We start from the raw sequence: 288,358 nt of genomic DNA, 5'->3' as shown, positions 1-288,358 counted from the left end.
AATCTACTTGATGCAAGTGTGCAGAAAAATTCCTACATTTTTCTGTATCCAAAGGTTTTCTTTACAGATGATTGTAAATAAATTAATTGACTAGTGAAGAGATTTAAGAAACCAAAGGGTAATTATAATCTATTAAGGACAATGCATTTTCATACCTTGCCTCATAAAAAAATATGTGAATTCTAGCTGTACAGAAAGAATAACAACTTACTTCATCTTCTGTATATTCCAATTCTGATTCACAGCTTTCTTCATCTTCACTTTCTGGTAGCATCTGCAAATCCAGTGTAGTAAATTGTCTCAACTGTTCCTGTATGAAGGAGTTATTTCTTCCCCATGTGAGCTGGTAGGGAGAATAGCCCTGGTAGGTTACTTTGTTCACATCCGCTCCGTGCTTCAGCAAAAGGGAGACCAGCCCTTCGTTCTGCAAATCTACAGCCAAATGCAAGGCAGTTCTACCGTTGCATGGCTCCTGTTTAGTAAAAAACAAAATGCAACATTTAGTTACCAATGGAAAAAGTATCAGAATTACTTTCAAAATAATGAGATGGCCTGCTTATTTTACCCCAGACAGAAGCCTACCTGAGCATTGACATCTGCTCCCAAGGACAGAAGACGTTCTACAATGGCCAGGTATCCTTGAATAGAAGCCAGATGGAGACACGTGTGACCTGTTAAATAAGCAGAGGTGAGAGAAAACCATTATTTCCTGTGATAAATAATTGCTCCAAGGTATTGGCTGTAATTTTTTTAATCATACATATTATAATCTATTCTAGCATAGAATCTATTCTAGCATAATTCTAGCGTAGAATTGACTAAATGAAGTAGTTCGATGGGTTGGGCTTAATTGTCATTTATTCTTTGAATATTATTATTCCAAAAAAGAAAACTTCCATTTGTGCATCTAATGCTTTTACATAAACCTATCCCAAAGGGGAATTCTCAGAATTTTCAACTAGCACAGACTGGTGATTTCAACAATTAAGGGGAATTCATTTTGGGGGATGCTACTGTAGAGAGGCAAGGGAAATGATGCATTTCTTATTTTATAGACACTTGTTATACAATAACTTTCAAAGAGAATGCAAGCCAACACTGAATCAAAGGCAACAGTACAATGCCAATGTCAGCAATGAGCCATCCAGCCAGTGTTTGCACTTACCGCTGTAGTTTACTGCCTGGAGGAGAGAATGGAGCTGGGGCTTCTGGCAATACTGTATAAGAACATTAACTCCTCTGAGGGACCCTTGTTCACAAGCAATGTGCAGCGGTGTATTTCCTCGGAAATCTCTGATTTCTGCATCACAGCCTGCTTTCAGAAGAGACTCTGCGATTTGAGGCTGATCTGTGATTGCCGCCAAATGAAGTGGAGTCTACAAAAAGATGAGTGACAAAATAAGGCAACCTGCTACAAAAACCGACACAATCTCTTTGCTAAATACATATTGCCATACAATCCTTCATTTATTTCAGTTAGTGAACCCTACTTTGGATCTCTTTCTGTATAATATGTATGTACATATGCATTTTCAGGATCAGCAGTTTTAAAGAAGACTTGAAAAAACATTGCAACTTTATTTTATTTACAGGCTGCTTTTTCTCCAGGAAGTGAAGACAGTGTTGCACTTTTTGTCAGAAAATTTTGTAAAATAGGTTAAGTTGGGAAACAGAGATTGACTAAAGTCTTCCAGTGAGCTTGCATGGTTGAGAAAAGGAACCTAAAATATGGTGGTTGTTGTTTTTTGGTCATGGAATGCATTTTTCAGTGTTTTGAGAGTTAGCTGGGATCACTCAACATGCTAAGCCACGTCAGATGTATGAGCCTCACTGGTGTCCCACTTCCTTGCTTTTGAAAGCCTTTCTTTCAAAATGTTTGTGGAAATATGACACTAGTGTGGAGGCCTCAGGTCAATAACCATTTCTGCCACCAACCATGGAAAGCCACTTCTGAAGGAGAAGGAGGAAGTAGAAAAGAAGGAGGGAAGGGAAAGAGAGGGGGGTAGCAAGGGGGAGAGAAGGAATAAGAAGCTAAGGAGAGAGGAAGGAGATAGAGAGGACTGTGGAGAAAAGAAAGAAACAGACTGATCAATAACAGCAAGACTAGGTGGTAAAATAGGCTGTTGAATTTTGATTGATTAGAAAATGTGTGTACTATTGACATAGTCATAAGGTATATTGATGTATATATGGAAATTGTGGAGAAAAAATATTTTTTAATTAAAAAAAGGAAAGCCACTTTAAAGTCAGGCTAGGGAAATCTAAGGATCCTTAAATATTCTTAACAAATTTTTGTCCGCAATGGGCAGACATGTTTAAGAAAATATATTTGCTCTTTGACACTCAATAAGCTATTTTGTATTTATAATGTTTTGCCATTTTTCTTTTATTGTGCCTTTCTTTCAACTATTTTTCTAAAAGCTTTATTTGTAATTGTCCCTGTGTTGCTTATAGCAGGGGGTCTCCAACTTTGTCCCAACTCCCAGAGATCAAGTCCACAAGTCTTAAGCCAGAGCTTTGCTGGCTGAGGAACTCTGCAACTTGAAGCCCACAAGTTGACAAGGTTTGTTTATTTGTTTTGTCATGTAGATATTGGTGATATACAAAGATATAATATTTATATACATGATGCTAATAAAAGAGAAACATTAGGACAGGGGACGGAAGGTGCACTTATGCATGCCCCCTACTGACCTCTTAGGAATTGGAAGAGGTTAACAGTGGACAATCTAAGGATAAAGTTTGGGTGTGTGTGTAAGGTGTCTCCAGAGTCTGGTAGTGAGTTCCATGCATCAACTACTCGGTTACTAAAGTCGTATTTCCTGCTGGGCTCTATAGCACCACGTGTGACCCTTTGCAGGTCAAGCGAAAATGAAAACCCCAACGAAGCAGGTACCTGGTTGAGATGGTTCTGGAAATTCAAGAACCCCGCATCCCGTCCCGCGTGGTGAACGATTTCCAAACTGAGGGATTTTTCTTCGTGAATAATCGCCAGGTGGAGAAATCTGCAATAGGAAAACAGTGGGGAAAACCCGATGATGAGCCAAAAAATAAAAGAAAAATTCCAGGATAAGTTCGTTCTCTTCATCACGTGGGCAACGTGCCCGCTACAGTCACAGGGGGAAAGGAGGCGATTTCGAAAGCCCGGGGTTTTCAGGGCCGCGCATTGCTGCAGCCTGGTATTTTCCGCGGAGAAGCTGAGTGTTCCGGGCAAAGCGCCAGGGACTTTCCAGCGCACTTCAACCCAGCACCCCGCCCGGCGCCTGGCGAAGGCTCCTCCCTTCTCCCCACTAGTACACCAAGTTCCACAACCCCGGGCCGCCGGCCAAGTACATGCAGGCGACGTGGGAGGGGAAAACCCAGTTTTGCACAAAAAAAGAAGAAGGGGGAAAAAAAACACGGAATTTTTTTTTAGGTAACAAAAAAAAAAAAAGGAAGGCGCATCAAAGGAATCGCTCTTCCCGACGCCCCTGCTCCCCGCCCCCTTCGGTTTCCAGGGATCAACGCGGAAATTCCAAACGCCAATCCCGATGCAACGACGGGAAACCCCAAAAGGTGATTCAAGACTAACACGGCTCGGGTGTCAATCAAGGTTTGAAATGCTTTTTTTTTTTTAAATTAAAGGCGCCGCCGCTCAAAAATACTCCGAGGCCCGTCTTCCGAAACCCCCAGACCTAAGTTCTGAACCGAACCACGACCCCGACGACATCCGTTTTTTTCTCTCACTGACGGTGGGTTCTACATTATCCTCAAACAGATCCGAGCGCTTAAGAAGCCCATTTCGTTTACGATTGGCCGGTTGACAAATCTCACTCGATCTCCTGGCCTTTTCCTTAGTAATTCCCCCCCCCCCCCACGGGCTAATATTTCTAAAATAGATTTTGAATTCTGAAGTGGGGGGGATCGGAGGTAAGAAAGATCAACGAAATATGGAAAGGCAACGTGGAACCGCTTTAATTTGCGGCAGAATCTCATCCATGGCCACTCAGGACAGGAATCCCTTTCTTTCTTCTTTTTCTTTTTTTCATTCCTTCCTCCCCTCTCTCTTCCTTCTCTTTCTTTTTTCCTTCCTTCCTTCTCTTTCTTTTTTCCTTCCTTCTTTTTTCCCTCTCTCCCCTTCTCTTTTCTTTTCCTTCCTTCCTTCTCTCTTTTTTCCTTCCTTCCTTTTCTTTCTTTTTCCCTCCCTCCCTTCTTTCTTCCTTTCTTGCCTTCTTTCTCTCTCTCTCTCTCTTCCTTCTTTCCTCAAACCTGATACTGTACAAGATAATAAGTATGGCATAAACATAAACCAAAGTAGGTCTAAGTAAATTTGGGCAGTAGGGCAGGGACGGATGGTGCGCTTACGCACGTCCCTTGCAGACCTCTTAGGAATGGGGGTGACATTGACTGTAGATAGTCTAAGGTTAAAGTCGTCCCCCCCCCCCTTCACGCCGTTTTCCACTCCATTTTCTCCCCTCAACCCCCCTCCCCAGCCAGGTTTAGGTTTACGAACGACAAGCGCGACAATCCGCGGGTTGCGCTTTTTTTTTTTTTGCAACATGCGCGGAATCCAAACCGCGCGACCCCCTCCGAAGACTTACGTGTCTCCGTCTTCCGTCACTTGCTGCATCCAAGCCTGAGTCGAATTCCCCGGCTCGGCTTCGGCAGTCTTGATTCGGATGTCTTCCAATTCCCGGACGAGACTTGCGTACTCCTCGTCTTTCATGGAACCCAAGCCGCTGTCCTGCCGGTCGTCCTGGATCAGGCTGAGTTGCCTGTCCTTCTTCAGGGCTTCCCGCGGGTGTCCAGCGTCCATGGTAAAATCCATCGGGTAATCCAAAACGCTGGGACTCAGCATGACCTCGGCGGGAGCGCGCGCCCAAAACAAAAGCCCGAAGCCCAACGCTCGCGCCTCTCCCGCTTCGAACTAAAGTCGAACCAAACTTCTCTCAGGAGATTCTGGCGGGCGGAGGCAGCGCTCGCCTATAGAGCTTCGGCCGAGGGGATTTTTTGTGCTGGGCGGAGCCTGAGCGGCTGGGAAATTCCCAGCCAAGGTGGAAGGCGAGGCTTCAAAAACTAGTCTGGGCCTGCTTGAAAAAAAATTTTTTTTTAAAGGCTGCTGTGGAGGAGCAAAAGGCTGCCCTGGCTGAGGAATTCCCTCCTTTCAGTCACTCTGGAATTTTCCCTCCTTTTTTCCCCACCCCCCACAGAAGGGAAAGTTCTTTTTGACTGTACAAGTCGACGGGATTAAGGCCTCCGGGAGTTGGGCGGCCTACGAAGTTAATTAATAAATAATAATAATAAATAAATAAGGCTCCTCGGCGCCTTTTGCGCTTCTTGCCTTTGATTCCTTGTGGGTTTTACACGGGGGGCGGGGTGGGGTGGGGGTAAGCAAAAGCTCGCAATTCCTCAAAAAGCCACCCCCCCCCATTGGGAATCCCCTCATTCGGTTGTAAATTTCTTTTCGGTTTGGAAAAGGTGCTGGGTGTCTCGCCAGCCAGAGCGGAGAGGGGGGAAATTCCTTGTTGCGTTACAAAGCTGTTCTTGAAGGGGAATCTTAAAGCTGTGAATTTTTGGGGCAGCACCTCAACTTTTCCTCGGTCACGCAAGTCACTCTTCTCTTTGCACGACCCGAAGTTTTCATTGCACGTAGCCGTTTTTTTGCTCGCGTTGGAAAGTTGCCCTTCGTCTTTTTGAACAGCAGTTGTGAGTCTGGCAGAAATGCATTTTTTTTAGTGGAGGGCTAATTTCCTGCAATTGTTTCCAGAGCTTTGCCCCAGACTTCGTATTATTTTGTCTTATAAAAAGCAACAAGAAGAACGTGGGTTGTTTGGGGGAAAAAAACCCAATCACCACCATGGGTGTGTGGGGGAAAAATTGACATACATTTGGGAACGCAAAGCATCGTCCTTTAACTACACCGCCACCCTAAAAGGTTAGAAGTGCATTTGGAGGGAGAGGGAGGCTGGGCCATCAGGTACTGACTTGCCTTTTGAGATCTTAGCACTGTGAAATGCCCAGTTTCAATGTAATTACTTGGGTGATTTTTAAAAGAAGGCCCCCCTCTTTTTCTGTCTTCATTGAAGACAGCTGGTCTCAATTTAAAATGTCTGCAGTGCCACCTGGTGGAGTTGAGTAAAACTGCTCCTCAAGCTTAAGATGTGTGGAGTTCAACGCCCAGGGAAAGCCCCCAAAGCTTGTTTTCCTAAGTTCTTTCCTGTTTACTGGCAGGAGCTAAAGGAAACATCAGAATTTTCTTCTCTGGTTAAGGAAGAAATGGGTGTGCATGCGAGTTTTCTGCTTCCCTCTTGGGTTCCACCTAATGTGTGCTTGTGTTGTGTACATTGAAAGGAACAAACCAAGCTGCACAAGGTGTGCCCTGGGTCAAAGCAGGTAACTGGTCTTAAAATGAAGCAACCAGCAGTGTTGCAGCCCTTGCCCACAGGGATGGAGGGAATTTTTTTGGGGGGAAGGGAATGTTTTTCTACCAATCCTTTTTTTCTGCAGGTGTTTACAATCTAGGGTGGTGCAGCTACTGGGCTTTCCATTCTCCTTTAACTACAGGTACGTCTAATGACAACAAGGATTTAACTTTGAACATTCTTAATTTAAAGTAGAAATTAGGATTTGTGCTTGAGGCCAGAACAACAACAAAAATAAACTGCTATATCTGTCCCTAAAAAAATAACAAACCTCATCTTATAATATGGTCAATCCGGAGAAAGCCTATCTCTGTATTGACTCAGACTACTTAATTGCAGCTGAAAGAATTTCAAAGCAGTCTGGATCCTGGAACATCGAAAAGAGGCTGCATAGGAAGATGAAATGTTCTCCTGCCACTTGTACGAACAAAAGAATTAGAGGGAAATTTCTTGATTTTCCACTCTTAACAGAAAGAGCTACCCAAGAGTGATAAGAGCTTCCTTCTTTACATAATTTCTTTCCAATATTCTGTTGGACTGGGAAGAATCAAGACAAAAAAAAATCTTCAATGCAGAACTTTTCAACACACTCTAGATCAGGAGTGTCAAACTCAAATTCTTAGGGCTGTAAAGCACTATATAAATTTAAAATGGTATTGCTGTGCAGCTGTGCAACTAATTGACTGATCCCAACTGAGCTACACTGTCAGGTCAACATTTTAACCTGTGGTTTCATCTTTGCCAGAGGCTTCTTTTATTGCATTCTCTATTTGATAGGTAATATACCCCTGAATAACTTCCAAGCCTTAAAGGAAACCAAGAATTTTGGCTGGAAATAAAGTAGAAAGAATGCTGCTGAGAGGCAAAGTGTCATGCTTGATGAGACTTAACATGCTTGATACATGAGAGCTGTGCCTGAAAATATAAAAATCTGGACTATATCATTCAGAAATATGAAGATAGGGGCTTTATATAACAGTTGTGTGTTGTTGATTAACACTAAATGTGATAATTTTGAAAGGAAAACAATTACTGCGATGGATATTTTCCAGCCTGTATTTTCATTGTGCACATTTAAAAATAATAATTTATAATTTATTAGATTTGTATGCCACCCCTCAGATGAAACACTAAAACTGTCTCCTTCAGCTTGAAGTCAACTCATAGGGGCCTCATGGACACGTTTTGCTGATAATATTACTTGATTTGCTCCTTCCTTAAACTGCCCCTTAACTGAACATGATTTTTCACTAGAAAGGAGTCTTATTGACCAGTGAAGATAGGGAAAGTGTACTTCAGGTACAATGGATCTGCAGAGTCCAGCATGTTCATTCATTCATTCATTCATTCATTCATTCATTCATTCATTCATTCATTCATTCATTCATTCATTTATTGTTATAGTTGAAAGGGACCATGAAGGCCATCAAGTTCAACCCCCTGCCCAAGCAGGAACCCTATAGCACACCAGTCAAGTGGCAGTTCAATCTTCTCTTAAAAATGTCCAGAGTGTTGGAGTTTACAACATCCGCTGGTAGGTTGTTCCATTGGTTGATCGCTCTGACCGTCAGGAAGTTCCTCCTTATCTCCATGTTGAATCTCTCCTTGGTCAGCTTCTAGACGTTGTTCCTCGTCCAGCCCTCCGGCGCCTTGGAGAATAAAGTGATCCCCTCCTCTCTGTGGCAACCCCTCGTATACCTGTAGAATGCTATCATGTCCGCTCTGGCCCTCCTTTTCTCTAGGCTCTCCATGCCCAGTTCCCGCAGTCTGTCTTCGTAAGTCTTGGTTTCTAGACCCCTGATCATTTTGGTTGCTCTTTTCTGCACCTTCTCCAGAGTTTCATTGTCTCTTTTGAAGTGTGGTGACCAGAACTGAACACGGTACTCCAGGTGTGGTCTGACCAGGGCGTAGTAGAGTGGTATTAAGACTTCCCTGGTCATGATGACCTGGTCTCTTTTAGAAAGATTGGGTGGGGATAAGAAAAAACCTTTAGGTGTATGGATGATTCTATGCATTTTCTTGAAAGATCTATTGAAAAAATAAATGTGTATTTAGTTCAAGATAGTTCTGGTTGTACCACAAGGCTAGCTGTTCAACCTCCCAATGAATCTGCTTACAGATAGGAGGTTAAAAAACTAGCTTTGTGGTGCAACCAGAACAATCTTGAACTAAATACACTCAAAACCATAGAAATTGTGGTAGACTTTAAGAGAAACCCTGCCATTCTACCACTAGACAAAACAGTATCAACAGTAGAGTCCTTCAAGGTTCCATCTGATTTCTAGGTTCCATCTGATAGAATATATCATATATCAAGATTTAAAATGGACACCTAACATCAAAAACCTCATCAAAAAAGCACAACAAAGTGTTCTTTTGGCACTAACTCAGAAAGCTCAAAGTGCCCAAAGAACTGCTGTGTCAGGTTCCATAGTATTTGGGAAAGGAAAACTCAGCATGCAAAATCAGTAACCAAGTTTGTTTATCCCAACATTGGTACTAACTGACCACTTTAAAGTTTTACAGAAAGGAATAATTGTTGGACTATTGCTCAGTGCTCCCCATCCACTTTTAAGTAGTTTACAGCTCCACCTCAATGCAATTACCCAATTATCCTGTGGCCTCCCTCTCCCTTGCAAGCCATTCATTGCAAGCCATTCCAGATGATTTTTGGCTGTTACCTGCTGCTCAGCTGTGTCCTGTGGTGGCTGGTGAGAAAACAGCTGCAGACATAATGCAACTGATTGGGAACGAAATGGAGATACACAAATGGCAGCCCGCCCCCGGGTACTTTGAGAGCTGGAGCTGACACACTGATTCAGTTCTACAGAGAAATCGAGTCTGTCATCTGCACCTCCATAACTGTCTGGTTTGGCTCCGCAACCAAACAAGACACACAGATTTCAGAGGATAATTAGAACTGCAGAAAAAACAATTGCTACCAACTTGCCTTCCATTGAGGACCTGCATACTTCATGAGTAGAAAAAGAGGGCTACAGCCCCCTCACATCCTGGACACAGACGGTTTCAACTCCTACCTTCAAAATGACACTATAGAGCACTGAACACCAGAATAACTAGACACAAGGACAGTTTTCCCCTGAACGCCATCACTTTGCTAAACAAATAATTCCCACAACATTGTCAAATAATTTACTGACTGTATTACTATTAACTTTTTCTTACTTACTAGTATTTATCTTTTCCCACTTATTATTATAACCATGTTGCTTGTATCTTTCAATTTATATTGTTTTTATTTGTTTCCTAGTAGGATTTAATAGCTTATTAGTAACTTTGACTATCACTAAATGTTGTATCTTTTTATTCTTGATGAATTCATTTTATTCTCCTTATGTACACTGAGAGCATATATACCAAAGGCAAATTCCTTGTGTGTCCAATCACACTTGGCCAATAAAGAATTCTATCTAGTGAGGTGAGCAAGGTGGAAGCTGAGGTTTTCCCTGTAATGTAAGTCTGCCACCTGCAGGCTAGATCCAAATCCTGCATTGCCAGGCAGCAGAGTTTGTGCATCTGGTTTTAGGAGTTAATTAATGTTAACGTTAGTTTGGCAGAGGTGGTGTGGTTCCATTTCTGAAAGAGACAATGGTACGCCCCCATTCTGAAGAAATCACCTCTTGATTTGACTATTCAAATTTTTTTCCTGGTCTATAATCTTTTCATTCTTGAAAATTAGATGGAGGTGAGCTACAGATGAACCTAGGGGAAATGGATTATCTACAACAGTCTTTCTCAAACTTTGCAACTTGAATACGTGGAATTAAATTCCCAGAATTTCTCAATCATCTGGAAATAATAATAAATTAAAAATTCCTGGAAATCCGGATCAAGAGGCAAAGTTCTAAAGATTAAAATTTGGTTATGTTCAAGTGATTTTTATTCATTTACTTTTGGCTCTTAGTCTCTCACACAAGCCCTTCAGGTTCTCCTGGTGCTTTTGGGTTCTGTAGAATAGAGTTTATCAGCAGTTCCAATCAGTTCTGCCATCTTATCTATACAGCATTTATTTAAATGACTGCAGATTTTGTATCAACCAACTTCCCTTTCCATTCCCAAATCCTTTTCTCTTCAAGGTTCTAGCTATGAGACACTCTTCTTCACGCTCTCTACAGTACTCTCTCCTAATCGGGTATAGTCTTATTTCAATCCATTTTTCCTCTGCTAAGAGAAGTTTCTCTCTCATGACCTCAGCATAATTTGTACAACAGTAATGTTAATAATCTCCCATCTCTTCTCTGTTCTGTTTCGGGCCTAATAGGATCGGAACAAAGGAGCACCTATTCGCATAAAATTCAAAACAAACACATTTATATTTAAAAATGATTTGTACAAAACAAGGTTAGGCTTTTAATCCATGTTGGTGGACTGCATGTCTAATTTAGACATTCCTCAGTGTTCTAATGTACTTCAAACACACACACACACATTCACGAATCTTCAGGTTTTCCTCAGACAGCTTCATCTGCATGATGAACTTAAAGAAATAATAGCAGTTTGCCAGCAAAGCATTTCTGGAACCCTGAATCTAGGACCTCCACCATTACAAACGTTGAAACTCCACACCTCATTACCCATAAATCCTCACTTATATACTGCCTGGGTGTGGTCAACTTTTTTCTAGAGATATTCACTGTCTAGACTTACTTTCATAGAAATATCACCTTCTAGAACTTTTTGTATAAATATATTTCTGTCTGCTGCGTGATCTTTTGATCCTGGCATCTAATAGGGGCTCCTGATCCCCAATGTCTCCCTTCTCCTCTGAATCAAACATTACCATCATTGGGGTTTCTGCAGTCTCTGGTGGTTCCCCAGATTTCGCAGGTTCCAATTCTCCCTCCCTCACTCTCTGACTCAGTTGTCAAGAACACTGGCCTAAGGTACCAAGACGGACCTGGTTCATACGTAAACTACTTAAGACCCATCTATACCGCCAGGCATGGGGGATTTGAGACACCTTCCCCCCAGGCTTATTATAATTTATGTTTGGTATGTATGTGCTGTTTGGTTTTTAATTATGATAGGGTTTTTAGTTTTTTTTAAATATTAGATTTGTGCCAGCATAATATTGTTTTTATCGTTGTTGTGAGCCGCCCCGAGTCTTCGGAGAGGGGCGGCATACAAATCTAATAAATTATTATTATTATTATACTCCTCAGAATCTATGACTAACTGAGCTGTTCGGGGACCACTCACAACATTCTCTAACTTCAAGTAGGATTGTAACTTGGCAAAACTATTGTATTGTTGCTTTATTTGTGTGCAAATGCATGTGGAAATTTTAAAAGGGTTATCGCATTTGGGCTGCAAAAATTATTTTGCAAAAATTATTTTGATCACATGCATGGCAGGTAGATTTTGAGTGTTTCTTTATTTCTTGCTGCCATGTAGTGAAGGCTCAGATTTTTGCAACAGAGAGATTGTACTCTTAATCTTATAAAGGCAATAAAGAAGAAATGAAAAAATAAATAAAATAGAAGTCAATGAAAGATATTTCATATCTAATAAAACCACAAGGCATTGATACAAATACACTGCTCAAAAAATAAAGGGAACATTTAAATAACACAATATAAGTCCAATTAAATCAAACTTCTGTGAAATAAAATTGTCCACTTAGGAAGCAACACTGATTGACAATCAACTTCACATGCTGTTGTGCACATTCAACTTTGTACAGAACAAAGTATTCAATGAGAATATTTCATTCATTCAGATCTAGGATGTCTTATTTGAGTATTCCCTTTATTTTTTTGAGCAGTATATATATTGCTCTATTCTAAACCAGAATGTGGTTTGTTTTCTTATATTATACAAACTTCATGATTTTAAACCCTTGACTTATTGCTTAGTCATTATGCTAACTCAGCCACTTGCAGCTTCAGTAAAACTACTAATAATTTATCATGTTATTTTTTTCCTGCAGGCGTTTACAATCTAGGGTGATGCAGCCACTGGGCTTTCCGTTCTCCTTTAACTACAGATACATCTAATGACAACAAGGATTTCACTTAGAACATTCATAATTTAAAGTTGAAATTAGGATTTGTGCTTGAGACCATAGCTTCAGAACAAGAACAAAAATCAAATAAACTGCTATATCTGTCCCTAAAAAAACCAAAAACCAACCCTCAGCTTTTAATATACTCGATCCAGACAAAGCCTATCTCTGTATTGACTCAGACTACCTAATTGCAGCTGAAAGAGAATTTAAAAGCAGTCTGGATCCTGGAACACTGAAAAGAGGCTGCATGGGAAGATGAAATGTTCTCGTGCCACTTCTACGAACAAAAGAATTAGAGGGCAAATTTCTTGATTTTCCACTCTTAACAGAAGGAGCTACCCAAGAGTGATAAGAGCTTCCTTCTAATTTACCTCAGCTGTTCCTGCCGGAGATTCACCTAATTGTCCCTATGGAGGTCTGTTAACTCTGTCCTTCCCTTTAATCTTCAGGGCTGAGCAGGTCACAAAAGACAGGAAAAGGAAGGAGCAGCTTTACCAGCCTTTTTTCATGTCCTCATAATATATTATGGGGTGGCAGAGGGCAAAACAATACAGCTATAGACAGACAGACAGACAGACAGACACAGAGTAGGCCAATCTTTCTAGGTCCATTGGACTCTTAACTTCCACCGCTGCCTTAGCTAACATCCCAAGGGATGATGATGGAACGGAGGGATGATGAAGGACACCAGGTTGAGGAAATCTTGGTGCAATAATTTAAAATTTCATCTCACAAAGCAGGGGTGTCCGACTGGCAGGAGGTGTGGGCTGGAGGCGTCATGTTCAGGCCATGTCCAACCCTGACTCTGCGAAGGGAAAAACACGTGTGCACACCAATGCAAGATTTGACTTCTGCACATGCTCAGGAAGTATAATCTCATGCGAGGAGGCTCATATGCATGAGATTTTGCCAAATTTCAGTGATTTCTTTGCTTCTGTGCATGTGCGGAAGCAAAAAAAGCCAAAATCTGTGAAATCTCACATGTTTTTAGATGTCTTAAGTACTGAATTTGTTACATTGTTTATCACTGTTGTGAGCCACTCTGAGTCTCCGGAGAGGGGCAGCATACAAATCTAATAAATTATTATTAATTTTTATTATTATTATTATTATTATTATTATTATTATTATTATTATTATTATTATGTGCGAGCATCCTCGTGAGATTTCTCTTCCTGCGCATGCGCAGAAGCTGAATCTTATGTGGATGCGGGCGTGCACAGGTCGGGAATGCAGAAAAGTGTGTGCATCTCCATTTTTCCAACTGGGACTGTGCACCAGACTGTCCATGCGGCAGCCCACTACTACTGTAGATAGACTTCCATGAACAACTGCCCTGTTTAGTGATTGTTCAAAATTACAACAGTGCCTAAAAAGTGCCTGTACGACCTGTCCTTGCACTTAATGGAAGAGGCAGGGTCCCTGTGGTCACATAATGGAAATCTAGGTGCTTTGCAACTGGTGCATATTTATGATTGTTGCAGCATTCACATATTATCCAATGTGGTGGACATGGCAAACATACAAAGAATTTTTTCTTTAATTTAGCATGTATGCTGGAGGACTGCCAGAATGGTTATACTGTGTTTGATCAGAGGTACAGTGGTACCTCTACCTAAGAACGCCTCTACTTATGAGCTTTTCTAGATAAGAACCGGGTGTTCAAATTTTTTTTGCTTCTTTTCAAGAACCATTTTCCATTTACAAACCCAAGCCTCCAAAACTGTAACCGGAAAAGGCAGGGAGAAGGCTCCATGGGGCCTTTCTAGGAATCTCCCGGGAGGAAGCAGGGCCAGAAAAGGTGGGGAGAAGCCTCTGTGGGGACTCCTGTTTCCTGGGAGGAAACAGGGCCTCCACCCTCCCTGTGGCTTCCCCAATTGCACGCATTATTTCCTTTTGCATTGATTCCTATGGGAAAAATTGCTTCTTCTTACAAACTTTTCTACTTAAGAATCTGGTCACGGAACGAATTAAGTTCATAAGTAGTGGTACCACTGTATACATAAATAACACATAGCAACTGGCTTGTATTTATAATGGTCACGTAGTGCGATCTCCCTTTTGCGACCATGTCACAAGCAAAATCACTGAGGGAGCCAGCTTTATTTATTTTATTTATTAGATTTGTATGCCGCCCCTCTCCGTAGACTTGGGGCAGCTCACAACAGCAATAGAACAATTCATAACAAATCTAATAATTTAAAAACATTTTAAAAACCCCATTATTAATCAGACATATATACAAACATACCATACATAAATTGTATAGGCGTGGGGGAGATATCTCAATTCCCCCATGCCTGGCAGCAAAGGTGGGTTTTAAGGAGTTTACGGAAGGCAAGGAGGGTGGGGGCAGTTCTAACCTCCGAGGGGAGCTGGTTCCAGAGAGTCAGGGCCGCCACAGAGAAGGCTCTTCCCCTGGGACCCACCAAATGTCATTGTTTAGTTGACGGGACCCGGAGAAGGCCAACTCTGTGGGACCTAATCGGTCGCTGGGATTCGTGCGGCAGAAGGCGGTCCTGGAAATATTCTGGTCCGATGCCATTAAGGGCTTTATAGGTCATAACCAACCAGCTTTGCTTGTTGAGGTCCTTTAGGTCACCCACTCTTTAGTAAATAAAAGTTTGAAGTTCTCACCATGTGAGAACATCCATTTTTTATATTATTTTTTTACTCTTAAATCATGCTCCTAAGTTCACTTCATGGAATACTGTACATAATGATTTTGTAAGAAACAAAAAAATATATATGTAGATTTACCAATGCTTGGTATTTTGTTGCATGCAATCTCTTAATTTTTTTTTAAAAAACTGGGTGACATGGGTGGGATTCCAAAATTAAATACTAGTTTCCAGACAACTACCATCTTGAAACATGCCAAGAGCATCAGTAGATGTTTTCATAAAATGAAAACAAAAGCCACCTTTAGGAGCACGGATCAAGATCTGATCAGGTCAAAATAAATTTTTGAATCACCGATTTCCCAAACTTACATTGTTATGCTCCTTTCAACATTCTGGTCATTGTCTCAATCCTTTTTATGGATGCGAGCAAGGCCAATTACAGTGATCCCTTGAGTATCGCGAGGGTTACGTTCCAAGACCCCTCGCGATACTCGATTTTTCGCAATATAGTGGTGCGGAAGTAAAAACACCATCTGCACATGCGCGCCCTTTTTTTCCATGGTCGCGCATGTGCAGATGGTGTTTTTACTTCTGCACCTGGCCCAGGGAAGGTTCCTTCCGCCGCCCAGCAGCTGATCTGCTCGGCAGCGCCGCAAAGGGGAAACCCCGATCTTCGGCTCCTCGCTGCTGCCGCGCCCGCCGCTTGTCCGCCGGCCGCTTGTCCGCCGGCCGCTTGTCCGCCCGCCGAACTTCCGCGTTTGGCTTCAGGACTCAGCTGGGAAGCGGCGCGGCTGTTTTAAAAGGTCACAGCCGGCCTGGGGGGCTTCCCAGCACCCCCCGAACCCGGTTTGGGGGTTCGGGGGTGTGCTGGGAAGCCCCCCAGGCCGGCTGCGACCTTTTAAAACAGCCGCGCCTCTTCCCAGCTGACTCCCGAAGCCAAACCCGGAAGTGGTTTTTAAAAAAATTACCGTAATATTTTTTTAAAAATCGCGATATAGCGTTTCGCGAAGATCAAGATCGCGAAACTCGAGGGATCACTGTATATCTAAAGCTGCCAGGATCAGAGTGATATGGTTAGCAAGTGATTCTTTTCTCATTCTGCAAATTACTCCCTTAGATAGGAATTGATAAGCAAGGGCTATCATTAGATAACTATCATCGTTCAAATTTTCATTAAATGCTTTGCATTGCTACTTACACATTAGCAATATGCATAGTAATTAGACCATCATAATCATCCTATAAAAAGCAGTGTCTCACATTGAATAAATACTGGCTGCATAATAATGTAAAAAGGGGACATCACAGAATCATAGAATTGGAACGAGTCACTTACCCTGCTGAGTCTCATCCCCTGCCCAGTGAAAGACTTCAGATCAAAACATCTGAATCATATAGCTGTCTAGGCTCTATGTGAACTCATATTAACCTATTTAATTAATTGATTCCATTGGGAAACTGCTCTTACTGCAATATTGAGGTTTTTTTCTTCTATATATCTCATTGTAACTACTGTATCTAATGATTGTAACAACAACAACAACAGAGCTGGAAGGGTCTTTGGAGGTCTTCTAGTCTAACCCACAGCATAGGCAGGAAACTCTACACTACTTCAGACAAATAGTTATACAATATCTTCTTAAAAACTTCCAGTCTTGGAGCATTCACAACTTTTGGAGGTAAGCCGTTCACATTTGTCCACATTTTTTTCAGCCCATATCTAGTTGCCCTGTTTAGTTCAGATCCATATTCAGTATCCTGTGCTCTAGAATGAGGAAAAAACAAATCTTCTACATCTTCTGTGCGGTATACTTTCAAGTTTTGAAGATTACTATCTCTCTGCTGTTTTTGTCAACATTAAATATATGGAGCTACTTTGATCTTTCTTCCTAAGGCTCAGTTTATAGTCCTATGAATGTGCAGCTAAAAAAACATTATATATATATAATTTTACGAAAACAAATACACACACACACACACACACACACACACACACACAGTATATATATATATACACAGAGAGAGAGAGAGAGAGATAAGGAGAGAATATATATGATATATGATATAAGGAAAGGCAATTGGACAGGGGACGATAGGCACATCAGTGCACTTATATACGCCCCTGTCCAGTCTACTAAAATTTTTTGCTGATCTCCATTGCTATTAAATTATTTAATGCAGAATGTGGGGCCCAACTATTATATGGGCCTCAACACAGACCTGACTCCAGTCTAAAGCAGTGGGGGGTTGCTGCTACTTTGGACCAGTTCTTTAGAACTGGTAGCAGCAATTTTACCACTGTTCACTGAATGTGCAGCGATAACTGGCAGTCCATGATCCCAAACTGGTCCCCTGGTCTCTGTGGCTTGGAAAAAGAAAACCTCTGTGCATGCACAAAAGGCTTCTGCCCATGCACAGAGGGTCATATTCAGGGCTTTTACACAATGTGACGGGGGCACATGTGTGAGTAAAACTAGCAGGCATGCACAAAACACACATTTCCATCGTGATCAGAATTGGTAGAGAAGGTAAGTTGAACCCGCCCTTGGTCCATAGCCTATGGAAAAGTACCATCTGAGATTTAGAGCTCTTTGCTTATGACCCTCAGATGTGCACCCAATCAAGTATGCTTATGACCCTCAGATGTGCACCAAATCAAGTATGCTTATGACCCTCAGATGTGCACCCAATCAAGTATGCAATTGAAGGCTGGACTCCCTAGGATGGAGGTCAGGATCTTGCAATCAATTTTATTTGCATGGCTAAATCTATAATTATAAATCTATACATCTATAATTAGCTATAAAGACAATGATAAACAATCTATAATTATACATGATAAGTTTAGATGTTGAAGCCTCAAATAATGCTTTGAAGATGATGAAAGTGATACTGATAGTAATAATAATATAGAACAGCATGTTCAAACTTTGCTAGTTGTGGAATTGAAATCCACACATCTTAAAGACGCCAAGTCTGAAAAACACAGACATAGGGCATTTTAGAGTCTAAATTCTAAAGACCAGTTCTAATAGTCACTGACTTACCATTTGTATTATAATTATTTTATGGGTCATAATTTTGCAGGCTTCTGAGTTGCTTGCCCGTTGAATATATGACATTTATATGTGGAAAAAAAAAATCCAGTGACAAATGTTATTGTTGTAATTCTCTCATAACACAGCAGATGTCACCAATACATATGCTCAACCTGAAACATCACTGGATTTAGCCAGAAATGCCTCTTGCCGTTTAAATAGTTCTATTTTTCCAGGTGTCACAATTAATTTTCCCTCTGATCAAAATCTTTTCCCCCCCAAAAAAATTAAAATTAAAATAAAATAAATGTAAGCTGTTTTCTACAATCTAATTATGACCCAGTCGAATTCTCTTACCTAATCAAATGAAACTACATGTTATTCGCTAGATTGCAATTAGCATTCACCAACAAATTTAATTGTGGAGATTTATCCCCACACTTGGATAATGGGAAAGCATTTAGATAATTACAAGTGTCTAGTGCCCTTCCACTGCTAATTGCTTTTACTGAATGATTCATTTCAAGGACTGCAAGTGAAATTTTTTATTAAGGATGTGATGGTCTTGTGGTGAACACTTGAAAGATGTGCATTTATTTCCTAGCCTCTCTAATGCTCAGCTTATCTCAGAGTCTTTCGCCTACAGAGGGACTCCTTACAAATACATACTTGACATCCAGAGTGGGTGCCATATGCATTCCATGAGATCCTATCTCATCTACTGAGCTTTTCTCCATTGCTGAGTTATGACTATCTTCCCAACCTTAAGTTGGCAGAAAAATTAAACTACCATGAAATCATTTTCACTCATTGGCAGTCTTCATCCTGCCTCTCCTGTGTCTGTCTTGAGTTCTTGCCAAGTGTTGTTATTGTAATTATTTATGTAAATCAACAGTCTTCCTGTTTTGCTGCCCTCTGCCTTCACCGTTGCCAGTCTGCAAGACAAACAATCCACCAATGTGGATATATAGCAGCAGGAAAGGACAGACTCCTGACGGGAGTGGTTTTTTTTTTCAAATTTGGCAAGTTTTAATATAACTATTTCAATGGCAAGAGGTATTTCTGGCTGATGTGAAAAAGAGATATTTTGAGAATAGTTGCTGAAATGACCGGAAGATATAAAATCAGAAACGAGACCATAAGACAAAAATTGGCATAGGACCAATCCTAAGCAATACACAGTAACAACAAATAAAATGGTTTGCTCACCTGGAGAAGCTGTCTTGGGATTCCATACAAGGCATATACAAAAAGAGGAGAAGATCATAGTATATGAGGCAGACTCGGAATAAGATGGAGAGACAACATCAAAGATACACTATGGCAACACCAATTAACAATGGTTGAGGCCACCAGAAGAGCAAGTACAAGAACTTTGTAACTCCCTCCACGCCCAAAGCACAGGGGTGGGTTATAATTTTTATAACTTTTATTATTATTTATTAGATTTGTATGCCGCCCTTCTCCAAAAACTTGGGGCGGCTGGTTACTGGTTCTGCGGGCGTGGCTTATTTTTGTGGGTGTAGTTTCATGTCATGTGACAGTAATCATGGCTTCATAGTCATGAGATGGGGTGGGTGTGGCTAGGTGGCCATGTGACTGGGTGGCCATGGCCAATTTAGCAGTCCATTTTGCCAATTTAGCAGTCCATTAAACAATACACACAAATTAAACTTTAATTTGTTTGCCTTTTTCTCTCTCACGTTTTCTTCCCCTTTGTGTTTGCCGAGAAGAATGACTCTAGCTTACAGATTGGGGGAGGCAGTTTTACTTCTAGGGAGGCCCAGCATTGTTGAGGGCGCATGCACAGTGTCAAAAATTCATTAATTTTTTTAAAAAGGTCCAAAAGCAAGGCGGTAGTGCATGTGCAGTGTTGTGCACTTGGCTTCTGTGCATGCGCAGAAAAAAATCAACAAAAATTCCCCCAAAAAATTCCCTTAAAAAAATGGATGGATTGGCACCGGTTCTGTGATGTCATCGTGATACCACTAGCAACAGTTTTACTTGTAGGAAGTGTGGATTTCAACTCCTAGAATTCTGCAGACCATCTCGTCTTTGAAGATGCTAGCCACAATTCTGGCGAAACATCAGAAAAACTCTTGCCTTCGGAACCGTCTTCTGCTGCACGAATCCCAGCGACCGATAAGTTCCTATAGAGTTGGCCTTCTCCAGGTCCTGTCGACTAAACAATGTTGTCTGGCGGGCCCCATGGGAAGAGCCTTCTCTGTGGTGGCCCGAGCCCTCTGGAATTAACTCCCCCCCGAGATCAGAACTACTCCCACCCTCCTTGCCTTTCGTTAGCTATTGAAGACCCACCTATGTCGTCAGGCTTGGGGAAATTAAAATACCCCTGGGCTTATATTGTTTATGTATGGTATGATTGTGTTGCATGGTTTTGATAATGGGTTTTTAGATGTCTTTTAATATATTGGATTTGTCACATTGTTGTTTTTGTTGTGAGCTGCTCTGGGTCTCCAGAGAGGGGTGGCATACAAATCTAATAAATAATAATAACAATAATAATAATAATAATAATGGTCAGTGTTCCCTCTAATTTTTTTGGGGGGTGGGCGGAAAACTATAGTGTCTGAGCGGCAGTCCCTTTGGGACTGGGCGGCACAGAAATAATAAACAAACAAACAAATAAACAAATAAACAAACAAACAAACAAACAAATAAAAAACCCACCCTGTTTTGCCTCAGAGAATTTCAAAATAAAATACTGTATTGTGTGTCTATAACAGTGAGCTCATAATAGGGCAACTCCATCAATATCAAAATGCCACTTAAATAGTTGAGCTAGCTTCAAACTAGATTTTGATTTTCTTTCTCTCTTCCTTACTCCCATTCTTTTTCTTTCTCTTTTTCTTCCTCTCTTTTTTCTATCTGTTTCTCTCTCTTCCTCTCTTCCTCTCTCTCTCCTTCCCTCTCACTCTTTCCCTCTCGGCTTCTGGGCAGGTTTGGAAAACTCTGAGTTGATGATGATTTTTAAGTGAGCGATTGCTCACTGCTCAGCTTAGAGGGAACTATGATCATGGTCACTAAACTTTGAAGTCCACACTACCTAATCCATAGAATTCTTTACCCCACATGAAATTAGAGGGACAGCTTGTTACTGTACTGTTGACGTCTTTATCGAAGTGAAGGTCTTCCTCATGTTAGTGGTAATTGGGACTGTCACCAAGCAATGTGATGGCTAACATTCTGTAAGATAGACTCAGGATTCAGAAGGATCTTGACAGACTTGAGCACTGTGCCTTATTCAAGAAGATGCAGTTCAGTGGTGAGAAGAGTAAGGTCCTACACTTAGACAGGGAAAAAAAATGCATAGATAGAAGACAGGCAGTACTTTGCTCAACAATAGTGCCTGGGAGAAGGATCAAGGCGTTTTGGTAGACCACCACTTAAACATGGGTCAGTAGTGATCTGCAGCTGCCAAAAAAAGCTAATGCAGTTCTATGTGGCATCAACAGAGGGATAGTATCAAGATCATGGGAAGTGATAGCACTGCTCTATACTGAACTAGTGAGCCCACATTTGGAATACTGTGTGCAGTTCTGATTACCATGATACAAAAAAAGATGCTGAGTCCCTAGAAAGAATGCAAAAAAGAGCAAGAAAGATGATAGGGACTCCAGAGGCTAAATTGTGGGATGCATGGCTAAGGGAACGAGGCATGTTGGGTTAGTGGAAAGAAAACGTAGGGGTGACATGATAACAATCTTCCAATATTCCAAAAAGTAAGGTTCTATATTTAGGCAAGAAAAACAAAATGCCCAGGTACATTGCTCAACAGTAATAACTGCGAGAGGGATCTTGGAGTCCTAGTGGACAACCACTTAAATATGAGCCGGTAGTGTGCAGCAGCTGCCAAAAAACCCAACACAGTTCTAGGCTGCATCAACAGAGGGATATAATCAAGATCACATGAAGTGTTAATACCACTTTATAATGCCTTGGTAAGGCCACACTTGGAATACTGCATTTAGTTTTGGTTGCCACAATACCAAAAGGATGTTGAGACTCTAGAAAGAGTGCAGTGAAGACCAACAAAGATGATAGGGGGCTGGAGGTTAAAACTTATGAAGAACGGTTGCAGGAACTGGGCAAGGCTAGTTTAATGAAAAGAAGGATCAGGGGAGACATGATAGCAGTGTTCCAATATCTCAGGGGTTGCCACAAAGAAGAAAGAGTCAACCTATTCTCCAAAGCACCTGAGGGTAGAACAAGAAGCAAAGGAGAGAAGTAACTTAGAACTAGGAAGAAATTTCCTGACAGTCGGAACGGTTGATCAGTGGAACAGCTTGCCTCCAGAAGTTGTGAATGCTCCAACACTGGAAGTTTTTAAGCAGGTGTTGGATAACCATCTGTATGAAATAGTGTAGGGTTTCCTGCCTAAGCAGGGGGTTGTACTAGAAGACCTCCAAGGTCCCTTCATATTCTGTTATTATTATTATTTAATATTTGAAAAGCTCTCAAAGGGAGGAAAGTGTCAATTTCTCCCATATAGCAGCCGAGAACAAGACAAGAAGTAATGGCTGGAAGCTCATCAGAGGAGGCATCCAATATGGAAATAAGGAGAAATTTCCTGATGAGATGAGATGGTGCTCCATTGCTAGAGGTTTTTTTAAAAACTGGGCAATTGTTTGTTCCGGGTGGTATGAGGGTTCCTGCCTTGGACATAGGGTTGGATTAGAACAGAGTTCCCCAACCTATTTTGGCTTTGTGGATGATCCGGGGGGGGGGGAGCAGGAGAGCAGTAGCGGGTTGCTACCAATAGGGTAAAGGATGACCAGTAGCGATCGCTGCACTGTGCACGCAGCTTCAGTTTTCAGTTGCCTTGTCTGTGCATACACAGGAAGCAAAATCTTGTGAAGGGATGGGCACGTATGTGACAATTTAGTGCTTGCACAGAAGCAAAAATATCACAAAAATCTCGCACGTGTGTCCCCTTGCATGTGCAGATGAAAAAACACACTGGGGCACCCTCACACACACGCATGACAACTGAAGCTGTGCACGCAGCAGGAATAGGAATCCACCCCTGCAAGAGTGGGGATGGTTCTGAATGTGTGGCAGGCAAGTGCGTGCGCAGCTCAATTTGTGTGGGCGGTGGGCACATGCGCCAGCCATTTGCGCAAATGGAGAATGTATGCCCATTGCTCACACGAGTTGCGATGTCCGCGGGCCACCTTTTCTGCAGTCAGTTTCGAAAGGCTCAACTCCAGTAGTGGGCTGCGGGTCAGGGTTTGGGGAACCGAGAACTAGAATACCTCCAAGGTCCCTTCCTCTCTATGATTCTACTATTCTAATTTGGGGAGCTACGTAAGAGAGAACAGGGAGAGCACAATCAGGCCATCTCAATAAAAGTAGTCTTTAGTCTTCTGGGGAGTTTATTTTAAAATAAAGCTGACACTTAGTACACCAAACCCAAAACAAATCCTATACAACAGTGATGGCGAACCTCTTTCCCCCTCAGGTGCCGAAAAAGTGTATGTGCATTATTGCGCATGCGTGAGTGCCCATACGCATAATTCAATGCCTGGGGAGGACAAAAACAGCTCTCCCAACTTCTGGTGGACCCAGTAGGCTCGTGTTTAGCCCTCCCCAGGCTCCAAGGGCTTCCCTGGAGCCGAGGGAGGGTAAAAACACCCTCCCCCATCCCCCGGAGGCTCTCTGGAAGCCAAAATCGCCCTCTCAGAGCCTCTGTGCAAGCAAAAAATCAGCTGGCCTGCACACAAATATATGTTGGAACTGAGCTATGGCAACAGCTCGCGTGCCAGCAGATATGGCTCCGCGTGCCACCTGTGGCACCCATGCCATAGGTTCACCATCACTGCTATACAATGACTTTAATATGGAATGTGAAAAAGAAAAATAGTTTGGGGATGATATTTCATTGTAATCTCCATGTTCCCACACAGTGAGTCTTCAAAGAACCAAAGCCTGATGCCTGTACAGACTCTTTGGCTGATCAGTGTCAGAAGCAAGAACGTCGCTTCCACAGGGTGTCGTCTGCTCCAGCAGTGTGCTTCTGGTGTGCTTGTGGTGACTGGGACATGCCTTGCAGACAGAATGTCCTATTTTCAATACTGGTGCCCTTCGTTCATTTCCCTAATTATCTTTTCCCGTGCAAATTGCTCTCTCAGTATTATATGGCAAAAGCTTCAGTTAATGTATTCTGTATTTTATGAAATATTTCCTTTTGTTTTTCCTCTGTCATCTGCTAATTAGTTTTCTTGTTATTGTAGTGGAGTGTGTATTCTTGTATGCATGCGGGCCCACTCTAAGATTTTATCTAGCCTTCCTTTTTTGCAGCTACAAAGCTCTTAAAAATCCTCCCTAAGGTGCTACTTTGACAAAAGCAATGAGTACGACTGTTACGGTCAATGGATACATCCTTATATTGTGTTAGATCATGGTCTTGTTTTTCCATCTTCATCTAGAGATGGCAGGGGTTAAATCTGAAATTTTCTAAATACAGGAAAAACACTTGGCACCAACAATCTTTTGACTTTCAACTAGAAATATAGGAGACTCCATCAGGAATGCCGGCCTCTGTGCTTTGCTCCCCTTCAACCTTTCAATGGGAGGGGATTTTTGGTAGGTATTCAGATTGAACTGGAATATTTCATGTGTGGTATGTCTGTATGTATGTTTGGTTTTTTATATTAATGGGTTTTTTAATCATTTTTAGTATTTATTGGATTATTATTGTACATTGTTTCATTACTGTTGTTAGCGGCCCCGAGTCTTCGGAGAAGGGCGGCATACAAATCCAATAAACAAATAAATAAATAAATAAAATAAATAAATATCTGGAATACATAATCTCATATGTTGTCCAGGCACTTGTCTGGAAGATTGACAGCTCTAGTTCTGCCATAAGCTTGAAGCCAACTTGATGGCCTTAAAGCAGGAGTGTCAAGCTCAAGGCCTGGGGGCCTGATCTGGCCCGCAGGGTACTTAGATCTGGCCCGTGGCCCTCCTGAGTTCCATTTTCACTGGCAGAGGGTTGCAGGAGATCGTGGCAGCTGAAAACGGAGCTTGGGAGCCTGTTTTCGGTGGCAGAGCACTCAGGCCGCCACAGACATCTCTGACAGGAGTAATGTCGAGCTGACCACGCCCACCCTGGCCACACCCACCCTGCCCTCTCAAGGTCAGGCACAACCCTGATGCGGCCCTCAATGAAATCAAGTTTGGCACCCTAGCCTTAGAGCAGGGGTGGGCAATTAATTTTGCCACGAGGCCGCATGAGAAATTGGGATGGTTTTAGAGGGCCTGACTAATATACAGTGTTCCCTCGATTTTCGCGGGTTCGAACTTCGCGAAAAGTCTATACCACAGTTTTTCAAAAATATTAATTAAAAAATACTTTGCGGTTTCCCCCCCTATACCACGGTTTTTCCCGCCCAATGATGTCATATGTCATCGCCAAACATTCGTCCACCTTTAATAAATATTTTTGTAATAAACTTTAATAAATAAACATGGTGAGTAATAATCTAAATGGTTGCTAAGGGAATGGGAAATCGCAATTTAGGGGTTTAAAGTGTTAAGGGAAGGCTTATGATACTGTCCATAGCCAAAAATAGTGTATTTACTTCCGCATCTCTACTTCGCGGAAATTTGACTTTTGCTGGCAGTCTCGGAACGCAACCCCCGCGAAAAGTGAGGGAACACTGTAATTAACTCAGTTCTACCCAATTCTGTATAGATCTGGCCTGAGCTAAACACCCAGACTCACTCTACAAACCCCTAATTGTTTGCTTTACGGCAACACGGTACACCACAGTCACTGTGCTGGAGTGTTTGCATGGTTTCTGTGCTCGTCCACTCTCGGTAGGAGGTCGGGGTCCGCTCTAGTGCGAGGATGAAAGAGCTCACTGTGTCTGCCGGGACTCCTCCAGTTCCTGCTTTCCTCATGATTCATCAGAAAAGCAGGAACTGGAGGAGTCCCGGCAGAGGCGGTGAGCTTTTTGATCTTTGCACTGGAACGGACCCCGACTTCCGTGGACCAGTCACAGGTAGTGGGTGTTAAATCACCACTCGGAGTCAGGTTGAACCAATTCTTCATTTATTGAAGTGCTGAGACAGAGTAACGCTCGCTCACGAAGTATCTATTCGAACTGCTACGTTGCCCTATTTATACTGTTACAAAACTGCGGGCTTTTGCTAACTGTCAATATTTAACTTTCGCGGCTATTTTCCTATAGCCGCGTTTTAACCAATCATGAATTTCTTACATTAATTTAAACAAACACAACAGTGGGTGGGCCGGATGCGGCCCATGCGCCACCCCTTGCCCAGATCTGCCTTAGAGAGTCCAGACACTCTCAGTCTTAGGAAACAATGACAAACCATTTTAGAAACTGTAAATGTCTCTTGTTTGTCAGCAACACCCATTCTTTTATCCAGACCAAACAACAAGCAGTAAAATATAATTTCAAATCCAGTAAATTGGGTCCTCCTCTTTTCTTCACACCTTGTAACACTTTGTATATAACTCATGGGTGGGGTTTTTTTTGTCTTGCCACATAAATTTAGATACATCTTTTTGCTATTGTTTAAATAGCAAATCGTGATTGTCAAATTAGGTATTGTCTGAAATAAAAACATTATTGTTGGTGGAATACTCATTTTTATCATCGAAATTCTCCTCAACAGTGAGAATGAGAATTTTAATTTCTTCCTAACATGTCTTTCTTAATCTCAGTCCATGCATTAACACGATTATTTTGAAGTAACATACAATTCATATTTATTGTAGAAATACTCAAATATTTATATGTTTTTTCTCAATTGTAAATCCAATTTTCTCCATCAATCTTCTTATTTATAGTTTTTTTTATTTTCTTATTATTAATCTTGAGACCTGTTAATACAGTATAGCAATTTATTATACCAATTTAATTTTCCCATTAATGTTTCTATTCCCTCCAATGGATCTTCCTACAAATGACCTTAACTTACATGTTTCTTTTTTTAATTCTAAACCCCCATAATTTTCTGATCTTTTCCTATATCTCTATTCAATACTTCAAGAACAGTGAGGCAATGGGCATTCTTGTGTAGTTAGTCCCTTTTTAATCCAAGAAGATTTTGTTAGTTCTCTCCATTAATGATTTGTGTTTTCTCAGAGTTATAAATAGACCTTTACCCATTTAATAAAATGATTCTAACACAGACAAACAAATCTAATTTAAAGGGTCAAATGGCCGTGACTCTACTTTCTCCATTCCCATTCCTGTTTTGGACTCCAATTTCTCTTATCAGACAGACCCTATCAAAGTCAGGGTGTTACCTTGTCTTCAAGTGACATATCATGACTTTCCCCTCCTTTGTTAAACTGGGTGTAGATGTGGCCTGTGTGTGATGCATCCTGCCCATGGACCACAAGTTTGACACCTCTGACCTAGATGGTGACTCTTCCTCCTAACGTTCACGGTCACTATATTCTCATGGCCCATTGCAATTTTTCTCCTTTCCTGACATTTTTTTCTATTCCTTTCTCACCTGAGCATAGCTCTTGAGAGATGTTCCTCTCTAGCAGATCTTAGAAGGCAACACCTGTAAATTCACTTATCAATGGATTTAGCATCAGCTGCTCCCAAGGCAACAACTTTTGACTTGCCAAATTTTCCAGGTTGCTGCAGGAACTTCTGCCACCACCCCTGATCAGGGAGTCCCTTCCTTCTTACTATCCATACAGACTTCGTACAAGTTGTTAGATTAGCATGGGAATCAGAGTCAAGACGTAGAACAGTTCAGCACCTTTATTTAAGCAAGCAGTCTCAGCTACACAGGACTGATGGTGAGTGGCAGGGAAGCTGCTTTTAAGGGTTTCCCTGCATCTCAGCCGATCAGTGACAGGCGTTCAAGGGTTTCCCTGCATCTCAGCCGATCAGTGACAGGTGTATCTCAGCCAATCAGCAGCGGCTATGCAAATTTACTACGTACAGCAGCACGTAACACAAGTGTTGGATTTTTCTTCTACACAGCACTGACTTTGCATAGTCATTATTATGTGAGGATATCTTTTGATGTTTTCCAGCAATTAAACTTCTGATCAGTAATTGAGTCAGCTTCTGGGCAATTTTAGTTCAAAGGTGCAAATGTGTGATTCTCATCTTAAGCACACTTACTTGGAAATCTGCTTCGCTGAAATCACTGAGACTTATTTCCAAGCAAAGAGTGGAAGGAGGGGATGGATGGGGGAAATTAAGTAGTGAAATCATGTGGCATTAGGCTATGATGTCACTAGCTCTGTCTTCTTGCTGTGGCTGCACCATATATGCTCTTCAGAAGAATGAATTCCTCTTAACCTCTGCCATTCATCACAGAGAGCACTTTCTATTCTTGGAAGTCTTACGATGCATGCCATTAATATAATCAGTAAAAATGCATCCCAGTTAGCTCTGAATCTATAACTTCTTCATGGGCTTCCCTAGATGTGCCCATGTTACACCAACACTCCGCAGTCTGCATTGGTTGCCGATCGGTTTCCGGTCACAATTCAAAGTGTTGGTTATGACCTATAAAGCCCTTCATGGCATCGGACCAGAATATCTCCGGGACCGCCTTCTGCTGAGTGTGTTGTTCTAAAGGGCTGTCCTCTCCCCACTACTATTTAATATCTACACGAAACCGCTGGGTGAGATCATCCAAGGGCATGGGGTGAGGTATCATCAATATGCAGATGATACCCAGCTTTACATCTCCACCCCTTGTCCAGTCAGTGAAGCAGTGGAAGTGATGTGCTGGTGCCTGGAGGCTGTTTGGGTCTGGATGAGTGTCAACAGACTCAAACTCAACCCTGATAAGACAGAGTGGCTGTGGGTTTTGCCTCCCAAGGACAATTCCATCTGTCCATCCATTACCCTAGGGAGGGAATTACTAACCCCCTCAGAGAGGGTCCGCAACTTGGGCGTCCTCCTTGATCCACAGCTCACATTAGAGAAACATCTTTCAGCTGTGGCGAGGGGGGCACTTGCACAGGTTCGCCTGGTGCACCAATTGCGGCCCTATCTGGATCGGGAGTCACTGCTCACAGTCACTCATGCCCTCATCACCTTGAGGCTCGACTACTGTAATGCTCTCTACATGGGGCTACCTTTGAAAAGTGTTCATAAACTTCAGATCGTGCAGAATGCAGCTGCGAGAGCAATCATGGGCTTCCCTAAATATGTCCATGTCACACCAACACTCCACAGTCTGGATTGGTTGCTGATCAGTTTCCGGTCACAATTCAAAGTGTTGGTTATGACCTATAAAGCCCTTCATGGAATCGGACCAGAATATCTCCGGGACCGCCTTCTGCTGCACGAAACCCAGCGACCGGTTAGGTCCCACAGAGTTGGTCTTCTTTTTTAAATTTTATTTATTTATTAGATTTGTATGCCTCCCCTCTCCGTAGACTCGAAACAATGTCATCTGGCGGGACCCAGGGGAAGAGCTTTCTCTGTGGTGGCCCCGACCCTCTGGAATCAACTCCCCCCAGAGATTAGGACTCCCCCCACACTCCTTGCCTTTCACAAACTTCTCAAAACTCATCTTTGTTGTCTGGCATGGGGTAATTGATTCCCCTGGGCTGCTTCCGCCTTACGCATGGTCTGTATGAAATGTATGATTGTTTTTATATTAAGGGTTTTAAATTGTTTTAGTATTGGATTTATATTGTTTTTGTTGTGAGCCGCTCCGAGTCCTCAGAGAGGGGGGGCATACAAATCTAATTAATAAATAATAATAATAATAATAATAATAATAAACTTGCTGCTTATCTTTGGCTTCGTTTACTACTCTTTCCCTTTCATCAAATCATTTCCATATTAGTTCATAGGATTTTCACAAACCTGGTTTTTCATAGAATGAAAAGGCTGCAAACCTCAGGATTTCTAGTGAGTAAGACATGTTGGGAAATATGAAATTCATATACTTTCCTTTTAATATAATGTTGCATGCCAGAGATGGCGGAACCAATATTCATTTAGCGAAAGTGCCAAGTGTTACATATAGCAATAGTATTTAGACTTATATACTGCTTCACAGTGCTTTACAGCCTTCTCTAAGCGTTTTACAGAAAGTAAGCCAGTGGCGGGTAGCTACCGATATGGGCCACCATAGCTCTGGTAGCAAAAATGGAGTTCCGTGCGCAGCTCTTGGTGACCAACATATTGTAATCATAGGTTCTTAGGCACTGAACATTGGGATAGACTATTGCTGAAGGGTGATGTTTTAGCCTAATGGGTGCTGTATAAACCTTATTCTTCCTCTACGGAAAGGCAGCAAAGTCCAGGCTGAGTAAGCAAGCTGCAGAATCCATGACCACGTGGAAAATAATTAACTTGATATACAGCATGAAGATAACGTATAGCTAACTTCCATATAAGGAAATATATGCCTTACTCTCATTCCTTTGCTAATCACCAGTAAACACACAATCCAGGAAAAGGCAATGAATGAAGCTTCCATTAATTATCTATAGGAAAGTCACGAGGAGGTTGCCTTATACAGTGCATGACTGAATAGTAGTTGGGGGATGGCTTAATGTATGTGGCGTTCGCGAATTGGTTATTCTGTACCACATGTCAGGAAAAGTGAAATACAATAAAAGGAGCGATCTTGATTCAATCGAGGCCGTCTCACAGAGAAAACTTTCTCCGTTGCTTCATTTTGATGTGGCAATTATGGCATCCTGTGCTTCCCTAGAGGTCGGCCCACTGGGGAAGGGTTGTTTCCCTTCAACAGCAGGTGCACACGTGTGTCCGAGTAAAATTTTGATTCTGCACATGTGGAGGAAACAAAATCTCATGAGGGGATCTGTGCGTGAGAGAGATTTCAGCGCCAAAATCTTGCAGTGTGTCCCCTCACAATATTTTGCTTTCTGTGCATGTGCAGAAGCAAAATCTCACTCAGACGCACATGCACGTACCCACCAGTCACACACAGAGTACACCGATAGCAGCGGTAAGTAGGAATCCCTGCCTGGAGTAAGCACATTGCCCCCAACAATCAGGGTCCTCATTTTACCGACCTTGGAAGGATGTTAGGCTTAGTCAACCTTGAGCTTCCTGAGATTCGATCTGCCAAACTGCTGGCACCCGGTGATCAGCAGAAGCAGCTTGCAGTACTGCACTCTAAACACTGTGCCACCGAGACAGTTCAATAGTGAACAAGAAAAGTCCTCAATGATTCATCTTCTGGATTATGACAATCGATCTTCCTGGGTTTAGTTCCTCTAATTTGGTGCCCAACAGATATTCATTTCTCATAATTCTGAACCAGTGGTGGAATTAAAATAATTTAACAACCAATTCACCTGGGGTCAGGCTGGCTGTCATGGGAGATGTGGCCCATCTCCATCCTCCAGCTCTACCACACATGTGTGAGAAGCGTCTTGTGACAGCCAACCCGATCCTGGGCAAACTGGTAGTTAAATTCACCACCACCACTATCAAACTGGATTCTGGGCGCTGTGCTGCAGTGGAGAAATGGGCAATGGAACGGCCAGAACGAAGGAAGGAGGAGGAGTAAGGAGAAGAAAGAGGTAGAGCGACTTTCTCCTTCTCTCGCACTCGCTGCTTCATTGTTGTTTCTCCGTTGCAGCGCAGTGCAGCACCCAGGATTTGATAGCTGGTGGGTGGGTAATTTAACAACTGGTTTGCCTGAACCAGTGTGAACCTGCTTAATCCCACCACTATTCTGAACCCTTATAGCTAAAGACTGTGTAGGCCCATCATTACTGGAATAAAAATCCTGGGCATTTGGAGACCACTGGGCTAAGAATAGCTATTTTCTCTATTTTACTAAGCCTACTGAATTCCATGTGTGCTAGATTATATGGGCTAGAGATGATTGACATTGTAATTCCAGAAATCTGGAAGGTGTGGTATTAGGAGGTTGGCAACACTGGCAATAATAGAAGGACCCAAAAACATTCCTTAGTGAGACAAGATACAATCCTCAGCATGTGTAGAATTGATTCTTCAACAACAAAGATCTCATTGCATATTTGCCCTGTAAGATTATTTTTTAAAATGTATTCTATATGCGATGATATTTTTCCTGTTCAGTTGTATTCTTTAGCCTAATTACAAAATGATAGCCCTAGCGTTTGAAGTATTTTCTTGCAATATTGCACTTCAATCAAATACTTTTATGTCTTTAATTTAAACAATTAAATTCAATACATTAAATGAAATTACAATATTGATGAAGTGTTGGCATAGATTCAAACTTAAGGAAAACAAATGAGGCCAGGACGTAGCTGACACATATTTCTTTAAAATCTTTCCATATTCTGAAGTATACCTCCCAAAAGAACAAAAAGCCCACCCCAAACAACTCCACTAGCCCATCTGCTCTGGGGAGACTGTATTTATCGGATAGCCAGCTGGTTTTCTTTGACTGCATAATCAAGCTACAAAATTGTAACCCTACAATCTTCCTTTGTACCTTGAAATTTCTTTGTAATTGCTCAACAGGAAAAACATCACTGCATATGTTTAGAGAGCATTTTTCCCAAAGAAAAATCTTACAGGGCAAATATGCAACAAGACCTTTGGTTTTTTTAAAGAATCAATCACCTCTTGATACAAAAGAGAACTTCCTTACTGTGACACAATTCTTTTTTTTTAATTAGGTATTATGATAAGAACATCAATTTAATAGTTTGTTACTAATCATGTCATGTCCTGTTGAGGGGGGTCAATTATTATTTTTCAGACTTTTCTCTCCAATGTGTTTTAAAGGAATGATAAAAGGATCAAGGATAAAAGGAACAAAACTCATCAATAGATATATTGATTAAAAAGATAACTATATTTGTATTTTTTTTACATGTAATTAGCTACCGTAAATTATTTGCTTGATGATTTATTATTCATTAAAGGCTTGTTTTGATGCTACCAACTGAAAGAAGATTTTCTGGAGAGCAGTATTTACAGGAGAATTGGGCAAAAAAAAGTCAGGATGGCAGGCACAAACACTTTTTAATATCTGTTTTGTCCGCAATAAACTTCTGGTAAGACCTTCTATCGGGCTTCAAATCTACAAGAAACAACAATCTAGCAAACCTATGCCTAATGCAAACCTGTGGAAGAAGCAAACTGAAAATTTCTCAGCAGACCAATGGAATTGCACTGCTGCTAGGGTTAGTTGCAGAACAGGCTTGGCTGAAAAGAATTACATTTGTGGAGTTTTATGTCTGGTCCACTTTGTGAATAATAATGTGCAAATCCAGACCACAAATAATACTGTGGTTAGGGAGGACTGCCTTAACTGCCATTTGATATCGTGGATTGTGGTAGATAAATTTTATTTTATTCACAGCCCAGGGTTGGAAAGAGATTTAATGCCAATTTATAATTAGGCAAGCATTAGTCCCCTTGGAAAACCGCATAATCACAAGGCTCAAGAGTTCCTATAAAGGCGAACTGCTTCTGCCACTTCTTTTTTATCCTTCACTCCCAAATATTTGTATGGGGCTAAACAACTGCACCATTCTTTGAACATTTCTGGAGTTTTGGGTGGGTAGGAAAGGCTTGCAGGTTCTTCAGGCATCCATTTCACCTCTTAAAAACACTTGAAGTTTCTTGCAAATATAATTCATAGCTCAGCTCACTTTTCAAATGTAGCCCTTGACATAGAGACAAAAGGTTCTGACACACAAATACAGTAGTTGAAAGTTATGCAGTCTGAGTTTAGTGTACTGTGACAATTTGCAGTTTTAGCTTATGGCTAATCGTAAATGAACCAAATGCGTACATCTTTTCCAGTTGTTGCTTTATCATCACCAGGACATCACTTTCTGATTGTTCTTGCTCTAAGGTTCAATTATATAACTTCCAAAGAGCTATTGGCAACTAGAACAAAAAGGTTCCGACTTATTTACTCAGCTTCCCCAATAAAAACTCAATCAGCAAGCAATTAGCTTTCTGTAACTTTGGCAAACAGATTGGAGTTAAGCAATTTTGGCTTGGATAGACAATTAATATGACTTCCCTACTTTTATTTTTATTGTCTGAAAAATATATGAGACAAATAAATAATAACAATAATTTATTAAATTTGTATGTCACCCAACTCCCAACAACTCTGAATGGCTCATAACAATCAAAATAAAGAAGTTATTGTAAAACAAATAAAAGGATAAAAGACACCGACAACAGACCAAGTTGAATGAAGTGAAGGGTCTTACCCTTCCCTCCTGCATCATCATACATCTTGTAACCAACAGCAGAATCCATCCAGATCCCTCCATTCAACTCTTCCACTTCAAACACCAATGTAATTTCTTTAAAAAAATGTTACATATTGCACATTTTGACGTTAATTACAGTTAAAATATGGTGGAAGGCCATTTGAAAAAGACATTTTACACACTGTTTTCTGTTGTCAAGCTTTATCCTCAAAACTGATGTGTGAGAAATAACTTGCTACCTTTCCCTACACCAAAAAAATTAGATGAAACAGTTGCTGACACGTTACCATCAAATTTAAAAGGTTAGCGAAAGGGGGAAATGCTACAGTTAACAGGTGTGAATTAGCATACATTGATCTTGCTTGAAGTTGGGGAAGGTGATAAAAGTAAGACATGTTGGAAATACATGTCAAAAGAATTGCACGGTGACCATAAGGGATGGCTGGTGGATAGCTACTATTGATTCCAGCTATTTAATTTGATTTGGTGGATTTTACTGTAATTAACTGGGAGATTTGTAACAGCGTGGCTTTTAACATTAACTAGGAAACAAATTATGAAATTAAATTGACATTTCAAATGTAATTTAAAAGTTGTAAATGTTTTCAATTGTTAAACAGATTTTGTTCATATTCTCAGTGCTGTGGGTACTTGCTTTCTATCTCCTCCTGTTTCTACTCAAGTGGATTTTTTTTTCTTTCTGCACAAAGACAGAGACTTTTGGGTGGATATTGTTTTATGTCTTATCTGTGAAAAAAATAAATGGGAAAAACCCTGGGAAATTAATATTAATGTAACGAATGTTATAATCTGTCTGGCAGCCAGACCACAAATGCTAACAGGAAAAAAAAGTATGGTATCTAATCACTGCATTGAAAATGTTGCCATTTTTAAACTTTCACCTAGTGCACAGTTTTAGTTGCTTGTTCTTAATCCAAATCCCTACCTAATCCCACTCTAGCAATTGTTTTTACGACACACGCATTATAAACTAACTACGTTTTAACCTAGCTTCTTGTGCAAAACAACATACAATGCAATCTATGGATACGCTTATGACATAAACCAAGAAACTGTGGGTTAACCTGGGGAACTACATTTTGTGAAACCAGACTGAGTGTGTTGTTCTAAAGGGTTGTGATCCTATATAGAAACAAAGCAAAGTCAAATTGAGAAAGTATCGCTGAATAATAAATAGGTGTGGGAATCATATTTATTTATGTCTTATCTTTTCTATCTCTACTTTATACTTATATCATGTTAAACACACTACAATACAATACTATATTTGTATGACAAATTAAATAAACAAACAAACATATAAATAAATAAATAAACAATGTCGACTAAACAATGTCGTCTGGCGGGCCCCAGGGGAAGAGCCTTCTCTGTGGCAGCACCGGCCCTCTGGAATCAACTCCCCCCGGAGATTAGAACTGCTCCCACCCTCCTTGTCTTCCGTAAACTACTTAAGACCCACCTATACCGCCAGGCATTGGAGATTTGAGACACCTTTCCCCCAGGCTTATTATAATTTATGTTTAGTATGTATGTCCTGTTTGGTTTTTAATTATGATAGGGTTTTTAGGTTTTTTTAAAAATATTAGATTTGTGCCAGTATAATATTGTTTTTATCGTTGTTGTGAGCCGCCCCGAGTCTTCAGAAAGGGGAGGCATACAAATCTAATAAATTATTATTATTATTATTATTAAATATAAAAATAAATAAATAAATAAAATATTATTAATTGGATTTCCATGCCACCCCTCTCCGAGGACTCGGGGCAACTCACAACATATGATAAACAATAAACAATATCTTAGATCCAATTAATTAATTAAAAATCTAAAACCCCAAAAAACCATTAAAAAACAATCATTCCATTCACTCAACATTCGCTCAACACATTCATTGGCCAGGGGGCAGGAATCTAATGGCTCCAAGCCTAGCAGCATAAATGAGCCTTAAGACTCTTACAGAAGGTGAGGAGGGTGGGGGCATTGCGAATCTCTGGGGGGAGCTGATTCCAGAGGGTTGGGCCCCCCACAGAGAAGGCTCTCCTCCTAGGTCCCACCAAGCGACATTGTCTAGTTGACGGAACCTGGAGAAGGCCGACCCTGTGGGACCTAACCAGTTGCTGGGATTGATGGGGAAGAAGGCGATCCCGCAGGTATTCTGGTCCCATGCCATGAAATATGCACATTTGCCTGAGTTCCATAATCAAGGAGAGATTGGGACAAATGGATAAAAGTGATAATTTGGAAGGAATGGGACTGTACATGGTGTTGTGGTTAGCTCTGGCCCAGCTCCTGCCCCAAGGACTGTGGATGTGGGGGAAACATCCACATGCCACAGGCCTGTTTTGCCTCTGGTGGAATCGGCTGATGAAGGCTCCTCTGACCAAGAAGACATGAGTGACAGGGAGGAGGAGAGTTGGCAGACAGCTCAAAAGGAGATCAATTATCTAGCTCCTCCTTGGATTCAGAACAAGAGTTAATGATACAGCCACGCATGCGGAGAGCGATGCATAGGCAACAACAACTGAGAGATTATTATCAGAGAAAATGAGGCCACCTGTGGTTGGGTGGGGCTGTGGTAATTAGTGAGGCTGCTATAAATAGCAGCCTGTGGGTTTGACCATTGTGGAGGATTATCTGATCGTTGTGTTTTGTGCCTGCTTTGCTGCGTTTGACCTTTTGTGTGCTGATTTTTCCCCGCTTTGAAACTAAACCAGAGCAAAGTGTGTTTCACTTTGTGAAAGAAGAAGGACTGTGAATTGCCTCACAGCTGCAAGCTAAGTATCACAGAACTGATAAGGGACTTGTACCAATTACCAGTTTGTTTGGAGACGAGTGCTTTTTGCTATACCAAAAGAGGGCTTAGTTTAAGTGAATTTTCATTATAAAGAACATTGTTTTGAAGTTTCAAACGTGTGTGTGTCTGAAATTTGTACCTGTGAATTTTCGGGAGGAGTCTACCAGAGAGCCCGACAGAACAACATGGAAAACGTTTGTCTTAGCATGTTATGTGTGACCAGTCTCTGTGTACATGTATGCATCTGTGTACCCAATTCATTTATCTATCCTTAAGTGAAATGTAAAAGGGGACAGGGATATGAGATACTGCATGTGAAGTGTGTATGCCTATTGCCAGGCACTTGTCAGGTTCTGGTGATGTTGCTGAAAGAATTGCCAGAAATAATGGCAAGAGGTCTGTGGCAACAAGCATTGCTGCTCCAAATAAATGGTAGGAGCGAATAAACAGTGTGTGGTAGAGGGCTGGATCCCTTTGTGCAACCTGTCTTTTCTCTAGCATATGAACTATCTATAGCTCATTAGTACAGTGCACGCTTTGCATAATGCCGAAAGCTCTACTTTTAGATACTTCTCAACCAAAAGCCATTGTCCTATATGTAGTTAGGAGATCCCTTGGGTGGCTGAGTATAATTAACCTCTAATTTAGTGATATATGTACTGGAGCTGTTTAATTCATTTGGCTATGATTCTTGAAACATCCCAAAGCCTGACCGCCCCCCCCCCTCTTGTGAATCTCTCATTGAGAAACTAATTAACGGAATCTTTTTTTTTTAACCAAAAAAGAAAAAAAAAAGAAAAAGGGACAGGAACCACTCTTGCTTTTCTCCATTAGGATGTTAAAAAAGCAGAGTACTTCTAATTAGCAATAATTAAAAATTAATTAAGAAGCTTTTTGCAATCTCTTTTCCCCATCCTCTCCTTGGCTGAGCTGGATTGCGGGAGCTGTTCCGATCCATGTGGTGCTGAATCATGGCTTCATCACAAATTTAGATTACGGCTAATCTTGGAAGCTAGCCTTATGTGCACTAATCACAATAGCTCTCCAACAGTGACAAACATCTATTCTGGCCATTAGGAAGCCAGGCTATTTTAAAGCACATAAAACGTATAGATAGCTGTTGGCTGACTACAGAGGTAATTGCTTTATTGTTTATTTTAACAAGAGTGCATTGGGAGATCCCCCGCCCTCGAAAACCCCCTTAATTACTTCAATTCAAAATTTTAATTTCACGTATTAAAGGCAAAGAAATGCATTAGGGTCACTTTGCACATTTGTTTTACATTTTCCCTCCAGCCCCATTTCTAGAAAAATGTGTATTTTTGTTCAGAACACGATTTTTTTAAAAAGGAGGAGTGAAATAATGTCTGAGCTATGCAGTGATAATATTTAAAATGAGTATAGGCAGAAAGAAATAATTTAATTGGTAACCAGTATTTAATTTAATTGGTAACTAGTATTATGAATAAATGTATGATAACCAATGACAAATGTGAAAAGTAGAAATGTGATCACTAATAGACAAATATTATTTCTTAGAATCACTATATTATATGCATCAGAAATAACAAAAAATATTCCCTAGTATATACCAAAATTATCAAGTTCCATGGGGATGGAAAACATTCTCATTTTTTAAATTAAGGCTTACAATTCATCATAATTTTATGAATCTGAATCAAAACTTCCAAAATGTCCTGCTCATTCTTATATCAATTTCTCCAAGTTGCAGTAACACTGACCCTTATTTATAATAATGATAATTGTCACATTTCGAGGTCTTTTTTTTCCTGTGCAAAATAATAAGTACAATTCTCATATTAAATTCACTAATAATTAATTATGGAAAAAGACTTAACAGTCCAAGAAATATTAATTTCCCTGAAGAGAGATTATTGTTAAAGGGAGGTTCCCATTATCTTAATTATGTTTCTGGAGCAAACATTATTCCAGGATGATAAAAGATGACATGACATTAAAGGTAAAGCTAGAGCAGATGTTACATGAGTATGTGCCCACACTCTGGTAATTTTTCCCCTAGTAGACATGTTCTCATTAATCTCTGATTAATAGAATTTGAGTATAGTAAATGATGATCATCTATTGTCTGTCTTTGTGTAACGCCATGGAGAGAGCAATTTGTCAGCTCGGCTTTTGTGTGACTATTTAATGGAAAAGGCGGCGGGGGGAGGAAAAAGACGTTAATCTTCTAATTGGCATCTATAGAGAAAGGTCCAAGAACATTTTCTGCCTGGAAATAGCTTGTGTGTAATTCCTATGCCTCTGTGACTGGGCAGACGTACAATACACAACATCAGTGCATCTTTTCCATAATCATTATTTAAGGAAAAGGCATCAGGACAGAAATGAAGAAAATAAGTTTCAGGAGAAAACATGGCTTTTCACACATAAATGAACCAAAATGCAGAACAGAGTCTTTCACAGAGCAAGGAGAAAGAAAAAGAGGCAACTCTTACAAACATGTCTATATACAGTCTCTGCACTGGAAAAAATAAGAGCTTAGGAAGTGACTTTTGCTTCACTTTTCATGTAACCACAATTATTCAGACGTGAAGTGCAGAAAACAAGCCAAAATAGGGATTTTAAATCCCATTGACTTAACTAACTCTGTGTAGCGCAGATATACTTAGAGGTTTGCTTAACGATGTTCGATTAGGACTTACTTCCAGATATGTGCATATAAAACAGCATGTAAAATGCTTAAGCGTTTACTTAGTACTTTCATTGAAACCAGTGGGACTTAAAGGGGATTAATGTTCAATCATGGTCTAAACACGGCATTTCTAACTCTAAGGTAATATATTGCCCACAATGAACATTATTTTGGTATGTTTTGCTACTGTGAAGCCCGCTCTAGAGAGCACTCAACATTTCTTCACCATGGGGGCTGTCTAGAAATAAACCTCTCATATAATCAAGCAATTTTCAGCTGTGGTGGTGGTGGTGGTGTGTGTGTGTGTGTGTGTGCAGGGAAGATTCTTGGGTTCTTTTTTTTTCTCCCTTAAAAAGTCTCCATAAGAAAAAAAATGTCTCACATCATGACTTAAAAAGCTGGATTGTTTTATGCTGCTCAGAGAGGATCTGGTGAATACTCCATATTAGATTTGCTATATTGATTTGAGAAAAGCAATACTATGGACAAACAGATTAAACACACCATGGGGCCTAGTGTAAAACTAGAGTAGAAAAAGGGTGAGCGATCGAATATGCAGTAAATCCAAATGTGTGGCAAATCAACAGTGTGAAGCTACAATTTAATCCTCTCAGTTGATGTGATGTTCAAAATACACTTGACCAAAATAAACATGCATTTTAAGGGGGAAAAGTAGCATAGGTATATAGCACTTTAAGTATAAAAATGGATCTTTAAAAATCATTTTCATTAATGTGGGAATGTTTTACATAAATAATGTCATGCTTGTTAATGCTGTATATCTGTATAAATCCATACATAAACTTTCTAAAAACTACACAGTGTTCCCTCGACTTTCGCGGGGGATGCGTTCCAAGACCGCCCGTGAAAGTCGGATTTCCGCGAAGTAGAGATGCGGAAGTAAATACACTATTTGTGGTTATGGACAGTATCACAAGCCTTCCCTTAACACTTTAAACCCCTAAATTACAATTTCCCATTCCCTTAGCAACCATTTAGATTATTACTCACCATGTTTATTTATTAAAGTTTATTAAAATTATTTATTAAAGGCGGACGGAAGTTTGGCAATGACATATGACATCATCGGGCGGGAAAAACCATGGAAAAACCATGGAAGTTTGGCAATGACATATGACATCATCGGGCGGGAAAAACCATGGAAAAATCAGCAAAGTATTTTTTTAATTAATATTTTTGAAAAACCATGGTATAGACTTTCCACGAAGTTTGAACCCGCGAAAATTGAGGGAACACTGTATTGAAATTTAATCTTTTGTTATGAGTAAATGAGACTTGGATGGAGCTCTAATAAAATATGGCAACGTGGAAAATGTTCTGTGTTACAAACAAAGCAATACAGCGATCCCTCGATTTTCGCGATCTCGATCTTCGCGAAACGCTATATCGCGATTTTTCAAAAAATATTAATTAAAAATATTTTCCCACCCGATGACGTCACTCTCTTCCTTTCTCATCTTTCTTTCTCTCTCTCTTTCTCTATCTTGCTTCTTCCTCTCTCACACTCTCTTCCTCCCTCTCTCATCTCTTTCTTTCCTTCTCTCTCTTTCTCTATCTCTCCCCCTCTTGCTCTCGAGTGGCGCGTGGGCGGCAGGGAAGACCCAGGGAAGGTTCCTTCGGCCGCCCAGCAGCTGATCTTCTCGGCAGCGCCGCAGCAGCGAGGAGCCGAAGATCCGGGTTTCCCCTTTGCGTGGGTGGCGGGGAAACCCGGATCTTCGGCTCCTCGCTGCTGCGGCGCTGCCGAGCAGATCAGCTGCTGGGCGGCCGAAGGAACCTTCCCTGGGTCTTCCCCGCCGCCCACGCAAAGGGGAAACCCCGATCTTCGGCTCCTCGCTGCTGCGGCGCTGCCGAGCAGATCAGCTGCTGGGTGGCGGAAGGAACCTTCTCTGGGTCTTCCCAGGTGCGGAAGTAAAAACACCATCTGCGCATGCGCGGCCATGGAAAAAAAGGGTGCGCATGCGCAGATGGTGTTTTTACTTCCGCACCACTATATCGCGAAAAATCGATTATCGCGAGGGGTCTTGGAACGGAACCCTCACGATAATCGAGGGATCACTGTATTCACTTCGTACAAAATAATAAATACATAGAGAAGGGCCATCCCTAATATGATCCATCTTCTAATTTAGCATTAGAGATTTATAATAATGTTATTTTCTGCAACCCTCCAATAATAAAACAAATAAACCCTTTTCTAGGTATCACACAATGAACAAAACAATGTGAGGAAAATGGTCTGATATGGTTAATTTGATATGTATTTATAAGAAAATTGTTGACTTTAGAAATCTGAGTTCAAATTTCTGCTCATCAGTAAACTATCACTTATTATGAACCAATCATTCTTGTGGATGCAGCATTTTTAGATACAGCTGAAACAGTAATGATCTGGTTTTTGGTGGTTTTTTTTTTACTGACATATAGAATTGTATGTGACTTCAACAGAGACATTACTTCTCGCCAGAAATAATTCTGAAACTACTGGTATATTTATGGCATTTGATAGAGAAAACTCTGTTTGTGGAATGCAATTTTTTAAAAAAAGTGTGTAATTAGTTATGTGAATGAAAAACAATGTCTTCCATAGGGGATAATTGTCGCAGAAGGCACCCAACACTGGGATTTTTCCCATTGGACATCCTGCTTGGTGAGCTTTGGCCATCTGGATTGTGAGAATAGCAATAGCATAGCAATAGCATTTAGACTTATATACCGCTTCACAGTGCTTTACAGTCCTCTCTGTAAGTAGAGGTAAAGAGAATCTGGGTAAAGTACTGTAGTCTCTTTGAGACATTTTCTTTTCTTTTCTTTTACTTTACTTTACTTTACATTTTATTTTATTATTATTTTATTTTATTTTATTTTATTTTATTTTATTTTAATACATAATGTAGGTTTAAGAGGATATAATCATGGTAAAATACATCAGTAGAAGAATAGAAGGAAAGACATTAGGAATAATATAGAAGAAATAATCATTGGGAATAAAAAGTTCATATACATGGAACAAGTAGAAATATAAGAGAGACATTAGAACGGGATGGAAGGCACGCTGGTTCACTTACGCACGCTCCTTACTGACCTCTTTGGAATCTGGAGAGGTCAACCGTGGATAGTCTAAAGGTAAAATTTTGGGGGTTAGAGGATGACACTACAGAGTCTGGTAAAGAGTTCGATGCTTCGACAACTCGATTACTAAAGTCGTATTTTTTGCAGTCAAGTTTGGAGCAGTTAATATTAAGTTTGAATCTGTTGTGTGCTTGTGTGTTGTTATGGTTGAAGCTGAAGTAGTCGTTGACAGCGGGGACATTGTAGCAAATGATCTTGTGGGCCATGCTTAGATCGTGTTTTAGGCGTCGTAGTTCTACGGTTTCTAGATCCAGGATTGTTAGTCTATTTTCGTAGGGTATTCTGCTTCGAGTGGAGGAGTGAAGAGCTCTTCTGGTGAAGTATCTTTGGACATGGATATGGGCCATTGCATTCTAGACTAGTTGAATTTTCAGCAGGTTTTCAAGGACTCCCTGTTTTAGAGACCACTCAGATCATAGCTAAAAACTTAAGTTCCATTCACATTCTTAATTTTGGTTTAACCCTGTAAAGAATTTGTAAGCAAACTAAAGATACATATGTTTCAGTGACATTAGAAACATACTAACCACAGACCCCTTCGTATTGTTGCTGTTTTTTTAAAAAAAAATTTTTTATTGATTTAAAAAAATATATGAAACAAGACAAGACAAACAACATTTAACATGTAGAGGAGCTACCATTGCTCCGCTAAGCATAGAAGTCATACTAATACAGAAAAAAATAGCTTGTTATAATATAGATCCGTACAGAAAAGTAAAAATTGTTAATAACTATTTCTTAACATATTACTATAATATAAAATCTGTATATTTCATCATTTTTGTTATAGGATTGTAATTAAAATAATTAAAATCAGTTAATAAAGCTAAATCTTATCCATTAAATTACCGTATACAATTTATTCAGTTTGGTACATTTAAATTTTCTATAATTTGTTTTTGTATCATTGATAATCTTTTTTTATATTTAACCAATCATATACTTTCTCCCAAGTTTTGTAAAACTCTGTTCCCATTTGGTTGTTTAACCGTCTCGTCATCATATCTAATTCTGCACATTCCATAATTTTCTTAAAGACGTCTTCTGCACACCCCTTTGTATTGTTGCTTTTTTGATTCTTTTATGATGACTCCTCCAATAGTTAAGATGTAATTCAAAGCAGTATTATTATTAGTCTCTGGAGAGGGGCGGCATACAAATCTAATAAATAATAATAATAATAATAATAATAATAATAATAATAATAATCAGCTTTTAGCAGAACGTTTAAATGAAACGTAAGCTGTATGGTTGTAAATGGATTAAAACAAAATTCATCCACAGAATAATACAGTCTCCGGAGAGGGGTGGCATACAAATCTAATAAATAATAATAATAATAATAATAATAATAATAATAATAATAATATTCAGCTTTTAGCAGAACATTTAAATGAAACGTAAGCTGTATGGTTGTAAATGGATTAAAACAAAATTCATCCAGAGAATAATACATAGCATTCCCACAGGCTAGGATGGGAATTGGCAGATGGCATCCATGATGGGAATCTGTTTCTAAAGCTTCCTTTTGTGGGCTGGAATTCAGTGAGCAGCTCTCCTGGGCCTCCACACTTCAATGCAAGTGCATCTGGCCCTCACTGATGTTAAGTTATCACATCTTTTCCAGTTGACTTCTTTTCACTGAGAACATGGTCCTAGCTGGTGTTGCCTGTTGCTTTGCTCCTGTTCTCACCATATTTTAAAAGCAATCCATTCTCATGTGATTTTTCCCTCCCATCCCCACCCCACTCCTCTTGATAATTGTCAGGGATCAGATAATTCGAATTGACCTATTCTGCTACCAAGTCAATAAGCATTTAAAAAAAAATTTGTTCAGAGTTGTAGTTTAGTTTGTTCAGAAATAAACTGAAGGTGTAGTTATTTTTTCAGAATCTTTGGCGTGGTTTGGAACTGGAAATGAGCAGATTTATTTATAGCAGTATTTCCCAACCTTGGCAACTTGAAGAGATCTGGACTTCAACTCCCAGAATTAATAATAATAATAATAATAATAATAATAATAATAATAATAATAATTTATTAGATTTGTATGCCGCCCATCTCCGAAGACTCGGGGAGGCTCACAACAATGATAAAAAACAATATTATAGTGAACAAATCTAATATTAAAAAGAAGAATATAAAACCCTATCATGTTTAAAACCAAGCAACACATACATACCAAACATAAAATATAAAGAGCCTGGGGGAAAGGTGTCTCAACTCCCCCATGCCTGGTGGTATAGGTGGGTCTTGAGCAATTTATGAAAGACATGGAAGGTGGGGGCAGTTCTAACCTCCGGGGGGAGTTGATTCCAGAGGGCCGGGGCTGCCACAGAGAAAGCTCTTCCCCAGGGGCCCGCCAGACGACATTGTTTAGTCAACGGGACCCGGAGAAGGCCAAATCTTTGGGACCTTATCGGTCACTGGGATTCATGCGGTAGCAGGCAGTTCCGGAGGTACTCTGGTCCAATGCCATGTAGGGCTTTAACGGTCATAACCAACACTTTGAATTGTGACCGGAAACTGATCGGCAGCCAATGCAGGCCACGGAGTGTTACAGAAACGTGGGTGAATCTGGGAAGCCCCACGATGGCTCTCGCAGCCGCGTTCTGCACGATCTGAAGTTTCCGAACACTTTTCAAAGATAGCCTCATGTAGAGAGCGTTTCAGTAATCGAACCTCGAGGTGATGAGGGCATGAGCGACTGTGAGCAATGACTCTCTGTTCAAATAGGGCCGCAACTGGTGCACCAGGCGAACCTGGTAAACGCCTGCCTCGCCACAGCCGAAAGATGATATTCCAATGTCAGCTGTGGATCTAGGAGGACGCCCAAGTTGTGTACCCTCTCTGAGGGGGTCAGTAGTTCTCCCCCCCAGGGTGATAGACAGACAGATGGAATTGTCATCTATCTATCTATCTATCTATCTATCTATCTATCTTCTATCTATCTATCTATCTATCTATCTATCTATCTATCTAATCTATCTATTTATTGTTAGAGTTGAAAGGGACCATGAAGGCCATCAAGTTCAACCCCCTGCCCAAGCAGGAACCCTATAGCACACCAGTCAAGTGGCAGTTCAATCTTCTCTTAAAAATGTCTAGAGTGTTGGAGTTCACAACGTCCGCTGGTAGGTTGTTCCATTGGTTGATCGCTCTGACCATCAGGAAGTTCCTCCTTATCTCCATGTTAAATCTCTCCTTGGTAAGCTTCCAGCCATTGTTCCTCGTCCGGCCCTCTGGTGTCCTGGAGAATAAAGTGATCCCCACTTCTCTGTGACATCCCCTCGAATTCTTTGAGTTGAAGTCCAGATGTCTTCAAGTTGTCAAGGTTGGGAAGCACTGATTTAGAGATGCCAAAAGTGCTCACTCAAAATCCAATTACTGATAACTTCAGGGTCAAAAAATGAAAATTTAGAATGGCAGCTTATCTTCTTTAAATAACTAGATCTACCTTCATTAACAGACTCTATCTAAAGTTGTTACTTACAAAGATAGGCAATAGCATGCCATCAGATTAAATCAAACGGAACATCATTGGTCATAACTGAAAGAAAAATCAATGCTATAAAAGGGTTAAATATAACCTTTAGCTCTACATCTAAAGAGCTATTTAAAAAAAATATGTTTTACTCTGCTTTATTTTAGTTGTGAGAGGGTATTATACACTACATCTCTAAAAAAAAAAAACCAGTACAAAATTTAGAGCAAAAATAAAATTCATACTGAAACCCAGAAGAATCTAAACTTCAAAACCTTTCATGATATTCCTCTGAAATTAGAGCACAACATTCTGGTAGTTCTATCAAAGGTAAATGGAGAAGCAATTGCTAAGTGTTGATAAGCAGCAGTTAAGAGAGGTAATCTACTGGGAGAGTTTTTGATCCAAAATGGAACAGCTTTCGATTCCTGTTAGTCAGGCAGAAATATAATTACTGTCTTCTGATCTACCCAGGAGAGTAAAACCAAAGAGATGAGGATACAGACAGTTTCATTGATTTTTATGTCACAAATCAACAGGTGCAGGATTTACACTTTGCACATACAGTTCTTGTTTAACTGCTGTCAGGAATCAAAGAGTTCGAATTGACCTATCCTGCTACCAAATCAATAAGCATTTTTGTTTATTTTGTTCAGAGTCGTTGTAGTTATTCTTGCAAAATCTTGTTTGGTTTGGATCTGGAGATGAGCAGTTTTTCTGTATTCTAGATTTATTCAGGTGTGCCGAAAATGATCACTCAAAATTCCATGCCTACTTTGAGTAGTCACGTTTAGGGAATTCTTACTCATTGATAGTAACAATTTCCCATTTAAATCAAACACAACATCTTTTTTCTTCTGGGTCCTCTTAATGCTATTTTCTTGAATGGGACAGCCTTAAGTATTATTTAAAGCCAATGTTAGTGTTCCCACACCCCCATAAGATGATAGCCTCATGATGGCGAACTTATAGTATAGGTGCCACTGGTGGCACCTTGAGCCATATTTGAAGGTACTCGAGGCTTTATCCTATGTCAGCTCCAGTGTACATATTCATTCATTCATTCATTCATTCATTCATTCATTCATTCATTCATTCATTCATTCATTCATTCATTCATTTATTGGATTTGTATGCCACCCTAACAGCATATGTGCACTGGCTAGCTGATTTTTGGCTTTCTGGAGAGGTGGAGGCCATTTTCGCCCTCTTAGGCTTTAGGAAAGCGTCCAAAACCTGTGGATTTTGAAAATTGGCTCAACAGGCCAACAGGAAGTTTGCTTCCAAACTTCTGGTTGGCCTGTTGGGCTGTTTTTCACCATGCACAGGTTCAAGAGGCTTTCTTGAAGCCTGGGGAGGGTGACAAATGGCCCAATGAAAAGTCTGGAGGCTTCAGTGAAACCTGTGCATATGTGCAGGGGGGCACCACGAAGGGGGTTGTGTGTGCATGTGTGTGTTGTATGGCATTGCAGTATGGATGTCCGCACACATGTGCATGCTAACATGCATGTGCACACCCTTTGGGCACCTGAGCAAAAAAAAGGTTTGCCATCACCTTGATAGCCCATAACAGCATGTGAAAGATAAGTAAAACCTGTTAAGTTTTGCCTCCTGTTATGTTATAGAGGTTAAGTCACCTATCCAAAAGAAAGTGGAATTGGAGTGGCATTTATGGCCTATTTCAGGTATTTTTTCCCTCTCCACTCCTCAGCCAGTTGTGTCTGCTCTGTTCTCCTGCTGTGTCTACAAAACACAATCAGACAATCATTGCTGCATTGGTGGTCTATCAGAACTGTTGTTAGAGTTCAACGTCTCTGCTGGGAGTACTGTAGATGCTTTAATTCTGTGCTCCTTTTGCTATCAAGAACCACTGAGGTGATGGACCATTTTCTCCTCAAAAAAGCACAGAGGAATTTGGAAGTGAGCATTTCTTTCCTGTATGAAGGAAACGGAGGAGGGAGGAAGAAATGTTCAGATTTTCTTGTAACTCGGCTGTCTTTGTGACTCCAGTCTCATTTTTTGAAGAAAATAAAAAACCTTTATTCAGTTTATAACAGAATGGAATACAGGCAAAGGGCCACAGGAAAGAGGCCATGTGCCATTGGCGATATAGAGAAAAGGCAGGAGAGTAATGCAGCAAATGGCTGAAAAAGTCAACCAGTCCTATAGTGTAGTGTTTCCCAACCTTGGCCACTTGAAGGTATCTAGACTTCAACTCCCAGAATTCCCCACCCAGCGAATGCTGGCTGGGGAATTCTGGGAGTTGAAGTCCAGATATCTTCAAGTGGCCAAGGTTGGGAAACACTGCTATAGTGCACCCGAGACAGCACCTTTCAGTGGTGGATCGGAACAAACAATAGAAATAGCAAGGGAATAGGAAAAGTCAAGCTTGCACGTTTCTTATTGCTGACACCAGGGTAGACAAAGCGTGTATAACCTGCAGTGGGGAAAGAACTTACAAAGAGTCAAGATTCAATTGTATAACCTGGTTAATTAATGAACCACACACGCACACTATGTAACTTGAAAAAGCTTTCTGAATGTTTCAACTGTCCTGTATTCAATGATGCTAAATAGAGGAGCAGGATGTAATTTTACTATCTCATCTATTGTTTGTGTGAATTAAAATCTATGGGTAGCAAATCTTTACTGCAACAAAGACTTTGCCCTGAGAAACATCGTATTATCATAGTCACATGTTGGTTTAGGGCAGCAGTGAATAACTCTCTTTCTGCCAAAGAAGATACTTATCTGTTTCAGGCTACAGGGCAAGCAGGGCTTAAGCAAACAGACCCTTTCTTCCACTGATATTCTTCCCTTTTGATATTTGGTGATCTCACGCCAAGACCCAGACACTCTCTCAGATGCTAATTCTCATGTGAGATTATTAAAGGATTGCATTATCTCACACAGGACTCCAAATGGCATTGATCTTGCAAGACATCGAAGACATTTCACAAACCTAAATCCATCGATAAATCTTTAGGAATAAGTAGTATGCAAACCAAGATAACAATATTTCTCATCATAGTACAGATATACAGGGAACGTTCCAAAAGTAATGCAATTATTTAAAAGTAATTTATTGAACAGATTTGCACAAACACTTAAAATTCTTCAAAGTAGTGTCCTTGGGCCTCTACACATTTTTTCCAGTGACTCTGCCATGACCGGTATGCATACTGGAAGGCATCTTCGGGGACCTCTCGCAAGGTCTGATTGGATCTCTTCTATGGATGAAAAACGTGCCTGGCCACAACGCGTTATGAGTCCATGAGTTCCTGGCCAAACACCAGGTGCCAACCCTGCCCCACCCCCTCCATAGTCGTAACGTTGCCCCAGCAGACCTCTTTTTGTTCCCAGCCCTGAAAGGAACCCATTTTTGTGTTGAGGCTCAAGGACAAAACTTTTGGAATGCACCCTGTATTTTGAATATAACTTTTAAAAGCAGCTTTGTGGTTCCAGAACCATCTGGGCAGGCTTTCCTTTTTATTTTTAAACAAAATTCATCTGTATATGCCTTAAAACAGAAGATCTAGAGCCACTGATGCGGAAAGAAAATCTAAAATGAATCATTGCATCCCCCCTCCCTTTAGTATGTGCAGATTTGCTCTCGTTGGACTGAAATGTCAAGCTATTATTGGATGTTTTATTTCCTTGTAGCTGTTGTTTAAAATAAATTCCTATTTGCCAATGATGAATAATGCATAGGACACAACAAGGTACCAAGCCCTGTAAGTTGTTTGTCTATGATTCCCACCCAATAAAAGGCCCGGTGGGTCATATCTCTTGCTCAGATGCCAGGCCTGCAGATGGAGACATGGGAACTAAAACAAGCACACCCTGGAGATTATCTTCTTTCTTGCGTCCTGGGAGATAAGGCTGTTTCTCCCACACCACCGTTGCCCCTCCCGCCCCCTGTGTGACTGACAGCCTCTTCAGAACAGATCAGTCCCTTCGGGTGCCCTTTCAGTCACTTGCAGGTTATCAACTAAAACTGCGCTCAGCATTCAGGCACGGCTTCCCCTGCGGCAGTAACTCCTGTTAACACAATTAACCTTCTGATGGGATTGGGAACATAAAATGAATCTGGCCAGGTGGGAAGTGAAGAGAAAGCAGCAAGAAGCTGAACTGCATTCCCGCGTTATGCGTCAAAAGGACCATTTCCAGGGTTTGTGGCTTTTATTTCTCAGCCTTTTCATCTTGAGCTGCCAAGAGACACATTTAACAGGATGCTGGTGACTCACTGAATTCTTAAAATAATAGAAATGCCCTGAGCCTTCATTACAATGCCATTTGCTCCCCAAACAATGGGATTTGACTATGGCAGTGATGGAGAATCTTTTTTTTTTGCTCTGGTGACAAAAGGGTGTGCACCTGCACGATAGCATGCATACATGTGCTCGCACCCATAATCCAATGCCCTCACACACACACATGATTTTTCTTTTATGTACGTTGAGAGTATATGCACCAAGACAAATTCCTTGTGTGTCCAATCACACTTGGCCAATAAAAATTCTATTCTATTCTATTCTATTCTATTCTATGCACGCATAACCCCCGCACATGCTTGCAGGCCTCACTGAAGCTTCTAGACTTCCCGATGGGCTGTTTGTCACCCTCCCCAGACTTCAGGAAAGCCTCCAGAACTTTTGCATGGTGAAAAATGGGCCAAAGTTCAGAAACAAACTTCTGGTTAGCCCGTTGGGCCGTTTTTTCAGCATCCATAGGCACCGGAAGTTTTCCTAAAGCCTGGGAAGGATGAAAACAGCCTTCCCCACCCTCCAGAAGGCCAAACATCAGCTGGCCAGCACACATATACATACTGGAGCTGACAGGACAAAGCCTCGAGTGTCCACAAATAGAATAGAATAGAATTTCTTATTGGCCAAGTGTGATTGGACACACAAGGAATTTGTCTTAGTGCATATGCTCTCAGTGTTCATAAAAGAAAAAGATAAATTTGTCAAGAATCATGTGGTACAACACTTAATGATTGTCATAGGGGTCAAATAAGCAATGAAGGAACAATCAATATTAATAAACATCTTAGGATACAAGCAACAAGTTACAGTCATACAATCCTAAGTGGGAGGAAAAGGGTGATAGGAATGATGAGGAAAAAACTAGTAGAAATAGAAGTGCAGACTTAGTAAAAAGTTTGACAGAGTTGAGGGAATTATTTGTTTAGTAGAGTGATGGCGTTCGGGGAAAAAACTGTTCTTGTGTCTAGTTGTCTTGATGTGCAATGCTCTGTAGCAACGTTTTGAGGGTAGGTGTTGAAACAATTGTGTCCAGGATCTGAAGGGTCAGTAAATATTTTCACTGCCCTCTTTTTGACTCGTGCAGTATATGGCTCCATGTGCCACTTGTGGCACCCATGCCATAGGTTCACCATCATGGGACTATGATTTAGAATTCTGTTGATTTGCAGAATATTTTCCAAAGCTACCATTGAGCAGCAAGATCCCAAATGTGTCTATTTTTGAATAGACACAAATGCGTCTATGAGATGGTTGAAGGGTGAAAGTAAGGGTTGCACTTTGCTTAGATATAATTGCATACAAAATATAAAATCCTCACGGCATTCAACTGGATTTCCAAATTAATGGCCATTAGACCAAAGCTATGCAGATCAATCTTTTCTGATTTCAACTGTTCATAAGAGTGAGCTATTAATGGGATATCAAAAAGAATGCTTAACAAGTACCAATTATATAACCATTTCAAACTATGAATAGGGATGAGTGATTACTGTTATATGACTAATGACATTCTGACATAGAAGCTACATCAATTGAAAAAATGCATAGCTTATAGCTGCTAGATCAGATTTTAGTCTTGCGAAGACCCAGGCAACTAATAGCATTTAGCATTAGCATAACAATAGCATTTGGGCTTATATATTACTTCATAGTGCTTTATAGCACTCTCTGAGCAATTTACAAAGCATTGTTTGCATATTGGCCCAAACAATCTAGCTCCTCATTTTACCAACCTTGAAAGGATGGAAGGTGGAGTCAACCTTGACCTCCATCAGGATTGAACATCAGACTGTGGACAGAATTAGACTGCAATACTGCATTTTAACCACTGTGCCATCATGGCTCATTAGAGGGCAATAAAATATTTTATATTTAATAGTTTTTTTAAACAAAAATATTTTATCTTTATTTTATTATTTATCTTTTCTTTTATGTACACTAAGAGCATATGCCCCAAGACAAATTCCTAGTGTGTCCAATCACATTTGGCCAATAAAATTCTATTCTAATCTATTCAAAAAGGGGCAGCAAAGTTTTAGCATGTTCTGCACATTCTGCTACCATCTAGGGCAGTGTTTCCCAACCTTGGCCACTTGAAGATATTTGGACTTCAACTCCCAGAATTCCCCAGCCAGTGAATGCTGGCTGGGGAATTCTGGGAGTTGAAGTCCAAATATCTTCAAGTGGCCAAGGTTGGGAAACACTGATCTAGGGGACCTACTGAGTTTAACAACCCAGATCTTTGATATTCATAACTTGTGAAAATGTATGGAACGTTCCAGCTTGAGAGTAGGTTTGTAGGACTTTCTTTCCCAATGGGATGTAAGAACTTCTGATGGCCATGGGGAATACTTTTTTTTTTAAACTCAATTCCTGCTTCTCATTTCTGTACTGCTCTAATGGACAGGTATATATTGCAAAATAACTGGGACTCCTTTGAAAACTAATGAGCAGTAAATGATCCGACTTTCAGAGACATCCTTGTTTTATTTTTATTTTTAATGGTGAACTCATGTAAACTTTAATAAATAATTCTGAATAACAGATGATACAATTTTATATTACGTGGAAAGATCCATCAATTGTATCTGGAGTGGGATTAACAGGAATGCTGGGTCTTCTATGGGTAATTTTCTATAATTTGCTGGTTTTCTGCTGCCTGTTTGGTTCCTGGAAACTATGAGTGGCATAGAGCCAAAAATCCATAGGTGCTCACCTTTACAATTTTTCAAAGCTATTTACTTTTGTACAGCTGTTCATTACTTCCGGTGGAATAATACCATGATGACCACATTATGTAAAATGTTAACTTTGAAAACTGCTGCTTTATTAGCAGCTGCAGGAGCACCTTGCCAATCCTGGCTGATTTTGGAGAATCACTGTTGCATTGGATCCGGTTATTACTTAAGACGGGAAACCAGTCAGAAGTGACAGGACTAGGAAACAAACAACAACAACAAAAAATACTAAAAGAATGCAGTGAGATGATTCCCTACTTCTGGCCAAGAAAACTAAGAGTCAACTTCATTCAAGGGAGTTTTTCCTTTTGTTTTGTCTCCCCACATTAGGTGGGCCAAGAATGCATTGCTGGACCTTTCATTCTGAACAACCATTGGTCAGTTTGCAATCTTCTCTTTTGGGGGGAGGCTATAGAAAATGTGGTTGGACACCCATTGCAGAAAATGGATTATCTAGACTTATTTCTGTTGGGTTTCAATATGGAGAAATTGCTGGTTGTGCTTAGCACTGACCTCCGAGGGAGCAAGGATGGAGATGGTGCATACATCCTTGTGCTTCTTAATTTCTCAGTGGCTTTCAATACCAATGACCACAGTTGACTCTGGGGCTTCAGAGTGGGAGGTACCAATAGTGGATCACTTCCTTTCTCAAACATTGGTCTCAGTCAGGGGCAGATTCCTCTTACCTGCTGCTACCGGTGTGCTGCACATGAGTTCCCAGTGTGATTTTTGCTTCTGCGCATGCACCGCAAGCTAAAATATGATGAGGGGATGCGTGCATGTATGAGATTTCATCAATTTTTTTGTTTCTGCGCACGTGTGGAAACAAATAATCGATTGAAAACTTGTGTGCGCGAGTGTCCCCTTGTGAGATTTTGCCTCTGCTCATGCGCAGGAAGCAAAAAGGAAAGGAAAAGGATGGCGGCACCCAAAGTACTGGCATCTGAGCGGTTGCGCGCAAATTGCAGAATCTGGCAGCCGCTACTGGTGGGAGAGAAAAGATTACAGCAATCCTCACTTGTGGGTTATCTCAGGGTGTGATGTTTCCCCCCTCCTGTTTAATATCTATATGAGGCAGCTGAGTCAAATAATTGATCTTTAGGATTTCACTACACTAATAATACTGAGCTTTACCAATATTTTTTTCCATGTAGAAAATTGATATTAGCATTATAATCTCAGTCAAAATATAATCAACATCATGGCGATATTGTAATGTGATGTGCTATATTACACGACTGTGCAGGCAACAGGGTTATCTGCAAAATATGATGAAGTTAAGATGACACCTGTTATGTATTGAATATATATACTTGTGTTAAGCCCTACTAAAGTGAAACTAACCTTTACATGACCCTAACTGTTAACGCCAACTGTTTTGGAGGGAAACGTAGAACATTCATATTTGGGCAGGCTTTTTCAAGTATTATGATTGATTAAGGCCCTGTGGGCCCAGGGTGTAAATTACAGGGATTTGCCTGCAGTTCCTCAGTTCTAGTTTTCAGTCAATAAATGTTGTTGTATCTATATCAGCGATGGCGAACTTATGGCACGGGTGCCACAGGTGGTACGCGGAGCCATATCTGCTGGCACGTGAGCCATTGCCCTAGCTCTGTTTTTGGCTTCCAGAGAGCCTCCAGGGGGGTGGGAGAGGGTGTTTTTTCCCTCCCCTGGCTCCAGGGAAGCCTTTGGAGCCTGGGGAGGGTGAAACACGAGCCTACTGGGCCCACCAAAAGTTTGGAAACAGGCTGGTGGGGTGGGGAGCTGTTTTTGCCCTCCCCAGGCATTGAATTATGGGTGTGGGCACTCATGCATGTGTGAAAGCTTATGCGCACGATCTTTCGGCACCTGAGGCCAAAAAGGTTCACCATTGCTGATCTATATGATCTGTTTCTTGCCTGCTGAAGCCCACTACACAACAACATCCATATTGGTGCAATTGAAACTACAGCCATTTTTTAATGTGCATCACACACACGACCATGGAATCTTTTAAAAAAAATATATACTTTATTTATAAATATAAAGAAAAAGAAAAAGGGAAGTAGGGGGGATAGGGAAGGATGAACAGAAGAGAAGGAAAAAAAGGGGAAGATGGGAAAAGGGGATACACAATCGAGAAGTTTGGGTAATTAATAACATTGTACATTGTACATTATAAATCATAGCGTATATATTTCTTAATATTGTTATTGTATTTCTTAAGCAATGTAAGTAAACAATATCCTTAGTATTATCAACTATATCTTAAGTTATAATAATGAATCTTACATCTCGTTATCAATTTCTATTTTTTGTATGTATCTATATATGTCAAGTGATAGTAAATAAATGAAAATATCTTATAAATATGAGAGGTAAAGACAAAAAGGTACAAGATTAGTAAGAAGGGGGATTGGTAAAAAAAAAGGGGGGGCAAAGTAAAAGTATGAGAAAGAAAAAATAAATTAAAAAAATTTTAAAAAGGGGGGGAAGAAAATGTGGAAAGAAAAAATCTGCATATAGCGCAGACGTTTTTAGGTGTTACGACATTGTATAAAAAGATAGTAGGAGGTGTATATGTATAATGTAGTAAGTATATTTTTGTATATAGAGAAAGAAAGTGTAATAGTTGAGATAATTATTAGTTTTGATATAATGTATGGTGTAAGTTCTATTAGGTTAAAGACAAATAAAAAGAGATATGATATAGAAGTTTTTTCAAACTTGCAATTTAGTTGGGTTTTGGAATTAACTTTTAAAGTTGATTTACATTTGGGTTGAACGTTCAGAAGTAGGGTAAGGTTAGTAATTTCATAATATAAAAGTTTGATTTTTTTTGCTGAAACCCATTTGTACCAATTTTCCCATGTTTTATAGTATTCTGAGTCTTTTTTGTTTTGTGTTTCCATTGTTATTCTTGACATTTCCGCACATTCTATAACTTTCATGATGTCTACCAGTAGTGGCGGTGTTTGATCCCGTTTCCAAAAAAGGGCAAATGAAATCCTTGCTGCTGTCAAAATTTGCAAGATGAGGTATTTTTGTGGTTTCGTAAGATTTTGCCTAAATATACCAAGGAGATATAGTTCGGGTTTGAATGGTAAGTTGATTGACATGACTTGGTCTATTAAATCTTTAATCATTATCCAATATTTTTTCGCGTGTGTGCAGGTCCACCATGTATGGTAGTATGTTACAGGTTTTGTTTTGCATTTCCAGCAATTGGGTGGAAAATTAGGAAACATTTTGGATAGTCTTGCTCGGGGCAAATGCCATCGGTAGAACATTTTTATTTGGTTTTCTTTGTAAGACATTGCCGTGGTCATCTTATAATTTATTGTCCAAATTTTCTCCCATTTGATTAAATTAATCGTGTAACCAAAATTTTGAGCCCAGGCTATCATGGAATCTTTATATGGACCCTGTAATGATTTTTAATGGTGAACCTCCTATAATAATGAATCTGCAAACCTCAGTAACTTCTGCACAGTTCAGGGGTGTCAGACTTGATTTCATTGAGGGCTGCATTAGGGTTATGTTTGACCTCGAGGGGCAGAGGGAGCATGGCTATGGTGGGCATGACCTGCTTGATGACACTCATCAAGTCTCTGTAGCTGTGATGGCCTCCAGCCCTCTGCTGGCAAAAATGGAACGCGAGGAGCTGAATGCAGCCTACCTTGGCTCTATATTTGTTGGCAGAGGGCTGCAGGAGGCCATTGCAGCTGAAAACAGAGCCCAGATAGGCCATGCATGGCCCTCCTAAGCTTCATTTTCACTGGCAGAGGCACTGTGAGCCAGTCCTTTGTTGCTTCCAGGGCAGACCTGTGGGCCAGATAGAAACATAGAAACATAGAAGTCTGACGGCAGAAAAAGACCTCATGGTCCATCTAGTCTGCCCTTATACTATTTTCTGTATTTTATCTTAGGATGGATATATGTTTATCCCAGGCATATTTAAATTCAGTTACTGTGGATTTATCTACCACGTCTGCTGGAAGTTTGTTCCAAGGATCTACTACTCTTTCAGTAAAATAATATTTTCTCATGTTGCTTTTGATCTTTCCCCCAACTATCTAGGCATCTAGATCTAGGTATCCTGTGGGCTGGATCCACTCTCCCCCAGCATTGAATTTGATACTTCCAGATATAGATCATGTAGAAAAAAATGATTTTGTGCGTTTCTATATTGGCTGGCATCAAGAATAAAAACTCCAGAAACAATGAACTGATGCCTGCTCTGGTTGTTGACTAGTAAGAAGAAAAATGCAACTGCTGAAAATCAAAACATACTTTTCAGCTCTACTGGCTCAGTTAAGATGGCTCAGAAATCTGATAAAATGAGATGATGCATTGAATGTAGAGATGATTCTGAATATTCATTTCTCCATCTTGGAAGCTGATAGTTCCCTGCTCACCATGGCTGGGAATCCAGGACTTGTATTAGCAACATGTCAGCCAGAGTTGGTTGGGAAAACGTACTCTAAATAGGACAACTGCAGCATACATCACACAGAATCCTACAAGATTGCAGTATCTAATACAGACCTGGGCAAGAGGCGGCCCAAGGGCTGCATCCAGCCCGCCTGCTGTCTGTGACCAGCCCACAGAGGTTGGGGTCTGCTCCAGGTCGGGGTCTGGTCTTTTTTTCCATCGGAACAGCCGGCTGCCCTCCTGCCCCCGGAGCACCACTCTCTCTACAAATCTTGCGTTGCCTCCCCAGGCTCCTCAACCTCAAGCAGCCACAGCAGCAGCAGCAGCAGCAGCCGACATCTCTCCAAGAAGAAGGCCAAGTGGCACTACCTCTTCTCCCTCTCGTCGCCCAGCGGTGCCGTCCCGGCCAGCCCGACCCTCAGCACTTCCACAGAAGTGGAAGGGCTGGGTACAACAAGAAGTCTGCTGGGGTAATGTCAGGAGTATAGGGGTGGGGCAGCGTTGGCACCTGGTGCTTGGCCAGGATCTCGCGGATTTGTAGCACGTTGTGGCAAGGCGCCTATTTCGTCCATAGAAGAGATCCAATCAGCCGTGACGAAGACCTTGCGAGAGGTCCTTGAAGACGCCTTTCAGGGTGCATACTGGTCATGGCAGAATTGCTGGAAAGAATGTGTAGAGGCCCAAGGACAGCACTTTGAAGAATTTTAAGTGTTTGTGCAAATCTGTTCATTACTTTAAAAAAAATTGCATTATTTTTGGAACACCCCCTGTATTTTATATTTCTGAAAACATTTGTAGTGATGGATAGAATGTATGTCTTTAAGGAAAAAAACTGCTTTCTTCAATGCAAAATCGAAATCCTTGCAAATTATGAATTGGATGCAAGTGCGTCTTGCTGTGCCTAAAACCACTCACATCAAATTTTGACATAAATCCTTGGAGAACAAAATTCTCAGCTCATCCCATTGTTGAAAGATTACTTTCTGAAAGCTCTGGGCATTGAGGGATTATGGATCAGCAACCAGAAGGACAGGCACCCTGATGTGATTTATGGTGTTTAAGGTCTTTATGCCAGATAATAGTGCAATTCATACAGCACTTAGAGCTAGTAAGACTTCCTATACATAGATAATGTATGAGTCTTTAACTCTTTGGTTTAAAGGTGGAAGTACATTTTTGCTCTCCTTCTGGAGATTAGATACCGTATTTGAAGAAATATAAGAGCTCCATGTAAGGTCACTCAGGATGCTAAAGTTCTATCCATTTAAAGGGGTCACCAGCCTTTGTGGACTGCAAATCTGAGAAGGTCCAGAACTTGTTTATCAGAACCTGATAAATTTATCAAAAGCTAAAATTAAGAAAGCAAACTTTTCTGTGCACAATAAATGTTGGTGAACCTGATACACTCTTTTTGCCCCATAGATGTATACAGTTAGACAAGGTGACTAGTCGATTTGATATTCATTTGTGAAAGTGTATGGATCTAGGTCAGTGTTTCCCAACCTTGGCAACTTGAAGATATTCTGGATTTCAAATCCCATTTGCTGGCTGGGGAATTCTGGGAGTTGAAGTCCAAATATCTTCAAGTTGCCAAGTTGGGAAACACTGATCTAGGTACAAACAGCATGTAAACCATAGACACAGTGACTGATCTGGAGCAAGTTATCATATTCTTCCTTAGACTTTCACTCATAACCAGAGGTGGGCTGCTAAGGTGGAATGGTGACGTGTGCTTGCCCCCGTGATTCTGAGTGCTAGCGGAGTCTGGCACAATTCTGCTACTGCACCTGGGCAGGTAGCAAAAACATGCGCGGACACGCAGGTGCACCCTTGGCAGATTCATTTCACAACCAGGTTACTAATTTATCAACTGAAGTGATTCACTTAATAACTGTGGCAACAAAGGCTGTAAAATTGAGCAAAATTCAATAAATATTTGACTTAATAACAAACATGTTGAGTTCAATTCTGGTTGTAAGTCGAGGACTACAACTTTTTTGTATCCTTAAAAATTTAACAGTAAAGTAATGAAAAAAAACATAAAAATGGGATTGTGCCAGGAACGTATTATAAAATGTTTCAATATACTACTTTGTTCATATTTTAATATAAAGGCAAATGACTTGACTAATATCTCTGAAGATCTTGGTGTTATTTCCTTTATTATAGATTTGGCAATTTCTGACTAGAGAAAGACTGTGCTTGAAAAAACCCAACCTTTTGAGTGTGTGGTTATAATAAATTTAAATAATAGTAATATCTTACATGTTTTTTCTTTCTTTCTTTCATCTCTGCAATTTAGAATATATATATTTTAAATGAAATACATAATGTACAAAGCCATGATTTGTGTAATCAGAGAATAATTAAAAAACCAAAAGTTTATGTAAACCCCGGTTTGTATAAGCCAATCTTATTTTAAAAAGCTATTAATTTACAATAATGTCAACCAGTCTTTCTGAGTGAACAATTGGAGTCTCAAATTACCTATTGATCGGTATATATCTAATACTTGAATATGCAACCTCAGAGTAAAATTTGTTAAAAGTAAAAAGATCACTCTGCCTTTTATAGATTTCATATTCCCTGAGATTAGCATAATAAAAAATGTATGATAAACACCATAGTATTTGAGCCAGAATCTTTCCATTGCTGTCAATGCTATATATGCTATTATCTGAGCTATATATATTGAGGCTAAAGATTCCAGTTCAAAAGTTTTTCCTATATTGCAAATGAGATTGAAGTTATGGCTTAAAAAAAATAAAATTAAAACAACCCCAACACTAATGTGAATTCCATATAAAATTGCAATGAATAGATTTGTAACTAGGAGAAATTGGCATAATTGTCTTGGAATTGCTATGTAAGAAGAAATTTGAGGCCCAGAACATCTCACATTTTGCTTCCGGCCTGGTTCTTTGAGAAACAGTGGAAAGGGATAATAAACCACATTTTCAAAAGTCACATTTCAATGCTTACAGGACAATGTGCTTTTAATCATATTCTTTGACTAAATAAAATATATCACACTAGCCCAGTACATTTAGAAACATCCCAATAGTTAGGATGTCAACTAAGAATATTTTACTAAAATGTCTACTCCAGATTTTTTTTAAAAAAACAATTGTTATTATTATAATCTTTAGCTTTTCTATTTGCTTTACTGTCATCCTTCATTTCAATTTGCTATTGTACAGTCTTTTATTCCTTTTAACAATGGTAAAAAGCACTCACGTTTCTCCTTTCTTAAGTGCTTTACTATCTTTGAATCATCAATTATAGCTGTCTTTCAACCTGTTTTTAGAATACTGCCATCTCCTGATTGAAACACCTTTCCATTTTGCTATCCTACTCTGAAAGATACTGTACTCCACAAATGTCTATGGAGATTCTCAATCATCCAGGTCATAGTTGTCCCAAAGGTGCTTTTCAAGAGGCAATTGGACTTTCTGGTTTTTCTTTGAAGACGTTTCACTTCTCACCCAAGAAACTTTGTCGGCTCTGACTGGATGGTGGGGAATGGAAGGATGTACTGTACTCCACAAACCTTTGCCCCTTCTTTGGTTACAGACTTGTCCCTTACTGAAAACAATAACCCTTCTAAGAAAACTTTGGTGTGATGCACATAGATTCTCTTAATTTATTTATTAATATGTAATGTGTGTAAAATGTAATATGTAATATAGTAGATAGTAGATAGTAGATAATAGTTGTGGTTGCATTGCAGCCAGTTCTTTGATAAAAGACATTGAGCCAGATGAACCCGGTCTGTCTGGGCATGGTCAGCCTGTGTGGCTGTCGAAGGAGTCGGACAGTGAGGAGGAGGGAGAGATAGAGTGTGAGCGTCCCGCAGAGACTACAGAACCCCCAACTGGGGCTTTGCCTGGGTCTGATGAGGAAGAGGAGGTGAGGGACCCTATCCTGGACACATGAGTGAGAAGGATTATTATTATTATTATTATTATTATTATTATTATTATTATTATTATTATTACTATTACTATTACTATTATTATTAATTAGATTTGTATGCCGCCCCTCTCCGCAGACTTGGGGCGGCTCACAACAGTGATAAAAACAATACATAATGACAAATTTAATAATTAGAATCTAAGATAACAATTATACATATAAAAATATAAAAGAGAAACCCCAGTATATAAAAGCATACATACAGTCATATTATGCACAGAAACTACATAGGCAAGTGGAAAGTGTCTCAGTTCCCCCAAGCTTGAAGACAGAGATGGGTTTTAAGGAGTTTACGAAAGGCAAGGAGGGTGGGAGCAATCCTAATCTCTGGGGGGAGCTGATTCCAGAGGGTCGGAGCTGCCACAGAGAAGGCTCTTCCCCTGGGTCCCGCCAGACAGCATTGTTTAGTCGACGGGACCCAGAGAAGACCAACTCTGTGGGACCTAACCGGTCACTGGGATTCGTGCGGCAGAAGGCGGTCTCGCAGATAACCTGGTCTGGTGGGGGTCAATAATTTCCCCCCCAGGATGATGGACAGACAGATGGAATTGTCCTTGGGAGGCAAAACCCACAGCCACTGCAGGGAAGGCAAGAACAGTTACAGAAACTCAGAAGGAGGACTTGAGTACAGCTTTGTGCAGTCTATAATCCCAGGGTGTATAAAAGGGGAGGCGGCTGGGAGGTTCCCTTCGCAGAAAATCAATGTTTGACCCTTCGAAGGAAAAAAAGCACGTTAAGAGTTTTTGCCTTTTGCAAAAAACATATCTTTTTGCAGTTCTGAACAATATAGTGTTAAGAGGTCTGTGAGTAATTTTGCTTTGGAAACTTTGTTTTGAATTGTTGCTTATCAGTTGTGCCACTCGCTTTGAATTTTAGCAGCCGAAGGACATTCCTTTGTTCTAATTTGTGTTTTTAAATAAACCTTATAGTACAATAGACTATTTAATTTCAAAACCCTGTGTCTGAGCCTTAATTGGAAGTTAATTGCTGCTCATTTTCCGTGTTAGAACAATAGAAAATAGATAACAGATAATATTCTATATTCTATGTTCTGTGTTCTATATTTTATATTCTATATTAAATGATCATTGCAACCTTTACCATGTTGAGGTACATTGTAGTACAATCCAAAAGAAATTCTCATTTATTGCAATTATCTCTTTTTTTGCTCTGGAGGGGTTCCATCTTAGTTCCATTGGAGATATGTTTCCTGGCCTAGTGTTCATAAAAGGAGCTTGCACGGAAGGGAGAGTTACTCCTTGTCCCTCTGTGAAACTAATCTTTGTGCTGCTTTGTTTTGACTTTTGGGGAGTAGGAGAAAGCTTCCTGCTTCTATCAACAGAGAATTTCTTAAAAGCCCAATTTGTGGGGAAAGGAAAGGAAACAACCTTGCTCAGAGAGGCCTCACTCTATATATTTTGCTTGCAATTTGCTGATCTTGCTGCTACGACCCCTGTACAATGAGATTTTCCCACATATGAAAAGGGACAAGCTCTCAAATTGTATAATTCAATTATTAGTCAAAAGTAATTATGTTATTAAGTGCATTACTTATTTGATGTCTAACATTATCAATTAAGATATGATTACATAGGACAATCAAGGCTCTCAAAACATCTGAAGACAAGCTGTTCCAGTGACAACAATCAACCAATGGAACAGCTTGCCTTCAGAAGTTGTGAGAACTTCATCACTGGAAGTTTTCAAGAAGAGACTGGACTGCCATCTGTCAAAAATGGTCTAGGGTCTCCTGCTTGAGCAGAGAGTTGAACTAGATGACATACTTCCAAATCTGTTATTCTGTCTGTTACAAGGCCTTTTTTTAATAGGCATCATCTTCATCTATTTATTACCGTACCTAACACACTAGTCTTATTATTAGGAGGCATTATCCAAGATCTGTAAAAAAGATTCATCAAAGTTGTTTTGAAATCTCTTTTGGACACATTGTAAAACCTTTATGTATGCCCTGGTTAAGAATCATGAAAAGAACTGAGAGTTTATTACTGTACTGCATACTGCATTTTTCACAAGCCCTTACAGTAGTATTTTGCAAAGTTGGCAACTGTAAGATGCAGTGTTCCCTCTAATTTTTTTGGGGGGTGGGCGGAAAAGTATAGTGTTTGAGCGGCAGTCCCTTCGGGACTGGGCGGCACAGAAATAATAAATAAACAAATAAACAAACAAACAAACAAACAAATAAAAAACCCACCCTGTTTTGCCTCAGAGAATTTCAAAATAAAATACTGTATTGTGTGTCTATAACAGTGAGCTCATAATAGGGCAATTCTATCAATATCAAAATGCCACTTAAATAGTTGAGCTAGTTTCAAACTAGATTTTGATTTTATTTCTCTCTTCCTTACTCCCATTCTTTTTCTTTCTCTTTTCCTTCCTCTCTTTTTTCTATCTGCTTCTCTCTCTTCCTCTCTTCCTCTCTCTCTCCTTCCCTCTCACTCTTTCCCTCTCGGCTTCTGGGCAGGTTTGGAAAACTCTGAGTTGAGGATGATTTTTAAGTGAGCGATTGCTCACTGCTCAGCTTAGAGGGAACTATGCCCACGGCTACTACCGCTGCTGAGAGAAAGAGAGAAAGGGGGGAGAGAGAGATAGCAAGAGAAAGAAGAGAAAGAAAGCAATAGAGAGAGAGAAAGAAAACAAGAGAGAAAGAGAGAGAGAAATGAAAGGGTGGGAGAGATAGCAAGAGAGAGAAGAGAAAGAAAGAAAGAGAGATAGAAAGAAAGAGTGAGAGAGAGAGAAAGAAAGCAATAGAGAGAGAGAAAGAGAGAGAGAGAGAGAGAGAGAGAGAGAGAGAGCAAGAGGGGGAGAGAGAAAGGACTCTTGATTTAAAGCATATTGTAAAAAGCACCCAAATAATAACAGAGAAAAAAAAACCCAGCCGTTTGTGTGTGTGTGTGTGTGTGTGTGTGTGTGAACTCTTGAACCATTTCCAATAGCTCACCTCTAATTGGAAATGGTTCAAGAGTTCACACACACACACACACAAGGGGGAGGAGACAGGGATGGAAAAAGAGAAGATAATAATAGTAATAGATTTTGGTTTTGTTTTATTATTAATTTCTTTTAATAAAAAAGAAGGGAATTTTTTTCTCATTTATTTATTTTTCTATGCCACCCAGTCCCAAAGGGACTGTCACTCAGACACTATACCTTTCCGCCCACACCGAAAAAAAATTAGAGGGAACATTGGCCGTGGGGTGGCGGCAGGGTGATCAACTGTGAGGCGGAGCTCTGAAACGGAGGCACCGACGGCGAGGGGGCTGTGAGAGCGCTTTCTCCGAGCGCTTCCGGAACGCCTGCCCTGCCTCTACTGCAGCCCCCTTGCTGGAAGTCTGGGACAAAAGTGCTCCCAGCGAAGGGACTGCGAGAGGCGCGGGGCGGGCATTTCCGAAGCCCGCGGAGAAAGCCCTCTCGCGCAGCCCCCTGGCTGGCTGGCAGCACTTTCATCCCGCAGCCACCACCGCCGCGGCAGAAGTCGCGCCCCAAGGCAGGAGGCGGCGGAGGAGGAGAGGGGGCAGATCGGGCGGGCGAGGGGCAGGGCCGAGAAGCCAGGGGCACGTTTGGCAGGAGGCACCGTGGGGAGGCAGGGGCGGCCACGGCTCCCTTTCCTCCTACTGCCGTACCTCCCCACCCTCGCCTCCCCCCGCAGGCTGGCAGGGGGATGGGGAGCGTGCGCCCATGGAAAAGGGCGCACGGGGGGATATTTTGGGACATGTGTGCATGCACGCGCGCAGCTTATGGGGAGCAGTGGGTCCCACTCGTCATCTTTGGGCTGGTGTTTCTGTCCTTGTTCTAGGGCGAACACAGCGAGACCTGAGCTGCCTTCCTTCTATAAATACTGGTGGCTGGGTGTGGTTTGATGGCTCAGCAATTGCCTGCTGTGTAGAAACTTCCTGGTGAGTCATTGGGGGTAACACCTGGGGTCATTGATGTGACTGAGGTATGCTGATTAGTTAATGGTTGTGGATTAAGCATGATATCCTGAGTAGTTGTAGCTTGCAGACTACTTGATTGTTTTGAAATGTGTGTTCTGAGTCTGGTTTCAGTTTCTATGGCTGGATGATTTCAGACCGCCCAGCCACTAAAAATGGAAGTCAGGTGCCATGCTTGTCCGGCCCCGACGCAAATGTCAGCTCGGCACTAAGAGTGCCTGGCCTCTCAATTCTGTTGGTGATACTGCTTCTACATAAAATATTTTTTCTCCAGCCCCAGCATAGACTCTAGACTAAAGTTCAAGAAACAAAGGGCTATTCTACTTGCTCAGTGGACAAGTAGAAACTATGCTCAGAGTTCATTTTGCCTTATTTTGATGGATGTCACTGTTGTAGCCCTAATCGGAAACAGAATGGCCTTACAGTGATAATCAATACCTTATCACAATATGCTGGATTGCTTCAATGCACTTTACATTGGCCATTTGGAAACAGCAGTTGGTGCAGAATACGTAGGTTCATTTATGGGCAGATATGAGCCACAATGGCAACTATTACGTGTTCTTTATTGACCATCAAAGGATTTGTGGCTGCAATTCAAAATGTTACAACCTATAATCTATATAGTCCTAATTAGGATTGTTACCTATTATCTTCAAGAACCACGTTTTCCTACTGAAATCAGCCTGCCTGATAGATAATTTCAGGAAGAAATTGTATGGTTGCCTGCTTTTGAGGAATGAAGTGGTTTGAAGTCGGGGAACTTTTTTTTTTGCTGTTGTTGGTGATGAAGAATCCAGTTTTGTGCAACAATTTTCTTCTAGAAGTGAGATTAATCTCTTCTATTTAGCTTTGTAGAAATCATCAAAACAGCTGTTTTGAAGAGTGTTGGGGGAATAATTTACGATACAGTAGAACCTCGACATACGAGCTGCTCTATATACGAGCATTTCGAGATGCGAGCTAGGAGGGGAGAGATATTTTTGTTCTACTTACGAGCCCAAATTCGGGATACGAGCGCTCACCGCCTGTCCCTGTCAGCGGCCCAGCCACCTTCACCCGCCCGGACAACCGCCAGAGGGGCTCCTCCGGAGGGGCGCACGGGGAAGGGCTTGAGCCGCAGCCTTCTCCTTTCCCCGTGGGAGCGCCGCACCTCTTGTCTGCCCGGCCTGAGAGGCACGAAACCGGTGCTCATGCCGGGCGGCCCGCCTGGAACGCCAGCCGGGCCGATTGCCGAGCGGGGGCGGGGCGCGGAAGGAGGCGAAGGCGAGGAGAGCGCTGCTAACTGCAAGAATCTTGTAGAAGTTTGCCCGGGGACGCCCCATCAGGCCGCTCCGTCCGGGATGGGGGCCAGTGAGGCGGCGCCTTCGCCTCCTTCCGCGCCCCGCCCCCGCTCGGCAATCGGCCCGGCAAGACCTGCCTCTGACTCATCCTTCTTCCTGAGAGTTCCCTCGCGTACGGTTTGGGATGCCGGCTTTGGCGGTGTTTTCAGGACTTTTCGCCCCACTTTTTCCCTACGCCTCTTCCCTTCTGAGATGTGGGCAGCGCCCCCGGGCAAACTTCTACAAGATTCTTGCAGTTAGCAGCGCTCTCCTCGCCTTTGCCTCCTTCCGCGCCCCGCCCCCGCTCGGCAATCGGCCCAGCAAGACCTGCCTCTGACTCATCCTTCTTCCTGAGAGTTCCCTCGCGTATGGTTTGGGATGCCGGCTTTGGCAGTGTTTTCAGGACTTTTCGCCCCACTTTTTCCCTATGCCTCTTCCCTTCTGAAATGTGGGCAGCGCCCCCGGGCAAACTTCTACAAGATTCTTGCAGTTAGCAGCGCTCTCCTCGCCTTCGCCTCCTTCTGCGCCCCGCCCCTGCTTGGCAATCGGCCCGGCGGCATTGCTGGCGTTCCAGGCGGGCCGCCCGGCATGAGCACCGGTTTCGTGCCTCTCAGGCTGGGCAGACAAGAGGTGCGGCGCTCCCACGGGGAAAGGAGAAGGCGGCGGCTCAAGCCCTTTGCTGTGCGCCCCTCCGGAGGAGCCTCTCTGGCGGTTGTCCGGGCGGGTGAAGGTGGCTGGGCCGCTGACAGGGACAGGCGGTGAGCGCTCAGAGGGGGCACAGCCCGGAGTGAGACTTGGCCCCCGCTGCGGCTGCTGCCCGTCTGCTTCTCTCTCCCTCCTTCCCTCTCTCTCCTGACATGCATGGCAAAGGTGCGGGGAGGATCGGGAGGCTCAAGCCTCCTTCGGTGGTGGCGGCCGGTTTCTTATTTTTAGGCTTGCACGCATTAATCGCTTTTCCATTGATTCCTATGGGAAACAATGTTTCATCATACGAGCTTTTCGACTTACGAGCCTCCTTCCCGCACCAATTAAATTCGTAAGTCGAGGTTCTACTGTATACTGAATTTTGCTCCTGCATTTATTGTTATACTTAAAATATGATTTGATTGTGAATGTTTCAATTATTGTTTTAATTTATTTGGATAGCTTAATTTTTTTTGTTTACTACCAGGAGCCCTGCTGAGTTAAAATGGGTCTACAAAAATTAATAAATAATAAGTAAACGCTATCCTTGCCCAAGCTTTCCATGTATTGCCCAGGATATTAAGAAAAGAAATATGTTCACTTAACTCTGCACTCCTGTGATAGCTCATATGACCTGAGCAAGAGAAGATAATTAGTCCAACCAGAGAATGGGCTGCTTTAGCATAGATTGGTGAAGGAATCTTTCCTTTCTGTCAGTTTTCTAAACAACAGAAGTAAGAAGGCTGAAGTTGCTTAAAATTTAAAGAAATCGTGGCATAGCCCTTACTGGAATTAATTTATATACTTTGTGGCAACCCCACCCACATTACTATTCTATATGAAAAACAATCATTGCTGAGGTTTACAGACCTAAAATCATCATCTAGCAAAGGTTGTTTAGAGGACAAATAGTGACCATTATAATGAAAGAAAGTGTTGGATATGAATCTGTTAAAGGAATTAATGGCTCAAATGATTCATCACACAATTCTTTTTATTTCTCAGGGACATATGAAAGGCAAGGATTTCAAAACATTTGTGCTAGAAAAAACATCAATAACAATGCCTGCTGATTTAATTTTTCAGTACCTCGGGCTTCAAAAGAAGTTGTGATTTATGTACCTATGCTTTCAGTGAAACAGAAAATTCTTATAAATTACAAATTACCAATAGCTTACCTTGCCTGGTTTGACTTATTTTTAGAAATTCATTGTGGGCATTTTTAAAAAAAACAAAACAAAGAATTCTAAAATAATAATTTTTATTTAAGTGAATACAATGGCTATTGATAGTTTGATACAGTATACAATACTATATTATATATTTTTGATTTACTATTTCTTTTCATGTAGAAATACATTTTCAGTACCAACACCTGTGTTTCAAAACATGTTATAGAAGCTTACTATTTTAAAAGCTGAATGTAGTCACTGAAATACATAATTTCAAATGAAATGGTATTTTAGGATAAGTGTGTTACTTTTTTCAATTAATATTTGCTTCCTTGTTCATAGTTTTTTTTTCAATTTTTAAAGAAAGATGTTTATATTTCAATGGAAATAAAATTAAACTTTGCTAATCAGCATGTCTCAAATTATTGGAATATTATGGTAATGACCAGTGTGAATAGAACAAAAATATGAATTAAAAAAGCAAAGAGAAATTAGATAGCTTAACTTCACAGTCAGTATAGAATACAACGTATTCAACAAGGTAAGAGAAAAATTATAGAGATTCCCATGGATGGAAATTGTGATGGGAAAAATGTTCAGGAAGCATAGCAAATTCTGAAAAGTGAGATAAAAAGAAAGGGTCATGCCTGATGTAGTTGCATAAACCCTCTCTGATAAACTAAGAAACAAAAAAGGATAAGTTTAACAAAAGAAGAACATCAGAAAAATAGCCTCAATATGAAAAGAGGGATTTGAAAAGGCCAAGTTTCAGCATGAGATAAGCTTGCTATACAGTATTTGCCAAGAATAATAATAAAATTTGAATAGTCCAGAAGAAGAGGTAAGACAAGGAAACAGTTGATCCATTACTTGGAGAGGATAAAAAGATGGTGACAGGCAACAATGTCAAGGCTTTATTACTTAATTCCTATATTATATCTCTCCATTTCAGAAAAGGAATAGCAATATGCCTTATCAGAAGCAGCATGTGGAGGAGCAAAAGTGAACTACAGTGATAACTTGTCGTATGAAATTTTTGAGATACAAACCTGGTGTTTAAGATTTTTTTGCCTCTTCTTCCAAACTATTTTCACTTTACAAACCCAAGCCACCCCCGCTGGGATGCCCCACCTCCGGACTTCCGTTGCCAGCCGAAGGTTACTCTCACTGGGAAACTCCACCTCCAGACTTCCGTTGCCAGTGAAGTGTGCGTTTTTGTTATGCTGCGATTTCACTGAGACCCCCCTCGCTGGGATTCCCTTCATTTTTGCTGGTGCTGTTTTGAATCCCAGCGAGGGGAGCCCCAGCGAAATCACAGCATTGCAAAAACACGGAAGTCTGGAGGTGGGGTTTCCCAGAGAGGGGAGCCTCAGTTGAATCCTAGCAGCGCAAAAACGGGCACTCCGGCTGGCAACAGAAGTCCGGAGGTGGGAATTCCCAGCGGCGTAAGGCAAAAGGGATGAGTTTTGGGTTTGCACGCATTATTTGCTTTTCCATTGATTCCTATGGGAAACATTGTTTCATCTTATGAACTTTTCACCTTACGAACCTCGTCCCGGAACCAATTAAGTTTGTAAGACAAGGTATCTCTATATAGATAAAAATAGATAAAGAATAAGATAAACACTTATTTGCTCCTGATGAATTCAAGTGTACTGTACCAGAAGGATAACATTCCAGGAATTAAAACAGTGGTTCTCAACCTGGGGGTTGGGACCCCTTTGGAGGGTCGAATGACCATTTCACAGAGGTTGCCTAAGACCAGAGGAAAAGCAAATTTCCCATAGTGTTAGGAACTAAAGCTTCTATTCTAGCACCTTGGAACATATTTTTACAATCCGACCAATCAGGTGTTTACAGTGGGGGTGTCCCACTGACCTTCCTGCCAATCAGCTTAAAGCTGTGTTGGGAGAATTGGTGCTAGTCTTATGGTTGGGGGTCACCACAACATGAGGAAATGTATTAAGGGGTTGTGGCATTAGAAAGGTTGAGAACCACTGAATTAAAGGAACTGGTGGATGCCATTTCAAACCACTGACTGAAGTTTTAGAGAAACTATGAAGCATAGGAGAAGTGCCCAGAAGACTGCAGAAAAACCAAGATTGATCCAATATTTGAAAGTGAGAGTGGGAATGGGGAGACCAAGGAAGATCCAGGAGATAATCAATGTGACATTAAAACTTCAGAAGGTCCTGGAAAAGGGAATTAAGCAGTGGGTTTTCAAACATTTAGAAATGAACAGGATGAAGTACAAAAGCCAACATGGATTCCTTAAAAAGGTATCACCCTAGATCAGTGATGGTGAACCTTTTTTTCTTCAGATACTGAAAGTGCATGTGTGTGTGCTTTCCCACACACGTGAGTGACCACACCCAATGTTCCCTCTAATTTTTTTTCAGGTGTGGGCGGAAAAGTATAGTGTCTGAGCGGCTGGGCGGCATAGAAGTATAAACAAACAAACAAACAAATAAACAAGCAAACAAAAAACAAGGAAAAAAATCCCCTTCTTTTTTATTAAAAGAAATTAATAATAAAACAAAATCAAAATCTATTACTATTATTACTATCTTTTATATTATTACTCCTTGCACAGCTGGAGCTTACAGGGAACAGTGACCACACCTGTAATTCAATGTCTGGGGGGCTGAGCGAAAACGGAGGCTAGGAAAGGCCTATTTGCTGGCTTCTGGTGGGCCCAGTATGCCCGTTTTTCACCTTCCCCAGGCTCCTCCATAGCATGGGAAGAGTGAAAATGCCTTCCCCAGCCCTTCTGGAGGCCCTTTGGAAGCCAAAAATGCCCTCCCAGAGCCTCCACGTGAGCCAAAAATAAGCTGGCCAGGGTGCACATGTGCGCTGGAGCTAAGCTACGGCAATGGCTTGCATACCGGTGGATATGCTCCGCATGCCACCTATGGCGCACATGCCATAGGTTCACCATCACTGCTCTAGACAAATCCTATTGCTGTCTGTAACAATATGACTAAATTGATGGACTGTAAGAATAATATAGAGGTACTGAACCAGGGGTGAAATCTAGTAGGTTCTGACGGGTTCTGGTGAACTGGTAGTGGAAATTGTGAGTAGTTTGGATATTATTATTATTATTATTATTATTATTATTATTATTATTATTAATTGGATTTGTATGCCGCCCCTCTCCGTAGACTCGGGGCGGCTAACAACAGTGATAAAAAACAGCATGTAACAATCCAATATGAAAACAACTAAAAAAAAACCTTATTATAAAACCAAACATACATACAAACATACCATGCATAAATTGTAAAGGCCTAGGGGGAAAGAGTATCTCAGTTCCCCCATGCCTGACGGCAAATGTGGGTTTTAAGAAGCTTACGAAAGGCGAGGAGGGTGGGGGCAATTCTAATCTCTGGGGGGAGTTGGTTCCAGAGGGCCGGGGCCACCACAGAGAAGGCTCTTCCTCTGGGTCCCACCAAATGACATTTTTTAGTTGATGGGACCCGGAGAAGGCCCACTCTGTGGGACCTAACTGGTCACTGGGATTCGTGCAGCAAAAGGCGGTCCCGGAGATAATCTGGTCCAGTGCCATGACGGGCTTTATACGTCATAACCAAATAAAGCCCATGAAGGGCTTTATAGGATAACCGGTAGCAGAAATTTTGAGTAGTTCAGAAAGCCAGCAAATACCATCTCTGGCTGGCCCCAGAGTGAGGTGGGAATGGAGATTTTGTAATATCCTTTCCCCAGGTCTGGGGAGGGAATGGGAATTTTGCAGTATCCTTCTCCTATCATGCCCACAGAACTGCTGGTAAAAAAAATTGGATTTCACCACTGTACTGAACTTAGACTTCAGCAAATCCTTTGATAAAGCGGCCTGTAACCTTCTTCTTGGAAGGTTTTTTGGACAGTGTGAGGTGGATGATTCCACTATCATATGGATTTATTTATTTATTTATTTAATGTATTGATTGATTTTGTCCAATACACAATGAGGGTTTTAGTGGGTATACACATAGTAAAATACATGATGAAGGTTATAGAGGAGATACTCATAGTAAAATATATCTAAGAAAGAATAAAAGTTATAGGAACAGAACATATCAATGAAAGAATAGAAGAAGTGATATAGGAATAGAAGAAAGGTATAGGCACCGGAACAGGGTATCTACGAGACCGCCTTGTGCCGCACGAATCCCAGCAACCGGTTTGGCGGGACCCAGGGAAGAGCCTTTTCTGTGGCAGTCCCGGCCCTCTGGAACCAACTCCCCCCGGAGATTAGAATTGCCCCCACCCTCCTCGCCTTTCGTAAGCTCCTTAAAACCCACCTCTGCCATCAGGCATGGGGGAACTGAGATATTCTTCCCCCTAGGCCTTTACAATATATGTATGGGATGTTTGTTTGTATGTATGTTTGGTTTTACAATAAGGGTTTTTTAGCTGTTTAATATTGGATTTACATGCTGTTTTTTTATTACTGTTGTTAGCCGCCCCGAGTCTAAGGAGAGGGGCAGCATATAAATCCAATAAATAATAATAATAATAATAATAATAATAATAATAATAATAATAATAATATAGGAGAGCAATAGGACAGGGGACGGAAGGTACTCTAGTGCACTTGTACTCGCCCCTTACTGTGGATAATCCAAGGGTAAAAATTCACAGCTGGCAAACACTTGTAGCAAAAGTATAGTCCTTAATTGATCTATATCCACATGAAAGAAAGAATGCTGTTGGATATTTCAGTATTTTAATAAAAAATGAATATGATGTTATCATATCTAGGAAATGTTTGCTCTTTACTATGGAGAGGGGCGGCATACAAATCCAATAAATTATTATGATTACATTTGCACTGTCTTGCCTTGTTCGTAGATAATGCTAAATTGGAACTTGTTTTGCCTAATTGTAATTCAGTTTAATGTTTGGCTGTATTTCAGGAACCAAATCATGATAATTTTTTTGATTAAAACTATGTTATGAAACCCCAGCTCAGAACTGACTTTAAAATTCTGCTTGGTTTAAACAACATGTTATCTTTATTGGTTGGCATGTTGGCTTATTCCTAATGTCACCCCAAACTTCTTGCCAGCCCACAGAAGAAGGTGAGGGTTGCTGAAAAAGGCTCCTTCTTCAAGCGCTCCTCATTCTTTAATCACCATGGTAACGCTCTTCTGTTCACATCTAAACCCTCCCTGGACATAAAAAAGCGATAGGGATCTGACCTCTAAATGCCAAATCACAGGTTTGTTTCCAGAAAAACACAACCAATTCCCCATTTCACAAAAGGCAAAATAGTTTAGCTCAGGAAAGGCTTGCATTCCCTTCAGAAAACCCATAGAACTCTCCAAACAAACCCTCCCATAAACCCACATGTGTGTGTGTTTGTGTGTGTGTGTGTGTGTGTGTGTGAACTTTCCTCCCACAGGAGAAATGCCGTACAACTGTCTCCCACAAATAGAGGCAAAATACAGACATCAAAAGCCATTAAAAAAGGATAACACAAGCACAGTCACAAATGCCCACAGTCAAGCAAATAAACAAAACCAAACAGATTCGCTCCACAAGCCCTCTCTTTCTCTCACTTATACAGAGAATGCCCCCATTATACCATAAACTCCTAGAAATACAGTACTGTATATATGAGCAGAAATGTCCTATCAGCAGTGAAGGGCTACCAAAATTTTTACTACCACACTGTGGATGTGGCTTATGCAGGATGGCCTGCATTTTCTTTCAGCATCTTTCAGTGCAAATATATTAATTTATTAATTTATTGATTTATTGATTTGATTTGATTTGATTTGTATGCCGCCCCTCTCCATAGACTCGGGGCGGCTAACAACAGTAAAAGGACAATATAAACAAATCTAATATTAAAAGTAATTTAAAAAACCCCAATTTAAGGAACCAATCATACATACAGACATACCATGCATAAATTTTATCAGCCTGGGGGGGAAGGGAATATCTCAATTCCCCCATGCCTGATGACAGAGGTGGGTTTTAAGAAGCTTACGAAAGGCAAGGAGGGTGTGGGCAACTCTGATATCTGGGGGGAGTTAGTTCCAGAGGGTTGGGGCCGCCACAGAGAAGGCTCTTCCCCTGGGTCCCGCCAAATGACATTGTTTAGTCGACGGGACCCGGAGAAGGCCAACTCTGTGGGACCTAACTGGTCGCTGGGATTCGTGCAGCAGAAGACGGTCCTGGAGATATTCTGGTCTGATGCCATGAAGGGCTCTGGGGTGGAGCTCTATTTTTGCTACCCCACTGTGTGCCCCCCCGGTCCAGGCAGTAGCCCACCCCTGCCTAATTGGTATTATGTTTCCCATTCTATTTATCTTATTTGTTCATTTACAAATAAGACTATTTTTAATTAGACCAGATTGGTCAAATTGACCAGATTATTCACGGGACCGTCTTTTGCCTCAAACATGCGCAAAGGGTTAAAAAAAAATGGTGACATCCAGGTGGGTGGGAGGAGCTTCTCACTGCTGCTGCTACCAGTTTTTCAAATCACCAGCAGTCACCACTATTGGTACCGAACCAGGCCAAATCAGTAGCGTTTCACCCCTGGTTTCAAGACTCACTATTGTCAGTTTCTGAAAAAATATACCATAATATTCATTCTAGTTAATTTCTAAAGCAACTGAAGGTTACACTAAGAAGCCTTGAATACAAATCTGGAACAAAAACAACATGCCGTTATCTCCACATGATATGTTCTTAATGGGAACTGACAAAAATATTTTAAAAATGTTTTGCACAGTATCATTCTAGGCCATATGGTGTATTGGAGATACAGTAGCTGCTTAAACAATAAATATTGATTAATCATAGGAATCAATAGGGATTTTTAGAAGTACTACTACATTGAAGCAGTTCAACATTAAGTAGGGTAATTTTTTTCTCGTGTGAAGTAATTTGCATCTTTACTGGCACTTGGGGGCAATTTTTTGAACACCAGGAGACTCAAAAGTTACATTAATGGTTGCCTCTTAATACTAAAATATCCATTTAGGATAATGTCAATGAGACCACACTTAGCAAAACCTTAAAGTACAGGTCAAGAGCATAAATGGTTTGGCATCTGTGGTTAAAAAAAAAGGCATGTCAGATATTTTTAGCTTATCTCTCATGTACTGTAGCTGATTAGCAAAACTCTTTCTCAGTAGAAGGTATTTTTCTAGAACAGTGTTTCCTCAATTTTCTTTCTCTCAGTATCCCTTCCCACGTTTTAAAAATCATGGAGGACTCCAAAAGTTCATGTTTGTGTGGGTAATATTTATACTTATTTACTGGATTAAAACATGAACATTTTTCATTATGAGCAAAAATATGTTACATATATATCTGGGGGGGGGGGGAGAATGAGAGATAGATAGATAGATAGATAGATAGATAGATAGATAGATAATAGAAAGCTAGTTAGTTAGTTAGACAGACAGACAGACAGACAGATACATGATATAGATTTAAATGTAGATGTAGATAGATATAGGTCTATGTCTATGTCTATGTCTAGATCTAGATTTAGATCTAGATCTAGGTGTAGATCTAGATCTAGATGATATAGATATAAGATAGATAGATAGATAGATAGATAGATAAGATAGATAGATAAGTAAATAAACATAGATAAGTATATAAATATAGATCTAGATCTAAAAATAAACATAGACATAGACATAGACGTAAAATTCAAAATTTTTCCCTACCAGTTCTGTGGGCATGGCTTGGTGGCAGGGGAAGGATATTTAAAAATCTCCATTCCTACCCCACTCTGGGTCCAGCCAAAGGTGTTTTTTTCTGGTTCTTGAACTACTCAATATTTCCACTACTGGTTCTCCAGAACCTGTCAGAAACTGCTATTTCACCCTAGATATAGATATAGACATGGATGTAGACATAAACATAGACAAAGATACCATCAACGTGTAAGAATAGGGTCTACTGTCTCTTTACCACAAATAAGGAGGCAAGAATATATCAGAGCAAAGATCAAGCAAGGCATATTCTTTGTTCCTGTGACCAAACTCTTAACTGATCCAAAAATGATGCTTTATTATACGGATTTAAGAACATAACAACAGTCCTGCTGGGCCAGGCTCAAGGCTGATCTAATCTAGCTTCCTGTTTCACCCAACAGCCCTCAATAGGCTTTTGTGAAAAGCCCACAAATGAAGCAGATGGCCTTTCTTGCATATCCAGACTCAAACTCCCATCTCATAACCCCATCCAGACTCAGAGCTATGATTGACCATGAATCCAAAGCTGATGACCATCACCACACCTACTCTAGGTCTGAAGTCTCTTCTTGTATTCTTCCTAAGAACCTTGGTAATAATCCAGAGCTGTTTATTATTCTTCAGATGTTTTAATCACAAAATTCCACTGGCCCTACATTTCTTAAAGCCTTCATTTGCAAATTAGAAAGTCTATTTGCAGCAGCAGCAGCAGTGGTTCCTACTCTGATGTTTATTTTCTTACCCAAATTTGTTCGTTTCCTGCAACCAAACAGCTACCTTTTGACCTCGTCAAATAATTTAAATTATTAACTAAAGGATTCTGGGCCTTGATGTTCTCAAGTCAATAGACCCAGAAAGATGTACTACTCTCTGACTTTCATGTCTGAAGTGCCATAGTCAAGAAAAATTATGGAAAATCAGGACTAAAACCTGCAGTTCTATCCTTTCCAAAGCTTCTCTTTCCTGCTGTTTTTTGCAAATAAATAATTGCAAAACTGCTATATGGCCCAAATACTAGGAAACAATTGAAGTGGCAAAATCTCTTTAATTCTAGAATGGCTGTGTGAGCTTTAATGAAACTTATTTCTTTTCTAAAAAAGCTAAAATTACAGAATGGAATTAGCTAAAGGTAAACGTTGACAAAAACATCTGAAAAGTAATTAGTTAAACGGTGTGTCTACCTGATAACTCATGTAGCTATGGGAACATGATTCCTCTTGATGTCTGCAAGAGAAAAACAGTTCTGTGGCGTTTCAATTGAACTATACTGAGGCACTTTCTTGTTTGAGAAGTTAAAAAAAGACCCCATTTAAGAGAGCACAACCAATGATGAGAAATAAGACCTAAATGTTTTTTTTCTTAGAGATAATTGAAACCAATATTATTGTTAAATGTTGGGGCTCATTAAACTATGGGGCCTAGGCAATTACACACACACACACACAAACACACAACAGGTTTGGGGACCCCTGACAGCAGAAAGCCTGCATGATTGTTGCACCACATATGATATCTTAATTAATCCTCTTGCAATCTTGCTTTTTACTCATGTTAATTATTTAATTGTTTGAACTGGTTTTTATATTCTGTTTTAGTAGTTGGTTTTATTGTACACTTCCCAGAGTCAACTTATGTGAGATGGAAAACCATATAAATTTGGTAAATAAGTGTGTTTGTGTATGTGTATGAAAAATCCAATATAATTATATGAAATGCCACTTTCTAAAGGTTCCATTGCAATCTCCCTAGTTCTTGTTGATGGATGGAAAGGCTGAGAATTGCCTACTTAAAGTTCAAATAGAAAGATGAGTGATGGATGCCTCAGCAATAGGAGAGACATATTTAAGCCATATTAGCCTTGTGAAAATATTTTTCCTGAAAGTATTCTTATGTACAAACACATCTATTTACCCTGGTTTTAAATGTTTTTTGGTCAGTGTGCTATGTTGCAAAGCTACTGGGTTCCTGTTTAACAAATCAATTATGGTCATCCTAAGAAGCATACACATAAAATAAATGAATCTTGATGCATAACTGTGCAGGAGTACAGATGTTTTATTAATGAAAATGAATCCAGCTTTTTGTAAGTCATGACAGTAATATAAGCTATGATTGTTTAGTTCTTTGCTAGACAGTCCCCGCTGTTTTCACATAGAAATTCCTGTAATACTTAATGGACATCTGGAAGAATTCAGCCAATTAATCGAATTCACACAGGAGCTAAGCTAATGGCTGGCTGAAAGGCAGTTTACATTAAATCAAACTTGCAATATGAATGAAAGTACTTAATCATACATGCAACATTCATTAGATGCAGCACAGCAAGTGTTTTGATTACTTTAATGAAAGATCAGGTAAAGTGCATCAACTGAACAGATTGAAGAGACAGTCTGCTTACAAATGTTTGATTATGAAGACTATCAACAGAAACAGTGCCAGTAATTTACAGCAAAATATAATTTGCAAGGCCAGAAAAGTTTGCTGCAACAAGTGAAAATTGGGGTTTGTTTCCAAACACATTAATAGACAGACATAACATAAAATGGCTTCAATGTTGCACCTACGTTTAAGCCAACTTAAAGATATTTGTGCAGGAGTTCAAATAATGTCTTAGAAATCATAGAATTGATTGGTTAGTATGTTATTAAGGTATTAATGTCTAAAATTCAATTCATATGTTGTCTGTCTTTAACTCTTTATACCCATATGTTATCATCTTGTTCTTCTACTCCATAAAGCATGAATGAATAGATGGAGATTGTTGTGATTCAGTCTGAGGCTCCTCAGGGAACGGCTGGAAATCTGCCGGCTCCATGCTCAGAGGGGGAGGACGAGGAACAGGAGGAGGAGGAGGACCAGGCAGATGGGGAAGAGGAATGCCAGGACGAAGAGGAGGGAGAGCAGCCTGAGACCCCCCGGGGGGGGAGAGCTCTCCCCAGCGAGTAGCCTGGAATCCTTAGATGAGAACGCACAAGCCATCATCGATATGAGGCAGAGAAGGGCCTCCCAACAAAGGGGACAATTAGCCAGGTATTTCCATCCCTAATAGGCAACAGCTGGGTTTGGGTGTGGTTCTCCTCAGAAAGGTTGAAAAGGCAGGCCCGCCCTTCCTGTATTGTGGAGAGTTATCTTTTGGGAGTTCTGTGACCTTGCTTCGATCCTTGGCGTCTCTGATTCTGGTTTGTGGCCTCGAAGGCTGAAAACTTGGGGGAGGCGTGGGTTTTATTATCTACAGTGGTGTGTGTGCCAGCAAGAAGCCTGTTGTATTGTCTGGCCACCGTGACTCTTCTGTGAAGCCTCATAGCATTCCAGTTTGTAAGAACAGTTTTTGTTCTCTGTGTTTGTTTTCAAAGATATAAAGTGACTTTGCTTTTTACCAGCGTGTCTGGCTGCTTTTTTCAGTTGGTGTTGAAGTCTAGGGGCACCCAGACAGAACAGAGATATATCTTCCTCCTTTCTTGTCTTGAAGGGATTCATTTGAAAGCTGATCATCCAAAAATCTCTTGTTTCAGCTTTTTGAGCTAAAGCTGTTTCTGGCTAACTATTGCTATCAGATGCTGAATTCTAGCAGTCTGCTTTTTCAAGGAATGGTAGCAACTTTTATACTTTTCCTTGAGATGAAGACCCTTGTAGTAAGCTTGTGACTAGTAGCTGATTTCTAGTTTGAAGATGCTGAATCCTCAGTCAGTAATTATTTTAGGGGTAACTAGTCACAAAATAGTCATCCCGGCTACTTAAGTGTTCTCAAAATATTTTTGGAGGCAGCTAAAATTTTCTGCGAAGAAAACCTGCTCTATCAAAGGTACACGGTAATTATTTGGTATTATTTGGTACATGGTAATAATGGCCATCCCATTAGGAGCACCAGAGTAAGCTAGTCTTCTTCCATTAGCCATATAACTTCTCCAGTCTTGTGGACCTAGAGAATTTATGTCAAACAATGGCTTATTACACATTCAAAACTTCAGTTAGGGCAACCCACTTACCAATTCTGGAGCACATGAATATGTAACATCATTCCCAATCTGTCCTTAGATAATTGTAAAGGCAACCTTTTCCTGCCTTTCCTTGCTTCACAACAAAAGTACTATTATCCAACCTCTAATGGCACAAATAACACTTGGAAGGTCTGTCTCATTCAATTCATTGTAGGTGGTAACTATTACCATTGCTCATTTGTGTTGCAGTTCCATGTTTAAATCCTCCACAATCATTGTATCCTAGGCTAATGGAACTAGTGAAACAGTGAAGCTTTTCCTTGGGTAGCTAAAAGGTTAATTTGTTGTTTTCTTAAACTAGTGCTATAGAAATGGCTTAAAAGCAGTGAAATGGAGGGTGGACAGAAGATCGCAGAATTACTATTTGGGGGTAATGGTGAAAAGACTGCAAGAAAGAGAGTAGATGGAAGGGAATTGTGTATTAGGATGTATGTATATCTTGTATATGTATGTATATCTTTTTCTTTTATGTACACTGAAAGCATATGCACCAAAGACAAATTCCTTGTGTGTGCAATCATACTTGGCCAATAAAGCATTATCTTCTCTTCTTCTCTTCTCTTCTCTTCTCTTCTCCTCTTCTGTTCTATTATATTCCAGCAAAACAAGGAAGTGTGCAAACCTCAAGCAGCTTTCTGGCACTCTTAATGAAAAAGTGAAAATATCAACAGCAACAGCAGCAACAACAAAGGTTTTTCCTTCTCCCAGTGCAGACGAATCTCCTACTTCTTTTGGACTAGAATCTAATAAAGTTTTTATATTGTTGGAATTCTTCTAATGGGTCTTGTAAAGCCATGACCTGGCATAAGGTATCTCTTCAGATTGGACACAAAAACTGCTGTGAAATTGAATTAGTTTTCCCTCCTAGCTCAAATGCTACCGGGAATAGTGAAATCGTAAAACAATGAAATGTAATTCCCTCATTCAGAGGTGGATTGATGACATGTTTGCCATAAGCAAGCAAGTTCTGCACTGAGCTTTGGACTGTATGACATCTAAATTCTCAACAGTACAATTCTATGACAGGTAGATATTGTTTGCTCCTGCAAAGGGAAATTTCATACCTTCAAAGATGCAACAAGATAAGAAAAATGATTGATGTTTTTCTGGCACAAGAGGGGAAAACAGGCTTTGGTAACAATGCTGGCTATGTGTACTTCCCAGTGAAGGGCTATCAAATTTTTTACTACCACACTGTAGGCGTGGCTTATGCAGGATGCCATACATTTCAACATCTTTCAGTGAAGATTGGGTGCTCTGGGGTGGAGCTCCATTTTTGCTACCTCACTGCGCCCCCCCATCCGGGCAGCAGTCCACCCCTGGTTCTTTCTGATGTGGGCTAATGTAATAGAATAACAGAGTTGGAAAGGACCTTGTAAGTCTCCCAGTCCAACCCCTGCTCAGACAGGAAACCTTTTACCATTTCAGACAAAGGGTTGTCCAATCTCCTCTTAAAATCTTGTAGTGTTGGGTCATTTGCAACTTCTGGAGGCAAATTGTTCCACTGATTAATTGTTTTAAGTGTCAGGAAATTTCTCCTTATTTCTGGGTTGCTTCTCTCCTTGATTAGTTTCCATCCAGTGCTTCTTGTCCTGCCTTTGGAGAATAGCTTTGGAGAACAGCCCCTGAGATATTGGAACACTGCTATCATGTCATCCCTAGTCCTTCTTTTCATCAGACTAGATATACCCAATTTCAGCAATTGTTCTTTATATGTTTTAGCCTCCAGTTCCCTAATAATCTTTGTTGCTCTTTTTTGTGCTTTTTCTAGAATCTCAACATTTTTTAAAAAACATGGCATACTGAATTAATGGATTTCCCCAAACTTTATGGCCAGCATTGTTACCAAAGCTTGAAATCTGGACAGTGATTTCTTGACCCAATTTCATTTCTATGGAGAGGGGCGGCATACAAATCTAATTAATAATAATAATAATAATAATAATAATAATAATAATAATAATAATAATAATAATAATTTCTAGGTGGAATTAGCACAGGAGACAAGCAGTTTAAAGCTATTGTGTAAAACCATCCTTATCCTCCTCTGTCAACCAGCATGAATGGAGACAACAATATTGATGTTTCTGGCAAAGTTGTTGGCACTCTTGATAGCATTATGCAAATACCATGCATTGTTACCCTTACTGAGAAATAGTGTAGCTACCCAAGCCAGTTCTGGATTATTAGAACTAATGGGCACCTCAGTCTGCGGCAGTCCAGGGGTGAGAAGGCCATTAATCTTCAGCTTTCCATGCTGCATGTCTGCTTGATAATGGGAAGAAGTTAAACTATCATGTCATGGATGAGTTCCATCAACTTTTTTGGTGGTGGGGAGGGGTGTTATTTATTTATTTATTTATTTATTCATTCATTCATTCGTTGTTGTTGTATGTCAACCAACTCCTGAAGGACTCTGGGCGGCTTCCAGTAGTAAGAACAAAACATTAAAATATTATAAAACATTATTAAAACCCAGCCAACATACATGGTCTCACTCACATTCCTAGCCATCTAGGATCCCATCCACTCAACGGTCCCAGGTCTGCAGGAAGAGCCAGGTCTTCATGGAAGGCCGGTAAAGTGGGAAGCATATGAATTGAAGTAAGAAAATTGACCAGATACTTTCAGGAGATCGGATTTTGATTACAGTATTTGCATTTTAGCAGAGGATTAGGGACACCTTCGTTCCTTCGGGCGATCAGTTCAGCACCCAGAGGAACTTATTCGTCGAATGGGCCAAACTTTTATCTTACACCTCATCCACTGCAGGTAAAGCACTGTGGCCTTATTGAATTCTCTACCCAAAGCATCAGGGACCTTGCGAGCAACCCCCCCAACTTCGCTTTGGCTTTTGAAGAAGGAGTCGAAGATCATTCTTCCAAGCCTGTCTGGGGAAGATGGGAACAGGAGAAGGGAGGGTGCAACGTGCTGGCACAAGCGGGCAGGTAAGGGATGGCCGGGCGGTGAGACTGCCGCTTGCCCTGGAGCTAAGCATTTCGCCTTGCCCGTCCCCGCCCCTCGCCCAGGCGCTCCGTTCTCCCAAGCTCAGATTCTCCCGCCTTTTCCAAGTCGCCTCTCCCCTCCCTCCACCTCGGTCCCTCTCAGCGGCCTCATTGGCAGCCTCGGGCCGAGGGAACGGATGACGCACTCGCTCCCCGAGGGACGCGGGGCTATAAACCCGCCCGACGGGCATCGCCGCACCCGGTGCAAGGGGAGCGCTGCCATCCGGCGTACCCCGGAAGATGCCGCGGGGGTTCCTGGTGAAGCGGAGCAGGAGGCCGGGGGGCTCCTATAGGATGCGCCCCGCGGGCGGACTCTCGGCGCTCCGCCTGGAGGAAGCGCCCCGCCTGGCGACGCCGCAACAGCCCCAACCCGCCTGCCCAGCAGTGGCGATCTGGGACGCGGGAGGCTCGGAGGAGCCCCGAGGAGCCCCTGTCGCCGACGAGCCCAGGCGCTGCGTCCCTCCTCCTCTCGCCTCCGCAGACTCCTCGCCTCCGCGCCCCGCCTTGGCCCTGGCCGAGAAGCTGCCCCTGATCCCGCGCACGCCGCTGCCTTTGCCCCCCGCGCCGCTGCCTTTACCCGCCGTCCCGCTTTGCCCTGCTGTCCCGCTCAAGCGCCCCTCCCGGGCCAAGCCGCCGCCCGCCAAGAAGCCCAAGGCCGCGCGCAAGCTGAGCTTCGCCGACGAGGTGACCACGTCTCCCGTCTTGGGCTTGCGGATCAAAGCGGCGGCCGAGGCGGGCAGCGGCGGCGAAGGCATCCGCCTGGCTCGCTCGACGCTGCTGGGCGAGTTCGTCTGCCAGCTGTGCAAGGAACCCTACGCCGACCCTCTGGCTCTGGCTCAGCACCGCTGCTCCCGGATCGTGCGCGTCGAATACCGCTGCCCGGAGTGTCACAAGATCTTCAGCTGCCCGGCCAACCTGGCGTCTCACCGCCGCTGGCACAAGCCGCGCCCGGCCACCTCGGCCGGTCCCACCCGGGACAAAGAAAACAGCCGGGATCAGCACCACGGCGCTGCGGACAGCTCCTGCTGCCGGGACCAGCCGCCTCCTCACGCAGCGCCGCTCAATCTAGCCAGTGAAGCCGCCGCCGCCGCCTCCTCGTCCTCCTCCTCCGTCGCTACTCCCGCTTTGGTAGCTCCTCCCGGCGAGCTCTACTTTTGCCCTTATTGCCGCAAGTCTTTCCGGCGCCAGGCGTACCTGCGTAAACACCTGGGCACCCACCAGGCTGGCCTGGCCGCCTTCCCCCCCAGCCGCTCGCCCCCTCGCCCGCCGCCCCCGCCGATCGCCTTCGCCTGCCACTTGTGCGGCGCGCACTTCCCGTCGGCGGACATCCGAGACAAGCACCGGGTCTGGCACACGGTGCGGGAGGAGCTGCTGCTGCCCCTGGGCCAACCCGAGGGCGGCCTCACCAGCCACGGCGAGCAGCAGATCTTCTCCTGCAAACACTGTCCCTCCACTTTCTTCAGCTCACCCGGCCTTACCCGCCACATCAACAAGTGTCACCCTTCGGAGAGCAGGCAGGTGCTTTTATTGCAGATGTCCGTCAGGCCGGGCTGCTAAGGCTCCTCGGTCCGGCCCCTAGTTGATTTTCTTCTCCTCCAAAGACAGAACGGGGAAACCGCACGCGTTTGCTGGACTGGACAGAGCAGGTGCTCGGGACGATTTCCCCATTGTCTGAAACGGCGTTACCCGATCTTTCCTTTGTCCCTTAAGCTTTGAACCTGTTTCTTTGATGTTCCAAAAAAAAAAAAAAATCCTCTCCAAAGTATAATTTTCCAATGGAAAATCATAACCCAAAGGTATCGAATATTTTTTAGTCCAGAAAAAGCAGCTTATTCTTGACAATTTTTTCCTTGCTGCCTTATAGTGGGATGAGAATGCGTTGTACATTTTGTGAAATATTGAACTCTTAAAACTGTTTTCATATTGAACTCTTTACCATTTAGAAGCCCACCTTCTGCTTTAGGACTAAAAAGGTGGCATTTACGTCGAGGGAGGAAACATACTTTTAGGCTGTGCTTAATACTGTAGCTAAACCTAGAACCAACTCTGTGCCTACCTTTGAGTAAGTCATCTGGGGGAAGCGGGACTGTGGATATTTAATTCTGGTTACTCTTGTCCCGAGGACCTTAAGTACATTCCAAAACTGTTTTAATTAAAGCTTAATTGGGAAGGAGTAGTAGTCAGGTTTATATATTCAACTAGGGGAAGTTGTCTCCCCACTTTTCAAGCTTAAAAAAAGTAGTTTTTGTAACTGTTTTGCTCATTGTGTTCTGTAATATAACAATATATAGTCAGTTATTCATGGCAGGTCAATGTCTTGTTACAAAATGCTCCTTCGGTCTGCTGTTGCTCATTACTGGTTATTAAAATCAGCATTAATTTTTGTTTGCTTACTGAGTATATTGTGTAAGTTTACGAGCTCACTAAAATACAGATGATAAACACACACACACAGAGGATGGGAGGGCTGCTTTAAGATTTTGATTGATAGGTAGTGATCTGGCAATAACTGTAACAAGCACAAGAGGTTATTAGCTTCTTAAAGTTCAAGGCTCTCCGTTGTCCATGGAAGTGCTTTTGCAAAACTATAATCTCTAGTTTTTTCTCCTCGGTTATAATTAGAAACTAAATCACAGGAAAATGCCCAATTGGATGAAAAGAATAATAATACAAATGAAAATTATTTAGAATATAATTTAGGGGATCAGCCTTTCTAAATCAAAAGTGATTTTGAACTGGACCTCTATCTAAAACTCCTCCTTTGATTCCAGGTTTTAGTTTGTTTGACAAAATATTTGGAAACCAAACTAGGATGTTGTCCAACAGCAATATAGTTTTCTAAATCTGGGGTTTAGTTTTTATACAATAATTTATTAATATTTTAGCTAGGTATGGTATGGTTCAGTGAAATATTGTATATGGCAAAATACTTCTTTTTCACTCTAACTCATTTATTGAGATTTCTCAAATGCTATGAAAACTTTTAAAAATGCAACATACTTCATACACAATAATTTCAATATCCAATTTGCTTAAAAACAGTAGACAATTATTTAGTATTTTAAGCTAAATGATTTTAGCTTAAAATACTAAAAACCTCTTTCTAAGCAGAGGAAAATGTAGTAGCGTTAGTAGTTGCTCCCAGCATTATATACTGTACTTTGTGACTTTATGAATACTGTTTTAAGCAGAATATGTGTTACATGGCACAAAATCATTAGAAAATTACGTTTGGAAAAAAAGAATGGAATACAAAACTGATTAAAAAGATTTTGTATTTGAACAATTAAATCATCATTCCATGCTATTCATTTCACGATATTTGTACACCAAAAAGGTTTACATAAATCAGTTTTTGTAATGAAAGGCAAAACACCCAAAGTGGTAAGAATAATTTTATTGTATTATTAAATAGCATGTCTTTTCTTCAACCATTACAAATTTGTATATACTACATGGCGAACAAATACATCAATATATATATTTCTATAGTTGCCCAAGTGAGGAACATATATTTACACATGCGGTTAGTATCAGTGGCATGCTACATTTTGTAAAAGCAGAATATGGCAAACAACACAGTTGAATTTCTTCATTATGAAAATATTTCTGAGAGTAGTGACAAATTGGAGTGGAATGTATTTGTGTATATATTTGCTATTATGAGAGTACAGCCTTCCCCCACCCCACCCCCCTGACATTACTTGATTGAAAGCAAATGACTGAAGAGGCAAAGTGCTTGAAAATAGGTGATTGATTGTACATATGTATACATATACAGGTATACCAAGGGGCGATCTCAACTTTTGAATGAGAAAGATTGTGCCAATAGGGCCAAGAAAAAAGCAAATGTTTAGCAAGGAAGTTGGACGCTGTTGATACTTAACAGTAAAATGCTTGCTGTTAAGTCTGTCCAACAGTGAATGAGAATAATGGAGCTGAGGAACAGTCTCTAGTAACTTGGTTTATTCTTATAATATAATAACTCTGTACATAATTCTGTGAATTCTAGTGATATTTGCAGAGAACTCTGGGAATACATCTTAGTTTGAAAAGTATACATGCATCCCTTTGAAGATGACATTTTTATTATTTTGAAAGGGTTATACAATAAATAAAAGTGGAACATGCCTGCAGTTTCCAGCTTCAGGGGTGGCTAGCAATTAACCAGGGGCATTAAAAGAGTCTTTGTTTCTTCTCACAAGGAAAAGTGTACGTATATATATATATATATATATAAAAAGAAACACAGTGAAACAGGAAATGCTCTGCATTGATAAACTATGATTAGCGGGAAGCTGAATATTCTAAACACAAAAGCTAAAATGTTTTCATTTCGAAGTAAAATCCCACGTTTCTTTAAAATAAAAACAAGAGCAGAGGAATGAAGGAACAATATTCAGCATAGAGGAGAAATTTATGTCTTGATAAAAGAGACTGGAGGCTTTACCCCTCGCTAAGTCTTGTAGGCTGAGCCAGAGGACCGCCGCAGTTTCATGGACATACGACTCTTGCTAGTCCGTGGAGAAATGGGGAAAGCTAGATCGGACCTGTCCATCTGCGCTGCTGCTGGAACTTCGGACGCCTGAGTCTCTGGGTGGGGCCCTATAGAAAACAGAAGGACCTCACATATTAAAGCAATCTGATTACCGAAGATTTGCAGAGTGCAAGCCTTAAAACAGTATCCTCTCTTTCGATCTGTCCCACCAACAGCAACTCATCTGCCAAAATCATTAACAAACCTATCTATTTTAGATTATGAGTGACTAGTGGACAGTTTCAAACAAACTAACCAATAAGAAAAGACTAGAAAGTTATTAAATAACAGGGTGGCATCTAATTGGTGTTATACATACAGTATATATTCTTATAGGATTCAATGGGAAAGAAGAATGAACAAATCATACTAGCTGAATATACTACATGGTTTATTATCTTTGTAAAAGGAACAAGATAATTTTGACAGGACTTGGTAGTACTGTTGACCCAAAGCAGAGTAATTTTCCTTGGATTGGCCCCAAGGCAAATAGCCGAAGCAAAAGGTTAGGTTAAGGTTAATACGGTTATTGTAAAAGTCAAAATTCAGAGGCATGCAAAACAGGCCAGATTGTATGTACAGTCTATGATCATTCCTTTAGGTAAACTTCCATTTGCCAAAGAAGAAAGATATTTCTTTCTTTATTCTTTTAAAATAAACTGTAGATCAAAACAGATCATGTCTGCATTCACCTGCAAAGATATTTTTAAAGAAATGAATGACATGGCTGATATTAACAGAGATCAATGATCAAGGTATCAGTTGGCTACTACATGCACACTAACCTATATTCCGATTCTGCTATTTATAATTTAATTCTGTAATAATTCTACATTTTCCCACTGCAAATGTGAAAAACTTTGTTTTTGAAAGGTGAGAAAATATGACTTTCTTCAACTAATGCAAATTATTCCTAATATTTTTCTGATTACCTGTTAATTAATGGAATACTAAGTTATGTTGCATTTAGTAAATGCTCAGAAACAAAAATTCTTATTATAAACATGGCCATAAAGCCAGTTTTTTTAAATCATCTACCTTACCACATGTACATTTACACATAAAGTGTAATCAAAGATATAACCAAAATCCTAGTTATTTTAATGGTCCTCCATCACAGTGTTCAGATTTATGTATGTACGTTTATATTATATTCATCTTAAAAATAAAAGTATTTTTCTCCACGAATTAAAATAACACGGCAAAATAATTCAAATAATACAAAATAAAAGGAATCAAATTGCAAGTGGAAAAAACTAAGGGAATCTGTATTACATTGCAAAGTTATCTAATATTTAGGCATTATGCTTTCAGAGGATGAGTGGATGCTATGACAAGATCACTCTGTAAATACACCCTCATGTATTTCTATGGATGGCATTTGACAATTGTATTAAATCTCAAAGTTATATTATAATTTAATGAAAAGATTCTTCTGAAGAACGCAAACACGCTTAAAATGATGTATTTAGTGTTTCCAGTTTATAAAATGTGTTTATGAAATCAATTTAATAAAATACTTTTGAGAATCTCAAGAGTATTTCCTTCCTTCCTTCCTTTTCCTTCCTTGCTTCCTTCCAAATCTGAAAGCACATTTTTTGCTTTCATTCTGAAATATGCTGCAAGGTGATCACTGTAAGCCCTGTTGACTAAGTCACAAAAGTAACTGCTTTTAAAACCAGACTCCCACGAATGTGACCTAATAATATAAATGCTATACGGGTAGTCCAGACTTACTATCACAATTGAGCCCAAAATGTCTGTTGATGAGACATTTGTTTTGCCTCATTTTACAACATTTCTGGTCACAGACATTAAGCAATTCACGGCAGTTGTTAAGTTAGTAACCCGGTTGTTAAGTGACTCTGGCTTCCCCATTGACTTTGTCAGAAGGTCACATGACTTTGGAACACCGCAACTGTCATAAATATGAATCAGTTGCCAATATCTGAATTTTGATCATGTGACTGTGAGGATGCTGCAAAGGTCATAACTGAAAAAATGGTTGTAAATCACTTTTCCCTCAGTGTCATTGTAAATTTGACAAATGTTTACAACAACCAAATGAACTGTTGTAAATCAAAGACTACCTGCAGTTTGTGCTTTGGCCAATACCTTCTGAAATAGCTTTTCTCTGTTTTTCTATATGTAATATATAGATTGATCAATTAATTAATCAATCAAATGGTAGATAAAAGCTATCTTTTGGACTAGAAATGATCCCATATGTAACTTAACTTTTATATTCCGAAACAGTTTACTCTCTTGTGTTCCTAGCAATAATGCTCATTTGCTGGTTAGAAGGCTAGCTCCTAAGCCGTTTGATATGGGACAGGGGTAGGCAAAGTTGGCTCTTCTATGACATGTGGACTTCAGCTCCCAGAATTCTTGAGCTAGCATGACTGGCTCAGGAATTTTGGGAGTTGAAGTCCACAAGTCATAGAAGAGCCAATTTTGCCTAGCCCTGATATGGGACATTTATAATGGAAGGATTGCTCTTGCAAATATTTTAGTCTCTCAACCTCCTCTCCTTAGGAAGAAGACTAGTATCTTTAACATATAAAGAACCAAGATCTTGAACTGTGTTTGGAAACAAGCTGATAGCCAGTACAATCTACGGCAAACTTATAACATAATACACAAATGATGTATCAAAAAGCAAGTCAATTGCTGTAGTTTCCAAATACAGCACAAGGGCATCCATAAGAAATCCAGTTTGTGATTTTCAGCTGATTTGGCACGGAGTATATAAAGCCGCAGTAAAAGAAAATTTATTCTGCCTTAAAAAGCCTCTTCCACATGGAAGAATAGGTTTGGTTTTTTTTGCTTGTTTATTTAAATTCATCCCCACCTGCCCAGCACACACCAATACTCAGACATTCTATCTTGTTCGCATTTTACAAGGAATCATAGTACTCCAAATGGTAGAGTAGTGCATAAAAGGTCAAGGCTGCCGCCCTGCACAGCCTACCATTCACAGCTAGTGTGAAAGACCTTCCAAGTCAAGCCTTTGTACCCTTTACCTTGAAGTGGCCAATTCTTTCTAGAGGTGGCTTGGGAAGGAGAAGAAATATCACACCATTTCTTTCTTTGTTGAGAATGAAGAAGTGATGGAGAGGTGGACAGAAGTAAGGAAAAAAGGAAGAAAGATAAAAAAGATAACAGGTGTGAGACATGAGACATGAGACCAGTAGAGATTGGAGGGCATTTACAGATGAGTACAGAAAGGAGAAAGTTAGAATCTGTTATGTTGCTAACATGCAAGCTAAGGTTAAAGACGGATGCATTAATGTGCAAAAATGGATCAACAGCTTAACAATCAGGAAGAATACTCACCAACTACAGGTTACCAAAGAAAAAAGGGAAAAAAAGAAAAAAGAAAAGAACAGGAAAAAGAAAAATAATTCTATAAAAATAATTCTGATCCAACAGCCTCATTGATACAACCATTATGACATAAATACGTTATAGAGTTTTAGAAACTGCTTATAAATATTTAAAAAATGCCTTGCAATCGATAAAACAACAAAATGCATTTTTTCCAGCTCACATGAAAAATAAAATTCTTTCTAAAATTGTGTTAAGTGTAGTTTTAACACATATTCACAGAAAAACATTTGATATTAAAAATCACCAACTTGCAAAAGGAAGCATATATGGTTATGATACAGTTTACATGTCTAAAGAATTAAAAACTGGTAATACTTTTTAGCTCTTATGAAAATAGAGGCCAGGTAAACCTATAGTACAATCCTTTTTTTCCCTATACAACTTCCCCTTTTTTTAATCATTCTTCACATTTATTTAACTTGAAGGTAGTTGAAAAAGAAATAGAAATGCATCAATTTACGTTGAGTATGTCCCAGCAGTTCAAATATTTTTTTTCTATATTGTAAAATGTTTTCATTATGTCCTTTGAGCTGGCTACAAGCTAAGATCTGAAATGATGTAGAGAATTCAGACATAGTAATGTACAGTGAATTAATAAGGAGCTTTGGTCCCAGATGCCATCTGTTGTGTTTTACCCAATATTGTTAATTCAGAAAAAAATTTAGAACCATGGAAGATTAATTTTGTATATGGTAATAGCAGCAATATTATTGTACGCATGAAGATGGAAGAACAATAAATTCCTAGAATGGAGAGTCAAAATTAGGAGAAACTGACCTGTTTTGTCAGGGGAGGAAAAGTAGTTTAAAACAACAACAACAAAAAAACCTGGAAAGCTTTTATGGAGGTTTTTGTTAACAGAAAGGTGAAATGAAGATTTACAGATTTAAAGAAAGAAAAGGATGAGAATTTAATATAGGGTCAAAGGTATTTCTTGAAGAGTTACGAGGGAGGAGAGATGATGGGGTTGTTAATATCTGCCGAAGAGAAAGTTGAAAATCATTAGCTTTCTTTTTTTAAAAAAAGTATTTTTATTAAAAGTTTTAAATACAGTAATAAAAGATAATACAAACTAAAAATAAAAATAAAAATGCAAGGAAGCAAACAGAAATAGGAAAAAAACTCCTACTGAGAAAGAAACCTCCTGTCCTCTTCACTTCCTTAGTTAAATAATATAAAACTCTTCATCTGATAACTCAACTCTTTATCTGTAGGTACGAAAGGTTGGTGACCCCTGGTCTAAGGCCTACCTTAAGCCAGCAATATTTTGTTTCTATCAATATACATAGTGGATATTATTTTGGTTGGGTAACATCTTTGAACATTAGTTGGTAAATACTAACTTGTAAAATACTAATATTTTTTAAAAAATATTCTATTTCAAATAATCTTTTTGTTGTGAGCACGACAAACATGCACTTTGAAGACTCATAAATTACATTGAAGAAGGGCTTCAATTATACATCGTACCAATGTTCCCTCTAATTTTCGGTGTGGGCGGAAAAGTATAGTGTCTGAGCGGCAGTCCCTTCAGGACTGGGAGGCACAGAAGTCAAAATAAATAAATAAATAGATAGATAAATAAATAAGTAAATAAATTTTCATGACTCAGCGCCTGATTTTTTTACACAGATGTCACCCAAGAAAACTTATTGTGTAATCATTTGGGGCTTGGGGCTGGGGCAGAATAAGGTCCCTTCCCACTATGTTATTCTGTTATTTTATATTTCAATTAATATCATTATCCTCTTATAAATCCAGATAGGCCGTCATGCCTACTCCTCCTTCTTATCCACTCTTCTTAAAAGAAACAAAAAGACATTATACAAATTTTTCCTAATTAGGAAAAAATATTTATCTTCCTGTTTATTAAAATAAATTAATAATAAACCAAAACCAAAATGTATTACTATTAAAACTAAGACAGCAAGGAAAAACAAAAATACAACTATTAATAAATCCATGCTTTAAAATCTTCATTTCTTAAATATTTATCATAGTATTATAGTAATCAAATAATACTATGAAACACCAATGCATCAATTAATATACAGTGATATCTTGTCTTACGAACTTAATTGGTTCCGGGAGGAGGTCCGTAAGGTGAAAAGGTCATAAGACGAAACAATGTTTCCCATAGGAAACAATGTAAAACCGATTAATGCGTGCAAACAAAAAATATATATAGCAAAAACGGCACTCCACTGGGTGCCGCTGCCCGGCTGTCACCTTCTGAAACAGCTGGGCACTTGACCGTGAATGAGCAGTTTCATTGGCTGACCAATGCAAAAACTCCGTTGGAACGAGGTGCCAGGAGAAAGCAACCGCCACTAAATGGAACGGTGCCTCGCTTAGTGCCTGCATGCGCCTGACTCAGATGCTAGTAAAAAGTCAGAAGTCCACCAGGCACACTGTGAAACAGCAAGGAATGCCAGCAGAGTCACCAATTAATTGAAGGCAATTTGGGTTGAGCGCTGAAAGAAGCCTTCTTTGGCCTTTCAAATGCCTCCAAAATGGCCACTGAGGCTTGAACGATCAAGTGACTAGAGAATGGCAGCTATGGCATCAGAGGCTTCAGTTTGGTAGGTTGGAAGAGTGCCAAATAGACACCTACGATCACAAATGCCACAAATCAGTGTGGCATGGTGGCGACGACCCAACGGCTGACAAAGAACAGCCGAAGGGCTTCTGTGGCTTCATTTTTTAAAATTATTCTTTCCAGTAAAATTAAACTAGGAGTGGCTGAAAAGGAAGGCATAAACTTGATTCCAGAAGTCCAGATGTCTGGGAATAGTTTGCTAGTAACTGATCTCGGAAAAGATGACTGTTTGAGATCTGACTTGAGCTGAAAACTGGGGCATGGGGAGAGGCATGGAGTAGTGCCCAAAAAATATAGACTCAGTAACTAGGCAGATCAGACTGAAGCAATCCATTCCTGGGCAACCATACCGGAGAACCCAAAATTTTCAGTCAACAAATCTTAAGGCCATTACATCTTGTGAGACTTGCTTGTGGAAGGCTGATATATATACAGTATATTTTAGACTGTAAAGATACAAAAACCTTTGGAGAGTATTGCATTTTATTTTGGGAGGGTTTTTTTATGGGGGGGACTTTGCACACATAAAAACAAAGCTTTGCTATCAGGTTCTCTTCCTCTAATCAAATTATTTTTGGCTGGTAGTTTAATTTATTCAACAGGTAACTGGCAAATGATATAGAAGATACATCTAACCATATTATGGACTGAAAAGACCCAAGGCTGTTTTTGTATTTCTTTCTAAATATACAATTAGAATTGCTTCAAATTCTCTGGGGACATTTATTAACATTATTTATGCATGCAAACAATTTCATCAAAGTTAGCACTGGTAGCAATGTAGAAATAATTCAGGAGGGATTGTTTTATCTGGAAGTTTCATTACAAGAGATAGATTTATTATGAGAGATAGATAAGCTACAAACCTCTGCACACTGGTGTAAGAATAAGTTGTATTAAATACAGAGATTATCGTATTTTTCAGAGTATAAGACATATCTTACTTTTGGGGGAAGAAAATAGGGGGGAAATAGCTCTCTACCAGGTATTCATCTGGCTAGCATCTTTAGTCTGTTCAGCTTCAGCACATTATTTTATCCCCTGACTGAGGCTGAAAAAACCTTTTTCAGAGGGAGTAGGAATGAAAATAAGCCTGAAAAGATTTAAGGCAGGAAAAATTGCTTCGGAAGAAGTAGGAATAAAAATAAATGTTGTAAGCCAGAAAGATCATTGCATTAGGACTGAAAAGCCTTTTTCAGAGGGAGCAGGAATGAAAACAAACCTGCAAAGACTTAGGGCAGGAAAAACTGCTTCGGGGGGGAGTAAGAATAAAAAGAAATGCTGCAAGCCAGGAAGATTGTTAGCACTGCATTAGGGCTAAAAAAATCCTTTTTCAGAGGGAGTAGGAAGCCAGGAAGATCATTAGCTCCTAGTTATGGCTGGGGGAAAAAAGCTCAAAAAACGGGCTACATTTGGAGTATAAGACGCATCCAAATTTTCAGTCTCTTTTAGGGAGGAAAAAGATGTGTCTTATATAGTGATGGGTGAACCAAACCCGCACAATTCGGGCCTGTACCGAATTTTGCGGTGTTCGGTATGCCGAACACGAACCTGAAATTTTTTCAAACTTCGGGCAAAGTTCGGCATTCAGAGCTTTGACGTGACTGACAGGTTGCTAAGGACGCCAAGGTGATCACTTCCTGGATTCCATGGAATCCAGGAAGTGATCACCTTGGCGTCCTTAGCAACCTGCCGGTCACGTCAAAGCTCCGCTCCCGGAATCTCTTCGTGGGAGGGATTCCCCATTCGGTTTCGGGTGAATTTTGCATAAAGTTCGTCCGAACTTGCCGAACCCAAACACTGTTGGGTTTGTCCATCACTAGTCTTATACTCCAAAAAATACGATAGTTCTGGTAGATGTGCTAAGGGGGACCTTGTTTATCTTGACTTTTGAGGTGGATACTAAAACCTCTCTTCGGTAATATGGGGAATGTATATGATAAATATCTAATTTATTAATGTTCTACAAACATTCATAAATTTGTTATTACTTGAATTTCCGAATCAATTTTAAATCCAATTTAATATCTGAGTTACAAGAATTGTGTTGTGACTGAATATTCAATCAGGAAAGGGGTAAAAGATCTTCAAATTGAGGTGGATTCCTGGTGGGCTACATGGACAAGTACCATATTTTTCAGAGTATAATATGCACTTCCCCCCTCCAAAAGAGACTGAAAATTTGGATGCCTCTTATAGTCTGAATGCAGCTTTTTCAGAGCTTTTTTCCAGCCTTGAGATGTTTTTAATTCCAATTAGGAGATAAAAAGCATGCATGCTCAAAACCAGTGAACTAATGCACTGAAGTTGACCAATCTAAGAACACTAGATAAATACCCTTTCCCCCAAAATAGGACATTCCCTTAATAATAAGCCCAATCGGGCTTTTGAGTGCAGGGCAATAAGGCCAAGCTCTTATTTCAGGGTTCAAAAAATATAAGACAGGATCTTATTTTCAGGGAAACACGGATACCGGGAAGGCAGAATCCCCCCCCCATTTTCCTCCCCCAAAATTAAGGTGCATTTTATACTCTGAAAAATACTGCACATGTAATATCCTTGCAAACAAGATTCGTTTATCATTGCTGTCTTTTAACCCCTCCCAAAAATGTTTCCTGACATTATTTTTGTAGTTTCATCTTTAGAAAGCCAAGTAGAAGATCAGTCACCCAACAATTTTTCTTTTCCTGTAACTTTCATTCCCATCCCACAAGGAGCCTTTCCAGAGTGGATGAAAAAGGATTTTTAAAATACAATTTTATGGAGAATCTCTTGAAATTGTGCAAATTAATCTTTTAGTGATACTGCAAGACTCTCAGTTATGTTAACTTCTCCTTTTCAATACAGATGTCTAAAGCGCCTTTTATATTATTTAGTATTCTCTAAAGGTTTTCAAAGAATAAACAGGAATGCAAGGATTAGAGAGGAAGAGAGTGGAAAGCTTTTGGAACATATTTCCATGAGTTTATAGTCAAAGATCCTGAAAATTATAGTCCAAAGCATCCTTGAGATTTATGTGTTCATCTTAGAACATAATGCAGTTTGGAGTTTCGTTTATTCCTTTCTTGATTATTAATGAATACACATAGCATCCACCTGGAGAAGATACTTCAGCAGAAAACCTACAAGGTCTCAGATATAGCTGAGAGCCTGACTGATACTCTGAGGCTGAAAAGTTTATCCATCAATATAGTCACAAGCATGCACACATTATTAATTTAATGAGGAATTGTTCCTGGCTTCATTGAGATTAGTGTGCATGTGTAGTTGGTTGACTACTGTGAAAATAGATTTCTGGACTAGAAGATGGGCCTGGGGTCTGATCCAGGATGGTACAGTTTATGTTCTGGCTTTCAGCATGTTTTTCATTCCAATTTAGACTGTTCGTGTTAACTTGCAAAATATTTCATAATATCTGAAAGAGTGCTTCTTCCTATGCATGGCTGTCTTAAGCTCTGACATAATGAAAGAACTTGGAACAAATACCTTCAGATGATAAGATAACTAAGTACTCAAGAGTAAATCTTTTTTAATGAAGACTGTCTAGCTCTGGAATTCTATGGGAAACAGCTTTTTCTGCTTGGAATCTACTCCATTGATTTTTCTGCCTGGCAATACTTGCGTATTCTGTCAGGGCATTTAGTCATTCATCATGTCTGTATATGGTGTGTTAATGAACTTTATCTTTTAGCAACATTTCTGATTCATTTTAAATTGCTGTTTTAATTAATAGTCTTTTACCATTACTATTTTTCCCAGAATTCTGATGTTTTTAGAATACATCAGTTTTTCAGCTTCCTGGGAATTAATTCCTCAAAGAAATAAATTAAGCCATGAATTTACTCTACCAGATACGAATTTTGACATGCTTAAAGTATTTCCACCAAAATCAACGGGGCTTACATTAGTCATTCCAAACATTTACTTGTTGTTCTGTAACATACTTTTTATTGAATGGTAGGGAAATTTTCAGGAAGAATAATTCACATTCAATATAAATAAATGAGACCCAAACATAATGGTCATGGGATCAGGTACAAAAATAATTTCAAAATTCACTGTTGAGCTTTAGAACTACATATTGGAGGTGGACTTCCATGCTGGATTCTGAATCGGGGATGAAGCAAAATTAGAACTGCATGTCCAGTTTGTTTGCATTAATCAGAACCTTGATTTTCTTTGGGCTCAGACTGAGTTGGAGCATCACAGATATTTTATTAGAATATAAAATGTTTTATTGCTGGAAGAATGTTTGCTTTGGACATGTTAGGGCAGAAAAATAAATCTACGTCCACAAATTATTCCATGCAAAATGTACAGTAATCAATTTATGCAATCACGATTCTTGCATAATGAGACATTTTATATGATAAAGTTTAACATTAGGTATTATAATTATTGACCAGACCGTAAGCAAAGGGTTTATTTTAAGAAGTTATTTCCCAATTTTTAAAAAAATTCTCTTTACTTTTCATATACAAAATTCATAATCATCATCAGATGTTTATTACACTGACATTTGCATTTATTGTTTTCACTTTATTTTTCACTATTTATTGTTCGCTAGTAGTGAATCGCTATTCATTTAAAACCCGTCAATACCAGAATAAATAAAGTGTTGCTTTGAGTGATGATACTCATATTCCATATATTTTACGTTTTCTTTAAATTTCATATCAAAATCCAAATATGATTTCAAACTTCTGTTTCACTGATGACCAAATTTTCATCTATCAAATCGGGGGGGGGGGGGGGGGGGACCCCTGCTGATATTTTTCTCTATTGCAAGTAGGTGATGATAATAACACTAGTAATGTTTTCAATTTCTTTCACATCATTACAGCATAAAACTTTATCACCAAAAACAAATGACTTTTCTCTTATCGTTCCTTGTTACAGTGAATTTATAATCTATCTGCTGACATCGAAGAAAGACAGGACAGGGGACAGATCACACCACTGCCATCCAGTACTATTTGTTCATGCTGAGAAACAAAAGGTCAGACACAGTCAAGAATGACTTGCTCAACAGATGTCTTTCCATTAGTTACCTTAATCCCAGAACCACAGTGTTAGTGTTTCATGCAGGCCTGGAGTTAGTAAAATACTAAACTTGAATAAAATGTAGTGGAAATTTGTCAGTGTGAGTTTCTCTCTTGTTTAATAGTAAAAATAAGGGCAGTCAGGAAAGTTTGCATACAACAAGGTTACAAGCTTAGTGCTTTAGTAACAGATTAATAAAACAGAGGGGTTTTTTTTAAGACACTTTGTCTTACCTTCTGATAAATAGAACTGATATTTAATGATCTAAAGAGGGGAAATAAATGAAATAATCATCAGGAATTCAAATTATTTGTACAGATAGGCCTTGAGAGCCACTCATATTCTCAGGTGATTACTGTTTTATTAGTAACTGAAAATGCAGTATCTTTATAGAAGATTTAAAAAATGTAATTTATTGGTGAAAATGACAATGTAGCAATATATTTTAACAGGATTATGGTGGTGATATTGTTTCTGGTTTACCGACCAAGACTAGAAAGTATTTTTTTCTTAAAAACAATGTAGATCAATTAGGCTTATGGATCAGTCTCTCTATTTAGAAACCTTAAGTATTCAGAAACATTCACAAATAATATAAATATGAAAAGTTCTATTATAGAGTATAAAGTGAAAAGTTTTAAATGGCTTTGATTTTTAGAGAAAGAATAAAAAAATATTGTTTGAAATTCTATACATACACACACATGCACACACACATACATACGCATACACACATATACATATGCAGGTACCTGTAAATACTGCATTTTAGGTATCATTTAACAATTTTTAAACAGTTTTATTACATCCTTACCAGTTTCAGGGGGCAAATGGTGGCAGGATGCTGGGCAGAAGACCTGAGATGCATAATCCTCAAACGTTGAAGGATCTAGGTGATGTTGAATAATTGTTTGGAGATACCGAGCTCTTTCCTCATAGCTTGTTGAATTCAAATGTTAAGGAGAATTTACATTTTGAAGCAAAGAAAATACAGTCTTTAATCAGTGATATTGTTGTTTTCTTTTAATGGATTTATGTATAAACTATTTTACAATTGAACTTTAAATCTTTATTTTTCAATCTCCAGAAGCTAAAGGTTCAAATAAAAGAAACATGATGTTTTAAGACACACTATGCTTAATTTATGGCTTTCCAACTAAAATTGACAGTCTCTCAACATCTACTGATCATTCCATTCACTTAAGTCCTGAATGTATTACTTCAAGCTCTATTTTTGAATAAGCATTTTATTTTCAAATTAGGTCTGTGTTTCTCTTGACTTCTTTCTAAAGGATCACAGATTTTATAACCACTCTCCTAATGCTTCTCCAAAGCATTTGGAATAGCAAAGCCATGTATTTTGAGTAAGTGTGATCACAGTCATAGAATGTGATAATAAAAGTGATAACAACAAAAGTTCTATGACTTTCATAGGATGTGGGGTTTATTTATTAGATTTCTAATCCCAGATTTATTACTTTGTAAGTAACTCAAGGCAGTGAACATACATAATACTTCTTCCTCCTATTTCCCACACAACAATCCTGTGAGTAATTAGTCCAAATGCATCCATCTGGCTTTCATGGTGGAACTAGAATTCACAGTCTCCTGGTTTTTAGACTAGCACCTTAACTACTGTACAAATGTAGCTCGTAATTTCTTTCATCTACATAAAACAAATGGTTCGGAAAGCCGGGTTATATATCACATTCAGTAATTCAAGTCAGAAGCCACCAATTTTGAAAATATATTTGATTTTATGTAACTCTATAACTTTCATACAAATACACTGATGATCTGAGACATCCTACAATCAGTTGAGATGATCAAATCCAATCTATCCAAATTCTGACAAGCTATATCTGTATTTCGGCATTACGCAGATGTAAAGTATATCAAAGCATAACTAAACCTCTTTCAAACTATCTTGAATGCCTGCATCTTAGCTTATAAAAAGTTTAATTTTAAAGTCACCATACTCTCAAAATAGGATTTGACATTGAAATTTTGTGCATATTTACTCATACAGTAGTTGCAGATGAGAGGAGGACTTCAGTTTAAATATAATTAACAAACAAACTTTAAAAACCCTAATCCAGAATGAAAGCATGAAATGAGTTTCATTTGTAAATGCAAATTAAAATATTTTGCATAAGGGGAAAAAAACAACCAAGAGACAAGAGGGAAACCCCCCCATCCGATAGCATCCCTGAGCACTGATTAAGAAAGTAAGCATCCAAAGGATGCCAAAAGAAAAGCACGGTCGTTCTTTGCCTTTGTCCTACAGCCATCTCTTTCTGATATTATTGACAAGAGGCTGGTACCTTGAAGCGCTGCTTTTGAAGAACCCTCTCCAGGCTGCTTGTTACAGAGGCCCTGATTTTATTGTTAGCAGAGAGAAAGCGAGAAAAAGAGAGAATATTTCTAGTGTTCATGAAAGCAGCTATGGAAATGGCTGTCAAAATGTAAAACAGCAGGCAGCAACATACAATTATCAAGAAAAAAAATATCATGCTGCTTTGGTGTTATAGGCTGCTTTATTGAGCTTAGAATCAGTTCTCATAAACTTGCAAAAGTTGTCTTGCTATATTCATTGGATCAGGAAATCTTTTATCTTATTTTTTATGCAAAGTGATGCTTAACACAACTCATATGTATTCTTTTAACAGAACAAAATTATTTGTACTGTTAAAAGAATAAATATGAGTTATATTAAGTACGTAACTCATATTTATTCTCATATTTATAAATAAATATTTATAAATAAATAAACTCATATTTATTTAAAAGAATAAATATGAGTTATGTTAAAAACAAAAGTAACGTAAGAAAATATTATTTTACTGAAAGAGTAGTAGATACTTGGATCAAAATTCCAGCAACCGTGGTTTGTAAATCCACAGTAACTGAATTTAAACATGCCTGGGATAAACATATATCCATCCTAAGATAAAATACAGGAAATAGTATAAGGGCAGACTAGATGGACCATGAGGTCTTTTTCTGCCGTCAATTTTCTATGTTTCTATTTGCAGCCCTGTTTTAAAATGTGCAAGTGAAACAAATGAAAAGTCAACTTAGTGGAATTTTCATTGGAAAATAAGTTCTACTTGCTGGAAATGATTAGATGGTAATATACAGGTATGCCACTGAAGGATATTAAGAATCCCATTCTTGTTCATTTTAAGATCTTTTGATAAAACACAGAACCACTTTTTAAAAATCTACTTAAGTCAAGAAAAGAAACAGTGTTGCAAAAACTCATAGTTATATTCAAAGTATCATTTACAATCAAAGTTCAGTAGGCCCATCCATCCATCCATCCATCCATCCATCCATCCATCCATCCATCTCTTTCTTTTCCCAGTGTCATAAAGTAAATATGCATGAGCAATTGTTATCTATTTCATAGATACATACGTATTTTACATAAGTATGTATTTTAATTGCTTACTCCTTTGCATCCAAAGGATTCTGGTACAGATAGTCATTTCATTTTTTTCTTTCTTTTTCTTAAAATTTTCATCTCAAAATAAAGAACTCATTTCTTGTCTTGGAACCTTCAAGAACTAAATATACACATCCCTAAACCACAACCTCAGGATTGCATTCATTTTAGTTACAGTCAACCAACTTGATATTTATCAATGTATCTTCAATTATGTAGTGTAGTACTTTTTTTTATATCCTTATATCATCCGCCACACAAAAACAGCTGAATATCTTTTCACTATCCTCTCTCCTGCATCAAATGAATAATTCCTTGTCTATTACCTGTAAAATAGTCTTCATTTATTAATATCTTTCCTTTTTGTTTTTGCTTTTATTTCCTCAGTTGCAAAATGTTATTTCTTCAAATAGTTTATTAGAAATGGGAAATAACAATTTACTTTACTTTTCCTTTTGCAAATATTACGGTTTTATCCATCACTAACATTCAGATTAGCAAAGATTTTTCTCATTATTGCAAGTGGAAATTTAAAGAACAATAAACGCTGAACCCCTCACCTTAACCTTTATATTTAAATAATTAACTGGATACAGCAGTGATCATTACTTTAATTATATATAGAACACGTGCATAGAGAAAAGTGCTTTGAATCAGAAAAAGCAACAATAAACTTGATTACTATATTTATATGTTGCTTTGGCTCAACTGTCTCCATAAAATTAGACTGCAAATCATTTTTTTCCCTTTGAAATAATCACAATTAATAGCATAAGTAGTCGAACAAGGAGAAATAGAACACCTCCTTGTTGTGGAGTTTCCTAGGTGGTGGGACATACACGAGATTAAGCCTTAACACTGAAGAGTAATATAGTACTGTTTTTAAGAGGCTGTATATAAGTGGTAGAGGATGAAACTGATGGTTGCAGTCTAAATAATACTACATATCTCACAACTTGTTGAAAAGCACTTTTTCCATTGGGGAAGATTCACAGCTGCTGAATTTTCTGCAGTTAATAGAGTCCTTTGATTCACAGCAGTGCCCCTTGCACAAAAAATACTGGCCTTTGTGTATTACCAGAAACTAATTTTCTATTTGGCTGAAAAGGGAAAAATTGGGTTATTGCTTCTCCCTCCTACGGAGCTTTTCATTATGCCTGATGCACTCAACTTCTAAGCTCTTCTGAGAAAAAAAAATAACTGAAGAGGCAAGAGGTAGAAAAATGAGCTTGTTAGCACATTAGAAGTGAAGTATCTTGGTGGGCCCCAGAAATTCCCAGTGGTGTGTTAACTTATCACTCTATGCATGCTGGCACTGATAGTCTCCCAATTGAGCACTCTCTTTTCGCACCAAAGGTGCTGCCAGGAAGCAAAGGCTGAAGGCCCACAGGAGAACAGCCTGCTATCAAAACAAGCTGTTTTTAAAAGTCTGTTTGAATGGGTACAATGCTTTATGAAAAGCAGGGTGGAGACACCTACCTGCTTTCAAAATGTTCCCGTTTCAGAGGTCTCTAAATGAAACCTTTTAAAGGTTTATTTTATTATATATAGTGTGCATAGATCCAGAGAGGACAAAAGTAAAGCAAAGTTTGTTTTCAATGCTCGCCGTTTGAGTAAAGAGGTTGCAAAGATAGATCATCATCAGGACTGCTACTATTGAAGGATAGCATTATCTTTTCTTACAAAGAAGGTACAGAAAGTTAACAAAATACAAATTGCCCTTCCAATTCCAGAAAAAATGGAGGAAAATCTGTGACTCCTGATCATTCTATATGGCTTGTCTTTAATCATTTGAGAAAAGCTCAGTTGACAGACCAAACAGCAGTTTTTTAAAAACTGTATTAGAAGTGGGCTACTGATAGTTCGGACTGGTTCACCTGAACTGGTTGTCTGTCTGTCTGTCTGTCTGTCTGTCTGTCTGTCTGTCTGTCTGTCTGTCTGTCTGTCTGTCTGTCTGTCTATCTATCTATCTATCTATCTATCTATCTATCTATCTATCTGATTTGTATGCCGCCCCTCTCCGCAGACTCGGGGCGGCTAACAACAATAAAAAGACAATGTAAACAAATCTAATATTAAAAATAATCTAAAAAAACTCAATTTAAAGAACCAATCATACATACAAACATACCATGTATAAAGTCTATAAGCCTAGGGGGAAGGGAAAATTTCAATTCCCCCATGCCTGACGACAGAGGTGGGTTTTGAGGAGCTTGCGAAAGGCAAGGAGGGTGGGGGCAACTCTGATATCTGGGGGGAGTTGGTTCTAGAGGGTCGGGGCTGCCACAGAGAAGGCTCTTCTCCTGGGTCCCGCCAGACGACATTGTTTAGTCGACGGGACCCGGAGAAGGCCAACTCTGTGGGACCTAACTGGTCGCTGGGATTTGTGCGGCAGAAGGCGGTCCCGGAGATATTCTGGTCAGATGCCATGAAGGGCTTTATAGGTCATGACCGATTCTATGCGGTTTGGAGGACCAGCAAATCAGACCATTGGCTGGCCCCATCCATGGCCATTTTCCAGGCTGTTTTTCTGTCCAAATCGGCCCAAAAAGGATCTTAAAATGCCCCCCAAAAAGCTGGATGTGAGAGGAAGAGAACCGTACTTGTCCATACCTGAAATTCTGACAACAGACAGTAAGTACTGGAGGCTAACCATCTTTTCATTAGCAAGGAAAAACCTTCTTTTCCTTCTTCACTTAGATGGCCCCAACCAAGCTCATTAAAGCCCATGAGAAATTTAATTCCTTTCTACTCCCTACACTTGACCTAAAGAAGAGACAGAGGATACATAATAATAATAATAATAATAATAATAATAATAATAATAATAATAATAATAATAATAATAATATAATATATTAGATTTGTATGCCGCCCCTCTCCGAAGGGCCATCATCTCTAATAGACAGAACAAACAACATAAAAGAAAAAAAATCTTATGAGTTACAAGTTTTAAAAGTAAAAACTGAAATTAGAAAAAGAAGATATAGGAGGAACAATTAAGGGAACTAGGTTAGCCTACTCTAATGGAGAGAAGGATTAGGAGTGACATGATTGCTGTCTTCTAGTGCATAAGCCACTGCCACAGAGATGTGGGGCTGATTTAGTCTCCAAAGCTCCTGTGGGCAAGACAAGAAGTAATGGGTGGAAGTTGATTAAAGAGAGATCTAATCTGGAACAAAGGTGAAACTTCTTGACAGTGAGAACAATTAAATAATGAAATAGCTTGTTTCCTGGAATAGTCAGTGTACTATCGCTGGAAGTTTTAAAGTAAAAATTGGACAACCATTTGTCTAGTTTGATATAAGGTCTCCTGCCATAGGCAGGGAGTTGGATTTGAAGATATCCAAGATCTCCCTTCCAGCCCAGTGATTCTATGATTCTAGGAGTTTTTACTTCAGCTAAATAAAGCCAAAGTATCCTATTTTACTGAACATGCACACTGACAGACTTCATGAAGAAAAATAAATATAGAAATTTTACAGTGCACAATTACTTAAGGGCTATCTGTATCTAAATGTGCAGTAATTTGATTACATGTCTATTTAATATTGCAATGATCAAGAATACAAAATAGTGATTTTATTATCAGAGAAAGCAGTAATTTTGCACAGTAAGCCATCATTTAAGACTGTGTCACAGTATCTTTGATAAGCTGCATATTGATTTAAGCTAATGCATTATATGCCCCTAGGGAATGGCAGGTCAAGAGACTGGATTTTAACATCAAAATCTATCCATTAATCTTGACTTAAATATAATCTACCCTGGTGGTAAGCGGAAGAATGGGTATTCAATGAATTACTATTATGAAATATAGCAGTAATATATTTTCTCAATAATATAAGCAGAAATTCTAGTTTGATCTCTGATACATTCTAATCAATTAAGTGCATGAGTGGCTTTGGGTTTACTTTGTTTTTATATTAACTGAAAAAAATCTGAAGAGAATCACAGAATTGTGCCCAAACAACTCTACCAATTCCAACTTACTTTTAAAAATATTATTATGCTATCCTATAATTATCTACTTTAATGTGAATGACAGAGAAGTAAGAAACTTGGTGGAATATGATATTTAAGATAAACTTGTCATAATGTTATCTAAATGATGGTAAATCAAAAGCAAATGCATTTTAAAACAAGCACAATATTTTGGCTAGGGGCTTGGATTCCCGTTAGGGGATTATAAAGCCTAAGTAAAGCCTTACATGGCTTTACTATTAGTTTGGTTAATAATGATGTCTACTGCTTATACTTATTTATTTTGGGGATCTTTTTCTTATTTTAATGGTTTAAAAATTGTTTTGTTTTATACTGTTAGAACTGTTAACTGTCCACTTGGTTAAACTGGGTGGCTACAGAAATTAATTAATTAAATTAATTAAACGAACAAACATTTTAAATCACACTTCCAATACAAGTTTAAAATAAACTAATAAATCATTAAGGAAGTCACATGGTTACCATATGGCTCTTGCATTATTATCTAAACATCTATGCCCAGGAATATATACCAATGATATTGTTTTCCTTCATATTCTGTTTTTTGTTTTTTAAGCTCACATCTCTCTGAGGATTTTACCAGCTCCATTCAAAGAATACCTTTTTCTTGGTCTTACAAATCCTTTTGATTCATTCACTCGTGCTTCATGCAGCTGCTTTGCAATTCAATACTCATTCATTATCTCTATATGACCAAATCATCCATGTCACTGTACTAGTCACAACACCCTTTCATTCTTGACTAAATCTCTTTCTCCTCTCATTCCCTTCCCTTCTTAAACAACCAATTTCCATTATATATACTTTACTGTTTCCCCTGGCATAGGCAACTCTCAAAGGAGGGCAGAAGCATGATTTATAAACAAACATCATTCGTTTGTTGCAACTGACTATATATTAACCACAAAATTATCTATTCCCTCCCTCCCTCTCTCTTTGCCATTTTGAAGTAGATGCTTTATTTTCCCTGCCACATAACTATCTTTGTCTTAAAATTATTAACATTAAATTCATATCCCTCACTGCACTGGACAATCTCTCTAACGTTTGCTGCAAACCACTCAGATTGTCCGCTAACAACATGGCACTGCCTGCACTCCCATTCATGATATTCCCAAACAATGCATCTCTAATATCATTACAAGCATTTATTATATATTAATTGAAAAAATGCATTAAACAAATAGACATTGCATGTCCTTCTCTTACTTCTTACTCAATGTTAAATGAGTATTGCTCGTTTATTCCCAATGATTAACAGCATGCTTTATTTCCATTATACATTACAGTACTCTTATTGCATTCCCAACCCCATGATTAATGCAAAACACTCCATTCACTTGCTCTAAATGTACAATTGTACTATTGCTATTATTAAGTGTGGTACCTTATGATTCTTCATGAATGTATCTTTTCTTTTATGTACATTGAGAGCAAATGCACCAAGACAAATTCCTTATGTGTCCACTTGGCCAATAAAAATTCTATTCTATTCTGGTCTATTCTATTCTATTCCACATTCATGTATGTGTAGACAGCATGACCTGCTCAGGAACAAGCCTGGCAATATTTTGGATTAACAATCAGCCTGAAAAAACTGCAAGTCATGGGTCAGGACGTGGATTCACCTCCCCATATTACAATCTTTGAACAGGAATTGGAGGTCATCCATGACTGTGTATCTTGCCTCAACCATCACCGACTCTCTCTCTCTCTCTCTCTAGATACTGAGCTGAATAGACGTATTGGTAAAGTGGTCACCACATTTTCTAGACTCAGAAAGAGAGCATGGCTTAATAAGAAGCTGACAGAACATACAAAGATCCTAGTTTATAGAGCCTGTGTCCTGAGTACATTCTTGTATTAGTGAGTCTTGGATCCTTTACGCACGGCAAAAGAGAAAGTTCAACACCTTCTATATGCATTGTCTCCGTAGTATCCTTGACAGTCTTGAAATGTGCTGGAATTTCTAGCATGTATACACTAATGAAACAAAGACGCCTTCTCTGGTTTGGGCATGTTGTGAGAATGGATGATGGGTGGATTCTGAAGGACCTCCTGTATGGTGAACTAGTGCAGGGAAAGCGCCCCAGAGGGAGACCGCAGCTGGGATATAAGGATATCTGTAAGAGAGATTTAAAGGCTTGGGAATGGACATTAACAGCTGGGAAGCCTTGACCTCTGCTTATTCAGCTTGGAGGCTAAAGATTTGGAGAAGGCAGCATGACCAGTGAACTCTAGGAGCCAGGTAGAGGACAGAATGGATCTGAGCTCTGTGTAGAAGGGATTGCCACACTCGGATTGGCCTTTTTAGCAACATTAGGAACTGTTCTAGGAACTCTTTCCAGGGTACGATACCATAGTCTTTCAAGAATGAAGGTTGACAATGACTAGGTAATGGCTTAGTGCAGTGATGGCGAACCTATGGCACGGGTGCCACAGGTGGCACGCGGAGCCATATCTGCTGGCACACGAGCTGTTGCCCTAGCTCAGCTCCAATGTGCATGTGTGTGTTGGCCAGTTGACATTTGGCTTGCATAGAGGCTCTGGAGGGCATTTTTGCCTTCCAGAGAGCCTCCAGGATGTGGGAGGGCGTTTTTTCCCCTCCCCCGGCTCCAGGGAAGTCTTTGGAGCCTGGAGAGGGTAAAACAAGAGCCTACTGGGTCCACCAGAAGTTGGGAAACAGGCAGTTTCCAGCCTCCAGAGGGCCTCTGAGGAGGAGCTGTTTCTGCCCTCCCCAGGCATTGAATTATGGATGTGAGCACTCTGGCATGTACGATAGTACCCGCCCATGCTTTTTTGTCACCCAAGGGAAAAAAAGATTCGCCATCACTGGTTTATCCAATTTTGGGTAATCTATCCAAGTTTGAGAAGCATTGTTTTTGTATAATGATTTTTAGTAAGATAGAGACAAGACAAGATCACCCAAAATAGTAACATGCTGCTTTCTCTGTTAATGTTAAAGATACAATACTTGACACATGGTTCATAGGTTTAAAATCAATGTTTTTAGTTACTTAAATCAGCCTCTCCCAAGCTGTATAAGACTACAGTTCCCTCCAAGGAAACTGAAGTGAAGAACAGAGCAGGGAAGACTGATTTACTTATATTCAAGTGTTCTAAATTATATTTTTGCTCAGGGATCTGTTGACTATAGAAGATTGCACATCTTCACAGATTTAATTAGAAATTATTACACTAAAATTTGTTCCACTCAGAAACTTGATAATTCCTGACCTTTTATATTGCCATTTCTATAGATGATGATTACTATAGTTTTTTCTTTAAAAATCAGGCAACTGTTTATCATTATAACCTCATAATGTTACAGAGCAAGAATCTTAATAAATCAGCACTGTGTTTTTCCCATCACTCTTTTGAGAACCAATCTGAAAAGCAACACTTCTCTCCCCCTCCTTTAAAAGCTGTCAAGCTGTTCAGAGTAGTTTGCAACATGACAATAGTACTATTGTGAACTGTGCCTGGGTTTCCTTCCCACCGCGAGTTAAAATGGGCAGTTCCTGTTGCCTATGATTGGTGTCCAGTGAAACAATACAGAGCCAGTTTTTATCAGCTCCACACCACAAAAATAAAGCGAAGGAACCCAAGCCTCCGTATCATGCAGAACCATATGCCAACCCTGCTGGTTTATCACTAAGAATCAAGATCCATCATGTCTTTTGTGAAATTTCACCTCACATACCTTCTGTGAAATGCATGGTTTTGCTGAAAATTGAACCTTTTCACAACAGCAAGAACAGATGGATAGGAACCATGGCTTGGCAACAGTTTTTTTTTTAAAAAAAATCCATATTGGTAATAAGTAGAAGCACTCTAAATGAAATGGATAATGTATGACCTTTATCCCATTTCTTTAAAAAAAGGAACACATTCACATTGTCATAATGTCAGCTTAAAAAGTTTCAAGATTTCGTTCTACTTGAGGTAGTATTAAGAGAAAATTCAGTATAAATCCTTCTTTACTTCGCTTATGTTCTGACTAAACATAAAAAATAGTTTTTACTAAACACACACACATACAAACATTCTGGATTATTAAAACTAAAGCAAAGAATTGTGCAATTACTATTTATTTATTTATTTATTTATTTATTTGATTTGATTTGATTTGAATTGATTTGTATGTCGCCCCTCTCCGTAGACTCGGGGCGGCTCACAACAATAACAAGAACAATGTAAAAAACAAATCTAATAATTAAAAAAACACTAAAAACCCCATTATTAAAAGCAAACACACACACAAACATTCCATGTATAAACTGTATAGGCCCGGGGGAGATGTGTCAGTTCCCCCATGTCTGATGACAGAGATGGGTCTTAAGAACTTTACGAAAGGCAAGGAGGGTGGGGGCAACTCTGATATCTGGGGGGAGTTGGTTCCAAAGGGTCGGGGCCGCCACAGAGAAGGCTCTTCCCCTGGGTCCCACCAAACGACATTGTTTAGTTGACGGGACCCGGAGAAGGCCAACTCTGTGGGACCTAACTGGTCGCTGGGATTCGTGCATATACATTTTTTTTGTTAAATTAGAACAATAATAGAGTGATTTTATTTTATTTTCTCCATACAATAAGTACATTTTCTCCAAAGTAAAAAAAAAATTGATCTCACAAAAGGAACATCTTGTGTATTTTAAATCATTACAAATTTAAAATAAAAAAATTAATGGAAAAAATAAACAAGTATACCCCCCTGTGATGGTGAACCTATGGCACACATGCCACAGAGCCCTCTCTGCAGGCACGTACGCCATTGGCCAAGCTCAGCTCCACTGTGAATGCACATGGATGTCCCATTGACCAACTGGTTTTCGGCGCGTATATAGGGGGGTGCAGGGTGCATGAGAGGCACGCACATAGGTGCTGCACATGCAGGGTTTGGGGCACGCATGGGGTCGCACGTACATGAGCATGTACGGGGCTCATAATGTACATGGAGGGGTCTCCTGCACATATGCATGCCCTCCTACATGTGCATTACATTATAGGCACACAATGAAATAGTTAGCTATCGCAGGTACACCCCATCATATTAATTTCATTTATATTTTATTCCTTCGCCAACTTGCCAAGCCCTTTTCAGACAGTAAGAACAGAATTTTGTTTGTTTAATGGGTTTCATTCAGTTACCTGCTAAATAACGCATAACTAGATTTCTAGGTTTAATGCAAATCATCACAGATTAGAAGAAGTAGCAGAAAAAGTGATATGACATATTTTCACTATGATCCTTAGGTAAGCCCACACATACAGATGCATAATGTAAATAAAGAAACACCTTTAAATCTCCGAAATGAAGATGTGTGAACAACCTATATTATAACTATTAAGAGAAAAGTTTGAAATTAATCAGAGTTTTCTATTGAACCTATATTGTCTAAAATCAAAGGTATTTAAAGTGAGGCTTTGAAATTACTCATTACTTCCCCCACTATAAAAATACAACGTAACCATACTCTCTCAACGTCTAATTAATAAATGACTGATAACAAGCCTAAGATGCATTCACAACCCAATTGTTAGGCAAAATATTGCTTACCCATGCCCCCTGGTGCTGTATTTTATCTCTAATTTCATGATCCAGCCCATAAATTGGTTTCAAGGGACAAAAAAGGACCATCAAGTATCTACCATGACAATACAAGATGCTTACAAGAAAATGCACTTTAGAAAAAAGAAAAGAAGACAAATGAAGGAAAAGTACCAAAGTCTGAAAGACAGTCATCAATACTGACAGATTACTGTAATTTTGGCTGTCAGAACAATTGATTTAGGCAGCATATGCCAATCAATACACTTGTAATTTACTGAACAACATTTGATATACAGTTAACCAAGACATGTTGCAGTCCCAGACTATTTTTCACAGCATGTGTTTTGGAATCTCAGCACTATTTAGTGAGTGGAATTTAGCTGACAATGTTATATAATTATTATCAAATAATTAAGTAAAATTATTAGAATTTTAATATTCAAAGACTCATTGTTGTCACCTATAATATGTATTACAAATGAACTTCCATATACTTGCTACAAAGATCTTTTAAAGTGTTAATTTAAAATGCATATTCTTGACTTCTTAAAATGCGTATTTTTGACTCCAACCTTAAAATGAAAATGATACTTAATTACCATAATCAGGTATAGATTTTAAACTAGGTACATATAATTAAATTTAACTTTATCAAATAAAATACTAGTTTCAATTCCATGGAAAAATTATTTATTTATTTAGTTTGTTGGATTTCTATGCTGCCCTTCTCCGCAGAATCAGGGCGACTTACATAAAATGTCCAAAAATGTTCAAAAGAGGCCTGACTTACCTTAACACATTACACTATGTCCAACCAAGTGTCCTCTATAAATAATAATTAAAATAATATTAATTACTAACCAAACAATAAAATAGCAAAACCTGTTCACTGCAAATAATTATGCCTAATAAAGAAATGAACATAATTGACAAGGGATGGAAAGACTAGCGCAAAAATAGCACCTCACTATTACAATTAATGAAGTTTAACAGAAATATATGAAAACAGCATTTATATAACCTATGTGAATTTAGTGTTCTTTGCTATTGATTTTGAAAATTATTGGTTTGTAGTCAAAAATGTTTCTTCAGGTAATTTAAAGATAAGTAAATTTAGAACAATATATTTTTACAAATAATTTTAATTGTTCAGAAGTCATTCAAAATGAAATATTTTAAATCAAGTTAACTTTGTTTTCATTTGGAAACCACTTCTGGACTTTGTGCTTAAGGATGAAAAAAAATGAAACTCTGAGTTAGGATTTTGCTGATCAGATGGGTTTTGTTGTTATAGAAATGGCTAGTATATATTAAAAAGTTGAGACTGTATTTATTATTCTATTTTACTGCGCCATAATAAGTCAATGCTTTTCTTTCTTTTTTGCCTTTTCCTCAGTTTTTCTTCTTCCCTTTTTGTCCCCTATTTTCCCACTATTTTCATTTTTTCTTTGTATTTTATATTTTGATAAATTAATAAAAATTTGGATAAATAAAATAAAATGATCAAGTGGGAGCCAAGCCCTTCTATCATCTCATTTTATTCTTGCAATTTATTTTAATCAATATTATGTTAAGATTTTCAACACTGAATTTATGGAGACCGCAGAAATAAATCAAACATATACCAACTTAGGCATGATTATATGAAAGCAAATTAGTTTATGCTCAGCTGAACTTGCTTCCAAGTATCTTCTTTTTGTTAAAGGATACAAATTCTGGTATAATGGAATGAGCGATTTCAGAGCTTTGCTTGCATTTATAGCTGTTGCTCGAACCATAATAGGAAGGATTTTTCCATTCACAATAGCACCATCAAACAATGGACCAAAGAATGGGACCTGGATTCAAAAAGTTGAGAAATTTGAGCCATTAAATTAAATAGTTTCTACAACAATTAGTAACCAGCTTTAACAAATGCTTACACCTCTCATTAATCATAAATTATTTAAAATAATGCTTCGTGATACCAATATGATCATCTGACATTTTCAAAAAGAGAGAAGTATTTTGTTATATTAATACCTGCTTCAATAATTACTTATATTCAAATTTATTTTAAGCTTAATCTGATATACCAAATAATATCATGAAAAATTTCTCTTAAAGGCTTAAATATAAAAAAGGCTGCATAGGTTGCACTTTTGCTGCGGGGTATGGTTTGTTTATGAAAAAATATAAATAGTTGTGGATACCTTGACATACAATTAATTGATAAATCCAATTAATATCAAAATATTAGCATATGTTTAAAAGAGGTAATGGTAATTTATGCATATATAAAAGGCCATCCAAATCTTACTATACAATATACAAGTTACAATAATAAAAACAATTAAAACACAGAATATATAATCCAAAGGAAGCTCTGGAAAAACAATAACCATGAAATAAAAAATTGAAACATCCCAATCCAATCTCACTGAGATCTGGAAATAGGCCCAAGTTTTAAAAGTTCCTTAAACGGGGTGTGGGGGGTGGGGGCAGCTACAACTCTCAGATGGGAAGGTTCTCCAGATACTACAACAGAGAAATCTCACTAATATATACTCTGATCCAGGGTTATCCCCAGCTATTGTCAAACTGCAGCTATTTAATTACAAAAACAATACTAATGCTGTTGTTCTATAGCCCAATCTGTTGAAATCTCTGCTGAAGATGAACTCTTCAAGATGTTCATTTCAGCAACCAGCGCAGCACCTCATCCCCTACTGATAGACATAGCACAAATCATTAGAAGATGCCTCATTTTTTCATACTCTGAATGCTGAGCATATTAATTCTTCACTGAATATATAGTAATAAGCATACAGTGTTCCCTCGATTTTCGCGGGTTCAAACTTCGCGAAATATCTATACCACGGTTTTTCAAAAATATTAATTAAAAAATACTTCATGGGTTTTTTCCTTATACCACGGTTTTTCCCGCCCGATGACGTCATATGTCATCGCCAAACTTTCGTCTGCCTTTAATAATTTTTTTAAAAATAATTTTTAATAAATAAACATGGTGAGTAATGGTTGCTAAGGGAATGGAAAATTGAAATTTAGGGGTTTAAAGTGTTAAGGGAAGGCTTGTGATACTGTTCATAGCCAAAAATAGTGTATTTACTTCCGCATTTCTACTTTGCGGAAATTTGACTTTCGCGGGCGGTCTCGGAACGCATCCCCCGTGAAAATCGAGGAAACACTGTATTTTCAAATTCTATAAAAATGATGTTTTTTGAAATCCATATTATGCTTTGACTAGACAATGTGAATATCATTTTCTAAATATGTTAGCTGAATAGGAATAGTTGAACCTACCTCGGGTTTTTTCATAATCTGAATACTGAACATGTAATTTTTCATTGGATATATAACAATAAGTACATCTCCAAATTCTGTAGGAATGATTCCTCTTCGATAATCTCGAGTATGCTCCGACCAGACAATATGAACTTCATCATTTCCTAAATGCCTAAGCTGAAACAAGATAAATAACAAAAGATAATAGTTTCCCAATGTATATGGGAACTTTCAGTTTTCCAGATCGTAGTTGTCCCAAAGGTGCTTACTTTCAAAAGGTAACTGGACTTTCTTGTTTTGCTGGAAGATATTTTGCTTCTGGTCCAAGAAGTTTTTTCAGTTCTTCATGCCTGCAAAGATTATAAATCCTTCCATTCTCCACCACGCCGTGAAAACTGAAGAAGCTTCTTGGATGAGAAAGCGAAACATCTTCCAGCAAAATAAGAACAAATAACAGTTGTCTTTTGAAAGAAAGCACCTTTGGGATAATAGTTCCTATATGAAATACTGCTCAAAAAAATAAAGGGAACACTCGAAGAACACATCCTAGATCCGAATGAATGAAATATTCTCATTGAATACTTTGTTCTGTATAAAGTTGAATGTGCACAACAGCATGTGAACTTGATTGTCAATCAGTGTTGCTTTCTAAGTGGACAGTTTGATTTCACAGAAGTTTGATTTTCTTGTAGTTATATTGTGTTGTTCAAGTGTTCCCTTTATTTTTTTGAGCAGTGGACATTAATCAAGAATTTCCCAGAAATTAAACAAACATTCAAGATGATTGCATTGCATATAATTTCCAAATACTTTCGCCCAGTCTTTTTAAGAAGCATACATTTTATTGTACACTTCCCAGAGTAACATGTGTGAGATGGGTGGCTATATAAATGGGAACAAATAAATAAATATAGGAAATGATCTTAGTCTAGGGATACAGTCTTACAACTTCCCTAGAATATAATGATGCTACTACAATAGTTACTATTAACAACTATTTTTATTACTTTTCTTTTTATAGTTTATAATTCTGTTTAAATGAACAACTTTTCAACATAAAGGATTTTGTTTTGCAATTACTGATAGACAGAACTGTCATAAACCAATATGATCAGTTAAAAGTATTTCTATAGTTACAGCACCAGGTTACAATTTCTACTAAGACACTGAAAAAAAAATCAGGCACTGGAAAAGCAGAGATATCTGAAATTTCATTAAAAAAATCGAAATAGTTGAAAACATTCTTCCTTTATAGCCTCATCATGTGTCAGCTTTCATAATAAGTTTACGTTAACTGAATACAAAAGAAATGTGAAATAAATATAACCAGAAGGGACGATCAAATTTAATTTTGATACATTAATGTCATATGCTGTATATGTTACAATACTAGCCAGAGTTAATACTAAGCTGCAGGCTACACTGAGATTTCCAAATGGCAGATCATTCTAAGTGATACCAAGTATAATTGAAGTAATAAACGATAGTAAAAGCAAAGAACACTGGCAGGAAGAATTCAAGTATTTACTTTAAAAAATTTAAGTAAGTTAGTTTTGGAAAGAGAAGACAAGTGAAATAATGCAGGGCTCAATTTCCTTTTATTTATCTATTACATTAACCCTTGAACTCTTGCCAAAATTATCACTAATGTGTAGAACTCACTGATCTAAAGAAGAGATGAAGATATTATAATTTTTTGATGGCTGGTTGATTTTGTTACCCACTTCACTTTTTATGAATCCTAGTTAAATTGTTAACCTTTTCTTTTAAAAAGGATGGGGAGAGGAAAATGTAATCTCAAAATGGATATATTCAAATGTACCTATAATGCAATTATCTGTTAGCATAAATAATAATATGGAGAGCACAGAATAGGAGTAAAAAAAGTGAGTGGGGGAAAAAAACTAAGGAAAAAGTAAATAATAACCCATATACATTTTTTTAAACATATGTGGACATATAAATATCTTTCTCTTCAGTCTAACAGTACACAAAGCAATTGAAAAAATAATTTTAAAAAATGGACTTTTAATTATTTATTCAACAAAAAACTAGCAGATATATATTTCCTTCTGTGCAAAAAGTAAATGCACCCTCGATATTGCCTTCTCTGGTGAAAATAACCACAAGTAAGCGTTTCTTATAATCATCTTTCAGTCTCAAATATTGGCTGGGAAGAATTTTTTTCCTACTCCTCCATCCAAGTTGTTTCAGCTGTGATGATTTAAGTGGTTTCAAATCACTTTACAGCCTCATGATGGGGTTTAGATCTGACCTGGTCACTCCCAAATCCTTAATTTACTTTTAACCATTCCTTGGTGGATTTACTGGAAATCTAAAGAACACTGCCATGTTGAAAGATTTTCAGTTAAATTTTGATCTTCTGATAGATGATCTCACATTATCCTCAGGCACACTCTTATTCAATGAAGAATTCATAGTGGATTTTATGACGGTGAACTGCCCAGGCCCTATTTGCAGCAAAACAAACCGTAACATGTAGTATTCATTGTGTAGGTCAAAGGCTATATGGTTGGGCATGCCCAGGTATGACCAAATCTGCACATGGGTGCTTAGTTCACATTATGCTGTTAGGCTAGCATGAGCTTTGCTCAAGCCTTGCAGTTCAGGTAGGCCTGGAAAGTTCACAGAAAGTTCATGTTCTCAGGAACAGACAGAGCTGAATGATATCATCAAAGGGAATGGATGTGCTAGCTGGTACCATCAAAACATATTCCTTTACCTAATTGTCAAGGCTATTTCAAGGCTTTCCTGTAAACTGCCTAAGATTCTGTTATTACACCTGCAGCGTTATCTATGATATATTGGTATGAATTACAGCATCATATAAAACTGTGCATGTGTATTAGCTGAATTCATAGAGAACAGTGTATTATAAAAAGAGTGCTGTGTAAAATAAAGTTTGGCTTTTTTTCACTTCTGCAATGATCTTTGTCTCTCTTTGAATCCTTTGCAACTCCTCAATAACATTTCTACTACCATGCTTTATAGTTGGTATCGGATTCTGCTAGTGAAATGCTGTCTTTTTGGGTTTGTTTTTTTTGCCAAACATGTTTTCTAGTCCTGCAACTAAATAACTCTGGTATTTGCCTTTCTGTCCAGAGCACATGTTCCAGAAGTCCTGGTGTTTGCCTAGGTATTCATGAACAAATTTGGGGGTTTTAGATTTTAGATTAGTTTTAATCTTGGGTTTCTCACATGTACTTTTTGTATTATTCCCATTTTGTAAGCCGCCCCAAGTTTACAGAGAAGGGCGGCATAGAAATCCAAATAGCTAACAAACAAACAAACAAACAAACAAACAAACATGTGCCAGGCTGTTCTCAGGCCGAAATACAAAGATGTCATCAGCAGTGCATCCCAACCAGAATTCTGTCCTTTAACTTTCACTTTTGTTATTGAAGGAACAACCAATAAACACTTTATTTCTTTTTTCTTGGTCTCTCAGATTAGCCCACTCCTGACTTAAAAGGGAAAAAAAAAGAGGATATGCTCCTTAAATTCCTTGGTCAAAGTCCCACTATATCTCCACATGTGCTTGTCCAGTGAGCTCTTCCTGGAGCATGGCTGCCTTATAGTATTCCTCTTACACTCTCTGCTTCTTGAGCAGGAAGCAGTCACTCCATCAATTACTCTCTGTAATCAGCAATCAAGATACAGCCCTTAAAATCAGCAGCTATTCAAGAGATTACTTTTTTATCCCTCTCACCTAAACTCAGAGTTCCTTACAACAATTTCTGTGACATTCTTCATTCTTTCTATGCCGCCCCGAGTCCTCGGAGAGGGGCGGCATAGAAATCCAATTAATAAATAAATTTTCACTACTGAATTTCATGGCAAAATTTTCTCTATTTGCTCAGTATGGAGATTTTATGATTTAACCTTTTAACTTTAAAAATAATTGGATTATTTATAAAAATCCAATTGAAAGCAAAGAAATTGTTCTCTTTTTAAAAATATGCTAGACTAAAGAACATAATGTGAAATACAGAGAAATCAATGTTTCACTGAAATGCCATAAAGAATAATCATACTCCTTTAATTGATGTAACTTCCATGTCGAAGTCTCCAATATGTCTAGGATCTTGCTGAAAGAAATGAGATGAGCCCACATTTGAATCTTTCTTTTCCTTAGCTGGCTCAAAAATATGCTTCCTATTGGGGAAATACTTTAGACTAGCTCAAGGACAGATCATGTTTTGCTGTGAGGTGAAATTATGATTTGGAATAACTTCAATCCAATGTGGTACCACTTTTGCTCTGACTAAACATAGTAATTGCGCTCTCTCTCTCTTTCTTTCTCCCCCCATCTATCTGTCTGTCTGTCTGTCTGTCTGTCTGTCTGTCTGTCTGTTGTCTGTCTGTCTGTCTGTCTGTCTGTCTGTCTGTCTGTCTGTCTATCTATCTATCTATCTATCTATCTATCTATCTATCTATCTATCTATCTATCTATCTATCTATCTATCCCTGGTAAAGGGTATGGCTAGTTGATGAGAGCGAAGTAGCCTGAAATAGATATATACTAGTCTCCCTTCATTTTTATTATCAGCAAAATATCTCCGGAACCACCTTCTACCGCACGAATCCCAGCAGCCGATAAGGTCCCACAGAGTTGGCCTTCTCCTGGTCCCGTCGACCAAACAATGTTGTTTGGCGGGCCCCAGGGGAAGAGCCTTTTCTGTGGCGGCCCCGGCCCTCTGGAATCAACTCCCCTGGGAGATTAGAATGGCCCCCACCCTCCTAGTCTTTCACAAGTTACTCAAGACCCACCTATATCGCCAGGCAATGGGGAATTAAGACATCTCCCCCAGGCTTTCTTATATTTTATGTTTGGTATGTATGTGTTGTATGATTTTTAAATTGTTGGGGGGTTTTAATGTAATTTTATTATTAGATTTGTTCCATTGTTATACTGTTTTTATTATTGTTGTGAGCCGCCCCGAGTCGTCGGAGAGAGGCGGCATACAAATCTAATAAATTGAAATTGAATCTCTCTCTCTCTCTCTCTCTCAAACACACACACAATTCAACAGAAAAAATATATAACACTTCCCTGCCAGGAAGCTGAAAAAGTGAGATCCTGCGATCCTGCAGCCTAGATGTTAATTCTCTACAAGGCAGAGGCTGCAGGATTAAACACACACACACACACACACACACACACACACACACACACGTACACATATGGCTGGAGCAGAATACCTGTGCTCAATGGCCTAAGCCTGCCAGCAGAGATGAGCTTTTAAAACCTTATGAAAGGCTAGGGGGGTGGGGGTGTATGTCTGATTGTCTGAATGAGAGTGATTTGTTTTTAAGGATTTGGGGTTTTACATTAGTTAGATTAATTTTAAATTTGGATTTAGAATGTTTTATATTGTTTTTTTATATGTTGTAAGCTGCCCTGAGTCTTTGGAGAGGGGCGGCATATAAGTCCAAATAATTAATTAATTAATTTCAACAATAGAAATGCTAACTTCTTAAAGGAAATGGAATGTTTCTATAACAGTTAGAGATAGATGATGATACTACAAAGCCTGACTCTGTGGTTTCGACACCAAACCCCCAAAACTTTACCTTTAGACTATCCGCTGTCGACCTTACCCAATTCCTAACAGGTCAATAAGGGGTGTGCATAAGTGCACCGCGTCCCTACTGTCCCTATTCTAATGTTTCTCTATTATTAATACCAATATCATGTATATAAACATTGTTATATCTTTCTATACTACAATACGTACTTGAATAACATAAATAATAAATAAAATAAATATTATTTATAGAATAAATAAATAAAAGAAATAAGAATTGAAAGGAATTTGATCAAAATTCAAATGGAATGCACAGTCTTAATTGTCTCAGCTAACAGATTAGATTAGATTAGATTTATTGGATTTATATGCCGCCCCTCTCCGTAGACTCGGGTCGGCTCACAACAATGGTAAACAAAACATAGTAACTAATCTAATATTTTGCAATCTAAATTACAGTTTTAAGTTAAAAAATCCAAAAGAGCCCCAATATATAAAAAACAAGCACACAATCGAATCATACACAGAAACTACATGGGCAAGGGGGAGATGTTTCAATTCCCCCATGCCTGACAGCAGAAGTGGGTTTTAAGGAGTTTCCGAAAGGCAAGGAGAGTGGGGGCAATCCTAATCTCTGGGGGGAGCTGGTTCCAAAGGGTCAGAGCCACCACAGAGACGGCTCTTCCCCTGGGTCCCGCCAGACGATATTGTTTAGTCGACGGGACCCGGAGAAGGCCAACTCTGTGGGACCTAACCGGTCACTGGGATTCGTGCGGCAGAAGGCGATCCCGGAGATATTCTGGCCCGATGCCATGAAGGGCTTTATAGGTCATAACCAACACTTTGAATTGTGACCGGAAACTGATTGGCAACCAATGCAGACTGCGGAGTGTTGGAGTAACATGGGCATATTTAGAGAAGCCCATGATTGCTCTCGCAGCTGCATTCTGCACGATCTCATATCTTTTTATTCTTTGTTCAGAATTGCAAACTATTAGCAGAAATTATCACGCACACAAAGATAGAGTCCACTGTATATAAATTAGCTGAAGACAGGAACAAAATAAACTATACAAATATCTAGCAAGAGAAGACAATTTCACAATTCAAAATGCACTGACGATGTCTCCTCGAATGGTGACCAAACAGCTGCAACCAAATTGCTAAGCTCTGAACTTAAACCAACAGCCTAACAATTTCACAACTCTAGAAAACAGATGCTGCTATGATGTCCCCTTAACAAGATATTTTAAATCACCTGAGAAATGAAACACACCCACAGCTTTTCCAAGAGAGAACCCAACTGTTGGGGAAGGGGGGGATATGTTGATTGTAAAATGCTTAGAGAGGGCTGTAAAGCACTGTGAAGCTATAGATAAATCTAAGTGCTATAAGCAGTTGTCATGAGAATGAGTGATTGTGAGTTTCAATTCTGCATGGTTTGATGATGTTTCACTCCTACAACTATGAAAAACTCTGATGTATTTGCTTGTTTTGTTTTAACTGTAGTTTGCTCTAATGCCTGATTCTGGGCATCTTAGCTATAGGTACTATAGATGAAATCTTAGCCTGAGCTATATCAGTAATCTTCCAATCAGAATCATTGTTCATATTGTGAAATACTGCTTAGAGCCTCTGGGTTTGTCAGTCTATACATCTAAATAAATGGGCATCTTGAATTGTAGGAGAAAAACGGCTGTTTGATGGGAGTTTTTAAGGTATCAGTGGAAATTTTTAGAGCACAAAGTCCGTTAAATAATAACACAGGAAATTATTAGAGACTGAACATAGAACAAATCTGAAAATTGCCAGAGGCATAGCTATTTCTCTATACTAACTGTTGGTGATATAATTCAGTTACAGGTATTAAACTCCATGCTGAGGTCAACCGGCCTTACTTCTTCCAATATTGCACTTCTACGAATGCTCATTAATGTGTCTGCGGAATGGATTAGAACATCTGAAGATATATGTACAGAATAGAAGGCTTTAAAATTTAATGATAGCTAACCATGCATTGTAATAAGACAAATATTCCCCGTCTCTCTCAATTTATGTCGGTAATGTGGAATTTATTGGATTTTAAATGAGAAAAGAAATACCAATAGGGCAAAACAATTTATTTTTGAGATTATAATAAAAGGTCTGGAGTAGTGATTACATATTCTGGCTATAAATACATGTAATTGTCAGATGGTAATGTATTTTAGATATGGTTGTTCATGGTAAAGTATGCGTCCGCTATCAATTTCTAAATGTCCAAGTTGGAAGTGGATCATGAGGAAAAAAAGGGGTTTTAAATTGGTCCAATACTTTTATATACTTGAATTACATTATTCTAAAGACTCTTTTATACCTAACATGCATTTTAGTGAATTCAAATCAAAATGAAACTCATTTTATAATCCATTCCAGATATTAAGAACTGGGCTGTTTACAATAAATGCAAGCAAAAAACCCCCAAACACAGACATATCACAATAAAAAACATAATTACAGCCACCTACTGTCAGTCAATTGGGGCTGAAACATTTGAAAAAGAGCTGCTTTAAATTGTTTTAATAAATTTGGGTTATTTCTTGAGTGAGGATATACCTAAAGCATAAATTATTAGAGATATGTATCATTTTTCACACTGTTCACTTTGAGACTACATGTATTGCTTGTATACAAAAAAATATAGAACAATTTACAAGCTTTCTCTTTTTGATTCTTCCCATTATTCATGTTGCCTTTTACTATTAGTAGCAAAGTATTGAGAAGATGTAAAATCTACTTCTTCAGGCCTCCCAAACTGAAACACTTCACATCTAACAAGACAAAATGATGGCTTGGCCAACTCAACAGGATCTGCCTAGAAGAGTTCAACTCAATAGTGTAGCCAAGTGACTTTATTTGTCAGACAGAATATTTTTCATAATAGTAACATTCACACCGAAGCAATAACTTTAAAAAGGATCACTACCTGGCCCAATGATGATATGAGAAAAATGAAAAATACCTGAAAGGAAATAGCCTTTCATACTTTCCTGGTAGTGTGATTCTTGCCAGGTAGCTGTGTATGCTGGATATGAACCTACCTTTATAGTTGTTAGATTTACTGTATATCCTGTTTTTCTGTATTAGTTTTGCCAGAATAACTCAGTGAGGTGGATTCGATGGAGAGACCGTCAGTAGTCCATGGTTAATCAGTGACTTTTACGATTGACAATCTCTCAGGTTTTAGAACAATCACTTATTCATCACACTACACTAATTAAGAGTGTGAAAGGTGACTTTTGAATACCTACCTTTTTTGTTAGGGAGTCATCTGAATCAGAAGGCATTCTGGTTGATACATGAAACATTACTTCAACCATAGAGGTAGCAAAATATGGAGTGGTCAAACCAGTGCTTTTATTTTTCTGTAGTCCTCCCATAAAACCACAATGATTTGTTAGGTTTACCTAAAATAAAAAGCCATTGCAACATAAAATATCTGTACAATATAAATTAGAGGTTTTTTGGACTAGGTCTACAGGATACCAAATGAAGAGGGAGAAAAATACATCTGTTTGTTGCCATTAATATTTACTGACTCCATTCGAAATCAAGACCATTGATTGTTTGATAACAAATATTTTGGGTTCATAAAGCTAAAAAGTTAGTTCAACCTAGTTAAATCTATATCAATTCCACTCTACAACAGAATTATTCCTAACACATGCTTTGTAATGTTAGATGGCACACCTAGCATACGGACTCCCAAAAGTGAGCTGTTCTACATTAATCCCATCTACTATTATTTCCAATGGCAATTGGAATGGTAATTTTCAAACATACTACAGGTAGTCCTCGATTTACAAAAGTTTATTTACTGACCATTCAAAGATATGTCACTGAACATATGTTGACTTATGACCGGTTTTCACACTTACGATCACTGCAGCCTCCCCATGGTCACAGGATCAAAATGCAGACACTTAGCAAGTGGCTCATATTTATGATGGCTGCATATCCAGGGTCAAGTGAGCACCTTTTTAAACTTTCTGACAAGCAAAGTCAGAAGGGAAGCTAGGTTCACTTAACAATCATGTTACTAACTTTGAAACAGCAGTGATTCATTTATGGCAAGAAAGGTCAGAAAATGGGGCAGAAGTCATTTAACAAATGTTTCACTTAGCAACAAAAATTTCTGACCTAATTGTGGTCTTAAGTTGAGGACTACCTGTACCTTTATACTGATGGTTTAATGATGATTTCAGACAATTTTAGTAGCCAACGTTAGGTTCAATGAAGGATACTGGAATTGTGAGTGGGAAAGATCTGTTTTTCAGCAAGAACATTCCCTCTTAATAAATGGAGTTCTTCTAAAGAGAGCAATTTTAAACAGGCGCTAGCTAGGATTTGATGTTGTTCCTAGTTGCAAAAGAAGCAGAGATGGTGTTCCTATCATCAAACATAAAACTGGCAAATTTCAAGGGGGCACAATGTGAGGTTAGTTGGGGGAAAGATCAGAAGCAACATGAGAAAATATTATTTTACTGAAAGAGTAGTAGATGCTTGGAACAAACTTCCAGTAGACGTGGTTGGTAAATCCACAGTAACTGAATTTAAACATGCCTGGGATAAACATATATCTATCCTAAGATAAAATACAGGAAATAGTATAAGGGCAGACGAGATGGACCATGAGGTCTTTTTCTGCTGTCAATGTTTCTATGACAAAAAAATCTGCTCCAGACACATGATAGGAATATTAGCCATCCTCTTATAGGTCCCATAAGCAGTTTGTGAAATATCAGACTGAATGAATAACAGAATAATAGAGTTTGAAGGGACCTTGGAGGTCTTCTAGTCCAACCCCCCTGCCCAGGCAGGAAACCCTACACCACTTCAGATAAATGGTTATCCAATCAAATTTCCAGTGTTGGAGCATTCGCAATGTCTGGAGACAAGTTGTTCCATTGATTATTGTTCTAACTGTCAGGAAATTTCTCCTTAGTCCTAAATTGCTTCTCTCTTTCATTAGTTTCCATCCATTGCTTCTTGTTCTACCCTCAGGTGCTTTGGAGAATAGTTTTGACTCCCTCTTTTTTGTGGCAACCCCTGAGATATTGGAACACTGCAATCATGTCAACCCTAGTCCTTCTTTTCATTAAACTAGACATACTCAGTTCCTACAACCGTTCTTCATATGTTTTAACCTCTAGTCCGCTAAATCATCTTCGTTGCTCTTCTCTGCACTCCTTCTAGAGTCTCCACATGTTTTTTTTACATCGTGGTGACCAAACCTAGATGCACTATTCCAAGTGTGAATGCAAGTATGGATTATATAGTGGTATTAACATTTCATGTGATCTTGATTCTATCCCTCTGTTTATGCAGCCTAGAACTGTGTTGGCTTTTTTGGCAGCTGCGGCACACAGCTGGCTCATATTTAAATAGTAGTCCACTACGATTCCAAGATCTGTCTCACAGTTACTACTATTGAGTGAAGTACCATATACCTTGCAAAGAAATCTAAAATTGTTTCTAATGTGAATTCTTAAATAAATGCTGTTATTTAATGCATGACAATATTTAAAAAGAACAAATTAGTTGATTAGATTGGGATGAGATAGAAGTGTACCTCCCAACCAAGGCCTGCTACAAAATCCTCATATGCTTGGCTTCCTCCAGTGTTAGTCAGGATGGAGTGTTTATCTTCTTGTCCCTCAGCAACATAAAATACTGCAATTTTGTGTGTTTCTCGGCTGTAAGACATATGATTGCAATTATATAAGAATATCCTCTGACATCACTCATAGTGGTTATATAGAAAGGCTAATATAATTTCTTTCGTTCTGAAGGGGACTTAAGGAGATTTAAGTTTTTATTTATATGTTTCTTTGCTTATTTATAGTCCTAAATCAAGAATCATTGCCAAGGCAATTTTTAAAGAAAAATCTCCTCTTTATAATGTACAGTATAATCAAAATTATGCACTTTATCATACAATAGAAATACTACTTTTAATTATATAACATTTGAAACATTGCAAAAATAAGTTTCGGTTTCTCAATTTTGAGGGGAAGAATAATCTGAGAGGCCATATCTGGTTTTGAAATGTTTCAAAATCAGACATTTTCACTACTATATTTTGAAATAGGTTAATGCTAAAATTCATAGGCACAGAAGAATATAATTCAGCAACTTGAAAACATAATGCACTCATGCAAAAATAATATTTCCCCCCAAAAGCAGCAACAAAATCTGGCACTCTCCAATATTTTCTACTGAAATGGCTAAAAATAATCTTTAAATTTGCTTTAGTCGGAAGATACGAACACACATATATTAGCAATATTTTCACAAGTTATGGAATTATAAATTTCTTTCATTATGATTAGTCATAATGCTTAAAGACCTTATACAATTCATAAAAACTGGCCCTTGTGGCCAATAAAAAAATACAGCTCTCTGATTGAAATAAAGCTCTTCTGACACTGACCTTTTTTAAAAAAAACTAATGATTTACATGTAGCCCTTGATTAATAACTGTAATTGACCCTGGCAATTAAAGCTGTAAGTCATGACAGTTTTAAAGCGGTCATTATGTGACTGAATTGATTTTATGATCTCTTTATCCAGTGGTCATTAAGCAAACTCACTGTTTGCTATGGGCCAGTTTTTGCTGGTAACTGGATGGGAATGCTAGCGTCTGTCAAAAGTATTATAAATCGCAGTCATGTGACTACGGAACACTGCAAATGGCTGTAAATTAGGCCAGCTGCTGAGTGCCTAAAATGTAGTTGTTATATGATGGGGGTGGGGCGATGCTGCAATGGTGAAACCAGATGGTAAGTAGCTTTTAAGGGATTCATCTTAACTTTGAATGGCTACTAAATGATCGGTTGTAAGTCAAGGACTACCTGTAAACTGACAAAAATACTCTGTCCATGCTTCATATCTAGTCCCATTTCTGTAAAAGCACTAAAGCACTCAATTGAAATGTTAATAACTATATTAGATGTTTTAAGTTTTTAGAATGTAAGAGTTCTAATAAGATTATATTAACTTAGAACTACAGGCACTGGCAGATTAGTGCTGAAGACAATTACTAAAAGGCAAATCTTTTAATACATTCTTTATAAAAATATCTATTGTCACAGAAATTGGTAGAACTTAAAACAACTTGAAATCTATTTTATCTATTTTAAAAAATAATTACTTTCAAGTGCCATTTAAAACAGGAAATTATTATCACACATAAAAATTGCTTATAGCAGATAACTTGCCATTGTCTTGAATCCAAATTTCGAAGTTCTCGAAGTAATTTTTCATTTTTTTTAAGAAGATGAAAGCTTCTCCTAGGTAAGGAAATGTAATAAAAATGTTTTCATCATCTGTGTAGAATGACAGATATAGCAAACAATAACACCTTTTCATTTCTATTTAATAGTATCTCTTACAATTTTCTTGCCTTTTGAAAAATCTTTTCACATAAAAAATGAAAAGATCTTTATTTACACACACACACACACACACTTTTTAAAATCACTGGTAGTTTTCTAAACCCTTATTAGTGCCTTTACTGTAATTCTTATTTCATTCCACTTCTTTAACTTGGTAGCCTAAACAAGATTCCCCTTGGAGCACATAAACCACTAAACCAAACTAGATCTTAAATTAGGACTAGAGACGTGAGAACATTAGGTGGCATCTGAGTAGGCATCTGTCAGTAGTAGATAGGATTTTGATGATACATTAATACATTATGGCATATATATTTAGCTGTTCTTCTTCTGTAATGTGTTATGATACAAACAAAACACCACTATTTCCCTACAGTTGTGTAGTGATTTACATTATGTACACTCATGGCTAAGAAATTCTTAATACAGAAGTGAGAGAACATTTGGATTTAATTTCATTACATTGTTTTCTTGTTTAGCGACTGCAATTACTTCCAATGACTTTGTTGTTAAACAAAATGGTTGCTAAGTGAACTTGACAGAGACAGAGAGAAAGAGAGAAGGAGAGGGGGGAGAGAGAGAGAGAGAGAGAGAGAGGGAGAGATGCTCTGAAGATCACTGGTTGCTGTTTCATTCATATAATGTTCTCTTTACACAGTGTGCTATGCCTGACAAGGTTTTTATCCTCTTTTTTGCCTCCTCTCAGGGTAGAGAAATTGCTTAAACAAGCTCTCTCTTCTTGAGCTGCTTTTCTTGGTAGCATTGCACTTCCGTAAAAAAGTGCTAGTGACAGGTTAAGAACTATGTAACCTTAATTAGTTCATCAGAACTTCTGTCCAGCTTGCCTGTTGCCTGGACCAAACCTTTATCAGTTTCACATTGAAGATTTTTTTTTAGACCCCCCCAAAATTGGTTGTAAATATATGCATTGATTTTTATTACAGTTGATTATTATTGTATTTGCAAATGGTTGCTAAACAAGATAGTTGTTAATGAGGAGTGGCTGTCCTGGAAGGAGAAGATATATTCTGCTATTGTTTTTCATTAGTAATATACAGTGGTACCTCATCATACGAACTTAATTGGTTCCAGGAGGAGGTTCGTAAGGTGAAAAGTTTGTAAGATGAAACAATGTTTCCCATAGGAATCAATGTAAAAGCAAATAATGCGTGCAAATCCTTCAGGAAAATCCCAAACTTTAGAAGGGAGGCGAACAGAGGGCAGGGAGGAGCAGCTAAAGGGGGCGGGTGGAAGAAGCAAGGCTAGGCTAAAGGGTGAGTGGGAAGGAAGAAAGGCAAGGGGAGCGCCCCTCCCTTTTCTTTCTTCAAAAGACACCGTTTCAGTGCCTTTGCAAGCACGTGCTCTCTGCAAAAAATTTCCTCCCCCAAGCTGCCCCTCCCTCCTCCCTTTTCTTTCTTAAAAAGACACCCTTTCAGTGCCTTTGCAAGCACGTTGTTCTCTACAAAATCTTTCCTACTCCAAGCTGCCCCTCCCTTTTCTTTCTTCAAAAAAGGGGGGGGAAAGAAACCCCTTCATCCCAGCAGCAGCTGCTTGGGTTCCTAAGGTGAAAATAGTTCGGAAGAAGAGGCAAAAAAATCTTAAACACCGGGTTCGTATCTTGAAAAGTTCGTTAGAAGAGGCGTTCGTAAGATGAGGTACCACTGTATATGTCACTTAAAATCTCTTTCGGTTCTGAAAAATATCAAATTATGCAGATTTTAAGAGCAAATAATATTATCATTTTACCTTTTATCCCAAGAATTCATTCCAAGAATGCTAAGGAGTAACCTACAATAGTAAAAAGCTGAATAGGGCTTTTGTGGAATTGGTTCATCCTGCTCCATAGCCTTCATATTTAAGTCACTGAAGTGCTTTTCAATAAAATCTCTCTCTTCAGTGTCCTGTTTAAGGATTGCATTGATCACGTCATTTTCCTGCTTCTCTGACACACAGATCGGTTGAGGAGCAGGTATATTGAGAGACACACCTGTCCTCTGTAAACACTCGGGACTAGTGATACCCACATATTGCAAAAGTTCATCAAGGGCATCTTCTTCATCCTTTATTGTATCCCATGTTGGCACAGTGTCTCTAAGTCTTCTTTTTAGTGGAAGAGTAATCCCATCCTTTACGTACATTTCCTCTGTATGTGCAGGAGGTTCTGAGGCATTTTCTGATTTCTCTTGATGGGAGAGTGAAAGCATAAAAGTGGTTGGTTCACTTAGGCCACATAAAGGGGGAGGCCCATACATGATGGCAGAGTCCCAAGAATATTTCCCAGACAGATCCCGCACTATAATTCGGACGTTTGAATTGGCTGAGACAAGTCCAGCAGACAAACCTCCTCCAGGCATGTTCTCTTCGGCTCTTATCTGTATACATGAAACTAATGTGGTATTATTTAATACAAAGAACTGGAGATTGGGGTTCTCAAAAAGCTCAGGAGAAAGTTCAAGGTTCTCGCAGAAAGGATTGTCATTATTTTCACACACTTGACTTGTTAGCATAGCAGGCCCCCCACTCATTGGATAATGGCCTAAGTGGTTTACCAGATGAGCTATCACAGTACGAGCTGCCACAGAGATCAGTCCTTGTTGCATATGGGATTTTACTGAAAAACACAAAAACAAAATTCAATACTTTAGGTTACACTGATAGCATTAAAAATGCAATATCTATTTGTTTAAAACTTAAGAGAATTCTGAAGAGACACAGTATGACCTGCATGACATATTCATAAAGTGCTGTAAGAAAAATACTATTAACTATGGATAATATGTACAGTGATCCGTCGATTTTCGCGGGTTCAAACTTCGCGAAATGGCTATAACACGGTTTTAAAAAAAATATTAATTAAAAAATACTCCGCGTTTTTTTTTCTATACCACGGTTTGTCCCACCCAACGACGTCATACGTCATCACCAAGAGTCACTTCTCTCTCTCTTTCCTGTCATTCTCTTCTTCAATCATATTCTCGTTTCTCTTTTTTTCTCCCCTTTTTTCTATCATTTTTTTTCTCTCTCTACCTTCCACTCTCCCCCCTCTTGCTCTCTCTCTCTTTCTTCCTCTCCCTTCCTCTCTCCTTTCTATCTCGCTCTGTCTGTTGCTCTCTCTCTGTGAGAACGCCTGCCCCGCCTCTCCTGCAGCCCCCTCGCTGACAGCTGGGACGAAAGCGCTCTCAGCTAAGGGACTGCGATAGGGGCGGGGCGGGCATTCTCAAAGCGCTCAGAGCGGCTAGAGGCCGAATGAGGACGAGAAGTTGTAGCCGCCAGCGCTGCTGCAGGACCCGTGCCCCAAGAAAGTCGGTGAGAGGGGCGGATCGGGCAGGTGGGGGGTAGCGGCGAGGGGGCCGGAGGTGCTGTGGGGCGGGGGCCCCTGACAAAACAATCTTTGCCGGCGTCCTCACTTTCGTCGCTTCCCGCCCCCAACTTCAAGCCCTGCTCCTTGCGCGGCCTTGGAAAAGGGTGTGCGGGGGTAGTTTTTGGCTGTCCATAGCCAAAAATGGTGTTTTTACTTCCGCATCTCTACTTTGCGGAAATTCGACTTTCGCGGGCGGTCTGGGAACGCAACCCCTGCGAAAATCAAGGGATCACTGTATTTCAATTAAAATAAAAGCAATTATTAAAAGATAGCATAAAAAAGCAAATTTACAGCGAATACAGCTTTAAAAATACAAATAAACTATAAAAATATTTTAACACTTCAACAGCATAGAGGAAAAATATGAATAGAAGCTATTAGCTTTTCTTGTTGAAAAGGAGAAGGCCACTGTGGGGATAATGGCGAACACAGGACGACGATAGAAGAAGCAAACATTGTCAACACATTAAGAAGGAAACTGATATTTCACAGCTGAAATGATTACTGAGAGATATTTTTTCATAGACAACACTATTTTAGAAAAAATATGATAAATAAATTTCACTTTTATGGTACAGTGATCCCCCGCTCGTTGCGAGGGTTCCGTTCCAGGACCCCCCGCAACGAGCGGGTTTTCGCGAAGTAGCGCTGCGGAAGTAAAAACACCATCTGCGCATGTGCAGATGGTGTTTTTACTCCCACAGCGCTAGCGAGGAGCCGAAGATTGGGGGCGGTGCGGCTGTTTGCCGCCGGCATGGAGGGCTTCCTAGCAGCCCCCCAAACCCGGGTTGGGGGTCCGGGGGGCGCTGGCTCTCGGCGCTTTTGAGCTGAGTCCGGGAGCGAATTCGCTCCCGGACTCAGCTTGAAAGCGCCGAGAACGAACGGCAAGGAACGGCTTTTCCACGCCGTTCATTCTCGGCGCTTTCGAGCTGAGTCCGGGAGCGAATTCGCTCCCGGACTCAGCTCGAAAGCGCCGAGAACGAACGGCAAGGAACGGCTTGTCCACGCCGTTCGTTCTCGGCGCTTTCGAGCTGAATCCGGGAGCGAATTCGCTCCCGGACTCAGCTCGAAAGCGCCGAGAACGAACGGCAAGGAACGGCTTTTCCACGCCGTTCATTCTCGGCGCTTTCGAGCTGAGTCCGGGAGCGAATTCGCTCCCGGACTCAGCTCGAAAGCGCCGAGAACGAACGGCAAGGAACGGCTTGTCCACGCCGTTCGTTCTCGGCGCTTTCGAGCTGAATCCGGGAGCGAATTCGCTCCCGGACTCAGCTCGAAAGCGCCGAGAACGAACGGCAAGGAACGGCTTTTCCACGCCGTTCATTCTCGCCGCTTTCGAGCTGAGTCCGGGAGCGAATTCGCTCCCGGACTCAGCTCGAAAGTGCCGAGAACGAACGGCAAGGAACGGCTTGTCCACGCCGTTCATTCTCGCCGCTTTCGAGCTGAGTCCGGGAGCGAATTCGCTCCCGGACTCAGCTCGAAAGCGCCGAGAATGAACGGCGTGGGCGGGCGAAGGGCGGGCGGCAGCGAGGAGTTTGCGTGGGCGGTGGGGAAACTCCTCGCTGACGCCAGCAAGAGGGGGAAGACTCAGGGAAGCCGCCCAGCAGCTGATCTCCCGGTTGCCATCTACGCATGCGTGCCCACGGGCACGCATGCGTAGATGGTATTTTGACTTCCGGGTTGAAAAATAGCGAAGTACCCTGTTCGCAATGGTTGGGGACGCAATAAACGGGGGATCACTGTATATATATTTCTGTCAGCAAAAACACGTGATACATATATATATACCAAAGATACTAAATAAATATGTATAAATTTATAATGTTATTCATTAGAAGGCTTTTAATAATTTCTCTACTGAAGCTAGTTAGGTATAATGTTTTCAATTAATATTCAAAAAGTTGATTGCAATGATGGCCGGTTGTGAATTAATTATAATGTTATTAATTTATTAAAAACAATAATTCTTCTAATCCTATTTTCAAAAAAGCACAAATCTTTATGCTAAAGGAGGGTTTGCATATTCCCGAAGCCTGAAGCTATAGAACAATCTAAATTGTGTCTTCATTTAGATTTGAAAAAGAACAGGCAGATATTCAAAAAACATGACTCTTTAATTTTATTATGGATTTTAGAAAAGCTGTTTTCGAGGCAGAAAACTAGCACCTGCCAACCATAGGTCTCAAGCCATTATATAAATATAGATACAGAAAGAAAAAGAGATATACAGATACCCTCAGGTTTAGATTTTATTATTATTTATTATTATTTATTAGATTTGTATGCCGCCCCTCTCCGAAGAGAATTTTATGTTTTTTTTTGTTGACTATGAGATTCTTAGTGGGACGAATGATTGATATCTGTGTATAGAATTATCGTAAAAGATGAATGCAGTGCCACAACCTGAGTCTTCTAAACTTCACAATGCTTTTTCCTTTTAATGTAGCTTATTAACTATAAGCTATACTATTATGTAAGTAATTCATTATCTAATGAATTTTAATGGCAGTTGCCTCATAGTAAAACCAGCTCTTGACGTATGGTTCCGTTTTTCATTAATGTTAATTCTGAGAGCTTGACATATTTATGAAGCTATGGATTTCAAGATTGTAAACATGTCTGGGATAAACATAGATCCATCCTAAGATAAAATACAAAAAATAGTATAAGGACAGACTAGATGGACCATGAGGTCTTTTTCTACCGTCAATCTTCTATGTTTCTATGTTATTAATGGTTTTATAGAGTTCTTAATATTTCCTTATAGAGCAGTTGTGTCAAATTCACGTCGCCATGGCAGTGTCACATGAAATATCGGGATTCCCCCCCTTCGCTAAAGTGGGCATGGGTGTGGCCATCTAGCCTGTGGGCCGGGAGTTTGACAACCCTGTTATAGCATGTAAACATTCAGAAGCAACACAAGCTTCAAATAAATTTCATTTAATATACTTCCCAGTTTTTCTGGAAAAAATGACTTACATTTGAAAGTAATGTATCTTTTTTGGAGAATAATAATATTGCCATATGTTCAAGATAACTTATTTTGGTAAGCCAATAATAGCATCATTTCTCTCTTACGTAAACAAATTGGAATCATATCAAGTCTTAAAATAAAAGGGGAATCTTAGAAAGTGAGAAGGGTAATTAAAGAATTATGTTAATACTGTTGTGTACCAAATATAATTTTGGTCATGCTTTTTGATATGAACTCATTCTGACTTATATAAGCAATAATTAGCTTCATATCTTTTAGAATTGTAGGCTGCTATGAAAAATGAAAAATACTGAAATTTTAATATTATTTGGAGTACCAAAATAGCCAAAATAGTTGCTACATATACTGGTCACCCAACCAGGATTGTCAGATATCTTTTTATAATAAGTTATTAACTTACCTAAGACAATATAATAGAAGGGGCAAAAAAAAAATATCTCATTTAGGATTTTAAAAAAAAACCCAGGACTTACTCCTGTGTGGAAATGCACAAATAAAAGACAGCAATGCTGGTGTTTTCTCCAACAGATACTAATTTATGAAGAGGCGGAGGGAACTATTCAAGGTTGTCTTTTCAAATAGGCAGATTAAACAAATCACAGAGTATTTGCTGTGAACCCATAATTACACATTATTACAGCATACAAAAGCAGTAAGGCACAAAAACCGGCTGCAATTCTTTACACTTGCAATGTAACATGTAGAGGAAATTAATCTTGGCAACTAGTTTAAATATTAGCTTTGCATAATATGTATAGGTGAAACTGTAATTAGGAGGGAATGAATCCTTTGGTGCTGCTTTCATTCTGACCCTGCAGATGATTATTCTTCGCTAATAAGACCACAGCCATTTGACAAAAAGCCAACTACAGTAGCTTGCTTCACCGCTCAGTAAATTTAATAATTACGGTTCCTCCTGCCAATAGTTCTCAAATCAGATTTGTTCAATCCAATACTGAGCTTATTAGAGGACAGCTCTGTGTTCAGAATTCTTTGGCCAAAAAAGTACTTGAAAATGATGAAGCATGCCTTAGACAAGGGCACAATGATTAGCCATTTTCTCCACATAAAAAAACAGCACGGAGTCACTACAGACCACAAAATCACCTGCTGTTAGCACACAGCTGTTACAAAAAGGTTCTGTATTTATCTAGTCCTTAATACCTTTAAGGAAGCCTAAAGGGAACAGCTTAATATTGGAGGAGAGTGATCCTACACAGAATATTCAGCCTCAGTATGAAAGCCTGTGTCTCCCAAATTTCTTTTCACTAGTACCTTTTGATATTTCATACAAGAAAAAAAATCTAAATTAAAATGTCTTGAACAAATGATTGAGGTAGTTAATTTTTAGAGAAAAATATTAAAATTTGAAAAAAGTTCCTAAGTGTGAAGCACATTTTAAGAATGACTAAATAATGCATACTAAGTTAAAGTTGTATCTGATTGCTTGCTAAATAACATATTTGCTATCAATAATTTTTTTAAAAAAATATTTTACTTGTTTACTCTGTTCTCTCATAGCAGAGAAAAATCTGTTATGAAGTTGATGTATGTTGTAAAGACGTATCTATTGTGCCAAAAAGGAGTTGTAATTACTCAAAATTATATATTCAATGCTTATTGGCACTATCTATAATCTGTAACTGAATTATCAGAATGTAATTTAAGAATTAATACTTGAGTCTAACACTTCAAAATTAGAAAATGTATGATACTTGATCAGAAAAAGAAGTTAATTGAAGCAAACAAACCTTCTGTGACTGGCTGGAGCTTGGAAGACCGTTCAGAATCAGGTGAATGGAGTGGTTCTGGTTCTTTTAAATTTTCCAAATGCATAAAAGGATCATAATCCAAAGATGCTAAATCAGACAGGCTCATTGGATAATACTTCACGTTACTAAAGCACTGAGATCCATAGACACATCCATGAAGAACCTTAAAAAAAACACACCACCACAAAATGTACTAAAATCTATGTATATAAGTATGAAAGACTAAAGTGAAACCAGATTGCCTCTCAGAAGGTTGACCTAAAATCCACCTAGGATACACAGATTTCTTACTGTGATATTACTATGTTTATACCAAAGAATACTTGATTTTATTTGTCAAAGGAAAATTTCATATGATTCTGATTTGTAACTGTTCTCTTATTATAGCCGTTCTGAGTACACTTTGGATTGAGTGGCAAACAAAAAAACAAACTAACAATTTAAGGTACCCATTAATTATAATTTAATAATAATAATAATAATAATAATAATAATAATAATAATAATAATAATAATAATAATTTATTAGATTTGTATGCCGCCCCTCTCCGGAGACTCAGGTCGGCTCACAACAATAACAACAATGTAACAAATCTAATACATTAAAAGAAATCTAAAATCCATTATTTAAAAGCTATATAACACACTCATACCATACATAAATAATATAACCCAGGGGCTCAGCTTCCCCATGCCTGATGACATAGGTGGGTCTTTAATAGCTCAGGAAAGGCAAGAAGGGTGGGGGCAGTTCTAATCTCTGGGGGGGAGTTGGTTCAAGAGGGGCTGGGCCACCACAGAGTAGGCTCTTCCCCTGGGGCCCGCCAGACAGCATTGTTTTGTCAACGGGACCCAGAGAAGGCCAACTCTGTGGGACCTAATCAGTAGCTGGTGAGGCAGAAGGTGGTTCCGAAGGTGTTCTGGTCTGATGCCATGAAGGCCTTTATAGGTCATTACCAACACTTTGAATTGTGACCGGAAAAAGCAACCAGTGCAGGCCGCGGAGTGTTGACGAAATGTGAGCAAATCTAGGAAGCCCCACGATAGCTCTTGCAGACGCATTCTGCACGATCTGAAGTTTCCGAACACTTTTCAAAGGTAGCCCCATGTAGAGAGTGTTGCAGTAGTCGAACCTCGAGGTGATGAGGGTGTGAGTGACTGTGAGCAGTGACTCCCTGTCCAACTAGGACTGCAACTGGTGCACTAGGAGAACCTTAGCTGTGGATCGAGGAGGACGCCCAAATTGCGGACCCTCTCCGAGGGGGTAAATAACTCCCCCCCCAGGGTAATGGACGGACAGATGGAATTGTCCTTGGGAGGCAAAACCCACAGCCACTCCGTCTTGTCCGGGTTGATTTTGAGCCTGTTGACACCCATCCAGACCCCAACAACTTCCACCGCTTCACTGACTGGACATGGGGTGGAGATTATAACTGGGTATCATCAGCGTACTGATGATACCTCATCCCATGCCCTTGGATGATCTCATCCAGTGGTTTCATGTAGATATTGAATAGCAGGGGGCAGACGACCGACTCCTGAGGCACTCCACAAGGGAGAGACCTAGTGGTCGACCTCTGACCCCCCCCCTAACACCGACTGCGACTGACCAGAGAGGTAGGAGGAGAACCACTGAAGAACAGTGCACTCCACTCCCAACCCCTCCAGTTGGCATAGAAGGATACCAGGTCGATGGTATCGAAAGCCGCTGAGAGGTCAAGAAGCACCAGGACAGAGGACAAGGCCCTGTCCCGGGCCCGTCAGAGATCATCCATCAGTGCAACCAAAGCAGTTTCCATGCTGTAGCCGGGCCTGAATCCTGACTGCTGAGGGCCTAGATAATCGGCTTCTTCCAAGGACCGCTGGAGATGGAGCGACACCACCTTCTCGACAACCTTCCTCATAAAGGGGAGGTTGGAGACTGGATGATAGTTATTAAGCACGGCTTCTTGTAGGGAGCCGGAAAGGACCTCTCCTCAAAGAAGTGTTGACAATCTCCTGGACCCAGCTCCGTGTCACCTCTCTGCTGGCCGAAACCAGAAAGAGGGACACGGATCCAGTGAACAGATGGCGGAACTCGCAGCTCCAATGGCCTTGTCTACTTCATCAGGTGTCACCAGGTCAAACTCCTCCCAGACAGATGGACAAGGACGGGCCCCAGTCACCTCGACTGACTCGTTGTCAGCCAACTCTGTTACCCAATCGGAGGCTGTTGAGGTCTGGATGGGTGTCAACAGGCTCAAACTCAACCCTGACAAGACGGAGTGGCTGTGGGTTTTGCCTCCTAAGGACAATTCCATCTGTCCGTTCATTACCCTGGGGGTGGAATCACTGACCCCATCAGAGAGGGTCCGCAACTTGGGTGTCCTCCTTGATCCACAGCTAACATTAGAGAACCATCTTTCGGCTGTGGCGAGGGGGGCGTTTGCCCAGGTTCGCCTGGTGCACCAGTTGCAGCCCTACCTGGACCAGGAGTCACTGCTCACAGTCACTGATGCCCTCATCACCTTGAGGTTTGACTACTGTAACGCTCTGTACATGGGGCTAGCTTTTAAGAGTGTTCGGAGACTTCAGATCGTGCAGAATGCAGCTGCGAGAGCAATCATGGGCTTTCTCAGATATGCCCATGTCACATCAACACTCCGCGTCCTGCACTGACTGCCGATCAGTTTCCAGTCACAATTCAAAGTGCTGGTTATGACTTATAAAGCCCTATATGGCATCGGACCAGAATAACTCCGGGACCGCCTTCTGCCACATGAATCCCAGCGACCGATTAGGTCCCACAGAGTTGGCCTTCTCCGGGTCCCGTCGACAAAACAATGCCGTCTGGCGGGACCCAAGGGAAGAGTCTTCTCTATAGCGGCCCCAATCCTCTGGAATCAACTCCCCCCGGAGATAGGACTGCCCCACCCTCCTTGCCTTTCGCAAACTCCTAAAAACCCACCTTTGTCGCCAGGCATGGGGAAATTGATTCCCCTCGGCCGCTCTGTTTTATGTATGGTTTGTTTCGGTTGTATGAATGTTTTTAATCAAGGGTTTTAAACTGTTTTGCTTTTTTTTAATCATTGGATTTGTATTTTGTATTCATGCTGTGAGCCGCTCCGAGTCTTCGGAGAGGGGCTACATACAAATCAAATCAAATCAATCAATCAATCAATCAATCAATCAATCAATCAATCAAAAGGTTTATAAATGGCTATATTTTGCTTGGGTCCATGCAAAGGCCTTTCTGTTTTCCAAAATGTTTTCAGTCTGTCCCTGTCCTAATATTTAATATTGTTTTATTCTGGTAGCATTAGTTCTTTGTTGTTATTTATAAAATCTGTAAGGTTTCAAAATAATTAATTTTATTCTGTTTTCACTGTATTTTTGAAGTTTTAATATATCATTTCTATTCAGAGAATAGTGCAAAGTACACTGTGATTAGGAATGTCCATCTATGCTCAGATTTTGTCTTGTCAGGGAATAAAGAAGGTTCTCCAATTTTTTCTGCTGGTTCCTCTTCCCAACAAGTACAGCTATGAAATCCAGATGGTCCCACTGATGATATTTTTTTGTACGAATTAGGTATTTTGCTTTTTTCTTTCATAAGACAGATTCTCTGACATATAACCAATAAACAAGCTTCAGACAAAACCATTTGGATTTGTTAGCCATATCTGCCAGTGCAGCCATCAGTGGAAGCGAATGAAACAAGATGCAAAATGCTTCTCATTCACTGAGAAATATGTAACACTTCTCAAAGATGTTCAAGGTTCTTACAATTCTGAAAAAATACACATAAAAATAACTCTTCTACTTTACTTCTCCTTTTATTTGCAAAAATTAAAAATTCAAAAAATTCAAAGACAAAATGTTCATAAGACCAAACTAAAAGTAAAAGGAGTAGCAAATACCTTATATATGTAATTAAGAACAGATTTTTCAGTTTTATCATTTTCAAATGCTCCAGAATGAATAGGCTGTAATAATGTCCGCAGTGGCAATGCCATTGTCCAGTCCAACAAACAAAGAAGTAGAGATACCACCAGCTGTAATATAAATATTTCTAAATTACGGATAGCCATGAAGGATAATTTATTTGCTTTGTTTTTCCATGCTTCCTTTTAAACCATAGCTTCAGCAAGAATCCACATGAGAAGCACTTTGTAGCCCAGTATGTGTTATGCCAACAATTTGATAGCAGAAATACAGAAACAAATAATAAGTCGTGATCCTACTAAAAGAACTTCAAAGAAACAGAATTTTAAATGGACTATGTTTGTAAACAATGTATAGCAGAATGATTAAGCAGAATGTTCTTATTTTTGTACATAGACATTAAAAAAGCAAAGTTAGACATGTAATCAATTATACATTCTCAGCCATCACTGAGATTTTAATGTCAACTTTTTAAAAATTTACAGATAAAATTATGGATAAAAAACATTAAACAGCTTTAGTGTTCTAAAAAGGAAACATGGGAAACCCAAAAACTATGAGCCACTTCTGAACCATTTCACATTTTTTTCCTGGTTCATTGAGGCAATTGTCTGATATTCTATTATGTCCAATATGCTGCACCTGAATCCCCATTAAGCTGGATTCCTGGAGTCACATTCAAACAGTAATAGCAGTGCAAATACACAACTTTTCTTTGTCACTGCCTTAAGCTCCTTGAGGTAGAGTATAAATCTAACATATAAATAATTAATGTTTGGGGAATCACCCAAACTTATAGAGGATGATGTTGTAGCTATATAAGAATCTATAAGAGGAAAGAATGCTTGCCAAAGGAGACTTTACTATATTCTCACAAACAAGCAGATCACACTTATTACATGGGTAGAAAGAAACTTTCTTTTGAAGACTACAAGGTTTGGATCCGGATAACTGTGCTACTTTTATATGAAACTAAAACATAAAAGGGACCTATATCACAAAAAAAGAATTTATTTCACATTAAAGACCTTTGATGGATCCATTACTCATTGACCATCGAACCTGCTGTGAAATAGCTTTGTAGCCAGTGAAAGATAAACCTAGCAGGAAAATAAAATAAAACAAAAAAATAATCTTCTCTAGAATGTGTTGGACAGAAATTGGGAAGCACAATTTTGTACTTCTAGCTAGAAGAGTGACAATTTTTCCTGTCCCTTTGAGGAAGTCCTTCCATTCATTCATTCATTTGTACTGATTTTAGTTCAGTTGCTTTACCTCTTCTTTTACTGTGTGTGTGTTCATAACAAACTTGTAACCGTTAAAATGCATAGAAATGGAAGAATAACATTTAATGGACAATATAATGCAGTGATATAACTTGCATCCTGAATCTTGAGTCATTTGGTTTCTTAGAGATAGTTTTCTCTTCTTTTCAAATAGGGTGGGATTGTTGGGTCTATTTTATAGCAATCAGAAGGGGAAGCCCAACTACTGTGAGCTGAAAGGAAAAGGATAGACGACAGCAGTGTTCTCAGGGTGAACTGGTGTAACTATTTATTAATTTAATTTAATTTAATTTTTTAATGCCGCTCTTCTCCTTAAACTCAGGGCGGCTTACAATATGTTAGCTTTTTAACAGAGCCAGCATATTGCCCCCACAATCTGGGTCCTCATTTTACCCACCTCGGAAGGATGGAAGGCTGAGTCCACCTTGAGCCGGTGATGAGATCTGAACCGCTGACCTGCAGATCTAGCAGTCAGCTTTAGTGGCCTGCAGTACTGCACTCTACCTACTGTGCCACCTTGGCTAATTATAGCACTTTTTGTTACACACCATGACTAAAGGCTGTTTCTATGTCACACATATCTATTTTATAATATTTCACAAAGGTCAATGACTCTGCAGCCTTATACACTTCTATTAAGTGTATCTGAACAGTGTTTCTGAACCTTGGGCTTTTGAAGATGGGTGGACTTCAATTCCCAGAATTCCCCAGCCAGCAACACTGTATTAACAGAATTCCAGTTAGGCCACCCTGAATTTACAGAGTAGGTTCTGAAGTCAGAAGGAGGCTGTGTATTACTATATTCTGGGATCTGATGATTGTAGATGATGAAACGCAACTCGGCTGACTTCTTGCTTCCTGCTTTATCGTTTAGTAAAAGATAAATAATTGACCTTTTGCTCTTCTAATGTACATTTGAGCTTGGGTGATTTTGGGCCAGTCCTTGTCTTTTAGCCCAACCTACCGAACAAGGTTCTAGTTTTAGGAAGAATAGCATGCGGGGGCATTATTGAGATATACCGCCTTGAGCTGCTCAAATTAAAAAATAATGGTAGGATAAAAATATGTAAACAAGTAATTAAGTGAAATGGAATTGGTGGTGAGATTGGGAAAGTATCCATGAGGATACAACACAAATGAGGGGGAACTTGTCCATCCAGGAACAATGGATCTGAAGCCTTCATGTGCAATTTGAACATATACTTCAAGGCTTCATTTACAACCCAAACTACCTGTACTTCTTCAATTTTACCTTGTCGAAAACATACATTGCAATAGAGTAACATAAAATAAATCTGCTTACCCTTTTATCTTGCTCATAAGAAGAAGCTTCTGTACTGGGCAAGAGATAAGTGATGGTAGCTATCAATATCTACGGATAATAAAACATATTTTAAAAAAGCAATGAGGCTACCAATGACCTGTTGGGTTATCCTTTCAGAAATATTTCTTTACTAGATTCCTCAATGCCTTCAACAATGACTTCAAAACTCTAGTGTACTATCTTCAGTAGACCAGCTGGGATATATTTAGGGATGTTTTGAAAATAGCAAATGTTGAACTGTAACATAGCACAGTCAAACACCAGCAGAGGAAATGTTCTATGACATTTTGTCTTAACTGTTTTATGTTAACGTTTATGTCATGAAATGTTTTATAATATTTGCCAAATTTCATTTCATTGGAATCATGGGTCCCAGATTTTGGACACATTCTGTAAGTTAGCCTGGTTAAAGTACAGGTAATCCTCAACATATGACCAAAATTGAGCCCAAGATTTTTGTTGCTAAGAAATGGGTTAAGTGAATTTTGCCCCGTTTTACAACCTTTCTTGCTATAGTTGTTAAATGAATCATTGTACAGGTTAAGTTACCAATACGGTTGCTAAGTAAATATGGCTTCCCCTTTGATTTTGCTTGTCAGAAGGTCACAAAAGGAGATCACATCAATCTAGGATACTGCAACCATCATAAATGTGAGTCAGTGCCAAACAGCTGTATTTTGATCATCTGACCATGGGTGCTGCAATGGTCGTAAGTGTGAAAAATTGTCACATGCCACTTTTTTCAGTGTAGATGTAACTTGAAACAGCCACTAAACGAACTGTTACAAGTCAAAGACTATCTGTACCATGGTTCAAAAATTGTTTTAATAATATACAGTATATACGGTAGGTCTATCTTTAAGCTTAACATTTTTTTGAACAAGAAAAATGAGGCTGTTTTTAGTTTTGCATATTGTATGTGCAATTGCCTTTACTGGTGAATAAAATTTGTGTTATATGGAGATATCTTTTGTATTGTTTAAGGCACATAGATTCTTGTTTGTAAATTAATTATTGCATAATTAATTTTTCTATGCAGTTTTAATTTAGCATTGTTAAATCAAAACAGCTATTTCATTCTGTTCTGTATAATCACTGTGATCTTATATAGCAATTATTTAAAATGATTAACCTCTTCAAAGTCTAAGGTCTGTGTTGCGGACCTATCATGCATGCGGAGACCTCTCTGCAGGAAGTGTCACTCAGCTCAGCTTCACCAAGCACGCGAATACCGGCCAGCTGATTTTTGGGTTTTTGAGGCTTGCCCCCCCTCTCAGCGCTGTTTTGGGAGGCTTATTTCTCCTCCAGTGCTGTTTTGAGATGTGAGGCTTCCCCTCTACCCAGTGGCATTTTGGGATGCGAGGTCAAAATGGGGCAAGGGGGGGGCGCTGCACGTGGAGTGTGGGAGGGGCGCATGTACATGCAGAGAGATAAGAGCGGGGATCATGTGGGTAGGGCATTGCCTCATGGTTGTGGGCACGCAGATGTGTGCGATAATGCATGTGCATGTGCTTTCGGCACCTAAGGAAAAAAGGTTAGCCATCACTGTCTTAGGCTATTGTTTGGAAGCTGCTTATGAAACTGAATAATGTCAAAATATCAGTATTCAAGAATTACTGGTATTAGTTTTATAAAAATTGATATTAATCACATTTACCCAGAAATCAGTCATCTTGATTCAGTGCGAGTCAGTGTAATGTATTTTAAAATATTTATTTATTTATTTATTTGATTGATTGATTGATTGATTGATTGATATGCCGCTCCTCTCCAAGGACTGGATCCAATATGTGCTTTGTACTGGTGTATTTTAAAAGCTCTTACTGTTATGGCAAAACATTGAAATGACATTGAAAGATATTAAATTTTTCTTCATATACTTCATATTAAACGTTAAAATGTTCCTATTTTTCATTACGTCAGATCACTTTAAAAAAAATTACAATTGTGACACTACTTTTCGTTTCTCTTATGGAAAAGATTGAACATCTGCGGTATCTTATTGTAAATGGCCACAACTAATTGGTTCATTTTAAATGAATCTTATCCATATTCTGACTTTAGATAAAAAGCTGAAAAGTACATATGCTTCCTTAAAATGCTATTTACTATATATTATTATATGAAAATCCATGTTCAAATATATCTTTTACTTTTACTTACTTGAATTATTTTTAATGGTGAATCAGACTGGTACAATTGTAGCCTGTGTACATAATGAACCAGCATATTAAGCATATTGCAAGCCACATGTGCAACTGTTTTATTTGGAAACTAAAAAACAAAACAAAACACAAAAAGAACATTACTGAATGCCATATAGTTATTTATTTTTACACCACCATCATTAGTTTTATAAATAATTCATGGGGGATATCTCAATGGAAATGTCAACTCATTTTACAGATGCTGTTAAAAATATTTCCCCTATAAGGAAATATTTAGAAGTTATTTAGCTTAGAATAAATGCAAGTGACTGTAGAAAGCCATATAAAATAATGCCTAGTATAAATAAAGCGAAGAGAGAAGACACTTTCTTTTTTTACCCATAATGTTAAAACCTGAGGTCATTGACTGAAATTAAACACAGGAAGATTTAAGGTCAATGGACAGAAATAGGTTTTTTTAAGGCATACAGTTAAAGTGAGAAATTTAATTAGGGCAACAGTAATCAATTAATATTACTTAAAAGTGTGGATGTAATCTTCTGAATCACTGATAACATACCCTAAGTTTTAGTTGCTTGGAAGTGAAAAAGGCTACTACCTCCAGTTCAGGTTGGAGCTCCTCAAATGCAACTAGTTCAATATTTTTCACATATAGCATCTAAGGTTGGACCCAGAAAGGTTCATTCTGTCTTCTGAGAGTAACTGGATACACTAAACTGAATCTCTGATTCATAAAATGGAAGACTATGGGGCTTTCTAAATCCAGCTATTGCTTGGTATAGGAATTTTTGAGTCAATGAAATTTTAAGATGGATTTTCAGCTTCTGCTTAAAGCAGAGTTCATGGGAGTTCACCTATTTTTTTTAAAAAATTGTTTGAATGATACTTTCTGCAGCATAATAAGACTTTCTACCCATTCAAAAGACATGTTATTTTGGAGCAGTGTGCAACACAGCTGCTAACTGCAGCAGTTGATAGGAGTGGTTAGGATCTTTTTGCCCAGGCTTTCAATACAGTTGAATCAGAAAAATTGTGACTTCATGCTGTCTAGAAGAAATAAATGTTTCCTGTACTTTGACAGCTTGGTTGGATTTCAAAAAGTGTTGTTCATCTGTTTTAAGCCTGCAATTTGCTTTTGTCAACTGCTATTTCATTCTAATAGTGTACATACTGTCTGTCAATAAAACTGTCAAGTTATAAAGCATTTTGTATACATATTCATATTTCTTCACTAGAAAATGAACCAACATTCTTTTAATAATATACGTTCCAAATAAATGCCCAATTGTTTACCACAAACAGTTTTTAAGCTTTACAGTTTCCAAATTGTACAAGAGTATCTCAATTATTATTTTTTCACTGTATATACTGTTTTAAAATTACACTCTATTTTTAATTTAAAATTCTACTTTTTGAAACTATCAAAGGACAATTTATGCAAAGTTAAGCATTATTTAGACTAAATTGGGGATTTCAAACTCAAATACATATACAGAGTCACATAACATAAAACACATGATCAATGGGCTGCATTGATCCATGTCCAAAAATGCAAGTAACATTTGTTAATTTTTAATTAATAAAATAAATAAAAGAATTAAATTAAGCTCCTAAATGTGCTCTTTCAAAAGGCAATTGGACTTTCTTTGTTTTTCCCTGAAGATGTTTTGCTTCTCATCCAAGAAACTTTTTCAGTTCAGTTCAACCAGGCTGGTTCTCTTCAGAAGTGAAGAAGCTTCTTGGATGAGAAGCAAAACATCTTCAAGGAAAAACAAAGAAAATCCAGTTGCCTTCTGAAAACGCATTTTTGGTACAACCATGACCTGGATGACTGAGAATCACCATAGCCAATTAAATTAACGCATTATTATTTATGACTAAAATTTAAATTAAAATAGCATTATTGATGTTGTGGTTAGCTCTGGTCCAGCTCCTGCCCCAAGGAATGTGGAGGTAGATGTGGGGGAGACATCCACATGCTGCAGGCCTGTTTTGCTCCCAGTGGAATCTGCCGACGAAGTCTCCTCTGACCAAGGAAGTGTGAGTGACAGGGAAGAGGGGAGTTTGGCAGACAGCCCAGGAGGAATCAGTCATCTATATCATCCCTGGATTCTGAACAAGAATTAATTACACATCCACGCATGCGTAGAGTGATGCATAGGAGACAACAACTGAAGGATTATTACAAGAGAAAATGAGGCCACCTGTGGTTGGGTGGGGCTGCTGTAATTAGTGCTACAGATAAAAGTGCAGTCTGGTGTTTTAGCCTCATGGCAGTTTATGTGATTCATTGTTTCGTCAAGATCGTGGTTTTTGCTCTTCAGGATTGTGTGTGTGGACTCTCTGGACTTTAGAATTGGACTCAATTTCCCAGTTATTGGGTGAGCAATTGGACTACATTTAACCTGTGCCTTGTACCAGAAAATCCCTTTGACATTTAAAAAGGGAGCTGTTTGTTTTTGTTTATAAAAACTTTTGGGTTTTCCTTTCATCGTTTGGTGTGTGTCTTTCTGGACTAATTACCCTGTAATTACAGGCGGTTGAGACACGCCGGCAGAACAATTGATGGTTAGTAAAAACAAACAGATTGCCTGCTTTAAAATAGTAAAATATTCTACTTCCATGAATGCAATCTCTGATGGTCTATTGAAGTGCTCCTCAATTATTTTCTGTTATGCCCCCCCTGCCCCCCCCCAGGAAGAAGTAAACATTTTGTGATCCCCCAACTCTTCCCTAGGACGATTGTTTGCAATATTCGGCATGTTTTTGCTGAAAAAAATTAACCAGCTTATCAGCATGATTGGGGTATAATGTGTTTAAGTGACACCTTAATTTATTTAGCTTCATGCTGTCCGCTGCCAACATTTTTAGACACAGTAAACATACCGGTCTTTCCTTGTCCCCCACCATAGTCACAGTGAAGTCAAGTGCTACATACTTCATCATATTTCCTCATCTTAGCTTTCGGGAGACTTACATTTGTCTCATAATCTCCATCTCTCTCCTCCTTTCTTTTCATCCTTGTTCAATATTTTTACATGGTGTCTCTTAAGGGTTTGTTATCTACACTTCATATCTCCTGCTCTGTGTTGTGTGCTATTGTTCAATGCAAAAACCCTCTACTCCCTGGTGCAAAAAAAAAAAAAGCATGTTCCCTGGGGAACATGCGCACCCCCTGGCATTGCTCTGCACACACCCCCAAGGGGGCCCACCCCACTATTTGAGAAGCACTAGTTTATTGTCACAATTCTCACCAATTTCTGCATTAGTGGCAACCACACAGACAAATAACAATCCTACCAACAATATTCCCTCTATCTGCTTGCACAGCTATCAGCTATTGGTGCAGTAAATATGAGACCAAGCAACAAGGCAGAATGGTAGTAGCAGAAGCAGGGTCTCCAGAACCTCTCCAATAGGATTTCAGTTCTAGTAGAACCTTAAATTTATTGAGCTGTTATGGCCACACATTACAGCATACCATCCATACATAGGAGAAGGAAACAAAGTAGATAGGCCCTGGCATCATAGCATTAAATTTGTGAGAAGTTGTATGAAAAAACTTCAATAAGCTACAAATTTGAAAATATGCCTAAAATATATTAAAAACTGTCCATACAAGAATAAAAATATTAAACTAATGTCATATCTCAGTTCAGTTGTCATGTTCTAAGGATTACATACTTACCTTCAATGAAGCACAGATTACATTCAGAGCTTCCTTAATCTGAGGATGATGGGTTTCATGTACTAGTTCTTCACAGATCCAAATGCCAAGGCTACAAATAGCAACACATCTACAAAAAAAGGTTAGATTTATATTAAACTACTGTACCTGATAATATCAAGGAGTGAAAAACTGTGATATATTATATTTTCTTAAACAGAGTTAGATCTTATGCCCTGCTATGTTTTCTAATTTAAGTAAAGATATTTTGATCAAGAAAAGTTTCTATCAACAAATCCGGTGAAGGAAACTAATGTCACAAGTTCTCTCATTAACAATCCAGACTATCATTTGTTCTGTTCCTATGGTTACGCAAACCCTTTAAAATTGGGGAGGAGAAACCAGTTGTTCTGATTATGGAAACGTTCAATGGATTGCATTTACTATTTGTAAAAGACTAGTTTTGGCTACATTTTTTTAAAAATTAAAACATTGTGGCAGAATATTTAGTGAAACAAATGCCAACATATATTCACTGTATATTGGTATTTTCTTCACTAAATATTCTGCTACAACTTTTAAAACTAGGTATTATTGCTTCTAAAATGTTAAGAAATGTTAAAAAAAATTCACAACATATTTAATAATTTAACCAAGTACGTGAATTAACCGATTCATAAAATGTTTTTGAACATTTCTTGTTTATTATACCTTGCAGGTCCTGATGGCTCCTCTTTTGCAGAGCTTAATATTGTTTTGATAACCAGTTCCTAAAGGAAGAACATTCAAGATAAGTTATTTCTAAACAGCTTAACGTAATATTTAAAAAATCAGTAATTTACAAATCTCAAAAATGGAAAATTGATTTATATTTTTAAGTATTTCAGCTGTATATGTATGCAGACAATTTGGGTCATCCAGTGAAATACACTTTCCATTCCCTATCCCAAGGGTGCTTTTCAAAAATCAACTAGACTTTCTTAGGTTTTTTTCCCCTTCAAAATGTTTCACTTCTCATCCAAGAAGCTTCTTCAGTTCTGACTGAATGGTGGAGAACGGAAGGATTTATATTCCTTGCAATCATTTGGTCATTAGCACTCTGAAAGTCATTAGCTCACTGAGGATCATTGAGACTACTTTGGGGGTTTATCCATAGCCTCATAATCTCCTGAATCAGAGTGCAAATGGGTGTGGGATTTTCTTGGGACTGCTGAAAGAACTGTGTTGTAGACCAGTGTTTCCCAACCGGTGTGCCGCGGCACACTGGTGTGCCGCGATACATGGTCAGGTGTGCCGTGAAGAAAAAAGCTCAGCTTCTGGTCTCGCAACTTTTTGCGAAGATCAAAAAGTTGTGAGACCGGAACCTGAGCTTCATTATTTGTGCCTTCCAAGTTTTCCGGCAGCTGCAGCGCCCCGCACGGCTGGAGCTTTCCTGGTGGGAGGGCAGCGGCAGCGGGAGGGCGGCGCGCAGTGGGAGAGTTATGGCGGCGGCAGCAGCAGCGGGCAGTAGCCGTGGGGCGGCGCCAGGGTGGTCAGCTGTGAGGCGGAGCTCCGGAACGGAGGCTCCGACCGGCGGCGGCTGGACATGCTGGAATTGCGTGGCTGGCACTTGTCTGCTGGCTGGGCTGGAACGGAGGTTCCAGCCCCACGTCCATGCCCAGCGCAACGCCAGCATGTACGGCGTCTAGCAACATGTCTAGCCGCCGCCGTCGGTGCCTCGGTTCCGGAGCTCCGCCTCACAGCTGATCACCCTGCTGCCGCTGCTGAGAGAAAAAGAGAGGGAGAGAGGGGGGATAGAAAGAGATAGCAAGAGAGGGAGAGAGAAAGAGAGAGGGAGAGAGGGGGGTAGCAATAGAGGGACAGAGAGAAAGAGAGAGGGGGATAGCAAGAAAGGGAGAGAGAGAAAGAGAGAGGGAGAGGGGGGAGAGAAAGAGATAGCAAGAGAGGGAGAGAGAGAGAGGGAGAGAGGGAGAGAGAGAAAGAGAGAGGGAGAGAGGGGAGACAGAAAGAGAGAGAGATAGTAAGAGAAGGAAAGAGAGGGAGAGAGAGGGGGGAGAGAGAAAGAGAGAAAGACAGCAAGAGAGAGAGAGAGAGAGAGGGAGAGAGGGAGAGAGAGAAAGAGAGAGGGAGAGAGGGGAGACAGAAAGAGAGAGAGATAGTAAGAGAAGGAAAGAGAGGGAGAGAGAGGGGGGAGAGAGAAAGAGAGAAAGACAGCAAGAGAGAGAGAGAAAGCAAGAGAGAGAGAGAAAGAGGGGGGAAGGAGGGTGAGGGAAAGACATTGAGGGAGGGAAGGAGGGAGAGAGGAGGACAAAAAAGAGAGGAAGGAAGGGAGAAACAAAGAGAGATGGAGAGAGAGGGGGAAAGAAAGAGGGAGAGAGAGAAATAGAGTGAAAGGGAGGAAGAGAATTTTTTTTGTCCAAAGTTCCCCCCCCCCCCGTCTCAATGTTCCCCAGGATTTTGTAAATGTGAATAATGTGCCGCGGCTCAAAAAAAGGTTGGGAAACACTGTTGTAGACAAAGAGATATTATATCCCTTTCCCTCAGTTGAGAGAGGGCTGTTCAATTTTAACAAGATGGCTTCTTTGACTCCTTTCAAATCAATGGTCCTCTCTGTCCAGAATGTGGACTTTGCTGCCTTCAAAAGAGTGATCTTTGTCTTCCAAATGCAGATGGACAGCTGTTGTCCTGATGGGTTTGTTCTCCTATGTTGTACCATGTATAGTTGAAGTGATTGTTTTGTTTCTCCAAAGTTGAGTTGCCTTTTGAAAAGTAGCTTTGGCAAAACCATGACCTGGATGATTGACAATCTCCATATACATTATCACGGTCACCTTGTTTCTTCATATAATAACCACTCCACCTCCAGCTACCACCTTTATTCTTTTAAACTAATTTTAAAATATTCTATTTTAAAGTGTTCTGGAATGAGTTAAACTCCTCTAATAGTGAGAAAGAGGAAGACAGTAAAGGCTTCAAATTCCTGCTTGCATGGGAAAATTACCACAAGAATTTTTATTTTATTTTTTATTTACGTATTTTTATTTAAACAATTTAACATAAGCTACTCAATATTATCATATAAATAACCTGAGATCAGAAATGTTAACATTTCTTATGATTTATCCTAATTTTGATTTACTGACAACAGAAACATCATCCATAAATGTGATATATAGAACTGGTTTCTTTTAAACCATTGCTAACCACAGCAACTTTAGAAGCCACTTTGGAGCGTCTTCAGGGCTGCCACAGCAAGGCTGGTTGGAACTGTGGGAATGGATGGGGGAAGTAGAGATAGCTAGTAGAAATATGCCCATGTTACACCAACACCAATCTGCATTGGTTGCTGATCAGTTTCTGGTCACAATTCAAAGTGTTGGTTATGACCTATAAAGCCCTTCATGGCACCAGATTATCTCAGGGACCGCCTTCTGCTGCACGAATCCCAGCAACCAGTTAGGCCTTCTCCGGGTTCCGTCAACTAAATAATGTCGTTTGGCAGGACCCAGGGGAAGAGCCTTCTCTGTGGCGGCCCCGGCCCTTCGGAACCAACTCCCCCCAGAGATTAGAATTGCCCCCACCCTCCTTGCCTTTCGTAAGCTTCTTAAAACCCACCTCTGCCATCAGGCACGGGGGGACTGAGATATTATTTCCCCCTAGGCCTTCCAATTTACGCATGGTATGTTTGTATGTATGTTTGGTTTTATAATAAGGTTTTTTTTAGTTGTTTAGTATTGGATTGTTACATGCTGTTTTTTATCACTGTTGTTAGCCGCCCCGAGTCTGCGGAGAGGAGCGGCATACAAATCCAATAAATAATAATAATAATAATAATAATAATAATAATAATAATAATAATAATAATAGCTGGGGACTTGTAACCAAAATAAAATTCTTTCTTTTGGGAACCAATGATGTTCTCACCAGATGCTGCGGAGGCATGGATTGAAACCAACTGTAGTTGGGTTTGTGACCAAGTTAGACCATGTGATGGACATGTGGATTGGGAGAAAGAACTTTGATTTTAATTTGGGACCTTCCGAGTCAGGTGTTCACCAAATGTGTCAATATGGCAAGTCCAATAAATTTGGACTTTGAGGAACACCTTGGCCCTGGAGTTTTGATTGCCACTGGGTCTGTGACTTAGAACCCTGACAAACATAGGGATTTAAAAACCTACCTTTACTTCTGTAAACTGAGACACAACAATATCAGGAGTGTTTGGGTGCAATGCTGGCAATTCACAATATAAATTGGGTAAACACACTAGAGAGCCTAAGAGAATTTGTGCTTCGAGTCTTGGTGCCTGAGTAATAAATAAAAATATGATATGTTAGTAACATTTGAGTTAGTATTTAATCACAAACAAAATTGAATAAGAGCCTTTACTATTTATATTAATTTCATTATATTTGTTCCCCTTCTGCTTTGTTGTTTAATATTCTTAGCTCTCCATCTACCATCTCTTCCATTGGATACATTATACTAAATACTCCTGCTATCATTTTAGCAAACATCATTTTGAACCCCCACCACCACCACCTGTTTGCCACTTTAAATTAAAACGTAGCCTAACTTGTAAAATAATTCAGCAACTTTATTTAGGAAGACACAATCAGTTTTACATATTGAATATTTGATATTATAATAAAAGGATTATGAAAGTACTTTGTACATAATATACTAGGTTGCCGATAAAGTTATAAGCTTCTTGCTATGAAGAGTTTTAATTAATAAATAATTTAATAGTTTAATAATAAACTTTGCAACTTACCATAACTTTTATTATTATAGAAAAATTAATATTAAATAGCAATGCTTGAAAAAGAATAAACTTACATTGAGAAAAGATGATGCCGCTACTCTGCCAGCAGCTACAATGAAATCCATTATCAACATGGTAGCACCAGGCAAACCAAGAGAAAAAAATTGTGGAGAACAGTGCTTTATGATTGTATTGACAATGTCCTTGGAGGAAAAGAAACACAAGATTTTGATTGTCTATCAAGGAAATTGATAGATAATGTGATAATGTGTTAAACATAAATACAGGAAAGTATCAGAATGGAATGAACTTATTTTTTTTCAAAAATGTTTCACATTAATCATACTTTAATATAAATAGTCCTCATTTAGTGATCACAAATGGGACTGATAACTTGGTTGTTAAGCATAGGACAAGTTAAGTACACTCAGAAATCCAAGTGCTGCCACTCTGACAATGTAATGGTTATTAGTTATAGTCATATGTAGAGACATTGTGACCAGACCTGATTTTGTAATATTTTTGTGGAGTTTGTTAAAAGAATCTACAGCCATTAAACAAAAGCATGGTCCTAAGTATACATTCATTCATTCTTCCATACGAACTAAAAATACTGGAAAACAGGAAAAAACACCTTAAAAGTATAGTTGACACTGAATGGTATGGAGTTTTTCAACCTTGACTAATACCTCATTTGCTCATATTTTTCAACTTATGCTGCTGGAAATGGTTTAGGATACCAAAATCTTGCTCTGTACTGACTTTAGTCACTAAGAATTTATTTATTCTTCCACCTCTTTTATAAACTGCCAATTAAAATTTAGGCAAATCTGTGCAACATCTTATAATACTAGATAGAATTATGGTGTCACACTAAAAGATTCTTTCAAAATATATAATTCACTAAATAAAAAAAATTCACTAAATAAAAAAAACCAGGAGGCTCATTATGAAATCATTTTAATGAAACTGAATATATTTTAAGAATAATCCAACATTTTTCCTTTAAAAAATGTTTTAATTCATTTATAAATTTTAAAAACATAAAAGAAACAAACAAACAAATGAAATATTGTACAATACAAATCAAAAACACAACATACATAAATACCTCTAGGGTATTTTATGGTACATATATCGACTAATATTTTACACTTATTTACTATTTTTACCTATTTCTACTATCATTATAGTCAACATATCTCTAAAGATCTTAATTGTAATACTGTTACAATACTGTTACAATTGATATTTCTAAATATCAAGAATAGTCCTAAAAATGCGAGTTCCAGGTACATACGTGAATGATGAGGCAGCAGCCATCTCGATCACCGGAACATAGAAACTTTAATAAAACCACTTAGCTTTCGTTAGCGTGCTGCTAACTTCGTCAGAGTTTTAAAATGCCGTGGGAGACAAACATCTTTATAAAGCATTACTCAGTCTGCTCATTGCCCGCGTCACGGGGCCACACCCTTCCCTCCCCCCTGCGGTAAGCCTAATTGTGGGTTTAATCATGCTGGCTAAAGGGAGATCTACCTCTTTTGCTCGTGTTTGTTGCCTTTTTCCCTCCCCAAGGGAGGGGGTGGAATTGTGAGGCTTAATCCTGCTGGCTGTAGGGAGACCTGCCGCTTTTACTCGTGTCTGTTGCCTTTTTCCCTCCCCAAGGGAGGGGGTGGAGTTGTGAGGCAATGCTTCGGAGGTGTTTGGTATTCCTTTCTTCCCACCATTGTCGTTGTTACTTTTTATAATGGTACATGTCTGCTCTTGCAATTTTTTTACCCATGTCCTCGTCCTAGGTCTACACTGTTCTAATCCCCCCCTTGTCCTTGTTGGTAACAAGTTGTTGGTAACAACTGAACCAAGACACTGTAAGGCCCCCAGCACGGATGACCTCATCCAACTATTGAAATTCTGCCTAAAAACATACTTCACATTCAACGGCCAGATATACGAACAAGTAAAGGGCACGCCGATGGGATCCCCAATTTCGGGCGTGATTGCAGAAGCAGTTCTCCAGCAATTGGAAAGAGAAGCCATGGAAATATACAAACCTAAGTTCTGGACACGCTATGTCGATGACACGTTTACCATCATCAAACAACGGGATAAAATCAAGTTCATGGGAATTCTTAATTCCATATATCCGGATATTCAGTTTACGGCGGAGGAGGAGGCCAATGGCAAACTGGCCTTTCTAGATGTACAGATTAACCGGAACCCGGATGGAAGCATCGACACGGAGGTGTACCGCAAGACCACCAGCATGGATCGCATGTTACATAACGAAAGCAACCACCCCAACGCACATAAAGTCAGCTGCATACGGACATTATTCAACAGGATAAATACCCATTGTAGTACACGGGCAGCCAAACAAAAAGAACGAGCGTATCTTTACCAAACTTGTATACGTCATGGTTACTCGAGGGATTTTATCCAACGATGCGTTACACCTAGACTCCGGCAGTCTACTGAAAGCACAAACGAAACATCAGCGTGGAGGGTACTCCCGTACATACAAGGGGTATCCGAAACAGCTGCACGCATACTGGCACCCCACGGGGTCAAAGTAGCGCATAGGCCGGATCAAACTTTGAGAAAATCAGTAATGCGCCCGAAGGAAACCCTAGTGAAGGAGGAGTCTTCCTCGGTAATTTACCGTATAAACTGCAGTAATTGTACACACCACTATGTGGGTGAAACAGCTAAAAGGTTGAGAACCCGTGTACATGAACACAAACTAGCGGTCCGGCGTCAGGAACAGCGCTCCCAGATTTGGATACACATGGAGGAGCAAGGTCACGGCTTTGACTTCCAGGGAACTGAGATTCTGGCACGGGATGAAACCAAGGGAGGTCGCCTCCTAAAAGAAGCCTGGTTCTCGAATGAAAATTCTTTAAATAGACACATCGATATGCCATCGGCATACCAGGCTTTAAGGCACCAACAACGACTTAAAGGAGATGGGTCATTAAGATTGGACACAGCCCCCAGCAGAATTCCCCAGGCCAGACATAGAAACCAGCCAAATGAGGGTGGGATAACCCCCCATGAGAAACAAGGGAACATACTGGAGCAATACGGAGGTAGAGGTGGAGGGGCACAATTTAAGTCTGACATAGAGGACAAGGGGGGATTAGAACAGTGTAGACCTAGGACGAGGACATGGGTAAAAAAATTGCAAGAGCAGACATGTACCATTATAAAAAGTAACAACGACAATGGTGGGAAGAAAGGAATACCAAACACCTCCGAAGCATTGCCTCACAACTCCACCCCCTCCCTTGGGGAGGGAAAAAGGAAACAGACACGAGTAAAAGCGGCAGGTCTCCCTACAGCCAGCATGATTAAACCCACAATTAGGCTTACCGCAGGGGGGAGGGAAGGGTGTGGCCCCGTGACACGGGCAATGAGCAGACTGAGTAATGCTTTATAAAGATGTTTGTCTCCCACGGCATTTTAAAACTCTGACGAAGTTAGCAGCACGCTAACGAAAGCTAAGTGGTTTTATTAAAGTTTCTATGTTCCGGTGATCGAGATGGCTGCTGCCTCATCATTCACATTTCTAAATATTGATATGATAAAGTATTATAATTACTTATCCTTACTATCTTAATAACGATATCCTAATGATTAATATATTATTTTATTTCCTTCTGTCAAGTCACTCATACAATAAATTCCAATTTTATAATATTCCAAATTTTTTCTCTTTTTATAGAATTTTTGTCTATTGTTTGGGGCATAGATAGCTACAAATACTATTTTTGTCTGGTTTACTGAGCTCTCTATTGCTATTCTTCTTCTTTCTGTGTCTTTATATATTTGTTTCAGATTTAATCACCACTTGATATATACCACCATTCCTTTCTTTTTTGAATCAGAGTTACGTAGAGATTGCCTAATTTAAGTGCTTCTAAGAATTTGATGTCTTCATTCTTTACGTGAACTTCCTGCAGGCATATCATTTCTTCCCTGCTTGTTAGTATTAGGTCTAGTATTGCAGTCCCTCTGATTCCTGTTTCCACTTTTTGGGCTAGAAAGTTATCTGCGAGACTGGTGAGAAATCTATTAGACTTTCCGCTTGGTGCTGAGTTGGTTTCTCAGTTGATGTCAGGGTAGTTAAAGTCCCCCATTATTGTTGTGTTGTGCTTATTGCTTATTTCTGTTAGTTGGATTGTAAAGAGGTTGTCCATTGTATCAGTTTGGTTTGGTGGCCTGTAGTATACTCCTATTGTAGTGTTGCCCTTTTTTTCTTTTAAGTTAACCCATATGCTTTCTAGGGGGTTATCTTCTTTGGTTGGATATAGCTCTCTGACAGTGTATTGCTCTTTTATGTGTAGTGCAACTCTACCTCCTTTCTTGCTTCACCTATTTTTCTTAAGGAGATTGTAACCCTTTATCTGTGTGTTCCAGTCATGTGTTTCGTCCCACCAGTTTTCTGTTATTCCAATTAGATCGTATTCACCCTCCTGCATTAGTAATTCCAGTTCATCCTGTTTGTGCATTTGTGTACAGGCATTTTAGTTGTTCGTGTCTGATTCTGGGTGGACATTTTTTATCCTCTGATTCTCCATGTGCTTTCCTTGAGCCATTGGCCTGAAAGACCACCCCCGGGTATTTAAAAGTGGTTACCTGCTCTATTTTGTGCCCATCAAGATACCATTAGTAAATTTTTGGCCTTTTTGCAAAAGCCATGATCTTTGTTTTTTCATAATTTATACTCAGGTTATTGTTATTACAGTACTGAAGAAGGGCTCGCAAGGCTCTTTTAAGGCCTACTGGCGTCCTGGAGAGGATCACGGTGCCATCTGCATAGAGCAAAAGGGCAATGTTTCGGTTGCCTATTTTGGAGTGATGGTGATTTGGTTTGTTCAACCATTTTGCGTTTCCATCCGCCGTTTTGTACGGCAAGTAAAAGGGAACTCCAGCCACTGAAAGATTTTGCCCTTGTGGCTCAGGAGAGGTGGAGACTGAGGGACACATGCTCCTGAGATGCTCCTTTTACACTGACATTAGGAGAAAGCATATTCTACCTCTTATTGAGGGATATCCTGGCCGCTCGGATATTGCCTATCTCCGGTGGTTGCTTGGGGATGAGCAGGCCAGGATTACCGCACAGATGGCCAGATTCTGCGTGGCAGCAGCAGGGATTCGTCGCAAATGTGTGCCTTCATAGCGAGATATGTACATCTCTTGTATAGTTACAATAGGTCAATCTTGGTTGCTCAGCCAAAAGTCCTGTTTCCTGTTCGTTTTCCTTTTAATTATTATTAATATGATATTGATGGTCTTTGACCATAAATAAAAAAAAAAAATATCCTCTGATTGATTTGTAGGCTTGACTTGTTCCCCTTCCTTATTTTGTTCGTTGTTCAGTCTCTTAGTTTGGTCACCCGCCCCTCTCGGATCTAGTTTAAAGCCCTCCTGATAAGATGGGCTAGTTGATTTCCTAGGAGGTTCTTCCCAGCTCTAGTGAGGTGTAGCTCATCTCTTGCTAGAAGCCCTTCTTGGAGATATTGTAGGCTGTGGTCGAGGAAACCAAAGTTCTTTTGGTGACACCATCTCCCTAGCCAGTAGTTTATTTGTGGGATTTTGTGTTCTCTTGCCGGATGTCATCCTCTTGTGGGTAGAATGGAAGAAAAAACAACCTGTGCACCTATCTTTTTTACTGTGTTGTCCAAATGGTCATTTCAGGAATTGTTCTTTGTCCTGCTAGTGAGGCTGTTGGTGCTATTGTCTTTTTTATAGTTTTGGTGATTGTTGAATATGACATCCTAACCTTTTTTTGGGGGAAAAACATTCCAAACTTTCATCCACTAAACAGAGAGAGATATGCCCAAAATATATTTCTACAAGATGATCAGGTTTAACAAGGCATCATTTTTCCAACCACGTATAGCAAAAATAAATTTAGAACTTTACCTATAAATGGTTTAGTTAGTAATAGGGATGTAATATCATATCATATATAATATATCAAAGCACACTTTATTTTCGAAAAATAAAGTCTCTAATAACTCTCTATAACAAGATGAAGTCTGAATAATATTACAGGAACCAATGTTTCATTTTTGCTAATGACCCTTAGATTTCTGGGAAGACATCTTATTCAGCAGTATGATAAATTCTGGTAATTATGCTGAAAATGCTGCTTTACCAGAACTGTTATAAAATGGTAATTAGATTGTTTAGCAAAAAATAGAAAGAGTATGTACAAGGTAAAAAGACCTTGTAACTAAATTATTTGTCAGTCAAATTCTGAGTAGATTACCTAGAACACTTGTACACTTATAAGCAGTTCTTTCAGACAAAAGCTGCTTATAGCCTTACTGTTTTACATTGCAGATGCAACTGAAATAATTTAATATTATTTTAATAATTAATAATTTAATAATTATTTAAATAAATATTAAAAACTCTTTAATATAGACAAGGAAATATCATTAAGAATATTTGTCTAGAATATTTATCTCTGTCATCTAGTTCATTTATACACAAACTTCTTTTTCTGATATAGAAATCATATACACAACTCAAAATAGCACACCTAAAATAACTTCAACTTTTTTGTCTAGTAATTGGATGGCATCCACCAGTATTAATAGATTCCTCTTTTCAATTCCATTTCTCTGAAGAACTAGAGACCTTTTCAGAAAATTGGGAGAGCACTGTGCAGTAGATATGGAGCAGATATATTGAGCAGGAAGAACAAGGGAAAGCCCTGATATTCCGCCCCGAGTCTACGGAGAGGGGCGGGATACAAATTTAATAAATAAAAATTTAATAAATAAAATTTAAGTTCAAGTCTGTGTAATAGCGGTAGAAATGAGTGGTAGAAAGCATGGTATTTTATAAAAACAGTGTTGGTGGAAGGCAGCAGTGAAATCTACTAACCTTCCCTAGCGGTTTTTACCCTCTGCACATGCGTAGGAGGCTTTGCACATGTGCACAGGATTTTAAAAATGGTGATGTCTGCTAGAGCCTCGCGCAATCATCATTACAGGTTCTGCAAACCACCAGTGGCCTCCACTACTGGTTTGCCCAAACTGGGCTGAACCGGTAGCTTTTCACTCCTGATGGAAGGCAAAGGGAATAAACCTGCTCAAGAATATATGGTGTTTTGGAGGAGATAAGGGAACATTTGGAATATATTGTATATCTTTTAGTTGTTATATAGAAGAAATAAAAGGAAATAAAAGGTCTCCGGGGAGAGGGGGGTGCACTATAATATTTGTATTCTCCCTTTTTTGTATTTAGATTTATATGCATTATTTTTGTATTATTTGTATTCAAATTAAAAAATATATATTTAAAAATCTGTGTAATAGTGGACAATGTCCTCAGCTTGTCCAGTGTCAGGGAAACTAATCTAAACTGTTTTTTTAAAATGTCTTCTCAAACATATCTAAGATTTTTAAGATCTTTTTTGGCCATTCATAAATAATTTAGAAAATAAGAAAGAAATATCCTGAAAAAGATGTTATTTTTTTTCTGAGCTTCTCCTGAAACGTAAACCTGCAAAAATGAGTAGAAAGAGAAGTAGAATATATTTTCAGCAGCAGGAGCTGAGCAGTATTTGGACATTATGTAAGCAACAAGAAGACTTTTTATGGATGCCTCAATTACAGGGATAATGACTGCCTGTAAACTAAGTAAAAAAGGAAATTGGATTTTTGTGATGAAGGTAAGGTGAGATAGAAACCCTTACCTGATCAACGTGAAGCAGTCCACAATGCATTATATTGTAAAAATGCATTAAAAAGTCCCTATTTGGAGAAACATCTTGCCTTCGCTTCATTGTGTTACAAATGAGCTTATAAGCATGCAATTTGCCTTGTTTGTACTTGTCACTCAACATGGTTGCCTAATATTGAAAAGGAAAGTCAAAATATTAACAAAGTTCTATCGCATCGTTTAAAAAAAAAAATCAAATGATAATTAAAATTACCTTAAAAAGCCATGGAGTAAGAATTCTCAATGGAGGAATTAAGATTGGTGGAGAAGGTGATATCATATTATCAATTGAAATTCCAAGATTATCTCTAATCTGAAAATATTCCAAAGTGTAACAAACGTTTATATGAGTAAGATATTTTTGAAATAATCATTCCAAAGAATTATTTTTCAAGTTGAGATTCTCTCCGTACCTTAGCAAGATTTTGCCAGAGTTCACAAAGATAGTCAAAAACCTGAGCATGTATTTCAGGGTCCATAATGCAGTTGACATCTCCTAAAATTCCTAGCATCCGTCTCCACATTACAGTTGCTACATCTGCATGCCAGCCAGTCAGGGTTCCTCCTGCCATCACACTGCAACATTCAGATGGAAAATCACTGGTTTCTATAGGAAAAGAAATACACATATTATCAGGCAGCTGTTCTTTTTTTGCGAAGAGATTCAAAGCAAAGAAATATACTATGAAACTTAATTTGTACAAGTATTTGTTAGATTAGACTGAAGCAATGCTTAACCCAGTAATTCTCAATGTGGGGGCTACGCCCCACAGGGGGGGGGGCAATTTGACCTGAAATGTGGTCCATCTTTTTACAATAAAAGTATTGCATTTATCTAGAAAACAAGCATGATCCAAGACATTGGATCATGCTTCTTCCTTAACTGTTTCATTCTCATTGACCATATTATTATATAAAACTGTTATATGTATTATTATGGCATGCATCTGGTGCAAAAATCATATTGTATACATTATATCCGATGCCATGGTATAATGTTATATTAATGCCCACTGCAACTACTGCCTTCTACCTTTGGCAGCAGCATAGCAGGGAAATGTCCAAATGCAATATTATAGACTATATCCACTAGAAATTACCTAGAAATCATAGTAACGTATTTAAGGCTTCCTTAGGTCCACATGCTCCTGTTTAGTCCAACTAAAATTAGCATACATAGGATAGGCAATTTATTAGCCCCACTAATCTGGAGGAAAGCTGGAGTAATGGGACAGTCAATATAAGCAAAGTACATTTTCATGTGGCAGTTAGTTCATGATAGGAAAGAGAATTCTATTGTTCTAAACTATCTTGAGTTTGCACACTTAGATATATAAATGGGCTATGTAGCTTCAGTCAATCACTAACTTAAAAATAAAAATGTGCTTTATTTAAGAGAATGAAGGCCTCTTTATTATTGATACAATTTCCAAAATTGGCTCCAAATACAAGATTTTTTAAAATAGTCTGTACTAAATAACAAATTAAAGAAAAAGTAGTCTTAAGCTTGCTATCCAAGGCATTGCCTAGATCATCCGGTGTCTGTAAAACAGAGTGGTGGAGCTTCTCATCCAATTGCAGGTCCTTTTGTTCATTGTGATCTGCACTCAAAGTAGCAGGTGATGGCGTCTGGGATCGTGATCCAAGAGCGGATTGAACTGGTGAAGCACTTTCGGAACCTGTAAAAGAATTTTAACTATCAGAATAAAATGAATAGTTATATAACATTTATTCTGATTTATAAACCATCAACATGCTTTTTAACACTGATCTAATAATAAAAGTACTTAGTAATGATAAATGAGGTAAATATTTATCAAAATATAGTATGTTAACATGATATTCATTACAGTGATCCCCCGCTCGTTGCGAGGGTTCCGTTCCAGGACCCCCCGCAACGAGCGGGTTTTCGCGAAGTAGCGCTGCGGAAGTAAAAACACCATCTGCGCATGTGCAGATGGTGTTTTTACTCCCACAGCGCTAGCGAGGAGCCAAAGATTGGGGGCGGCGCGGCTGTTTGCCGCCGGCATGGAGGGCTTCCTAGCAGCCCCCCAAACCCGGGTTGGGGGTCCGGGGGGCGCTGGCTCTCGGCGCTTTCGAGCTGAGTCCGGGAGCGAATTCGCTCCCGGACTCAGCTCGAAAGCGCCGATAGCAAGCGGCAAGGAACGGCTTGTCTCGGCGCTTTCGAGCTGAGTCCGGGAGCGAATTCGCTCCCGGACTCAGCTCGAAAGCGCCGATAGCAAGCGGCAAGGAACGGCTTGTCTCGGCGCTTTCGAGCTGAGTCCGGGAGCGAATTCGCTCCCGGACTCAGCTCGAAAGCGCCGATAGCAAGCGGCAAGGAACGGCTTGTCTCGGCGCTTTCGAGCTGAGTCCGGGAGCGAATTCGCTCCCGGACTCAGCTCGAAAGCGCCGATAGCAAGCGGCAAGGAACGGCTTGTCTCGGCGCTTTCGAGCTGAGTCCGGGAGCGAATTCGCTTCCGGACTCAGCTCAAAAGCGGCGAGAATGAACGGCGTGGGCGGGCGAAGGGCGGGCGGCAGCGAGGAGTTTGCGTGGGCGGTGGGGAAACTCCTCGCTGACGCCAGCAAGAGGGGGAAGACTCAGGGAAGCCGCCCAGCAGCTGATCTCCCGGTTGCCATCTACGCATGCGTGCCCCGGGCACGCATGCGTAGATGGTATTTTGACTTCCGGGTTGAAAAATAGCGAAGTACCCTGTTCGCAATGGTTGGGGACGCAATAAACGGGGGATCACTGTATATTGAATAATTTTAATTGCATCAATTTTTGTTCTCTTTATCTTCTCAGAAGCCTTCTGTATTCTTCTCTACTGTCTCTAAGAAATGTTGGAATATAGTTTTATGCCAATTCTCTTCCTTCCACTGAGATCAGTTACTATTGATGTGGGACAGGGAAACGAAACAGTTCTACATTAGATATCCTCTTGATTGGAGTGCCTCAGGGCTCAATACTCTTGCTATCTCCATTTAATATCTATAGGAAGCCTTTGAGTGAGGTCATTTGATGGCACAGAGTGAGCTGTCATTAATAATCTTACAATACTCAGCTGTATATCTCTGCTCCAGCCAGTGTTCCCTCTAATTTTTTTGGGGGGTGGGCGGAAAAGTATAGTGTCTGAGCGGCAGTCCCTTCGGGACTGGGCGGCACAGAAATAATAAACAAACAAACAAACAAACAAACAAACAAACAAACAAAAAACCCACCCTGTTTTGCCTCAGAGAATTTCAAAATAAAATACTGTACTGTGTGTCTATAACAGTGAGCTCATAATAGGGCAACTCTATCAATATCAAAATGCCACTTAAATAGTTGAGCTAGTTTCAAACTAGATTTTGATTTTCTTTCTCTCTTCCTTACTCCCATTCTTTTTCTTTCTCTTTTCCTTCCTCTCTTTTTTCTATCTGTTTCTCTCTCTTCCTCTCTTCCTCTATCTCTCCTTCCTTCTCACTCTTTCCCTCTTGGCTTCTGGGCAGGTTTGGAAAACTCTGAGTTGATGATGATTTTTAAGTGAGCGATTGCTCACTGCTCAGCTTAGAGGGAACTATGGCTCCAGCCCAACAACATGCTTCTGTTAGTGCCTGGAGGTTATGGGATGGAATGTGTGTGTGTTCTGGATGGGGAAAACAGATTTCAACACAAGCCTAGCAATATGGAGTGATTTGGATTTTTAGGAATCTTGGGTCCTTAGTTCTATATGGGTTATACTACCACAGGCAGAATGGCTGTGCAGTTTGGGGGTCCTTCTGCTGTTGGGCTGTTGGTTAAAGAGCACTTGTGGTCAGATGATGCTTTGCTTTATGCTATTCCTTAATTGTATCCTTTCCTTGATCAGGAGGCTCTATATATGATCATGCATACTTTGGCTGTCTCCCAATAGATCACTGCACTCTATATTGCTCTTCTCTTGAAAAATATCTGGACACTTCAGTTAATTCAGAATGCAGCAATAGGGGCAAATATAGATATGCCTCATTATCCCCATATTGCACCTTTGTTTTAAGATCTAGACTACATCCTAATTTGCTTCTGACTGCAATTGAAAGTGCGAACAGAATGGAGTGGAATGGAATAGAATTCTTTACTGGCCAAGTGTAATTGGATACAAAAGGAATTTGTCTTTGGTGTATATGCTCTCAGTATACATCAGGGGAATAAAATACATTCATCAAGAATAAAAAGATACAACACTTAGTGATAGTCAAGGTTACTAATAAGATATCAAATTGTACTAGTAAACAAGTAAAAACAATATAAACTGAAAGATACAAGCAACATGGTTATAGTAATAAGTGGAAAGAGATAGATACTAGTAAGGAAGAGAAGCATAAAAGTAATACAGTCTTAGTAAATTATTTGACAATGTTGTGGGAATTAGTGTTAAGCAGATGATGATGTGCAGTGCTCTACAGTGTTGTTTTGAGGGTAGAAATTGAAACAATTTATGTCCAAGAGGTGAAGGGTCTGTGGATACAGACCACTTTTTGACTTGTGCACTTCGGGGAGTGGCGGCATACAAATCTAATAATAATAATAATAATAATAATAATAATAATAATAATAATAATATTCCCTCTCTCCCCTACTACCCCTTTATTTCACCTGTAATTGTAGCTGCTTCAGCAGATAGGGCTTGTTGATTAAGACTGCTGGTTTCAGAGTCAATGTGGAGGGTAGTCAAACTAGCCACTTCTTGTTCTTCAGCACTCTGCTGAGGGCCGGAACCTGTATCAGATTCAGCAGAAGTTGTTGTGCCACCTTCAGGGCATAAACTGAAATCTACCAAAAAAAAAAAAAAAAGGCAATTGTTCAGACCTAAGTTAAAAACACATTACCATTATAAAAACAGCCAACACTGAACCTTTCACAGAAACAGTTATATTGCTACTTTTTGTTTTATGTTTGTTGTAATGTTATTAAGATGTACAGTCAAGGGTAACTGCCAAAGAACTATAATCTATATTTAGAGATATGGTGTATATCAGAGTAGACAAAGGAACAAAAAAGGTTGCATTTGAGTTCTACAAATAACATTTATTTTTCCTGGAAAACAATAAGCTGGGACTATTTTGGCAATGCGCTCTTACTTGCAGTTTTAATTTCTGAAGTGTTTTGTCATTGCCTCCTTCTGAGGCCTGCGAAAGAGCAACTGGCCCAATTCGCTCAGCTGCCTTTGTACCTAAAAGTGGATTAGAATTTCTAGTCTCCTGCTTCCTATCATCATGCCTTACCTACTACATCAGACTGGCTCCCTTGCAGTTGGCTTATCTATGTGTAAAAGCAAGATTGTGAAAGTTTAGCCACTGGAGAAAGATCTGTTGAGAAGTACAAAAAAGAAGGCCCAAGATAGGATCTCATCAAGGGAAATTTCATTTCAGCTATAAAATGTTGAATGTACTTAACACGTGTACATCTAAAAATAAGGACCTTCCCCAACTAAGGTAATTCTTTAGGATTGGTCCTGATTAAATAAGCCCAAGGAACTCATTATCGTGAATTCATGCTGTTGTAACAAGAGATAATCAGGGCTACATCTCTGTTCCTGATTGATAAAGAGTTTGTTTGGACATATATATACCCAAGGACATGCTCGTATCATTTTTTCTATTGGCTGAATATTCACTTATTGGATGCCATATGTATCTTGTAGCTTGAAACATTAATAGCAATGTTATTGAAAAACAAATAAACTCATGTAGTACAAAAAACACTATTTAAAATAGCTGTTTAAATATGTATTACCCATAGGCAGGATAAATCTATTACACAGAAATTCCTGCTCTGAAACTATACATTTTGATAAAAGGTTCTTCCTTTTATTAACCTATTTAAATTTAGATTTACACCCCAATCTATTGCTACATTGATTGAAAATATTTTCAAAGAGCAGAAGCTTACATGAACTGAATAGGGGAAGAAGATGGTTATAAGCAATTTACCCTTTCTGCAGCAACCTACACCCTACCCATCTGCTTTGGATGATTGAAGCCATTCTTTGGAAACATGGGAGATAGGAATATAGATATGTAGGAGATTGTCTGCAGAGAAAATAAAGAATTCTGCCTCCCTCCACACATTTCAGTTACACGCTTCCACTCAATTCAAAGACGTCCTGTCCATGAAGTGATACCAATCAAACAGCAATTGATTTTTCTCCTTAAAACTCTTCGTTACATCATTGTATATAAGATTCAGTGAGGGTATACTTGCTTTCAAATTTATGGCCATCATACTGGAATGCACTGAAGGAATCAGAGTGGCTGTCAGAACTGACAAGGTCACTGCTGCCTGCACTGGCAGGAGACGTCCATTCGGAAGGTACACCGGGGTCATCAACAGGACGCATCTGATTCTGCTTGTTCAGTATATCAGGAAGATCTTTTGGTACTTCTAAGCTTCCTGGACTGCTTCCTCTTCTTGCCACATTCTAATTGAAATAGTATTTCAGGTAATTTAAGAAAAAGAATATAGTCAGAAATGACAAGAATCTTACAATTATCAGTTTTTAAAGAAGGGGAAATTGACACACTATGACAGTGATGGCGAACCTTTTTTTCCTCAGGGGCCGAAAGTGCGTGTGCTATCGAGCATGCGCAAGTGCCTACACACATAATTCAATGCCTGGGGATGGTGAAAATGGCCTCCCCCATCCCCCTGGAGGCACTCAGGAGGCCTAAAACAGCCCATTCCCCAACCTCTGGTGGGCCTGGTAGGCACGTTTTTCGCCCTCCCCTATTCCCCAAGAAACTCTCCAGAAGGTGAAAATGCCCTCCTAGATCATCCAGGTGAGCCATAAATCAGCTGGCTGGCACACACATGCACATTGACACTGAGCTAGGGTAACAGCTCATGTGCCAGCACATATGGTTCCGCGTGCCATCTGTGGCACCCATGCCATAGGTTCACCATCACTGCACTATGACATTGGTACCCGAAACTGTCCCTACAAGAACTTTCTCTCATAAACCCATAGAATTGAAAGGAACTCTATCCAATCCTCTACTTAGTGCAGGATCCACTAAAACGTATCTGAGATAACTATCTAGCCTCTGTTGGACAGGAGAAGTCACCTCTACATATAGTAGTCTGTTCCAGTGATAATTGTACTGTCTAGAAGTTCTTTGTGAAGCTCCTGCCTTGTACCTTCTTATTCTGGTCTGAGGCAATGGAATCCAAGACTACTCCTATGTGACAGCCTTTCAAATAGTTAAAGACTATCATATTTCCCCTGATCAACTGTTCTGTAGGTTAAACGCATCAAGATACTTCTGAATGGTTAGTTAATTCAGTTTTATATAGCTGTTTATCTCTCCCCAAAAGATACTCTGGTGGCACACAACAATAAAATGATTTCCAGGTCCCTTGTCAATTTCTTGAATTTATCACTATCCTTTTTATCACTTTCACTAATTTATCACTATCACTATCCTTGAACTATGGGGCCCAGAAATGGACACAGTACTCTAAATGGACGATTCATAATTCCATGAGTTATTCTATGCTCCTATTAATGAACTTCATGGAAGCATTTCCCTTTTCTAGAGGCTCATCTCTACTGGCTCATGTTTCAACTGATAAGAACAGTAGTTTAGCTAAGCCGGATCTTTGCCATCCTATATTTGTGTCTTTCATTTTTCCTAACCAGATGGAGGCGTTTATATTTCTGCCTATAAATTTCATCCTGTTCATTTTAGTCCACCATCCAAACCTGATCAAAGCTTTTAAGTTATGAACCATCTCTGCCACTTTTTTGTCGATTACAAACTTGACAAGGGACTTTCAAATCCCTAATCAAAGTCATTGATAAAATCATATATGTTACAGGGCCCAGTAGAGAACTGTGTGATCTCAACACCTTCCTGGAACCAATGAACAAGCACTCCTTGGGAGTATTCATTCAAACAATTAGGAGTCCATCTAGTCCATAATTAACCATTTTATTAAGGAAAATATTATGAGGAATTTTGTTGAAAGCTTTGCCAAGGTCCAGGTATATAATGTATATGGCATTTTTACAATATCCTAACTAGTAACTCTATCATGGAAAAAATAGTCTGGCATGATTTTATTTGCAACAAACCTATGCAGACTCCTATTAATTGTATCATATGTATTCAAATGCTCACATACTGTTTAATAATAACAATAACATTGCATGGTATAGATATCATTCACATAGGTCTGAAGCATTCTGGATGCTCCTCCTTTCATTTTTTGAAGATAGAGACTTCTGTTTTCCTCAAATCTTTGGTCCCAAAGGTGCTTTTTCAAAGGCAAACTGGGCTTTGCTTTTGCTTGAAGACATTCGCTTCTCATCCAAGAAGCTTCTTCAGTTATCATTTGAAGAAGCTTCTTGGATGAGACATGAAACATCTACAAGCAAAAATAAAGGAAGTCCAGCTGGGCCTTCTCAGTATTTTTGTTGGTCTGAATTCATTTAAATTAATTAATGTAGCTTGAGGTATCTATGCCTCAATTTCCTCCTTTCTCCAGTGAGTAGAAAAATGATCAGTGAGAGTTCCATTCTTTTCTTAAAGACAGATGCAAAATATGAGATAAGAGATTCTACCTTCTCATCAGAAATCAACCCAGCTGCTGTGGTCTAGAGATGGAGCTCTTGCCTCACAATCAGGAGGTTGTGAGTTCGATCCTAGGTACAGCAGATGGAGGGCCTCCTGCTTGAGCAGGAGGTAGACTAGATGAACTGCAACGTCCCTTCCAATTCTGTTAATCTGTTAAACTACGATCAATTTGCCATTTTCTGCTTACAACTGACCTATAGGATCTTTGGTTTTCTTTTTATTTGTGATATAATCTACAGTTATTTGTTCATTTGCTTCTGGTATCTCTCACAAGTCCCTGCTCATTTAAAACAGCCCATAATTACTTCAATTTTGTATATCTTGCATGCTTCATTAGCCATATGTTCCTCCTTTCATACTCCTCTTTCTTTCTCTTCAGCATTTTATAGAGTTCTGCATAAATCCATTCCGGCCTCTTTAAATTGCTCCTACTTTTCTATTTTTGCTGCCACAGATTAACACAATTCTTATCTTTTCCTAAAGCATCTTTAAAGTGCTACTTTTACAATCAATTTCTCCCTGTTCATGTGGAGAAGGTTTGGGATAGCTGACACTCTTATTTTTTGTTCTACTTTCTGAGAAAGATCTCAGTGAGAGAAGACTTAACCTAAGTTGGACATCTGACTTATTAGATTCTCATCACAGGTAAGGATAATCAAAATTCTCTGTTATTACTACCATATGTACCTCTTTGAAAGTTTGGTCATCTGATGACAAAAAAATCTTCATCCATATTTTCTGACTGCTAGGTTGCTTATAATAAACCCTCAGGATAGTATCACTTTCATTTCTTTTTTTAAATCCAAATACTTTCAATAGCATTTGAGGATACCTGAATTTCTGCACATATTTTTCTTTGCATAACAATGCAACATCCCCCTTCTTTGTGGGGAGATGTTCCTTTTGAATATCTCCCCACAAGATATTCAATATCTTGTGTCAATCATGAATATCACATCACCAAGATTCCATTCCATTAAAACCCACCTCTGTCGTCAGGCATGGGGGAATTGAGATACTCCTTTCCCCCCAGGCCTATACAAGTTATGCATGGTATGTTTGTGTGTATGTTTTGTTTTTTAATAAGGGTTTTTTTAATGATTTTTTAATTATTGGATTTGTAATATATTGTTTCTATTGTTGCTGTGAGCAGCCTTGAGTCTGCGGAGAGGGGCGGCATACAAATCTAATTATTATTATTATTATTAATAATAAATAATAATAATAATAATAATAATAATAATAATAATAATATCCATCACATCTGTCTTCCCAAATCAGGATCTCTAGTTCTCCCTATTTATTTCCCAGCCCATTAGCATTTGCAGTTAAAATTAATTATGCAACTCAATCATAATTGTATCTGATATTTTAAGATAAAAGAAAAAGCTAAAAGCTTACCAAAGAGCTACCACTGCGTAGTCTTTCAGCTATAAACTCATCCATGAGGTCAGGAATATTTGCATTACTACTGCCATTATCATTACAGAGAGAGATCTGCTTTTGGCTCATATCCTCCCTATTGGCTAAAAGTAAATGAATGACTGTATATAGTAAAAAAACATTTTCAACAAGAAATATTTTTAAAACACTATAAAATAAATTAAATACAAATAATTATTTACTGAACATGCAGTTAAAATGTTCTTTAAAAACAGATTTAGTTATAAGAATTAGTGCAGCTATTCCACATATTAAACCATCCCATCCCATCACCACTGAGCAAGTGTTAGTCAATCTCCAGTGTGACCTTGAAAAAAGCAAGAAAGCTTACAGATAAGCACTATTAAAGTTGTTAATGCTTGCTTCATTCCTTCATATCACTGAATGTATAATGCTCTAGAGCTGTGCAAATGTGTCCTAATGAAAACAGGTAGGTTGACATTATATGCATTTTTTGGAGTACACAAATTATATGTACCACTGCATATTTAAAATACGGCATGAAAAATATAGTTAAAAATGGAATATCATTGCTGATCAATACATTATACTGTTACTCATCCTGTTGTTATGTTATTTTAACCTTGAAGGTTCCAAATATTCTGGTTTATTTTTGTGAATTAAATGTTGTCTCTCTCAAAAAGAGTGAATGTGTTGCTACTCTGAGATACAAATTTGATTTTGATATTACACTTTCAAGACATTAAATAAAGTTTTAAAACCCTCTCTAAATATTCCTACCATTCAAACTAAACATCTTCAACAAGGAGATGCATTAAATATAATTAAACAAATCGATCTGACATAATTTGTTGCATTATTGAGTAATTTGTTATGATAAGGTAACAAAGACTGCCCTCAGATGGCATTAACATCTCAATGCAGGATGCATTATAGAACATTCTGTTAATCATGCCAGCATACAATATACGAAAAAACCAAAACAAAAAAACACCAAAATCCTACCTCACTGCTGAAAATGAATGTAATTCTGATTATTTTTTTAAAAGTTACTTAGCATGTCAACTAAGATGGTGATATTAGAATGACAGCCAGCCTTGTCCATTTTTATTAGTACATAGAGGCCTCACGGTTAGCTCCAGAAGAACTATCATGGTTCCTTTATGCACTTCTGTGATTCCAGAAAACAAAAGCAGTGATAGATGTTGCCATGAAAGTGAGGCATTCATTTCAGTGAATGCACCAAGAAAGCGCCAAAGCGTATTTTGAAAGAGCTCAAATAAAATGTCAAAATCGACACTGGATGGGTTATGATGAAGTAATCCAAACATGAAAATGTTGACATTTGCTTTAAATTTTTGTTTTCAGGAGGAGGAGGAAGAACCTAATTGCATCTGCAATTAGTTCAGATATAAGTGATAACTAAGGAGTAAGTGATAACTAAGGAGAAGTACTGGAGATATCACACCTACAGTTTCTATTAGAAACCAAATATATGCCAATTGTGTCTAAAGGGTTGCACTCCACAGTATGCCAGGAAAAGCGTGGCAAAGATACAATCTATTTGTAGATTTACTGTCTCTTCCTCTTCCCTAACTTAAGTGTTCAGCAGCAAAGTGATTCATTAAATGTTTTTTTTAAAAAGATAATTAGTAATTTATAGTTTGCACATTTAATTTACACTTGGGGGAAAAAATTCAGCTGGCCATTGCGCATGCAAAACCAAACAAGAAAAAGCACTGATCACCCCAAAGCCTTTTGATTGCTTTGTCACAGCTTGCTTTAGGTGCATAAAGCCAAACTGATGCTGCCTCTTCTCCTTTTGTGCGGTGCACAGTATTAGTGCTCACCTGCAGCTTTCTTTCCAAAATAGCCCATTACATGACTGTACAGATCCCTCAGTGGAGCCTCTGCTGGCACTCTGCTCTGCCTCTGTGGGGAAACATTTGCCTTCGGCTTCGAAAGAGCATGTACAACAGATTTATACACACCACCCAGGGAGCCCTGCTGTGGTCCCGACTCCTGACTTGATGGTTTAGGTGGGCTACGATTAGACATTTGATTTATTCCAACATTTTCCTTCTGCAGCGGGAATGCTGGAACATCTCCTGATTCTTTATTCTGCTTACTATTAGCAGGCGTTGCACTGACTGCGTCTAGGTGCCTATAGATTCCAGGTCTGGCCAGCACAGCCCCAGAGGATGAGCTGGTGCTTGTGTTTGTGCTTGTGTTTGTATTGCTGCTGCTGCTATTGATCCCACTACTGAAACCACTGAGTTTACGCAGTCTCGCTTTCCATGGGGCCTCTTTGTTCTCTAGAGGATTATAAAACTGAACACATTCAGTAGATGGCCTAAAAGTAACGTGGACACTGTTTCGCTTTTTAGTTGCTATTTTCATGATTTTAGCCTTATGGGTTACTGTTTCAGATATACTTCTCTTAGCTGGTGTCACTTTGCTCATGCCTGTAAGTTGAAGCATTTCAGGGTTAACTAAGGTTTTAGGTGTCATTTTCTTTGCATGCATAACACCCGTGTTGGTTATTTTTTCATTAAAGAGGGCACTCTTATGTTTTTCAGCTAACACTGTTTCCACAGATACATCTATATCGGTGGCAATTTGTCTGTACAAATATCTCTTTCTTTCTTTGTCAATGGGGATACTTGACCTGGGATCAAGCAGATTTTGGGTGTGTTTATCAATGTTTAATTGTTTAGCATGATCAGCTTGGTTTCTTGTAGAAGTGTCTACTTGTGTAGGTGCAATATTACTTATAAAGCCAGTTTGATTTTGTTCCAATTGTAGTTCTGTATTATTGGTATTTTCTGCAACAACAGTACTACTTGCAACAGTCTGGTCTGTACACTCTACTTCATCCAATGGCAAGTTATCACTCCCACTTATTCCTGCAACAAATTCATGAGGAGAAGACTCATGCTTCTCTATCTCAATGCTACTGAAAAATTCTTCTTTTTCTTTAAGATATTCTCTCAGAGAGGAAAGAAGATCATCTTCACCTTCAAGGTCAACATAATCGTTTTGTTCAAAGGCTGTATCTGCAAGTTCTACTGGGCCTACCAACTGACAAAGATGATCATAAATGCTATCCCCGACTTCCAGAGAGGACTCTCTGCTATTTGTATCGGTAATGTGACTTTCAGTGGATCTACATATTGAAGAGGCCTCTGTGGAACTCTGTAAGCTTGGAGCATGATGGGATGAACCGTCAATGACAGGAACTGCACCTTTGGCTCGCTCAACAGTGAATGGTTCCAGTATATCAGATGTGCTGCTACTTCTTGGAAGTGGCTGCTCCTCATTCAGCGCATCAAAAACTTCACTAGGCGCTTCCTCGCTCTGTGAAAAATGTCTGATGCGAGGTGGACGTGGGAGGATTTGAGCATCATCAATGTCTGTAGAAAAAGTATGCATTTAGTATATGTTATATCCATATTTTTATTTTCCTAGTATTTAATTGTTCAGTACAATCATACGGCATTTAAAAAGGTTCCCAAAATGTTTTGTTAGATAAAATGAAATATTGTGTTTTGAAGTTTTATTAAACATTTGAATTCATATACAAAATGTATACAATGTGCATCATCAGGACACTTTTAAAATGTTAACGTTCATAGAAATAAACAGCAAAGTAATGGGAGTTTTGGAAACACTGTTAAAACTAGGGCTGTGCCAATGAATTATTAAATACTAATTTAATTCAGGGACTCAAAACAAATATTTAATTATATTGCCTATTTAGAGGAAATGCAATGCAAAAATTGACAGTGTATCATAATTTAATGGCTCTCTATATAAGCTAAGATATATACCAGTAAACAAAAAGTCCTAATATGCTAATCTATACAAATAAAAATACAAAGCACAAATATAAAAATGTAAGGTTTATGCTGTTTTTAAATATTACTTTATTATAATCATGCATAATAGAACACTATATTTTCTCCCAAAAAATATGTACATACAAAATACTTCTCAGCCTCTAATTGAATCCTTCAAAAACAGCCTACGTTCTCCCAAACGTACAAAAACTAGTTTTTAATAAAACTAGTAAATAAACACAACATAGTATTTCAGAAGTCTAGCAAATTAAACCCATATCCTATGTTAATTTCATAATAATTTTACTTTTTTTCTTTCTCAATATCCAAAATTGTATCTTGATCCTAACAAGACAGCTCATTATTCCCTGCAGGTAAGTGGAATTAGCACTTGTAATACAGAATTAGTCTTTGCTGTTTTAGATCAGTTAAAATACATGAAGACAAACAGAAAATTATTAAGCACTGAACAGCAATAGGAAAGTAGGAGCTTAACACTAATGACCACTAATGACCTGAAAGGAGCTTAACACTAATGACCTGCTCAGAGGTTAATGAAAACAATTATAACTGTATATTACAACTTTCTCCAAGATGACCTAACACAAAAAGGGATATTTTGAAGTATTATATCTGGCCATAGAAGCATGTCTGCAGCTTTCAAGGACCAATGAGATAAGCTGGGATATATTATAAAGTGTTCTGATAATTATTTAGTTATTTTATTTCAACAATGTTTTCAAATTCTACATTTTATTATTATTATTCCCTTTTCAGCTTCTTCTTTTTGGTTAGTTTTGGTGCTGATAGTTTTAGGAATATTAGCTTTAATACTATTTCCCTAATCTGGTTGTAGGGCATCTAAAGTATTTCACCAAAAATGGGATATACATATTTTTTTAAAAAGCTAAAAAACATTCAAATCAATGTTTTAATCAACTTATAGACAAATATTCTTCAGGAACAAGTCTGTTTTATTATGTAACATAAATTTTATATTTAGTGTCTCACACCTCTAATATCATCCCAGCTGAGTTTAAGCAACAATATAATTGATAGATAGGGACAGTAACGATGATTTTGATTAGATTAGTTTTTTTCTAGGAAGAAGGTCTAAATCTATATCAGGAATATGCAGATCATAAATGGCAAAATGATGGCCCCATAGTAATCTAGTCTAATCTTAGAATAGATTAATGTTCCTCTTCATGCAGCAGCAGACAGCACTGTATAAATATGGAAAGTTGTTTCTGATAGTTACTATGAATTCTACTCAGTTTTAAACTATTTCAGTATGCAGTATACTTAGAATGCAAGTCATAAAGTGTCCCAAGTGGTTTGATATATTTGTACTTTTTTAAATATTGTGGAAACAACTCTAGTGGAATATCCTAAATTGTATGTTGCGCAATCAAGCAAATGAAGCAACTCAATTAGAATTAGAAACTCAAGGTAATTTTTTATAATACGTACATGGAAAATAAATTCAATAATGAGAATGGGAATTGGCTTACCTGAACACCTTTCCTCAGTAGGTTGTGGAATAGTTCAAGAATGGGTTGCTACAGTCTGATCTGCCCAGTTACTGAGTCTATGTTTTTTTCAGCCACTACTCCATGCCTCTCTGCACATGCTCCAGTTTTCAATGAAGCGATGGCTGTAAAGGAGACTTGCATAGAATGTTAGAGATAAGGCAGCTCCAGGTCCCATGAACATTCAGTAGGGGCAGGGCTGGACTATTGTGCAACCTACTGAGAAAAGGCGTTCAGGTAAGCCAATGCCTAGTCTCCAGTAAGCTTGCAAAATAGTCCAGGAATGGGATGTACCAAAGTCTGGTATCTCTAAGGGCAGGTAGCTGTCAGGACTGGAGCTTCCAAAGCTAAGTGGACCTGACTTAAGACTCTTCCCTAAAGGAAGCCTCTGCTGAGGCGAATACGTCTAACTTGTAATGTTTAATGAAAGGGGAGGGGTTTCCAAGTGACTGCCCTGCAGATGTCTTCCAGAGAGGCCTGTGTGACCCATGCCAACAGTGGTAGCTGAGCTCCTAGTGGAGTGGGTGGTGACCCGTCTGGGAGCCAGGAGAGACTGTGCCTGATAAGGTTTTGTGATGCAAGCTCTGACCCAATGGCCAAAGCTTGAGGATGACACTTTAGTGCCCATTGAAGCAGGTTGGAAGGAGATAAAGAGGGGCTTCGATCGTGGGTGCTATCTGGTTGATATAAATTTATAGGGCCCTCCGCACATTCAGTTTATGCCACGTTCACTCCAAGGCATGAGAAGGTGAGAGCAGAAGTTCGGCAGGACCAAGTCCTGGGCCTGAGTCTCACTAGATCCCTAATGCTGCCCCGTTTGTCCTGAGACAGAAATAGTTTAGCGGCCGGAATGTACAGCTATTCAGCCACAGGTTCAGAAAATAATGCCTGATTCTATGCTGAGAGGAGGACTCAGGATCAGGAAGGGATTCATCATTCAATAGGCAGACAGTTGCCTTTGCCTTATGAAGAAGGGACTTTAATAGTCCAGGAGGGAATAAGTGGGAAAAAGAAGGCATTTCAGGGATACATCTTCATCATCAAATAGATTGGTGTCCCTCAATATCTCTTCCCCTGTGAGAAGGTCCTTCTCATCCCTGGAGGGGGATGCAGAGCCCCTAGAAGGTGTTAGGCTAACCACGGGTGAGCATTTAGAATAATATGACAACCATTCTGACATGCTGGATGCATAGCATTGCTATATGAGGCCTGCAGCTATGGCCTTGATAATGGCCTGGGAGATAAGAGCTGATGTAATTCCCATCTTCAAAAAAGGGAAAACAGATCTAGGAAACTACAGACTTATCAGCCTGACCTCAACACCAGGGAAGATTCTGGAAAAGATAATCAATCAGGATCAGGAAGGGATCCATCATTCGATAGGCAGACAGTTGCCTTTGCCTTATGAAGAAGGGACGAATCAACAAACAGAAACAAAATAATAACCAAAAGCCAACATGGGTTTGTCAAGAACAAATCATGCCAGACTAATCTTATTGCACTCTTTGACAAAGTGACAAAATTACTGGATCAGAGGAATGCTGTTGATTTAATTTACTTGGACTTCAGTAAAGCATTTGATAAAGTCGACCATAACTTACTACTACCCTGTTTTTCCAAAAATAAATCACCCCCGAAAGTAAGACATAGGTGAGGTTTTGTAGATTTGCCTAATATAAGGCATTTCCCAAAAGTAAGATGTAGGAGACATTTCATTTCGCAGCATTCCTGAACAGAACATATATAAAACTGCTGTCCATAAATTGCATCCCAAAACGCTGCATCAATCAGATTTAAAACACATCCAACACAGTAGTAGTACATAATGGTATGGTAGTAGTAAGAAATTCTTGATAGAATTCAGTTTGTCTGGTTATGCTGGTTTGTGATGACAACTACTGTACAGTATATAATAAATATTCTTTTTTTGTTGTTCAGCAATAAATGTGAATTCTTCTTCATTGAAAAAAAATAATACATCCCCTGAAAATAAGACATAGCACATCTTTGGGAGCAAAAAATAATATAAGACACTGTCTTATTTTCAAGGAAACAGGGTAGATAAAGTTGAAAAATGTAGGTTAGACACCAATACCACCAGATGGATTCAAAACTGGCTAACCAACCACACTCAAAGTGTAGTGCTCAATGGAACTGCATCTACATGGAGGGAAGTATGCAGTGGAATACCCCAAGCTCTGTTTTAGGCCCAGTGCTCTTCAACATCTTCATCAATGACTTGGACGGATGGATGGGTAACTCATCAAATGCAGATGATGCCAAACTAGCAGGAATAGCCAACTCTCCAGAAGATAGGCTCAAGATACAGAAGGATCTTGACAGACTTGAACATTGGGGCTATCAAACAAAATGAAATTCAATAGTGAAAAAAGTAAGGTTCTACATTTAAGCAAGAAACACAAAATGCACAGGTACAGTATATGTGGTACCTTGCTTGACAGTAGTAATTGTGAGAGGGATATTAGAGTCCTAGTGGACAACCATTTAAATATGAGCCAGCAGTGTGCAGTAGCTGCCAAAAAAGCCAACACAGTTCTAGGCTGTATTAACATAGGGATAGAATCAAGATCATGTGAAGTGTTAATACCATTATGTAATACCTTGGTAAGGTCACACTTGGACTACTGCATTTTGTTTTGGTCATTACTATGTAAAAAGGATGTTGAGACTCTAGGAAGAGTGCAGAGAAGAGCTACAAATATGATTAGGAGACTGGAGGCTAAAACATATGAAGAACAGCTGCAGGAATTGGCTAGTTTAATGAAAAGAAGGACTAGGGAAAACATGATAACACTGTTCCAATACCTCAGGGGTTGCAACAAAGAAGAGGGAGTCAGGCTATTCTTCAAAAGACCTGAGGGTAGGACAAGAAGCAATGGGTGGAAACTAATCAAGAAGAGAAAGCAACTTGGAACTAAGGAGAAAATTCCTGACAGAACAATTGATTAGCGGAACGGCTTGCTTCCGGAAGATACAAATGTTCCAACACTGGAAGTTTTTAAGAGGCTGTTGGATAACCACTTGTCTGGAGTAGGGGGTCTGAAGTAGGATCTGAAGCAGGGGGTTGGACTAGAAGACCTTCAAAGTGCCTTCCAACTCTATTATTATTATAAGGGTTTGGACCCCTGCAGGTAAGTTGCTTAAATTGTTATCGAAGTACCTTACAGCACTTGAAGGCGCTTCCACTAGTTCAGGCTCAGAGTGATTAGGTTGAGGCTTTGTGGGAGCCTGGCAGGCAAAGGGGTCCTCACCTCCAGCCAGTCTGTATTCTCTGGAAGTCATGCAAGGAAAGGCTTCTGGAGATCTCTTGTAGACCTGTCTACAAGACCTGTGAAGAAATCACTGGATGCTCCTGCATGGAGGGAGTATAGACAGAGTGATCACTGCAAACAGACCTGTGTTCTTTAACTGGCTGTGGCGCTTTAGCCGGATGGGGCTTGACCTTAGACCTTTTGCCTGCCTTTGACTTCTGATCAGACACAGTGAGTCTGATAAGCCCCGCTGGTATGAGCCTGAGAGAAGAGCCAAGAAACCAGACATGGCACTTGGGTAGTGTAGTCTTGTAAGACTGGTAGATGTAAGGGGCCGATATACGAAATGGCTGCTCGGGGCTCTAAAATGATTGCCGCAGCCTTGGATAAGGCATGGGCACAATGTGGTCACCCAAGATTCCCCAAAGGGCGCTGCAGTCGTGAGTAAGGTGTGAGCTAGGGCTAGCACTTTAAAGGGCTCTGGGGACTCAGAGCAAGTGGCTTCATTGGCAGCCTAATGAAATCTCCGATGGAATTAACTGCAGGGGGAAAGCAACCATCACTGAGTGAAACGGTGCTCTGCTTAGTGCCTGGGTGCTGAACTCCAAATTTGGGAGCTTTGAGAGGACCCTAGGCACACCGAGGCACGGTAGAATAGTGCCAGTGGGGCTGCCAATGGCTAAAGGTCAGTTTAGCCAGTCGAAGAAACCTCCTTTGGACTAGTTTTAATGCCTCCAAAATGGCCACTGAAATTCATGCGCCTGGAAGCAGGGCTATTGCTGGAGACGTGCTTGTCTAATGGGGAAGGTGCCCAAAGTCCACCAATGATCGCAGAGGCCGGAATTGACAGGGCACGGTGGCGACAAACCAACTACTGCCGAGCATCCCAAGGACTTGCCGCCTTGAATTGTCCCTTAAAGGCCACTTTTTTTTAAAAAAAGGATAGGGAATAATTAGGAGTGGCAGATATGAAAAGAATAAACCTGAATCCAGAAGTTCTGATGTCCAGGAATGGTTTTGCTAGAGAGATAATTGCCGAGACGACTGTTTCAGATCTGACTGAGTCGGAAACTGGGGCATGTGCAGTGAGGCATTAAGGAGTGGGCAAAAAAACATAGACTCAGTAACTGTCCGGATCAGACTGTAGCAACCTATTCATGGACTATTTCGCAACTTTACTGAGGAAATAGGTTCATTCCAAACACAAGCCCTTCAGAAACTATTGTTTATTACAGTATATCTATAATAGAACAAAAAAAGAGGATTTTTTTTAAAAAAAACCAACAACTACGAGAAGAAATTTTCAGCAATTGGTAACATTTGTGTCATCTCCTCTGAACTCAAAAATTAAGCCAGTTTGAATGTGGTTAATACCTGCATAGGTAAATCTCGGGGAATTCCAAAGATGCAGGTTAAACTAAAAAGGAAGAAAAAACCTTCCTGGAAGAAAAGCAACAACAAATCAGTTCTGCACTGTTGCTAGGAAAACTATACAGTGACGGGAGGAACAAAGGTCAATGTGGAGTCTTTAGCTTTCTTAATGAATGTTTCCTTTTTCAAAAATGTCAGTCTTTACTTCGTTGAATGAAATAGTATTATCATCACTGTTTCTAATTAGTTTCATAATCATGTCCCAAGCCAGGTCCTAGGCACCACTGACAATTTATTTCAAAATAATATACTTTCCAAAATTGTTTCCTGCTACAGCCACAATGATGGAAGAGATTGTTTCATTTATGAGTTCTTTTGTAGAAAGAACCTTGGAAAAATGGAAGGCTGAGTTAACCCAGAGTTTTGTCAGGATCGAACTCCTGGTTGTGAGACCAGTTTGCCTGCAGTATTGCATTCTAACAATTATGCCACTAGGCTCAGTGTTTTGGGAACAAAAATACCTATAAAAGTTGCATTTGTTGAAAAGGAGTCAGTGATTTCTGTAAGGATAATTCTTGACTCACTAACCTTTTAAGCATTTATTTGCTTAATCTTTAGTATATATATATTTTTAATCTGATAAAATATCTCACCAAATGCTCCTGAATAAACCTAGCAACTATGGGACAGAGGATCTGACAGGCTTAAAACTAACCAAAGAACAGGAATCAATGGGAAATAGTGGACTGTTCAAAATGAGAGGTGCTTAAGGAGAGGCTTCCAGGAATCATTGTTGAGACCAATAATTTTTAATTTATTTATAAATCATCTGGACTTGTACATTACTATAAGTTTCTAAAAGATAACTCCCAATCAGAGAATGGGCTCAAGATGACAAATGTAGTTTAATGTAAACTAGTGCAAATGAATGCATAATTGCACAAAATCTCATTAGCATATACTACTAGTGCGATCTAAACTGGCATTCAGTCATTAATAAATAGATTTGAGGCAACTTAAAAATGTCTCTCATTTAGAATTACTGTAAGGACTGAGATTGGGGATAAATGGTGGGTGGATAGGAACTAGTGAATGCCAGGTTAAAATGGGCCACAATTTGAATTGCTTAAGGTCAACAGGCAGTTTTTAGAAACAGTCCTTGACATACAACGATTTGTGACTAAAGTTACCACAGCACTGTAAAAAAGTGACTTTATGACCTGTTCTCACTCATAAGAGCAGCATCCCCATGGTTATGTGATCAAAATCCAGATACTTGGCACTTGGCATGTATTGTGATAGTCAATAGAAGAAGCCAGATTATTTTTGATCGATTGATTCACTTAACAACTGCTGTGATTCACTTAAGATGTGGCAAGAATGGTAATAAAAAGGTGGAAAACTTATTTAATAACTATCTTACTTAGCAAAGGAAATGGTTTACCTCAATTAGGGTTGTAGGTTGAGGACAACCTGATTTAACTGAGGAAGGTGAGAACAAGAAGCATACAAGTTAAATCTTCAGAATAGATATATCAGTTTCTAATTGCTTTTCTAAAAGGTCAAGAGAGCTTTTTTAAGAATTATGATTTCCTACTAACTTTGGGCATGTGGTCTGGCAATTATTAGAAGAGGAACTGAAAATATAACACCTCAAGAGACTAGCACCTTTATTTAATTATTTTAAGACTGCACTTGGCAGTTCTCTGTGCAATTAGAATCACCATACTTGAAGATTACAGTATTATAGTGCCTGGAAAAAAGCGACCATAAATGATGAGGAGATGAGAGCAATTGGCTTATAAGGAAGGGGTTTTAGCTTGGAGCAAATAAGAAGTGGTGTGACAGGTATATAAGATTTGGTATACAGACCTAGATAGATAAATTAATTCAACACTCATAACAAGAAGTACTTCTTTATGTAATGCAATTTAGAAAGGGAATTTCATACATTCATGGCAGATCAGGTTACCAAAGCTGACTATTCCTAATATTTTGTATTATCTCTGAAACCAGCAATAGTATTATATAATATAGATTAGATTTATTGGATTTATATGCCGCCCCTCTCCGCAGACTATAGATAACAAGTTTTCAGGAACAGCAATGAATAATGATTAATACCCTCTTTATCATATTTATGAGTTCCCTGTATATACTAGTATGTGAATGGTGGGCTAATTGGTTAACTTAATTTAATTTAATTTATTAGATTTATAAGCCACCCTTCTCCAAAATGGACTCAGGGTGGCTGAGTCAATACTAATTGCAATAAAAAATATTTAGTTACACAGCCTAATTTCCTGATTTGATTATAAAACAGCTTTCTGTTTCTCTAATTTCATGGAAGCTTTTGAAAGGAAGATCTTTGTTTCAGTTCAAGCTTCCAGTCACTTTAGAAGTAGGTGTGTATTCATGGTAAATTCTTTTATGCAATGAGATTTTGGATTAAACCTTTATGGTTCTTCTCAATACTGTGTTAAAGTATTTCTAACTTTGTATGTTAATTAATTCAATTAACTATTGTTAATTGAATGGTTCCGTTATAAAATAGTCTGCTTCATTCTTAGATATGGAATAAGATATTTTTGAACAGCTCTGGAATTGCCTTCACGCAACCGGATCAGCATAGGTCTCTCTTAGTGTTCACATAGTGTTTTAGATCCTTATTTGGTATTGGAACTCTATTTGCTATATTACTTAGGTCAAGAGATTAGCTTCCCAATTCTTCCATATAAGTATCAATAAGGTTTTTTCATCAGGGTTTCTGTATTTGATAAAAAATCTTCAATACTTTAATTAACAATTACTTGAAACAATTCTTGAAGATTAAATAAATTTAGAGCAAAAGTTTCAGAAGAAGAGAAAACAGACCTAGAACAATAAGGATCTTTGTTACCCAACATCTAATTACCAATACATATTATTCCAATAATATTTCTTTTTCCAGCAGTATTAACTTCCATACTATCTTCCTCTCTATTAAAGTTGGCAAATGCTTTAGGTTCATCTCAAAAACATTATCAAAAACATGCCATTCGTTACAGTATACTAGTAGTATATTGTAATAGGATATAAATAGTATATACTAGGAGTAATCACATTATTTCCTAGGATAACATGGCAGATATGTAGGGCAGCTACATGTCCTCGGGAAATATTGTATACGGTTACTTTAAAGCAGGGGTTAAGGTTGTGCCACAGCATTCACTGAAACATCTGTTTGGAATTGAATCTAAGCTATTGCAATACTCTATTGTAGACAAGTAGAAAAGATACAGTCACACACTAATATACACATGAGATATTTTAGTGATGTTATCTATAATTATATAAGTCCAATAAGATCTTTATGACACTAGTGCTTTGGAAACATTTTCAAAAGCCAAACATAATTTATTCAAAAATATAATGCATAGCACTGTATTAGCTCAATTATTACTAGTAATTCTTTTTTTGCATTTGGTTACGTGCAATAGGATTTTGAAAAAAAATATTTCTGAAATTCTTAGCTGCTGTACTAAAGTTAATGAGTACATGCTTGATTAAACAAATAAAATAAAATAAATAAAAATCCTAAACAAACTATTTGCAGAGCATGCTACAAGAAGATAATTCTAATTTTTTAGAGGTGGGTTTTCTATCTTGACTTTATCTTAAAAGAAGACAGCATTTAATAACTTTCCAACTCAAAAAAACAAAACAAAAACAAGGAATAAAATCCAACATGGGGCAACTTGTAGAAAGTTTCTACCAATATGTGCTTAGTGGCTGACTCCCTCTCTCCTCTACTCTTAACTCGTTTAAGGTGGAAAAAAAATCTAAGAAAAGAAGCCAATCAGCTGAAATGGAGAAGAAAAGGATATGTGAGCAAAAGTAAGTTCACACTAGATGTGGATCAAGAAATTTATATTAGCTTTTGCAACCATGATCAACATTAGCTGAAATGAAACAGCAGGTAAGAAAATGGCAAAATATTAAGGCTATGTACAATGAACGTTTGTAAAAGTGAATTTGATTTTTCTTCACAGGACAAAAATTACGTATGTATACCATGATTTAATAACTTAACTGAAGAAGAAATTACCATAGCAGATAGGAAAAAAAGATGGTGAAATCCATAAATGACTTTAAATAGATGACTGCAATGAGATGATCCAACTTACAGTTATTTATTGGTAAGTGTACAGAGCTATTTAGTGTAAGCTTACAAAACATCAGTTACTGAGACAGCACAAAGCAATCCCTCGGTTAAGAATAAGTTTTGTTTCTAACTTGAATTTATATATGTTAGAACTTGTACTTACAAATGGACTGCCTATTATTAAAAATGATGGATAACACTCTGCTTCCCCAAACCGACAAACTCCCGAAGCCACGCAATGTCTTAATGAACTGCTGAAAACCACTGAAAACAAAAACTGTATTATCAAAAACCCATGACTTCCATGGCTCATACAGTCACAGTGTAGGTTCAACAGGCCATCAGTTGAGGAAGGACAATGCCATCTTCCCCTTTTAGGAATAGACAGCCAGTTCATACCGTGTTTCCCCGAAAGTAAGACAGTGTTTTACTTTCTTTTTACCCCCAAAAGCCCCACTATGTCTTACTTTCGGGGTATGTCTTACATTGGGAAAAAATTGAAAGGGTCGCGTTCCCGAAGGCATCTCCCCAGAGTCCAGAAGGGCAGCCGCGGGACAGGAGCCTCGTGAGCCCTTTTCCAAGTTCAACCTCAGGGCTCCAAGCGGCGTGCACGCATGGAGCCACAGACGCGTGTCGGGGAAGCGTGTGTCTGGAGGGGAGGAGCCGCTCTGCGCAGTTGGGCAGCCCCACCTGCCTGCCGGAAAGGAGGCGGGCGAAGGAGGGCGCAGCTCCAGCCGCTCGCCTCGGAGCTGGTCGGCCTCGCTGGCCGCTTGCAGCCGAGCCTCGGCAGGACTGTGTTGCTGGGACGAGCGCCTTCGCTGCAAGCTGCCGCCCGCTCGGCTCGCTTCGGACCAGCGCCGTCCTTCGCTTTGCCAAGCCGGGGAAGAGGCGGTGGCGCCGCGGCGAGGCGAAGGGCGCGCGGGGAGCTTGGAAGCGACGTCATCGGGCTCCCCCCCGGCAATACCCCCGTGTTTCCCCGAAAGTAAGACATATGTCTCACTTTCGGGGTACGGCTTATATTAGCCGACCCCCCTGAAACCCCCGATACGTCTTACAATCAGGGGTGTCTTACTATCGGGGAAACAGGGTATGTACAGGTTGTCTCTAAGTTGGATGTTCCTAACCTGGGATCTCCCTGTACTGATAGGATTGTAATACCTGTTGTGGTTAGCTCTGGCCCAGCTCCTGCCCCAAGGAATGTGCAGGTGGATGTGGGGGAAACATCCACATGCCGCAGGCCTGTTTTGCTCCCGATGGAATCTGCCGACGAAGCACCCTCTGACCAAGGAAGTGTGAGTGACAGGGAAGAGGGGAGTTTGGCAGACAGCCCAGGAGGAGATCAATCATCTGTATCATCCTTGGATTCTGAACAAGAATTAATGACACATCCACGCATGCGTAGAGTGATGCAAAGGAGACGACAACTGAAGGATTATTACAAGAGAAAATCAGGCCACCTGTGGTTGGGTGGGGCTGCTGTAATTAGTGCTATAGATAAAAGTGCAACCTGATGTTTTAGCCTCATGGCAGTTTATCTGAGTCATTGTTTCAAGATCGTGGTTTTTGTGCTGTTCAAGATTGTGTGTGGACTCTCTGGACTTTAGAATTGGACTCAATTTCACAGTTATTGGGTGAGCAATTGGATTGCATTTAACCTGTGCTTTGTGTGTACCAGAAAATCCCTTTGACATTTAAAAAGGGAGCTGTTTGTTTTTCTGTTTATAAAAGCTTTTGGGTTTTTCTTTTATTGTGTGGTGTGTGTCTTCCTGGACTAATTACCCTGTAATTACGGGCGGTTGAAACACGCCGGCAGAACAAATACCTAACCTGGAAATTATTCTCTTTGGACATGTCATTCTACTTGAATCGACTGCTACTAATTTATTTTTCTATTAGCTAAATACCCATGCTTCTCTATGAAACTATGTGATGGGGCTTGATAAATTGACACGTAAAACTTGAAAATTAAAGAGTAGTTAAAAAAGGGACTGTATTATTTTGTTAGAGATGGTAAACTAAGTTTCTGTTACAGATGAAGATATTATTTGCATAGCATGGACTTTCAATTCCTCCCTCAGATGAATTGCAAAGGACCTCTCCGTAAACAACATTCCTGGTTTTGCTCTCTAGCTAGAGAATGAACAGGATGTTAGGTGAACTGACTCTGGACTATTCCACATAGAACTGGCAATGGGAGAAACAGGCATTGTTTCTTGCTTGTGTTTTCCTAACCACATCTGTAAATTTTTTCCTGCATTATTTGCCTCTTTTCTTTTAACTGGTGTTACAGGAGAAGGAACAGATTTGTCTGAACTGAAGAGGAAAATAAGGAGGGGAAATCTGTCTCTGCCTACCAGCTTCCACTGGGATTGATCTAGTTAGCATCCTGTTAGTGTGTGAGAGAGTTGAGGGGTGTTTGGAAACTCAAACAATATTTGCTGTGTCAGCAAGGAGGAGATAGGAAGGAGTCTGTGCATGACTTAGCTCATCTCTTTTGTAATAAAGCTGCTTGCTGTTGTCAAAGCAAAAGCGAAACTGAAACTCCTGTGTTTATGTTTTGCATTTGGATCAGATTTCTTTTCAGGTGAGGAGGGGGGAGTAGAACTTCTTATCATGATAGAAACATAGAAGATTGACGGCAGATAAAGACCTTATGGTCCATCTAGTCTACCCTTATACTATTTCCTGCATTTTATCTTAGGATGGATATATGTTTATACAAGGCATGTTTAAATTCAGTTACTGTGGATTTACCAACCATGTCTGCTGGAAGTTTGTTCCAAGAATCAACTATTCTTTTAGTAAAATAATATTTTCTCATGTTGCTTCTGATCTTTTCCCAACTAAACTCAGATTGTTCCCCCTTCTTCTTGTGTTCACTTTCCTATTAAAAACCCTTGTAAGTGAGGTCTACAGAACTGAATACACTATTCCAAATGTACAGACGCCTCCAGGAATATCAACCCTATTGCACACTTTAGAGTCATCAGCAAATAGGCAAACCTTCCCTATCAAACCTTTCCCTATGTCACTCACAAACATATTAAAAAGAATAGGACCCAGAACAGACCCTTGTGCACAGTATCTGCTCAGAATACTCGCCATGAACAACAACCCTCTGATATCTACTCTTCAGCCAGCTGCAAATCCACTGAACTATCCAGAATTCAGTCCAATGTTCACTAATGTGTCATTGTCTTCTGAGAAAACTGAACATAAGTAGCTATTTAAATGGTCAGCGACTTCCTTATTCCCATCAATTAATGTACTATCCCCAGTACTAAGCTTTGTGATGCTGCAGTTTTTCTTCTTCCTATCACTAATATATCTGAATAAGGTTTTATCCTCCTTCTTTACAGATTTGACAATTTCTTCTTCTTTTGAGGCTTTAGCAGCATATATTATCTGTTTCACCTCCTTCTGTCTCATTTTATACACCTCTCTGTTAGCTGTACTTCCAGACACTTTATACCTCCTATAGGCAGACATTTTTTCATTGACTATAGCCCTTACATCATTATGAAACCATAGTGGTTTCTTCTTCCTTTTACCTTTAGTTATTTGCCTTACATACAGTCCAGTGGCTTTTAGGATGGCCTTTTTTAATACAGTCCACATAGAAGAAACGGAAGACAGCGATATATTAATCCAGAAATACAACAGATCAATATAAAACAATCTGACTTCCTGCTTTTATATTTGAGCAAAGTGCTCCTCCGGGTCTACTCCTTGAAGGTGTAAAGCGGCCACAGATAAAACCCCATATGAGCTGCTTAGAGCTTTTCTGGACATTTTTTCAGTATACTCAGAAGGTTTCTCCAGATCAAATATCTAATCTAATGATTTACTGATCCCAACTAGTTCTGCTGATTGAAATTGAAGGCTAGTTTATTAATAAATATGCATTAAAAATACATCTTCTACAAAAAACACATAATTGAAATTGATATTGACAGACCAAATTTTATTTTAAATCCTAGAGGCCCTGATGCTTTTTATAAAGGAATTTAATATTTTTTAAAATAATACTACAGTAATATCAAGGAATTCTGAAACTCTATTCAAATTTCAGATCTATCATTAAACCTTAATAAATTTATTTGCCTAGTTCTTATATAGCACAAGGGGGATGCATACGAATTATCAGCAGACTTGGATTTATAATTTACAGAAGTAACAAAAAATATATATGAGAAAATAAAATAAACTGGAATAAAAAGCTCATGAATATTTTAATGAAAACATAATAGGAATGGAATATTTTGGAAGACAACATGAATATTATATGAAACTTTATGCAGTATTCCAGCTGAAACAGTTTTGCTTGCCTCCACCAATTCTACCCCTAATGCTTAAAAATGAATAGAATGACTAAACATGGATTATTATTATTAATGAAAAGAATGACTAAACATGGATTATTATTATTAAACCCAACATTTTGGGTGACTGAACCCATTTGAAATTTTAAGATATTACTGTAAACAACCACATAAAATGGCTATCAGTAGTTGCTAAAACTGTAGGCAGGGCTGGTTACAAAACTGTTATTTAGGGCAAGGCAAACAAATAACATTTTTGCCTATTACACAAAAGCAGTTTTCCAAAATTATCTTTATCACTTTAACTATTTTTTCTAGTCAGGTTAGAAGAACTCTAAACACAGCACTATGCTGAAGATACAGTTTTATTTCCTAAGAGTGCACTGCCATCTATGTGATTATCAAAGACATACTGTACTGAACTAAAGTTTATTTTGAAGTTGCTTCACAGCCTATCAATTTCTTGTCTATTTATAAATTTCAATTAGAAGAATCTAAAATCAGACAAGGAAGGGACTTTGGTAATGTTAAAATAGAATTTAAATTGTCTTTTTCTATAGTAAGAAATATATAATTCAGGATAGCTGAATTAGAATAATGGACCGATATTCAAAATTCAGAGGCTTTAAGAAATAAATCAGAGTTGCTTCAGAAATTATCAACAGTGTGAAACATGTCAAACTATTTAGCACTTAACATAAAACGCAGGGATGTAGATTAAAAATTAGTACAAAATGGCTTACTGAGTCCATAAAAAATTTCATCAGATGGTAATTGATATCATTACTACAGTAATAGTATCAGTTTAAAACACTGCTTTAAAAGCCAGCAATAAATTATTAGTTCTTATTTTCCTATAAAGTTATTTGTACAATATTTAGTAAAACAACTCTCATACTCATTTAGTAATAATTGTGCACCTCCTGCCATATTTCCCTAATTATAATAAGCAAAAGCCATGTCAGAAAATAAATCAAAATAATAAACAGCAATTACAGTTTATCAAACAGTATGTTGAAAATTCCTCAACATTTCTTTGTTCAAAAATAAAACTTATTTCAAAAATATTTGAATCAAAACAATTTTTAAAATGCAGAGGCAGAAAATTTGCACTTTGAATAGCAATTGGCACAGCGCTAGCTTCTCACAGTATCAAAATGAGCCGAAAATACAGCATGTCGTCAAATAGCTGCATCTCCGTTAGTTTCTTCCCACCCCTAAATGTTTTACTTTGAAAAAGTACTGATTTTGCAGATTTTTGAAAGCAGAAGGATTAAAAAAGTGGAAAGGGAGTGCAGAAATTAGCAGAGGTGGCACTACCTGAAAGCTCATCAGAAAGGGGAGTGAGAACAATATCAGGCAAGAAGGGTTTGGAAGGATGGATCAGGACAGGAGCACTTTTAGCACTGCGTATATAGGCTGATGGCAGAGCACATTCACCAATGGATCGGCTTCTCATGGCTTTAAAAAAGGAAAAGAAAGAAGTGGGGAAGGAAAAAAAAGAAGAGTGACTATAATGGAAGATTGTGTCACAGAAAAAGCAGCAACAGAGAAAACAAAGATAAAAGGAAGAAAAATTAAATTAAAACATTTCAGCACGGCAGATATTGGCAGAGCTGTAAGGAAAAAATAATCAGTGGGCACATAAAACAGTTTTGTATTCATTTCTTTCAATGCAAGACAAACAGTAACACTTATATTTTCATAAGTACAAAAACCCTCAGTATTCAAAGTAAAACACTGACAGACCAATGTTATACATGTATTTAGAACTAAATCCCCAAATTGAAGCAAATTTACTCCCATGAAAATTTGTGTACAATTGAAGCTTCAAATGATCTATTTTTCATTCCATCAGGGTTTGAAAAATATTGTCATAAACATCATGTAAGAGAAGAAAGCATTGTCCTATAACTACCTTGATTTTCTGTTTTGATTATTTTTTAAAACAACTATTTCTCATAGTATATCTAAGGTGCTTTTACTTAATGCTAGAAGTTTGTGGGTAACGATTTTGACAGTTTTAGGAATAAAAAAATACCTGCGACTACATCTAAAATTGTTTCCTTTGGCAATCAAAATAATTCTCTGAATTGCTTCATTGGTTCTAAAATTCTGTTGAAACATTACAATTTAAAACAAGCCACAAGAAATTACAAGATGTGCCTTGTAACTGGAAACATTAAGAGACAAAAAGAAAAAAAACACAAAATGAAACCTCAACTTTCTGCTTAATTTTTTAATCTAAATTACCATTTTTTTGCCTTAACGAAGCAAATTTGAATATTGTTTTTAAAATTAATTTTTTAATGAAATAGAAAGAAAAAATATTAAATTCAAAAGAAATAAATGTTATATTGAAATGTCTGATCTGTTCCATATTATAGCAAGATTTACCTTTTTAAAGCTAAATATAATAGAGCCATTTAGAACCCTGTTCACCAAATCCTCAACAATTTATAAAATACTACTTAAAAATCCATAGACATGTCTTAAAAACATCTTATATGCTGTTTATAGCTGTCTGGATTCATCTGTCACTGTGCATAAGATTCAACTTTTAGCAGCTTTGCTGTTCAGTCATTTAGTCATGTCCAACTCTTCTTGACTCCATGGTCCACAACATGCCAGGCCCTCCTGTCCTACACTGTCTCCAGGAGTTTGCCCACATTCACGTTCATTTTTAGTAGCATGTATAAGCAAATACTTAAAGAATGACACTTCATAGGAAAAAGCCAAAATAAAAGTCTGGTTCCTTATGTTCCCAAACTGAGCAAAAAATGCATGCAAATTTTAAAAACCTTTCCCTAAACTCTCGGGAAAACAAAAATCAAGATTCAATTTGTAATCTCTTTATAACCTATTTGATATATTTTTCTTGACAAATTGAATTTTGACTAATACTCCAGATACTAGAACTAGTACCATTCTATTTTTAATAGAAATCTAAAGTAAAAAAATTGAAGGGGTCTTATTAAGTATCTTTCTGACTAACACAAATGTAAGTTTCCCATGAACTAGCATTATAATTATTTAAAATGCAATACATTCTCATTTTTATGATATCTGATATCATTCTTAAAGCTAAAATGTCCCATGTTCCAACTGGAGCTGGTAATCAGATTTATTATTTATAACTCTAGTCCTTCTCTTCCAGAAGAAAAAAAGTTGAACTGATCAAATTTATTTCTCTGATTGCTGGAGGCAATTAAGGAAGATTATTAAGATTTGGTATAAGTACAAATCTGTAGAGTGATTTTTTATTATGATTGTTCTTTATTTATTTTATTTCATATCATATTTTCATTGTGATTCTGTGTCTTGCCATAATTTGTATCCTGTTTTTCATTTTCATATAGTTCTAGATATCCAGTGGATCCAAAGTAAGCAAAGTAACAAAAATCAATTTTGCTAACACCACAAGTCACTATAAATATCTGATATGTACTCTCAGGTTGAAAAGATACAAACAGGAGTATATGAGGAACAATTCACAGATCAGCTATTTCTTAAATAGTAACTGAATTTCTACCTGTCATAAAGCAATAAATATTTTTACCTTATATAAATATCTTTTTAAATGAGAAACTCTCTTTGAATAACCTACTAGGATTTAAACTTATAATAAAGATGCTGCCTAGTAAGTTTTAAATAATATTGTCCTGAAATCTGAAAAATAGTACTTGATTTAGGAATAACTGGCAAATTGAACAGTAGAATACATAATAATTATGCAGTTCTGAGATAATTTTATATCAGTGAAATATTTTTCTCTTGGGCTGACCAGAACTTTTCAAGAAATGAACTGCAAAAATACTTCCCCAAAACAAATGAAAATGATAAACTTGGAACAAGTCTTTCTTTCTTTGTTTGTTTATGTTATCTGGTGGAAAATGCAAATGGAATGTTTTGTTTTTATTTTTTTATGATAAGGGACTATTTTAAGATAGCATAATAGCAAGCATTTTAAAATATTAAAATATTTTAATGAAAATTTCTAGTTTTTCATTAATTGTTCAAGCCGAACATTACAAAAAAAACAACAACCAAAACCTGCCGAATTCTGAACCATACATTTAGTTGAGAATGAATGGGAGAAAACAGGAAATGGGGTTACGACATATATTATTTTTCCAAATTATAAATAACCGGGTAAGAAATATTCATATATTGCTATTAGCCTTTGTTTTCTGAAGGAATTCCTCAGATCTATGTAACAGGAAGACCTTTTAGGAAAATATAGCTCCATATCAAGGGACTATCATTCTTGTACATAGAAACAAATTACACAGGAAAATGCAAGAAACACAATGGATTTTTTCAATATATTGTTATTTTCACAAAATAAAGAACTCAGTCCTTTGTTCACTGGCTTGCTTTCTCTTACTGACTTTAGAGCTAGATATTGATATACTCCCTTCTACTGGGCTTCAAAGTAATGCAAGTGAGACACAGCTTATATTTATTATCTTATTAATATAAGGTACTGTATTAATATATTAGGTATTATCTTATTAATGACTGCAAAGGGTTCTAAAATGAACACTCCATTGAACTGATTTTGTGGGGAAATAATCAAGATTTTAAAAAAATATTACACCAACACTGAAAAATCTAGCTTGTGGCACATGACATGAAACAGCCATTACAGTGGTCCCTCGATCATCGCGAGGGTTCCGTTCCAGGACCCCTCGCGATGATCGATTTGTCGCGAAGTAGCGGTGCGGAAGTAAAAACACCATCTGCGCATGCGCAGATGGTATTTTTATTTCCACCGCAGCAGCGAGGAGCCGAAGATTGGGTTTCCCCGCCGCCTCGCTGCTGCTGCTTGTCCGTGCGCGTGCCGCCCGCCCCCCCCCCCCGCGCTGTTGCTGGGGCCGCTTCTCAGCTGAGAAGCGGCCCTGGGGTTTCCCCGCGCGCGCGCGTGCCGCCCGCCCCCCCCGCGCTGTTGCTGGGGCCGCTTCTCAGCTGAGAAGCGGCCCTGGGGTTTCCCCGCGCGCGCGCGCGCGCCGCCCGCCCCCCCGCGCTGTTGCTGGGGCCGCTTCTCAGCTGAGAAGCGGCCCTGGGGTTTCCCCGCGCGCGCGCGCGCGCCGCCCGCCCCCCCGCGCTGTTGCTGGGGCCGCTTCTCAGCTGAGAAGCGGCCCTGGGGTTTCCCCGCGCGCACGCGCGCCGCCCGCCCCCCCGCGCTGTTGCTGGGGCCGCTTCTCAGCTGAGAAGCGGCCCTGGGGTTTCCCCGCGCGCGCGCGCGCGCCGCCCGCCCCCCCCGCGCTGTTGCTGGGGCCGCTTCTCAGCTGAGAAGCAGCCCTGGGGTTTCCCCGCGCGCGCGCGCGCGCCACCCGCCCACCCGCGCTGTTGCTGGGGCCGCTTCTCAGCTGAGAAGCGGCCCTGGGGTTTCCCCGCGCGCGCGCGCGCGCCGCCCGCCCCCCCGCGCTGTTGCTGGGGCCGCTTCTCAGCTGAGAAGCGGCCCTGGGGTTTCCCCGCGCGCGCGCGCGCGCCGCCCGCCCCCCCGCGCTGTTGCTGGGGCCGCTTCTCAGCTGAGAAGCGGCCCTGGGGTTTCCCCGCGCGCGCGCGCGCGCCGCCCGCCCCCCCGCGCTGTTGCTGGGGCCGCTTCTCAGCTGAGAAGCAGCCCTGGGGTTTCCCCCGCGCGCGCGTGCCGCCCGCCCCCCGCGCTGTTGCTGGGGCCGCTTCTCAGCTGAGAAGCGGCCCTGGGGTTTCCCTGCGCGTGTGCCGCCCACCCGCCCACGCCGTTGCTCGCGCCTTACCGGGGCAAGAGGGGGAAGACCCAGGGAAGCCTCTGCCCGGCGGGGAAACTCCACCATCTACGCATGCGTGGAAGGGCACGCATGCGCAGATGGTGGAGTTTACTTCCGGGTTGAAAACTCGCGATATAGCGTTTAGCGAAGATCGAGATCGCGAAACTCGAGGGACCACTGTACTTCAGTTTCACATGTAAGAGATACAATATTTTATTTTCTCCTCAATATTCAACTATGCTTGCTCACTCACATTCAAGTCCAAAAGTGGTGTACAAATTGATGAGTGTAAGCAACAGGAGTACTGCTGACTCAAAGCTACTTTACAAATTTAAAAAATGAACACATTTGCCTTCTACACTATGTTTGACTTTCAGATAAATACAAGCAAGTTTCTATATTGGGACTTTTCTCAGCTATATTTTGAATGTTCTTGAAAAATTATCTCTGAAAAATTATGTTTCATTAGAGCATGCAGATTAAAGCAAACGTCTAAATATTCTGAAGACTGCAATGCACTGAACTGTGCAAGCTAAAGGACATGAACCTCCAAAATAGCCATATCTGATCCACAAATCCACTTATTTCCAGCTCTTTCACTCATATGTACACCTGACAAAATCTGCATATTATTTTATCTGATTTTATATCAAATGTGATTCTTTTATGACCTCTGTAAGTATTTATTCTATGCCTTCTCGTTATAGCCTAACAACTGATGTTGCAAATGAAGAACACTTGACCATTATATGTGATAAGGAAGACAGAACACTGCCTGGTGAGGGTACCAAGGTATCAAAGTACCAAAATGTTCTTTCAATCCTTGAAGAACTATATTGTCAATTGGTGATTAACACAGTATATTAGTTTGCATCAAAATTTAGAAAAGAGACACAAAACTACATTGCAAGTTGGCTTTGGTCCTATAGAAAAATAAATTATAGTTGGAATAAATAAATGGGAATATGCAAAGCAGGTAAACAAGGCACTTTATTACATGCAGGAACATAAAGGAAGCAGTTCTCTGAACTGTTAAAGCAGACAAGATAGATGTTTCCCAGATGTTTCTGCAGATGTGTGTTTGCATATGCCCTTCATTTCAAGCGGGCCCAAAATAAATTTTTGACAGTGTTCAATGCACATGAATGCCATGAAAGATTCAGGTGCTTTAATGATATGAAAAAAAAAACTTCTCTCATCCATGTAGCATGAGTCACTTCTTCTGAATTATTTTCAGAGTCCTAGAAATGTTTCCACAGTGATATTAACAAATAATTTTAAGATTAAATGTAATAATATTACATGTTGTGGAATTAAGGTGCACTTCCCCCCTTAAAAGAAGTTGAAAATTTGGGTGCATCTTATATCCCGAAAGTAGCTTTTCCAAAGTTTTTTTTCAAGATGCTAAAAGGTGCTACGAGTCAAGGATCTTCCGTGATTTGCTCTTTTTATTGCTTCTCTCTATCAGCTACGGTTTAGAAGCTGTTTTTTATCTCTCTCAAAACCAGTAAACTAATGTGCTGAAGCTGAACAGAATAAGGATGCTAGCCAGATGAATACCTGGTAGACAGAGTCACCTTCCCACTATTTTCCTCCCCCAAAATTAAGGTGCATCTTATACTCCAGTGCATCTTATATTCTGAAAAATACAGTATATGTAGATCACATATATTTTTTAGAAGTGCTGCTCAAATATTTTAAATTTAGGTATATAAAATTAAGGAAATAACCTCAGGATATCTTTCTTCTTTATGCTTATAGAAAAGAACATTTGGATACAGCTATTTATAAATTGCATAAAGTATACCAGTAAAAGTGATTATGAGGTCATTTCTGAAATTAAAATAAGCTATTAAATATATAAAATGAGATCTATTTGGGATTTGAAACTAATTTTGTTTGGTAAAAATGGAAGGTGATTGAAACCCAGAAAACTAGTCCTGTTCATTTAAATTTTCTGAATGTTTTGGATTAGAATTCATGCCTTAGAATGATGTTTAGTCTACAATTAGGTTAAAAAAGGTTAAGCTTACAATGAATCACTGGAGCTCTGAAGCCTTTTCAAGTCTTATGCTTAGATGCCAGATACTGAATTTAAGACTACTGATATGCAAAGCATATAAGGACCCAAATTGTTGGGGGAAACATGCTGACTCTGTAAACTGCTTAGAGAGGGTTGTAAAGCACAGTGAAACGGTGAAGATTACTGGCCTATCCTATCATATATTCCCTTTCATTAAAGCTTACAATTTCTTTCTCATCTTTAGTCACATGGATATTACAATTGCCTAGTTGATAAACTGCTGTCTGCTGTGCATTTCAAATACTTTAATTTTAGACTGAGGGTTGAAGACAATACTATGATAATCTTGCAAGTTATTATAGTAATTTCTTTCAATTCTTCCTTAGTTTTCTAAATATACTATAATTTGATGTATTCATTAGACTTTGCTAACCAGCCCATATTTCCTCAAAGTTTTTTATGGTTTAGAGCTCTTAAACCCTAGGGAGAAAGAAGACAAGTGGAAATTTAATATTTAAATCTCTAAGTGTGCCTTCCTAGAAAGCAATTTTGGCTAATTCATTTTAATACAATACAGGTGAAATGCTTAGCGTAAGATAAATTTGATTACAAGTGAAATGTTGAACATGAAGAGAATTGTTAAATCATATATCTTATAATTGAGCTTCCTATCAATCTATTTTAATGATTTTTAAAACTTAGTCTATGTATCTGTAGTTTTCAAACATTAGCTAGAAAAAATATGGTAACTTTATGATCTGTCTATTTGATATGTTAACAATTTGCAAAAAGAATCAGGATTTAGTATTTTCTTATTATTTTTTGCAAAAATAAACATGTTACCTAAAACTATTAATAAAAATGCAAGAACAATAATGAGCATATCATTAAACTGTTGTTTCTGGAAAATGCTTATTAGAAATGCATTAAAATTAGATTCTCCTAAAAAAATTTATATTAGGTAACAAAGCACTGATCTCTTTATCAAACTCAAAAGATAAAAGCATTCATCAAATTCAAAATGTAAGTAACTTCTGCAATTAATTGCACATTTTTAATCTATGGTAGTTTTAAACACTTTAAAAAAAACCTCTTTTCATATTAGATGTTAATTATATTTTTATTTTCACAATGAAATTTTGTGACTGAGACTAAGACTTCATAAGAAGGCAAAATAAAAACTAAAAACGTATTACCGAATTCAGAAACTTCAAGACGTATGTATAACAGGCATTTTTAAAATGTCAAAGCTAAATACTAGCTTTATTAGTTTGATGCAAATATACTGGTTTATATACCAGAATATAACAACTACATATTTAGATACATCTGTTAAATAATCTTTGTTTTGCAGTGAGAACTGTTTCATCCAATATAGAGCATAAAATTGGCTAAAATATGCACATTATATAAACACAATATAGATAAAACATATGCAGTTAATCATTTATGTATGGTTAGAAGTATTTAGCCATTATTTTTTATTTTAATTTTGCACCTGCAGTATCTATATTTTCTGTAACATACCAACTGTTTTCTGTCGCACTATACTTCTGGCCTTTTCTGTTCCTGGAGATCCCGTAGTTGTTGCACTGCGCTGTCTCATTGGGGCCTGCCCAGGTTGATCACGGCTCCAGCCTTTCGAAAATGATTTGTCCACAGATGCTTTTTGAAACTCATGTCCAATACCTGATATGGGAGCATTCACACATCCACTGAGAATTATGTATGCATAATAATTTAGAATGACATTATAAGAAATGAAATGCTATTATAGTAAAAGTTTAATGAATATTTTGACTCAATCACACATTTACTAAACTATACCCAAGAAAAATAAGAAAAATAAGTTCCTCACAATTAATAAGGACACTTTGAGACATATAAACAAAACTCCTCCCTTATATATAAATCTGCTATGTCTGTCTATCAGTTCAAATTTGAATATATTCTTATAGCAATCCTGTAAGGAATGTTTTCCCCCCTTTCTACAGTGTACAAAGTCTGGTTTGTACAAGTCTGCAATGATATATGCTTGTTCGAATGTGAATGAATGATTTTTAATGTTCCAGGGTTTTTAGAATGGGTTTAGAATAGTTAATTATATTAATTGGATTTTAATAATTTATATTGTATACTGTTTCTGATGTGTTGTGAGGTGCCTCAGGTCCTCGGAGAGCGGCGGCATACAAATCCAATTAATAAATAAAATAAATAAATAAGTTTGATTTGGGAGACTACGAAGTAAAGAGACAAGGCAGGAGCAAAAATTTTAAAAGTTTATAAAACTTTAATATCCACATAATCTGTTAGTGGCAAAATTTTGACCTAGCCAAACACTTATTACATATACATATAGTCCTTGACTTAGTCCTTGGAATTATAAGCCCACAATTTATATTGTCAAGTGAAACATTTGTTAAGTGAGATTTGCTCCATTTTACAACCTTTTTGGGGCCAATAGTTAAGTTAATCACGCGGTTGCTAAGCGAATTTGGATTCCCCATTGACTTTGCTTGTCAGAAGTTTACAAAAGGGGATCACATAACCCTGGGATACTGCAACCATCATAGTCAGTTGCCAAGTGCCTAAATTTTGACCACGTGGCCATGGGGATGCTGCAACAGTTGTAAGCAAGGATGAAATGCTCCAGGTTTGCTCATGCTTGTCGGTCGTCAGAGAGCCGGTCGCAAAGGGAGCACGAGGCTCTGCCCACCCACTGCCATTTGGGTTCTTTTACCCTCTGCGTATGCACAGAACACTTTACGCATGCATAGAGGGTAAGAGAACCCAAATGTCAAAGTCCGGACAGGTGGGCGGAACCTTGCATTCCCTTTGGGACTGGCTCGCTGATTGACAAGCAAGAGCAAACCAGGATCATTTCACCCCAGTTGTAAGTATGAAAAATGGTGAATACTGTAAATCACTTTTCCAAAGCCATTGTAACTCTGAACGGTCACTAAATGACTGAAAAGTACAGTTAGTTAAGGACTAACTGTATTTCCCCACAGTGTATGTTTGCATAATCCAAACTCAATTGAAGATTCTGATCATTCCTGGTTATAGTATGCAAAAGCAAAGAACAGAGGTAGGGAAAACCCAACCCAAGCATTTCAGGCCCGTGGAGCAATGAAACACTTGTTTATGTGGCTATGCAAGTGGTAAAGGCTCATACTGACAATGATTCAGAACTCAGAGCTCTTAACATTGTATTTCCTGCTTAGGAAAACATTCCATGGCAAAGTGTAATCCTCTCTTTCCTGTTTTGATTACTTTGCATAGCAACCAAGAGTGCTTATACACGAGCAGATTCAATTTCTTCATAAAATTGTACATTGTGTAAAAATTATGGCTTGATTTTAATGAGGATTTCACTTTCTTAAAGCCAGACTAGAACCTGAAATACTACTTTCTCTTGCTGTTTGAACTCTGCTGATCTCGTGATTAAACCTTCCAAATGAATGGGAACATGCCCTAACTTATTTTATTTTTAAAAAGTAGATTACAGAATGATGAAATTGCGTATATTTTATCTAGACAGTTCCCGCCCTAATGGCATTCCAGAAGGCCTTCCTTACAGACCTGGCTGCGATCCCAGATCTTAGGGCAGGGTAGATTGTTAGATGTGTTTGTCATATATTTTGAAGTTAGTGGTCTAGATTTGGCATTTTGTTCACTTCTCTTACGGTATTTTTTATTGATCTTATTATATTTATTATTATATTGTGAACTGCCCAGAGTTGGTTTGGAGTAGGGCAGACCAGAAGTCAAATTACATTAAAAAGGTATCTAAAATATGGTGTGTATTATTATATTTATTTTATATTAGTAATATATTATGTAAAAAGAGATGTTTCCTTAAAGGAGAACCAGCTCTGGACTTATTTGTTTTGGGATCGCAATTTTTCAATCATATTAAATCATACCTGAATTATGTTACTTACCTTTGCCCTTATGCTTTTTTTGTTTCTGCTCACTTAATTTGTCGAGTGGTAGATCACTGAGGTCCAAGCTGTAGAGGTTTCTAGCCAATACTTTTGTCAGAGTTTCCATAGTTAATGACCACTCTGTGGCCAACTCTTCCCAATATGTCAGTGATGACAATACTGCTAAAAGGTCATCCCAAAGTTCTCGGGAAATGTACACATTTAAATTTGCTTTGATCCAAGCTACAATAAGAGTCTACAAAAAGAAATAAAAAAGGAGGAAAATAAATATTTTTTAGCAGAACTGAAATCTCTGTCATTTTTTATTAAAGTTATGAAAGCTGCATAGTTAATTAGCTGTGGAAAATGTTTTGATGTGAGTTGATAATATAGCTTGAGTGTTTTTACCTCTTTGCATATCTCCCTTCCTGCTACATCATAAAATGTTGCTAAGGATTTCTTTCTCTACTAACTTTTTCTTCTTTTGTCTAACTACCTTCCTCTTTAATAACTTTCTTGCCAAAACTCCTTTTTTTCACTTAAGTTCATTTTTCCTCTCTGTCTTTCAACATTTACCTTTCCTGTATGGTAGGGGAAAATAAGCTATCCTTGCATATACAGTAGCTTTTTGGAGGAGTTGAATCAGCCTCCGCATACTATGTGTCTAAGTCTAAGGAATTGCATTTGTTTTAAATGTGCATTAATGACATGTAAAACACAAAGCCCCTCACCTGAATGACACATGCCACCAGCAATTGTTTTATTTGATGTTGCTAGGTATGTGGCTTATTTTTTAGCTCCATTACAGATAATTAACTATTTTTATGTAAAGGAATCAGGAGAAATATTTAACGCTGAATATATTTCATCTAGTGTTTCTGTAAACTCAGACCATAAGATAAATTAGTCTGAAAACTAACTTATAAGAACATAAGTAACTAATGATTTCCTACAGTAGACAAATGCATAAAAGACCTCATTTATAATATTTGAAAAGTAAAATATTAAAATGTATTAATTTGCCTGAAAAAGAGGACCAGCAAGTCTTCCTGCTAAAGTTAAATTCTTTCTTCCTTGATACTGTAGAAAAATTTGAGATGGTATTTTCAATACTGATTCTGTTACTCGGAGCAGCACAAGCAGCATCTGTTCCCTGCAAAACAAAATTAATTAGTATTACTTAAAGTCAAATAATTAACTTTATTACTCTTCAGAAAACAAAAACAAACCAAAAACAAAGATATACAGTGATACCTCATCTTACAAACGCCTCGTCATACAAACTTTTCGAGATACAAACCCGGGGTTTAAGATTTTTTTGCCTCTTCTTACAAACTATTTTCACCTTACAAACCCACCGCCGCCGCTGCGATGCCCCACCTCTGGACTTCCGTTGCCAGCAAAACGCCCATTTTTGCACTGCTGGGATTTCCCTGAGGCTCCCCTCCATGGGAAACCCCACCTCCGGACTTTCGTGTTTTTGTGATGCTGCAAGGCAATCCCAGCAGGGGAATTCAGCAGCACAAAAAGGGGCGTTTCGCTGGCAAAGGAAGTCCAGAGGTGGGGTTTTTCATGGAGGGGAGCCTCAGGGGAATCCCAGCAGCGCAAAAACGGGCGCTTCAGCTGGCAAAAGGGGTGAATTTTGGGCTTGCACGCATTAATCGCTTTTTCATTGATTCCTATGGGAAACATTGTTTCGTCTTACAAACTTTTCACCTTAAGAACCTCGTCCTGGAACCAATTAAGTTTGTAAGACAAGGTATCACTGTACATGCTATGAAGTAAATTATCTCAACTTTTTCAACTTCCAATGATTATTTATTAACATTATTATTTATTTTGATTTGGGAAGTATTACACTAAGTGGGAAAGAAGTATGTGTTATATTATTAAAACAATAATACTTTACCAGGTTTTCTTGTCCATTGTCACTTGTACCACCATATAGCGGTAGATATTAAGAATGCGTTTACACATATCTGTATGCTCATCTAACAAACTTTTAATCTCATTTGCTGGCTCAAGAAGAAATATATTTGAGGAATTTGTTATAAACACCTATAATTAAAAGAAATAAAAACAATTATATTTAAGAAATCAGCTAAGTATTACCACATTGATTATAATGAGGAAACAAATTCATCTGGATTAACTGAATAAAATCTAATTTTTCAATGAGTGAAAAAGACATTTCCAAAACAAATATCAAACAGAATTTTTCAAATTCATAATGGTTGGGTAAGGGTTAGGGTGCCTCTCCTCCTCATTCAAGAAAGTAAAGACTCTTGAAACTTGGCATTTCAAAAGGAACCTTTTATTGAATTGGAGCAATAGCAGGATGATAGAAAATCAGAATCTATGATGCCTCAGGCAATAGTTAGAATTAAGGAATTAGGAAACCCCTCCCAACAGTCCGATGTGGATTCAGTCAATCTACAGGTGTGAAGATGTTGTTGTACTGACCGTTTTGTGAATGCGATAAGGGAACTTTCTCATGGTCATCCTTTGCCCACTTTCAGCCAATGTAACCCACATGGCCCTCCCTCTCCTTACATTCCCTGAAAAGTTTAAAATCCCAGGGCTCTTAGGCACCAGGCAAAAGGTTATAAATCAATAAGGCACAAGATATAGGGGATAGAGCAAGTATATAATATAAAGTGACCCAGCTCACCCACTTCCCCTGAAGAATGGCAGATCCACAGATCTGACAGGTTGTCTGAAACACAGAGAGTGAATATGTGCTGATATTTTGGTAGACATATTGCTAGAAACTCAGTATGTTTAGAGACAACACATTATCATAAATCACCAGGGTTCAATCATATGGAATGTTCACAACCAATTGCTAGCCACTAAGTAGATAATAGTTGATAACTTTTCTTCCTATTTAAATTATTTTGATATTTATTTGCAGTGTCTCCTTATAATTATGGGGAAACAATTGTTAAATTGTACCAGGTTGCTGAACTCTACATGTCTATTTTATGATTTGGCCCTTGTTTTTTAAAAACTGTTAGGAAGAACACAATTTCTTAGGTAGATATTTCTCATTTGAAAGGAAAAGTACAATTGGAATTTTTGTGCTGTCAAATTTTTTAACATTATTAAATTGGTATTAATGAGACAAATTCATTAGAACAGGGCACTGAAACTACTGACCCATCGTCCAGATGTGTCATGTGCTGGCCACGTCCACATGTTGTTTAGTGAAGGGGAAAAAAGTCCCACTAAGTTATGTAACACTGCTGTGATGACATTTGACAACCTTGCCTTAGATGGATCATTTCTATTACTAATTGATGAAGAATTCTGACATTTTTATCTTATTCATTCATTGTTCCAAATCTTACTCCTGTATTTTGGGAGGTTCCGATACTTTCGTCATCCTTCCAATTACACTTCATATATAAGGAACATCTTTATGCCATTCATAATACTTTTTCTGGTTATTTTATTTTTTTCTTTTTTCTATTAAAGGCATTATGCAAGCGTTAAATATTTTGGTTTGCAAACTGTATTTGTCAGCATTATTTATTAGTGATCTCATGATTATTTTTAGCAGGGGAAGTAATCTGATGCCATATTGAAGTAACAGTTTGTATGTGTCCCGTTCTTAAAACTTTGTACCGTAATTCAGATGTTCACCATAATCTCATTTCATCAGAACATGCAAGAACAACAAAACAAAATAAATAAAGCTTTTAGTCTTAGTATAAATTGCATCCATTTATATTCAGGAATTATGCTTGCAAAAAGCACAACAAAGAACACTGGAAAATGTTATGTAGGAAATAAAGAAATAGATGCTTACTTGTAGTACGGCTTGTATTCCAGCCCGTATATCTTGTTCCAGGTTGTCCAGCTCAGATGTTTTATAGGGAACTTCCTGATAACAACCATTTCTTGTCCAGTTTGAATTTCGAATAGGACAGGAACTACCGTTACTTTCCTAAAACAGGGGTAATTATTTCTTTCCAAATATCCAGAGAGATACATAATATACATATACAGTTTACATTTATTTGCTGTTCTGAATTCTCTCTGATTAGCAGTGTCCGAAAAAAACATTTGTCTCTTAAAATTATCAGCATTCAATAAACGTACCTATATAACAACCCTCAGCTTCCTTTGATGAAATATTCAGATAAATAGCTGGGTAACATCTGTTTCAACCAAGAATTCTTCCAGTAATCATAATCTAACTATCATTGTACATTTTGTATTACATTTCTCTTGGACCTAACTGTTTATAAGTAAAGATAAAGGTTCCCATCGCACATACATGGTACATACATTCATGGTAGTTGCTCCTGATTCTAAGGGGCGGTGCTCATCTCTGTTTCTAAGCCAAAAAAACAGTGCTGTCTGGTGACAATACCGTTGTCACGTGGCAAGCATGACTAAATGCCGAAGGTGCATAGAATGCTGTTACCGTCCCACCAAGGTGGTTCCTATTTTTCTACTTGCATTTTTACATATTTTCAAATTGCTAGGTTGGCAGAAGCTGGGGCAAGTAACAGAAGCTCACTCCGTTAAGCGGTGCTAGGGATTCGAACTGCCGACCTTCTGATTGACAAGCTCAGTATCTTAGCCACAGTTTATACTGTATCTCATATAGACTGTGCAAATATGTTTGTGATTAAGAGCAGGACCTCATACAATTAATGAAATGAATTGTGATTTTCAATTTTAATTCATCATAATAAACTCTGTTGTCCCTTCTAGGAGAAAACTCCAATGCTACTGGCACCATCAAACTTCAATAATGTACCGGTACTTCTATTATAAACAGTGATTACATTTACGCTACCATATAAATATTTTTTAAAAAAAATGTATTTATCTGATCACATAGAGAATCATGAAAATCTCATGGCCAATCATATGTAAACAGAATTAAACATCCCTGGAGATTAATTTGCACCTTCCCCTCTTCTTGAATAATTGGGTTTTATTTAAAAATTATTATTATTATCAGTTCTGGGAACTAAAACATGTGGAGTAAAGATAAACCGTGAACATAATGTTTTACTGTAAGAATGGTTAAAAAATTTCAAGTGCCCAAATACATCGTTATTCTTTCTCACTTAATCTTCAAATGAGTTTGTTACGTGTAAAAACTGTATTGTACATATTAATCCTCTTTCCTTTTCTTTCTAGGAACAAGTTATATAAGGTAATTTTACACTTGGTTCTCAGAAATTTCTTTTATACATTTACTTAGATGTACAATGAATGAAGATGCTGTTGCATAAACATGGAAAAAGAGAAATCAAAGAATGATTTCAGATGTTTTTACCTCTTCTCTTTCTTTGCCTTTCTCTGATGAATTATGTTCTGCAATGTTTTCATCACTGTCTATGTTCAAAGATATAACAATTTCTTCTGGTTCTTTCATAAATAATGGCTTTTCCTCTTGTTGAATCCATTCTTGATACACTTTAACCACTTTTCTCATTGCTGCTGCTTCACATATTGGTAATAAAAATGCCTAATTAAGAAGAAAATGACTCATAAGATAGATTATGGAACAAACTTCCTATTACAGTTACAAGGATTGTTTGGTTTAAATTTAAGGTGTTCTGTTTAAAAGCCACTGAATTATTTTGGTGACAGGAACATACACAAGATATCATTTTCATTAGAAATTCAAAATCACTCAATTTCTTTTTAAAATAAATATAAGAGCAAAGAAGCACAAAAATCACAAACTGCCCCCCAGTTTAGCTATTTAATTATTTATGTCTACATTTATAAAGACCTCTAGAGGTCTTAGAAAAGCAGAACTCAGAGGCCTCTGAAGGGGGAATAATGAAATCAGGATCATTAGAAGTATTATTCTATATTGTTTTTTATTGATGATGTGTTGTGAGCCGCCCCGAGTCCATGGAGAAGGCGGCATACAAGTCCAATAAATAAATAAATAAATAAATAAATAATGCTGGTGAAAACACCATTTCTAGATCCCACTGACTGGACAAGTCCTACCAGTTCCCCATCTCCCCTTTTTAGGATACTGGATGAAACAGATTATCTGGTCTCCTTCTAGTCAGGATTCAGGCCTGGTTATGGGACAGAAACAGCATTGGTCACACTGGTGGATAATCTCTGGTGAAAGCAGAATAGTGGTAGTGCCTTTCAAGCTCTTCTTGACCGCTCAGACGACATTTGGCTGCATACAGGATTTGGGGGTGGACAGCACAGTCTTCAATTGGTTTGGCTCCTTTCCAATCAGTGTTAATAGGGAGTGAGAGATCTAGCACTGGGCGCTCTTTTCTGGCATGTAATATGAGGCCACTAGGTGAGATAATCCATCACCATGGATTGAAGTATCAGTATGCTGATGATATTCAACTCTATATCTCCACCCAATAGCCCAGGTAATGTTGCTGCTACCCTATTCAGGTGCCTGGAGGATGGGAGTGGAGGGAGGGACAATAGGCTTTGGCTTAACCCTAGAAGGATTGAATGACTTTGAGCGCATAGATCTGTCATCCCTATCCAATGATCTGGTATATCTACATCTTCAAAATTTTGTGATGTTATCATTAATGTATTCAGTTCAGGGAGATTGATACAAATTATTGTAAATTGAGATTTTTGCCTCTGACCATCTATTAATTAGCAGTATAATGAAATAAATCTACATTTGTGAACATTATGTAAAACACAGAACAGATTCTATGATAAACATTGATCCAAACATGAATGCTTTTCAGAAACAAAGGATTATTTTTACCTGACGAAATATTTCTGTGAGAAAGTTAACATTACTTCTTTTAGAAGAAAAAACTTTTCGGACTATTTCAATATCTGTAAGATGCTCCTCATCAATACTGCAAAGGCTGGAGGAACTAGGTTCTCTTTCAGTCAGTGTGCTTGTGTTAGAATGAGATTGTTCGGTTTCTGGATTTCTATCAGATCTATCAGTGGCATCACTTTTGCTGTCTTCTCTGGACGCCAACGTAGCAGCTGCTCTCTGAAACAAAAAATGAAATGACAAATAAAAAGATAAGCCTCTTTTTTGGAGAAGGCTGATAGGGAGAAAGGAGGATATTTTAATCATTTATTTCCAGTAGCAAAGCTTTGAACTAGTCTCCCAGCTTAGTTCACATTACAGACTGCTCTCCGGATAAAAGAGAGGGATCCTATTTGTCATCTAGAATTATTTGGAAAAAAGTGAGAATAAATAGGATCAGCTTTTTTCCCTATTCCGTTGATCACATCACCTTCTTGGTTCTACCTGAATATTCTTTGGCACAATTTCCCCTTCCATTCCAGGAATCTGAGGTCCTGCAGGTGGTTTTGACTCAAGCCAGAAAGACACCAACCATCTGATGACAATAACGCGAGCTTTAAGGAAAGGTTCCTTTGTGCAATATACTGTTTCGTTTGTTTCAGCATCTTTCTTCATGATTAAGTAATGTGGCTTTGGTCTCATCTGAGGCATATCTGCAGAAGAAACAATAAGATGCAAAAGATACCAAGCCAAAGTTAATTTTGGATTACTATTTACCTAGGTATGATCAAAAACAATGGCTAATATATAAAAGCTTCAGTGCAAACATGTTATAATCCTGCAGTAAATAGGAATTGAGCTAGGTGATCTCCAAAAAACCTTCCAATGCTTCTATGCTACAAAACACAAACAAATGATTTCATTTATTTATTCAATCTGTATCACTTTGCCCACCTCAAAGTGACTTCAATTGTTTTCTTCAAAGGATATAAATATATTTAACAATATAGTCAAGTTTGAATATTGTGATAAAAATATAATATAAAAGACCAAAAACTGCAATTGTATATAGGTATTTAGGACTGTGTTTAGATGAAACTAACAGCACAATTTCCAAGTAAATATTTTGGGTTTCTGATTTAATTTAGTCGTCTTATACTTCCTCAGAATTAAATTCATTACATCATGGAAAATGCTTCTAAAAACACTGAAATAATGCTTACCGAGAACTGGGTTATATAAGCTGTTTTCCTTACACATATTTGGGAAAATATAAGGCAAGTAATATTTCTTAAAATGTGAAAATAAGAATGAAAATCCCTTTTCTTGATTTTCTCTGTTCTTCCATTCCAGACTTTTGACCTACAATATGAATGTTGGATTATTTATATTTTATTTCACAGGCAGATACAATGCAATTATATATTTCAAATGAATCAACTATCTATGCTATCAATAGTTATTTTCACTCATATCCATCTGCTTCCTTCTGCATTTTAGTATGTTTCTATTTTAAGATGACTTGTGATTTTATTTCTTCTTAATCTCTGGGTCTTCAGCAAGATATAGTAGTAACTTTTCAGCGTGATTCATCTTGATTGAATTTTCAATGCAATGGGGTTGAAATTCTGACCTTATTTCATTTTTCCCCAGGAATTAAAAAACACAAGGATAACTTCAGGGGCAGAAAAGAGGATTACTACCATCAATTTCCCCATCAGAAGTATTGTGGAGATTTATTTTTAGTTTTGTAATATATATTGTTTTTATTTATAATTGTTTATACAACTTGTAAACTGTTTTGTGGGATGCTATTACCCTGAAATATTAATACAATTATTGTAATAAATAAATAAATATATCCTCCCTCATTTATAGAATCGCTCTAAGAAACTATATTTACAAAAGTAATGTGATTAGTAAATAACTAAATATAAAAAAGTTATTACAAAATTTATATTGTAATGTGGATAATATACATTGAATTTATTAATTTAAAACAAACATTTCATTTCCTAATCCTTAACAATATTTGTTAAGTATAACATATGCTCATATGAAGAACAAAGCTATCTGCATTAAACTGAATCTTATCCAATTACTAATTTGGTTTACATTGGATAATCAATCTCTCATCCACCCATCCATCCATCTACCCCCAATACAAGCAACTTACCTGAATTACTAAGTATTTTAAAAGTGCTTCTAAAAAGTAGCTTGTCAGATCATCCTGTCCTTTATCTCCTGACTGTGGAGGGACAAGTGGAGTAATTTCTTCTACAGTCACTTGTGCTGTTCAATAATAAATATTAAGATCACTAAGTTGGCAAAAGCCTAAAATAGATTTCTATCAACTTATATACATAATCACACAATCTAATTTATTTAGATACAGCATTAGAAGAATATTCAGTTCTACAATTTTGACAATTACAAATTGTAATTTTCAGTGTATTAACCTGTAACGTTTAAGGCCATCCTAGTTTCTCTCAAGTATGCAGATTACAAACATCAAAAATAGTATGCTTCATAATATTTATTGAGGAACATAAAGAGAACACCATCCTGCTTGCTAGGCTTATTTGTTTTATTTAAAGTCTATTTAATTTAATGTTCTGTCTTTCTCTTCAAATAAGCCCTTAATGCAACTAAGAGTACTTAAAATACACAATACAAAGAGATTTGATGGGTTACTGTGGGATTGGACTAGAGAGATTTTTGAAACTGTCAACAATGCACATACACATTTCCATCGGAAGGGTGAAGATACATATAGGAAAAACCCAGGTGTGTTTGTGTGTGTATATGTATATCTCTGTGTGTATGTGTATGTGTATAAAAAGCCTCAGATAAATACACATACACATGTGTATGTGTATAAAAAGCCTCAGATAAAAGCCTTTGGTTGTTAACAAAGCCAACCATATCATGTCTCCTGACATTGTTCCTAAAAGCAAAAGGTCAGTACAGTCCAAGTATAGTTCGCGGCTTGAAAGCAATGTGAAGGCTCTCTCTCTTCTGCACTTGACTCAGACCAATTCTGAGCATTTATAAGAAGATCTTTGGGCTCTGGTGTTAGTTCTTGATCAGGCTTATATCAAAACCAATCAGCAAACAAATAAACACAAACTTTGCAGATCATGCAGCACAAATATGAGCCTGTACAAAATGATCCTAGCACTGTTGGCTAGTTAATATTTTGGATTAATTAAAGTTCACATGAAACACACAGAGGTTCTTATTTTGTCCTAAAAGAACCAGAATACTGAGGAGGTTTCAGCCCTCACTAAGGATAGGAATACACTCCTTACTTTCTACATAATGACTGACTCCAACAGAGAACCAATTCTGAGGATGCAACAACATAATAAAAACTAGAAATTAAATCTGAATTAATATGTTTGGGCTTATGCTAACCATCACAACTTTTTTTTGAAAATGCATGTTTCATACTTACTGTCTTGTACATTTAGCACAGGGTTTATGAGATTATCTAGTGTCTGAGGACCATGTTCAGATTGTGGTGGTGGAAATCCAGGGATTAAACAAGAAAACATAAACAACTGTTCTTTACTACAATTATTTTGAAGTGCTTGCAACCATAAGAGGAATAGACGGACACCTTCACGACGAATCTTAAATAATGAAATAAAAAGAGTTTAAATTTCACATTTATTTAATGTTAAGTTTGAATACTTCAGCTGTATTATTCCAGTGCTAAAATAACAATGAGAGATACTCCCAATATATTAAGTAAGACACCTTGAATGATATTTTTAAAGTACTAACCCAATACACGTAGTTGTCAATTTACTACCAGAATTGGGACCAGAATTTCCATTGCTAAGAAAAGCAGTTTTTTAAGTGAGTCACAAACGATTTTACAATCTTTTCTGCCTGACTGATTAGCAACTCATTGCATTGTTAAGTGAATTGTACAATCATTTAGTGAATCTGACTTCCCCCATTAACTTAGCTTGCAAAAGGTTGGCTGATAAGGTTGCAAATGGCAGTCACTGCAGCAATAATACATGCCAAGCACCTGTATTTTGATCATGTGACTGTGGGAATGTTATGATAGTCGTAAGGTATGGCAATGTCATTTTTTTCCAATGCTGCTGTAAATTAGAACAGTTGCTAAATGAGTAGCTGTAAATCATGGATTAGCTACCGGTATATTGCAAAAAATATCTATGTCTCTAGTTCTTAGATTTTATACCTAAACATTTTAAGCATACCTTTAAAGAATTTCCTGTGTGAAGTAATTTCTTTAAAATTAAGCCTGAAAAATAGAAAACGGTAGAATTAATATCCATCCCTTTACAAGTAAGATAAACTGTGAGAGATGTCGGTCAGACTTGATAAAGTCTTTTTAACAAGTCCTTGGCAATCTCTAGATTATTTTTGGTGAGCTTAATTTCAACTGGTAATAGGCTATATACCAGAAGTGACAAAAGATCACCTTTTTTCCCATTGAATAATTTTATGATTCTTTTCCAAACAAACACAATATACACAACAGTATATTTTTGACATTTTAAAGTGCATCTTCTGTGAATGAAAAAAATGCAGCATTGATGGATTTTGTATGGTTATTACAAAGAGCATTACAGATTATAACAACAACAGAAGATTCATTCTTTATAAAACATTCACCAGATTGCAATCTGAATTAAATTCATAAATATAAATAATATAAAAGCCATATATAAATAACAATTCATACATAATTTTCTTATAGAAACATAATAGGGTTGAACTTAAGGCTCCTTGGTGTTCTCTGAGCTTGATTCTTTTCTTGCAGATATTTCATTATCAAATTAAGTAAAGTGAGCCATGGTGGCACAGTGGGTAGCGCCAGTACTGCAGGCTACTTCTGCTGCCTGCAATTTGGCAGTTCAAATCTCACCAGGCTCAAGGTTGACTCTGCCTTCCGTCCTTCCGAGGCCGGTAATATGAGGATCCAAATTGTTTGGGGCAATATGCTGACTCTGTAAACCGCTTAGAGAAGGCTGTAAAGCACTGTAAAGAAATATACAGTGGTACCTCATCATACGAACTTAATTGGTTCCAGGAGGAGGTTCGTAAGGTGAAAAGTTCGTAAGATGAAACAATGTTTCCCATAGGAATCAATGTAAAAGCAAATAATGCGTGCAAATCCTTCAGGAAAATCCCAAACTTTAAAAGGGAGGCGAACAGAGGGCAGGGAGGAGCAGCTAAAGGGGGCGGGTGGAAGAAGCAAGGCTAGGCTAAAGGGTGAGTGGGAAGGAAGAAAGGCAAGGGGGGCACCCTCCCTTTTCTTTCTTCAAAAGACACCCTTTCAGTGCCTTTGCAAGCACATTGTTCTCTGCAAAATATTTCCTCCAAGCTGCCCCTCCCTTTTCTTTCTTAAAAAGACACCCTTTCAGTGCCTTTGCAAGCACGTTGTTCTCTGCAAAATCTTTCCTCCAAGCTGCCCCTCCCTTTTCTTTCTTAAAAAGACACCCTTTCAGTGCCTTTGCAAGCACGTTGTTCTCTGCAAAATCTTTCCTACTCCAAGCAGCCCCTCCCTTTTCTTTCTTCAAAAAAGGGGAAAAAAAGAAACCCCTTCATCCCAGCAGCAGCTGCTTGGGTTCGTAAGGTGAAAATAGTTCGGAAGAAGAGGCAAAAAAATCTTAAACACCGGGTTCGTATCTTGAAAAGTTCGTTAGAAGAGGCGTTCGTAAGATGAAGTACCACTGTATAAGTTTATGTGCTATTACTACTACTAATATTATCTGCACTGGTAATGAAACAACTGTAAGAAAAAAACCCAAGCTCAGAGAACACCAAGGAAGGGTCCCACAGAATCTTTCTTGACCTATTTCTATTAGTTACAAAAGACATTCCTATGAACTCTTTATCAAGAACAGGTAAGTAACTTAAGGCCTTCTAGCTATTGCTACATGTATCTTCCCTAATCTAGGATTGCAGTTCATAACACCTATAGGGCCACAGGCTCTCACTATTAGCTCTAAAGCAGTGGTTCTCAACCTTTCTGATGCCACGACCCCTTAATACAGTTCCTCATGTTGTGGTGACCTCCAACCATAAGTCTAGTGCCAATTCTCCCAACAGAGCTTTAAGCTAATTGGCAGGAAGGTCAGAGGGTTACCCCCACTGTAAACGCCTGATTGGTCAGAGTCTTAGGCGATTCCGGTGAAACGGTCATTTGACCCCCAAAGGGGTCCCATCCCCAAGTTGAGAAACACTTAGAAAGTTCTTAGAAATGCCAACTTTTTTTCTGCCAAGATGATAGTGTAGTCAAGTTTTTAAACGACACTGACATTAAATTCATAATAGAAGGCCTGGATAGAAAAAATATTACTAGGAAAGTCCTGACTCAAAGGCTAATACATACCAATACTGTGAAATTGCCATCTCTGGTGAATTCTTTCTGGAAGAAGTTGTAAAATTTTCTACAAAACAGAATGAAAACAAATCATGACGCAATCACTAGGAATGGAAACAAAAATCTGATGTAATAAAATTAAGTAAAATCTATTAAATAAAGTAATTCATAAAGTATTTGCATCTAAAACACTAATAGAAGACCAAACCTCCTACAAATGGCCCCATCCCATTGGGTTCACAATCTCTGGTGATCACAGAAAAGGAAGTGCAAAATCTATTTCCCAGACAGAAGTCAAGAAAAGCACCAGGCCCAGACAAGATACCTCCTTCTTGCTTAAAAGTCTGTGCTGACCAATTGGCCCCCATCTTAACCCAAATCTTCAACAAATCACTAGAGATTTGTGGCATAGAGATATGCCATGTTCATTCTTGCTTCAAATGCTCCACTATCGTCCCAATGCTGAAGAAGCCCTCCATCAAGGAACTGAATGACTACAGACCAGTTACACTAATATCTGCAGTTATGAAAACCTTTGAAAGGCTAATGATGTACCACTTGAAAACCACCACAGACCCACTGTTAGACCACTTGCAATTTGCATACCAAGCAAATAGATTGACAGTTGATGCTGTTAATATGATTCTGCCCTACATCCTACAACCTCTTGAATTTCCATGAGCAAGGGTCCTCTTAATAGACTTTGGTTCAGCATTCAATACCATCATACTGGACATTCTTCTAACTAAACTAAATCAGTTAGTGGTACCTGAACACACCTGTAAGTGGATCACAAGCTTCCTAACAGACAGGAAGCAGCAGGTGAAGACAGGCAAAAATCACATCAGATACCCGAAAAATTAGCACAGTCCACCCTCTCCCCCCACAAGGCTATGTGCTCTCACCACTTCTCTCCCCTCTATATAATAATGACTGCATTTCAAGCAATCCATCTTTTAAACTATTAAAGTTTGCAGATGATACAACAATGGGTCCAGATGGCATCCACCCCAGAGTTCTTAAAGAACTCATGTATGTGATTGTTATCCCCCTGACTGATTTGTTTAACCAATCCCTTTTAACAGGAGGCGTTCCTGATGATTGGAGAATGGCCAGTGTTGTGCCTATCCCCAAGAAGGGCAGTAGAGAAGAAGCTGGTAATTACAGGCCAGTTAGTTTGACATCAGTTATAGTTAAAATGATGGAGACTCTACTCAAAATGCGGATAAATCAGCACCTAAAAACCAATAACTTATTGGACCCAAACCAGCATGGCTTTACTGAGGGCAAATCATGTCAGACTAATCTTATTGATTTCCTTGATTATGTCACATAGGTGTTGGATGAAGGTGGTGCCGTGGATATTGCCTATCTGGACTTTAGTAAAGCCTTTGATACGGTTCCACAAAGAGCTGATAGATAAATTAGTGAAGATTGGACTTAATCCCTGGATAGTTCAGTGGATTTGCAGCTGGCTGATGTATAGATATCAGAGGGTTGTTGTTAAAGGTGAGTATTCTGAGCAGAGCCTGGTTACAAGCGGTGTGCCACAAGGTTCTGTTCTGGGTCCTATTCTTTTTAATATGTTTGTGAGTGGCATAGGGGAAGATTTGGTAGGGAAGGTTTGCCTATTTGCCAATGACTTTAAAGTGTGCAATAGGTTTGATATTCCTGGAGGTGTCTATAATATGGTAAATGATTTAGATTTACTAGATAAGTGGTCAAAGCAAAGGAAACTGAAATTTAATGTTTCCAAATGTAAAACAATGCACTTGGGGAAAAGGAATCATCAATCTGAGTATTTTATTTGCAGTTCTGTGTTAGCAAAAACTTCAGAAGTGAAGGATTTAAGGGTAGTGATTTCTGACAGTCTCAAAATGGCTGAACAGTGCGGTCAGGCAGTAGGGAAAGTAAGTAGAATGCTTAGCTGCATAGCTAGAGGTATAACAAACAGGAAAAGGGAGATTGTGATCCCGCTGTATAGAGCGCTGGTGAGACCACATTTGGAATACTCTGTTCAGTTCTGGGGACCTCACCTACAAAAAGATATTGTTAAAATTGAACAGGTCCAAAGACAGGTTACAAAAAACGTGGAAGGTCTTAAGCATAAAACTTATCAGGAAAGACTGAATGAACTCAATCTGTATAGTCTGGAGGACAGAAGGGAAAGGGGGGACATGATCAAAACATTTAAATATATTAAAGGGTTAAATAAGGTTCAGGAGGGAAATGTTTTTAATAGGAAAGTGAACACAAGAACAAGGGGGCACAATCTGAGGTTAGCTGGGGGAAAGATCAGAAGCAACATGAGAAAATATTATTTTACTGAAAGAGTAATAGATGCTTGGAACAAACTTCCAGCAGACGTGGTTGGTAAATCCACAGTAACTGAATTTAAACATGCCTGGGATAAACATATATCCATCCTAAGATAAAATACAGGAAATAGTATAAGGGCAGACTAGAATGACCATGAGGTCTTTTTCTGCTGTCAATCTTCTATGTTTCTATGATTGGTCTCATTCAAGACAAGGATGAAATAGATGAGAGGTTAAACAACTAGCCTTGTAGTGCAACCAGAACAATCTGGAACTGAATACACTCAAAACCAGAGAATGGTGGTAGACTTTAGAAGAAACCCTCACATTCTCACACCTCTTACAATACTATACAACACAGTATTAACAGTAGACACCTTCAAATTTCTAGGTTCTATCATACCTCAAGACCTAAAATGGTCACCTAACATCAAAACGTCAAATCATTTCAATTACTACTCTCAAAACGATGCTATAGAGCACTGCACACCAAGACAACTAGACACAAGAATAGTTTTTTCCCGAATGCCATCACTCTGCTAAACAAATAATTCCCTCACCACTGTCAAATTATTCACTAAGGCTGCATTACTATTAGTCTTCTCATCATTCCCATTAGCCATCTCCTCCCACTTATGACTGTATGACTGTATCTTGTTGTTTGTATCTTTATGGCTTATATTAATATTGTTTCCTGATTGTTTATTTGTACCCTATGACAATAATTAAGTGTTGTACTCATGGTTCTTGACAAATGGTATCTTTTCTTTTATGTACACTGAGAGCATATTCACCAAAGACAAATTCCTTGTGTGTCCAAATACATTTGGCCAATAAATAATTATATTCTATTTTAATTTGCCACTTTACTGTATGTCCTGCTTTTCATTGTAGAGATTTTCTAGATTCTATTTCTATTAAGTTTTATTTGAATGTTTTGCATTCCAGGATTAAACATCAGAATAGCTTGAAAACTCCAAAAACTAATAATGCCATTTCAGAAACTAAAAAATATATATTTTGAAATAACAAAAACATTACTCTTGTGAATGATCAGATTTATAGGTTCATTCATAGGAAACATTACATTGCTCTGGTTATTGTGAATGCACACATTACAATTTGCTCTCATCCCACGCTTAATCATGAGGTAGTAATCCCTTTTAGCTCTTTTAGCTATGTCATGGCTAATTAACTTTGTGATATAGGCGTATGAAGGCAATATGGATATTTGCATACAAATGATATAACATGTTGTGAAAATACCTCTACTGTAGCAGCCTATTTTCAGGCCTCAAACTCTGACAATGTACGACAAGTATTTATGACTGTCATGAGGATAAAACAAACTGTCAGTCCAGACGAGTTTTCTTTTGTAAAAAATCTGAATAATTTCATATGTTGAAAGCAAAAATTATTACTCAAAGTTTATTGTTTAACTCAAATTACTTGAAATTTCACTTTCTCAAGCAAACTGCATGTGTATATGCTACTACAGTTATGAGAATATAGAATTCTATGCACTTATTGCAATACTTATTGTAATACAAAGAAACCTTTGAATAGAAGATATAGGATTTGCTTTGCAAATATCCACATTTTAATAAAGTACTTAAGATTTAATTTCACTTGTGTTCAGATTTGAACATAATGCTATTACCAGTAAACCAGAAGTATTTTTTAATACCCAAGTTTCTGTTTCACCTATGGCATGAGTGCCACAGGGGGCACGCAGTGCCATATCAGAGGACATGCGAGACTTTGCTATGTTTCAGCTGCGACATCACACATACGTGCGCTTGCCAGCTAATTACTGGCCTTTGGAAAGGCCATTTTGTCTTCCGGATGCTTCAGGAAACTTCCCTGAAGCCCCTGAGGCGAATGGACAAACCGGAAATCCTAAAAAACACACTTCCTGTTTTGTCATTGCGCTATTTTTTTTGCGGTCAGGAGGGTTCAGGGAAGCTTCCCGAAGCCCTGGAGTGCAAAACACAGCACAATGGGCAAACTGGAATTACGCTTTTCCAAACTTGCCCATTTGGGCATTTTCTTCACCTTCCAGGCTTCAGAAAGGCCTGTGCACGTGTGTGTTTGTGTGCATGAGTGGGAGGCAGGGGAGGGGTGTGGGCACGTGCACGCATGCTAGCACACCCACCCACACCCCTTTTGGCACGTGAACCAAAAAAGGTTCACCATCACTGGTCTAGACCAGTGTTTCCCAACCTTGGCAACTTGAAGATATTTGGACTTCAACTCCCAGCATTCGCTGGCTGGGGAATTCTGGAAGTTGAAGTCCAAATATCTTCAAGTTGCCAAGGTTGGGAAACACTGGTCTAGACCAGTGATTTTCAACCTTTTTTGAGCCGCGGCACATTTTTTACATTTTAAAATCCTGGGGCACACCCCCAACCAAAAGGACACAAAATGACACCCTAAGACACTTTCCTCTCTTTTTCCATCCCTGTCTCCTCCCCACCCGTGTGTGTGTGTGTGTGTGTATGTGTGTGTATACACACTCTTGAACCATTTCCAAAAACAGGTGAGGGCTGGGTTTTCTCTCTCTCTTATTCTTTGGGTGCTTTTTATCATATGCTTTAAATCAAGAGTCACTTTTCTCTCTCTTTCCTCTCATTCTCTGTCTCAATCATTTTCTCATTTCTCTTTTTTTCCTCCCCTTTTTGCTCATTTATCTCCCCTCTCTCTCTTGCTTGCTCTCTCTCTCTCTCTTGCTTTCTTTCTGACACTTGCTTTCTCTCTTTTCTTTCTCTCTCTTGCTTTCTCTCTCTCACTCTTTCTCTCTCTCTCTCTCTTGCTTTCTTTCTCTCTCTCTCACTCTCAGCAAAAAGTTGCGAGACTGGAACCCGAGCTTCCTTTTTCGCGGCACACCTGACCATGTCTCGCGGCACACTAGTGTGCCACGGCACACTGGTTGAAAAGCACTGGTCTAGACTATGTCCCAAGATAACACTCTCTACAGCCCTCTCTTTTGGGGCGTTTGAGTTCTGCCAATGTTGAAGAGAAAGAAAGAGAAGTTAATTAAAACCTAAATTGTAAAAAAAACCATGGAATTATTAATTTCTGGGTTTTTACAAGTTAAGAAAATCTAAATGAATTAAGTTAATGGTACAGTGAAAGTAATTCTATATTCATACCTCAAAAATAAAAAGTATAGCATCTAGTTCTTCCCTTTGAGATTTGTGACCTAAACAGAAGAGAAAAGGGGAGGTTACAGCAATTGAAGTTTAAATGATGAAAATAAGCATAGTACTATGACATAATGAATTCCATTCAGAAAAATATTTTTCTTACAATATACTGTTTAAGATTTATATCAGCTATCTAGAGGAAAAGGTGGAACAGCAAGACCTGATCCATATCAACCATTTGATCCTCTCCTATAAAAATAGGTTCTTGTGTTGCTGTTCTACCCACTACCTCTTAGGTAAAATGAGAAAGCAATAATCTCTACAAATGGATTAAACATATTTGCTATTTTGCCATATTTAAACAAGTTTCAGTTTATACATACCCGTTTCAGTTCACAAACTTGGAGTAGGCTTTTAATTAAGAAGTGCAAGCTCTTAACTGCTACCCATCTGCTTTAATAGTCTTCTCTCCCCCAATTGATTTTTTAATGACAGATCAACAAGTTCATACAGAGAGTGCTCAACTTATAACCATTCACTCAGCAACCATTCAAAGTTACAATGGAACTGAAAAAAGTGACTTATGACCAGTGCTCCCATTTACAATTGTGTCTGCATCCCCCAAGGTCATGTAATCAAAAATTCAGGTGCAACTGGTAAGTGTTTATAATGGTTGCCTGGGGTCATGCAATGACCATTTGTGATCTTCCCAGCATGCTGTTAACAAACAAAGTCAATGAGGGAAGTCAGCTTTGCTTATGACCGCATGATAACAACTGCAGTGATTTGCTTAACAACAAAGCAAAAAAGTCATAAAAGAGGGTGCAACTCAATTGTGGTTGTAAGTCGAGGACTACCTGTATTGAAATAAAACTGACATGAAAGTGAAGCCAGTTTAAAAATGAACTTTTCTTTGCCTGAACAATTGGAACTGTAAACAAGTACAGTACATTGAAGTCATACTGATATTCACAAATCAGTGAAGAGTTGTTGTTGGTTTTTTTTTAAAATCTAATTGTCAGGTTTTAATTACTTAATGTATATTGGCAGGGTATTTGTTAGATTTATATGTTGCTTTCTTTTCAGAAGTTCAATGTTAAAAATATAAAGCATTATGTATATTACCTTGAGTTGTACAAAATAAAGATAGGGTATAATAAACCAATTAATCAGAACATAGCATTCCTTTTTTTCTCCATATCAACAATATCAACATGAAGTAGGCTGAACGAAAAGTTAATAATCATCCATGAAGTTTTCATAGTTGAGCACAAACCTGAACCTGGTTACCATGATGCCAATCCAACACTTATATCACATTGGTTTATATCATAAGTAATGTTTTGCTAATACAGCCAAAAAGTAGTGCCTTATTAATTTATATCAAAAGGATTAATCATAGCACTAAATAGTCGTAAACTGAAACATTTTGATAAATCTTTTCAATACATTCTGTTTATACAAAAAATTATACATTTCAAAAACCAGGACTACAAATGGAGATTATATATTTAACTTGTGTTCTTACCTTTCTGTTTCAGACTTATTTCAATAGTCACAAAATTTTCAAAAAACACGTAATATATGTTTGAAAAATGTAATTCAAAAAACTGCTTAAGGTCAATAGATTCTGAATTCTCTGCAAAATAAGTAGGACATCATGTTAATGTATATAATGTTTTAAAGCAAGCTAATTATTGTTGAATGCATAAACGTTTTAGATATGGAAATCATCTAATGTATAAAAGAGCTATGGTATATTTTAACACTATATAAAACAAGGCTTTCATGGGACAACAGGAACTAATTTATTAGGGAAAATATGCAAAACATATAAGCTAATACATAATACATTTCAGATATTAGCAATCATAAGTTCAGTGCTGACATGTTCTCACCACCCTAATATGTTATTGTGTATAAGCCAGGTAATTATTTAGCAGATAAAACAGCAACACGCTACAGTCCTATTACTTTAATAGGCAAAACAGCTTTATATATCAAGTTCACTTGTTTTGCCAAACTTGCAATATAATTGAGATGCATGTTTTGACTGGCTGAAAATTTCATTTGCCCTTTGATGACATACAGGAGAGTGCTCTTGATAAAACAGGCATGGCTAAGACAAACTAAATTTGTTTTACTTTAGTATTATGGAAGCAAATTTTCAGGGACCGGAGTTATGTACTTCTGACTGAAAATATTATTATTAATAATAATTATTAATAATGATAATGATGATAATGATAATGATAATTAATAACGATTATCATTATTAATAGTTTCCTCATTACTTATTTAACTCCTATAATCATTAAGTGTTGTACCTAATGATTCTTGACAAATGTATCTTTTTTTAAGATGAGAGCATATGCACCAAGACAAATTCCTTGTGTGTCCAATCACACTTGGCCAATAAAGAATTCTATTCTATTCTATTCTGTTCTAAATTAAACTAATTTCCTACCATATACTGGTAAATAACAAATATAACTACAGAGGGTATTATTTTATAATATAATCATGATACAATATATTTTTCCTAAGGTTTGATGTTTGGTCTTAAGAAACTACCAACTTCTTTGGCCTAAAATATAAGTCATTAAAATTTCTTAAAGTTTGAAGACTCAATCACAGTTATATGAACTAATTGAGCCTCAGGATCAAAATAAAGGAGCTCAAAAGTGTCCTGCCACTAAGGTAAATCAGGACAATTTATTATTTTACAATATTTATTTTCCTTTTGAACTCCGGGCATGGCATATGAAGTCGAATTTATTTATTTTATCAACCCAACGAAATATTTGCAAAAATATTTCAAGGGGCTTATGACTCTTATTTGTTTCTTGGTCAACTGAAGTGGTCTTCCGGACCAAATCTGACCCCCTTTTATTGTTTGAAAATGGGCAAGATCTGGCAAGATCTGTATAAAAAAGGCACTTGGGTAGCAGCTCAAAATTTGCTATTTCCTCAGTTCTAAGCTCTCCTGCCACCTTTTACTTAGTGATGTTACCAAAAACAGAGCCTGATTGAAAAAAGCATCCAAAAGCTATGGTTTGTATGATATCATTATTTATGGCAGTTTATGTTAAAAGCAAAGATAAAAGCAGAGGTATGTATTCAAATTTGGACCTGTCATGTTTTATTCTGTACCGTGTAGAGGTTATGCCAGCTTTTATTGTTTCTTATTAATACATTTTTGCATTTTTATAGCTGCCCATCTCAATTTTATTTGTGACTCTAAGCAGTGGATACAATTTAAAGTGGAACTATACAATCAATATAAAACGTCCCCCCCCCCCCAGTTGGGTCAGATTCTTGGAGATTGCCTGCACAAATTGCTACAGTTTTCTTGGCAAGTTTTTAAAGATATGTTTTGTTATTGCCTTCTTCCCAGGGCTAAGAAAAATTGAGTGGCCCAATGTCATCCAGCTGGTTTTGTGCCCAAGTTAATAATAGAATAACAAAAAGACAGGGAAGAGTCTAAATTTATACCAGCCATTTAATAAATTCCATGCTTCCATCCATGCTCCCATGGATCCATGATTCCATGGGATCCCCAGGTTCAATGGCAAAACCAAGTTTTGAGTGATTTTCAGAACTGAAAATAAAATTTAACAGAGGTTCTTAAACATTTGCATTTATTGGTGTGTGTGTGTGTGAGACACACACACACACACACACACACACACATGTAGTCCTCATTTAGCGACCACAGTTAGTACTGGCAACTTTATTAATAAGAAAAGTGGTCGCTAAGTGAAAATGTAACTAATTTATAATGTTATTGCAGCTATCTTTTGCTTTACAGATCTGTGAAGGTCATAAATGCAAGGACTAGTAATAAAGTTGCATTCTCATCAGCAACTAAGAATGGTTTCTAAGTGAGGCAGTTACTGAATGAAGACTACCTATATATTGAAACGATGGCCAGAGTATTGAAGATTTTGTTAAATATAAGAAACAATAGAAGCTTCTATATGTCTACTTGGTTTCAAATTTCAAGACTTAGAAGAATGCCTTATTCCATATGTCTATTCCTTAAGACTTCACAGGCACCTCAAATGGTAATCTGAAGAACTGGTATGGAAAGGAAAGCTTAGTGGCTCTGCTTTGTGATCACTTTCCTAAAAGAAGTACATCTAATGTTCATGTTATAGGGATCTTATATTGCTAATTGCTATTCTTTTTATGTTTGATTTTATAAATAATATATATTATTAAATGACTAACATAATAAATTAGATTGCATATTAAAATTAATACAGCAATTTGGCTTATCTGAATGGTATACTTTATAAATAAAATTTGCCCTAGGGAATACCTCTATTAAACATACTGCCTCTTTTTAAATTATTTATAAAATGTAAACCTTACACACACACAAACATACACACACTCTGAATGGCCTTAGCTGTTTACAATATACAGCAAAAGCATTACTAATATTAATTCAAAAATATGTATAAGCAATAATAGATTTATAATGCAAAATATAAATAATAGCATTAAAAGTCACGAGAAATAAGTATATATCCATTCCTAAACTGTAGTAAGGACCATATTTCCTTCAACTTTGATGCTAATTTATCCACAGAAAGGTTCTGACATGGAGAAAACTGAATTATTGACCTCAAAATGTATTTCTACATGTATTGTTTTAATTATATTCATTTTATAAAGCATTTTTCTTAAAAATGGAATCTGTAGAAATACATTTTAAAGTTAACAACAGGAAATTCAGTAAACAATTTATCAATCAAGTCATAGAATGCAATGCTACTGCAAGTAAAGATTTTATTTTTACAATTAAATCTAAAAGTCAAACCATTTCAGAGTTTGTATGATATGTAAGGTAAGTCTAAATGGACTGACAAAACTACATTTAGACAGGCCAACTCTTTATCAGACTGTTTTATTGCTTAAAACAAATGTCATGAAAGATTGAAGACTCTACTGGTACTTTAAAGAAAGTTTTCAACAAAACATATTAATTTTCTTGGCAACAACATTCAGGTAACATTACTGGAAATGTAATAATTCAATAGCAGATCATATGCTTTGTACTCCAAAAATTCTAACACCAGCTACTGGAATCTCCAGATAACATTGGCAAACATTTTATCTGAAAGCTTATCTGAAGCATTAATTACTTCTTGTATCAACAATCAGATGCTTTATGAGGAAACGTTATCCTATTCCTTATCTATTACGAATAAATATAGCTTATAAATCCTTAACATAAGGCAAAATCACAATACTTCTCCCACTCCCAGAACTCTATGATTCTGTAAGTAGAAGAATCAAGATTAAGTAGATTCTATGCCACTGAAGTCAAAAGTTTGGTAAATGTATTTGTCTCTAAGATGTCAAAATTTTCTGATCCAACAACATAACATAGCAGCCCCTCTGGAAATTGAAACAGAGACCAACCCCACCCACCCCAGTAAACTGTTCATTTAAATGGAACAACAAAGAGAAACAAAGACACACAAATTTCATTACAAGGGACTACCCAGGTGGTCATTTAATGCAACTATAAAAAAATCCAAACTGTTCAGATCAAACAGTATTCCTTTTTCTTATAGATGCTGAAGCATCACAAAGCAGGGCACCGTTTTCTGCATTCTAGACAACAGGTGCTAGAAGTTACATAGTTGCATACTAGTTTCTCAAATCAGGACCTTCTGAACAGGACTTTCTACATTAACCACAGCAATGAAAGCTCCTATATCTTAGTTGAGGAAAAGCACATCCTCCCATGTTGGAAAGTCGAATTAAAACATTGTGGCGACAATAGCAATAGCATTTAGACTTATCTATCGCTTCACAGTGCGTTACAGCCCTCTCTAAACGGTTTACAGACAGTACCTATATTGCCCCCAACAATCTGGGTCCTCATTTTAACTGATCTTGGAAGGATGGAAGGCTGAGTCAACCTTGAGCCTACTGAGATTCATCCTGCCATCCAAAACAGCAAGGAATTTACCTGATCTTGACATACCTAATAAATAGGGAGTAAACAAGGGATGGAGAAACCCTCCCATCTTACCACCTCTCACAATACTAGACAACACAGTATCAACAGTAGAAACCTTCAAATTTCTAGGTTCTATCATATCTCAAGACCTAAAATGGTCACCTAACATCAATAACATCATCAAAAAAGCACAGCAAAGAATGTTCTTTCTGCAACAACTCAGGAAGCTCAAACTGCCCAAGGATCTGCTGATACAGTTCTACAGAGGAATCATTGAGTCTGTCATCTGCACCTCTATAATTGTCTGGTTTGGTTTTGCAACCCAAGAAGACTGTCACAGACTTCAGAAGATAATCAGAACTGCAGAAAAAACAATTGCTGTCAACCTGCCTTCCATTGAGTATACTGCATAAGTCAAAAAGAGGGCTGTGAAAATATTTACTGACCCCTCGTATCCTGGACATAAACTGTTTCAACTGCTACCTTCAAAACATTGCTACAGAGCACTGCACATCAAGACAACTAGACACAAGAACATTTTTTCCTGAATGCCATCACTTTAGCATCACCCTTCTGCTAAACAAATAATTCCCTCAACACTGTCAAGCTATTTACTAAGTCTGCACTACTATTACTACCAGTTTTTTCTCATCATTCCTATATCCTATTTCCTCCCACTTATGACTGTAACTTGTTGCTTGTGTCCTTAAGATTTTTATTGATATTGATTCTTTCATTGCTTATTTGACCCCTATGACAATCGTTAAGTGTTGTACCTCATGATCCTTGACAAATGTATCTCTTATTTTATGTACACTGATATTATAAGCACCAAAGACAAATCCCTTGTGTCTCCAATCACACTTGGCCAATAAAGAATTCTATTTTAGAGTCCTCGGAGAGGGGCGGCATATATAAATCCAATAAACTTAAACTATTCTATTCTATTTCAGCTAACTGTTCCCTGATTTTGGCCTCAACCATAATTGCTCTCAGTTGTTATGCCAACAAAGCTTAGGAACTTCTTGGGACTCATGGGGGGGGGGGGGGAGAGAAAGCACCTGCTTTTCCACACCCCAATGCACTATTGGGACACTCCCCTCAGGTGAATTAATTCTCCTCAAAAAGAATCAAAAGGCTGTGTAGAGCAGTGTTTCCCAACCTTGGCAACTTGAAGATATCTGGACTTCAACTCCCAGAATTCCCCAGCCAGCATTCGCTGGCTGGGGAATTCTGGGAGTTGAAGTCCAAATATCTTCAAGTTGCCAAGGTTGGGAAAAGAGCTCCCTGCGCAAAAAGAGGACCCGGTCCTTGCCTCAGGCTACACACAACCTGGTCCAGAGAGACAGAGAGAGAGTGACACACAGAGACAGCATCCCTTCCCTGAGGGCCCCGCACCTCAGCCCGTCAAGGCCGCTTTCTCCCCAGCCTTTCCTCACCTATAACCACGCGCAGGTGCTTCAGCCGGGTCAGTGGGTCCTTGCGGGTATCCAGCACCTTCTGGGTGGATTTCCGCACATCGCCGTGAGGTTTCTTGGAGAACATCCCGGCCGCCGAGAGCGATCGGGGACGGGTCGTCGCGGTTCCCGGTGCAGCAATCGCCGCCGGGGACTCCCCCCTTTCCCGCCCCCCCTCGAAAGCTCGGGAGGAGAGAGCCGCGGCCTTGAAATCCGGCCCCCCCTCCGCGATTCGGCTTTCCCTACATAGCCGAGGCGCCGCCTCGAGGCTTCGATGCCAAGGGGGTGCGGCCGGCGCAATCCCAGCGAAGCGCAGGACCGGGAGACTGGAGGTGGGGAGATGGCGTTAGGCTTCCCCCCCGCGCAACATCGCGCTCCTCCTTCTCCTCCTCCTTCCCTACGCCCCGAGTGTTCCGTCTCCTTTCACGACAGCCGTCGGGCGCGAACACGGAGGTCCCCATGACAACGCCTTTCCTTTGAACGTCATCGCTGGGAGACTTGTTTATCCGCCTCTCTTTCTCTCTCAATCGTCGCTTGCTTTTTAGGTCATCAGATACTTCTTTTGTCTTTATGGATTCTTTTGGACGGGATGGGTGGAAGGGGTGGGGGTACAGACCGGTTGATTTTCTCTCGGAATTTCTTCGAAGACCGATGTCGTAGCTTGATATTAAGTAGTTGTTCTCATCATCATCATCATCATTATTATTATTATTATTATTAATAATAACTATAACAACAACAAAACAACAACAACAACAATAATAATAAATAATAATAATAATAATAATAATAATAATAATAATAATAATAATTTATTAGACTTGTATGCCGCCCTTCTCCGAAGACTTGCCACAAGTGGTGCGCGTAGTCTGGGATTCCCGTTTTGGTCCTAAGAAATCCCTTCCACTAAAACGGTAAGGCAAAGTTGGCTCTTCTATGACTTGGGGACTTCAAGTCCCAGAATTCCTGAACCAATCTTGCAAGCTCAGGAATTCTGGGAGTTGAAGTCCACATGTCACAGAAGAACCAACTTTGCCTACTCCTGCACTAAAAGATTCTGTGCTAACTTTTGCCTATTTTGGGTGTGCAAAGCTTTAAACAAACAGCCTAGCAAAAGTGTAATGCAAAGGTCCCCAAACTTGGCAGCTTTAAGACTTGTGGACTTCAATTCCCAGAATTCTCCAGCCAGCTTAGCTGGCTGGAGAATTCTGGGAATTGAAGTCCACAAGTCTTAAAGTTGCCAAGTTTGGAGACCTCTGGTGTAATGGTATGATTCCGGAATTCAATATATAAACATTGGCGGAAAAAGAATAAAAAGATTATTTTTATTATTAGAATAATGTGTCAATGATTATTATTATTTATTAGATTTGTATGCCACCCCTCTCCACAGACTCCAAGTACCATACAGGATTTACAAAAAAAATCTGAGCAACCAGTCGATGGCAGCAAAGAGCCAGAAAAGTGCTTTGCTGCCATGGTCCAGATTATATATTCAGACTTAAATTTATCTTCTTCAAATCAAGTCTATGGAGCTCCAATCCTATGGCAAGTCCTTTGTTTTAAGAAAGGCTTGTCACATATAAAAAAAACCCCAAATGTAAAAATCACCAGAGAGAATTTCTCCTATATAACCCCTCTGCTACACAGCAAATGACATAATGTGCAACAGACAATATAGGGCAGTGATGACGAACCTATGGCATGAGTGCCACATGGAGCCATATCTGCTGGCATGTGAGCCGTTGCCCTAGCTCAGCTCCAATGTGCATGTGTGTGCTGGCCGGCTGAGATTTGGCTCGCACAGAGGCTCTTGGCCGTTTTTGGTTTCCAGAGAACCTCTGGGGGAATGGGAGACGGCATTTTTACCATCCCTTGGCTCCAGGAGAGGGCAAAACACAAGCCTATTAGGCCCATCAGAAGCTGGGAAACAGGCCATTTCCAGCCTCCAGAGGGCCTCCAGGGGGCAGGGGAGGCTGTTTTTCCCCTCCCCAGGCATTGAATTATGGGTGTGGGCACTCACACATGCACAATTGCTCACGCCCATGTTCTTTCGGCACCCAAGGAAAAAAAAGTTTACCATCACTGATATAGGGTATGTGGTTGCACTGGTATAATCAGTCCTCTATCTTCCTACAATGTGGACTGAAATTGGGTGAGCAATTTTCAAGCTTCATTAAACTCTCTGAAAGTTTAAATGTGATTCTTGACACTCACCAAATTAGTCATTATATATGGCAAATAGTGACGTGTACAAATCTTGCTTAGTCAAGATTTGAGTTTCCATTCCTGGTAAGAATAAATGTTTATTTATTTATTTGTGACCCGCCTTTATTGTTTTTATGAATAACTCAAGGTGGTGAATATATCCATCACGCCTTCCTCTTATTTTCCACACAACCACCACCCTGTGAAATGAGTTGGGCTGAGAGAAAATGACTGGCCCAAAGTCATCCAGCTCTAATACTCTCCAAGATTTCTTGCCTGGTGTCTTAATCTTGTTTTCCTATGTCTCATACTGGCCAAGCTTAATTCAGTTTGGAATCTAGCATTAAAATAGATACTATGTGTCTTCATAACTAAAGTTTTTTAGTTGAGAAAGTTTTGTCTATACTGTTTGTCACCCCAATCAAGAGATTCTAATTTTGTTCTAACCACAAAACTCACAAAACACAAAACTAAAGGAATTCCTTTCCAAGTTTCATCTATATTTGCATGACATTCTACTATTTGACCAAGCTTTGCAGCTCATCATGTCATTTGAATGCAAACCAAATATTATTTGGGTTTTTCCACACCTTGAGACTTGTATGCAATAACTATTTTTCTTTTTTCTTTATCTACTACTCTGCCCAATTTAGGGACACCCTGTTACCCATCATTCTTGCTACTTCCATCATATACTTGGCTGTATCAGCTATCGAGTTTGGCATCTGTGGGGATAGGCAACTGACAAGACGTGTATCATATCATACAGTAATGAAATACAAGTGTGTGTGGATTAAACTTTACTAGTTTCTACCTATTGACTAACAGTGATTTCCACATGCATCTGGTTAAAAGGAACTTGCCCTGCTCCTTTGTTGGTAACAATTGCTAAATACCATTATTTGTGTTTTCAGGTAAAGGAGAAGGAAAAAAATAGACTTGTGTTACAAAGTTAGTTAATGGTAATTTATTAAAATATTCCTATTTTATTTTAATAACTAATAACATACACTGGTTCAAAAGTTTGCATATAATGCTCTTGTAATACAGGTGTGTAATCTTAGCATGTCCTTCAAAATACCACCATTATATTGCTGTAGCACTTCTTATAGTTTTGGATTAAGATGCATGGGGTTTAAATAAAAATATCTATACGTATTATATTTCTCATCCATACAGGATACAGCTTTCTTGAAAATGCTTATGGTTCTTTTCATTTTTATCTATGATCTTACTTTTACTATGTCTGTCCCTTTGCTTCCTTTTGCTTCTAAATTGCCTATTCTACTAATTCCTTCCCATTTAAAGCCCTAAGCACACACATCACAGTAAAGAATGTGGCCACCCAAGTGGCTGTACAATATGTACTCCTTTTAAGCTTTAATCCTTCTGAAATAAATAAAAATGAGTTGGGGTCTCCCTATGGCAGTGATAACATTTTCCCTTCAAAATTGGCTTAGCTTAATTATTAAATGGAAAAAAACCCTACAAAACTACTAAATTTTGTTTCTGTTAATGTATTTCAAATTGTAAGATATATTAGTACAATTCTAAATGAGTTGATTTATATGGTGTACTAGCATTAAGTTGCCATCTTTTATGTTTTATTAATTTTCATTGTTTTGATCGTTGTCATCTACCCAGAGTGGTTGGGAATTGGTCAGCATACATTGGATATGCCCACTGCTTTGAGTTATTTGTAACAATAAAAACAGTTATAAGGCCAACTTTAAGGGGATATAGAAGAAATTTTTAAAATTGATGTTTGTTTACAATTGCTGTAGATTTATCCTTTTCCATGGGCTTTCTTGCCACCAAGGATGCTCTGGACTGCAGCTCAAGAATATGGTGATCACGCATTGGTGGGTTTCACTTACTTTTGCTACTGGTTCGGGAATAAGAGTGTGCGTGGGTGTGACGCTTTGGGGCATGTGCAAAAACTTCTTCACATATGTAGAATGTCCGTGATGACATACGAGTGGGTGGAGCCTCCTCCTCCTGCTGCTGCTATGGTTCGCCCAAACTGGGGCGAACCAGTAGAAACCCACCACTGTAATCACATGACTGTGGGACACTCTGACAGTTGTAAATGTGGGGACTGGCCATAAATCATTTCAGCACTATTGTAATTTGAATGGTTGCTAAACAGGGCAGTTAAGTGAATTACTCTATACCTGGATTATCAAATTAAAACTAATGTTATTATAAAAAACATGGAATGCCACAATACAGAGTTTTTTTAAAGACTTATACCGTGTTTCCCTGATAGTAAGGCAGTGTCTTACTATCTTTTTACCCCCAAAAGCCCCACTGTGTCTTACTTTGGGGGTATGTCTTACATTGTCCCGGGCACCGGGGCTGGCTCGTCTTCGGGCGCGGGGAGCTGCCGGAAAGGAGGCGGGCGCCGACCTCGACATTCGGCGGGTTGCACGGAGCATCCCCTCGCCGCTCCCGGCAATGTTTCTCGGCAGGGGAGGCCAACTCCGCGGAGACACGGACGCTCGGCTGGCTGGCTAAAGGCAGGTCAAGGGGTGGATGGGCAGTCAAAAAGGGTGAGCGGCCGCCGCTGTGCCCTCCTTCGCCCGCCTCCTTTCCGGCAGCTCCCTGCGCGCCCCTCGCCTTCGCTCGCCACGGCGCCACCGCCTCTTCCCCTGCCGAGGCTCAGCTGCAAGCGGCCAGCGAGGCCGAGCGGCTCCGAGGCGAGCGGAAAGGAGGCGGGCAAAGGAGGGCGCAGCTCCGGCCGCTCACCTTGGAGCCGAGCAGCCTCGCTGGCCGCTTGCAGCTGAGCCTCGGCAGGGGAAGAGGCGGTGGCGCCGCAGCGAGCGAAGGCGAGGGGCGCGCAGGGAGCTGCCGGAAAGGAGGCTGGTGAAGGAGGGCGCAGCTCCGGCCGCTCGCCTCGGAGCCGCTCGGCCTCGCTGGCCGCTTGCAGTTGAGCCTCGGCAGTGGAAGCGGCCAGCGAGGCCGATCGGCTCCGAGGCGAGCGGCCGGAGCTGCGCCCTCCTTCACCAGCCTCCTTTCCGGCAGCTCCCTGCGCGCCCCTCGCCTTCGCTCGCCGCGGCGCCACCGCCTCTTCCCCTGCCGAGGCTCAGCTGTAAGCGGCCAGCGAGGCCGCTCGGCTCCGAGGCGAGCGGAAAGGAGGCGGGCGAAGGAGGGCGCAGCTCCGGCCGCTCGCCTCGGAGCCGATCGGCCTCGCTGGCCGCTTGCAGCTGAGCCTCGGCAGGGGAAGAGGCGGTGGTGCCGCGGCGAGCGAAGGCGAGGGGCGCGCGGGGAGCTTGGAAGCAATGTCATCGCCCCCCCCGCAATACCGTTTATCTACCGTGTTTCCCCGAAAGTAAGACATATGTCTTACTTTCGGGGTATGGCTTATATAAGCCGACCCCCCTGAAACCCCCCATATGTCTTACAATCGGGGGGGTCTTACTATCGGGGAAACACGGTATTATATTACACTTGGAATACTGAATTCAGTTTTGGTCACCACGATGTAAAAAGAATGTCGAGACTCTAAAAAGAGTGCAGAGAAGAGCAACAAAAATGATTAGGGGACTGGGAGCTAAAACATATGTAGAACGGTTGCAGGAACTGGGCATGGCTAGTTTAATGAAAATACAGACCAGGGGAGACATGCTAGCAGTGTTCCAATACCTCAGGAGTTGCCACAAAGATGAGGAAGTGAAACTATTCTCCAAAGCACCTGAGGGTAGAACAAAAAGCAATGGGTGGAAACTAATCAAGGAGAGAAGCAACTTGGAACTAAGGAGAAAATTCTTGACAGAAGAATTGATTAGTGGAACGGTTTCCCTCCAGAAGTTATGATTGCTCCAGCACTGGAAGTTTTAAAGAAGATGTTAGATAATTATTTATTTATTTATATTTTCATTTATTTATTATTTGTTTGTTTATTTGACTTCTATGTCAATCCCAAAGGATTCAGGGCAGCTTACAACAATGATAAAAAGTCAAACATTTCTAAAACTAAAATGTTATAAAACGAAAAACCCCATAAGGAATAGAAGACAATCACAGCCATACACATTCACCCCATTCATAAAACTGGGCATCTAGGATGTAAAAATTTGTCTGAAGTAGTGTAGGGTCTCCTGCCCAAGCAGGGGGTTGGACTTCCAACTCTGTTGTTATTATTAGTATATACCGCTTCACAGTGCTGTACAGCCCTCTCTAAGTAGTTTACAGAGTCAGCATATTGTCCCCAGCAATCTGAATCCTCATTTTGTCCACCTCAGAAGGATGGAAGCCTGAGTTAATCTTGAGCCTGGTGAGATTTGAACTGCCAAATTTCAGGCAGCTGGTAGTCAGCAGATGTAGCCTGCAATTCTGACTCTAACCACTGCACCACTGTGGCTCATGTTAATGAGTCCTTGAAAAACAACCTCCATCACTCCCCAAATTTTGTGCATTTAGGACTGGGCCTCACATCTCTGATGGAAACATAGTTTTATGCCTTTAATGTGTGGCATTAACCAGCCAATTGCCAATGATAAGTCGTGATTTTAAAAACTTTCGCTCTGGATGTTATGGGGTGAGGATACAAAATGTGACGCTGCATCAACTCACTTCAGCCTCTGGGAGCGCTATTGGGCTTAATCATTTCACCTACTACAGAATCCAGAGCAAGTGAGCATCTCCTAGGGAAGTGGAGTAGATGCTGTCTTTGCCCACGGGTTTCCCCTGGTTACCTAAATCAGGGGTCTCCAACCTTGGCAACTTTCTGACTTGTGGACTTCAACTCCCAGAAATCCTCAGCCAGCTTTGCATTTAGGTTTAATAACCTAAATGCAGGGCCTCAGTGGCGCAGTGGTTAGAGTGCAGTACTGCAAGCTACTTCTGCTGATCACCGGCTGCCAACAGATCAAATCTCAGTAGGCTCAAGATTGACTCAGCCTTCCATCCTTCCTAGGTCGGTAAAATGAGGACCCAGATTGTTGGGGGCAATACCTTGACTCTTTGTAAACCGCTTAGAGAGGGCTGGCCTGTAAAGCACTGTGAAGTGATATACTGTATGTCTAAATGCTAAATGTTATTAAAGGAGAATGTGCCTGAAAGCTTCCTGCTGGGAGGAGAAATCAATCGGTGGCTATTGTTCCTCTCACCAATTTTGTTTTTTAAATTTCAAACACAGATGAAAATAGCGTTAATCTCCCTGCTTCAAATTTCTGTTTAAAACGCCTTAAGACTCTTCAGCAGCCTCTTTTCAACCCACTCCTGCCATACTTCTTACTACCAGTGCAGAGGTAGGTAAAGTTGGCGCTTCTGTGACTTGTGGACTTCAACTCCCAGAATTCCTGAGCTTGCACGATTGGCTCAGGAATTCTGGGAGTTGAAGTCCACAAGTCATAGAAGAGCCCACTTTGCCTACCCCTGACCTAAGTTGGAATCTACACGCCTTCCCGCGAAAGACTACATATCCCGAAATCCTCCACAACGCAGAACAACCCCCCCCCCCCCAATCAACCACGCCCGACTACGAAACCCCGCTCCGCCGGCCAGGCGTCGCCACCAATGAGCGCCCGAGAGGCGGGTCGAGTGGGTGAGGCCCTAAAGGGTGGATGGCGGGGTTTCGGGTGGGGGGCGGAGCTTGGTCGCCTTTAGAGGGCCGGGCTGGCGAAAGCTGCCGTCCTGGGTCTCCAAGCGGGTGACGCCGGGCGTCTGTCTTGCCGAGCGCGATGCCGGTCCACTCGAGGGAGAAGAAAGAAAACAACCACGATGACATGGAGGTGGACTACGGGGAGAACGAGGGCAGCAGCTCCGAGGAAGAGGAGTCGGAGAGCTCGTCCGTCTCCGAGGAGGGCGACAGCTCAGGTGAAAGCGGGGAACAAGGGCTCCCCTTGGGCGGCACATGCTGGAGCGGATCCGCCTCGCTTTGGGGTTAGATGGGGGCAGCAGAAGGGAGGGCTCAGCCCCGCCCCGCCCGGCTCTTGTAGGTGTGCCGGGGCGATTCCGCGGCTTTTTTGCAACCCTTGTGGCCCCTTTCGGTATTTCCTCCCATTCCTTCGCCGCGGGCGCCTGGTTAGGAAAAGCCCCCTCCCCTCCCCCGCTTCCCACTACGCCCCCTCACCTGGGCGGGCGAGGCAACGGCTTCACTTTGCTCAGAAGTTTCCTCCCGGGCTCATTGGGGAGAGCTCTACTCTTCTTTGGCTCTAATTCCCGCCCCCTCCCCTCATTCGGTGGTATTAAATGTACGGTGTGGTGTATTGTCTGCAGCCAGCTTCCCCCCCCCCCCCCAACACGGAGGAATTTCTATAAGCTTTCAAAAAAGTTGATTTGGTGTTAGCAACCAAGGGGGATTGAAAAAAAAAAAGAATGCCACAATTGCATTCAGACAGATAGGCAATTCTTGGGCTGGTGGCTTTAATGCAGTGTTTCCCAACCTTGCCAACTTGAAGAGATCTGGACTTCAACTCCCAGAATTCCCCAGCCAGCGAATGCTGGCTGGGGAATTCTGGGAGTTGAAGTCCAGATGTCTTCAAGTTGCCATGGTTGGGAAACACTACTTTAATGGACTGAATTGCAAGATTGAACTAATATAGAGGCTGGAGTTTTGTTGTTTTGCTGTTTTTCTCTCTCTTCCTTTTAAATACCAAGTAGTTTAAGTTTTATTGGATTTATATGCCGCCCCTCCCTCTTCGACCACTCGGGGCAGCTTACAACATATAAAAAAGATAATATACATCAAAATCCAATTAATTATCTCTGAGACCGCCTATCTTCGAGACCGATTTCTGCCACACAAATCCCAGCGACCAATGAGGTCCCACAGAGTTGGTCTCCTTAGGGTCCCGTCGACCAAACAATGTCGGCTGGCGGGTCCTAGGGGAAGAGCCTTCTCTGTGGGGGCCCCGGCCCTCTGGAATCAGCTCCCTCCGGAGATTTGTACTGCCCCCACCCTCCATGCCTTCTGAAAGTGTTTAAAAACTCATCTTTTCCGCCAGGCCTGGGGTTTCTTAGATCTTCCCCCCTGACCAATGAATGCTTTAGTTTGATTATTGAATGAATGATATTGATTTTAATGTATTAATTGGATTGTTATTGTTGTTTCTTGTTTTTCTGTACATGCTGTGAGCCGTCCCGAGTCCTCAGAGAGGGGCAGCTTACAAATCCAATTAAATCTAAATCTAATTAATTAAAAGTTACATCTAAAAGCTAAAGAACCAATTAAAGTACGCACATATCCATTCAATCAACAAACTCACTATACATTCATCGGACAGGGGGCAGAATCTAATGATCCCAAGCCTGGTGGCATAGGTGAGTCTTAAGACTTACAAAAGTCGAGCATGGTGGGGGCAGTGCGAATCTCCTGGGGGGGGGAGCTGATTCCAGAGCGCCCCCCCCCCCCGAGAAGGCTCTTCCCTTAGGTCCTGCCAAGCGACATTGTCTAGTTGACGGGACCTGTAGAAGGCCGACTATGGGACCTAACTGGTTGCTGGGATTCATGCGGAAGGAGGCGGTCCCATAAGTAATCTGGTCCCTTGCCATGTAGGGCTTCATAGGTCATAACCAACACTAGCTACATAACCAAGTAGCTTTGTGTATTGCCATTGCTGTTTTATTATTTAATTGGATTTGCTCACAGCATATACAAAAAACAGAACAATAACAATAATAGAACAATAATGGGCCCATATAACTTGAATATTAGTTTGTTGAAGCCTCTTATTGTTATTTTTTCCTCTTGTGTACCGAAATCTTTGGAATGCCCCATATTTGTTTGTCTGAGAAATGTTCACAAGGCATTTTTTCTATCCTGTATTTGGGGTTAGTCAAGGTTGACTCAGCTTTCCATCCTTCCGAGGTGGGTAAAATGAAAACCCAGATTGTAGGGGCAATATATGCTGACTCTGTAAACCACTTGGAGAGGGCTGTAAAGCACTGTGAAGCGGCATAAAAGTCTAAATGCTATTGCTATTATGGCTAAACGATAATGGTTTCAGTGCACAAATAAATAAATTAAGCATAAAACAAGCTGCAGAACAGTAAGTTAAAGCTTATATTTGTCTTTTTATTCAATACCTTCGGTATTTTTATTCAATACCTTCGGTCCATAGTTCTAAAGCTCACCTCACCTCATAGGGTTTTTGGGAAAATAGGAGGAGGAAGAAATATTAGATATGTTTGTATTTTTTTTAAAAAAAAACCTCACAAGTTGATATGCCTAATATGGAATTCTTATCTTCATTGTTTTTCTACCAAGTATGTCTTGGGTACTTAGAAGTAAAGCAAAGTGAGCTCAATGAAAATCCATCTCAGAATATGATTGTTCATTTTAGCATTTTAGACTTTATACCTGTGGCATCCTATGGTATTAGGCATTGGACTGGGACCAGGGAGTGTCCATAAGTGAATGTAGAATATGGGTCTACCAATCCTGGAGGAATGATAGAATGTACATTTAAATAATAATTTATATTCAGTGCATATCATATATTTAGATACTGCAGGAATAAATGCAACGAATTAGTTACTGTAATTAATGTTGCTTATTTTTATTAAGCTAAAATACAGTATGAATAAATATATTCCATGGGAAGGATACTAAGGATGTCTTGCACCCACAATATATTCACATTCACAGATGCTATTGTAGAGAGATTTTTTTCTGTCCATTGCATCCTTCTTTAAAATCAAGTTGGGTTTGATTACTGATGACTTCATAGACCCCTGCAGTTTTCTTAACAAGACTATGGAAAAGGTTTATAGTTAATAGCCTTTGGAAAGTGACCCCGGTTTCTCAGTCTACCTTACAACCTGGAATTCTTCCATCAGGGCCTAACCAGTCATTGCCCTATAAACTTAGACCAGGCCAACTAGTGCTGCTACACGTTGACATGCATGCTTTTCTACTAATTAGGAATAAAACTTTATTTCACTATATACTGCTAACAACATCATCCACCAGCATTCCTAAGACTTATAAAAGTATAATAGTATGCTCTCAAGTCTCCTCCTCCAGTTTCAATAATGAGGAGGCACCAAAATTCCTCTTTTTCATAACTGCTCTTTATTCTGGTGTCAATCCAGACAGATAGGAATAAAATCTTATTACAATTTATTGGAATGGGAAATATTTTTTTAATCTTTGGGTCACACGGTCATCTCTATCAGTTTACAAAACAGATCTGAAGTAATATTTTGTGGCATACAATCTTAACAGTTGGAGGAAATCCCTTTATTTATTTTATTTATTTATTTATTTTATTTATTCAATTTTTATGCCGCCCTTCTCCTTAGACTCAGGGCAGCTTGCAACATGTTAGCAATAGCACTTTTTAACAGAGCCAGCATATTGCCCCCACAATCCGGGTCTTTAGCTTTAGTAGGTCTATGTCTACTCAGCATTTCTCAACCTTGGCAATTTTAAGATAATGATGGCTAAGAAATTCTGGCAATTTAAGTCAACAGAAGTTTTTAAGGTTGAGAAACCCTGAACTAATTATACTGCTGATAAGAAGATGCCTCTAAATACAGAATCTCATATTCTTGGAACACTTCGGAACAGCACTTTTCAAGGAAGAATGGGGGAATATATAATAAATGGAATGATTCACCCCTTAATTTTCTTTGTACTGCTGAAAAGACGCTTTAATTATGCCAGCCACAAGCCAGTCATAGATCCTTTGGAATTGGAGGCTGCATTCGCACAAAACAGAAAGCCAGGGTTCTAAAGACTTTCATTAATGCCTTGAATTAAATAACTGATGAAATTGGGTTTCCACAGTAGGTATAATTATCTTATACAGAGCTTAATAAAATTGATGTCTAAAACACTTTTTAAAAACTCTGGGATGGTTTTTAATGTCAAGAACAATTAATGCAATAAAATTATTAGAATGTCTAATTGTTAACATTAATACCCTTCCACATCGGTTTTTTCCATTACATATTTTAAAGACGTATTAATTAGCGAATCCAGGAGATTCTGAATTTTCTCCAATGTGTATTTGATAAACTCAGTTTTTAATTGTGGAAGAAAATGAATCAGAAAAACAAATTAGAACATTTACTGCCCAAATTTGTGAATATATCACATTGCTTCTCTTAGATGGGCATACTGTATAACCTGTTAATACAGTACTCCACAAATTTGATAGAAATGACAAAAATAAAAATTTCAAATTAAAAAAAAAATCCACTGGTCAAGGGAAAATATCCATTTAAACCCTCCTCGCCTTGCGTAAAATGCTCAAGACCCACTTTTGTCACCAGGCATGGGGATAATTACCATCTTTCCCCTTTTTATTATATTTTTGGCCTTACTGCATGATAGATTAGGTTGAATGTGTGTGACTGCATAGTTAGGGGTTTTATTATGTTATTAATGTCTTTTAAATGGATCTAATTTTTTATTGTTAGATTTGTAATGTATTGTATTATTGCTATGCTGTGAGCTGCCCCGAGTCTTCGGAGAGGGGCGGCATACAAATCTAAAAAACTATAAACTATAAGCTCTTAAACAATTAAAAACTACCATATTTATAGGAGTATAAGATGCACTTTTTTCCCTCCTAAAAGAGACTGAAAATTTGGGTGTGTCTTATATTCTGAATGTAGCCCAGCCCACTTGCCTGCCCCTACCCTTCAGCCTCTATACATCTTCTTCCTGGCTGCAGAGATTGCTACTGACAATGGCTTGTGTTTTTGGGCTCCTCACATTGCATTTTTCTCCTGTAAACACTTGCATGGTGCCCAAAATGGCTACCTGGAACAGCTGCTGCCTTCTCTTATCCCTTTCCTGCTGTGCCTGCTGTAGTCACTGAAGCTCCCTCTGAGGATCAGGTGTGTCTTTTGAAGTTGTTTTTCAGCCCAAACACAAGTGAAGCCATCTTTTGTGCTTTGCCTGCTTTTCTAATTGCTGCTCCCTCTAACAATCAGCTGTGCTTTAGAAACTTATTCCCCATCATCCTCAACCTCAAAACCAGTGAATGAGCTAACATGCTGAAGCTGGCCAGGCTGAGGACTAGCCAGATGAATACCTGGTAGGCAGAATTCCATCTTTCCCCCCCAAACCCCCCCCCCCTAAAGTGCATCTTATACTTCAGTGTGTCTTACACTCCGAAAAATACTGTATATAAGATGCACAAGTACTATTAAAGACATAGACATTAAATAAAACAGTTAAAATTACATAAAAGCTACAGAATAAATATTGAACATTAAAGGAAACTTAATATAATTTTGGGTCTGATTTTCTGTCAGCTACCTTACACATTTGATTGATTGGAAGAAGGAATACTAGGCAAAAAAGGGATATAAAATTAACAATGTAGGGAGTTCAGGAGAGACTTTGAGGTGAAAGACGGTGGGAGGGTGAGTTCCCTTATTTCTTGCATTTGACAAGACTATATGGACAAGTTGGGTTGCTCTTGATGTACCAATCACTCTACTTTCCAGAAACAGGATAGATTGCCTAGGTGCAAGATCTTCTACCCTTCCAAACCATTTCCTCAAGATCATAAAAGTCTGAGCTGATGTATACCAGGGGAGGCTATCCAACAAATTATTGCGCTCTAAGCTTTTTAGGCGTCCTGTCAACAGCACTTCCTCAAATAGGCAGCTGACACAGAATCCACTTCCAGATAATGGTATGCTAGTGTCTTACGAGTAATGTAAAGTAGCCAAACTGTCTTGGTTTCAAATACAGGGGTACCTCTACTTAAGAACTTAATTCGTTCCATGACCAGGTTCTTAAGTAGAAAAGTTTGTAAGTAGAAGCAATTTTCCCCATAGGAATCAATGTAAAAGCAAACAATGCGTGCAAACCCATTAGGAAAGAAATAAAAGCTCAGAATTTGGGTGGGAGGAGGAGGACAGTTACTGCCAAAGGAAGAAGGTGAGGTGAAGGGGGATTAAAAAAATCCAAAAAATTAAGGCTTAAAAAAATCCAAAAAATTAAGGCTTAAAAAAAAAGAGGGGTGGTGAGGTGGTGAGGAGCACACACCTCCCATACACCCAGCGCGAGGCTGCCTCCCATACACTGCACCATAGAGAGAAACCCAGGCAGCTGAGAGGGGGGAATCTCCCGCTCCTTTGGCCGAAAAGGTGGCTGCTGCTGCTTCCTGCTTCCTTTTCCTTCCCATGCTGAAAGGTTGCCCTCTCCTCTCAATCGTTTGCTTTGTAGCCGGCGTCTTTCCTTCACTGTGGTGACTCCTCAGTTTGGCTGAAGCCGAGTTGATGTAGCTAGGGAGAAGTGCCCCCTTTTGCCTTTCCATGCCCAGATGCTCTGGGAGGCACCTTTGCGCCGGGTGTGTGGGAGGCAGCGCGAGAGAGTCTCCACAGCGAAATAGTTTATTCCCTCTCCAAGTGCCCAGAGAAAGGAAAACACTCTGTTCACTCTGGGCTACCCAGAGTGAAGGGAGCGTTTCTTTTCTCGGTGCTGGCAGAGGTTTATTCCCTCTCCAAGCGCACAGAGAAAGGAAAATGCTTTGTTTGCTCTGGACTGCCAAAGCCTCCTTAAGTGCCACCGAAAGGCTCCTCTGGCAACCTAGAAAAGCCTGAGATGGCCGGGATTAAAGGGGGAATGGCAGGAAACTGGCTGGGCCTTCATGCCACTCTCAAATTTCCTGGGAAATTTTTCCAGGCTCGGGTTCTTAAATAGAAAATAGTTCTTAAGAAGAGGCAAAAAAATCTTGAACACCCGGTTCTTATCTAGAGTAGAGGCGTTCTTAGCTAGAGGTACCACTGTAATTCTCATTTTATTTATTTATTTATTAGATTTGTATGCCGCCCCTCTCTGTAGTATTATTTTGACTTTATTAACCATTAATTTGGAGGGGTGAAAGTGGCTGCCATTGAGCAACTTATAAAATCATATTTTAAAGCGTCAAGAATAAAACCTGCTTCTAATGTCTACATGCTTTATGTTGTAAGAAAAATGTTGAAATCCGTCTTGGGCCCAAAAGATCATTTAAGCCAATACATTGTTTCTGATATTAACTCATCTCACAAAGATGCTGATTGAACATGTAGCATTGTATGGGCCACTTTAAATTCTTGGGAAAATAGTATAATACTAGTTTAACAAAACAAATATACAGTGATATGTATGAAACACTTTTCAATATTTGTGACTTGTTTCAGTGCAAATTGAAGTTTAGCATTCAGATGAGCTTCTGATCGCTTTTTTACAACTGAAGAAGAGAAAGGGAGAGTGTAAATTTGTAGGGGGACAGATCTTTGCAATTGAGGGTGTAAACAACATTGAAAAAATACTTTGAGGTATGTTTTTGAGTGATATGTAAATCAACAGGAGGTGGTTTCTATTTCAAATTTTGGCAAAACAACAAACGGTTTAAATGGGTTGCCCAAAGGCATCATTTATTGTCATCAGTCTTCCATTTGTATTATGGGAGAAACAGAATCTTAGCTTATGAATATGGAATAGGAAATGTATACTAAACATCTTGAATGGCTAAAAGGTGCAGCTTAGATTACGATCTTGATTTTGTAATATGCAAACTTGGCATAGTATATATTGAATTGAGTGTTCATCACCATACTGATGCAAGCTGAAGTCATGTATATGTTTTAGGTTGTTGCTGTCTGAATAAAGAAGTGATGTTGTGTAGAAAATGTTTATCCTTGGATGTGTTTACCTGGGTGAGATGATGAAGTGTTGATGGAAAGGGAAGAATGCAACAATGAAAGAAAGAAATATTCTCGTAACTGTTATCTTCTGCTAGGGATGACACATAATATCCAATACATGAACAAATATTTTTGTGGATCTTCGTTTGTAAGTAAAGTTTTGCTGTTGCTACAGGCCTACAATAGCAAAAGTTTGAGGTTGCTTTATCAGTTAAGGCAATGGCATAGGGTTATTCATGAAACCTTTGAATTGCATAGATTAATAGATTGCCAGAGAGCAAATTAAAATGTTGCTGTAGGCGTACGGAGTTTGTTTTATAGAACTCGCCACACTTCATTATCATGAATTTATGGAACCATAAGAAATTATCATTGTTTATACTGGCAAAAAGGTGAGCTAGTTGCCAAGTGTCCAAAATATGGGTATGTGAGCCTGGGTGCATGTGCGGGTGTCATAATTTAGAACAGGATGGTAAGTGTAATTTCTGGTGGTAGCTGAGTCAAAGGCTACCTGTATAACATAGTTGGCTGTGAGATGAAATTTATGCTTATCAATTTAGTTCTTTCATAAGATTAATCAAAGAATACAGAGATACAGAAATAATTGTATATGTTGTATCTGTTTTTTCTGCAGTTCTGATTATGTTCTGAAGTCTGTGTCTGTTTTGATGGGTTGTACCTCCAGACAGCTATAGAAGTGCAGATGACAAACTCAATAATTCTTCTGTAGAACTGTATCAGCAGCTCCTTGGGCAGTTTGACCATCCTGAGTTGACGCAGAAAGAACATTCTTTGTTGTGCTTTTTTGATGATGTTTTTGATGTTAGGTGTTAGGTCTTGACATACAATAGAAACTAGAAATTTGAAGGTCTCTACTGTTGATACTGTGTTGTCTAGTATTGTAAGAGGTGATAGAATGGGAGGGTTTCTCCTAAACTCTACCACCATTTCTACAGTTTTGAGTGTGTTCAATTCCAGAAAGTACACTGGAAGAGAAACTAGTTATACTGTATTTGTAAAAGTGTATAATTTTCATTGCAGAAATGGATGATGAAGATTGTGAAAGAAGAAGAATGGAGTGTTTAGATGAGATGTCTGATCTTGAAAAACAGTTTACAGATCTCAAAGATCAGTAAGTAAAACAATGCTCTAGAACTTCTCTTAGATGCTAATTCAGCTGTTGTGAACAAGTTTAAGTGTTTTTTTTCTATCAGGGCAACTTGGTCCACCCAAATATGGTAAGTAGCATACTGCGTCCCTCTCACTTTTCAGCCCCAATCCAGGAGCCTTTTCAGGCAATCACTTTCAGGACAAAACTATTTTGTGTTAAATTTATATTTACCAACAAAAAAATAAAGGGAGACTAGTATAGATCTATTTTAAGCTATGTAGTCCCATCAGCTAGCCATACCCTTCTGGGATTCGAACCAGGCTGCTTGCGTATTAGGTAGATTTATTAACCTCAGACATGGGTTATTCTCACTTTGTTGGCTGTACTGATGGGAGAGATTAAGTGTTTTTTCTATCAGCAACTTCATGTACCCAAATATTGGAAGGATCATGCTGCTTCTCTTTTGCTTTTCAGAAGCCTTCACAGGCAGTCCCTTTCGTGACAAATTATAGTATGTTCTGATACAGCTGTCAAAGCGAGGAGAACACATGGCTTAGAGGTGAATACATCTACCTGATATGCAAGCAGCCTGGGTTCGAATCCCAGAAGGGTATGGCTAGTTGATGAGAGCTAAATAGCTTGAAATAGATCTATACTAGTCTCCCTTTATCTGGTAACTATAAATTTAATACAAAATATCTTGAACTTTATCTGGTAACTATAAATTTAATACTTTTTAACATATCCTTCTAAATCAGAGTGGGCAGAAGACTAATCATTAGCTTTTGGTAGATCTCAGAGTAACTTACAACAGAACAACAGTTTTTAAACTGTTGGTTGTTTATGAATTGTTACGATTAAAAAATAATTCCTCTTAGGTCTCTGATGCAAAAAAAATGTTAGAGAACTCTCTTTCCCTCCCTCCCTCCCTCCCTCCCTGCTGATACAATAAAAATTAAAAATGACAACAGATCCCTCCGTCCTGCTTTGAAGTTATGGCTATTGCAGCAACACCATATTTGCCCTTACAACTGACCACAGAGCTGTTGCTCTGCCCCCCTCTCTCCCCCATCTGACACCACTGGACCCCCACAATGCTTGTGCCTGCTCCGCACCTTGCTCCTTACCCAACACACATTTACTTTTTGAAGATCTGCAGACCTCATGTTGGGCAAGGCCACTCATCACTTGGCCCCGTGACTGCCTCCCGAAAGTGGCCACTTTTTTCAGCACACCCACAATTCTATTTGCAGAAATGGTGGCTGCTTTTGGAACTTTCTACTGTAATCAGCTGGCAGTCAGAAGACTGCAAGCTTTTCATGGATCTTGCTGGTAGAGATGGTAGCGAATGGAAGTTTACAACTCTGCAAACTTTACTGCTGTCATTTGTTAATTATAACTCTCTCTTCTGACGCATACCTGAGACATCCAGGTGGGTAGAGATGGTAGCGAATGGAAGTTTACAACTGTACAAACTTTACAACTTTAATTTGTTAATTTAACTCTGTCTTCTGAAGCATACCAGAGACATTCAGGTGGGCATTTGTTTGGATATCGCAGGGATTTCTGAAGAATGGCAGTTTGATAAGACAATTGTATTGTATGTGGGTGGATTTTGTTCATGTATTTTTGTTCTTGTTGGCAGAGAAACGTGATGGCGAACCTATAGCACACGTGCCAGAGGTGACACACATGCATGCCATCGCCAGCTGGTCTTCTGGGTTCTGGTGTTTGCATGCATGCCAACAAGCTGGTCTTTGCCGGAAGACCTGCTGGCACACCAGAACATGGACGAGAGCAGCTGGCCAGTGTGCATGCATGTTAGACCAGCTGGATGGCACATGTGCATGTCAGAACCTTGTAAAGCAGCTGGCCGCCACGCACATGCACACTGGGCAGCTGCCCTCTTCGGGGTTCCGGTGCTGTGCCGCACATGCATGTTCCAGTTTGGGCACTTGGTGCTGAAAAGGTTAACCATCTCTTGCCTAGAAAAATTTAGGAGACCAGGAAGAGAAGTTAGCCTCTTCTTACCTTATCAGTTGTATTCTGCTTCTTACAATTGCTTGATCTCATTTTGAAAGAGGCTGGGCAATGAGAAAATTGAAGTTGTTCCGTGTGTTGGGCAAAGTAAAATGTTCACATTCTTCTTTACATGAAGAGCTTTCCATTCTTATTCTGTGTGTAAATAGGACTGGCTTCCATGATCATGGCCTGCCCTTGCAAAATATTTCATCGTAGACCCTGAAGTTGTTTAATCTTTATGTATTAGCAATGTGAACATAATGGCAATGATGGGCCTTAACTATTTTAGACCCATTTAAACTACTCTAAATTCTTAATTTTCTCGTCAGACTGCTTGACTGTATTTTATTTACAGTTGTATATTATTTGCTGATTATTTATTTTTTATTAGTTTTCCTGAAAGCAGCAAATGCTGATAAAGATTTATTCGAAGAATGCGGAAGACACTGATTTAAGTATGGATACTGCTTCCACAAATGGGACATCCCTCAAGATGGAATTTGTCTCAGGAGACATTCCTTCTTACTGAAAAAGGGTGGTAGTGATGTCTCTGAATTTTTTTCTCCTTGTAGCTAATTTTACTTTAAAAGTTTAGTCCTTTCTTAAAGACAGCGAACCATAACAATTACCGCAATGCTTCCCTTTTCTGCCAGAAGGCTCATTCAGTGAATGACCAATTTCTGAACACTTTCAAAAAGAGCCCAAACAATGTCTAAATAAAAAAATGTGACTGTAATTTAATGTATATTTCACTCTGTTTTTGAATCTTACTAATTTCTTCTAACCTGATGGGCTTCATAGGAATGCCTAGTGCCGATTGAGAAGATCTCAGAAATATTAATACAGTGATCCCCCGGTTATTGCGTTCCCGACCATTGCGAACAGGCTAATTTGCGATTTTTCAACCCGGAAGTCAAAACACCATCTGCGCATGCGTGCCCTTTTTTCTATGGGCATGCATGCGTAGATGGCGCCGGGCAAATCAGCTGCTGGGCGGCTTCCCTGGGTCTTCTCCTGACTCCTAAAGCGGGGAAGTTCGCCAGGAGTCAGCGGAGAAGCGGCGCGCCTGTTTTAAAAGATCGGAGCCGGCCTGGGGGGGCTTTCCAGCAACCCACGAGCCCCCAACCCGGGCTCGTGGGTTGCTGGAAAGCCTCCCCAGGCCGGCTCTGATCTTTTAAAACAGGCGCACCGCTTCTCCGCTGACTCCTAAAGCGGGGAAGTTCGCCAGGAGTCAGCGGAGAAGCGGCGCGCCTGTTTTAAAACGATCGGAGCCGGCCTGGGGGATCGGAGCCGGCCTGGGGGGATCGGAGCTGGCCTGGGGGGGCTTTCCCTTTCAGGGCGGGCGAGCGGCGGGCGCGGCAGCAGCGAGGAGTTCGCGTCGGCGGCGGGGAAACCCCAATCTTCGGCTCCTCGCTGCTGGGAAGTAAAAACACCATCTGCGCATGCGCAGATGGTGTTTTTACTTCCGCAGCGCTACTTCGCGAAAACCCGCTCGTTGCGGGGGGTCCTGGAACGGAACCCTCGCAATGATCGGGGGATCACTGTACACTGTTCTATGTATGGCTTTAATATAATGTACTCTATTTTCATTATATTCAGACTTTACAAAGAGAGATTAAGCCAAGTGGATGCAAAGCTACAGGAAGTCATTGCGGGAAAAGCACCAGAGTACTTGGAACCACTGGCAGCTCTGCAAGAAAACATGCAAATCCGAACAAAAGTGGCGGGTGAGTCCATGAAGTAGTTGTTGTTGACTGGGTTAGGCATACTATATCACTGCCTGGCAATGGTAGAAGTAAAATGCTAACAAAAGTTTCAGGGCTTCTGAATTGAGATTGAATTTTTTTTGTTTTCAAAAAAAAGATTTTTGACCTTTTATTTTAATAGCAGTAGTGTGCAAGGCCTTTCACGACAGTATTCTGTTTCCAAAATAAATGCATGTATATAATCTTTCACCAAAAACAATCATAGTTTTGTTGTTCCTTTGGGGAAGAAGCATGAAAATGCAGAGCTTGGTGATACATGGATTAAAACCAACCAAAATGACATAAAGTGGTATATTTTATGTATCTAGGTATGTATTTAGTGTATGGCATATTATGAGCTAGCAATTCTCTATAATGGCTCCCACTTTCTTGAACATCCCTCCATAAATTAGACTGGCCCCTCTCATACTCTTGTAAGGCCCCGAAGACATGGTTTTCCCAGTGGCCCTGGAGAACCCATGAAATTGTTGGTTTGAGTGCATGTTGTTGCAGAGGAGGGATAGGGTGTGTGTGTTATTTTATTATTGTTTTATTTTTTTCTACTTTGTGTTTTTATTATCTGTAAGCTGCCTAGAGTTGCTAGTGACTGGCGGCTATATAATCTAGATAGGTATCCAAATAAATAAATATATATTAACACCTCAAGTGGTATATAAATTCCTCAGATCTCAAATATATTGTAGAAAGCAGGGGACAAGGAAGAAGCTAACCGGTTTTTAAAAATACTAGCCAGTAGTAAAAATACTAGAGTCTTTGGAGAGGGGCGGCATACAAATCTAATAAATTATTATTATTATTATTATTATTATTATTATTATTATTAAATTATTAAATTATTAAAATGGCAGCTCTATCTCAGTCAGAACTGGGTGTTGATAACAGATTAAACCCAAATTTTCAAGAAACCTTCCCCCTCCAATTATTTCCCTAGTTCTGGAAATACAAAACTATTAATTTCTAATCTATTTTGCCCTCCCTTTCAGTTGCTTCTATACCTTCAATTGTCTTCGGAGCACTGATTCAGATGTAATACATCTGATGGTCTACAATTATGCTGTTAAAAACTACTTTATGAATCATCTTTAGTGTTTTGTATCAAAAACTGCTTGAAAAATACTAGTTTCTTACACTTTCCAAAGCAATGAACTTTGGTTTAAACTTGGTTTATTATCTTGAATCATTAAAGAATAATTACCATATTTTTTGCACAATAAGACCCCCCCCCCTAAAAAAAGTGGGTGCAAATGGCAGTGGCTATCCTCACTGCGTAGAACAGCTGATCGGCAGTATTCTGGGACACCAATGCAACCGCCAAGTCAACTTCTTAGCAGCAATGTCTCCAGTGTTTCCTGGCAGCAGCTCAGTTGACTGGTGGTGGGTGCAACGGAATGGAGTCCTGACAAGCCACATGCCAGGGCTTTGACAATGGGTTGAACCAGACCAGGCTGTTTGGTGCAAGGATGCTAGCCAGATGAATACCGGACGGATACTGGGAGGCAGAGGCAGATTCCCCTCTCCCCTAAATCTAATGTGCATTTTATGGTCTGGTGTGTCCCATGGTGTATAAAATACGATAAATGATTTAAGACTGGCTGGGAAACCGAATTGTTTGTTTTAGAGATTAGGGTAGATTATGGTTTAGAATAATTGGAATCAACATATGAATGGAAGAAACATATTATGTGTTTTTCCTATTTTAGAAAACCGATTTGTTAAGACAGAGAAATACAATATTTGTATATATTTGCATGTGTATATAATAGCAGGACAAGTCTATACAATATATTTGCATGTATGAAATGTATGGAGGCACTACACAAAAAAATCTGGACCAAGCAGAACCATGAATATAGTGTAATAATAATGTTGACATAATTTTAATTTAATGTGGATTGAACATATTTATTTTCCTCTCCTTCCCAATATTTTGAATGCTATTAACTTTTCCTGTATACACCCTGAGCAAAGAGGCTTCCACTTTCTTGCACACCGAATTATTTGCAAACCAGAATGGAAAAAAATAATTTGGAAACTCTGTAACTGTTGAAAGGCTAGGTGGAACTCACCTTAATGATCATAGATTTGCAAAATAATTTTGCAGTCGACTACAAGTAATTCATGACTTACGATCAGAACTGAGCCCAAAATTTATGTTGCTAAGCACGACAATTGTTAAGTGAGTTTTGCGCCATTTTGTGACCATTCTTGCCACAATCGCTAAGTGAATCACTGTTAAGTTAATGACCTGGTTGTTAAATGAATCTGGCTTCCCCATTGACTTTGCTTATCAGAAGGACTCAAAAGATGTTCAGGTGCCCCTGCAAGACCATAAATACATTCCAGTTGCCAAGCACCTGAATTTTGATAATGTGACCATGGGAATGCTGCAGCAATCATAAGTGTGAGAAATTATCATGTCCCTTTTCTCAGTGTTGTTTTAACTTCAGAAAGTCACTAAATGAATGGTTGTAAGCTAAGGACTACCTTTAAATTGAGCAGGAAATTGTTATATGTTGTTGGTTGCCACATATCTTCTTATACCGTACATTGTTGTTAAATTATAATAAAGTTTTTATACTTTATACAAAGTATGGCTTTTATGTACTCGATTATCCGACATAAACGGGCGGGCTAACAGTCGGATAGCTGAAAATGTTGGATAATCCAGACTCTACTGTATGTGGCCTTGACATGACTCAAAATCAAGGCAGGAGAACAATAAATAGGTCTCAAGACGTCCTGGATAAAGCCATTCAAGAGATACGTCCTTCTCTAAACTTGTGCGTTCTTTCCTTCCCTCTTCTTGCCCCAAGCTGCCAGTGTGAACATTTCATGCCAGCGGGGCCCCCGTTGCCCTCTCCTTCACTCCTTTCAGATCGCCTGCCTGCCCGCTTCGCTCCTCTCAGCTCACTTGCCCACCCGCCTGCTTCGTTCCTCTCAGCTTGCTCTCCCGCCCGGCTCCTCTCAGCTCACTCACACACCTGCCTGCCCAGCTCCTCTCAGCTCACTTGCCCGCTTCATTCCTCTCAGCTCGCTCGCCCGCCTAGCTCATCTCAGCTCCCTTGCACGCACGCACACTTTGCTCCTCCCAGCTCACTCGCCCGCCCGCCTGCTCCGTTCCTCTCAGCTTACTCTCCCGCCCGGCTCCTCTCAGCTCACTCACACACCTGCCTGCCCAGCTCCTCTCAGCTCACTTGCCCGCTTCATTCCTCTCAGCTCGCTCGCCCGCCTAGCTCATCTCAGCTCCCTTGCACGCACGCACACTTTGCTCCTCCCAGCTCACTCGCCCGCCCGCCTGCTCCGTTCCTCTCAGTTTGCTCTCCCGCCCGCCCGGCTCCTCTCAGCTCACTCACACACCTGCCTGCCCAGCTCCTCTCAGCTCACTTGCCCGCTTCATTCCTCTCAGCTCGCTCGCCCGCTTAGCTCATCTCAGCTCCCTTGCACGCATGCACACTTTGCTCCTCCCAGCTCACTCGCCCGCCCGCCTGCTCCGTTCCTCTCAGCTTACTCTCCCGCCCGGCTCCTCTCAGCTCACTCACACACCTGCCTGCCCAGCTCCTCTCAGCTCACTTGCCCGCTTCATTCCTCTCAGCTCGCTCGCCCGCCAAGCTCATCTCAGCTCCCTTGCACGCACGCACACTTTGCTCCTCCCAGCTCACTCGCCCGCCCGCCTGCTCCGTTCCTCTCAGTTTGCTCTCCCGCCCGCCCGGCTCCTCTCAGCTCACTCACACACCTGCCTGCCCAGCTCCTCTCAGCTCACTTGCCCGCTTCATTCCTCTCAGCTCGCTCGCCCGCTTAGCTCATCTCAGCTCCCTTGCACGCATGCACACTTTGCTCCTCCCAGCTCACTTGCCCGCCCGCCTGGACACCGCAGTAGCTTGTGCCTCCTCTGGCCCGGCTCCTCTCAGTGTCACCCTCCTACCTGGAAAATGGGGACTGCTTCCCCATCGTGGCTGCCATGTTTGGGGACGTGTCTGGGGGGCGCGTAAATGCCTACAACCACACCCCCAAGCAGCCGCGGTGTCGGATAATCAAGAATGTCGGATTATCGAAGGATGGATAACCGAGATTCTACTGTATTTTGTTACGGTTGATGCAAAAAGAAAATATATTCTTGAATCACAGCTCAGAAGCTGGGCAGGGAAATCTGTTTGTGTTGGCTCTAGAAACTCTAATGTTTTTCTCATCAAACTGTACTCCCACCCCCTATGATAATGTGTCTTGTTGTCTATTCTGTTTTGAAAACAACATTCCATTTCTCCCTTCTATTCAGCCCATTTCCTGTTTCTTCACTCAAAAAGAAAAGAAGCCAGTGGAATGGTTCTGTTTTATTTTCACTGCCTACCAGGTGTATAGCAGGCAGGGATCAATGGCTGATTTCTTATTTGCTTTCTATAAGGAAGTGGTTCCTCCATTCAATAACATAGCAGGAACACTTAAACGTATATACCACTTCGTAATGCTTTACAGCCCTTTTCAAGCAGTTTACAGAGTCAGCATATTGCCCCCCCCCCCAAACAATCTGGGTCCTCATTTTACTGATCTTCGAAGGATGGAAGGCTTGAGTCAACTTTGAACCCGTTAGGATCAAACTCTTGGCAGTGGGCAGAATTAGCCTGCAATACTGCATTCTAACCACTGCGCCACCACAGCTTCTGTACCGGTTGGAGGGGTTGGGGGTGGGAGGCACTGTGCTTCAGTGGTTCTCCTCCTACCTCTCTGGCCGGTCGCAGTCGGTGTTAGTGGGGGGCCAGAGGTCGACTCCTAGGTTTCTCCCTTGTGGGGTGCCTCAGGGGTCGGTCCTCTCCCCCCTGCTATTCAACATCTACATGAAACCGCTGGGCGAGATCATCCAAGGACATGGGGTGAGGTATCATCAATATGCGGATGATACCCAGCTCTACATCTCCACCCCATGCCCAGTCAACGAAGCGGCGGAAGTGATGTGCCGGTGCCTGGAGGCTGTTGGGGCCTGGATGGGTGTCAACAGACTCAAGCTCAACCCGGATAAGACGGAGTGGCTGTGGGTTTTGCCTCCCAAGGACAATTCCATCTGTCCGTCCATTACCCTGGGGGGGGAATTATTGACCCCCTCAGAGAGGGTCCGCAACTTGGGCGTCCTCCTCGATCCACAGCTCACATTAGAAAAACATCTCTCAGCTGTGGCGAGGGGGGCGTTTGCCCAGGTTCGCCTGGTGCACCAGTTGCGGCCCTATCTGGACTGGGACTCACTGCTCACAGTCACTCATGCCCTCATCACCTCGAGGTTCGACTACTGTAATGCTCTCTACATGGGGCTACCTTTGAAAAGTGTTCGGAAACTTCAGATCGTGCAGAATGCAGCTGCGAGAGCAGTCATGGGCTTACCTAGGTATGCCCATGTTTCTCCATCACTCCGCAGTCTGCATTGGCTGCCGATCAATTTCCGGTCACAATTCAAAGTGTTGGTTATGACCTTTAAAGCCCTTCATGGCACTGGACCAGAATATCTCCGAGACCGCCTACTGCCGCACGAATCCCAGCAACCGATTAGGTCCCACAGAGTGGGCCTTCTCCGGGTCCCGTCAACTAAACAATGTCGGTTGGCGGGCCCCAGGGGAAGAGCCTTCTCTGTGGCGGCACCGGCCCTATGGAACCAACTCCCCCCGGAGATTAGGATTGCCCCTACTCTTCCTGCCTTCCGTAAACTCCTTAAAACCCACCTTTGTCGTCAGGCATGGGGGAATTGAAACATCTCCCCCTGGGCATGTTTAATTTATATATGGTATGCGTGTGTGTATGTCTGTTAGTATATGGGGTCTTTTAAATCTTTAAACATTTTAAAAACTGTTGGATTATTTATGATTTGTTGTTACATGTTGTGAGCCGCCCCGAGTCTTCGGAGAGGGGCGGCATACAAATCGAATAAATAATAATAATAATAAAATAATAATGGCCGCCCATCTTGCTGGTCTGAATTAATGTTCACTGGGCAAGTCTAATAATGGTTTAATATTAATTTAACCAGTGCTCAAATTCTACAAGTCTTCTGTAAAATAGCAGAATAACAGATAATGCTAAGATCTATAATGTTCAAAGCAGCACTTGAGCCTTGTAAAGCCAGGGCAGATAACTCCTTGGATTGGGATTAAAATTAATTTAGGCTTTGCACAAAGGAAGATGTAAAGCAAATCTTTATTATAAATCCCACTGTTGCCTATAGGGAATTTTCAGAATGGCTTGAAAATACATTCCGTGATGCTCTTCTCCTATTATATTAAACGAATGTTTATTTGTAGGTATCTACAGAGAACTCTGCTTGGAATCCGTGAAAAACAAGTATGAATGTGAAATCCAGGCTTCCCGGCAGCATTGTGAGGTACTGTTTTGAGCTGGAAATTGTTTAATCTGTCTGTAATTGATTGTACTTATGGTAGTTCTAAGGTAATAAACTGACTACATTAAGCTATATAGTTGAAGAACAATTTGAAAATATGATATACTTACAAATTTTATTATATACTTTATCTACAAAAAAGGCAGGTTGCTTTAAAATAGCTTGACAGGTTTGTCGGTCTTATTAATTGCTCTTGTGAAATTCTTAAGGTTTTTTTATTACGTTTTAGCAGTTATGTTGAAAGCCTATAATGAATCAGTTGGTTCCAGTTTTTGTGTACTTAAGAGATTAATATATATTTTGCATAAATTGTACCCAGGCTATTTTAAGATATGTATCAGCTTTATAATATCACCTGAACCGCATATTTGCATATTTTGTGTGCAGTTTTAGTTTCAAGAAACACTTCTGAGGTCTGGTATATTAACTGCATACTCAGGAAGAAAAAAAAAATCAAATATTATTTATTTCAATTTATTTATAAACTGTTCAGTATTATTAACTGAGATCAGAGCAATGAATGGAATTTGATTTTTTCTAAAAAAAAATAGGCATACAGCTATAACTAAAATTATATAACTAATATTTTAGTGTTTTAATGGTTTGTTGTTTTTAAAATGCTTTTAAGAATTTAATTGTAATGTATGTGAGTTGCTCAGTGTCACTCATATGAATGAATGGATGAAACAAAACATTGTTTTACAAGAGGGTAGAGCTTTCATGAAGCCTAACAGTAAATTCAATACACACCCTCCCAAAGTTGTTTATGTAGCATATATGTCTTTTATAGTATTAAAATAATTCTAAAAAAACCCAAGAGTTATAAGATTAGTGGATTTCTATTTATGATAGTAATGCCCAATTATATATACAGTAATACCCCGGTTATTGCGTCCCCGACCATTGTGAACAGGGTAATTTGCGATTTTTCAACCCGGAAGTCAAAACACCATCTGCGCATGTGTGCCCTTTTTTTCTATGGGCACGCATGCGTAGATGGCGCCCGGCAGATCAGCTGCTGGGCGGCTTCCCTGGGTCTTCCCCCTCTTGCTGGCGGGAGGGCGAGCAGCGGGCATCAGCAAGGAGTTTCCCCACCGCCCACGCAAACTCCTCGCTGCCGCCCGCCCTTCGCCCGCCCACGCCGTTCATTCTCGCCGCTTTCGAGCTGAGTCCTGAAGCGAATTCGCTCCAGGACTCAGCTGGAAAGCGGCGAGAGCCAGCGCGGAGAAGCCGTTCGCTGGCGCTGGCTGTCGGCGCTTTCGAGCTGAGTCCTGGAGCGAATTCGCTCCAGGACTCAGCTGGAAAGCGGCGAGAGCCAGCGCGGAGAAGCCGTTCGCTGGCGCTGGCTGTCGGCGCTTTCGAGCTGAGTCCTGGAGCGAATTCGCTCCAGGACTCAGCTGGAAAGCGTCGAGAGCCAGCGCGGAGAAGCCGTTCGCTGGCGCTGGCTGTCGGCGCTTTCGAGCTGAGTCCTGGAGCGAATTCGCTCCAGGACTCAGCTGGAAAGCGCCGACAGCCAGCGCGGAGAAGCCGTTCGCTGGCGCTGGCTGTCGGCGCTTTCGAGCTGAGTCCTGGAGCGAATTCGCTCCAGGACTCAGCTGGAAAGCGGCGAGAGCCAGCGCGGAGAAGCCGTTCGCTGGCGCTGGCTGTCGGCGCTTTCGAGCTGAGTCCTGGAGCGAATTCGCTCCAGGACTCAGCACGAAAGCGGCGACAGCCAGCGCGGAGAAGCCGTTCGCTGGCGCTGGCTGTCGGCGCTTTCGAGCTGAGTCCTGGAGCGAATTCGCTCCAGGACTCAGCTCGAAAGCGCCGACAGCCAGCGCGGAGAAGCCGTTCGCTGGCGCTGGCTGTCGGCGCTTTCGAGCTGAGTCCTGGAGCGAATTCGCTCCAGGACTCAGCTGGAAAGCGTCGAGAGCCAGCGCGGAGAAGCCGTTCGCTGGCGCTGGCTGTCGGCGCTTTCGAGCTGAGTCCTGGAGCGAATTCGCTCCAGGACTCAGCTGGAAAGCGCCGACAGCCAGCGCGGAGAAGCCGTTCGCTGGCGCTGGCTGTCGGCGCTTTCGAGCTGAGTCCTGGAGCGAATTCGCTCCAGGACTCAGCTGGAAAGCGGCGAGAGCCAGCGCGGAGAAGCCGTTCGCTGGCGCTGGCTGTCGGCGCTTTCGAGCTGAGTCCTGGAGCGAATTCGCTCCAGGACTCAGCACGAAAGCGGCGACAGCCAGCGCGGAGAAGCCGTTCGCTGGCGCTGGCTGTCGGCGCTTTCGAGCTGAGTCCTGGAGCGAATTCGCTCCAGGACTCAGCTCGAAAGCGCCGACAGCCAGCGCGGAGAAGCCGTTCGCTGGCGCTGGCTGTCGGCGCTTTCGAGCTGAGTCCTGGAGCGAATTCGCTCCAGGACTCAGCTCGAAAGCGCCGACAGCCAGCGCCAGCGAACGGCTTGTCCGCCGCCTGCCTGCCCGCTAGCGAGGAGCCGAAGATTGGGGGCGGAGCGGCTGTTTTAAAATGTCGCCGCCGGCATGGGGGGCTTGCCAGCACCCCCCGGACCCCCAACCCGGGTTTGGGGGCTGCTAGGAAGCCCCCCATGCCGGCGGCGATGTTTTAAAACAGCCGCGCCGCCCCCAATCTTCGGCTCCTCGCTAGCGCTGAGGGAGTAAAAACACCATCTGCACATGCGCAGATGGTGTTTTTACTTCCGCAGCGCTACTTCGCGAAAACCCGCTCGTTGCGGGGGGTCCTGGAACGGAACTCTCGCAACAAGCGGGGGATCACTGTAGTCTTTAATCAATTACAGCAGAATGCCCATTTGGTGGATAAATGAGCAGGGACAAATTGTGTCAAATTATTTCACTTCTTTCCCATGATCTTATATACCCACCTACGTTTGATGAAATGTCTGATAACATGGCCTATTGTTTTCAGTGAACCAAGAAACTGCTTATTAAAGCCTCCCTCCAAATCAGAATCTGATGCTATAAGCAAGAAGGCATTAGGAGACAGTGTATTGCCAATTTGATAAACCATGTGAGCCTTTCAAGGAAGCATGCCTAGATTAAACAATTTTACTTTATTATAAGGTTACATTAACAGAAGCCTGCAAGTACGAAAATACATTTCTTCCCTCCCCCTTGCCTTTATAGCCCAAGAAACAAGGGAGAGTCCCTCCAGGGATATTTGCCATGCCCACATTCTGCAAGCTAAGCTCCCTCTTATCCAACTGTCCCCCTAGTTTTGGCTCTTCCTTCTGTCTCCCAATATCATCCCCACATGCCATTACATTACTTCCCATAAAGTCCCTAATCATTTGAAGATGTACAGCACAGATTCAAACAAGCATGGACACAGAGGGCTTTGTCAATGGCGAGTAGCCTCAGGCTGAATTTTGAGCCTGTCAAATGGATTTTTGCTCCCATAATGTCAGAAATTTTTTTATTTATTATTTATTAATTGGATTTCTATGCCACCCCTCTCATATAAGTGCATTGGCATTACATTTTATATGAACTTTTATATGAATCTCAAATTCCTGCTTGCAGTGGCCAAAACTGTCTTGAGGCCAGGCTAATCATTGGGCAAAGCAGATATAGATGAGTATGATAGATATAAAACTTTGCCATCTGGATTGTTTTGCATATAGATGAGGTTTAGAAAACTTCAGGGTCTTTATTGTCTCTGGCCTTTATTTAAAGTAGCTACAAATTATAAAACGTTTTTAAAAAGTGGAATTATTTGTTTTCTAAGTGTAATATGTTTAGGGAGTCTGTTTTACTGGAATTGTATGCACTTCTCCTTTTCTGTTCTTATTGTATTTATTCAGTGGATTTTCATTTTCCATACTTAGGAAATTAGATATTTTTTATTTTATGGAGTTTAAATACCATTTGGGACAAGAAAATCCCTTTTAATGCTTGTTATGACATATATTTGGAATTTCTGTTAAAACAGAACCTCTCCATAGTATTTGCAAGGACGTTATCTGCTTCAACTGTTGATGATGACCTTTCTGTGTGAATACCCTTTCAACTTTTCCTTTCAGAGTGAAAAGCTCTTGTTGTATGATACTGTTCAGAGTGAACTAGAAGAGAAAATCAGACGACTTGAAGAAGACCGACATAGTATTGATATTACCTCAGGTAAATTACTATTCAACTGATAAAGCTTGATTGAATGAATCACTACCCAAATTAATTAGTAATAAAGATTGCAGTGAATTATAGCACTTACTTGGTTTACCTTTGGAGCTTCTATTTTGTCCATAAAACAGATTGAAAAGAATCAAGAGTCTTAAGTTATGTTTTTAGATTTACTTCTGCTTGTACGTTCTACGTCAAAAATTTGATCAGTTAGCTCAGCAACTTTAAGATGGGCGGATGTCATCTCCCAGAATTCCCCAGCTAGCATGCTGAATGTTGAAGATTATCCATTTTACACTTGCTGAGGTTGAGAAATATTAAGCTAGTTCATGCCTCTTAATGAGGCCTCATGTTTGTTCTGTAATATCTTAAGATTAAATTAACTAAATTAAATTAAATTAAAATTAACCTAAAACGGGTCACCCATCTCTTCAGCTCATTGACCTTTTCATGAAATTTCAGATTCTTCATTGGCCCTCAAATATTTATTATATGAAAATAACTTAATAAGTACTATTTTCACTAATGATAGTATCAATAACAATGATAGCCCCCTGGATAATCTCATTGATCCTTGCAGTAGGCTATTGACCACTTTGGGGAACCTTAACTTAAAAGATGCATGAATAAAGATGATTCACCATTCTCTGAACTGATCTAAGTGAAGATGGGTAGATTTTGAAAGAGAGGAAGAAAGTCTGGTGACGAAATAAGGGAAAATAAACACACTTGTAATGGTTTGGGTAACTTTGTTTATTACTGTTTTATAATAGTCTTCATAGTTTCTTAAATGCAATTTAAGATGTGAATCTGATTTTTTCCCCAAATGTAGAAGTTTGTCTTTTTAGAAGGCTTAAACTATGAACTGTGGGATTAAAAAGGTATAATTGCAACATTTCCTCCCTCTTTCTTAGAGTTATGGAATGATGAACTTCAATCTAGGAAAAAAAGAAAGGATCTATTTAGTCCAGAGAAGAAGAAACCGGTTGTTGTATCAGATATCCTTTAACAGCTGCCATAAACCCACATTCATCATTCTATTCTATTTTGGAATAAGCAACATTGTGCAAAGTGTTGAAAAAAAGTAAGAAGTAATAAGCAAAATTAATGAAATGCAGGAAATAAGGCTAAAGAAGCAGAAAATCAAATTAATTTTAGTTTTCATCAACACTGTTCAACTTATCTCTCCCTGCCTTTCTCCGTACTGAAGGAGCGGGTCCAGCAGTCACATGGGTTGCTCATGTCCAATCCGGTGGAACTGAGCCTAGTATTAAAAAAGCTTGCCGGATCCGCCCCTTCCCCAGAATTCGCTCAGTTCGCATATCCTGCGGTTGTATTGTGATAGCTCGTTCAACATTCGTTCAACATTCTAACACCTTCCCTTCGATCTTTTCCTTCAAAAATAGTAAGACTGTTTATCCTTATTTGTTTTACTTGCACTAATAGCGCCAGCCGTTTGCGGCTCGGCTTTTTTCCCTTGGAGAAGTTGCGGTTTCGTTTTCCCCCGGCGGTTTTGCCGTGTACGATCCCCGCGGCCGCTTGTGGATTCCTTTAATCCCTTGGCCTGGAGGTTCTAGTGCAAGTATTAATTGATTGCCTTATTGATTCTAATTATTGCATATATATTAAAGGGCTTAAAATATACCTCCTGCGGAGTGAGACGGCTTCTAGTCTCCTGGACTTAGTCGATCGCTTCCCCTTTAAGGCATATTCGGAGCGATTTTTAGGCGCGAAGGCCTTCGCGCCCTTTTTAAACTAGGCCTCTCGTGTTGGCCTCCTGCCAGCCGCGTAGGCCTCAGTCCACCGCGTGGATCCCGGAGCGGGCCTTGGGGGTCCCAGGCTAAATTCTCCACCGGCTAAGCCTCCAACCAGAGTGCCTTGGTTTACTTAATTGAAAAGTTTAGGGAGGCTGGCCCCGCTGGATTTGGGGGCACGAACTCTGGGTTTGCCCAGATTGTCCTCACGTCTCAGCAGCTTCGAGGCCTCGAAGCAGGATCCATTCCTCTTGGGAAGTCCTTAAAATTCTTCTCCTTTTCTATTCAGTTATTGGCTCAGCCTTGTCTTCTGTTAAATTTCAGACTATGGCTTCCTTTCCCAAGAGGGGCACAACTAAAGGTCCCAGAGAGGTCAGGCCTACAGGCGATGAGATTACTAGTATCCCCCAGGCCTCTTCCTCCTCTTCTCCTGGGGCCCGCCCCTCGACTAAGGTCACCAGGGCCGAGAAGAGAAGGGACCTAGCCCTACAAAGAATCCATGACAAATCAGCAAAACGTTTAAAAGTGCAGGCCCAAGTACTCAGTAGTCAAGACCCCCCAGAGGCTTCTAGTCTACCTCCTTCTGGGGTCCCTGTGTTATCTCTGGATGAGCCTAACCTAGACAGACCCCAACCTAACCTATGGGGCATAGGGCCAGAGGAACCAGATATTATTGAAGATCCCTCCCAGCCAGGATCCTCCCAGGCCTTTAGGGATTCTTCTGCCATTCCTGCTGATATTTCTAATTTACCTCCTGAGTTCCAATCTATTTTTGCTGTGTTGTCTAAGGCCATTGATGCCAAACTCTCTTCCATCAATGAGCTTCCCTTACCTCCTCCTCCTCCTCGTCCCTCCCGCCCCTTGGGTTCTTCCCCAGCGGTTAGGGCTCCTATTCAGGATGATTCAGATTCCTCTCAGGACGAATATGAGGATATGGAGGATGATGAGGACCCTTTCCAAGGGCTATCAGATGATGAAGAATCCCAAATAAAGGTTCCTTCTCCAATTACCATTTTCCCTTCTCAATTATTCAAATCTCTCCTCCTCAAAGCTAGGATTTCTACGGGATTAGCGGCCCAGGAGAAACAAGCCTCCACTTCCACTGATCCCCCGGAGGAGAATTTACCTTATTTCACTGAGGAACAGGAGGATAACGAGGTAATTCCTATGCCTAAATTGTTTAAAGATGCCTTACTCAAACAGTGGGATTTCCCAGCCTCTAGTCTTAATCCCTCAACTAAAGACAGGAAGTTGTACAAACTTTCCTCTTCCTATGAAGAGCTTCTATCCTTTCCCAAACCGGATGAACCTGTCAAGATCCTTCATTCGGCAGCGGCTGTGCCGGGAGAGGCGGAGGAAGTCCTCCGCCCAGAGGACAAGCGCATTGAACAAATGCTCAAAAGAGGATTCACGGCTGATTCCTGGGCCATTAAAAGTTCTGCAGCAGCCTCCTTTTTCTCCAGAGCCACGCTGCTGTGGCTTCGCCAACTTCAACAGCATATTCCTCCCGATGACTTGAGAGGTCAACAAGACTTCAACAAGGTCTTTGCAGCTGCCCAGTACGTGGCTGATGCCACCTTGCAATCTACCAGATTTTCTGCTAAGTCTATTGCAGCTTCTACAACGGCAAGGAGACTCCTATGGATTCGCCCTTGGCAAGCGGGAGTACGCCAGAAGTGGCAGTTATCCCAGGGACCCTTAAAGCGCGACCTTCTTTTCGGTGATCTTCTGGATCCTCTCCTCACGGAAACCACGGATAAGAAGAAAGTTTTGGGTCCAACCACAAAAAAGGCTACCAAAACGCAGTCCTTTCGTCGCCCGGGGCGCCAGCAAGATCAAGCGGCGTCCTATCAGAGATCTCCAGGTCAGTATTCCCCCCGCTTTCGTTCCCAAAGTAGGAACTCCAGGGGTAGAGGTTTTCGCTTCCAAAGGGGAGCTTCTTCTAACAGGGCCTCAAAAAAACCTAGATGGTAATTTTCCCTCTATTCCCATAGGGGGCCGCCTAGCTCATTTCGCCTCAAATTGGCGTCTCACCTCCAAGGACCCCTGGGTCATTGACACTGTTCAAACTGGCCTTCTTTTAGAATTTATTTCTCCTCCCCCCAAACGTTTTATTTCCTGCCCTTCTCCCAGGTCCTCCTCAGATTGTAACCGTATGGAGGAGGCCATTTCTCATCTATTGTCCATCAGAGCCATTCAACCGGTTCCTTCCGGTCAGAAGGGCCTAGGATTTTACTCCATTTTATTTATGGTTCCAAAATCCTCTGGAGGTTGGAGAGCTATTTTGGATTTAAAGAAACTAAACCTATTCATCAAATATAGGAAGTTTAAAATGCACTCCTTATCTTCTATTTTGGCCGCCATTCACTCCGGAGATTTCATGGTCTCCCTAGACCTCACTGAGGCCTACCTTCACATTCCTATAGCCAAATGCCACAGGAAGTTTTTACGTTTTTCCTTTCAAGGCAGGCATTTCCAGTATAGGGCGATGCCATTTGGCCTTTCCTCGGCCCCTCGGGTCTTTACAAAGCTCTTGGGGTCCCTGGCGGCCTATATCCGGTCGTCTCCCATTCACATTTTATGTTATCTTGATGATATTTTGATTCATGGGAACTCCCTAGAGAAAGTGAAAACAGACCTTTCTGTCACCATGTCAGTCCTTCAGGACCATGGTTTTTCCATCAACTTTGAAAAAAGTCACCTCCAACCTTCCACATCCATTTCTCACCTGGGTTCCATTATCAATTCAGAATCTTCCCAGGTTTTTCTCTCTCCCGAGAGAAAACTCAGTATAGGGGAGTTAATTTCTAACATTTTATCTAATTCTTCAGTATCCATAGTAACTCTGTCTTCCCTTTTGGGGAAGATGGTGTCATGCATAGGCATCATTCCCTGGGCTCGCCTTCATGCTAGGGAACTCCAGTGGCTCCTATTACCTTTTCAGAGATCGGGGCACAGCAACTCAAATCGGCGCATTGTCATCCCACCAAGTGTTCGCAGATCCTTCAAGTGGTGGAAGTCTCCGGCCATGGACAAAGGATCCCCGTTCAGATGCCCGGATCAATTTGTCATCACCACAGATGCCAGTCTATCGGGATGGGGCGCCCACGCCCAGGGGATGATAGCCCAGGGCACGTGGTCCCCGGAGGAAGCTTCCAGGCCAATCAATTGGCTAGAGTTAAGAGCCGTTTCCCTGGCTCTGAAGCATTTCTCTCCTCGCATTCCCAACCGGCACGTTCTCATTCTCACCGACAACATTGCCACAAAAAGCCATATCTGCAGACAGGGGGGCACGAGATCCAAAGCTCTCATGAGGGAGGCCCTCAAGTTAGGCCTTTGGGCGGAAAAACATCTTCGGTCGCTCCTAGCCGACCACATCTCGGGGAGCCTCAACGTCCAGGCGGACTGGCTATCTCGAGCAACGATAGACCCAGGAGAGTGGAACCTCCATCAGGACCTGTTCCATCAAATCAGCCTCAGATTCGGCCTACCAGTCCTGGATCTCTTCGCGACCAATGTGAACGCCCAACTCCCTCGCTTCTTTTCCAGATTTCCATCCCCGGGAGCGGAAGCAATCAATGCCCTCCGGAGTCCATGGCCTCCAGGCCTACTCTACGCATTCCCTCCAATTCCAATTCTCCCGGACGTGATTCACAAGGTTCTCACCGAGAGGGCCCGAGTAATCTTAATCGCCCCTCATTGGCCCCGCCGGCCCTGGTTCGCGGACCTCCAACAGCTGTCCGTCCAGGACCCTTGGCGACTCCCCGTTTCGGGGGATATGCTGCGGCAGGGGGCCTCATTTCATCCAGACCCGGAGTGGTTCCACCTCACCGCCTGGCTGTTATCAGGAGAGACTTAGAACTGCGTGGTCATGACCCCGATTCAGTGGAGGTCATTTTAAAGGCCAGAAGGGGTTCGACCAATCGAATCTACGACCACACGTGGTCCAAGTTTCACCAGTGGTGTCTACAGGAAGGTCTATCCCCTCTGTGCATCCCCATACACAGAATTATTTCCTTCCTTATGCAAGGCTTCCATAAAGGGCTTTCCACCAGCACCCTCCGGCGTCATCTGGCAGCCATTTCATCTGTCCTAGGGGGTCCCCGCAGACAGCCTCTCCGATCCTTCCCTGAAGTTCAGGAATTCCTCAAGGGCATAGCCAACCTCAGACCTTCCAAGGTCCACAGGTATCCATCCTGGGATTTGCCACGGGTTCTCCATTCCCTCACGCAGGCACCATACGAACCCCTAAAATCGGCGTCCCTCAGGTACCTATCCTTTAAGGTAGCTTTCCTGGTGGCTATTACCTCTGCCCGACGCATTTCGGAGCTGGCTGCCCTCTCAATCAGGCAGGACCTTTGTCAATTCCATCAAGACAAGGTAGTCTTGCGACTGGACCCCACCTTCTTACCCAAGGTCAGTTCCATGTTCCACAGATCTCAGGATATTGTCCTACCTTCCTTCTGCCTCCAACGAGATCATCCCTTGGCAATTAGATGGCACACCCTGGATCTCATCAGAGCGCTGAGGATCTATATCCAACGCACAGGACCCTTTCGGAGGTCAGAAGCACTTTTCGTAGCCTATCATCCCAGAGTCATGGGGGCCAAAGTGTCTTCAACAGTAATAGGCCGTTGGATCAGAGGGACTATATCTAAGGCCTATGAGTCGGCTTCCCTCTCAGTTCCAAGGAACATCACAGCGCATTCCACCAGGAGCGCAGCCACCTCGGCCGCTTGGGCGACTCAAGCCCCGTTGGAGGAGGTCTGCAAAGCAGCCACTTGGGCCTCGCCAAATTCCTTCATCAGGCACTACAAGATTGATTCTTACGCTTCGGCGGACGCTGCCTTCGGCAGAAGGGTACTCCAATCCGTTATCTCACACGATAGCAATCTAATCCCACCCTAGGGACCATCTATTGGGTATGTCCCATGTGACTGCTGGACCCGCTCCTTCAGTACGGAGAATAGGCGTTGATTGCTTACCTGAACGCCTCTTCTCGTACGGTGAGCGGGTACAGCAGTCACTTCCCGCCCTTGTATGTGTCTTCTTCACCTTTCTATAATCCTTTTTCCTCTAACAATGAGAGTTGAACACTACAGAGCTTCACAACTGAGCCTAGTCTATGGATTCGCGAATTCTGGGGAAGGGGCGGATCCGGCAAGCTTTTTTAATACTAGGCTCAGTTCCACCGGATTGGACATGAGCAACCCATGTGACTGCTGTACCCGCTCACCGTACGAGAAGAGGCGTTCAGGTAAGCAATCAACGCCTATTCTGTTACAATCAAGAATGTTTATAAACTCAACCTTTTTTTTTGCCTTTGATGCCTTCGAATCATTGTTGACTTTTGATGCCTGCAAGGATATTTGGCAAGATCTCAGACCATTTTGCCGTTCGGTTATTTCTAGGCATAGAGAGTGATTGTAACAAGGTCACCCAGCTGACTTGCGGACTAGAACTCATACACTATTTATTTAATTTGCCTTCTATGCCACCCAATCCTGAAGGACTTGGGCGGCATAGAAACTACTAGTTTGCTACTTTACCCACCACACAAAATTAGCTCTCATTTTTATAACTTAACTACTGAATGTAGCCGGTTCACTTACCTTGTTAACTTATTCGTCACCTTTCCTAAAATGTGTGAGGAAACATAGGATGGTAGTTTGAAGATTATGACAAAATCATGAGTGTTATATTTTAATAGAGCCGAAGGATAAATTTGATCACTGTAGTGACTATATGTCTAGTGTGAACAATATAGTATGATAATATTAACCCCTCTAAATATTGTCATCCTTAGAGTAATAAAGAGATTGGTGCTGATATCTTGTTATGAACACATCTATCCCGGATTTTTTTTCACTGGTTTTCGGACTTTTATATTTCGGACTTTTATATTTATGTGTGGATCAGATTTCTTTTCAGATTTTCCCCCCTTCCAGCTTGAACAGATATACTACTATATGCTATACAATGAAAAGCATCTTTTTAAATATAAATCTCAGTGCTTGAAAATAAGCATAGGAAAATAATTTATGAATTTATAGAAAGTAAGTTGATTCCTGGCTTGATTTACTTGGTGGGGATGACACACAGATTTTTTAAAAATATGATCCATTTTGGAAAAAGTACAACCTCCTTAACATATGAACGCCCCTATATTGTGTATATGTTACAAGATCTTGATATTCTTGAAGACTGGACAACAATAAGGAAGGTATGTACATTTTTAAGTGATTAATTTTAAAATACTTACAAGTAGTCATATGTACATTTTTAGAGTATGCAAAAAAAAGAAGAAGAGATGATCCTGTAATTATTTTGTAGGAAGAGAAATATATGATGATGTCCTATTGATTGGATTGCTCCTAGAGAATATCCGTAATTCAGTTACAGCTATAGTGTTTGTTTATTTTAGAAAATTTATATTGCCGCCTATTCGCCCATGGTGACTCAGAATTCCAAGGCATGGCCTTCCTCAAAGTTCCAATTTATTGGCAGAGCCATCTGGGAGAAACCTGAATCGGAAATCCCAGAGCGTCTACCTCCCAGTGCCTTTTCAAGGTTCTGGACCTCAACCCATGTCCATCTGGCTCCCCATGCCCATACCCACCGATAACCACAATCCAGCAGCTGTCAACATTGGGGCTGTAATTATCTAGCCGCCTGGGCCGACACCCATCTGGTGGCAATGATTCTCCTTGCTGCCTAAAATAACCCACCGGTTATCACATGGTTGACAGGATTGATCAGCTGGGTGATGCAGGTATGATGGGGAACGCCCTGGCTGTTTGGCGCCATCAGATTTTAGGTCAGCAAGCTGCTGGCTCACTTGTCACTTGCCCAGGCCGCGGCTCGATATCCTGTCTGTCCCTTTTTTTATATCAGCGACCTTCCCAGCAGAGCCAACTTCCGCCCCGAGTCTTCAGAGAGGGGCGGCATACAAATCTAATAAATTGAAATTGAATTGAATTCCTGTCTATCCTCTGCAGTTGTTCCCTTCTTCCCTCTGCAGCAACCTTTTGGGCATGGTTGATTTCCTAACCGCTCTCTGCAACCATCCCCCTTTTCCTATTGCAGCACATCGAGTACTACATGTTAGTACTATGTACAGTACATAACTGGTTGGGTTTGGCGATATATAAACAAGCTAACAATGTATGCTTAAATATATTAACACACTGTAGCTTTAAGAGTTTCTTGCGGATTGCCATAAAAGGGAGTCAGAAGTGTGATTCTCTCTCTCTGCTATTTCTGTTATGTTCTCTGTGACTGCTGTAGTAGAAACCCTGTGTTAAATGCTAGTTTATGTATTTGTAAGCTGAGCAAGTAAGACTCATAGTATTGTATATATATTGACTGATTTAACTATATATGACTAGGACTGTTTTTGACTAAGATATTTGCCAAAGTAAATAATATTTTCTAGACTTAATGTATCTGGTTTGTCTGAACCATTACTCATATCTCTGGGCTGTCAGCTGGATATCTGCTAGAATTCCATGTTTCCTCTGTGTATGTGTATCTTTGACAATTCAGAGATCACTCTGCTCACTCCTTAACACTACATAAACAATGCCGATCAGTTTCCGGTCACAATTCAAAGTGTTGGTTATGACCTATAAAGCCCTTCATGGCACCGGACCAGATTATCTCTGGGACTGCCTTCTGCCGCATGAATCCCAGCGACTGATTAGGTCCCACAGAGTGGGCCTTCTCCGGGTCCCGTCAACTAAACAATGTTGTTTGGCGGGACCCAGCGGAAGAGCCTTCTCTGTGGCGGCCCCGACCCTATGGAACCAACTCCCCAGAGATCAGAATTGCCCCCACCCTCCTCGCCTTTTGTAAACTCCTTAAAACCCACCTCTGCCGTCAGGCATGGGGGAACTGAGATATTCTTTCCCCCTTGGCCTCTACAATTTATGCATGGTATGTCTGTATGTATGTTTGGTTTTATAATAAGGGTTTTTTAGTTGTTTTATTATTGGATTGTTACATGCTGTTTTTATCATTGTTGTTAGCCGCCCCGAGTCCACGGAGAGGGGCGGCATACAAATCCAATAAATAAATAAATGAATATCCAGACAACGCTTTCATGTCAAAATGCTTCGAGTTCCAAATTCAACAAGTTTTGAAGCAGTTGAATACCGAAGTACCACTGTTTTTGAAATGAAAAAGAAAGTAATTATCCAGTGTAATCACCCACTTTCATTCGGTCTTCTGTTGCAGAAGCATTTCAGGTTCTCCTATCTTGTCCGTGTATGGTTTATTCCAGTAGCCCACTTTTCATCAGATTGTCCTGGTTCTCCAAAATCTGGTGCAGACCTTGTTAACCTGGGGGATATCTGAGCTGCCATGACTTTCTTGGGTCATGTCACCCATATCCTGAAGTTGACAAGGTTGGGAAAGTCTTTGCCCAAGGTTCTCTACTGGTAAGATGAGTACCAACGGAGATTCAAGCCCTGCATCTCTCACATCAAAGGCCAGTACTCTAATCACTATGCTATCCAATTGCAATATACACACTTATTCAGAATAATTTGCCTATGTGTCCATATATTTTTGTTTACAGGAGTTGTCATTCTTCAGAATGAAATTTCTTTAGAAAATAGCTTGCTTAAAAAAAAGACTTTTTAAAAAACAATGAAATCTTTTTTTCTTTTTAATTTCAGGCAATGGCTACGTTGGGACCACATAGAGGGAAAGCAGAACGTAAGGCAACTTGCTTTACTCTTTTGCAGTTAATTCAGTTAATGCAGTAATTAGAGTAGCAAATTACAGCTACCATGTCCTACTCCACTGCTGCTGAAAAGCAGAGGCATTTTGACCATGAATTCACTGATGATGCAGGCAATTCCCCTTTTTTCTGCTGTTATCTTCTGTTCTTGTTGTTAGTTGCAAAGTCGTGTCCGACCCATCACGACCCCATGGACAATGTTCCTCCAGGCCTTCCTGTCCTCTATCATTCCCTGGAGTCCATTCAAACTCACGCCTCCTGCTTCAGTGACTCCATCCAGCCACCTTATTCTCCGTCAGTCCCTTCTTCTTTTGCCCTCGATCTTTCCCAGCATTAGGCTCTTCCTCAGTGGGTCCTTTTTTCTGATTTGTTGGCCAAAGTATTTGAGTTTCATCTTCAGGATCTGGCCTTCTAAAGAGCAGTCAGGGTCGATCCCTTTAGACCTGACCGGTTTAATCCCCTTGCCAGTCCAAGGGACTCGCTGGAGTCTTCTTGAGCACTATACTTCAGAGGCCTCAATTCTTTGGTGTTTAGCCTTCCTTATGGTCCATCTTTCACAGCCATACATTGTAACTGGGGAAATCAGAGTCTTGACTATACACACTTTTGTTGGCAGTGTGATGTCTCTGCTTTGTAGTATGCTGTCTAGATTTGCCATAGGTTTCCTCCACAGGATCAAGCATCTTTTAATTTCTTGGCTGCAGTCCCCATCTGCAGTGATTTTGGAGCCCAGGAAAATAAAATCTCTCACTACCTCCATTTCTTCCCTATTTATTTGCCATGAATTGAGAGGGCCAGATGCCATGGTCTTAGTTTTCTTAATGTTGAGTTACGAGCCAACTTTTGCACTCTCTTCCTTTACCTGCATCAAGAGGCTCTTTAGTTTATCTTCATTTTCTGCCATTAAAATGACTTGTCTGCATATCTGAGGTGGCTGATATTTCTCCTGCAGAGTACCAATATCTGCAATGGCTTCCTTCCCACTATGTTTCCCACCCTAAAAGTTAGCCTGCAGTTCCTGGCAACTGGCTGAATGTAAGGTTTAAATATAAAGACAATAAAGGGAAACTGATTCATGCCCTTGATGATTTGAGGACAAATTTTGTTATTTTGGAAAGTTGAGAAAAGCTGATGTGAACCAGGTCAAATCAATCCATAAATGTGTTTATAAAAAATAAATAAATCTGTTTAAACGTTGTTATAGTATGAATAAAACTTAGCCAGCAATAGACAAAGTTTAGATCCCCAGCGAACTATTAACATAGCCAATTCAAGAAAATTTATTCTTATGGATGCATTTTCAGCAAGACTCTACAATCTATTTCTGCTTAAGGGCGGAAGGTGAAATCACTCATGCATGTATGAACAGGATGTAAAATAGAGAGAAATTGGTTAATTTCTTAAAGCAACTGTTACATTTCATCTGCATTGTCTATACTGCCTCTTTCCAGCACCTGTCAAGTTGGAAAAACACCTACACAGCACACGATCTGAGGAAGGAAAACTCTACTATAATGGGGAATGGTATGGGCGTGGACAGGCAATATGTATTGATAGAAAAGATGAATGCCCTACAAGGTATGACTTTTTAAAATAAATTGAATACAGTTCAAAGATTTCCTTCTCCTCACTTAATGTATTAAGTGATTTAGGCATATGTAGCTAATTTGGACATAAAACTTGTGCAACTATTGAAGGGTGAGAGTTTATAGCAGAGTATCAGCCAGAGCACAATAGCAGTAGCATTTAGGCTTATATAGAATAGAATAGAATTTTTATTGGCCAAGTGTGATTGGACACACAAGGAATTTGTCTTGGTGCATATGCTCTCAACGTACATAAAATAAAATATACATTTGTCAAGAATCATGTGATACAACACTTAATGATTGTCATAGGGGTCAAATATACCGCTGCATAGAGGTTTGCAACATTCTCTGGGTGGATTACAATGAAGAAGCATTTGCATATTGCTCCCAAATCTGGATCCTCATTTTACTGACTTTGGAAGAACGGAAGGCTGAGTCAGCCTTGAGCCGTATCAGGATTAAAGTCCAGTTAGAGTTAGCCGCAATATTGCATTTTAACCACTGTGACATCCGGGCTCTTGATAGAATATAGAATATGGAAAACTTGTAGCTCGATGCCTTTTTTCTATTTCCACTTCAACATTTTTTTCCTGTTTTATTTTCCAATTCAGCTGTTTATAATGGGAATACTCTTCATGCGATGTACCGTAGCCCTTGTGTTAGCTTTCAAAGAACTATAGTTGTAAGCCTTACATATTTCTTTTGAAGCTGTTATGCCAGATGCAGTATACAGTGGTGCCTCTACTTAAGAACTTAATTCGTTCCATGACCAGGTTCTTAAGAAGAAAAGTTTGTAAGTAGAAGCAATTTTTCCCATAGGAATCAATGTAAAAGCAAATAATGCGTGCAAACCCTTTAAGAAAGAAATAAAAGTTCGGAATTTGGGTGGGGAGGAGGAGGACAATTGCTGCCGAAGGAAGATGGTGAGGTGAAGGAGAATAAAAAAAAAATCAAAACTTTAAGGCTTAAAAAAAAAAAAGAAGGACTCTGAAGCGAGGAGCAGGAGCATGCACCTCCCATACACCCGGCATGAGGCTGCCTCCCATACAGTGCACCAGAGAGGGAAACCAAGGCAGGCAAGAGGGGGAACCTCCTGCTCCTTTAACCGAAAGGTGGCTGCTGCTGCTACCTACTTCCTCTTCCTTCCCATGCTGAAGGGCTTCCCTCTTCTCTCGCTCGCTTGCTTTGTAGCTGGCACCTTTCCTTCACTGTGGTGACTCCTCGGTTTGGCTGAAGCCAAGTTGATTCGCCCAGGGCAAAGCCCCCCTTTTGTCTTTCTGCGCCCAGACTCTCCAGGTGATAACCTCGCACCGGGTGTGTGGGAGGCAGCGCGAGGGAGTCACCATAGCGAAGTGGTTTATTCCCTCTTCAAGCGCCCAAAGAAAGGAAAACGCTCCATTCGCTCTGGGCTGCCCAGAGCGAAGGGAGCATTTCTTTTCTCTGGGCACTGGCAGAGGTTTATTCCCTCTCCAAGCACCCAGAGAAAAGAAAATGCTTTGTTCACTCTGGGCTGCCAAAGCCTCCTTAAGCGCCACCGAAAGGCTCCTCTGGCAGCCCAGAAAAGCCCGAGATGGCCGGGTTTAAAGGGGGGAATGGCAGGAAACTGCCCAGGCCTTCGTGCCCCTCTCAAATTTTCTGGGTAATTTTTCCGAGCTTGGGTTCTTAATTAGAAAATGGTTCTTAAGGAGAGGCAAAAAAATCTTGAGCACCTGGTTCTTATCTAGAAAAGTTCTTAAGTAGAGGTGTTCTTAGGTAGAAGTACCACTATACTTCAAGATCTGCATAAAGTATGTCTTCCTCCAATGTACATATCTCTGTCCCTTTTTATGTGTGCCCCAAGGAAAAAGAAATACAGATGAAATGAAATAAGCATTCCCAGTTTTGCTCTGTTTTTCCTTATTGGGCCACTGTTTTGTAAATAAAATTATTATACTTTTGTTATTGTGGAATTTCTATAAATAGGCAACAAACAGATAATTTTTGAGGATATAAATGTTCCCCATTTACTTAGTCTCTTATTGTACCTAGTCATATATCCATACATGTTTTTTCTTGGCAAAGGAAAGCTGTTTAAAAAGTGAATTATTTCCAAACCAATGCAGTACTATTGAATATTCTTTTAGCATTGTAATATTCTGTTAATTTTCTTTCATTTTCCAAGGCATTTGCTACTATACTTTAAAGTTTTATTACCGGTAATTATAGTCCTGTTTATCAATTGCCACGCAGGTTGGAGTAATATTGCAGTTGTATAAGGACACTAATTTCTCTTTTCCGGCTTCCCTTTCAGTGCTATAATTACAACAATTAACCATGATGAAGTGTGGTTTAAGAGGTCTGATGGAAGCAAATCCAAACTATATATTTCACAGCTACAAAAAGGAAAATATTCTATCAGACATAATCACAACTGACTATTAAACTAACCAGAACAGTGTTAGCCTGCTTGAAGTGTCATAAGATGGAAAATGTATTTACTGTATGCTCTCATCTGTCTTTGTGGCCGTATCTGTGTATTTTTAGTAGTACAAGTAATCTTCATGCAGATGTTTTAGAATAGGTAACATTTTATCATGTTGAACATGACGTTTTGCCTCTAATTTGGGTTCAATGCGTGTCACAGAAAACAGCTTTGGATTGCCTGGAATTCGTGGTTAAGACTGCAGTCCTGTAAAGCTTTGTGCATGCATGAGCTAGAATTGTGCATACAGGTGCAAGGCACTTTTATTTATATATTTTTCCTGCAACAGCTTGTATGACAGTCAACAAGCCAATTTTGAAGTTGCTTAATTGCAGAGGTGGTGGAATTAAAAAAGGATGCGTGGAACTATTCTTTCTGGATATTGCATCTTCATGTGGATCTGTGACTTCCAGATGTTGCTGAACTACAACTCCCAGCATCCCTTTCCATTGGTCCTATGAGCAAGAGCTGCTGGGCGTCTCCACCTCTGATACTGACCCCTCTCTTTTTACAGTTATACCCTAAAAACCAGCTGTATAAAATTGACAATAGTAGTGTTATCTAAAATCATGTAATTGTGAAGTCCATTGCTGACCAGCATTCACTTTTTTAGCAGTCTTGCTTGTCTTGCAAATATAGATTACCTTTTGCAGGCATTGCATGGATATATTCCGGTAGCGAACTATTTTTTAAATTAATTGAAAACAACAAAAAAGTGGGTTCTCAAAGGGTTTGCCTATTTATGCTACTTTATTTGTGTTACCAGTCTCTTTGTGATAACAGAAATAAAATGTAGCCATAAATACATTGCTTCAAAGCAATGACACTGTATCCTGACCTGTAGTATTAAATGGTCTTTTTCTTCAAGTTAAAAGTGCCAATTCAATAAATGATGAAATAATAACAAAATGTATTGCTGCATCTACTGCATATTGTCCTATAATAAAATGTATCTATAGTTAAGCACAGTGTAACCTTTCAAAATTGTATATTGGGTAAAAAAATATGTGATGTTTGCTGCTTGAAAATTCTAGAAAGGTTTGAATTTGTAAAATTTAATATGGAAATAAGATCTTCTAGCTTTACATGTTTGAAGCAATAGAAGAGGGTATTGTGGGTGTTGGAAGAAGACATTATTTGGTGGTTTCTGTGCACTTTAAATCCAATAAGATGAAGTTTCAGGAGAGGGACTTTGTCTGATGGAAATAACTGCCAAAAGTGTTTAAAGATTGGTGCTAAATCTGACTGATAATAGGCAGCCTCAGTCTTTCTTATAGTCTTGACTGGAGGTCCAGTGGATAAATTAATAATAGCCTCAGCAAACGTTGTAATGGCAAGAATGGGGAGCTCTATAAAGAAAACTGAAACTTCTTTTACAGTGGAAATGTGAACGCAGTCATTCCTGGAAGATGTAAATACGGTACCAGAATCAGCCACTCAGCTGCAGGAAAGCATTTTTATGTTTCTTTTTTTAAGTGTTAAAAAGTATTGGGGGGAATGTTGTTAAATCTCAATTCTGTGGGCTTGATTTAGTAAAAGTAAAGGTTCCTCTCACACATACGTGCTAGTTCCCGACTCTAGGGGGCAGTGCTCATCTCTGTTTCTAAGCCGAAGAGCCAGCACTGTCTGATGACGATTCCGTGGTCATGTAGCTGGCACGACTAAACGCCAAATGTGCATGGGATGCTGTTACCTTTCCACCAAAGGTGGTCCCTATTTTTCTACTTGCATTTTTACATGCTTTAGAACTGCTAGGTTTGCAGACGTTTGGAGCAAGTAACGGGAGCTCACTCCGTTATGCAGCACTAGGGATTCGAACCGCTGAACTGCTGGCCTTTCTGATTGGAGAAGCTCAGTGTCTTAGCCACTGAGCCCCTGAATTCCTTGATTCTAGCAACTCTCATTTCAAGTCCTTACCATGCAAACTTTTGGCAATCAGAAGAATATCACCTTCCTTCATCAGAAAGTGCCTGTCACTATTCAGAAATGGCTTTCTGTGTCTTGGAATGTATTTTGTTTCTGGCATGAAGGATCAGCAACATCTGTTTTTGTACAGATCCGTAGGCTGGAAACACATCTGTCTCATTTTGTCTGCAATGTGTTAAAAACTCTTTGTGTTCCAAAGTAGGCTACAAGCATAGGGAATTGTGGAGGACTAGCCACTTGCTTAAAATTGTTGGTTACCTGCGTCATGTTTGCTTGCTTCTGTTAGTTAACAGTTGCCAATTAACAAATTATGACCTCTCCTGTTTGTCAGTTTACTTTGTTACCGTTTCTAAGCCTCAAAACAACAAAACTGCTTTCAACCTCTTTATGAAAATGTATTTGCTGATGTTGGAAAAGAGTTTGACCATTGCCAAAAGTCTGCAGAAAACTAACCCAGAGGAGTAATCTTACTCATATTAGCCAAGCGTATATAAAGTATTAATGACAGGTTGCCTTTGACAACCCCTCTGTATGTACACAGTTTGATAAAGCTTTTTTTGTAATGATGAAATACTTGTCTTTTTTAACCTAGTGTATAAATAAAATAACTCATCATGGATCATCCAGATAATTAAATCTATTGTCTGTGTGGTTTCTATTCTGTAAAAATGGAACTGAATCCAAGAATCATGAAAGTAGTGTCTTAAACTTATGCCACACAGTGTGGCGAAGCTAATCTGCTGGGTATGTCAACACTTGTGTCTGTCACTGGTAAACTTTTTTGTTTTAATCTGTCTCTGAATGAGCCTAATTGTAGAAAACCATTTGGAATCCCACAATAACAACAGTGGGATTTTGAAAGCAAACTTGAGGATGCTTTGAATTTTGTTTTAATGACTGGATACTGGCCCAAGATCATACAGTGGCTTAAAGCAGGATTAAAACTCACACTCTCCTAGTTTCTAGATTAAGTGTGCCCCTAAATTACAGAAGTTTTAAAAGTATGCAATTCCTTCCTCTGGGTAAAGCTTTAAGCTCTTCTATCTTCCATGTAGGCTATTCCATCTGATCCTATAAGAAGCCCCTTGCATCAGACATTTTAAAAGGGCCTTGGTTCCTAATTAGCCCTTTCCAGATTGCAAGTGAAAGTTATATGCGTGTAGCAAAATAGTGTGTAGCAAAAAGTAAGCAAAACAAAAAATCCCCCACACTCATAGTAAGGGGCGTACATAAGTGCACTGGAGTGCCTTTCGTCCCCTGTCCAATTGTCTCTCCTTCTTTCACCTTTCTTATATATTCTGTTCTTTTCATATATCCTCTCCTCTAAGTTCACTTTCACCCTCTTTTATATTATCACATGTCTATTTTTCTTCCTATGTATTTGTATATTGGACAAATGAATAAATAAATGAATAAATAAATAAAGCCGGGATGGCGCAGCAGGTAGAGTGCTGTACTGCAGGCCACTGAAGCTGACTAGATCTTTAGGTCAGCGGTTTTAAATATCATCATCGGCTCAAGGTTGACTCAGCCTTCCATCCTTCCGAGGTGGGTAAAATGACCCGGATTATGGGGGCTATATGCAGGCTCTATTAAAAAGTGCTATTGCTAGTATGTTGTAAGTCGCCCTGAGTCTAAGGAGAAGGGTGGCATAAAAATTGAATGAATAAATAAATAAATGAGGAAAACTCAATCACAAGTTTCAGTTCCGCATGACAAATAATCTACCGGGTCTCAAATTTCATTTTGGGTCACAGACCCGAGCAAAATAGCAGGCTTAAATGAATTAACTGCCAGGATAGCTCCTTGTGGTAGTGTGACAATTACTACAGTTATTAGTATAGAAGTGTGTAACGAGTGACAGTTCCTCTTGAGATTTGTTGGAGTGAACAGGTTGGACCCTTCCTGACACACACACTCAAGACCAAATTGGATCTGAGTTGAGGCAAGATACAATACCCTGTGCGTATCTTAAAAATATAAGTGGCATGCTGATCAATACTTGAGAAAAAACTATAAAGTATGCAGTAGGAACTTCTTTCAGATAAACACTGATTCCTTGAGCTCAAATACTTTTGATGTTATTACTTCTAAGGAACTATAAAAGGTATACACTTCCATAGTTACATACTTCTATTCTTTTACTGCCATGGGGATAATCCATGAAATGATTATAGGACAATCTTTTAACTGTTTTATAAGTTCACTGGTTAAAACTAGGGGTTAATATTATTGTTATTAAGTCTTTGGCAGATTAACCACTATATCTCCTTCCCCTTATTTATGTATATCTTCAGTTACCAAGCTAGTTCTATTTATCTCTTGTTTATCTCTTAAGTTTACCTTCAGAATCAATAACTATCTGCTTAAGCTAGTTTGTTAAGCTCGTTGCCAGCTCTTTCTAACCACAATGGTTGAGGGAGAGCTCTATAATTTTTTTTAACATTCACAGAAACTATTTGACATTTTATTTAGGAAACAGTTCATCTTCAGTAACTGCTAGGAATAGTTAACAGCCAAATTCTTTTCTGGGGGGGAAAAAAGCTGGGAGACAATTGAACTATTTTTAAAATCTATTGATTGATCTGAGCATCCTAGGACCCTGCTTAGTGACTTTAATTATACCATGTTTGTCTAACCAACTGCCTTTGTTTGTAAAGTTCATTTGTATTAGCAAGAAAAGTTCCTTAAGCTGGAATCCCCTGCTGAGTCCCACCAAGAAATTTTTAGTTGAAATGTAATTGTAAAGCATAGAGTTTGAAAATCCAGCATGCTTAATGTACTGTGCACGGTTTAGTTACAGCCATTTAAAGCTGTTCGCTACTCATTTATGGACAGGCTGACTCTTTTTTATTATTGTTATACAACTTCACTTCAAGAATTCCGCTTGTGATCCAAAATCAAAAACCAATCAAATATGGCTGTCACTTTCCAAAATTTTGGAATGTGCCAAAATGGATATGCTAACCAAAAAATTAGATGGGAAAGAAGAAACGGATCATTATAGAGTTTGGGATAAATTCTATAATTGGTTTAAACAAAGAAATAATCAAATAAGTGAAATAGAATGCAAGGTTTAAAAGATTAATAATATGTTTATCTCTGTTTTCAAAATTGGAAACTAGATTTTCTCGCTTTTTTGAAGTCTTTCTTTTCCTAATAATAATAATAATAATAATAATAATAATAATAATAATAATTATTATTTATTAGATTTGTATGCCACCCCTCTCCGCAGACTCGGGGCGGCTAACAACAATAATAAACACAACATGTACAATCCAATAATAAAAAATAACTAAAAACCCCTATTATAAAACCAAACATACCATGCATGACTTGTAATGGCCTAGGGGGAAGAGCTATCTCAACTCCCCCATGCCTGGCGGTATAAATGAGTCTTGAGTAGTTTACGAAAGACAGGGAGGGTGGGGGCAGTTCTAATCTCCGGGGGGGGAGTTGGTTCCAGAGGACCGGGGCCGCCACAGAGAAGGCTCTTCCCCTGGGGCCCGCCAAACAACATTGTTTAGTCGACGGGACCCGGAGAAGGCCAACTCTGTGGGACCTTATCAGTCGCTTATTCTCTTTCAAGTTCTCCTCTAAAATGTTTCTGGTCTTTTTTCTTTTTTCTTTCAGTATTTACAGTGAACATAGACTAAAATGTTTTCAATTTAATATAAAAACATACAACTCCATATGTGCTTCTGACGAAAATCAGGATGTAAACCATCCCGGATATGTGTATTTTTTAAAATGTTTCTGTGTTTTTTATGTCTGTTTCATTTTAAATTTAAAAAAAAAGAAAAAAAAAAAGATGGATGTCACTGTGGGCTGTGAACCAGGGGGAAAATGCTCCCGGTTCACTCATGCCTGTCAGTCATTGGAAAGCCAGTCGCGAAGGGAGTGCGAGGCTCGGCCCACCCACTCGAATGCCTCCATTTGGGTTCTTATACCCTCTGTGCATGCACAGAACATTTTGTGCATGCACAGAGGGTAAAAACCCAAATGGTCTTGTTTGGGCGGGTAGGCCGAGCCTCACACTCCCTTCGCGACCGGCTCTCCAACGACCAACAGGCATGAGTAATGTAAAATATGTAAATGTAAAATAATGCACTTGGGGAAAAGGAATCCTCAATCTGAGTATTGTATTGGCAGTTCTGGGTTAGCAAAAACTTCAGAAGAGAAGGATTTAGGGGTAGTGATTTCTGACAGTCTCAAAATGGGTGAACAGGGCGGTCAGGCAGCAGGGAAAGCAAGTAGAATGCTTGGCTGCATAGCTAGAGGTATAACAAGCAGGAAGAGGGATATTGTGATCCCGCTGTATAGAGCGCTGGTGAGACTGCATTTGGAATACTGTGTTCAGTTCTGGAGACTTCACCTACAAAAAGATATTGATAAAATTGAACGGGTCCAAAGACGGGCTACAAAAATGGTGGAAGGTCTTAAGCATAAAACTTATCAGGAAAGACTTAATCTGTGTTTTCTGGAGGACAGAAGGGAAAGCGGGGACATGATCGGAACATTTAAATATGTTAAAGGATTAAATAAGGTTCAGGAGGGAAGTGTTTTTAATAGGAAAGTGAACACAAGAACAAGGGGACACAATCTGAAGTTAGTTGGGGGGAAAAAACAAAAGCAACATGAGAAAATATTATTTTACTGAAAGAGTAGTAGATCCTTGGAACAAACTTCCAGCAGATGTGTTTGGTAAATCCACAGTAACTGAATTTAAACATGCCTGGAATAAACATATATCCATCCTAAGATAAAATACAAAAAAATGTATAAGGGCAGGCTAGATGGATCATGAGGTCTTTTTCTGCCGTCAGTCTTCTATGTTTCTATGTTTCTATGAGTGAACTGGAAGCATTTCAAACCCTGCTGTGAAAAGATAGTGTTCATATGTCTCAAGGGGTACTTTGATCATAAAGTAATAGAGAAGTTTATGATTGCTTGTCTGTCACAAGGTTCCTATTCGGGACATTCATATTATCTCATACAAGGGCCTTTAGTTAATACAGGTAGCCATATTTTAGAGTTGGGACCAGCATTTCCGTAGTTAAATGAAGTGATTGCTAAGTGAACTATCATTATGCTTATTATTTTATTTCAGCTTTCCTTTGCTTTATAGACTTTAGAAACCTATAAATGCAAGGATGGGTCATAAAGTTTCTTTTCATCAACATTATAACTGCAAACAGTCACTATATGAATAAGCAGTAAACCCTGAAATATCTGATGGTGTGAATCTACTTCAAACTGAAGTTTTAGATGGAGTGAGAATACATATTCTGACCTAATTTCCTCTTGTTTCTAGCCTAATTTCAGAAACCCTCTATAAGAGAGGAGAATCTTCTCTCTGGCAGCTCCTTGGATTGGAGAAAGAGATGAGCATGGCCATAAAAAAATAGGGCATTAGAAAAAGATGTCCTATACTACCAACTCCTTGGGTGACAGTCTCAATTAGTAGAAGTTGCTTTTAGTACATTGTGTAAATATGTTGGCTAATTTTTTCAATAAAAATAAAACAAGTACAGTGGTACCTCGACATACGAGTTTAATTCGTTCCAGACCTGAGCTCGTAGATCGATCAAGTAGCATCTCGAACGAATGCCTTTAGACTTTGTTTTTCACGCTGAGATAACCAGAAGCAAGGAGATTCTTGCGCCACCTAGCGGAAGCTCGGCTTGTATCCCGAATTTGAGCTCGGATGTCAAACAGAAATTCAGCTTGCATCGTGGCTCGTAACTTGGAATACTCGCATGTGGAGCAGCTCGTATCTAGAGTTACTACTGTATATTTCCTTTAGAGATAATATTGTAGCAAGAGTCTGGCTGATTTCCCTTGATATTTTGTAGCTCAGATCCTTGTAGACCGCTTAAGTTTGCAATAAATCTTTATACTCATTTCATTGCCTGATTCTCCTGATTTCCTCAGCACTTCCTCCCCTTTTAACAACTCCACAATCCCTTGAGGGGTGGAATCTGGGCAACTGAATGGAGCTGAGCAGAGGTGGGTTCCTCCCAGTTCAGACCGGTTCTATAGAACCGGTAGTAACTTGGCAGCCTGGGTTGCTGGAACCAGCACCATCTTAGGCCTGCCACATCCCCAAACTGGGTCTCTCGGCACTGACATCTTGGTTTTTTGCTTCTTGCATGCACAGAAGCTTTTTTTTTATAGTATTGCGCATGTGCAGAGGAATCAATGTAAAAGCAAATAATGTGTGTGATTGGGGAAATCACAGGGAGGGTGGAGGCCCTGTTTCCTCCCAGGAGATTCCTAGAGTGGCCCCACAGAGGCTTCTCCCCACCTTTTCCGGTCCTGTATCCTCCCAGGAGATTCCTAGAGAGGCCCCACAGAGGCTTCTCCCCGCCTTTTCTGGCCCTGTTTCCTCCCAGGAGATTCCTAGAGAGGCCCCACAGAGGCTTCTCCCTGCCTTTTCCGTTTACAGTTTCAGAGGCTTGGGTTTGTGAGTGGAAAATGGTTCTTGAGAAGAGGCAAAAAAATCTTGAACACCCGGTTCTTATCTAGAAAAATTTGTAAGTAGGTAGAGGTACCACTATATGCGCATGCCGAGTATTCATGCGGCTTTAAAAGTGACAGCACTGCAAATTCTTTCATTACGTAATTTGAAACACAATCAAGAACTTGTGTATATATTCAATGAAATTTTGTTGAAGCCATTGATTTATATTCTCCAGGTCCCGTCAACTAAACAATGTCGTTTGGCGGGACCCAGGGGAAGAGTCTTCTCTGTGGTGGCCCTGGCCCTCTGGAACCAACTCCCTCCAGAGATCAGAATTGCCCCCACCCTCCTCGCCTTTCGTAAGCTCCTTAAAACCCACCTCTGCCGTCAGGCATGGGGGAACTGAGATGTTCTTTTCCCCTGGGCCTCTACAGTATATGCATGGTATGTCAGTATGTATGTCTGGTTTTTATAATAAGGGTTTTTAGCTGTTTTATTATTGGATTGCTACATATTGTTTTTAACACTGTTGTTAGCCGCCCCGAGTCCACGGAGAGGTGCGGCATATAAATCCAATAAATTAAATAAATAAATAAATAAATAAATTCTGAGAATTCCTCTGCATTGAAAGAAAAATGAGGCAAGAAGTTTACTGATTTGGCTTAGGATTTTAGGCTTTCTGTTGCATGAGCTCAAAAAGAAACATTGACGGCAACATAAAAGGATGATGAAAGCAAATATAAAAAGCAAGATGAATGATACTGAATATCTAGCTGCTACACATTTGATTTTTACCTCCACTACAAAATAAACAAATTATATTTTGTTTATACTTAAAAAAATCTTCCTTTTACAGGTAGGTTCAGTGTCTTCAGAAGCTTGGTGTATTAAACCCTACTTCTGACAAATAGTTCTAATGCAGGGGAGTGTTTAATACTAATGCCTGAAGATGGCAGCAAATTCCTGCCAACAGATATAGATGCTCGCGTCTCTTCTTGTCTCTTCCCATATCTGCTCAACATCAGTTATTTAGCTTCTTGGTTTCAAAAGATGCACAACTGGATTTAATCTTATGGCATACTAATTAAGGGATATTCAGAAAACAAAATGTCCAGAGTTCTAAAGAAGGATGATTTCTTCGGCTCTCGGCTGAAAGGAAATCACCATGTTGAAGCATAAGAACTGAAAATGATTATGTTTATGGTTGCTATAGTTACAAGTATGTAATTAAAAAAGAAAAATACTGTAATGGCTACATTGATGATTTAAGAACAGAATAGATTTAGATTCTTGTACATTTATGATATAATTGATCAATTCCCGAAAGTGTCAGCTGTCAGCTACTACTGATTTTTAAAAAATCAAGCAACATTTTAGACTGCTCTGTGTTCTATTTTCCTTTCCTGTAAAAATAAAAACTAAAAGAAAAGAAAAAGAATTGGACTTCTTGGGATGGAGGAATTCCAAAAACTGGAGGAAGGAAATACTGTAAATTATACAATAAAAATGTACAGAAAGGCAATTTATTTTGCTATTTTTGCTGTTCTAATGAAATGCCTTATTTGTGCTGTGACTGAAATTGGTGCTGCAGGTTTAACTGGAATTAATTTTGATCATTATTATTAGATATAATAATATCTAATATCTAATAATAATATCTAATAATATCTGCAGGTTTAACTGGAATTAATTTTGATCATTATTATTAGATATTCTAAAAATAGGTTTGATTACCTTCTATATCACATGTAGAGTATCCAAGTCTTATATACATATGCACATAATTCAAACAAGTCTTAATTACAATGCATCCAGTTATGCATAGAAATGCTCTGTTCTTAACAGTAACTTTCTTCCGCTCGGCCAGGAGCCATTTCTGACTTATTAGAACAGTATTTCCCAACCTTGGCAACTTGAAGCTATTTGGACTTCAACTCCCAGAATTCCCCAGCCAGCATTCGCTGGCTGGGGAATTCTGGGAGTTGAAGTCCAAATAGCTTCAAGTTGCCAAGGTTGGGAAACACTGTATTAGAAGAAAACGAAAAAGTGATATCTAAATATGGGGGAGTTCCTAGAGATACAAATCCTTAGATAAAGTGTCCTTGGGTATATCAAAGAGGTCACAATGGTGCTCTTGACTAAGGAATTGATCCTCCTTTTTAAAAAAAATGTTTTTTTGTGGGTTTTCTAGATTTTTAATTAGTTAATTGGATTACATTATGTATTGTATATTTTATATGTTGTGAGCTGCCCTGAGTCCTTGGAGAGGGGCAGCATAGAAATCCAATAAATATATAAATAATAAATAAATAAATAAATAAATGTAATTTTATTCTATATAATATAATGAAAGGAGTTTCCTGTGCCAGATGAAATTTCTATAAATATAATCCTCGGCCATTCTATGCGTATAAAAGGAGGAAGGTCTTCCATTACTTGGTTCCAGGGCCACCATCAGGAATTTTGGGGCCCCATACAGCCTAAGTGTCTGCCCCCCCCCGGCCATTTTAAAACTACTGCCCCCCAAATCCGGTGCCATGCCCACCATGGCCACACACCCTGGGCAAGCCCTCCCCCGGCCCTCTGAGGTCAAACACAGCCCTGATGTGGCCCTCAATGAAATTGAGTTTGACACCCCTGGCCTAGAGGCTAAATCCTATGAACAAGGGCTAAGAGAATGAGTATGTTTAGCTCAATAAATAGAAAACTGAGGGGGAATATAATAGTAGTTTCCCAATCCTTAAAGGGCTGCCACAGAGCAGATGGCATCTATTTATTCTCCATGCCACCTGAAGGTAGTACAAGAAGCAATGGGCGGAACCTCACCAAGAAGAAATGCAATCTGGAAATAAGGAAAAACTTGGGACTGGGCGGCATAGAAATAAAAAATAAATAAATAAATAAATGAATAAATCCCTTCTTTTTTATTAAAAGAAATTAATAGAAACATAGAAACATAGAAGACTGATGGCAGAAAAAGACCTCATGGTCCATCTAGTCTGCCCTTATACTATTTCCTGTATTTTATCTTAGGATGGATATATGTTTATCCCAGGCATGTTTAAATTCAGATACTGTGGATTTACCAACCACGTCTGCTGGAAGTTTGTTCCAAGCATCTACTACTCTTTCAGTGAAATAATGTTTTCTCAGGTTGCTTTTGATTTTTCCCCCTAACTTCAGATTGTGTCCCCTTGTCCTTGTGTTCACTTTCCTATTAAAAACACTTCTCTCCTGGACCTTATTTAACCCTTTAACATATTTAAATGTTTCGATCATGTCCCCCCTTTTCCTTCTGTCCTCCAGACTATACAGATTGAGTTCATGAAGTCTTTCCTGATACGTTTTATGCTTAAGACCTTCCACCATTCTTGTAGTCCGTCTTTGGACCCGTTCAATTTTGTCAATAATAATTTTAAAAAACCAAAATCCATTACTATTAAAACTAAAACAACCAGCAAAACTATTAATAAAAACAGGTGAGGGCTGGGTTTTTCTCTCTGTTATTATTTAAGTGCTTTTACCATATGCTTTAAATCAAGAATCACTTCTCTCTCTGTTTCTCTCTCTTTCCTGTCATTCTCTGCCTCAATCATTGTCTCATTTCTCTTTTTTTCTCCCCTTTTTTCTATCATTTCTCTCTCTTTCTTCCACTCTTCTCTCTCTCTCTTTCTTTCTCTTTCTCTCTCTTGCTTTCTTTCTCTTTCTCTCACTCCCTTCCTCTCTCATCTCTTTCTTTCTTTCTCTATCTTGCTTTCTTCCTCTCTCTTCCTCTCTTCCTTCCTCTCTCATCTCTTTCTTTCCTTCTCTCTCTTTCTCTCTCTTGCTTTCTTCCTCTCTCTCACTCTCTTCCTTTGTCTCTCATTTCTCTCTCTCTCTTTCTCTCTCTCTCTCTCTTTCTCTATCTTGCTTTCTTCCCCTCTCTTTTTCTTTCTTTCTCTCTCTCTCTTTATCTTGCTTTCTTCCTCTCTCACTCTCTTCCTTCCTCTCTCATCTCTCTCTCTCTCTCTCTCTTTTTCTATCTTGCTTTCTTCCTCTCTCTCTCTTCCTTCCTCTCTCATCTCTTACTTTCTTTCTCTCTCTTTCTCTCTCTTGCTTTCTTCCTCTCTCTCTTCCTTCCTCTCTGATCTCTCTCTCTTTTCTTTCTCTCTCTTTCTCTCTCTCCCCCTCTTTCTCTCTCTCTTTTTTTCTCACTTTCCCTCTCTTGTTTTCTTTCTCTCTCTCTCTTGCTTTCTCTCTCACACTCTTTCTCTCTCTCGTTCTCTTTCTCTTGCTATCTCTTTCTCTCCCCCTATTTCTCTCTCTCTCTCTCTCACTTTCTCTCTATCTTGTTCTGTCGTCGCTCTCACTCTCTCTCGTTCTCCGGAGGGCTGGCGAAAGTAATTTTCAATTACTTTCAATTGTAATTTTCAAATGCAATCAACCTATCTCTCCTTCCTTCCTTTCCCCCCTCCCTCTTTTCCTTTCCTTCCTTCCCTTCCCCTTTCTCCTTCTTTCCCTTCTTCCTTCATTCCAACCAACCTATCTCTTCTTCCTGTTTCCTTCTCCTCCCTCTTCCCCTTCCTTCCCCTCCGTCTTTCCCTTCCTTCCCTCCCTATTTTTCCTTCCTTCCTTCCCTTCTGTGTCCTCCTGGCCCTCTCTTCCCCTCCCCTCCCCTCCCTTTCCCCAACGAGGGCAGCCCGTAGAGTCACACCCATCCCGGGCCGAGTTACAAGAGCCGCAGCTGGGCGGGGAGCGCCCCACTCGCTTCGTTCCCGCGGCAGGGCTCGGTCGGGAGCCCGCTGGTCAGGGCTCGGTCGCCGCCACCCCTCCGCTCCCTTTCCCCGACGAGGGCAGCCTGTAGAGTCACACCCATCCCGGGCCGAGTTAGAAGAGCCGCAGCCGGGTGGGGAGCGCCCCACTCATTTCGTTCCCGCCGCAGGGCTCGGTCGGGAGCCCGCTGGTCAGGGCTCGGTCACTGCCACCAGGAATCCAGGAAACCGGGGTCAGGGGACGGCGCCTGGAATGTCGGGCACTTGGGCTGACGCGCGCTCTCTCCACCCCCCTGTTGCCAGCCCAACCCGGAAAATTCAAAGTAAGAAAAACCTTCGCTCTTACTTTGAATGCTCCGGGCAGGCTAGCAGGGAGATGGAGAGAGCGCGGTGGCCCCCGCTGTGAGAATGCCTGCAGGGAAGAGAGGCGGAGCGGACGGGCGGGCGAGGGCAGCGGCGAGTAGCCACGGGGGCGCGAGGGGGCTAGAGGCGTGGGGGGGGGGCGGCCACCGCTTTGTGTGCGCCCTTGAAAAAGGGTGCGCGGGGGGGCCTTTTGGGGGACGCTGGCGCACGCGTGCGAAGCCTACAACTTGCACAGAAGGCTGCTTAGGAAAGAAACAAAATTTAACACAAGCGCAAGTTGCAACCGCCACCCCGAAGGGGCTCCTACCTTCGCCTCACGCTTTACTCTGGGACTGGAGGACCGCGCTGCCAAAGGCTCCGTCGGGGCTTCTTCAAGTCCTGCCTCGCGAGGGCCAGAGGGCCCGCCTTTTTCGTTGGTGAGGCAGGCAGCCGGCAAGAGAGGGCCGGTACTGCGCATGTGCGACGGCGGGCAAAACCGGGGCCCCCTCATGGCCGGGCCCGGTACACCACTCCCAGTAGTACCCCCCTATCGGCGGCCCTGCTTGGTTCAACTTCCCATTTTGATGTAATTGCAAGCCCCCACCAGCATGCTCTGGGCTAGAACTGTACTGTTGGACTACATGATTTATGGTACTCTTTAAATCTTTATTTATTACTCATTTATTCAATTTCTGTAGGTGATCATCTCAGCCAAGTGACTGGGCAGTTTATCATTCTAAAAAAAAAAAAGTTAAAACAATTGAAAAGAACACAAGCACCCCAAAATTAAATACATTCAGCAGCTTTGATGATTAATCAACTAACAGTAAAACTAAATAATGTGGCCATTTACACATTCTGAGCTCCAGGCCTGGTTACACAGCTAAGTGTTTAAAGCCTTAGGAAAGGCTAATAGGGTTGGGGCCATTTTAATTTCTGAGGGGAGGATATGCCACAAAGCAGAGGATACAAAAAAGAAGGCTAATCTTCTAGTTTAGTGTTTCTCAACCTTGGGCGTTTGAAGATAGGTGGACTTCAACTCCCAGAATTCCCCAGCCAGCAACTAGTTCCTTCCATCCAGCATTCTGGATGATGGGATCTACAGCACACCCAATCTGTCTGATTGAACTGGATGGGAGGAGACTGGAAAAAGATGGTTCCTAAGGTAACCCAATCTAAGTTATGCAGCACTTTAAAGATGACACCTTGAATTCAACCTGAAAACATAGTAGCCAATGCAGCTGAGGTAGTAGTGGTGTCATATGTGTCAGATACCCAGCACTATTTACTATCTCCATAGCCAAGTTCTGCACCAGTTGAAGCTTCTGAATGCTCTTCAAGGTCAGTCCTAGGTAGAGTGTGTTGCAGTAATTTGAATCGTTGCTATACTTCTATAAACATGAAATATATTTATTTATTGGTTTGT

General features: G+C 39.6%; 4 protein-coding genes and 1 long non-coding RNA gene across 11 annotated transcripts in view; 3 read left to right on the top strand and 2 right to left on the bottom strand.

Moving 5' to 3' along the window:
* The window catches only part of NFKBIA (NFKB inhibitor alpha), a 7,417-nt gene extending 1,419 nt beyond the window's left edge, over window positions 1-5,998 (bottom strand). The window contains exons 1-5 of the mRNA XM_070755526.1: window positions 4,581-5,998; window positions 2,897-3,005; window positions 1,166-1,376; window positions 583-671; window positions 212-472 (exon numbers count right to left, since the gene is read on the bottom strand). Coding sequence (XP_070611627.1) covers window positions 212-472; window positions 583-671; window positions 1,166-1,376; window positions 2,897-3,005; window positions 4,581-4,837 — 927 coding nt within the window. The 5' untranslated portion in view covers window positions 4,838-5,998. The remainder of the gene's footprint in view (window positions 1-211; window positions 473-582; window positions 672-1,165; window positions 1,377-2,896; window positions 3,006-4,580) is intronic.
* Window positions 3,434-13,463, top strand: LOC139169431 (uncharacterized). Its single transcript, XR_011559473.1, has 3 exons — window positions 3,434-3,592; window positions 6,487-6,543; window positions 12,352-13,463. It is a non-coding gene; the product is annotated as an uncharacterized lncRNA (long non-coding RNA).
* Window positions 13,464-83,907: 70,444 nt separating this feature from the next.
* INSM2 (INSM transcriptional repressor 2) lies at window positions 83,908-85,224 on the top strand. Its single transcript, XM_070734047.1, has one exon. The coding sequence runs from the start codon at window positions 83,908-83,910 to the stop codon at window positions 85,222-85,224; it is 1,317 nt and encodes a 438-aa protein (XP_070590148.1).
* A 1,825-nt stretch (window positions 85,225-87,049) lies between these two features.
* On the bottom strand, window positions 87,050-228,143 carry RALGAPA1 (Ral GTPase activating protein catalytic subunit alpha 1). 7 transcript variants are annotated; one of them, XM_070755479.1, is made up of 42 exons: window positions 227,683-228,143; window positions 221,792-221,902; window positions 220,270-220,319; window positions 214,809-214,866; window positions 212,668-212,711; window positions 211,887-212,064; window positions 210,606-210,721; window positions 209,653-209,791; window positions 208,934-209,142; window positions 208,430-208,669; window positions 206,990-207,181; window positions 205,502-205,639; window positions 203,600-203,748; window positions 202,714-202,843; window positions 201,709-201,946; window positions 199,292-199,453; window positions 191,309-191,449; window positions 173,359-174,921; window positions 171,506-171,630; window positions 167,733-167,949; window positions 166,125-166,301; window positions 163,036-163,188; window positions 161,923-162,116; window positions 161,724-161,822; window positions 161,484-161,639; window positions 153,844-153,972; window positions 153,185-153,310; window positions 149,716-149,774; window positions 149,026-149,134; window positions 145,333-145,443; window positions 143,149-143,217; window positions 140,535-140,669; window positions 136,615-136,798; window positions 130,257-131,121; window positions 128,334-128,405; window positions 126,686-126,809; window positions 124,365-124,520; window positions 115,544-115,702; window positions 113,951-114,078; window positions 100,051-100,175; window positions 99,470-99,500; window positions 87,050-88,272 (listed from the first exon to the last, which is right to left on the bottom strand). In XM_070755479.1, exons 1-41 carry the CDS (start codon window positions 227,786-227,788, stop codon window positions 99,493-99,495), a joined length of 7,644 nt encoding a protein of 2,547 aa, XP_070611580.1. In that variant the 5' UTR covers window positions 227,789-228,143; the 3' UTR covers window positions 87,050-88,272; window positions 99,470-99,492. The 7 variants fall into 7 exon arrangements, with proteins under 7 accessions (XP_070611580.1, XP_070611561.1, XP_070611597.1 ...); XM_070755488.1 differs by lacking the exon at window positions 87,050-88,272 and adding an exon at window positions 91,265-91,292; XM_070755460.1 differs by lacking the exon at window positions 99,470-99,500.
* A 7,302-nt stretch (window positions 228,144-235,445) lies between these two features.
* On the top strand, window positions 235,446-276,009 carry BRMS1L (BRMS1 like transcriptional repressor). The gene is made up of 10 exons (XM_070755449.1): window positions 235,446-235,728; window positions 244,552-244,642; window positions 248,243-248,370; window positions 254,688-254,767; window positions 258,804-258,900; window positions 259,815-259,898; window positions 266,813-266,877; window positions 269,333-269,372; window positions 270,849-270,975; window positions 273,277-276,009. Exons 1-10 carry the CDS (start codon window positions 235,593-235,595, stop codon window positions 273,398-273,400), a joined length of 972 nt encoding a protein of 323 aa, XP_070611550.1. The 5' UTR covers window positions 235,446-235,592; the 3' UTR covers window positions 273,401-276,009.
* The last annotated feature ends 12,349 nt before the right edge of the window (window positions 276,010-288,358 follow it).

This window comes from Erythrolamprus reginae, chromosome 1 (genome assembly GCF_031021105.1).
Source record: "Erythrolamprus reginae isolate rEryReg1 chromosome 1, rEryReg1.hap1, whole genome shotgun sequence".
In the NCBI taxonomy this organism is placed as follows: Eukaryota; Metazoa; Chordata; class Lepidosauria; order Squamata; family Dipsadidae; genus Erythrolamprus; species Erythrolamprus reginae.
The sequence above is the reverse complement of the archived record's forward strand: the minus strand, read 5'-3'. Positions and strand labels throughout refer to the sequence as shown.

Coding starts and splice junctions, on each gene's coding strand:
- BRMS1L (XM_070755449.1), top strand. CDS start 235,593: ATGCCGGTCCACTCGAGGGAGAAGAAAGAAAACAACCACGATGACATG. Junction 254,768..258,803: donor CTTCCCGGCAGCATTGTGAG/GTACTGTTTTGA, acceptor TTTTCCTTTCAG/AGTGAAAAGCTCTTGTTGTA. Junction 259,899..266,812: donor GAAACCGGTTGTTGTATCAG/ATATCCTTTAAC, acceptor TAACATATGAAC/GCCCCTATATTGTGTATATG.
- RALGAPA1 (XM_070755460.1), bottom strand. CDS start 227,788: ATGTTCTCCAAGAAACCTCACGGCGATGTGCGGAAATCCACCCAGAAG. Junction 171,631..173,358: donor TTTTGGAAAGAAAGCTGCAG/GTGAGCACTAAT, acceptor ATTTACTTTTAG/CCAATAGGGAGGATATGAGC. Junction 128,406..130,256: donor ATGAATTCTTGGGATAAAAG/GTAAAATGATAA, acceptor TTCCTTACCTAG/GAGAAGCTTTCATCTTCTTA.
- INSM2 (XM_070734047.1), top strand. CDS start 83,908: ATGCCGCGGGGGTTCCTGGTGAAGCGGAGCAGGAGGCCGGGGGGCTCC.